Here is a 288,358-nt window from a genome sequence, read left to right as displayed (position 1 = left end):
TTTGTTACTCTATATAATATATATAATCATACTGTATGCATATTTTTCAATCTTTTTATTTAACTTACCAGTAGATGGTATTTTCTGTGTCCTTAAGTATTTTCTGCAGTGATTCTACAATGAAACGTTGTGAAGTGTTTTTAGTTGTGTTCCTTCATATTTGGGGAGCATCTCCCAATGTATATACTTTGATAGGAAGCGGGGTTGAAGCTGAAAGGTGGCTAGACACTTTGCCCCTTGCAACCAGGGTGCTTCCACGTCACTGGGCTCAGCCAATCTAGAGTGTCCCTCAGGTAGAAGAACCTGGTAGGACTGACCCAAAGACGGCAGACAAATCGAGACTACTCTCAGCAGCCCTAGCAGTGGAGTATGGACCGCAGCTTCTCAGAGCTAGTAACTAGCAGACCTATCTGACTCCAGACCTTGAACATTAAACCGCTACCTAATTTAAGGCTTTTATTGAGATTTCCTCTGGCTTGACTCTGTGGTGGGATCTAGAGAAACGAAGCCAAGGCACTAACTGAGGTGCTCCTCACCATCTCTGGCGGTGGTGACTTTTCATTATATTTTTAATGTTATATGTTTTCATGACAGTTATTAAGAATATGCTGCCCGGCTGGGCATGGCTCAGCAGTTGAGCATCGACCTAAGATCCAGGAGATCGAGTTTCGATTCCGGTCAGGGCACATGCCCGGGTTGCAGGCTCGATCCCCAGCAGGGAGATCAGCCGATCAATGACGATTCTCTCATCACTGATGTTTCTATTTCTCTTTCTCCCTCTCCCTGGAATCAATAAAGATCTAGTTTAAAATAATAATAATAATAATAATAAATGAAATTAAATTAAATAAAGCAAAAACTACCAAAGAAAAAAGTAGTCAGCCACTGCACAACACCAGCTGCAAAGACAAAAGTAGCCTGTGGTGCCACTTTCAAGAGAAAACAGAAATACAGTTTAAATAGTATCACTTCAAAATTTTGGTGTCCTCCTTTTCTAAGGCACTTTCCGGGCCCCACAGAAGATTGGTAACTGGGGACTGTGCCTTGGCAATGCAGCATGCCACTCTGGGACCAGGGAGTGCTGCAGGAGGCCTCCGGCCGCGGCTGCCAGCTGCTTCGTGGCACAGCGGACCTTCTTCAGATTCTTTCCGCCCCTGTTGGCTTCCATTGCAGTTTTGCTCTTGGCTCTTTCTTTGTCCAGTTTCAAAAATTCACCAAGGGTTAATTCCTCAAACTGCTTTTTCTTCTTCTTTTTATTAAAATATGTTTTTATTGATTTGAGAGAGAGAGAAAGAGGAGGGAGAGAAACATCCATCGGCTGTGTCCTGCATGCCCCCTCCTGGGGATCAAACCTGCAAACCGGCACGGGTCCTGGCCAGGAATCAAACCCACGACCTCTTGGTGCACGGAACAATGCTCAGGTGACAGGGCCACACCGGCCAGGGCTCAAACTGCTTCTTGACCGAAAGGAAAGCACAACCAGGTGAATGTGTTTTATGTTCCTCTATGGGGTCATCATCTGGCTCCCAGTCTTCCAGCTCCTTGAAACAGAAGACACCCTGGGCCAAGTCGGGCTCCTTCTCAATAGCAGTGGATGAAGCCAGCCGTGGCCACCCGTTCCGGGGCACAGCCACAGACTTCCAGGAAGGGCCAGTTCTTGAACGTAGAGATGTGGTGGTCCTTGAGGTAGAGCTGCCGGGCTGTGGGCAACCACAGGGCACCCATCCCACAGCCGCCACCCTGCCCTCCCTTCTCTGTAACTGTCTTCGTGACCATGAGGCAGCTCTGCAAGGCAAGCTTCGAGAGCAGTCCCTGCTGCAGAGAACAGAAAGATCAACTTCCCCTCACAGCTGCAGAGAGGGCCGTCACACTGAAGTAGATAGAAGGGGCCCCGGCTGGCAGAATTGTCACCAGAAGGAAGGGTCCACAGTTCAATGAATCTAAAACTCAGGCTATGATCTTGGGTGAATATTCCCCACCTCCTGACTGGTTTAAAACTGGCAACCTAAGCCAGGGGTTGGCATATTATGGCTTGCTGGCCAAATCCAGCCTGCCACTTGCTTTTTTAGGATCTGCAAGGTTAGAATGGTTTTTACATTTTTAAATGGTTGGGGGAAAACCCATCAGAGGAAGACTACTACTGCAGGACTGGTGAAAATCACATGTTTCTGAATATCAGTATTCATAAATAAATAAAGTCTTATGGCAACACAGCCCCTTGCTGGGTTAGTACTGTGTGCAGCCGCTGTGGCCCTAGGACAGCAGAGCTGAGGAGCTGCGGCAGAGGTTGTGTGACCTGCAGAGCCTGTTTGCTGCCTGCCCTTTACAGAAAAAAGCTGCTGACGCCTGACCGAAGCAACCGAGTTACTTTTTCACATCTTCCTGGAGTAGTTTTGCAGACACGTCAAGGGTGGAGAAGGGCACTAGGAGGCAGCATTGGTCAAAGCTGGGCTCGTAATGGTTCCTCAAGTGATTGAATGTTTTTCGGCCAAGGCAGGTAGGTGTCCGATCTCAGCAGCTTTTGGAGTACAGCTATCTTGGCCAGGCCATTTAGGGTTGCTCTTTGAAACCTCCTTTGCTTGCACTTACAGGACTGGGGAACTGTCTCCCGAGGGGAGTCCTGGCCTTCCAGCAGCCACTGCCTTGAAGAAGAGGTAGGTCACCTTTGTGCTTCTCCGTTGGCCGCTGGTCACTACCTGGCAACCCTAGGCTCAGTCTCCTTAACGGCATGTGCTTCCTTCTGCACAGCCCAACCTCAGAGCAATGCGGTAGCAGGCTGCATTTCCCGCAGCTTTACGGCCCAGGCCTGCACATATTCTACAAACCGCCACCACCGCCATCACCACTATCACCAGCGCTAGCCCCACCGACACCGTGACCACCACCATCGCCACTGTCACTGCCGTGACCATTGCCACCACAGCTGCCATCAGTGCCTTCACCGCCACCGTTACCACTACCGTAACCGCTATGTTATGAGGAATGTTCGTTCCGCTTAGAGAAAGAAATGAGATAAATAGAAAGGCCATAGATGGGGTTAAAACAAAGGTTTAATGCGGCACCACCAAAGGCTGAATGGGCCAAATTGACCCTCTGTTGGTCCCCCCAAATTAAAGGGCCCCCCACAAGTCCTCTGTATTTACCCCAGTCTGGAGGAATTTAAAAGACTGGAAGGAAGAAATTACAATGAGAAACCTGAACAGCAATCACTTGGGGTAGTAGTCAGGCTGTTAAATCAAGTACAGATGGATAACAGGTCCTTGGCTTAGCCTCTTGCTGGGGACCCAAAGCCTCTTCACTAAAATGGTCAGGCATTAAGAAAAGGGACATTTCCAGAACTCTTTGATATGGGAATTCGTGAACTGTGGTAAAAGAATATGAAAATGTAAGGCTTGAGGAGATTATGAAAATTGGAATGTTTAAATAAGCTTTATGCTTAAAAAGAAAACAAAAACCAAAAAACTTACGTCAACTTTAATTGATTGCATTTTACCTGATTGCATTATGGAAGTAAACATTATATCCCATTGGGGAACTGGGACGTTAAGGCTGTCAGTTGTTTCATCTATCAGAAGGAAAGACTCTAGAAGGTAGTAGTAACCTTTGCACAGCCTTGGGTTCATGGGGTTCTTTAATACCACCGGAATGTCTTGTATACCTCAGTTCCCCTATCTCTGAACCTCTCCTGCATGTGGAGTTTCTGACCCTCTCATGTATGTGGGTTCCCATACATATGTATGTATTAAATTTGGTTGTTTTCTCTTGCTGATCTGTCTCATGTCTATTGTATTATTAGACCAGCCAGAAAAACCTTGAGGGTGGAGGAAAGTGTGTTCCTCCCTCACAATGTAAACCTTGAAGTGGGATAGTGTTGGCCCTCCAACTTTGTTCTCCCTCTTCTGTATTGTGTGGGTTTTTCTGCATTTTTGCCTTTTCATGTAAACTTCAGAATCAGTTTGTAGAGATCTGCACAATAATCAATAATTTGCTAGGATTTTAACTGGCATTGCCTTGAATCTATAGGCCAGGTTGGGAAGAAATGACATCTTTGAGATAGGCTGGTAAGCCAGGACATGTGGAATAGGGAAACTGCGACAGGTAATTAAATAGCCAAGCAGTTTACAGCCGTCTAGTAAATCGCAAAAATCCTATTTTCCCTAACCCAAGACACTTAAGAGTAAATGGTTTACACTTCTAGATAGAGGGTAAATAGCTTAAATCACCCTACTCGGGGAAATAGATAATAGAAATGCAATTAGTGACATTTGTGCCAACCACACCCCAGGACAGATCAGGGGAATAAATCTCACTTTGGCGCATCAACATAAAGGTGATAAATATTCTAACTGATCTTCCCCTGGGACCGCCTCTAAAATTCCCTCCTTTAGAAAACAGATAATAACCCTCAAGACAAAGACCCAGTGCAGGCTGTCTCTGGAGCATGTCCTGCCTTTCCCCCTCTCAGGCATGCATCTTTACTTTTCTCTCCTAAACTCTAAGGGTCCCCATGAGACTTGCAACCAGGGGAGGAATGAGCAGCAGCAGCTCATCCCAGGCTAACCCCCTGAACCTGTCTACAAGGCTTCCTTTTCTCTGACTTTTCAGTGAACTGACAGCAGCCCCGCCCCGCCTGGGCTCACTTCTTTCCTATAATGTTTCTAGCGAACCAAAGCAGAGCTCTGCCTAGGCTCTCACCTGTAGCTTCTACTACCCTAAGCCCTTCCTTGTTTCACTGCCCCCAGCTTTAATAAATGTACTCTCAAGATCACTTGGACTCATGTTGTGAAATCTTTTCTGCATGCAGTAAAAACCCACACACTACTGGCTGGCCCATGGCAGACCCACCCAGGGGCAGACACGCCCTGGGCCTGGTTCCTTTCCAGTGACATCTTAACATTAAATCTTCTTCTCCATGAACATATCTCTCCATTTACTTAGATCTTTGATTTCTTTCATTAGTTTTGTAGTTTTTTAAAAAATATATAGATCCTGTACATATTTTGTTATATTTATTCCTAAGTACTTATCTTTTGGGGGCTGCTAATGCAAATTATATTGTGTTTTTAATTTCAAAGTCCAGTGGTCCATGGTAGTATATAGGAAAGCAATTGGCTTTCATATATTAGCTTTCTATCTTGCAATCTTGCTATAATGCTGATTAATTCCAGGATTTTTTTTTGTTAATTCTTTGGGCACAGAAGCACTCATGTTATCCGTGATCAAAGGTAGTTTAATTTTTTTCTTCCAGTCCATATACCCTTTCCCCCCTTTCTTATTTTATTGCACAAGCTAGGATTTCCAGTTTAATGTTCAGCAGAAGTAATGAGAACAGCCCTACCCAGTTTGGCTGTGGTTAGAGCGCTGGCCCGCAGACTGAAGGGTCCTGGTTGGATTCGGCCAAGAGCACCTCCCTCGGTTCCCCAGCCCTGGTCGGGGTGCGTGTGGGAGGCAACCATCGATGTGTCTCTCTCACCTCTCGCATTGATGTTTCTCTCTCTCTCTCTCCCTTCCACTCTCTCTGAAAAGCAATGGATAAAATATCCTGGGGTGAGGATTTAAAATAAAATAAAAATAAGTAATGAGAACAGATAGATGTCCTTTCCCAGCTTTTGATTTTAAGCGGAAAGCATCTGGTTTTTCACCATTATGAATGATGTTAGCTGTAGATTTTTTTTTTTTTTGCAGATATTCTTTATTACTTGAGGAAGCTCTCCTCTATTCCTAGTCCACTGGTTGGGTGGTCATTCATTACGACTGGTGTTGGATTTTGTCGCATGCACTTTTCCGCATCATTTGAGGTGATCATATAATTTTTCTTCTTCATCTTGTTGATACGATAGATTACACGTCACCTAGTGACTCTGTAGCACAACACACTTTTTACCAAGCCCAAGTTTGTGCGCCTGATGCTTCAAAAGGCCAAACCTAAAAACGTCAGTTTGTCGTAAGAAAAGGTTTATTGATGCAGAGAGTGCCAACCAAGAATGTGAGAGATTTAACAGTGCCTCCAATCCAACTTGCTCACTGGAATAGGTTAAGAGTTTTTATTATTTAGTTATTTAAATATGTGAGTTTTTAAATTGATATTAGAGATAGAGGAAGGGAGAGGGATAGAGACAGAAACATCAATTTGAGAGAAACATGGATAGGCTGCTTCCTGCACACCTCTTACTGGGGATCGAGCCTGAAACCCCAGCATGTGCCCTAAATCATGACCTCTTGGCTCATGGGTTGACGCTCAACCAATGTGCCACATCAGCTGGGCAGGTTAAGGGTTTTTAAGGGGCCAGGGAAACGGATATGTATGTGGAAGCGCTGGTGGGACAAGTTTTAATCAGTAGATCTTGGGTCTCGGCCAATTATTGTAAGGGGCCACACACCAGATCTTCCTGGACAAGGGGCCCTTTGCTTCTAAAAGGGTTAGAGTGTACAAGTTCTGGTTATGTTCTGGTTCTTTGGTTTCCTCTGTGTGGGGGTGGGGGCAGAGACTGATTCTGGGTGCAGCTCGTGGTCAGAGTTCTCGCTTCTGCACATGCTTTGGCTGCAGGACATGATTCGGGCCTGTTGTCTCTGGAAAGCAACTCAGTATCTTGTTCAGTAGGATAGGACCATTTTGAGCTGGCTCTGCAGTTACAGCATCACACAAAGATGTAGCCATTGCGTTACCATTACCCACAATATTCAGGGCAGCAGCGTGCTGTCCAGTTTTGTAGCTTAGGAGCTGCAGGGGAACAGAATTTGTCACACCAAAATGTGTCTCGTTGGCATGCATGCGAATTATTTTAGACTAGTTACTTTTAAGGAACAGCAGGCAATGGAGAATCTCTGAAAACCAAGAAGTAACCCTTTGTAAAAGACACATTTAAAAGGGCGACCTCTATTTGTGAAACTTTTCCGTGCTGTACCAGGAAGAGGGTGATGATCTTATCTCTAGAAAAGCTTACGAATGCAGAAAACAGCTTAAATCTGCATAACAACCTCACCCTTGTTTATTGTGCTTTTCCTGGTATCCTCCCGTAACTCACTACCCGCCTCTCCCACTATCCCCTCCCCCACCTTTTTTGTCTTCAGCTAAAGATGGCATTTAAGGTGGTGGCTTTAGCTGTTTCGGGGAGTCAGTTTTCCCGGGTCTCTCCCACGTATACAGGAGGTATATATATTATTAAACTTGCCAGCCTATGAAAGGTCCAAAACTGTAAGAGGTTTTTTGAGCCAAGCTGACGACATATGCCGCAAGAGCAAGACTTCAAATGTTCCAGAGCATAATAGTTTTGCCGCTTCTTTTATGCATTTGAAATTAAGGAGGGGACATAAGGAAGATCACACGGAGGTGGGAGAGGCCAGGCAGGGATCAGGTCGCTGTAGGCGGTGGGAATGGCACTGGGCGTTGGGTCAGGTGGGGTCAGACCCGACTTGGGTTCAGCAACCTCATGACTTGGGTTCTGGCTAAGAAGGAACTCAGAGCCGAGATACTTCATGAGTATCACAGGTAGTGCAGGTGCCTTATTACAGAGTATTCCCAATTCCTCCTTCCTCTATCCCTTATGACATTGCTGTCACTAATTTCACTTACCCATAGCCTATAATTGTCAAATCCATTGTTGCTGCTACAACTTTGAACAATTATCTATTAGATCAGTTAAGGATAAGAGAAATAACTGGAAGACTAAAAAAAAAGAAAGAAAGAAAAAGAAAAGATTTAAAATTTTTTAAAAAGTTTATTTATTTATTTATTTATTTATTTAATTCTCACTCAATGATATTGTTTCCATTGTTTTTCAGAGAGAATGGAAGGGAGAGAGAGAGAGAAACATCGATGTGACAGAGTCACATCAAGTGGTTGCGTCGCATACACGCCCCGAACAGGGCCGGGGATGGAGCCTGCACCTGAGGTACAGGTATGTGCCCTTGGCCAGAATTGAACTCGAGACACTTCAGTCCGTGGGCCGATGCTCTAACTACTGAGCAAAACCCGCCAGGGCTAAAGTTTATTTTTTTATTGTTGACATTATTACAAATGTCTCCCATTTCTTCCCCTCCCCCCTTCCACCCAGCCCCCGCCCCATCCCAGACCTTCACCACACCATTGTCTCTGTCCTTTAAATTCTTTGGTTAATCAACTCCCGTCCCTGCTCCAAAATAAAAGATTTTGTTTTACCTTCATTTATTCCTTCTCAAACACTCTTCTTTCCTTTATCTAGATCTGATTTTCTAATGTATATAATTTTTCTTCTCTCGGAATAACTTTAACATTTATTGTTAAAAGGAGGAACGGGTATATAAATAACAGATTCTCAGGTTTTATCTGAGAAATCTTTATTTCCCTTTTACTTTTAAAGAATAATTTCACTGGATACTGTTAAAATACAAAATTCAACCAAATAAATTTAAAGATCTAATTGGTTTTATTAAGCGATTGATGAATCAGCCTGTATCTCATCTAGAAGGGTGCTCTGAGGGGCTGTACAAAAAAGAAGGCTTTGTAGAGAGAAGGGTGGGGCAAGGGACCTATTAACAAAAGAAAAAAAAGGACACATTATTTTGGGGCCAGGACACCTTATTTTGGAGGAAAGGGACCCACAAGGGTTTTTATCATGCAGATTGTCTATTCTTTTTAGGGGGGGTGGGGAGAGTTCACGGAAATTCCAGATTGGTTGATTATGTTTCTGGGAGAGGTTGAAACTACAGTTAGATCAGGTATAAAATCTAGGCTTGGTATTATAAGTTTTTTGCAGGAGTAATGACATTTTGGCCTGTGGCTTTTACTTCAACAATACAGACTTCTAGGTTGATGGTGTTTCCCTTCCAACACTAAATATTTCATTTTTAAAAAATATTATTTTAGAAAGAGAGGAAGGGAGAGAAACATTGACTTGTTGTTCCACTTATTTATGCATTTCCTAGTTGATTCTTGTATGTGCCCTTGACCAGGAATCAAACCTGAGACCCTTTGGTGTGTGGGCCAACGCTCTAACCTCTGAGAACACGGGCCAGGGCTGTTTTTTGCATATTAAATATATGACTAGGTGTAAATTATTTTGGTATTATGATTGGTATCCTCAAAACCTCCTGGATCTTTGGTTTTGTGCTTAATTTTGGAAAGTTCTCAGCCATTATTACTTAGATATTTCTCTATTCTGTTCTCTTTCTTCTTCTGGGGTCCCCATTATGTGCATTTTACATCTGTTAAAATTGTTCCACGGTACTCATATCACCAGAAAGGGGACCAGGCCGGGGATCAGGTCTGCCTTGGCCGGCCAGTAGTGTATGGGTTCTTGATTTTGTGCAGGAAAGATTTCCCAACTCAAGTCCACGTGATTTTTTTTATTTATTTTAATTTTATTTTTAATTAAATAATTAATTATTTTATCTTTATTGTTGAGAATATTACAGATGTCCTCTTTTTATCCCCATTGATCCCCTCCACCCCACATCCATCCTACCCCAAGGCTTTCCCCATACCAATGTCTGTGCCCATAGGTTATGCTTATAAACATATAAGTTCTTTGATTAATTTCTCCACCCACATCCCCCTCCCCACCTTCCCTCTGAGATCCCTCAGTCTGTTCCATGCTTCTATGTCTCTGAATCCACTTTGTTCGTCAGTTTATTTTGTTTATTATATTCCAATATAAGTGAGATCATGTGGTACTTGTCTTTCTCTGACTGGCTTATTTCACTTAGCATAATACTCTCCAGTTCCCTCCATGCTGTCCCAAAGGGTAAAACATCCTTCTTTCTTACGGCTGCGTAGTATTCCATGGTGTAAATGTACCACAGCTTTTTTATCCCCTCATCTACTGATGGGCACTTGGGCTATTTCCAGATCTTAGCTATTGTAAATTATGCTGCTATGAACATAGGGGTGCACAAGTTCTTTGTGATTGGTGTTTGGGGTTCCTTAGGAAATATTCCTAGAAGTGGGATCACTGGGTCAAATGGCAGGCAAATTTTTAATCTTTTGAGGAAACTCCATATTGTTTCCATAGTGGCTGCACCAGTCTGCATTCCCACCAGCAGTGTACTCGGGGTCCCTTTTCTCCACAACCTCGCCAGTACTTGTAATTTGTTGATTTGTTGATGGTGCCATTCTGACAGGTGTGAGGTGATACCTCATTGTGGTTTTAATTGCATCTCTCTGATGATTATCGATGTTGAGCATTTTAGTCCATGTGATTTTGAGAGTACATTTATTAAAGCTGGAGACAGTGAAACAAGAAAGAGCTTAGGATAAAAGAAGCAACATAGAGAGACTAGGCAGGGCTGTTTTGGATCTCTAGAAACATATGGGAAAGAAATGAGCCTAGGCAGGACTACTTTGGCTCACTGGAAAGTCAGAGGATAGAAGAAAACAACCGGAGAGAGCCTAGGGGGTGCTCTGCTTTGGCTCCCTAGAAACATTATAGGAAAGAAGTGAGCCAAGGTGGGGCCGCTGTCAGCTCACTGAAAAGTCAAAGAAAAGGGGGCCTTGGAGACACGTTCAGAAAGTAAGCTCAGGATGAGCTGCCACTGCCCATTGCTCTCCTGGTTGCAAGTCTCGTGGGGGCCCCTGGAGTTTAGGAGAGAAAAGTACAGATGTGCACCTGAGAGGGAAGAAAGGTGTGGGAGGGAGGGTGAACCCTGGGTCCTTCATCTTGAGGGTTTTAAAGGCTGGGAGTTTAGGGGAGGTCTTAGGGGAGGGTCTCAAATAGAATATTCATCAGTTTCCCTATTCCACTTGTCCCAGCTTACTAGCCTGTCTCACTCAGATATTGTTTTTGTTTTTTCTTCTTTTTTTCTTTACATTTTAGTTTGAGAAGTTTTGATAGGGTGGAAGAGCACATAAGAATAGAGCCACAGTTGTTTAATAATTATCCACCTTACTAACTACAGATAAGAGGTTTTCTTGCAGACCCTGGGAAACTGGAGGATGTGCTGTAAGAAGAAAATACATTTTAAAAGCAGACCAAGGACAGGATACTCTGACTTGGTTGCTGTGTGGACCCTGACCCCCCACCCTGGAGTTCTGCCTCTCGAATGCAGACCATTCTCTGGTCCCAGGAACCAGCTGAGCTGTTCGCAGCATCATAGGAGATTAGCCACCTTGTTATCAGACTTCAAGCAGCTGAAGGCCAGACTGCAGACCATCCCCACCCCTTCCCCTGTTACACTTGCAGCTCGCAGCTGCATGCAGTAATCTTCTCCCTCACCCGTATATAATCAGCAAGCTGGCAGAAAAAAGGGAGAGTAGAATTTCCAGGGTGACTGACTGTTCTCCCCATATTGCCGGCATTATTAGAATAAACACTCACGTATGATTCAACCCTGTCTCTGCTTAATTTGGCTCCGGTAGTGACAGGCGACCTCGGACCCATTGTGTCCAGTATCAGTTTCTATTGATATATTTGGAAGCTCGTTAATTTGGCCAAGTCCAATCTACTGATATGGCTATCAAAGGCATTCAGTATTTCCGTTACAGTGTTTTTGATTTCTAGCATTTCTTTTTGATTCTTTCCCGGAGTTTCTGTCTCTCTGCTTACATTATCCATCTATTCCTGCCTCTTGTCTGCCTTTTCCATTAGAACCCTTAACATAGTACTGGTAGTTATTTTGAATTCCCTATCTGATAATTTCAAAAATCTGTGTCGTATCTGAATCTGGTTCTTGCTTTATCTCTTTAGACTGTATTTAAATATTTTTTTTAGCACGCTGTGGATGAAAAAGGGGCCACATACTAGAGACCTGACAAGCTCAGGGGAGGTCAGCATGATGGGCCTTACAAACCCAGGGACCAGAAGTAACCACATAGGATGGTCTGAAATTAAAACTTGCTAACTAAAAGCAAGTAGTCCCAACCTTGACAAAGGTCAGTCTTTACCTTAACTGATTGTCATTTTGCATCCAAGATAACAGACCTTTGGAATGTCAGGGTAATTTCCTTTTACTAGACCCCTCAGGGCACAATCATTGCAGCCGAGCAGAGACCCCCAAAACCCCTCATTGTTATTGTTATTGTTATTGTTATTGTTATTGTTATTGTGTTAATTGTTGACTGTTAACTACCCTGGACCCACCAATGTAAAATAAGTATGTGTGTCTATTTGTTTTATGCAATCCCAGAAATTTTCCCACTTTGCTTTCTCCCACCTCCCTAATCTATCACCAGTGGATTTTATGTAACTTCCTTTGGTCTTCTCCTTTGATTCTCATGTGTAAAATAAGGTGCAAAACTGCCATTCTCTAGAGCGTTTTCTCAACCCATTGAGATTTTGCTTCCTGGCAATTGTCTTCCATTTGGCTCAGATTAACTCAGAAAAATTCTTACAGGTTTGTGTTGGCCGTGGCGAGAACAGCACAAGGTGTCAGACTAGTGGGGTCAGACTGGACCTTGGTTCAGCAACCTCAGTATTTGAGTTCTGGCTAGGAAAGAATTCAGAGCCAAGACTCAAACTATGAGAGAAAGTTTAATTTGAAAGTACCAAAGGTAGAAGAAATGGGCTCAAGTAACAAGGTACAGAAGCAAAATAAGGATCCTTGGAGTTTAGGAGAGAGGAAGGTCAAGGTTACCTGCCTGGGGGGGAAGAGGAGGGGGAGGGAAGGCACAGGCCTGCTCCTGAGAGAGAGAGAGAGAGAGAGAGAGAGAGAGAGAGAACACTGGGTCCTCCATCCCAAGGGATTTTAAGGCAGGGATTTTGGGGGAGGCCCCAGGGGAAGATCTCAGTAGAATATTCATCATCATTCTAAGTGTGTCCTTTTAGGGTCATGGTCTCCATTGATTGGTTGGTGCCAAGGCAGGGGGTCATTAGTCCATGCAGCTGGTCCAGAGGCCAGCCATGGTGACACTTGTCTGGTTTTGCTGCTTTTGTACATGTATTTCGTTCGAGTCAGAACCTCCTTGTCTTAATGCTTAAGGGTTATTCTCGGGCCCCCGCGTTCCTCCTCTTTCCTCCTCTAAGGGGGTCTACCGCATGACTAGCCACATTTTAAGTGAAGAGAGGTCAGGAGAGGGTCCAAACCCCATGACCAGCAATATGAAAGGTCAAGGGGTCTAAATCGCTTGGCCAGCGATAAGCTAGGGGAGGAAGGATTGCCCTGGGGCAAGGTCTTTGTTTCTCCAGTTTTATCTGCTTCTAGGCACCTGGGGCTTTCTGTCCTGGCTGCCTTCTGTACCTGGCCTAGTCGTGCTCTGACCTTGTCTGTCTAACTGCCTGCCACATTTGGACGCTGACAGTGCCTTACAATTTTTTGTTAAAAGCTAAACGTGATGTATTGGTGATAGAAACTGAGATAATTAAGTTTTTAGTAAAAGGTTTTATGTTATTCTGGCTAGATGTCGCTTGGCTATATTTAATATATACTATAGTTGCAAGTGCCAGAGGCTTCCATTTTTTTCTAGTTTTCTCATTTTTTTTCCTCCCCTGTTGTCTTTAAGTGTCTCCAAGGACTCTTAAAAAAATTCTGCCACAAAACTACATAATATAAAATTTACCCTCCCAACACTTTCCAAGCGTACAGCACAATATTGTTAACCACGTGAACATTGCTGTGCACCTGATCCCCAGAACCTCCCGTCCTGAATGACCGAAACTCTACATCCGCTGAACAACAACTCCCTACCCCCCATTCCCTCCAGTCCCTGGTGACCACCATTATACTTTGTGTTTCTATGAGTTTGACGACTTTAGATACTGCATATAAGTCAAATCATACAGTATTTGTCTTTTTGTGATGGGTTTATTTCATTTAACATAATGTCCTCAAGCTTTATCCATGTTGTAGCACGTGACAGGAATTCCTTCTTTTTAAAGGATGGATAGATAATATTCTATTGTATGCATATACCACATTTTTCTTTGTCTACTCATCTGTTGATGGACATTTAAGTTGCTTCTACCTCCAAGAATTTCTCCTTTAAAAAAAATTTTTAATGGATTTTTTTTTTTTTTTTTTTTTGAGAGGGCGGAAGAGAGAGAGAGTGTGAGAGAAACATCGATGTATTTACATTGATTATTGAACCTGCAACCTAGGTATTACCATGCTCGGAAATCGAACCTGTGACCTTTGGTTCACAGGACAACACTCCAACCAACTGAGCCACACCAGCCAGGGCCAAGAATTTCTTCTTAACTAGAGTCTGTTTATTGCAACCATCTCGGTTGTAATCGACTCTTTTTATTCTGGATCCCTGTTGAAGTGGTAGCAGGAGATCAAAGCATTCTATAATCTTTTGATTAAATCTCAGTTTTTTTATTGGACCTGGGTCCATGGGATGTGGCCTATAGAAGTTTCCTTGCCTTTTTTTCTTACTTTACTTGAGGTGGGAAGGCTCGAGGGGGCTGGAGTTGCCTAACCTTCCCTGTCCCCCTGCCAAGTCAGATTGGCTCTGGGACAGCAGTTTCCCTCAGTGGGCAGGCTTTTGTAATGGAGAATGCTTTGGGCACCCTTCAGAATGGTTATATTTTCCCTCTCCCCACCTGAAGTGTGAGATATTTCTTGTATCTTTACTGTGATAATTGGATGGGGTTCCTGGTGATGAAAACCCGTGAAAATAGGGGACCCCTAACACTGGACCCCAGGGTTTTCTCACTCCCAACTAGTCTATGCTTAGCGTCTAACCACTCATCTTAAAAACAAAACAAAACAAAACAAAACAAAACAAAACAAAACAAAACAAAATGAAACTGTTAAGTGTTCCTACCAGTTTATGGCTCCAGCAGCACCTGCTCCAACTGAGCTGACCTTGGCTTTGATGGTCTCTGTTTGCCTCCCTCCAGTTTTCATCATGGAGATTTGTCCTGCCACCTCAATTTTTGACAGATCTAAGAGTAGTTGTTAATTTTCAGTTTGTTTTACTTTTTTTCTTGTGAAGATGGAGTGACAGTTTCTAAGTTGTAGTTGAAACTGGAAGTCATTTTTTTTTTTTTTTTTAAAGATGTATCTTTATTGATTTCAGAGAGAGGAAGGGAGAGGGAGAGAGATAGAAACATCAGTGATGAGAGAGTCATTGATCGGCTGCCTCCTGCACACCCTCGACTGGGGATGGAGCCCACAACCTGGCCATGTGCCCTGACCAGGAATCAAACCCCGATCTCCTGGGTCCTCGGTCGATGCTCAACCGCTTAGCCACCCCCAGCAGGGCAGTCTTCATATTTTTAAATGAAAATATTCAAATATATGAAAAAATACAGAGAATAGAACAGGAATTCTCATGCACCCATTGCTCAGATTCAACGCATACGGACATTTTCCCACATTTGTCAATCTGTTACCGCCTTTTACATTTTTCTTCTTTTAGTCTCTCTGGAAGTAGTTTAAAGCAAATCTTAGATATCAGTTCATTGCTGCACACATCAGTGTGCGGCTCTAAAAAAAAATCAGTTGCTTCTGTTGGCTGTGTTTGCTTATGTAACTTTGCTATTTTAGTATTTAGTTCTTGCTTCATTTTGCTGACAAATTTGATGGCAGAAGCATATTATTTTAAAAATTGGAATGTGGTTTTTAATATTATAATATTCCTAAACCAAGTTTCTATACAAAACAATATTTATAAAAATGTTTATGCAGAAAACACTGTTACTGTACTGGCAATGGCTTGAGCATTTAGATTTTTTAATATGTGTGAGTTGAAGAGATGCTTGACCTTGGACCTTCAACCAGCCTGGCATATTTTAATCCTCCTTCCCTCCCTCCCTCCCTCCCTCCCTCCCTCCCTCCCTCCCTCCCTCCCTTCTTTTTTTCCTTCCTTCCTTTCTCTTTTACAGCCATTTGCTGCCCCCTCAAGGCTCTGTGTTCTTGGCTGACTCAGTATCCCCCTTTCCACTGGTGCTTCGTCAATGCCTGTCTATCTTGCCGTTAGCTCCTGGCCGAAGTGGCCTGTACACACCAGCACCTGCCGCATGCTCTGGCTGTGCCGATGCTGTTTGTTCACCTCAGTGACCTGAACGCGACTCTCCTTACTCACCTGCCCCTCTCTCCTGTTCAATCTGGAGGTTTCATTCCCTCACTAATCGCTGATTCATGACTTACACAGACCTCTCACTTGCCAGCCTCTGAGTACACATACATATGTGTGTACATATATACCCCACTCGTACCATAAGGGACTTAAGGTGACTTTAAAAAATACCTGCAGTCCAACAAGATAAAAAAGTAAGAAAGAAAAAGAGCATTGGCCAGGGAAGAATTGCAAGGACCAGCAAACAAATGTTCCAGGCGAACTTTATAATGCTTAAATAGGATTTCTTAGTTAAGAAAACATCTGAGCTCCGTGGCATCCTTCCTCTTAAAGCGGCATGGGGGGTGATCACAGGACCAGACCTGCTTGCAGCATGCCTTCTGACCCGGCCTCCTGTCGTTCTGGTGGTGGCCAGCAGGAAAGGCGATAAAATGGACCCGTGCACCTGTGCTTAGGACACGTGTGGGACTGGACCTGCTCAAATCAGGCGTGTGTTGAGAGGTGCCCAATGTAGGTATGTAAGGGTGGGTGGGAAGGCATTTTGGAAAGGGGAACAACAGACCCTTAGGAGACACAGCTGAGGCCCTGGAGGCTTCTCTGAAACCCTGTTTTGAGAGTCTTGTTAACATCCCGTCTAGGAACACTGTATCTTCTCAAGCTTAGTGGGCAGCTCTCTTGTAAACAAGCCGTAGAGTGCTGAACAAGAATTATTAGAACAGAGCGCAGGAATCTGCTGGGAGGGAAGCTCTTTGGAAAACAAGGAGCCTTCAGAGAGCCCAAAACTTAACTCTGAAGTGTAGTCAAAGCAGGAGGCAGCTTTGCAAGAGCTGTGAACAGATCGTGGTCAAGAACTCACAAAAGTCGGGTCATAGACATCTTTGAAAATCTGATTACGCTATGAACTCTCACCAAAACGATACGCATGCCAATATGCATGTTAGACTTTGCATACAATTTGAGGGGTTCATGGGCCCCCCTCAGCGTATCCTGTATTCCAGGTTAAGCCCTCTGTTATGGTCAGTCCATTACTTACAGATGTAAGTTTTTATAAAATAAAATACATTTTAAGTAAAAAATAAAGAACTTGCAAAAGATCCTCCACTCCCAGGCCTCAAAATGCCGATGGGTTCGCAGGACTCAGGAAAAAGACCAGATCCCAGCATTCCTGGGCCCCCTCTGTCCTCTAGTGGTTAAATCAAGAAGGGCACACCCAGGAAAACCTGGCATCTCACTCCTCCTTATTGTCTTTCGCGGCAGTTGGCCCACAGGGGTCACTCCAAAACCAAATGGAGGAAGGAAGGAATTCCTCCAGCAGCCCACACCTGGTGTGGGGGACAGCAGCAGAAACCAGGCGCGCCTCCCGAGGCCGGGACTGCAGGACCGGCTGGGCCCAGGCTGGGAGAGCCCAGGAGGAAGGCATCGGCTACGGCAGAACACAGAAGAGATGGCCTCTGGGCCTCGCCTCCCAGATGAGCATCTGCAGAGGGGGAGGGAAGGGCATTCAGACAGAGCACTAGCATTAGAGGGGAATGTGACACCTGTTTGGGGAACAAGAGGGGATTCGGTTGTGGCCAGCAGAGAAGAGGAAATATCTTGAATTTGTTCCAGGTCTGGGGTGGCCCTCAGGTACTACACTACTCTCCGGATTTTTTCTGCTTTTTCAAGATCACGAATCAGAGTCAGGGCCGAATGTAGAATGTGTCCGAGTTCCCTGCTGCCACTCCAGAAGTGGCCATGAGAGGGCGCGTTTCTGCTTCCAGAGCTCGGGTCTTTGGCACAGTAGGCACCACCGGCACCCTGGTGTACCTAGAACCTGCTTGTGGCTGACTGCAGGCTGGTGGTTTGAGTTCCTTGGTGTCCCTGTAACCCCACGTAGGAGAAGTCTGCTCTCCCTCTAAAACATGCGGTGCTTCTGCGAGAGAGGAGAGACTCACGGAGAAGGGGGTCCTGGGCTAGGGAGGAAGAGGGAATCCTTGAAATAGGAGCAGCCCGGCCAGTGTCGATCAGAAGCAAGAACAGAAAGCAGACCCTGCAGCACTGTGTCCAGGGCCATGGAAAGAGCTTTTCCTTGGGAGCCTGGGCACCGCATGTCATTATGTAGATGATGATTATGGGGGAGGGGGGAATCCCACTCCAAATCATCCAGTGAGAAGGAATGGAGGCTGATGTCACAGGCCTCCTGCCACTGCACGCATGCCTCTCTTTTCTGCCAGTCCCTCAGTGTGCTCTCCGGAACAGCACCCCATGACCTTGCAGGGTCATGGCCCACGTGCTTCAGGGGCTGGGGAAGTGATGCAGATGGGTGAGGCTGGGGGTTATCAGAGACTACAGGGAGTAGTGGGGTCCGGTGTGAGCCAGTGTCCTCTTGAAGGCGTTCCAACTCAGAATTGTCAAAATACTGTGCTGGCCTAACAATGCACACCTGCTTATATTTAAAATGCCTGGTCCAGGATGAAGCCTGAAGTTCCTAGCCTGGCTCTGGGGTCCTTTCACAGCTATTCCTGCCCCTTTTCAGCCCCATCTCCCACCTCTCCCCATGCACTCATGCCCTAGCCAGACCCAACGTGCCCAGCCCCTCCACGACCTCTGTCCAGGGCACATGCCCTTTGTCCAGAGACCCCTTCTTCCATCCCACACATCATTCAAGACTCAGCTCAAGCGTGGCTCTCTCCTGCACTGGGCACAGGTACCTCAAAGACTGAGACAGGCCCAGCCTGCGTGGCTCAGTGGTTAAGCATCAACCCATGAGCCAGAGAATCATGGGCACCTGCCCGGGTTGTGGGCTCCATTCCCAGTAGGGGGCGTGCAGGAGGCAATCAATCAATGACTCTCTCATCATTCATGTTTCTGTCTTTCTCTCCCTCTCCCTTCCTCTCTCTGATTGAAAACAATTTTTGAAAAAAGGCCGAAACAGTCAGGACCAACACACTGCTTAACTCCAAGGGGCATCTTCACTTTGGACTCCGCAAGAATGGCACCCCCTATGATGCTGGGAGTTGTGCAACGTTGTCCCTGGGCACAGAGTGGGCACTGAAAGTGACATAAGTTACTGGGGTCACTCTTCTCTGTGGACATCCCCATGGTGAACCGCCAGATGGCGCTCCTCCACCCTTCTGGGGATCCACATTCGCAGGCAGTCCGGTTTGTGGCACTCTCGGATCTCCAGCTGCTCTTTATTCCACCCGGCCTCCGGACCTCCTGAGACTAGTAGAGGCAGGCCCTGAGGTACATTTCTATCCCATTCTGCCCCGCAGCTGGTCCTGACCACCCTAAGGCACAAATGCTTCCCACATGGACAGTGCTGGCTCAAGAAATTGCTACCTGAGTCATCAGACCCTTTCACGATGCTTACGCTGTAAGATCACAGTCCTGCACATCTCACTTGCCGAGACCTGTCCTAGATCTGCCTGTGCCCTCCTGGCTCGGGGAGGTCATGGACTAGGCCTGGCGTCTGGGTGGGCCAGGCAGATGGCATTAACAGAGTGTGACCGGGGGGTTCTGGAAAGACCCCCTCAGCACCCTGAGCCTGTGGGCAGAAGCCGTGTGAGGGCCCCCCACAGCACCGACATCTCCAAGGGACCTGGACATAAGTGATGGGACAGTCATGGCTAAAGGGCCACTCATCTGCCTTGTTTCTTTGTCAGTGGGCAAAGAAAGGGCCGGGGCAGCAGTCTGGTTGGAAGAGGGTGTTCTGTGGGGTAGGGATAAGGGAGGCACTTACAGATTTGACTTGAAGCTTTGTGTGCCTTTTTTTTGTTGTTTTTTTGGTTACTGATTTTAGAGAGGGAGGAAAAGAGAGACAGAGAGAGGAACATTGATCAGTTGCCTCCCATAAGCTCCAGAGATCAAACCCATAACCTAGACCTGTGCCCCAACCGGGGATCGAACCCGCAACCTTTTGGTGCATGAGTCAACTCTTAACCAACTGAGCCACGCTGGCCCGGGCTAAAGCCATTGCTTTTGCAGCTTAATCAAAACATCAACATTTTCTAGAGACTCATTTGTTCACATTTAAGTGAGGATATTATTACAGGTGTTTATTTAGGAGCTCGGTGAAGATTATAGTGGGGAAAGTGTCCCTTGGTACAAACCATGTCCTGGTGACAGGTGTGTTGGTGACCAGAGCTGGTGGAAAGCAAACTCTGATGGGTTTTATCACCCTGTTGGGCCACCCCAGGAAGGAGTGGTCAGCATGGGGTTTCTGAAGACCAAAGGAAGAGAGACTCGCAGGCTGACTCCACAGGAAGTGCATGGGAAGGAAGCGGCAGGCCTGCTTCTTTAGAGAGCCCTGACTAATTTAGCTCCCATTTTATTCAAATCTTGCTCAGTTTCCACCTGTAGAGTTTGCGTCGCATTTCCTGCTAAATTTATTCCTAAACACGTTTTGTGTTTGCTTTCTGTTTGTTAACAATGACTCCAAAACTTAGTGGCTTGAACACAACCATTTTATTCTATCTCATGTATTCTGTAGATCAGGGAATGTTTTTTTTATTGTGGTAAACTGTACATAATAGAAAACTTACCATTTTATTTATTTATTAATTTTTTAAAAAATATGTTTTTATTGATTTCAGAGAGAAGAAGGAAGAGGGAGAGAAACATTAATGATGAGAGAGTCATTGATCGGCTGCCTCTTGCACGCTCCCAACTGGGGATGGAGCCCGCAACCCAGGCATGTGCCCTGACCGGGAATCGAACCACAATCTCCTGGATCCTAGGTCGATGCTCAACCACTGAGCACAATAGCCTGGAAAAAACTTAACATTTTAAGCGTGCAATTCATTGGTGTGAAATACCTTCAAAATGTGTAACCATTACCATGATCTGCACCTCGAACTTTTTCATGCTCTCCAACAGAAACTCTGTGCCTATTCAACAATAACTGCCCCCTCCTCCTCCCTCCTCCCAGCCCCTCTTCCCGGTCCCCGGTAACTTCTATTCTACTTTCTATCTCTATGAATTTGCCTAATATAAGCGAAGGCATACAGTATTTGTCCTTCTGTGTCTGGCTTGTTTCACTAAGCTAAATGTTTTCATGGTTCATCCATGTTGAGGCATGTATCAAAATTTCATTCCTTTTTGTGGCTGAGTAATAGTCCATCCTGTGTACGTACCACATTTTGCTTACCCATTCCTCTGCTGATGGACATTACTGTGAATGATGTTGCCGTGACTATGGGTGTGGAAATGTCTGTTTCAGTTCTGCTTTCAGTTCCTTGGATTTATACTTAGTAGTGGAATTGCTGGGTCTTATGGTAGTTCTATGTTTAATCTTTCGAAACACTCACGAACTGTTTTCCACGTGGCTGCATCATTTTGCATTCTTTGGGTCAGGAATCTGATCAGGGTCATCTGGGCAATTCTGCTCCTTGTGGCATCAATTGAGGTCATGCCATGGTACTCAACTAGCAAATGGGTGGCTTCATCACATACCTGGCCCCTTGGTGGCGAAGCTGTTAGGCTGGGCTCTCCCGGGCCTATGAGGGGACTGCAGGCTGGAGTGCCAAGTAAGCCTGGTCCCCCACCAGGCAGCCTCAGGGAATTGGACTTCTTACCTGGCATGTGGACAGAGCAAGTACCTGAGGGAGCCAGGCAGGAGCTGCATGACTGATCCTCAGAAGTCAGCCGAATTCTGTTGGTTCCGAGCAAGTCACAAGGCCAGTTGCAATTCAAGGTGTGGGGACTTGGACTCCACCTCTTACCGGGAGTGGCCAGGACACACTGAGGAAGAGCATGTGGGATGGGATCTATTATTGCTGAGAATTTGAAAAATACAGTTTGCTAGCGTTTATTTTAAATGAAATCTGCTAGGTATTTTTATTTTTTACTTTATGAATGGCATCCTTTTTTCTTTATATATTCTGATTATTGCTGCAATTGATTTATGTTTATTTTGTGATCTAAATAATCTAATCAAACTCTCAATAATTTTAACATTTACTTGCTATATCTTAGTTTAGATTATTATATTATCTGTAATAATGACATTTTCTCTTTTCCTTTCCAATAATAATGCCTCTTATTTTCTTTTTTTGCTTTGTGGAGATGTCCAGAACAATGTTAAATTGCAGTGGGGCTAATTCACAACTTTATCTCTTTCCTGATTTTAATGGGAATTACCCCAGTGTTTCACCATTAAGTATGTGGGTTGTTAGTATGAACCAGATATTTTTATATTCTATTAAGAAAAAATTCATGTATCATTAGTTACCAAGAACTTTTAAAAATCAGATATAGTTACTGACAATCATGAAAAACAAACTTTTGGGCTCATATCAAGAGAAACAATATATATTTTCCTTTTACCAATTAACATGCTATATTATGACAATAAATTTCCTGATATTGAAATGTCCTTGCATTCTTGTAATGAGCTTTAATAAGCAGCATTGTAGTATTATTTTAATATACTTCTGGATTAAATTTGCTAGCATTTTGTTTAGAATTCTGCAACAATATTCACAGATTTTATTTACAAGATTATTTTGGCTTTGTAAAATGTATTCGTAGGCATCTGTCCTTTTCTAGCTACTGAAACAAATTGTGAGGCACTGAAGTTATTGCTTTCTTGCGGCTTTGAAAGAAATCATCTGTGAAGCCATCTGGGCCTGGCACTCTCAAAGTGGTGCCAGTGTGTGAGCGTGCGTAATGTTTGCTATTCAGTGCGCAAAAGTTTATGGATGTTTTTCAAGTAGCCGACTGCCAATATCAAACACCACTCTTTAATAATGTACTTTTTCAGGCTTGAATTTTACTTTGTTTGACGCGAACACTCTAGTCTTACCTCTCTGACACTGTGGCAGACTTAACTTTACTGAAAAAGAAAAAAAAGATTAAAAATGATTTTGACCCAGTCTAAGAGTCTTTTACAAGGATTAAAAAAAACCCAAATTTATATTTATAGTAAGACAGGATCTCTCTAGTTTTATTTCTGTGTTCTTGAAACTTTCTTTTAAAAAAATGCTTCCTTGTTGAGTCTTGTTTACCATCTTTTCTTGAGTTGCATTTTCTTTCTTTTTTTTGTATTACATAGACTTGAACTCAGCTGCATATAACAGAAAACCCCCTAAAACCCAGTGACTTAAATATCATAGAAGCTTATTCTCCTCCCCCATGAAGAAGTCTGAAAGCAGGCAACTCAGGCCTGGCATAGCGGCTCTGAGGTCCCAGGCTCAGAACTGAGGTTCCTCCCAGCTTCCGCTCCATCGTCCAGCATGTAGTTTGTCTGCCGGCCCCGGGTGGAGGTGGCAGCTGGACTTCTGCATTGTGCGTTCCCTGCTGCTGGCCAGCTCTGTATGGCATGGACTGGCGCCTGGGTCCAGGGAGACAATGCTGCTGGAGTCCAGCTGCCTGTGAGGATGAAACGGGAAATCAGCCTCCAACACTGTGATGGTCAATTTCCTGTGTTAACTTGGTTAGAATATGGTGCCCAGTTATTTGGTCAAACATAGTCTAGATGTTGCTGTGGAGGTATTTTGTATATGTGATTAATATTTACAACTGAAGTTAAGATTACCCCCCCATAATGTGGGTGGGCCTCGCCTGATCAGTTGAAGACATTAAGAGCAAAAATTGAAGTGTCCTGGAAAAGAAGGAATTCTGCTTAAAGTTTCCAACGTGGAGGAGATACCTGACTTGTTCTATAGATTTTGGACACGCTACCTAACCCACAGTCATGTGAATCAACTCCTTAAAATCTCTATTTTCACTTTCTCACACACACACACACACACACACACACACACACACACACACACACACACACATTGTGTCTGTCTGTCTGTCTTTAATCTCAGGACCTTTGCCCAAGAAATGGTTTTTGTCAGAGACATTGGGAATAGGGCCATGATGTCCCCAGGAGTTAAGAGGTTAATATGGGATCTTTATACACCAGTTTAACACATGACTGTGGTGGACACTGATGGGTTTGGGTGCTTAATATCCATTTACACTGTTCTTTTTTTTTTTTTATGTTTTTATTGATTTCAGAGGGAAAAAGGGAGAGGGAGAGAGAGAAATAGAAACATAATGATGAGAGAGTCATTGATTGGCTGCCTCCTGCACGCCTCCGACTGGGGATGGAGCCCACAACCCGGGCATGTGCCCTGACCGGGAATCGAACCTCGATCTCCTGGATCCTAGGTCGATGCTCCACTGCTGAGCCATGCCTGGCCAAGCTACACTGTTCTTAATAATAGTCCCTGATTTTCATTCAGAAATCTTCTCTTTCTTCATTCAGTGTCCCTGTGATTCTCATGAGGCTGAGCCAGTCCTCACTTCAGGGGTAGCATGACAGGTTTACACCGAGCTCTGTCTTCCCTTGTCCTGGCCAGTGTGACTGGGTCAGGGACATGGCACCTGACCTAATTCAGACCAGTGAAAGTTAAGTCCAGGGTTTTTGTTTGAATGGGCTGAAGAGAGGTTCTTTCTTTCTGCTCTTCTTACCCCAGGGAGGAATGTGTTCTCTGAGCTGCAGAGCTGTACTGTCACCGTGAGCGGGGAGGGTCAGCCTGAGAATGATGAAGCAGGGCTGAGAGATTGGGAGAGAGAAACCAGGTCCCTGTGACATCATTTGACTACCTCCATCAGCCACACCTAAAGCAAAATCTTCTCTCTGTGTTTCTCATTTACACAAGTAAATCAATTCTTTTTGCTTAAACCAGGTTGGGTACTATTTTTTTGTTGTTTTTTTGTTTGTTTGTTTTTTTGAATCAAAAAACAAAGAATCCTCATGGTACACATACGCACTCTACTGATTTTTTTCTAAGAACAAGCCAGATCGAATCACCTGGCATCTGAGTAGCAGGAAACAAATAAGGGACAGTGTGGCAGGAGATAACATTTGGACAAAAAATAAGTGACTCAGAGAATAGGTTCTTTTTAGCCACTGATGCGATGCCTCAGATGAAGGTCTTGGGGTTGCACTGGTGCAGGAGTGAGAGTTTTTTTTCAGCAGAATGGCCTTTCTAGAGAATAGAATTTCTCCACAATGTAGAAAAAAGTCTTAGCTATGGTTTGGAGGCTTGGTAACCTTAAACAGCATTCCTGGGGCCAATGCCTAAGTCATTCTGATCTTGTGGACTTCTGTGAAATACATCAATTTAACATTACAGAGATAGACATGCCCGCCACAGAAACTCAGAGTAAATGCTGAAAAAAGCCAGGGCTGAGCCAACAGGGTCATATCTCAGTGTTAAGAGCTCAGAATTTCACTGGGGAGGTAAAAAAAAATAAGATCAGTGCCCTTTTAGATTTAAATCAGAGTACAGAATTCCATGATACCGTGTTTTGTCACTAATCTAGTTAACCTGTGCTTCCACCCAGACTTCGATTAGTGTTAGCTCCGCGGTTTTGCCTGACAGGTTCTGTTAGTATAGATAGTTAGATATTAATAAAGGAAGGAGCAAAGGGAATCAGACATTATTAAGCCTAAAAAACTGGGAAGCTGTATCCAATATTTGGCCTACTACACCAGGAAGCTACAGCTTCACACACTCCCCAGGGAACCACAGGCCTGTTCCCTGCAGATTACTGGGGGGACAGATAGGACAATAAAGGAGAAATTTCTCTGCTGGGTGCAAACCCAGTAGAAGCCAAAATGGCACAGGGGAAGGTGATTCGACTAAGAGGCATGTGCAGTAAGAACTAAGATGGGGACCATAAGGGGGAATGTCTAGCCTGGAAAAAGATCGGTTTGGATAAGGGACACAGAACCGTGGAAGATCTGGGAAATGGACTGGTTAGGGGGAGGCAAGCCCGTGAAAGTTTGGGGAGTTGATTGGCTAGGTTGAAAGGGCGCCTGGTCCTTTCCAAGCCCGAGATAATATAACCCAAGCTTAACAAAGCATCTCTCTCTCTGTAACATATGCTCACCCCATTCGTTGGTGTGTCCTCTCTCCATAGTAACCATGCAGCCCTAATAGCTGCTTGGGGTCTGGTAGCTGCTCGGACTCCAAGCCTGGGCCTGGGCACAGTGCTAGCTGGAGCGCAGATAGGAGGGAACAGACTAAGCTAGCTGAACTGGGACAGAGACATGGACTGAACCAACGGCACGAAATGTCTGGACACTGGCCCTATTTCTGGGCCCAATGAAGACAAGACTGGACTTTCCCACAGTGGGACAGAGCTGAACCTGGGACAGCCCGTGTGTTTACTTCAACTTCAATCAACTTCACTATGCCACAGCCTCCCATACATGGGTCCCTGGAATGCTTTCCTTGCCTCTCCATGAAAGAAACCCATTTCCACTGTCAACAGTTCTATCAAACTATGATGTCTTGCAAGTTCATCCTACCCTTCCCAGAGACACCCACATTATCAGGTTCTTGTTTTACTATCTTTCTGTACAATGTCTTGGCCATTAAATTAATTTGTAATACTTATTTGGGAACTGTAAAATCTCTCTCTGAAGCAGTCACGTGTTTCCCAGTGTACTCTCTGGGCAATGCCCTGCTTAAACGATGCTATGGTCTTCCTTTCTGGAACTCATAGCGTAGAAACAAAGTTACATAGACCAGTTAAGTTTCTGTTTGTCAGATGACGCTTTCTGTAATTGCCCACACGATCTGAAGTTTTACTAATTCTCCATCTGCAAAGACTTTTGTTTCTGCCCTGGTTTCTTATCCTCACAAGTCAGTGGTATGCCAGAGCACTAGCTTGCAACAGCCCAATTGTAAAATTTTCAGAAGATAGTAAAGCTGGTTAAGTGCTAGACAGCTAGAAATTGGCAATATTTACACCACAGAAATTGGCAAATGCTACAAATCCACTCCTACCCACCTCTACCCTGAACTGAGAGCTGGTTGTTAAACATTTACCAGCATACCACTATATACCGATCCTTCTCTGATTTAAGTCCTCATTACCTCCCGCCTGGACTATTAAAATATCCTGCTAACCAGTATCTCTGCACTCAGACTCTTCTCATTCCAGATGATCATTGTAGAATACTTTTGAGTACAAGTAACAGAAAATCCAACTACAAATTTCTTAAATACAAGGAAATGTATTATTTCACATGACAAAAAGTTCATAGATAAGGCACTTTCAGGAAAACTCAGCAGCTCAAAAGCTCATCAAGTACTTAGATTCTTTTAATTTTTCAGCTTTACCAATCTCCGAATGTTGGAATTTACCTTCATGGTGTCAAGATGACTGTCATGGTTCAAGTACCACACCCTCACACAGTGATGTGTGTGACTTTTCCTTATGTCTTTCACAAAGAGCAAATACAATCTTCCCAGAAATCCCCTAGCAGGCTTGGGAAGAATTGTAACCCACACCTATTCTTAAATCAATCACTGCAAGGGTAATGGAATTACCACGATCAGATCAGACCACCGGTTCCCAATCCTTCAGAAACAACATCTTTTGTAGCAAATATTTTATTTCCTGAAATGGAAAAAAAAGATAATGTAACCTACCCACACAATACTTTATTATTTTTATTTTTTTAAATATATCTTTATTGATTTCAGAGAGAGGAAAGGAGAGGGAGAGAGAGATAGAAACATCAATGATGAGAGAGTCATTGATCAAGCCTGCAACCGGGCATGTGCCCTGACCGGGAATCGAACCCCGATCGCCTGCATTCTAGGTTGACGCTCAACCGCTGAGCCACGCCCGGCCGGGCCCCACACAATACTTTAAAAACATAATTCAATACAAACCCTAAATGGAATATAAAAGTGAAATAAAGAAAGATAATTTTCTGCCCTGGCTGGGTGGCTCAGTTGGTTGGAGTGTTGTCTCGTACATCAAAAGTTTGATTCCCAGTCAAGGCACATACCTAGGTTGTGGGTTTGATCCCCCATCGGGGTGCATACGGGAGGCAACCAATCAATGTTTCTCTCTCACATCGATGTTTCTCTCTCTCTCCCCCTTCCTCTAAAATCAATTAAAAAATATCCTTGGGTGAGTATTAAAAATAAAGATACTTTCCAAAGAATTGTATGTATTTGCATTTCAACATATACGATAAACTGTATTAAAAGTCCCCATCATTTCCTGCCTTCCTTATAACAGACTTATACACCTTGGCCTGATGGCATGTGACTTGCAGTGCCTCACCCAACTGATGTCAGGCTTGCTTTATGATTTGCTTTGGCTCAGGTAACGTGAATGGAAGTGCCCCATCTGAGAAGAACTTGGAAAGCACTGCACAGCTCTGCCATTCCTCTTTCCTTCTGCCATAGCAATAGCACGTCCCAGATAGGGCTGTGAGTATTCTGTGAGTAGCGTGTTGTAGTGAAGGAGAAATAGAAGAGTTTTTTCTGCACACCTGGTGTGAGGAGTGAAGTGAGGGTAGAGAAGAGAGACACAGGCATGCGGTTTTTATTCAGGGGAATTGACAGGAGAAGGCGGGGAGCCCAATTATCTAAGGAGAAGAGGTGTTTTCCTGAGGGTGAGAGTAGAAGGGTAGGAGAGCGATCTGGGGGATTGGAAAGTGTTGGGAAGAGAGGTTGGGTCCTCGTTTTACTCTGGACCACACATACTCCCTGAGGTGTCCTCTGTTTCCCCAGCACATAGAGCAGTAAGTGGTACATACTGAAGGGGGGAGGGGAGGCAGAGAAAAGAGAAAGAGTGGGCCCGGGGTGCTTCAATGCTCTCTGATGCTCCAACTCCTGGTTCTGGTGCTGTCTCCAGTATGATTCCCATGTGATCCCTTGGGATCAATCACAGATGGGGCCTAGGGAGGTGGCTCTCTTGGCCAATGCTTGGATTTCTGGTCCTATCTTCTGGGGTTTAACATGTCTAGAACTGCACACTTGCATATAGCTCCAGAGCCGGGATAGGTTGGGGAAGAACAGAGCTACCTTATAAATCAATGTGACATGATAAGATTTCTGAAATAATGCACCCCCTCGCCTATCCGCATCCCCTTTCCCCACCTGTCCTGGTGCCATCCAATTGGCTCACTGTCTTAGAGTGAAACAATGGAGGTCTCCTCCTAACTTGTGTCTTCTTAAATTCTTAGGAAGAACAAGGCTCTCATCAGTGCTCACAACCTCAGAACAGAGAGGATTTCCTTGGGAGGGGCTGAGAAAGTCATGGGAATCTTCTGAAGATACAAGGAGATGGAGCTCTGTAGCTGCTGTCTGGTGTAAGTCCATTGGGGTTGAGGAGTCTGTGGGGTCTGAGGGAAGAGGGCCTGTGATTTACATCCAAGATGGAGTCCTGGAGAGGAGGTTGGGTCCAGAAGAGGCCTTAAATGTGGTGTGCCCAGGCAGGACACTGAGGGACCATGAGGGGCACCTACGGAGCTGGGGGGAGGACCCCTCAGTAATCAACCTTGCAACAGTTTCAAGGACTTCAAGATTTGCCTTCTCCATCTCCTGCCCTCTCACACCTCATCTCCCTACTTCTTACTAACTCCACTCCAGCTTTTTGTTCATCCTGTGTTCAGCACATTCTTTCTTTCTTTGTCAAAGCCTTATCACATTCTTTAGGTCTTGGTTGCAACCCCCAGCCCCTCCACCTCCTTCCTGTCTTGACCACCCTCATGACCATCTGATTGAAAATTGTAGTGGCATTCCCAATCCCTCCCCACGCCAGCACTCCTAGCCTATAATCAGTAAAAGCTCCAGGGGCTTGTTGCACAACAGCCACTAAGGCACAACAGCTACTAAGTTGTCAGCCACTAGTTGAGTGACAGGAGTTGGGGCAAGAAAAATGACTTTATTTGGAAAGCCAGCAAGTCAAGAAGATGGTAGAGACTAGAATCCTAAAGAACCACCTTGAAAAAGTAAAGAATTCAGGCTTCTTTTATGCCATGGGGAAGAAGAAAATGAGAGGGGTTTTAGGTCAGGAGGTGATTGATGACCAGACTTCTGGATTCCAGCAAGGGTTGGAGGCGGGGATGGTGAAATTTCGCTTTTGGTCAACAAACCCTGGTTGCCATGGTCCTAGTCACCAAGTTCCTGTAAGACTTTTGATAAAGTCATGATTTTTGCACATACCTTCCTTATCTCCTTGGGGAAATAGTTTTGAGCTGGGAGGTTGTTTCAGTAATTTCTGTTACAGGTTAGATTCCTTTAATGATTCGAGTATCTGTGCAGCACTAAGCGTAAGTTGCTAACCAACATGTTATGCAAATTCGGCAGGCTTGAGCAGGTGGAGTCAGAAACAGTCGGATTATTTGATTCTATTGTAAACCCCTTACGCATCATCTTCCTCCGAAGTTCTCACCACTGGCTATAAGGCTGTAGTGATTTCTTGTTTCCTTTTCTTTAACCTCCCAAAAATAGACCCCAACAGGGTCAACTACAAATATGCTTGAAGTAGTGAACCTCCATGAAATGCTTGACACAACAGGATGTTCCCAACATTAAGCTATAGGCTCTCCAGAAGCACACCCTTGGCCCCAAATTCTGGCTTCACTACTCACTAGCCGTGTGACTTTAGCAAATCCCTAGTCTCTTTGAACCTGAGTTTCCCCATCTATAAAATGGGGTAACGGACATATTGCCAACTAATAGAGTTTCTGAAATTAAAGTTCCTAGCACGATGCCTGGTCAATAGCAGACTCAGGAAAGGGTAGAACCCCCTCCCCGCTCCCAAGGCTCACCGCTTACCCTCCAAAGCACAGGCCTGTCAAATTACTCCTTTATGCAAAACAGGCAGTGGCTCCCTCAGCCTAGGTGTCCCCAGACTCTGGTCTGCTATGGCTGCCTGTCTCACCCATTGGATTTTAGACTGCACCTCATTTGAATTAGCTTCACCCAGTGTCCAGCCTCTTATGGTCAGACAAAAATGGGACAAACCCCTAAGTAATCTGTCCATTCCTCCCTCCTTAAAAATGAAACTCCCCCTCAGGAGTCACAAGCCTGTTTGTTCTGCTCCAGCATGCCCTGCAGCCCCAGGCACTCCCCTCCCCCTCAGCTAGGTCCCTTAGGGCTGGCCTCCCCTCTCCCCCTTTGGTTCAGAGGGTGGGACCCTGCGGGGCTGTGCAGCCAGGGCCGCCCCTCCCTCATCCCCACCCTTCCCGCTGATCCCAGTCCAGGACTTCCTGAGGGCTAACCCCTTTGTGGAAGGCTCTGAGCCAGGGCTAAAGCCAGGCTCCCCATTACAGCACCCCTTTTCCAGATACCGGTTACTCGAGGTCTGATGGCCCTGCTCTTGGTCGCCTGGATCCCGCCTTTTTGTTCTAATGCCTCCCCTTTTCAGTTCCAGGAGAAAAGTGTCTCGGAGGCTTTCTGACCTCGCGCCCTGTCCCAACATCCCAGATTTTGTCTTTTCCCCTCGGACTTTCTAAAATCACTGGTTCTCTCCGGCGTCAATCAGCTTTGAGGCGGCCAGAGGGGAAACCGTGGGACTGTAACAGCTTCTCAAAAACAAGCCCTGCTCTTCTGGAGAAGCATTTTCCAGAACGACTGGAGTTACATGTTACACGGATTGCAGCAGAAGCAGGGTAATTAATACTCATGAAATCTCTCGGAGGAACAGGTGGAGTGGAAATTAAAAGGGCCCCGCCGCGCCAGCCGTCTGCGCTCCCCTCCCGCCCCGCAGCAGGAAGTCCGGCTTCCGCGCCCGGGCTTTGCCGCAGCAGCGCGGCCCACGCACACCCCACGAGACTCAACACAGGCCAGTCATGCCACGAGGTGTGTTTTATTTCGTTAATCATACAAATAATTGTCTACAGTATCCCAGGGCAAACCGGAGAATTTGGCAGTCCGATTAGGGGGGCGGGGAGGGGGGTCCCCTCGGAGACCCACAGGCCGGTAGCATGGGCGCGGCGTGTCCGGATTCACAGTGCAGTCTGTCGCTCGTGTCCATCTGGCAGGTGGCTTTTTCTCCACGTCACGACTGGAGTCCCAAAGATGATGGGGGTGGGGAATCCTCCAGGTCCTTAGGAGATTTCACTCCGCTTCTCCTGCTCGATGGCTGTGGAGAGCAGAGAGCGGGCCCTGGGGTGTGAGGACGGACACCCTGCAACCCCCCCAAACCTGGTGTGGACCAGGACCCACGAGGAGTGGGGATTTGGAGGCAGGCTTGGGGCTGGGGGACGGCGCTTTGTTAAGAGAGAGGGGCCCGGGGCCGCCCAAAGCAGCGTCCACGGGGTGGGGGCTGGGCGGCGCGGAGGCGGGGGCGCACTCACTCTCTTTGGTCGGCAGGGTGTTCTTCTCCTGGGTCTCCGTCTTCTTCAGTTTCGCCTTATCGAAGCTGGCGATTTCCCCCATGTCGGGCTTGTCTGCCATTTTCTTAAAACGATCCTAACGGGCAAACAGAGGCAGCTGGCCGGAGCCGGGGCCCGGCGCTGCCCTCCGCGCTCCCCGCCCGCGCCTCCCGACGTGGCGCTCCAGCCGGCGTTCCCCGCAGCCGCGAGGCCACGGAGCCGGCGCGTCCCGCACCCTCTCCGCAGCCCCAGGGCGTGGCCGGTCGGCGGGGACTCCGGCCGGGAAAGGGCGCCTGGGCGGCGACAGCGCACATTCTCGGACCCGGCTCGGCGCCCCTTCCCCCCGCCCACCGAAGGACTCCCCACCCCGAAGGACCCCCGCCGCCAGCAGCGCTCACCTTGGCCTTCGCTCCCAGACGGGGTCTTTAGCTCCCACTCGGGTCGCTGCAGCAAGAGACAAAAGAGCGGCGCCCGCCCCTCGCCTTTTATACGCCGCGCCCCGCCCCGCCCCTCGGCCGCCGCAGCGGGGGCGGTGCAGTCGGGGGCGGGCGCTGCGCGGGCTGCTCGCTTCCCGCCGCGCCCTCCGAGGTACCCGGCGGGGCTGGGCGCGGCCCTTCCGGCCCCTGAGGCCCGGTGGCCCCCGGCACCTTTTGCACCTTACTCCTCGCACCCCGCGCACCCCCCGGCGTGGAGGCCGCAGGTGCCACCAGGGTGGTCGCTGGGCCTTCGGTTTTCTTTTGGGGCTGCACTGCCCTCCCCGGGAATTGGCTGCTCACCCGCAGAACTGCTCATCCCGCACTGCTCACCCGCAGAACGAGCGTGGGGGGCCGGGGGAGCTGTGTGTGTGTAGTTGTGGGTGTGCAGGCTTGCACGAGCGCTCAGCTGCATTTCCTGCTCGCAGGAGACGCGCACCCCACCCTGGCGCAGTGGTCTCGCGCCTAAAGAATCGGAGCAGCGGGTCCTGGAGATGAAGAGACCAGGGATGGGAGGGGGAGACAGATAATATGCAGCTCTTTGCTCAGCTTGGGGGCTGGTTATCTTCTCTTCGGCCTCTCCCTTCCCTGAGCTGGGCTGCGCCGGCGGGAGTGGCGGCGGGGGCTCCCCAAAAGCTTGTTGCAATACTGTCTGAAGGCTGGTCGTGGGAGTAGGCTGTCCCGAGAGGGCTCGCTCGCGGTGTACCTTCTCAGGCCTCCCAGGAACACTCTGTCCGAGGGTGCGGTTTTCCTCCTTGCTTTTAACCTTGAAGATAACCCTACAAACGGTCTCGTTTTTCTTATTAACCCATTATTGGAGTGGTATAAGGCAATTATTCAAATCTTTCTTAGAAAAGTTGTGTTTTCAGCCTGTGCAACATCTTTAGATACGAAATTCCACGGATTACCAACCCAGGGGGTGAAGCTGGTCATTGTTTCATTTGTCCTGAACTTTCCTTTTTTCAGGTGTCAAGGAGTGTTGCCAAGCTCTTTTAAAGTGGCCTTTGGTGGAAACATCCTAAATTCTGCCTGGTGCCTTCCTGATTTTATCTGCTTTTCCACATTCCCTCAGTGTGTTTGGAGCAGAAGGAAATAAATTTGGGCTTATGCGTTTGATATACCAAACTCTGAGTGACCTTTGGCAAGTCTTCTCCTGCACCTCAGTTTCTCCATCTGTAAAATAGCTTTGGCAAAAAGCTTAAATAAGATCAAGAACAGGCGTAAGTGGAAGCTTACTATGGCAGCACTGTTAGAAGGCCGTACTCACACTTGATTAGTGTATCATTCCACTACTGCCCACCATGCTGTGTAACAAACTACAAGATTTAGCTTAAAACAACAATCGTTTATTCTTGCCCATTCACCTGCTGCTGGGTTGAGCTAGGCTGGGCATGGCTTCTAGCTGCTGGGTGAAACCAGGTCTGCTCCTCAGGCGGCTTCTCTTCTGGACCAGGATCTAACTGGAGCTTGTTCTTTTCAAGGTGATGGCAAAACAGCAAGAGGGCTTAAACAATAAAGATTAAAAAAAAAAAAAAAGTAGTTCAAAAGGACACAAATGTTTGGAATTAATTCCAACACAAACTAATATAATGTTATATGTCAATTTTAGCTCAATAATTACAGAAAGAACAATGACCAAGTTATTAGTTTCATCCAATCCCATAGGTACCTTTTAATGTAAAATGTACTAAGATAATAAATCACCACAGTCAATTCAGAAAACAAAACGAAACAGCAAGAGGGCTGTAGCACAGAAGAGTGTAGAAGTATTGAAGTATGTCATGGCACCTCATGTCTGTCTACATCCCAGTGGCCAAACTCACCATCAGTGGAGTGGGCAAGTATATTCCACCCATGGTGGGAGAGGGAGGGGAATGAACCTTCCCTGACGTGCAGTTCAGCTTCACAGTCAGGGCAGGCTAGCTGTTGTAACAAACAGCCCCCAAAGTGTCTTAATGCAATAAAAGAGTATTTCCCATTCATACAGCAACGTTATAGACCTATGTTTCTGGTCAGTATATATGTAGTGACTCAGGCACCCAGGCCCCTTCTCTCTTGTCACTCTGCCTTCCTTTAGGTATTTACTCCATCCAGCCAGTGAATGGAAAAAGAAGACATTTAGAGTGTTGCACTAGAGTTTTTATAATCCAGGCTGGGAAGTAGTCTCCATTACTTCTGCCCTCATCTCTTAGGCCAGGACTCAGTCACATGGTCTCACCTACCCGCAAGCAATGCTGGGAAATGTAGTCAAGCTGTGCACCCAGGAGTAAAAGAAAGCAGCGTTGGGTGGGCTTGGAGCAGCTTCTGTCGTACAATATTGAAGGATCTGCCAAACTGGAGCAGGAAACTCTCCAGACATCCAGAGACATTGACTCTGAAGGGTCTCCCTGGCACTTGATTTCTTTTCAGAAGCCATGCCAAACATTAGGTAGGTGTTACCTTCCTGGGCACCACTTTTTGCTTGACTATGGAAATACTGAACTGTTCTAATGTGGACGCACAGTGAACCCCAATTCCAGCCTCCTTTCACTCGGGAAACAGAGGAATCTGTTTCTTCTGGATATAGCTATGGAGACACACATTTCAAACATACCAAGCATGCTGGATTCCCAAAGGAGCTTTAAGTGAACTTGCAGACATTGTTTTCTCACTCAGTGCAGCTCTGCAGCCCATCCCTAAGAAAGCTGGCAGCCTCCTTAGCATTTGCTGCTTAAGAACAATGGTGATAGAAAAAAGACATTTTGTAACTATATATGGTGAAGCAGGTTAACTAAACTTATTGCGGTGACCATTTCTCCGTATATACAAACACTGAATTAGTATGTTGTACGCCTGAAACTAATATAATATGTCAAGTATAGCTCAATAGTAACAAAAAGAACAATGTCAAATTATTAGTCTCACCCACTAATAATAATAATTAGTCTCAATTATTAGTGGTTTTAAAATTTTCTTTGACACTCCTCCCACCATTTCTTTTCTTTTTCTGATCTTCCACCATTTGTGGAGTACAGACTGTCCTTCATGCCTGTCTTCTAGTGACTAAAATGTGACAGAAGCTATGCTTTTTGGCTTATGAGGGTGGGTGGTAAAAGGCCACAAGGTTCTGACCTGACTCTCTCCGGGTGCCTCCACGCTCTGAGGAAACCAAGCCACTTGTAGGCCTTCCAGCCACATCCTCAGCTGAGATCTGAGCCCACAGCCAGCATCAGCCACTCAACATGCAAGCAGGCGAGCCTTAAGCTTCAAACTGCCCTGGCTTATGCTGAGTGGAGCAGACACAGAGCTGTCCCTGGCCAAACTGCAGATTCATGAGCAAAATCAATGCTGTAGTTGTTTTAAGTTACTAAGTTTTGGGGATGTTTTGTTATGTAGCAGCACATAATGGGAACACCAAGAGATGGAAGAATCATAACTTAGTGGTGCCAGGGTCTCAGGTCCCGCTTGGGGATTCTTCCTAAATATCTTCCGTAATACTCAGACATAGATTTATTCAATAAACGTTTATCGAATGCCCCCATAGTATCTGGCAGTGTTCTGGATACAGAAGATAGACAGATGATGAGACTCTCCAAACTTGCTGTAAATCAGTAGTTTTCAAACGTTTTTGACCTTGACAGTCCCTCCCCCCACTCCCCGCCCGAAGAAGAACACGAAATACATTCCACACTGTGACCAAGTGCTTACAGGAGCAAATACAAATGAAACAAGAGTTTCACCAGAACAACACTCTCTTACTCAGAGATGGACTCTAACTTTTTTTATTCTATTCTACTCCTTTTTGTTTTTAAAACCTTATTTCTTTGAAATAATTAATAGACTCATAAGAAGTTGCAAAGAAAGTACACTCAGGTCCCCTGTGTACTCAGTGGTGACATTTCACATAACCCTAATGCAGTATCAAACCAGGACATGGACATTGGTGCAACCTGTAAATCATTTCCAGATTTCATCTATTATCAGGTGCACTTTTGTGTGTATGTGTGCGCGTGTATGTGTGGTTCCATGCAAGTTTATCACATGTACGAAGTTGTGCAACCACCACAATCCAGATGCAGACCTATCCCACCACCACAAAGAAAGTTCCTCCTGCTACCCCTTCAGAGTTTCACCTACCACCTCACCCCCACCCAGAACCCCTGGCCACCACTGTTCTGTTCTCCATCTCTGAAATTTTGTCTAAAATTGGCTTTTCCCACTCAGCATAATGTTCTTGAGATCTGTTCAAGTTGGGTGTATCGGTAGTTGATTCATTTTAATTTCTGAGTATACCCGTGGTATGAATGGGCCGCCTAAAGAAGGCCATTTTGACCGTTTCTGGCTTTTAGCTGTTAAAAAGAATGCTGCTGTGCACATTTGTATACATTTTTTTTCTTCTTTTTTAAAAAAATACGACTTTATTGATTTCAGAGAGAGGAAGGGAGAGGGCGAGAGAGAGCTAGAAACATCAATGGTGAGGAAGTCGTCATTGATCCGCTGCCCCCTGCATGCCCCCAGCTGGGGATCGAGCCCGCAGCCAGGGCATGTGCCCGACCAGGAATCGCGCTGTGATCTCCTGGATCCTAGGGCGATGCTCAACCACTGAGCCACGCCCGGCTGGGCTGTATACATTTTCTTGGTGTCTGTGGACATACATTTTTATTTCTCTGGGATAGATGTCCAGGGGAGTGATTGGGTCATGTGGTAAGTGTATGTTTGTTTTATAAGTAACTGCCAAACAAGTTTTCAGAGTGGCCGTGTCATTTTACATCCCCACCAGCAATGTATATGACATCCAGTTTCTTAGCATCTTCACCAGTATTTGGTATTATCACTATTTTTAACTTTAGCTTTGTAATAGACGTGGAAATATATGTCATCAAGGTTTTAATTTCATCTTCCTAATGGCTAGTGGTGTCGAAGTATTCCTTTCCATTTTATTATTTCATTAAAAACACTGATTGTGCCCTGCCAATTTGCTTTTATGAACCACTAATTGGTTGTGGCCAGCAGTTCAAACATTGCTGCAGTGACTTAGCGTCTGTTATTCAGAAACCATCCCTTTAACATCTAAATTCTCCTTTCACCGCCACAAGACAGATGCTTCTGAAATTTTATGTGTAACCCAGATGTCCTCTGGGGTCTGATGGAAATCTAGATAAGAATGATTACAATTTCTATTTGGTGCATTCTCATGGTTTCTCTGAATTTTCAGAAAAGTTCTGTTCTTATGGCTATTTCTGCTCTTTCTGAATTTTTGAGTCTCCATATTGGTGCGTATCCAAATGGATTGCCCTTGGTCTTGACTTTCTTCTTCAAAGCAACTACTATAAAACTGGTGTGTGCAGCACAATTTTACCAAAGGTTTATGGATTAATGGGTTAAGGAGGGGAAAACATATATATGTGTGTGTGTGTATGTGTGTGTGTGTGTGTGTGTATATCTATCTATATCTATCTATCTATCTATCTATCTATCTATCTATCTATCTATCTATCTATCTATCATCTATCTATCTATCATCTATCTATAAAGATTTTTTATTGATTTTTAGAGAGAGAAACATTCATGTGAGAGTGAAACATTGATTGCCTGCTTCCTGCATGTCCCCTACAGGGGACTGAGCCCACAACCTGGGCATGTGCCCTGACTAGCAATTGAACCAGCAGCCTTTCAGTGAACTGGGAATGATGCCCAACCAATTGAGTCACACGGGCTAGGGCAGGACAATCTATATTTTTAATGACATATTCTTGATCCTAAAAACCCTTTTAGTGCCTTAGGTGATCTTCCCTCTGTGCTTCTAGGTAGCCCCGAACTCACACTGCCTCACTGTCTCCTCCCTTCCTTTTCTGATCCCCTCCTTACTCGCTTCATTCTTCCCTTTGAGAATTACCAATTCCCCTCTTTCTCTCCAGCAGAACAATGTACTTGTTTTGTTTGTTTCTGTTTTTTTGCTGAAAGCAGGTTTTCAGGCTTCCCTTTCTACTATAAACTATGGAGCTGTTTCCCCAAAGATACTTCTCTTCCTCAGTGGAATTTTGGTGTTAGCTGTTGAGATACTACTTTGTGTCTTTGGACAGAGTAGTCTGTCTTCTGTGTTTTTCTTTCATGTAAATGTTAAAGAAGTATTTTTTTCAAATGAATATTATTCCCTCTTCCCTGCTTGTATATACCTCAACAGAAAGGGCCGAGGTCTTGAATTTGCCTGCCCCTGATCTGTGTGTGAAGTCTGCTCTCTGCACCTTGCTTGACAATGTGCTTCAGTCCTTTATTTTCTACCCTCGTTGTCTTAGTCCGTTTGGGCTGCTGTAACAGAATGCTATAGGCAAAAGAAGCTTATAAACCAAATTTTAGTCCTCATGGTTCCAGGGGCTGGGAAGTCCAAGATAAGCTGTCTGGTGAGGACCTGCTTCGTGCTTCATAAATGGCCATCTTCTCATTGTGTTCTCATGTTCTAGAAGAGCTAGGGAGCACTCTGGGGTCTGTTTTATAAGGCACCAATCCCCTTCGTGAGGGCTCCATTCTTATGACCTAATCACCTCCCAAAGGTCCCACCTCCTAATACTATCACCTTCAGTGTCAGGATGTCAACACATGAATTTGGGGGGGCACAAACGTTGTGTCTATAGCACCATTGCTCTAAGTTGATAACATTTTTTGCAAAGTCACTCTGATACAAGATGTGTCCACCTAAAAACAAATAAGGCTTTGTTACCAGGATTTTGCAGTTTCAACCTCTGGGGCATGCGCTTAGCCTATGAAGAGGTGGCGGGTGTACCCGGGATTAGGAAACGAAGGACACATGGACTCCAAGGGAACATGAGCACATGTATTCGTCCTACTCCTCTGTTCCTCCGCCAAGATTTTCCCGAGTGCCTATGCTATGCCCTGTTAGGGATACAGAGATGAATTGCTGTGGCTCCTGTTCTAAAGGATCATATAGCCTGGTGTGGGACACAGACCTGGAAAAGCAACCTAAGATAGTGGCTGAATGAAGTAAGAGCAACGACAGGGTCAAGATCACAGACATCATGGAGTGGGATGAGCTGCTTTTCTTGCACTCTGTCAGCTTTCCGAACCCACAGAAACCATGAATCTTATACATGATTGTTTTTTTAAGCCACTAAGTTTTTTGGGGGTGGTTTTCTAAGGAGAGTAACTGGAACATACAGAGAAAAATCTCTCTCCTACCTCCAAGTCCAGATCTCCCATTTCTCTCCCAAGAAGCCCTCACTATTACCAATTTCTGTGCAGTTTTTCAAGCATATGTGCTTGAAAACACATATGAGATACAAGTATATATGTATACACACATATTTTTGAAAGTTTATTTTTACAAATGATAGTGTATTGGTACACTCTCTGCATTGTGCTTTTCTCTTACTATATCTTGGAGCTTGTATGATGTCTGCAAATAATGAACATAATAGATTATTATATACAATTACTATGTGTCCACCACTGTTCTAAGCACTTTAAACAAACTGACTCTTTAATCTCACAACAGTCCTATGAGCAAAGTACTAGTATTTTCCTATTTACAGATGAAGATATTGAGGCACAGAGACAATAAATAACTTAAGGTCACACATCTAGGAAGAAGAGAGAGGATTTGAAACCCAGCCATTTGGCTCCAGGCCATTTAACTTTTTCTTATTAAAGGCTGCATATGATTCTATTATACAGATATATCATATATTATTTAATCAATATCATATTGATCTACATTTATATTGTTTTCAGCAGTTTGCTACTACAAACTCCTCCTCCTAATGTTTGCAGTACCCAGGACAAGAGTACAAAGAGAGACTCACAGGCCACATGTTTAAATATTTAAAGTTATAAAACCGGCTAGCATACTGTTCAATAAAATATATTCTAGTCTTCTGCATAACAGATATAATTTCATAACACATTAAAAGATGTGCAAAGTGGTGGTTTCTGTATAAATGAAAGGGCCAAATATCACAGATGACTGTATTTGTGTGATGCAGGTTTAGGTGTTCTACTGGGAAAGGTGGAAAGAATAACAAAATAAAGACATACCTGATTCATAAATTAATAGCATATTCTACAAAATATTTTTGTGCTTTCACTTAAGCATAATTACTAATTGTGTTGTTATCAACATTTTCACATAACGTGTTGTATAGATAGTAATGAGCTAAATAATTAAAAATAAAATATAATTATAATTCAAAGTGTACAAAATTTGATCACACATTCGATTTTTTTTTCTTTTTTAAATTTTTATCTGTTTTTTATTAACTTTATTGGGGTGACATTGGTTAATAAAATTATATAGGTTTCAGGTATACAACTCTATAACACATCATCTGTATACTGTATTGTGTGTTCACCACCCTAGGTAGAGTCTCCTTCCATCACCATTTATCCCACCTGTACCCTCTTCGACCTTCCCCCACCCCCTTTCCCACTGGTAATCACCATATTGTTGTCTGTGTCTCTGAGGTTTTTTTTCTTAATTCCTTCACTTTTTTCACCCAGCCTCCAACCCTCCTCCCCTCCGACAGTTGTCAGTCTGTTCTCTATATCTAGGAGTCTGTTTCTATTTTGTTTGTTAATTCTGTTCATTAGATTCCACATAGGAGTGAAACCATATGGCATTTGTCTTTCTCTGGCTGGCTTATTTCACTTAACATAATGCTCTCCAGGTCCATCCATGCTGTGACAAAGGACAAGATTTCCTTTTTTTAAATTTTTATAGCCGAGTAGTATTCCCTTGTGCAAATGTCCCACAGCTTTTTTGTCCACTCATGTATTGATGAACACTTGGGTGCTTCCAAATCTTGGTTATTGTAAATAATGCTACAGTGAACACAGGGGTGCATATATTCTTTTAAATTAGTGTTTGAGGTTTCTTTGGGTATATTACCAGAAATGGAATCTCTGGGTCATATGACAGTTCTAGTTTTAATTTTCTTGAGGTAACTCCAGACTGTTTTCCACAGTGACTGCACCAGTCTGCATTCCCACCAACAGTGCCCAAGGGTTTTCTCTTCTCCACATCCTCACCAACTCTAATTGTTTGCTGATTTATTGACGATAGACAAGCACCATCTTCAGTATGTTTTTAAAATTGATTTTAGAGGGAGAGGAAGGGAGAGGGAGAAAAATCGATGAAAGAGAGAAACATCGATTGATTGCCTCCCATACATGCCCCATCTGGAGATTGAACCAGCAACCTGGGCATGTGCCCTGACCAGGAATAAAACCAGTGACCTTTCAGTGGGTAGGATGATGCTCAACCAACTGGGCCACACCAGCCAGGGCAACAGGCACCCTCTTAAAGGGCCAATGCACAAAATCTCATTTGCAGCCACTCCCCCTGGGCTCTGGTGGAGGGAAGGTGGAGTGGGCTAGAGCTGAGTGAGGAGAACCTGGGGTTTGTGGCTCTGGGGAAAGAGCTGAAGGGATATTCACCAGGAACCCTGTGCTGAGTTCTTCTCCCATGCAGCAGATGTCATCTTTCTTGGGTGGGGGCACTCCCCTTCATGTGACATCAGCCTGAGGAATAGCAATAGTCTCACCCTCTGGACTCCCTCTGGACTCCCTCTCACCCTACCCTGTGGACCTTATGCACTGCTGAAGAGTCAGCAGCCTTGGCTATGGTGTAGAGGTCTAGGGAGACTCACAGGGTGTCAGTGACTGAGTTGTGCGGCTTTGGGGTAGGGGGCCATTCTCCCCACTACTTTGTGAACTTTACTGGTGCTTCTCTTTCATGGGGGATCTGCTAACCCACCCTCCAGGCTCTAGCAGCTCCACCTGCAGGACTGCTAGTGGCTCCACCTTGCTGAGGTGGGAGCAAAGTTTGGGACAGACTGAATTGTGTGACTCTCTGGAGGGGGCCACACCTCCCACCTCTACCTCATGGAAGACCTACTAACCCCATCCTTCCTATTCCTGGCAGCCACACCCTGCTGAAGTCTTAGACAAACTGACTTGTGTGGCTCTAGGACAGGGGTCATTTCTTCTGCACACCTGACCAGAGCTGGGCCCTCCCTTCACATGGCCAAATATTGGGTCTGTTTGAGCCTGATAACTCTGCTGGCCTCACACCGATGAACTATTGAGACCTGGCCCCACCACAAAGGTGTACGAGCACCCAGTAGGTGTCAGCTAGACTTGGTATAGCTGGGGATATTTGCTGAGTCGCCTCAGACCCATCACTGGCACAAAGTTTGAACTTGTATCAGTCTGGTGAACACCACTCGCCTCTATCTGGTGACTAACTGAGAAATTACCTCATGCAACTCAAGTAATGCCAGAGGCGCTTTCAGTGACTGAGCCTAACAGGAAGCCAGCAGGCAGACACAGGCAGAGGTAGATTTCGTCAGGGTGCTTTGGGACCTTTGCAGACCTGCCCTGGGGCACTGGTAAAAGCTGGCCTTGGTGCATAGCTTGGTCCTTCCTGCACGCAAGCAGACCCAGCAGAGGTAGCCACAAATTGTGGATTGCTTATTCCTTCAACAGGTTGCCCAGAGCCAGTCACAGGCAGTATCTGATATTGGCCTGCCAAGAGTAACCTCCCAAAAGGCCCAGAACCAACACACCCAGTGACCAGCTTTCTCTGATGTAGAAAACATCAGAGCAGGATCCAATAAGCTTTACAAGCAACATATACAAAAGGAGATATCAGCTGGCACCAGACTGCTAAGGCAAATTCTGCTCCATGTGGTCAGCATCTGCACAGCTGCTCGCATGCTGTGGTTGGAGTTGAGCTTCACAGTCAGCCAGCCTGAGTGTCAATCCATTGTACAAATGGGCCAATATCAATCAAGACTCAATTACAACAGGTGGACCCACATAACCCACACAAGGGACATTCCTGGAGCATCTAGCTCAGGCGATCAAAGAGACTGCACCACTGGATCCCACAGGAAACCTACTATATAAGGCCACTTTTAAAAGACTGATAGTCATAGCAGATCTATGTAATACATAGAAACAAACACAAAGGGGCAGCCAAAATGGGGAGAAAATGAAACAGGCCCCAAATGAAAGAATAGGAGAAATCTCCAGAAAAGGAACTAAATGAAATGAAGGCAAACAACATATCAGTTCAAAGCAATGGTTATAAGGATGCTCAATAGCATGAGAAAGGACACAGAAACCATAAAAAGGAACCTGTCAGAAATGAAGAATACAAGATATGAAATGAATAATACATTGAAAGAAAGAAACAGTAGGCTTGATGAAGCAGAGGATCAAATCAGTGATTTGGAAGACAAGGTAGAAAATAAACATGTATTCAGAGCAGAAAGAAGAAAAAAAGAATTTAAAAAACGAGAATACTTTAAGGGACCTTGGCACATAATGAAGAGTAAAAACATGAGCATCATAAGGGTACCAGAAGGAGAAGGATAGCAGTGGGTTGAGAACCTATTTGAAGAAATAATGACAAAGAATTTCCCTAACCTGGGGAAGGAAAAAGACACCCAAGCCCAAGAAACACATAAAGTCCCAAAGAGGTGAACTCAAAGAGGCCCACACCGAGACACATCATAATTAAAATGGCAAAGGTTAAAGACAAAGAGAGAATCTTAAAAGGAACAAGAGAAAGACAGTTAGTTACCTATAAGGGAGCTCCCATAAGACTGTCAGCTGATTTGTCATCAGAAACATTTCAGTTCAGAAGAAATTGGCATGAAATATTCCAAGTGATGAAAAGCAAGGACCTACAACCAAGATTACGCTAAGGAGGCTTTCTCTGAAATTTGAAGAAATAAAGATCTTCCCAGAGAAGAAAAAGCTAAAGGAATTTGTTACCACCAAACCATTAATACAAGAAATATTAAAGGCCTTCTTTAATAAGAAGGAGAATGGGAAGGGGGAGGAAAAGGAGAAGGGGGAAAAGAAGAAGAAGTGAGAAACTTGGTTAAATGAATAAAATGCAATAAATAATAAATACATACCTATCAGTAATCACTTTAAATGTAAATGGTTTAAATGCTCTAATCAAAAGACATAGGGTAACTGAATGGATCAGAAAACAAGACCCATATATATGCTGTCTACAAGAGACCCACCTCAGAACGAAAGATACCCACAGACTAGATGTTAAGGGATACAAGAAGATATTTTATGCAAATAGAAAGAACAAAATAGCTGGGATAGTAGTACTTATATCTGACAAAATCTACTTTAAAACAAAGGCTATAGGAAGAGAGAAAGAAGGACTCTACATAATCATAAAGGGAGCAGTGCAGCAAGAGGATATACCCTTGTAAACATTTATGCACCCAACATAGGAGCACCCAAATATGTAAAACACGTATTGATGGACATAAAGGGAGAGATTGACAGAAATACAGTCATAGTAGGGAATTTTACACCCTATTGTCATCTATGGATAGATCTTTCAGACAGGAAATCAACAAGAAAATGACAGCCTTAAATGACACACTAGATCAGATGGATTTAATTGATATCTTCAGAGCACTTCACCCCAAAGGAACAGAATATACATTCTTTTCAGGTGCACATAGGATAGACCACATGTTAGGACACAAAACAAGCCTCAATAAATTTAAGAAGATTGAACTCATATCAGGCATCTTGTCTGACCATAATGATACGAACCTAGAAATCAGTCAGAAGAAGAAAACTGAAAAACGCACAAAGATGTGGAGGCTAAACAACATGTTACTAAACAACGACATGCTACGTAACAATGAGATCAGGAAAGAAATAAAAAATACATTGAAACAAATGAAAATGAGAACACAACAAACCAAAACGCCCAGGTATTGAATAAGTGTGTTGAAACAATGGATGCAGCAGTTTCTAGAAGGAATGAAGGCTGCAAAACAGACATACATTGGATAGGAAGTTAGAGCTTTTGAAAGGTTCTAGAGAACAATCACGAACCAGGCCCCTAAAAACTTACTGATCACTCAGGTCACTTAAAGAAATGTTCAAAACTGAAGTACCAGAGAAAATAGAGACAGACTCATAGATAGAGAGCAGGCACACAGCTGGGGTGGGGGTGGGGGGAAGGAGGGGTTGAGCAAAATAGAAAGGAAAAGGAGGGAACTCATGGCCATGGACAGACTCATAGATAGAGAGCAGGCACACAGCTGGGGTGGGGGTGGGGGGAAGGAGGGGTTGAGCAAAATATAAAGGAAAAGGAGGGAACTCATGGCCATGGACAGCAGTGTGCTGATTGCAGGGGTGGGGGATGGGTGGAGGCGGAAGAGGGCAGAGGGGTTAAAGGCGATGGGAAGAAAACGTTCATAGCTTTGTTGACTTTAGAGTCCCAGTAAGAGTTACACATCTAGACTTCTGTCACCCATGTGTGGCTGGCCCCCATTCTGAAGCCTTATCATCCAAGAATTCAAAACCTGACTAGCCTGGGAAGAACATTTGTGGCTCTGGGGCTTCTACAACATTTCTTTGTCTAAGTAAAGAAGTAAAATGAGGGAACTCTTATTGCTGGCCAGCTCGGCTTTGTCACCTTAGCTAGGTTTTGGGTCTTCAGAGGGACTTTCAGAGGTCTAGAAACACTCAGGCAGCCTTCACAATAAACCAAACCGACAAAAAGAAAAAGGGTAGAAAGAAAAGGAAATTCAAAAATAGGGTTACACCATTGGTAGTATATATTTTTTAGAATTTTATGAGTTTATTTGAGCTAAACTGAGGACATTTTCTGGGGAGCAAGATCTCAAATGCTCCTCTGTGGTGTATTTTATTTTTAATTATTGTTGACACTATTGCAGATGTCCCAAATCCACTCCCCCTTGATATATTTTATTTTTTCTTTTTAATATGTTTTTATTGATTTTTAGAAAGAGGGGAAGGGAGTGGGGGGGGGCGGGGAGAGAGAGAGAGAGAGAGAGAGAGAGAGAGAGAGGGAGACAGAAGTACCCTGACTGGGAACAAATCTGAAACCGGGGTATGTGCCCCAACCAGGAATTGAACTGGCAACCTTTTGGTGCATGGGACGCCACTCTACTAACTGAGCCACACCAGCCAGGCCCTTTGGTATAATTTAAATGTCAATATCTAAGAAGTAAACAATTCAACCCACACATGCAACCCATATACATTTAGTTACTGTAATTACACTATTTCCAAGGCGATGAAGGAAACTATCAGAGGATTTGTTAAAAGTGTTGGGTCATAGTTCATGACAGATATGGCCCAGTAATGAGATAACAGGTATTGACTTAAGTTGGACAGTGATACCATCTTTGCTCCAACCTGTCATCACTATAGGTATAATGTGCGCGCATTGAAGCCCTTGTTGACAGTGAGGACTCAGGCAGGTGGCTCTACTGTTGTTGTTCTTCTTAGGCCCTGGGCATGTAGGTTGTACCCAGCTTATAGAAGTACCACTTCCTGAATGTTTAATGTCAGTTCTCAACTGTGGTCAAGTGAGTGGATCAGCCCAAGAGTCTGGGCTGAACGGGCCCACTTCCCTAACGCATGGTTTTGAAATTTGTTTAATGGGTTCATTGCTCTTTGAGAAAGAGAACCAGTTTGGTCTTTTCTTTCCAAGGAACACTAATAATAATCAAAAGGCGGCCTACAGAAGAAGGACAAGTAAATGTTGATGAGTCAATAGGCCTTGGGTAGGGGCCTGTGGAGGGCATGGAAAGACAAGTAGAAGGAAAAAATGAGTTTCTTTGAATATGTCTTTTCAAATATGTCTTTATTGATTTCAGAGAGAGGAAGGGAGAGGGAGAGAGAGAAAAAAACATCAATGATGAGAGTTATTGATCGGATGCCTCCTGCACGCCCCGTACTGGGGACAGGGCCCGCAACATGGGCATGTGCCCTGACTTGGAACCGAACCATGACCTCCTGGTTCATAGGTTGTAGCTCAACCCCAGAGCCATGCTGGCCAGGCAGTACATGCATTCTTAAGGGAAGTTACTGATGAGGGCTCTTTCCATAAGAATGGAGCCCTCAGGATCATAAGAGGGCTTTGGACACTAACAAAAGCCTTCTGAGAGGAGCATGCTGGTCCCAGTTTGATCCAACACTGAACTATGTTTTTGCTCATGCAGCCATAACTTGTGATTTGATAGTAAGTTGGGAGTTTCCAAATTGGGCGGGGTAGCCATGAACTTTGTTCCCATAAGTGAATAATAGAGATTGTCCACTTTCCTGAAATTTTATTTGCAGATATCAGAGGAATCTTCTACTTTTCCATTCCCCAGGAATGGAAGTGGGCGGGAGAGAGAGAGAAAAAAAAAAAAAAAGACAGAGGAGGGAGGGAGAACAAGAAAGGAGAGTAAGGTGAAATCTTGGCAGTTGGCAGTTGGAACCCGTTGGCAGTTGGTGGCAATGAGGCTTGAGTTGGGGTGGATGGAGGCTGAAGATTGGGGACTTGGGTGCAAGACATAGAAATAGAAAACAGACATCAGGGAGGGGAAGGGGGAGCAACCAGTTGGCCTAAAATTTGGGGAAGAGATGTCGACTGAATGATCCTGGGGTAAAGGACTCATGGATTAGCCTGAGGCTTGTTTAAAATGACACTTCATTTAGTTTATCAGATGGGTCATTAGGATGGCCAAGTGGGAAGACAGGGATACCAAAAGGGTTGAGGATTTGGGGACAGGGTCCCTGACATTCCTCCTTTGTTTCTTATTCCAGCCCTTTAAGATGTCCTGCTAAATGAGTTTATATCTATTAATAAGAGGGTTACAAACATTTTGATACATCTAGTCTAGGCTTTACACAGGAGCCAGGGGCCTTTGTTAAAATGTCAAGTTCAGTGGTTCTCCATGATTGTCTTGCTCCTCCAGACTATGATCTGAAGTCCTTTCCAAGGCCTGCAGGGTACTTGGGGACCCCTCTTCTGACCTCATCTCCTGCCATTCTGCCCTCACACACACTTCCAGGCATCAATTGGTCTGTGTTTCCAGAATAAGACTCCGACTCTTTACACTAGAATGTACTTTGGGGTCAGACAGATCAAGGTTTGAGTCCCAGGTTAAAGTACTTTCCCACTTTGTGGCCTCAGACCATGGGACTCTCTAAGCCTTTGTTTTTTTTATCTGCTGGACTCACTGGAGGCGGGAGTGTTTCACACATACAGTGTCTGGCACATTGGAGAAACTTACTGTTGAAAGACAGAAAATATATTAAAGATCCACATTAAAAAAAAAAAAAATCCTGATAGAAAGTCCTTATCCCACGTTATCTGGAATCCTATCCTGGCTCCACCCATGAACAATCATGTGACCCTCAGAAGCTTTACTTTACTTCTGTGTCTCAATTTCTTCTGCAAATTCTGTAAAATGAGGATGGTTTTGGATGGTTAAATAGATATCTCACTTGAAAGAAGATTGGGGGCACAGTAGGTGTTTGCCAAATGTTACCATCATTATCATCGTCTTCATCAAATCAGGATAGTGGTTCCCCACTTTGAGTTTCCCAATTTTGAGTGAGAAAATCGTGCTTTAAGCTTTATTGTTGGCAAAGAAAGAAAAACTGGAAACTCTGTATGTGGTAGGGAGAAACAGAAATGAGAAATGCAAATCGGTGAATTCCTGCATTTTTGAACTGGGAGGGATGAGTTCGGTTCTGCTTTTACCCCTGAGTAAGTGGAGGGGTAAGGTGTCTTTGAGACTCAATTCAGTCTGTTTACGGAGAGTAGCACCAAGGCTCCAGGGGTTGCTATGGTCAAGATGCAGGTGAAAACTAACCATTTTTGAAAGGTAGAGAGGAGGAGCATTTAATTAGGAAAGTGGTCAACAGGATGCAAATAAGTTTGGTGAGCAACACATCAAAGTACTCAGCTGACAGACTCAAGGAAACTGAGTTGCTAATGAAACCGGCTTGCTTGCATTAGCAAATGCTTGCTGTACTTTGCACACAACCTGAAAGCTCCAGGCAGCCTGTAATCATGTAGGGTTGGGGAACCTTTTATCTGCCAAGGGCCATTTGGATATTTATAACATCATTCTCCCACCATACAAAATCATCAGCTTAAAAATTAGCTATTAAAAAAGTTCCTAGATTTATTGAATTCCAAGTCCCATCTGCGGTTTACTTGGCAGGGCCAGATCAAATGATTTCTCAGGCAGCATATAGCCAGTGGGCCAGACATTCCCCACCCCTGTAATGAATGGAAACCTGAGACTATGGCATACCTACTGGTGAGGTGAAGAAGAACAGAGGTCTGGCCTTGGGGAGGTGGAGGGCAGGGGGCAGGCATTGTAAAACATGTTTTTTCTTTTTCTTTAGAGTTTTTATTATTTCAGAGAGAGGAAGGGAGAGGGAGAGTGAGAGAGAAACATCAATGACGAGAGTCATTGATTGGCTGTCTCCTGCAGGCCCCTAGTAGGGATGAGTCTGCAATCCAGGCATGCGCCTTGATTGGGATCCCAACCTCCATCTCCTGGATCGTAGGTCAATGCTCAACCACTGAGCCATGCCCACCAGCCAATCATATGCTTTTTCTGTGAGGCGGGCACATAGCGAGAATTCTGCGTGATTGGTCTCTGGTAGCCAGGTGACCACGGAATGTGTTCTGGTTGGCTGGTCCCAGCCAGGAGAATGCTCTTCGGTTGAGAAGTGGCTGCGAAGGAGGAGGAGCTTTGGTTGTGTTCTCTTCTGGAAGTGGTTGTAGTTCTCAGTGTTAGTCTGTTCCCTACCCATTTTGAATTCGTTTGGTTGGTCGCCATCCTCACATACTAGTCAAGTAAAGGGAGGCAGTAGCAGCAAAGCAGAGGGTGTGTGGCAGGGGCCCTGAGCCCTTGTCGGGCCCTGTGCCTGGCAGCCAGGCCATCAGAAAGCTAGTTTGTGCCTGCTTGAAGGGTGCCAGGTGTGTCATTGTTTTGGAGGAGAGACTGCTGAAGGCAGGGAAGGTGGGTGACAAGTAAAGGTGGTGACAGAATTGAGGAGAGAAGGTACACAATGGGCAACGAGCTTAGCCGCTGCTTGAAGCCCAATGCCAGCCTGAAGCTGGGCCGAAGCTCAGGGCCAGTAGAACCAGACTACGAGCCTGAAGTTTATAAGGTGGCAGCTGGAAACATGGTGGCTGTAGCAGCATTGCCCACATCCATGAAGGCCAAGTTGGATGTTGGAGGCAGTGAGCAACAACATCGACAGCAAATCACTGACCTGCAGATGCTCAAAGGTAAGGAGGTGGTGGGCGGTGTCTACTCTCAGGTGTACCTCTGGATTTTGTTGTCCCCTGGGTCCCTTGGGAGGGATCTATGGCCTCAGGCTTCTTCTTGCCTGGAGCCGACTTTTTCAGGGCTGGCCACCAGGGACCAAGGCTGGCTAGGCCTGGCACCCCACTCCTTATTCCGTCCCCCTGGAGTCTAGTCAGTTTCTTTCTGTACTGCCTGAATGCTCAGGTCTTTCCCTTATTTTCATTTTTCATCCCTGCCTGGGTCACTCCAGTGCTCAGCCATTCCAGTTTATAGCCTTAGTTAGCTTTTCGTGAGATTTTATGAAAACTTTTGGGTATGTTTTCTTCCTTTCTCAGTGAAAACTTGAATACCTCACCATTGGAGTATCCATTTTATGTATCCACTCTTAACTTTCCAGATGGTCCCTAAGTGAAGGAACCAGATAAAAGCTTGGTGGTACCCTTGCCCCCACCTGTTAAGGTAGTTGACACTCTGGACAGTTTAGGAGCAAACAACTTAGAATTTGTTCTTTAAATTCAAGGTAGACACTGACACAGGGGGTCTATATGGTGTTAAGTGAGCTGCTTTCAGTTTTATGGATGGAGCTGCCTCAACCTTTCCAACTACAATTTGAACACAGAAGGAAAGAACATTGTGGAAAATAAAACATAAAATCAGTGAACAATGTGAAATGTCACCCTTAGCACTGTAGATCATAATTTTTATTTATTCATTTGTTTGTTTTTTTACCCAAAGGAGAACCCATGGAGTTCGATTACTTGAAAATTTCTACTTTTCCACTTTTAGTCTTTAGTGACTTAAGAGATTTTGTTTTTACATTGCCTCTTCTAAAGAGAGGTGGTGTGGTTCATAAGGTTGCTTGTTGTTCAACGTTTGCAAAAAAGAAAGAAACAAATTTAGACTTTGATTTGTAATTTAAAATTTTGGGCGTTAAGATGCCAGATCCTGCACAAGAATGTATGTCTCCATGGTTACCTCTGACCATCCCCCCGCCCCCGCTTTCCAATAGAATCCTGCTAGACAGTTGAGGTGAAAGTTTTAAAGACCAAATGGGTGGTGGTGGGGGGCGCAGAGAAGAGGGGGGAGACAGGGAAAAGAGAGGAAATGGTTGATTCAAAATAATTCTGGGTAACAATGTGGCTCATGAACACTGTTCTTTGAAGTGGAGAGCATTCTCTCATTAAGTTGTTAAAATATATTTGTCCATTTGTTTCATTTAAATGCCAGATTCCCTCTGGCCCGTGTGGCCCAGTTGGTTGAGCTTCATCCCATGCACTCAGAGGCTGCTGATTCAATTCGTGGTCAGGGCACATCCCTGGGTTTCAGGCTCCATTTCCAGTAGGGGGTGTGCAGGAGGCAGCTGATCCCTAGTTCTCTCTAAAAACTCAATAAAAAAATCTTTGAAAACAATAAATGCCATATTATTTCATCATTTCATAGATGAAATGTCTTAAAGCTCTTATTGTACTTAAACTTTAGTTAAGCTCTTAATTACATTAAGATTTGTAGTAATGAAGCCTATGGATTGACCCAGATGGTTCATGTGGCTTTGTAACTGGGAAATCCGCTTTTTCATAACAGTTAAATATTGTGAAAAAGTGATGTGAATTCATTAACTGTAGCTTTAAGCAAAAAGGGAATAAAAATTTGGAAAAACGTGTGCCCTGCTTGGTGCTGTATGGTAAACCTGAAAATAGATGGGAAGTGTTAGGAGATAATAGTGCCAGAGACCAATATAGGACCTTTATGAAATTCCTTTAAGATTTACAACTCCCTTTGATGGATATATCATGTGGCCCTTTTAACTACAAGTAAAGCCCGTGTTAACTGTCCCTATATTGCTGCTGAAGAGGCCGGGCTGAGAAATGGGAATCGCAGTGGAGCACAGCTATGGAGTAGAAGGGGCTGACTTGCAGGTGACACACACACCAGATGCAGTTGTCGTGGTGCTTACAGAACTTTAGAACACAGCTCATATTTTAGAATCTCCCCATAAAGCGGGTCTGTTTCAAACTGTCTTCAATTTTAATTATTTCCATCCAAAATGACTGTACAGGACTCAGAAGCAACACGTACCTCTCAGCCCTATGTTTATAAGCCCATTAGAATGAATAAGAATAAAAGTAGAAGTCAGGAAATAGTGTGAATTTACTAGGTAAACAAATTGCTAGATTTTAATGAGTTTGTTCTGATGATTTTCCTTTAAAGCCGAGAATGCCCTGGACAGAGGAGCTTCAGGAGACCCGGGCCTGGCAGCAGGTGAGGCAAGTGGAGTCAGCCCAGGGCTGTGATAAATAGTGTGCGGTCGGAATAGTTAACAAGCACACTTTACGGGTACAGAATTCACCTTCTTATGTTGAGCGTGATGGTTACACTTTCATTTCAATTTGTTTTGAATATTTAGGAGATATTTGATAAAGTAATACAAGAAGCCTCGATTTCAGCATTTGCCTATGAAGTTTCCATAGAAACAAGGTCACAACACTAAAATATCAAGTACAAGCACATTGAAAGTTTGCTTTTAATGTCTTTATTTCAGACAATTTTATATCAGTTTCCCTGGGGACTGAGAAATACCTACTTAGATGTAAAACATTTCTGATTTTCTACAATGGGGAACTGAATTATTTGGTTACACAAAATCATATGAGTGTTGCTGTGTCTTGTTCCAGTGTGATTTCTTTAGGCATTTCAAAGAAGCTATTCCTAATAACCCAGTACAGATTGCAGATCAAGTTAAAGGAATGTTTCTACTCCCTTGTCTTTATCTATCTCTATATCTAATAGAACTGATGTAGTATCAGTAACTCAATAAGGACGCTAGAGTCCCGTTACCCTATTTTATTACTGCTCATCAACTTTTCGCACAGCCTTTTATGTTATGACCCTATGAACTTTCCTAATTTGCTGGCTCTAGGTGTTCTCTCCAGTGCCCCTTCTTTCCCCTTCCCCTGTGGAGTGAGTGGGGAGGAATTGGCAATATTATGTAGAAAAACCTCGGAGCAACAGATGTTTTCTCTTTCCAGCAGCTATTTTAAACACTCCTTTTCGGTAAGAACATTAATAATCATTTGATGGGAAAGATTTAGAAAATACTGAAAAGTCATTCCCTTAGGCTCAGTATATCCAGCACTTTAAGTAATATTTTGGTGTTGATTTTTTGTGAATCTTTTGTATGCATATCAACAAAATCTTATGTTTATTTTACACTGTCTATGTGCTGCTTTGTAAAGTTTTGTTAGAAAGAGAAGCAATGGCCTAAATCTCCCGGGGCTGGGCCTGCCCTCTGGAGGGCGCTCGGGGTGTCTTTCCCGCAGTGCAGGCGGCTCTCCCGCGGGACTGACAGCTGTTCAGTGACCGGGCAAGTGGCCCAGCGCCATCAGCACCACCCTTCATGGTTGGCCCTCTTTTAGGAGAAGCCCTTCCCGTCCCCATTCTACTGCTCTATTCGAAGGACACAGATAAAATGGAGGCATTGCATTTTCTGGTATACTCTCCTATAACCTAATTAGGATGTCATTTTGTAGTTAAAGTATTTTAACATGAAATTTTCTTATCTCAAATTAAAGTTACCTTTTTTTTTTATGGGACATTACAACTCCTCTTTTAAACTTTTGTGGATCTCGTGTCTTTAATTTGGAATGACTACTCTTAAGATTTGCAAGTAATGCTGATCTTACACGAGAAATCAAAATGTAGCATTAGAGGAAATCTTAGAAGACAGGAAAATTGAGAGAAACTTAACTGGTTCTGGTTCCGGAAACAGAAGTTCATTGGGCATCATTCCAGGTGCAGAACAACTAGGGACGCGCAGGACAAAACTCTCCCCTCACCCTGGCCGCCGTGGCTCCGTGGTTAGTGGGCCGGCTGGTGCTCTGAAGGGTCCACGGTTTGTTTCCCAGTCAAGGGCACCTACCTGGGTTGTGGGTTCGACTCCCACCCCAGTCTGGGAATGTGCGGGAAGCAACCATTCAATGTGTCTCTCTCCCATGGATGTTTCTCTTCCATGCCTCTCTCTTCCCGCCTCCCTTCCTCCTTCCATTTTCTCTAAAAGTCAATGGAAAAAATATCCTTGGGTTAGGATTAACAAAACAACACAAAGAATACAACCCCCCAAAACCCTCCCTTCCCTCAGGCCCTTTCATTCTAGAGGAGCTGGGGGCAGACAGCACAGCAGCCCTCAGGAAAGGCAGGGTGGCTGCAGACAGCTGCGGTCCTGCAGCGACACTGAGCAGTCCCGACATGAGAGGGAGCCGAGGGGGGGGGACAGGCTCCCTGCAGAGCATCTCAGGGGGAGAACACTGAGCGCAGGAAAGAGCAGAGAGGCCCAGGGGTGGCAGCCACAGAGTGAAAGGGAGGCCTGCAGGAATGTGCTGGGTGAAGACCGCATGTGCCTCCTGGGCCTCGACAGAAACATGAATTTTAGCCTAGTTGAAATGGGAATCCATTGGAGGATTATCTGCAAGGACATGAGGTGAATTAGACAGAGAAAGAGAAAGGGAGCGGGAGGGAAACAGAGAAGCAACTGTGTGACAATGTGAGGATAGGGTGGGAGCAGGGACACCAGTTAGTGGCTGGTACAGTAGCTCAGGGGAGAGCCAGCAGGGGCTTGAACAAAACAACCAATAAGGGCCTAAAAAAGGCTGACTTAAAGAAACTAAGTTAATCTGAAGCTACTGACAAAGATATGAACAGACAAGTCACTAAAGGAATTGCAAATTACCTTTAAGCACGTCTACACATATAAGAGAAATGTAAATGTAAATACACTGGATTTTTTCAGCTATTGGGAGAAGATCCATAAACTTGACACTTAATTTTTTTGGTAAGGTTGAGAATAAACCGCTATCTTTATATATTGCTGGAAAGGCAAAACTGTTTGACCCCATGAAGGGACGGCTGACAGAACCTCACAACAATGCAGATGCATTCACAAAGAGATCCTACTTCTAGGAATTTATCCCAAAGACGTGGTCCACACATATAAAACCAGGAATTCACAGAGTGTTTGTTGCATTATTTTCAAAAGGAAAATAATGGAAATAACTCATGTCCAGTGAATGACTGGTAAAATAAACTGTTCTATCCACACAGTATAGAACTATGGAACTATCAAATCGTTAAGGTAAGTCTTTACGACTATGTGCTGATCTCCAGGTTAAGTTACATAAAAAAAAAGAGAGAGGCGGTGCAGTAATGCGCTTGACATTGGCAGGGGAAGTACATATTTCTTTATTTAAAAAAACACCCAACCCAGTGGGAGTACTTCTTGCTACTCATGTAACTATTATTTCTTTCCCTTTAGTGGGTAGCCAAAACGTATTTAATTAAGATGCCACTGAGAAATTTATAATGAGTGCACAATTCATACACTTTCCAATAAAATATTGAATGTTCACATTGTGCTTTGAGTCAATTTGGAAAAGCTTTGTTTTGCCATTTTTGTGCTTTAGATACAGTCTATGGATTGCACTTGCATTTTATTTGATCTTCACAAATGTTTTGAGTTAGGTGGTATAGAAACTATATTTGTTTTACATGTGAGAAGATGGGTTCTGAGCGGTATGAATGGAGTTTTCTGAGACTTGAAAAACGAAACTCATCGAGCAGAAATGTAAACTCCCGATACATGACACATAGGAAAAGAATTTATAGAATGATCCATCATGTGATCAGCTTTCAGGATACTAAATTTGTTTCACTCCCATATTTTTAATGTATTAAAATAATGAAACTTAGGGTTAAAATAGCAACAGTGCAGAACGTAAACTAAAATGGAAGTAAGTTGCAACTCAGAAATGTTCTTAAAAGTCCAAGGCACTGAGCAAAATCCTCCTAAGAAATACATCAAGAAAGGTGTACTTTCCTCTGTGAAGTGTCACATCTCAGTCCCAGTGACGACAGCATGGATTGAGGAGTTAAAAATAGGCAGGACTGAGAACCAAGTTAGAGGCAGCTGGAGAAGCGGTTGGGAAGCCAGAGTTGGGATGGTCAGAGGCCGGGAGGGCAGCGTGGAAGCCGGAGCCGCAGCAGCCTGGGGGCTGCGGGAGGGAGCTGTGTCCCTCCGCTGAGGCAGAGGCCAGCTCAAGGCCATCAGGGAGGAATTAGCTGACTGGGGAGGAAAGTGTGGCCCGGGAATGGAGCCTCGATCTCCTGGATCCCAGGTCGATGATCAGTGGCTGAGCCATGCTCAGCGGGGCCACGTTCCCTTTTAGAACTAGAAGCATTGCTGCGTGGCGTGGGATCTAGCGCCTGAGCCATTAATGTAGGAGGACCTGCCTCCACTTTCTCACACGCTGGGTGAAGTGGTTTGAGATGCACTTTACTGAGGCGTGTCACAGGGTTATTTTTTAAATGACAGCTTCAGTCCATATGGTACACACTTTGTTGTACGAAAATATAAGGGCCTGGTTTGTATTCCTGCCTAAGTAGAAGATTATCCCACCTTGGTGTAGGGTGGGTTGCAGGTAGACCACCCTCTACATTGGTATAGCAAAAGTTTTTTATTTTTATTTTTAATTTTTTACTTTTTATTTTTTATTATTCTTTTTTAATAAGTATAATTTTTATTTTTGTTTAAAGTATTACAGATGTCCATTTTTCTCCCCAATGACCTGTTTCCCCCTCCCCCATTCCTTGCCCCTCCCGAGTCTCTCTCCCCAGCAAAAGTTTTTTACACATAGCCTATGATTAGCTCCAGAAAGTATTCTATTGGAGGCTTAAAATTAATCACAATGCATGGAAGGAAGAAGTGACACCTTAGCTTTGGAAATACAGGGCAAGAGTTAAAAACCACTTCTTTACAAGAATTAAAAATCACTCTCCTGGAAGTGTTCTGTGGGTTAGAACAGGGAGGTTCCATGCTAATGTTTAAATCTGCCCCCTGGAATAGCCCCACAGTAAACCACAGCTCACCAAATAAGCTCGTTTGTTGAATAGAGTTGGAATTAGCCTAAATCGGCGATTTTCAACTGGTGAGCTGTGAGAACTTTTAAAACATGCCATGCCTGACTATTTAGATGGGGCGCTGACCTCTTTTCCCTTATGTTGTCAAATTAAAAACATGACAACAGCCAACAGGTAGAGAGAGAGGGGAGACAGTGAAGGGAAAGCCCCCCATGCCCCTCTCCCTGCAGTCATGAGGGCTGTGGGCCCCGATGCCCGGCCCACGTTACAGGAGGAGCGTGGGAAACAAAGTCCAGCCCAGACCCTCTTCGGAGCTTTTATTCTTCTTCTGGCCTTTGTGGGAGCAGGATGACTTGTGTGCTGCAGGAGTCTTCACTGAGGTGACCACACTCATTTTAAATTCAAATTTAGAGGTTACTTATCAAGGGAGTAGAAAACCATTTATTTTTTTATTCAGGTATTTTAGTTGATTACCAATAAGTGGTTCGGGATGCAGGCAGGGAGGCTGGTCCATCTAGGCATCAGAGCCTGGCCTGAAACTGGTTCTTAGAGCTGCCAACTGTGAGGTCCTGGTGACTCAAGTGAGGTGGGTATAAATCAATGTAGGATTAGAAACAACTACTGGCTGGAGACCCAGATGTGCCAGAGGTAAAGTTGTCTATTAGGTAAGTTCCTCACCTGCTCCGATGTGCTTTGCTGTTTTCTTCTGTACTTGGATGTTCTTTCATTTGCATCTAACAGGGAATATCTGTTTGCTCAGAAAGTAAAGCTAAGTTTTTAGATTTTACTTTATGGGACTCATCTTTCCAGGTAATTTAAATGATAAATTTTGTCAGATATTATAAACAATGGAATAACATTTTGTATCATTTTGTATGTTAGTAATCAATCTGTCAGATAATCAGCAGCTTTTATTTTTCTGTGGCATTTGGATCAGAATTGATCAGTTAATTTTTTTCTCTTCTTAGGGCAAAAGCAGAGGAAGATCAATGATGTAATTCATGTAAGTGAACAGTTGAAAAGTTAAGAAATTAGTGGTTTGATTTAAATGTTGTCTGCCATGATTCGTAAAAAATAAAATGGGCTTCTTTTTGTTAATTTTCTAAATCTCTTCTGTTTCTCTAATATTCAAACATACGTATTCAGGAATGTCTTTGGCTTAGTAATGCGCCCTCTCCCCCCTTTATTTTTTGAAGGTTTTTGAGGTTTAGGTTAAATTTCTTTTTTAAAAAACAGTTTTTACTGATTTTTGTGAGAGAGAAAGGGAGAAGGAGAGATAGAATCATGGAAACATTGATGAGAGAGAAACATCAACACCGATTGGCTGCCCCCCCCACACACCCTGCTGGGGGTCAAGCCCACAGCCCGGGCACTGCCCTGACTGGGAATCGAACTGCTCACCGCCTGGTGCACGGGTCGATGCTCAACTACTGAGCCACACCGGCCAGCCTGGCCTAAATGTCAATGACATGGTTGTGATATAAAGATCTGCCTTAATGTGTTTTGCCTTAATTTTTTAATCTTTTTTATCCCCACAAAAGTAACAGAAGTATACTATCTCACTTAATGTTTAGCACGGTCTACTGACTTCCTGTCCTAGCAGGTGGAAGCTTAGCTTTCTCACTCCACTGTGCCCTTATTTCCCTCCTCTGTTCCCTCACATGTATCACAATTTTATTGAATCAGAATCAATGTTACATTATTATGGCCGTGCAAATGTTTTCCCCTGCTGAGCCATGTAGTTCTGTGGCTGTGCCTCTTCCTTGTCTACCCTTTATTGTTTTTCTCAAATTTTACTGACGTCTAACACTCCCCACTTCTCCAGGATAGTTCAGTCCCCCTCTTTCTAGCCAACATGATGCCACATAACCAGATGCGGTAAGTAGGCTGGTCTTCCTGGTGGCAGAAACAAACTTTTGTACTTAACACTCTAATAATCAGGTACAAAAAGATGACTATTAGACAGAAACACTACATTTATGCTACACTAGCTTAATATTTAGTAATTGTTTTTTTTGTGTGTGTGTGGAATTAATTTCGTGACTATTCCCTTGCTTGTTTCGAACAGCTGTTTTCTCTCCAATTAGTGACATTTGTCACATGCCTATTAAAAACATTTTCCATCTATGAAACACTTTTTCCCGGCCAGGCTTGGCTCAGGGGTTGAGCATCTACCTAGGATCCAGAAGATCGAGGTTGGATTCCTGGTTAGAGCACATGCCCGGTTGTGGGCTCGATCCCCAGTTGGGGGCGTGCAGGAGGCAGCCGATCAATAACTCTCATCATTGATGTTTTTCTATATCTCTCTCCCTCTCCCTTCCTCTCTCTGAAATCAATAAAGACATATTTAAAAAAGAAAAGAAAAGAAAGAAACACATCTGTTTCATATTTTCCTTGGAAACAGCCTTCCCGGCCTTTCGTTATCCGACTCCAGCATGACTGGTTTCCCCTAGGCCTGCTCTGGGCCGTTTCCCTGGCTTATCTCCTGAAGTCACCTGGGATCTCGCAGAGCTGCTCTTCTGGGGTGAATCTCCTCTCTCCTCTCTTCCATGTTCCCTCGGTCCTGTTCTACTCCGTTGTGTTCCTGGAGCACATTTTCCTGGGAAATGGTACATAGGCAGACATTTTTAGAGACCTCACCTCACTGAAATGCCTCCTATTTTACAGGATATAGACTTCTCGGTTGGAACTGACTTTGGGAGTTTTCAGACGTTTCTACTGTTTGCTCATTTAGTGTTGCTCTTAAGTCTGTTGTCGTCTTCTGGTGCCTTGTACAGGACCCATTTCAGTCATTTTCCCCCCAGACCTTTCGTCTCTTAGTCCCTCAGAAGCTTTTGGTACCTTCTCTATCTCTGGGATTCTGAAATTTTATAATACAGTTTGTCATGTAGCTTTTTATTTTATTATGATCATTAAGTCTGCAGATCTTCTCTCAGTGAATTGTTTTTGTTTCTTTGTCACTTTTTCCACTTATACTTTTGTCTAGTGACTCTTCTTACTCAGAAGTTGGAGCTCTTAGGCCAGTGTTCCTGTGTGGATCCCTAAGTCTTTCCCCTCCTGTTTTTATTTTGTCTGTTTCTACTTCCTGGGGATTTTCTATTTTATGCTCCAGCCCTTCCATTGAATTCTTTGTTTGGTCTGTGTTGTTTTTAATTGAGAGAGTTCTTTTATATCCTGTCATTCTTTTAATAGCATTTGGTTCTTTCACTTTTTGCCTTTCTAAGTTGAGTAAGGATTATATTCTTTTTAGCTTTTTATTTGCTTCTGAGTTTTATCTCTCCCATTCATTGTATTCTTCCTGTTTTGATCTGTCTTACTAGCTGGCTCTCCTTAGATGTGCAGTGGCCCCTGGTTGTCCCTTGGGTCTAATTGGAAGCACCAGGAGTGGGCAGGACTTGTGTTAACTGACAGGAGTCACTACAAGGATCTGGGGGCCAAGCCTCTGAATTCTGAAGCTGCCTTGAGTGCTCTCAGGAAAACCAGCTCTCGAATCCCTGCCCCAGCCACTATTTGCAGGCACCAAGGTTGTGCTTCCTGAGTTCTGCCACGTCAGTTACCACGGCTCTGCCTAGTTTTCAGCTTTGAAACTTTAAAAATCATCTGCTGCATATACTATATTATGAAAAACCTTTTCTTTGTCTCTAACTTTTTTTATTTTATTCCTCACTTTTGGATTTTTTCCCCAATGCATTTCAGAGACAGCGAAAGGGAGAGAGAAGAGAGACAAACATTGATGTGAGAGAGACACATGGATCGGTTGCCTTCTGCTCGTGTCCTGACCCTGACAGGGGCCGGGGGTGGAGCCTGCAGCCCAGGTCCACAGCCTTGACCGGAACCAAACCTGGGACCCTTCAGCCTGTGGGCCGACGCCCTATCCACTGTGCTGAACTGGCTGGGGCTATGTCTTTAATTTTCATGCGATATTTCTAAAAGGAAGAGGAGAGGGAATGGATTTGTGGCCTCCATGTTTAACACACACTTAGAAACTATATCTGAAGTGTAAATCAAAGTTGAAAGGTTTAATTCCACATAAGTAATAATATTAATTCAGAGAATATTTTTGGTTATACCTGTAACTAGCGTACTACACTTTTTTACTAAAGCCTTGATTAAGAATTCTCTTAAAACCACACACCCTGCCATTGTGTCCCTTTAATGTGCAACAGAAATGGAGCAGTTTTCATTAATGCACAAAGTGTCAGATAATTTTAGGTTAAGTAAGTTATTAATTCTTACTATGCAAAACTTGTCATGTGAAAAATAGAGAGAAAAAAGTAAACTTCAGCTTTATTTCTTATTGGGTTAAGATGAGGCAGTGGGCACAGTGGGTGGGGGTAATTTGTACGGGTCCTTTACCTCTGATTGTACAGCTTGTGATGTGACTTGTTAGGCTTCTAGTATGATTGTTTTTCTAGCCTTTGCCAAAGAATCTTAAGTCTACTAAGCATTCCCTTTCTTTTCTTGTGCAGATTGAGAGCAGGGGAAACACCAAGCATGGCCTGGAAACATCAGGGAGCACCGTAGCCTGCAAGTTGGCAGACAGCTGGCCATGCTTCGACGAGCTCTACATCAGATCCTTTTTTGAGAACTTGAAGAAGCCAAGGGAACTGCGACCTGTGTTCCCCTGCAGCTCGCTCACCCTCCGGGGGCGTTATGGCGGCAACAAGGAGGGGCAGCTGACCCCCGACTCCCGGTTGCTGCCCCACCCCTCCCGGCGCAGCCCTGGAGAGGTCAGCATCAGCGGGTGGCCCCTGGAGCCTCCAACGACCCCCAAGGCACGGAGCCCAAGCTCTTTCCCACCCGCAGCTCCTCTCCAGTCTCGGGCTCCTCTCTGCTCCTGGGAGGAGCTCAGTGAGAGTCGCGAGGCCACGAGGAAGCCGCTGCCGCGTACACACCCGGGCAGGAGCCGCGGGAGGAAGAGCTGGAGCTGAGCAGGAGCCCAGTTGCGTTGCAGGGAGGCCTGCGCATTCTGGAGGCCACTGGCGCTCACCACTCAGGCGCCCGCACCCGGGCCGCAGGCAGGCTGAGCCCCGGGGGAGAACCCGCTGCTCCAGTTTCTCCTCCAGAAGCTGAGCACGGTGCTCAGCCGGCGGCGGAAGGGGAGAGTGTTGATATTTTCTCCGAGCTGCGAGAGAGGTTCCAAGAATTAAGGAAGATCAGAGAGAATATGGAGAAGCTTCTGGAGAAAGGAGAGAGGGTCCTCAGAGATCTAGAGGAGCTGCAGGAAAGAGGCCCGAAGAGCCCGAGCCCCGCTTGGGACGAGAGCGATGAGGAATGAACGCCCTCATTACTGAAGACCAGCTGTGGGACCAAGCTGGTCCCCGACCCCACCCGTGTGCCATGTGTCTGTAAACACCCCGTCTGGAATGCGCCCCCCGAGTGCTCTGACGGGCCTGATGCTGATGCTAGAACCTCCTTCCCTGACCCTCCCTGGCCCGGGCTCAGGCCCCCGGGGAAGCAGACGCAGAGGCGCCCGAGTGGCTCCTGGCAGGGGCCGGGCTCTCCCAGCGCTGCCCCCCCACAGCGCCCTAAACACGCTCCCCCTCCCGGGCCTCACTAAGTTCACCTTATTTCCAGCTGCAAAGATACTCTGATGCCCTTTGAAGGCCTTTGGTTCCAGCGCAGTGCTCTGGGGGCCTGAGGGAGAGTCTGGGCCTCGGCCGGGAATCTGAGGACACCCCACCACCCGCCCAGTCCAGCCACAGGGGCACCGTGTCGTCGGCTTCGTGTGAACACTGATGGTCAGAGTGTCCCCTGCACCCAGAGCGATCACGCAGACTCTCATATGTGGCCTGTTGGCCACTTCAGAAAGTGCATTGTCCTGTCTTCCCCCAAAGAGAAAGCTTCACTGGAACTTGCCAATAAAATGCACTGTCCCTTCCATGTCCCTGCAGCCAGTGAAGACAAGTGGAGGCGATGCTGGGAGCTGGCGAGGATGGGTCGTGTGACTCTGTCAGGCCAACGGAAACCCTGAGCAATGCTCGGGACTTTAAACGGCGTCAAGGAGATGTTCCCTCTGCCCCATCTTTTGTGTGTTTGCGGGGACACTGATGGGACAGACTGACAGCTCGATGAAAGCTATTTGATAGGAATAAGAGGAGGCCGACCTACCTGAATTAGTTTTAAAAACATACAACAAACCCGAGCATTTAAAACTGTTGGTATTCTGTAATGTGAAAAAGCGCTATTACTTTCAGCTTCTTACAGGGACTGGGATTAGATACTGGCTTTCTTTAAGGAGGAGAATTGTGCTAACGTCGTGTAGGCTATTTCAGTTTTGATCCTTGCTATAGTGTTGTGCTCTCTACAGACCAAGGGACACTTCAAAAATCATTGGATACTTCTAAGCTGGGTTAAAGATAGTTTATTCTCTAGAGGTTCTCAAAAAGTTATTGTCACCTCTCCAATACCGCTGCAGAGGAATGTGAATCTGTCTCTGTAGGAAGATTGACCTTTCCGTTGTAATTAAGTTTAAATAATGTGTCAGACACTTGTTGAGCTCCAGGCATGTCCCAGATTGTGGCTCAGCAGCTGCAGGGAGGAGAGGAGGGAGTCCTGCCTTCCCTAGAGAAGCGCCCTGTTTATGGGGGAGGCCCCGGTAGCAACTGGGAACTGAGACCTGCGAGTGCACAGAAAGAGAGGAGCTTGGTATTGGGCCGCTGGCAAAGGTATCCTGCAGGTATATTAGGGTGCAGGAGGGTCGGCTTGCTGGGACCAGAAGAGAGATGAGGGCGTTGTGGGCAGAGAGCAGCAGGAGTGAGGCGCGGTGGTGATGGGTGTCACATGGGTTAGAAAATAAAGTTAATATTTAGAAATGAATGGGAAGTATTCTCTGAGGTTCTCCTTGAGTAATGTAATGCCAGTCTCATTAAAGCATGAAGCGAGAGTTAAACGGTTAAAGTTGTTCTGTCTGTTTTTTGGATCTGAGAGAGTCCTTTCCGCCGCTCTTGTTCTACAGATGACAATGCTGAGGCCCAGAGAGACCGCGAGGCCCCAGCTGTTCGCAAATGGGCAGCCTGTGCTCACACACACCTTTCCTGGAATACATTTGTTTTGTCACACTGTCTCAAATTTGACAAATGTTTATTATTGGCTTTCATTTACTGCAATAAAATGCTCTTCCTACAATATTCTATAGGGCATTACATTTTATTGTAGTAAATCAATAATAGGAATAGAAAATCTTAGCTTTGTATTGCTTAAGAAAACACTGAAATCTTTTTTTAAAAAAAATATGTTTTCATTGATTTCAGAGAGAGGAATGAGACGTAGAGAGATAGGAGCATCAATGATAAGAGAGTCATTGATCAGCTGCCTCCTGCATGCCCTTCGCTGGGGATCGAGCTCACAACCCCGGCCTGTGCCCTGACTAGGAATCGAAACATGATCTCCTGGATCCCATGTCGATGCTCATCCGCTGAGCCACGCTGGCCGGGCAAAACACTGAAATGTTACATCAAACTTTTAGCATTATTTTAAAGGTGCTTTATAATAGGTCTTTGCAGGGTCTGATTTTAGGTATTATATTAAGGACAGCATTGTAACCCATTCCTCAAATCTCATCACTATAAGTTAGAGTATCTAATGGATTTGCCATAGAGCTGCTCATGACACTGCACTCAAGCAGCTCATGGATCATGAGAAAAATGATAATGCTTAAGTGATTGACATTTTAAATAAGGAAAAACACACTTTTATAGGTTTAACTCACTGTGACATTTTCTTCTATTTCTCCCACCCTTCTTGTACCCCCCAGGAGCCTTACTATACAGTATAGCTCACACTCAATAATATTTCTAGATGACAGCACAGTCAACCAGCCTGATCTTAGAACCACAGCCCAATGGTGAGGACAGCTAGGCTGCCAAGTGCTGAGTGACAGACCCCCTCATGCTAAAAGCACCCTAGCCACACGTAATTCCAGTCATTTGATTGTCTTTTTCAGTGATCAGATTGAAAAACTGGTGTGAATTATATATTAATCTCAAAGAGCTAATTATGAATTTTTAAATTTCTATTTTAATCTTTGAGTGGCTGAAGGAAGGGAAAGTCAGTTAGCAAACATGAAATCCCAGAAAAAAGTATTTACTTCTATTTGCTGAATTTCTGGTGTTAAGATTGTTGAATATAATCTGGAAAAAGAAAAAAATAAAAGGCTTCATCAGCCATCAACCTAAAACAGTACATACTACCTTGGAAGTTACTCTTGGAAGAAGTGACAGTGTGTCCCCTACTTGCATTAGAGTGTATCTGCATTTAAATTTAACTGGATTTTGTCAGAATTTTCCTCATTGTACATTTTTTTCCTGTAGTATTTCTAGTAAATTAGCTTCTCATTACCAAAAGAGGGGGAAATGCATCAGTCCACTCTTTAGGAACAACTTTTCAAGCTTGCTCTCCCTTCCTTTCTCTAAAAATCAATAAACGATCAGATCCTTGGTTGAAGATTTAAAAAGCACACAAAACCCCCCAGCAGGTTTACAATAATAATGTAACTTTCTTCCCCCTTATAACAATAGTTGAGACCAAACTGTGCTTCAGCAAAAACTGGGCTCTGTCACTCTCTAAAGTCCCGAGTTTTGGCACCTACCCAGCAATCACTGAATGTTTTATTCAGCCAAGACACTAAATCCATAAGTTAAAAAAAAAGGTCAAATTTGGCTGCATTGTGCCAGTTCTTTTTAATGCAAAAGAGTCTGATGTTACAGTGTATAATTCAAAAGTAGTTTTAAAGATTAACCTTGCTCAGAGAAGTAGGATTCTCGTGGGATTTTTCTTTTCAAATTAATCTAATTTTTGGAAGTACAGTAAGTTTTATCTGGTTCTCATTAAATTTTGGAAATGATAATTCAGTAATTCACTACTGATAACGAAGTTTTACTGAGAAAATACTGTTTTTTGAATCTGGGCACTGGCTATATTGGTTCTGGGCCTGTTCAGGGGAGCTCTGCTGCAGGCCAATGTCAGATTCTGCCTGTGACTGGCTCTAGGTAACCTGTTTGGAGCTTGTAGTTTCCCCTTCTGGGCCTGGGTGCATGCAGAGAAGACCAAGCTATGCACCAAGGTCCGCTTATACCAGCACTGGGTCTGGGGGCAGGTCAGCAAAAGTCAAAGCACCCAGAGCCACCTCTGCTTTCAGGCTGCCTGTTAGGCACAGTCACTGAAAGAGCCTCTGGCTGTACTCAGCAGGGTGTAAACTCCACAGGGTTAGATGAGAGGGATTCCAGCAGGTGGAAATATTACTTCCCCCAGGCTGACCCTGCTTGGAGGGGAGTGCTTTGCCTTAGAAAGATGGCTTCTGCAGTGTGGGGGAATGATTCGGCACAGGGATCCTGGCGGGTGGCCCTTCATCTCTCTCCCTGTAGCCACCAGCCTCAGACCCTCCTCACAGGGCTCTGCACTCCCTCAGCCAGAGCCTAGGCTAAGTGGCTACAAATGAAATTTTGTGTGTTGGCCTTTGAAGAGCTTGCCTGCATCTCTAGCCTTCTTTCCCTGGTATGCAGAGGCCCCACTGCTTTTCACAGCCAGATGTTTTTGTGGGTTTCTTTCCTGGTTCTGGTGCTCTAGGCTGGGGAGCTCAGCTTGGGGGTTAAACCCCAGACTTCTCGGGGAACCCCCCACAGCTGAGATATTCTCACTGAACTTCAGCTGCCACCTGTGGGAGCCTGGCCAGCCCTCTGGCGGCGCCTCCTTTCCTACCAGTCTTGATGTGGCTCCTCCTGTAAGTCCTTGGTTATAGGCTTCTCTCCAGCTCGTCTTTAATTGGTTATTCAGGATGATTTTTCTATAATTTAGTTGTAATTTCATTTTAGTCCTGGGAGGTGGTTAGTGTAGCTGCCAACTAATTCACTGACATCTTGCTAAATGAAGATCTTATGAAATTTAAAATGTCCACTCTGTGAATGACAGTGTTCATAAAATGAAATAAAAAGCCTCTGGCCAGAAGAACTTATTTGGAAAACACATATCTTTAAAAAGACCTGCATTCAAATTAATCAGAAAATGAGCAAAACTTGACAAGAGACTCTTGCATCCTTACACGGAAATGCTATCCAAACAAAGATTGTTCATGAATTTCTAATTAAATTTAAAAAGTCATGACATGTTAGAGAACAAATGGTAACAAAAATAAAATAGTATGACTCTGTTTTTAAAAATATGACATATAATTATGCACAGAAGAATTTGAAAATGTGTTAATAGGCTCAATATATGAAGCACTCTTCATAGTAACTGTGCTAAATGCATCATCAGCCACAGAAAGTGTGCACTATTACTATTGCCACTCTACAGATGAGAAAACTGAGTTTCAGAGAAGCTATGCAACTTGTCTAAGGTCACAGGGCTTGTAACCAGCAGTGCTGAGGTTTGAGCCCCAAGATCTAGACACTGCTGTTCTGTATTGGGCACAGGAGCAGGCATAGAAAAGGTACTCACTGAAAAGTTTTGGGAAGAAGGAAGGGAGATGGAAGAGGAGAGAAAAGGGAGGGACTGCACCTGGTGTCTTTGAGTGTTGAGACTTGGGCATTGACACTGGAAAGCTTCTGCCTTGGGATCCACAACATCCAAGTCATGAGGATGGAAGTCACCTGCCCATTCAAACAGGATTTAGAGATTCGCTACACAAAGTGTTTCAGAGGAAAAGCAAAAAGGAACAAGCATTACTCAGCATTACTAAAGCTGGGAGCTTTTGGGAAGCGGGGCCTCTGCACAGCTTGTGCCTCAGTTCTCAGAGCTGCTATTAAGTTGCTAACCTGTTGCTAAACTCAGCTCAAGGCTGAGCCATAAACAACTTGGAAGGACATCTGCTGCCTGGAAACATGTGGATCTAACCTCCCCCGTTGTAGTTTTCACCCCCTCACATACTGAAACTAACCAAGCTTTTGTTACCTAGCCAGCGATCCCTGTTTTGCAGGAAATAATTACACTCTGCTTTCTGCCTTTCTAAACCCTGTCTTTCCTTGTTCCCCTCTGGGCCACAATTTAGGTTGCTATCTGAATCTGTCTCTGGCCTCCAGCCTCTTTTTCTTAAATAAATGCTTTTTAGTATTAATTACAGTGTAAAATTAATTTTGGTTAGCAAAACTGACAATGGACAGACCATCTTTAAAAACAACTCTGACCCACTGTCTGCAGAAACCACTCCAGGAAGCCAACAATAATTGCTGTAGCAACTGACACAAAATGACCAGGACTTGATTAATAACCGACAGCATCCTTAATTTCTGCCCCCCCTAATTCCAATCTAGGACCACAAGCAGAAAGCCAGTATGTACCCCTAACCAATGACATAGGCGCCCTTTTATTTATTTTTTATTATTATTTTAAAAAATATTTTTATTGGTTTCAGAGAGAGGAAGGGGGAGGGGGAGAGAGAAACGTCAATGAGGAGAGAGAGTCTTTGATGGGCTGCCTCCTGCATGCCCCCTACTGGGGACCGAGGCCAAACCCAGGGCACGGGCCCTCACTGGGAATCAAACCCTGACCTGCTGGTTCATAGGTCAGCTCAACCACTGAGCCACACTGGCTGGTTGGGCGAAATCTCTTCTTATAAGGACACCATCAGATTGGATTGGGGCCCATCCTAACAGCCTCATCTTAACTTACCTCGTTAAAGGCTCTATCTGCAAATATAGCCACATCTGAGGAACTGGGCTGTAGAGTTTCAACATATGAATTTTGGGGGATACAATTCAGCCCACAACACCCCTTCCTTTCCTCTTGCCCCCAAGTCTTGGTCATTAGCGCTCTCTCCTGGGGAGATCTCAGCTGTAGTGCATATGCTCCAGGAGGAAAGTGCCTGTCCCTTCTGCTGAGGTGTTGGAGAGGGGCCCAGCTGTCCTGTTTGCCTGCAGTCCAGTTTCCATGCTAGGAGCCATGACTTTGTTTTCTCCGCCTGGATACACCCTGGGCTTGTCTTGCTCCTGCCTCTCTTCATAGGCTGCACTCAGTGTGTCACACAGCACTTTCTAGTTCACGAAAGTCCTCCCGAGACTTGTCATCTTTCACCTTCAGCAGGCCTCTGGCTTCCTCCATTGAAGCTTCCCTGGGATCTGTCCCTCTTCTCCACCCTCAAGGCCATCGTCTCCCGGTCTATTCTTCCCCTTTCTGTGGGCCTAATCTCTTGAGTGCCCCTTACTCACAAACTTCAGTGGTTTCTCACTGTTCACTTCCCAAGTCCTGTTTCCTTATGCAAGACTCTGCCTTTGCCCAGCCCAGATGTGCCTGTTGCATTAGGAAACCTGTCCTGGCAGCTGCCTCTTCGCCTTTGCTAATGCTCACTCCCCGGTTCGAAGTGCCCTCCCTCCTCCCGCGGATGGGAAAGTCCTGCCCCTCCTTCAGTCGGCTCTGCCGGGTGCCCGGGTCCGCACCCATCGCTCCCTCCTGCTCTCCTTCAGCTCTGGAAGGAGATCCCGGTCCTTAGTGGTTCTCTGATTTTTTTGGGGGGAGAAACTCTGGGGATTTTCCTCACCCACTGGACTGTGTGCTCGAGAAAGCAAGGTGGGCCGAGTCCTCTGGTCCCTTCTCAGCCCCCAGCCCCAGGCTGACTGCCTGGCTTGGGGCTTGACACACTGTCCTTGTGGGTGCTGGAGAGGGCCCTGCCTGTGTCTGGGGAGGAAGCTGGATTTTCAGTTGATTACCTGCGAGCCAAGTGTAGGTTGCTGTGGGAATGTGCATGTGTGTGTGTGTTAGGGGTTACTGCTTGACTTACGGGGTGTGTGTGTGTGTGTGTGTGTGTGTGTGTGTTGGGGTAGGGGTGGGGCGGTATGGTGGTTGGTCAGGAAAGACCTCCCTGAGAAGGCTGATGCTGAGTAGAATCCTGACACAGTGGAGCCCAATGATGAGAGCTTCTGAGTCTGGGTCAGGAGATCCAGGGACCCAGGGCCTGCACGGGTGCACAGTAATAAATGTTGAGTGAATGAATAACTGAACAAGGAGGAGAGAGTTCCAGGCAAAGGGAACACTGTGAAAGTCTGATCTGGAGAGAGTGAGAATGTTAAAGAAATCCAGAGAAAGTAATTCTGGTTGGAGCCTGGGAGGTCAAGGGGGACTGTGGTGACATGGGTCCAGAAAAGTAAACAGGTGCAGTGCCTGAGAGTCTCAAGCCTGAGGGAAGGAGGAAGCCACTGAAAGGTTTGAAGCAGGCATCCCCTGTGCTGTGGGATTTGCGTTTTTAAATGGACAGAAACTGGTAGTCAAATGGGACCTGGAGAATAGATCCTTTTGGTGTCCGTGTTGCCCATGGTGCCTGACTCCTCAACCACCCTTTATTGATGGGGGGATAAATTGATCTGTTTAGAACTTTTTCGGTTTGGGCCATTTCCTTTCAAGGTGGCCATGGAATCAGGTCCTTTATAGCTGAGCTGAAAGGACCAGGTCATGGGCCCCTCAGCTGATACTATCTTGACCTGGGATGCCTTGCTTGGTGTTTACACCACCTGAGCTGGGGTATGAGAGAGAGCCAGAGACCCAGAGAGGGCCCTTCTGGCTTGGCTGTGCCCGTGTGTGGTCAGTGAGGAGGGGCCCTGCCTGAGAATGCCTAGAGGCTAATGATAAACACCTTTGAGTTGGGCCTTCTTACACGTAGAGTTTTAAAAATGGAACCAAGCCCAATGTGTTTGTGTTAGTGCTTGCATTTCTTGTAGCAGTGGTAACAAGGGCCAAAGACACAAGAAACTGATTAACGTACTTTAAAGAATGGTCTTTAAAGAAGGGTATAGTGTTTGCTGTGCCCTGAGACTCTTTCCTTTTACCTCCTAGTGCTGTGGTCTCACAACTCCTGGTCCCTGGTCTGGACGGGCCCATCTCTGCTGATCTGTGGCTCCCTCGCCCTGGGCACTCCCACCACAACCAGATGGTGGCCAGCAGTGCCTCCCTGTCTCTCTGGACTCCTGATATTTTGGGTACTGCTTCTGGTTTCCCAAGCAGAGACACTCCTCCTGTAATGACTGGAGGAGCCAGGCCAAGACCCTGACCCCGTGGACTTGAAGGACTGCCATTCCTGTCCTCCAAGCTCTGGTCTGGCCTTGATAGGTCCAACCCAGGAGATTTTCAGAATCAAAGTCAGTGTTGATTCTAATGACTTTGGGTTTATCCAACAATACTTGGGTAGGTGTACTATTTTGTAACTTAATGAGCTATATGAAAATAATTAATTGTAAATAAGTGATGTGGAAATAAATAAATACCTTTTTTTGTGTAGACTTTTCCCCACAATGTTATGTCAGGGAAACAATGCTTTTCTCACACCCTCTGAATGCTATCCCTGCTTCACTCCCAGGCCCTCCTCCCGGGCCTGCCTGCCCTCTGAACCTCACCCTCTGTGCTGTCCTTCCCGCTGTCGTCTCCTTCTTCCCTCCTGGTCTGGGTGTAGGGGCGTCAGCAGGCCATGGTCCTTTGTCCTGCTCCCCTCTCCTCCTGGCCTGGTGAGTAGGGGGCTTCCTGCACTCTGACACATGCTTTCACTGTGTGCAGCACGTGAGTTTGTCACTGAAGGGCTGAAGATGGGTAGGCTTTGTCAGGTGTGATGCAAGGTAGGGTTTTCAAATGCTCCCCCTCCTGTCTTGTTATTTATACGTGTGTGTCTTTCCCAAATAAAATCTTATGGGAAATCTCTATATAAAATGAGTAAGAGTAGAACTGCCCCAGCTCAATCTGAAATGGGAACTTTTAGCCCTGTCCAGTCGATCTAAGCCCCTCTCCCCCAACCTCAGCCTGCTCCCACCACGTGCCCAGACCAGGGTCTCCCACCTGTGGCACTGTTTCCTTATGGTTCTTTGGGCCCTTGGTAGCTCATAACCCAGAGGGTCTTCCCAGGACTTGGGCAGGGCCCATATGAAGCAAGTGTCTTTGTCCCTAACCTGGTTCAGGGTTAGCTGAATTGCCTGGGCTTGCAGCTCTGTGATCTTTCTTTCCTTGCCAGAGACCTTCTTGTGGGTTCATTCTTAGTCATTTCCTGGGCCCAGAAGACCTTTGAGGGTCTCATAGAAAAGAGTGGTGTGATGGCCCTAAGGATCGTGTCCACCGCTTTTCCACCCCCTTTCCTGCAGGGGCAGAAGAACTAAACTTTCCCAGATTCCCTTGCTGCTATAAGTAAGATTCTCATGAGGAGGTATATGGATGTGAGACTGGAAGGCAGAGGGGGCAGAAGACCCCCTTTCTTCAGTGGCGGTGGCAGTTATGTGCAGGGGCTAAACTCTACACCGCACTGTCCAGTCACCTGCTTCAAGAGCCTGGTGTACGTATGAGCTGTACGGTTTCCTGCCACTTTCTGACCTTGGCTTGCAGCTGCTGTGGTGCCTAGTGTCAACCCTCTGACTTCTGCAGCTGCAGCCATTCCCAAGCTTAGGAAGCACCTGCTCCTGCTTGAAACACCAAGAGCAGCTTCTGACCTCTGCACTGAACTCCGAGTAATAGCAGTGGAGCTCCCTGCTGCCCTGGGACTTGAGTCTCTTCCCTTTGACAGGTATGGGCCTGAAGGTGGGGAGGTGGAGGTAAGATGGGAGGGTTGGATTCCAATGACCGACCCAGTTCTTCCAGCTTCCTGTGAGGGGGTGGTTGGCCCACATCCAGAGGCCCACATCCTAGCTGGGCATTCCCAGCTTCTTGGCTCATGCTGTGGCCACAGAAGCAAACAGACCCTTGCTAGCAGGGTTGACACAAAATGGTTTGCCACACTCCGTCTTAGCACTGGCCCAACTGGCCCTGCTTTTGAGGTGGCAGGGACTCCAATGTACCTGGGTGGCACTTGACCAGTGTTGGTGAAAGCATGGGCTCTTCTAAGGGTTGTAATACAGCCAGGTGGAGTCAGGGAACTGGCGCTGTGGGCCAGGATCTTACTATCCTGCTCATTTGCTACCAGTTGTCGTGGTCATAGCATCAGCCTCCCATGGTGAAGGCTCTGAGCCTTTGCCTGGTCTAGAAATCTGGTCTTCATCTGCCCCCGGGGCCATATGGCTAAAGTGTGTCCCAGGCCTTTCATATTTGCGTGGAGAGGAAGGAAGCGTGTGTGGGTAAAGAGGTGCGGAGTCTCGCTGCCCACGGGGCCTCCCAAGTCACTAAGGGGAAGCTTCCTGGATCTCTTTTGGGGAAGGGGGAGCAGGTTTAAGAGATGGGAGCTGAACCCACTGCTTTCACAGCAGAGGTTGAATTACCAAACAGAAAGACAAACTCAAACACTTTATTTTAGGTTATAAGAGAAGTAGGAGCCGCACTTACTGCCCTTAAGTCACATCAGAAGCAACGCTGTTTTGCTCACGTGTAAGTCACGCTCTCTCTTCCCTTTCAAAGATCTCTGGCCTGCTTCTCTTCAGCACCGAGTGGCCCCGTCTCACTCATTCAGCTGGCAGAGCAAAGCCGATCCCTTGGCAATCCAGTAATCTTTGGATCTCTTGGAGGGTAAAAGGACGGTCACCACAAAGTTGGTTGAATGACCTAGTTGAGGATACAGGGGAAAAAGGGGTCATTACTTAAAGAACAACCCCTTAATACAAAGAGTGCCGTACTAGGAGTCAAGACATCTGGGTTTGACCTGTAGTTTTCCAGAGTCTGCACTTTGCTGACAGCAACCCTGTGGTGATTTTAAACATGTTCCTCTATCCTTGCAAATGGGTGGTTAGATCTAGAGACATGGCCACATTAATGTTTGAGCTTTTTGGCAAGAATACTTCCTATGTGGTGTGTACTTCCATCAGGAGGCACCTTATGTCTGATTGCTTTTTTTTTTAGGATGTACCAGCTGTGGATAATCATTACTTAAAACCATTACTTCTTTAGGATTAATAATTTTAATATTTAGTGATGAGTAAGTCTGTAGAATCCACCTGTGATTTAATTTTTGTTTGTAGTGTGAGACAAGGATCTGAGTGTGGCATAACCAATTGTCCATCTGTGGAATAATTTCTCTGTTCCTGGCCAATGTTAAATGCTGCTGCTGTTCTATGTCCAGTTCCCAAATATGCACAGTGTGTTGTTGCAGGGCTCTCTCTCTAGCACATTTGCTCTATTGGCCGAGTCTTGTGCCAGTGCAACACCATTTAATTACCACCTTATCTTGGTTCCTCTTACCGAAAAGACAGAGTTCCTGTTGGGATTGTAGCCAATAACAAGACAAATGAATCAATAAAAAAATGGGCAAAAGATTTCAACAGATACATTACCAGAGGAGACAGAAATAAGTACCAGAAAAGATGGTTAATGTCATTATTAGGGAAATGCAAATTAAAGCTGCAACAGGATACCACTATCATCTATCTATTTATCTACCAACTACCTACCTACCTACCTACCTACCTACCTATCGCCTAAAAGACCAACCATACTAGGTGGTGATGAGCGTGAGGAGCAACTGGAACCCTCAGCCACCGCTAGTGGGAATGTTAAATGGTGTGGCCCTTTGGAAAGCATTTTGGTAGTTTCTCAAAAAGTTAAACATGTACCTACCACACAATCCAGTCATTCCACCCTAGATGTTTATCCAATGTAAATAAATGTGTCACCAAAATGTGTACATACCATTATTAATTTCAAAAATAACCTCTTGATAACTTTTTCGATTTATAATAGGAGTGGGAGATGGGGCAGGGGATAGGAGTGTCTATTTTAGTTCTAGTTTGTATGTTACCCTTAAAGGACATACTTTAACTGAAGATTTTATTAGAAAAAGAAATACCATCAGTATCTATATTCTCTAATCAAAAGGGAAACGTCTTTTTTTTTTTTTTTTAATTTTCAGTTCTTTCTGTCCTGCTTCATCTTCCATATTTCCATCATCTGGAAATTTAGTTCCAAATTATTATTAAAATCATTGTTATGGTCAAACTTTTAAAGATTTAAATGTGTTTGTCTGTCTTAACTAGAGGGTCAGTGGTGATTAATTTAGAGCCTTTGTATGCCCTAGATGTCTTTAACACATTCTGCCTTTTGGATGATAATTTGGTTGCATTTCCAATTTTGGTTCAAAGTTGTTTTGCCTTGGCCTTTGAAGGTGTTTCTCTGTTATCTTTTAATGTGCACTGTGGCTTAGTGGATAATGTGAGTCGCCCTTGTCAGTCTGATTCTCTGGAATTTTAAGTTCAGCATGTTAATACATTTTATCTGTTTGCTTTGAGGATTTTCTTTATCTCTGACAGTCTTAAGTATCACTTTGATATATCTAGGTTTCTTTTTAAAATTTGATTATTTGTTTATGTTTTTAAAAATTATCCCTAAGAGGACTTTGTGAGATCTCTTAATCTGAGGACTCAAGTGTTTCTTCTTTTATGGGAAATTATTGGCCATTATTAAAAAAATATTATCACTCTTCCATTTTCTCTACTTTCTCCTAGATTGTGTACTAGATAAATGTTGGAAATTTTGACTTTTTCCACAGTGTCCTTTTTTTAAAAAAACTGCAATGTCAAGATTTTTGAGCGATTTCCCCAGCTCATTCTCCTTGCTTACCCCTGCTCTCTACATTCGGCTTATCTATTCAGAGGATTTTCTTTCTGTCTGGTTCCTTTTTTCAGGGCTGTATCTCAGTTTCAGGTCTACTCAGATTTCCCTTTTGGCAGCATGGCATACTCCATTTAATAATTTATTTTTAAATCTCTTCGATGAGTCTCAATGGATTTAGTGAGAGATTTTAGTGTCTACTCACTCCATCATTTCAAAATTAGAAGTCCCTGCTTAATAAACTATTTTCTCCTCATTAGACTAACAGAAGTAAGCATCAGTTTTAAAATATCCATCCATACTCCAGATGAAAATAAACAGAATTTACGACACTTACAAAGCTGTGTAAGTGGCCTCATTTGAAGCTGCTTAAGGGAGATCTTGGGCCAGCTCGCTAGGCTTAAAAGCTTCGTGTTTGGGCTTCAACTGTAGTTTGCATTTGGTCATTACTAGCACCAGTGTTCCCACATGCTCACCTGTGGTGGAGAGTGTCCCTGCTCGGGCCCCTGTTTTATAAAGTGGGGAGTGGTAAAGTGTTGGGCTTGGCTCATAATTTTGTTGAGGTTCAAAATGCACCACAGGCAGCTCTGGATTCATCTGTCCTGGCAGAGCATCTTCTACCACCATCTCATCATTGTCCCATCGGAAAGCATCCATGAACATGCCGTGAACGAGCACGCCGTCCTCCGGAGAAGGCAACTGAAACAGACCCAGAGGCTGGCAGGTGAGAGGGGAAGGCGACGGGCAGCTGGGGGCACCTCCCCCGCCCCTCAGCCTCGGTCAACTGTAAGAGCCACTGGAGGGACTGCTGTTGTTCCTCCCATTCTGGAGGGAATACTGAGGCCCTGAAAGGTAAAGCAACTTGCTTCTCAGTCTGACACCAAATCCCATAGTCCATCAACATGGCTAATAGGGGATACCCCTGGGAAACCCACCCATGGGCTTCAGGATACCTGATACCATCATGTGAAGGCTTTCCCCTTGTCATGGGAAGCAGGTGGGCTAAGAGGGCTGAGATTATCCTCGGTTATCTTTTAGCAAGGTCTTTCAAGGGTATGGGAGTAGAGGAATGCTGACAGAACTGCCCAGGAGCAATTCCTACTTAATACCATGATATTTTAAGGCAGGTTTACTTAGTAAAAGCCACTCACCCCTGTTGGGAGCCGGTGACGTGTCTGGACATGGTCCACGTAGCCTGAGGGTCTGGAGTCGAGGACTAGACCCTCCCCACAAGTTCCCATGAGGAACCGAAATAAAGAAGTTACCAAGGTCTGGGCTCATGCAGGAGGCAGGGTGTTTACTCTCAAAGTGTGTTTGTGCAGCCTTGAAGGAACTACTTTGTATCCCCCTCACCTCCTTACCAGTTGTTTGTGACTCACTATATAACAAAGGCGTTGAAGCCATTTGGGGTGCTCCTCATTGGAGGGCAGCCCTCCTGATCCCATAACTTTGTCTGTTTCATTCCCACCCTTCCACTCAGGTTTGTTCCTCTTTCAGGCTGGTTCCTGACACGCCCCCAACCCAGCTGATTGGTTGGTGAATACTTTATTGGCAAGCGCAGTCTGGAGCAGATCTTTGATTTCATGACACATATCAGAAATAATAAGGCCCACTGGGGTGAGTTAGTGCTTTGAGGCAGAGGCTCCCTTTCCCCATCAATATCTCAGTGCCTCTAAGTTGGGCAGCTCAGGTTGGCAGCGGTGGTTCACATCCCTGGCTGTATACAGGAATCACCAGGGGAGCTTTAAAAAATAATGATGCCTGATGTGTCTTGGTGATTCTAATCTAACTGGGATGTGGCCTGGGCATCGGGATTTTTAAAATTACACTACAGGTGATTTTAACCTGCAGTCAAAGTTGAGAATCACTAATATGCTAGAGCAGTGGTTCTCAAACTTTAGTGGGCTAAGAACCCCATGGAGGACTTGCTAAAATATATAGATTTCTGATTCAGTAAGCCTGGAATGAGTCCTTGGAATTGGCATTTCTATTAAGTTCCCAGGCAATGCTGATGCAGCTGGTCTAGGGGCCCCACTTTGAGAGCCTCTGCTCGGGAGGAGTAAGCTATGTGAGCAAAGAGTTTAAACTGAGTCCTCAGTGCATTCCTATTAGTTCTTCAGTGAGGTATATGAATCTAGCATATCATTTCTGCTAGGAGACACCTGACTGAATGATGCAGATAATTCACCTTCCACAGTAATATTTATTGTGTGTGCACTATGTGTGGGTCACACGACATCTGCAGTTTCATTTACACTGCACTACAACTCTGAAGGCTGTGACATCAGCCCCATTTTACAGATGAGAACACTGAGGTGCAGACATGATAGTAGTTGCTCTCACACACACAGCTGGGGAGGGGGAGAGTCAGAATTTAAATTTAGGCCTGCCTGATGCTGAAACTTGCTTTTAACCTCTTGCTATGTTGTCTCCACAAGGAGAAGTTACTGTGGGTATCTGTGATTTATAAGAAATATATATATTTGGTCATTCAGATAAGCAAAATATTTTTCTCATATATATTCGGTCTTTCTCCATGGTTCTGACTCACAGCTCTCAAAATACCTGGAATTTTCTAAATGTTGAGAGTGATAGCTATGTCTTTTGGTATGTTAATGAGGTGGTTTTGGGCAGCACCTAAGGATGGAGGCTGGTTGCCAGTGGAGCCAATCATGTGAGTAGAGGGTTGGAACTTTCAGTGTGTCTCCCCCCAACAGCACCTCTAGGAGAGGAGAAGAGCTGGAGACTGAGTTCAGGCACCTATGGCCAGTGATTCAATCAATCATGACTGTAATGAAGGCTCCATAAACCCCAAAGGACTGAGTATGGAGAGCTTCAGGTTGGTGAACAGGTGGAGATGTGGAGAGAGTGGCACACTTGGTGGGCATGGAAGCTCGGTTCCCTTCCCCTATACCTTACCCTAGGTGTCTCTTCCATCTCACTGGTGAGTTATTTCCTTTTATAATAAACTGGTAACTAATTAAGTAAAAAGTTTCTCTGAGTTCTTTGAGCTACTCTAGCAAATTCACTGGACCCCAGGATGGGGTCATGGGAACCTCTGATGTATAGCTAGTGGGTCAGAAGCACAGGTGACATGGTGGGCTTCAAACTGGCGTTTGAAATGGGGGCCAGTCTTGTAGGACTGAACCCTTGACCTGTGGGATCTGATGCTATCTCTGGGTAGTATCAGAATGGAGTTGAATTATAGGATGCCCAGCTGGTGTTTGAGAACTGCTTGTTGGTGTGATAGCATCTCCCTCCCACCCCAGCTCTATGTTGGGTTCAGATTTAGTCATTGTTAATTGGGGAGCTGGCCTTGGGGTGTGTGAGCCCCATCCTGCCCCTTCTGCTCCCACACATGGGAGGCAGGAGGGGCAGGGGAGGTCGGCCAAGGTATTGAATGACAGCGAGACAGAAGCTGCTTTGCTGTAACAACAGTCGGGGAGACAATACCTCCATGTCCATGGGCAGTTCTTGTCCAAACTTCACTGTCTTGGCAGCTTCTATAACCGCGGCTTGATCCCGATAGGCAGGAATTACATTGTACTTGAAACTGAGCTCGTCTATAGGCAAATTGTATTTTCGAGCGTGATTTTGAAGAGTTCCTGTAAACATAAGAAATTAGAAAAATGGGTCCTCCAAATAAGACCACTACCGCCCAAACAGCCCCCACTTGCCCCAACCAGGCTGCTCTAGCATTACAGCTCCTCCTCTCTGTGGTTGACTCAACCATTAACATCTTAGTCTGAATTAGTTCATGGAGACGGGGAGCCTGTGGGTGATGTTGGGAGGGACGGGGCCAACACAAGTATTGTGGTCGTGGTTGGGAAGAGAGGGGGGGAGACTAAGTCTGAAGTGCACTGCCCTGCTATGAGGGAGACCCACCAGCGAGGGAGTTTCAGAGCCCAGTCTCTCCCACTGGACGGTCTTGCTCAGCTGTCTTGTATGGGCTGTTTATTAGGGATTCAGGATGAGAGAGATTAAGGACTCAGCTAAGTAGTATCTAGTAGCCCAGAGGCCCTCGTCCACTCTAGGGCTCCCTAGCAGGAATCCCTGGAGGAGCTGCCTTCTATCCCCTGGGATGACACAGGGACATCAGGAGTATTTTTTAGTCAATTATAACTAGAAAGTAAAATTTTTTATAAAGAGTATTTTTTAGAGGGAAGGAAGCTGCTTAGAGTTGGGGCTGGAGCAGGTGGAGAGCCTGTGGTGCCTTTGAGCATGGGTCTCACAGGGAATTGGGGCACATTGTGTGTGTTCACAGGGGAGGCGGTGTTTGCACTTGCATAACCCGAGAAGGGCAGGCATTAGGTTGTGGGGAACATCTGCTGCTTCTGTCATGGTTTTCCCTGGCAAGCGAGGAAGAGCAGGGCCTCATTGGACTTCCCTATAACCAACAGCCTCATGGTTAGGCCGTTAGCTGCTGTGCCACTTTGCCAGTTCCTGGAGACCCAGTGTGGAACAAGTCGTGATCCTTCCTGGGGGATTTTTTTTGGGGAAAGCACTCGTACCTGTTAGAAATCCTTGAGGAAAGAAGAACCCGGAGATCCAGAAGGACATAGGCTGCCCCCTTTTGAGCCACAGCTGAAGGAGAAACATTGCACCACAATGTACTGTTTTCCTGAGATGGAGCTTGTCATTTAATTCCAAGTCATATTCTGGGGGGCCCCTCAGGGGGCAGAATCGAAACCGGTCCTGAGTGAACCTAAACCAGCCCCATCCTTACCGCCTTCCTCACCCCCCAGCCTGACCACAGACCCAGAACCTGGTTATTACGGAGGCTGCAGAAGAGGGAGGTGGCAGCAAGGTCACACCTGGAGTCTGGACCCAGTTCAGATGGGTTCTGGACCTCACAGCGGAGGCCCTGAACTAGGTAGGAACCTCCAAGGATGGCATGCAGTTAAATCGGGGCGCTGGAATAAGGGCCTAGGACAAACTACATGATAAATTAACGTGAGATGTCTAAAGTGACGCCTTTCTGAAAGTTTCTGTTTCTTTGGGCTCAGGTGATTCCTGGAGGGTTGTCGATATTTTAGTTAGCTAGGGCTTCCCGAGGACCTTAGGGCCAGCTGTGTCACTAGGTTGATCCAATCGCAAAGAAGAGCATTTTCTTACGTCCACAAATGCGGTCCTCAGAATAAGGTCTTTGACCCACGATGCCAGTGGTTTCAGGGACGGGTAGGCTGTGTTGGACCACAGGGAGGGAACCTGGTTGTTGAGGAAACTGTTATACACCTTTTCCATCTCTTCAGACATCACCACAAATCCAGCAATGGCTTTGTTGAGCATCTCTAGAGAAGTCTGAAAGAACAGGAAAGGGTTGATGCCCTTCACGGGTGTAATTAGCAAGTGGGAATGACACCCATTCGTGGGGGCAGGTGCTGGCTTGGGCTGAAAGGCCCTCTTGCTGGGTTCCTTCCTCTGCACACTGTCTGCTGGGTCAGGCCATGGAAGGATATTTATAAAACAACGTGGTAAGTACAGTGACAGACACAGCACCCCAACTGATGGACCCCTGAGGACGGGTCCCTAAGTCATCCGGTGGTGGCTGGAAGGGCTGGGGTTCCAGGAAGAGCTCATGGAGGAAGTGATACTCGGACTTGTCTGTCCGCAGGTGGGTGACGTGGAAGAGACAGAGACCAGCAGCAGTTCCCCCGCCCCTCGTGTTGGCTGGGCTCAGAGCAGCCTCCCAGAGGCCCCCTTTCTCCCAGAGGCAGCTGGGCTGTGGCCATGTGACCGAGTTTCGGCTAATGATACAGGAAGAAATTATGTATGCAACCTCTGGGTCACATTTTTATGAGGAAGCTGCTGTCCCTCAGCCCTCTTTCCTCCCACTGACTAGCAAAAGGGGACACTTGCAGCAGCCACCTTAGGCCCAGAAGTGGAAGCTACTGTTAAGGCTGGAAGAGCCAACCCTCCAGCTGGGATCCCTGGATGAGCTCAGAAAGCAACATCGACTACCTGCCCCAGACAGGGCTCCCTCTGGGCAGTTAACTGAGACACAAGTGAATTTCCATTCTTGTTTTGGTTGCTATATTTGGGAACCTTTATCACAGCAGCTTAATCTGTATCCTGATTCATTCAATACAGAAGGTGATAAGCGCCTATCTGGCCACCTGGATTGATGACGCTGGTGTATACCTGCCTGGATGCCACAGTCCCGAGGCAAGGACTTTATATATCCAGCTGCCCCGTGTCCCCCTAACCCACAAGCCTAGGCATTGCCAGCCAAACAGAAACATTCAGACACTATGTTTTCTTAGTAGGGGACAGATGGCGTTTGGCTTTGAAAGATTTACCCCATCTGTCCTCCCCAGTCTAATCACTGAGCACTGACTCTGCTAGGTATTTGGTTCCCTGCTTGGCGGTAAAACTCTTCCTGCTGATGGTCAGTATTTGGTCTCTAATAGCTTTTGTTTTCCTTATCAGAGTTATACACATAGAAACCGGGAAGGCGTTCAGCCATCACTATAAATTCAAGACCATCTAGAGAGAAAGTATTCCTGAGCATAAGGCAAAGGTCCAAATAATTGTTCTCAAATTTTAGTCGCAGTGAAATCATTTGGGGGGGGGTGGTATTTAAAATCCACACGCCCAGGAATTTCCAGGAATTCCCTCTCAGGTCTGGAGTGGGGTTGGGACTCTACATTTTGAACTTGGCAGCATAGTACATTCTAATGCTGGTGTTTTGTGACCCACACTTTGAGAAATGCAGGTTTTCACAGTCTTCATAAAGACCATCTTATTAAATGCAAACTAAATGTCAGGAACAAGAACTGAATATCTAATGCTTAGGTCTCTGGTCAAATGTCTAGTCTGTCAATGGTAATTCTGAGGAGGAGACCGGGGATTTGTAATGTCCCATGTTCACGAAGCCAGAGAGAGGGCAGGACGGCTTGTTTGGGGAGGGGAAATTCGATTTTAAATAGGTTGGGTTTGAACAGTTGCTGGCATATTCAGATGGAAATGCTGAAGGGGTGGGAATGGGAAGCTCTAAGCACCCTCCTGTCCTTATATAATTCTCTGCACAGCTTTGAGACCCCATAGCAGCGATGGCAGTGAGCGGGCATACGTGGATTAGCTTCAGCAGGCTGTTAAACCGGTCCACTTCTTGTCCAAGGACGGTGGTCAGGGAGTTAAGGCGTCCTTGAGAATCCTTGACGAAGAGGCTCTCAGAAGCAGTCTCCATTTCCAGTATTTCTGAAACAGAGAGAGCCAGTTCCTCAGGTCAGTTCTCAGTGATTTCTGTCTTCATGTCACTGCTGTTCTAATGTACTTGTCTTAACCTTTCTTCAAGCAACTTCTCCTGCACCTGGGCCGAGGCTGAACGGGAGTCAGGCCAGGCAGACGTCAGTAGCTAGTGCTAGCAGGACAAGCAGCTACGTGGTAGATAAGAGACATCCCTGAGATCAGAGGTGCCAGGGGCCCCGAGCCTGCTCTGCCATGCAGGCACGTAAGCCTCCCTCTTCCCAGCACACCCGCAGTGCCTCTGGGAGGGGAGGGCTGGCACTGGGAGACTGAGAGATGAGAGAATTCATATTTATCCCAAGTTACTGAGTGTAAGTCAAAGGGACTGACTGAATTATGAAACAGGCCCATGGTTCAAGCCGGATCAAACATTTTGCTCTTCTTTCCCCCTACAATCCAGCAGAGGCTCATGTAAGCTCTAAAAAAATGAAGGAAAAGCTGTGGGACATTTATACCAAGGAATACTACGCAGCTGTAAAGAAGGATCTTGTACCCTTTGGGACTGTATGGATGGACCTGGAGAGTATTATGCTGAGTGAAATAAGCCAGGCAGAGAAAGGCAAACATCACATGATCTGGTTTATATGTGGAATCTAAAGAACTTAATAAACTGATGAACAAAACTGACTCAGTGACAATGAAACTTGGATCAGATTGAGGAATCTCAGAGGGAAGGTGAGGGTGGGGTGGGTGGGGGAGAGAGATTAACCAAAGAATTTACACGCATATATGCATAACCCATGGACACAGACCACAGTGTGGTGAAGGCCTGGGGCAGAGAGTGAAAGGGGTCAATAGGGGGAAAAAGGGGACATCTGTAATATTTTCAACAATAAACATAAATTAAAAAAAAACTGCTTTCTAAAATAACTGACTTGGTTTACATCAGCATCAACAGGACTCTGCCCAAGAAGAGATTCTTTTGAGGCCTGTTTTAGGAGGCAGATAACTGGTTTCTGAGATCACACAGACCCCCTTTTATTCCTGGGGAACTTGGCAAGACTCAATCTGTGATATTATATATTTTGGCCTTCATCCCTAGCTCCTGACAGAGCTCCTGAAACCCTTGTAATTTCCTAAGTGATAAACGCAATAGGGGCATCACCTTTTGTAATACTTGGTTTGTGACCCTGGCTCCTGCAATACTCCTGAGTGATTAAGGTAAAAGGAGCATCTTTTGTTATTCACAGCCCTTCGACCACATCTAGTTTGCTACTGAGTTGACTTTGGGAAGCCCAGATGCATGGGGAAGCCGGCTGTCAGCAGAACCAGCCCTGTGATTAGGGACCTGGGACTTTCAGCTTCATTCTCTGACCTCTTAGAAGAGGAGAGGGGCTGGAGGTTGGTGATTTAATCAACCAACCATGCCTACGAAAAGTGAAGCTTCCCTAAAAACCCTAACTGAAAGGGTCTGGAGACCTTCTGGTTGGTGGACGTGCCCATGTGCCAGGAGGGTGGTGCACCCTGACTCCACAGGGACAGAAGTTCCTGCACTCGGGACTCTTCTGGACCTTCCCCTATGGATTGTTCATCTGGCTCTTTAGCCTGTGTGATATCCTTTAAAATGAACTGGTAAAACTAATGTTTTTCTGAGTCCTGTGAGCTGTTCTAGAAAAATCACTGAACCCAAGAAGGGGCTGGGGTTGTGGGAACCCTCTATTTATAGCTGGCGGGTGAGAAGTACTGGTCACAACCTGGGACCTGAATTGGCATCTAAAATGGGGGCAGTCTTGTTGTGGGACTGTGCTAACTCTGGATACTCAGTGTGACAATTAAATTGTAGGGACACCCAGTTGGTGTCCAGAGAGTTGGAAAACTATTCAATGTGAGGGAAAGACCCATATATTTGGTGTCAGAATTATTGTGAGGGAGAAACAGTTTATCTTACAGTCATTCTTTTATTTTCTGCTTCAGTTTTTTTTCCCTTATAATTACATCTCTCCCAACCATGACCAATAGATTAACAAATCTAAATCTACAGTTGTTCTAAGAAAAGTGCGAAAGTGGATCTCTGTGATTCCTTAACACACCAGAAAACAAGGGAAGATTAATTCAGCTGTTTATCTTGAATGGAAAAAACAAAAAACCAAAAAACAAGACATGGATTCTAGAGCAGGGCTGCCCAATAGAATATTTTGCAATAATGGAGATGATCTTTTATCATCCGATATGGGAGCACTTGAGATGCCACTTGTGCAACTGAGAGAGAATTTTTAAGTTTAAGTAGCTACCTGTGGCTTAGTGGGTACTTTCTTGGACAGCACAGATCTAGAGACATTAGGAAGCTCAGAAAAAAGTGTGCTTAAGGTCACATTGCCTAGAAAGCAATTTGCTCCTATGCTATGGCAACTGAGGTGCTGGAGGCTTCTAGTCTGTCTATAAACGGGGCCTCCCACATCACAAGAGCTTTCTATGTAAAGACAAGTCTACATAATTAGCAGCTCGACACCTGCTTATCACTCAGCTCTTTTATTCCTAAAAGCTCCACTGTATACAGATTCCAGAAATTATTTATTACCTGGGACTCTGCCCTGGATGGAAGTAACGAGTTCTTGGACAATCTCATCATTGCTTTTCCCCTCTCCACCAGAAGACGACCTGGGCTGAACCTCAAGTATGGTGTTGATCAAAGTGTTGGTCTCTTTGTACTGTAACGGTGGGAAGAGACAGAACAGTAAGACTCAAGTTCTCAAAAAATAATATTTTTAGCATGTATAGTTCACTTTTAGAAATAATGGCAGTTATCAAAAACAAGGCTTTTTTTTTTTTTTATGTTGAAGATAGAGCTGGTAAAAATGTGCTCATTGGAAAAGAACAGTACATAGTTGTCATTGTTACAGTTAAATTTTTTTGGTTGAAAAACAATGTGAAAGTTCTTAATGCCACTGAACTGTATACTTAAAAATGGTTAAAAGGAAAAATTTTATGTTATATATTTTATCACAATAAAAATGGTTGAAATTTTTTAGCTAATCATTTAAAAGGCATTTATGAAAGTGAGGAAGAAATAATGAGAATTGAGTTTTAGAACATAATTCTCTAATTGAAAAAACGTTTATTTTTTAATATGTTTTTATTGATTTTTTTTTTTTTTAGAGAGAGAGGAAGGGAGAGGGAGAAACAGAGAGAAACATCGATTGGCTGCCTCCTGGGGATCAAGCCTGCAACCCACACATGTGTGCTGACTGGGAATCGAACCAGCGACCTTGGTGCATGAACCAATGCCAAACCAATGAGCCACACAAGCCGGGTAATTGAGAAAATATTTAACTAAAAGAATTATGGCTTATTACAGAAAATTTTAATGGTGGAAACGTGACGTGAGGTTTCAGAGCATTAACCTCTTGGTGTTTTTTCTCGAAGTTCCTCTGTTGTTTTGCGTGGATTTCTTATTATCTAGGCAAACCTCACCCTCTAACACTTGTAGGGGCAAAATTTAAATTAAAAAGAAAGATTAAGGAGGAAAAAAAAAAAGAAAGCTGATTCCTTTTAGCCTCCTGAGACCAACCTAGTTTTTAACCCTTAGAGCATTCCAGGGCCTTCAGGGACATAGCTCATTTCATGGCTTTGGTTTAGCCACAGACTCCTGACCATGACAGATGACAAAACTAGAAAGGTATGTAGTGGCCAGGTCATGGGGGAGCCTCGAGAGGACCTTGGACTACTCTTAGGTAACGGTGGGGACTCAGGAGGTCTTCAAGGAGTAAAATTGTCCAGCCTGCTCTTTGGAGCTATTGCTGTGGTCTGGTACTGTGACCTTGATGAGCTGTGCTTTTAAAGAACAGTGTTTTAATTTATCTGTCTTGGATATCTATTACTGTACTTTTATAATGTAATCATCTGTGGGTCCATAAGCCTGTGTAAAATGATACAAATATGCCCAGCACAGTGGGAGAAGGCAGAAGAGAAGGGAGTGTCTGGGTGATCACCCAAATCCCCATGTTATGGTAGATTAGTGGGTAGATTGTGGAGTAGGCAGGCCCGGAGGTGGGTGGCGGTGGCCAGTGACAGGAAAATGCATCATGATTTTAGGGTTCTGTGAAAGACCCAGAGGGAACCAGCTAAACTGGAACCAAATGCTGAAGTTAAGATGAAACATTTACTTGTTTATTTAACAATATTATCAGAGCTGGTGAGGTGATTACCGATGTTTCAAGTTTACATACACGATATGAATATATATTTTACGTTGAAAGGCCACACACCTGGTAAACGAGGTTGGCATTTTCATGCATTCCAAATATTTCTGGGTCATCTATCAAAGGCAGATTTTCAATGTAGTCTTTAAACTCTTGCAGGCTGTCGGCCAAGGGTGCAAAATAGATGCCTGTTATTGAAAACACAGAAAGGAGAGGTCTCAGATAGGCTAGCTTTGTACTGCCAAGTTTGGGGGTTCTCTGCCAGGTTCAGATGGTGGCTGTAATCAGCTGTCTCGCACAGAAACAAGGACGGTCCTTCCCAAGCCTCCGTGCTGTGTCTAGTTTCTTTGCCTTTTCTTGAGGCCTTGTGGGCCCGGTTAGCGTCCTAACCTTTCAGGGTGTCTCCTCCAGAACATTTCACGATTCTCCAATTCAGGGATGTGTTGCTGAAAGCTATGCCTTGTTAAGGGCTCCAAATTTATATAACTTTGAAAACACATCTGCAGAACACAACCCATTTTAGAAAAGAAACAAAACAATAGATAGCCCTGTGCTGTTAGGACCAAACCAGTTTTGAAGGTGGCCGAGCTTGGGGATAGGGCGGGCCTGGGGACTGGGTTGTGAGGGCTGGACTCAGAGGACTCCTGTATGAAAGCTGAGAGATGCTGCCAACAGCTTAGAAAAGGTGTTTCCCATAGTACTGGAAAGTCACTCACCTGATTCGGAATATTTATAATTCTCTTGTAATGTTTCAGGAGAAAAGAACCTTTTCAGGACAGTACGAAGGCATCTTTGATCCCAGGTGTCTGTAACTCTACCACCATATGTAATCTCACCTGCAAAGGATGTGCATTTTAAAACATATTATTATTTCTTTTTTACTGATATACATATTCCAATTCTGACAGGTTTATTTCTGTACACATTTATTGTAGTATATTCCCACAACACTGAGAGTGGAAATAGCACAACAGAGTTTCCTCCCACAACCTCCCCAGAAGAGAATAAAAGTCAATTTTTAAAAAGCAGAAAAAAAAAATCTGGTATATGAGCTCTACTCTAATTATTTTGCATTTTCCAAATAACTGAAACTAAAGCCACTGAGTTCTGTTTATGTATTTCTTCCTTCTTTATGGGTTTGTTGTTTTTTTTTGCCTCAAAATATCGATTAGGGATATCATCCCATCATTGACTGCAGGATTCTAAAACACACTTTCTGTGAAACATTGCTTTTGGAGGGGGCAATGAGTTTACAACGAGGCATCCAAACTATACGTACTGTACAAATTATGGATATTAAGCTAGGGGGAAATGATAGATTCAAAGTGAAAGACACAACCTGCCTCACAGAAATTATGTTGTGGGAAATTAAACTTATTAGCATCCCGTCTCTTTCCACAAAGAAGCTACGTTCAGCATGCTCCATTGTGATCCACAAATTACAAGTAAGAATGACATGCATTTCATTGATTTATTGATTTGAGAGGAAGAGAAAGGGTGAGCGAGAAAGAGAGAGAGAAACATCGATTTGTTGTTCCACTTATTTATGCATCATTGGGTTGCTTCTTGTATGTGCCCTGACCGGAGATCACACCCACACCCTCAGTGTATTGGGGTGATGCTCTAACCAACTGAGCTATCCGGCCAGGGCCAAGAACGATATATTCTGCATTGGAATAATACCTATTGCTGTAATAATTCTCGGGGGGAAAAATCCACATCCATTGCTAGAATTCACTATTCAATACTGTCGTGTTCCTGGAAGGGTTTTATTTATGATACTGACATTGTCAACTTCTGAATCATTTAACTGTTCGTCCACACTCATCTCCATCTCTTCCATTATGTCAGAAAGAAGTTTATTCATTTTTTTCGAAGCCAAGATGGTTGGTTGAGAGACAGTTATTTTAGTCTTTGGAATCTCAATTTATTTCTTCTAAGGTGGCAGTGTGCTTCCCTGCGCTTCCGGCAGGGACGCCTACCTTCCTTCCCCTGGTGAAGCACCCTGGTCAGTCTTGTTGGACCAGGCCTCAGGGGGAGGGGAGGGGAGGTGGGAACCGGGGGTGATAGCCAAGTAGCTGAGTCCCTGTATTAGCAATTCTAAGAGAGAATGGAGAGATGCTGCTGCGCTTTCCTGGGAATGTTCTTCCGTCACCCTCTGGGAAGTCTTGGGACACAAAGTTGGCTTAAATCTCTTTGGTGAGCCCATCTAGTCTGGGCCTAACCTGAAGCTCTTCTTGGACCCTTGGGGCTGGATGGAAAGTAAAGCTCCAATTTCTCCAGTTACCTGACGGTGTCTCAGAAAAGTCAGCGGTGAAAGGAAAGCGCTGCTCCAAAGCGTATTATTCTAAAAAACATTTCCAACTAAACCGTCTGCATCTTGAGAAGCAGCACAGGAACATTTTCCTTAGAAAGCATCGGGCTTTGTGCTTTTGCATCCAGGTTTCGCTTTATCCCTCCCTTGGATCAAACTGAGTGAACAGCAGCTCTCCCATTCAGATGCAGGGCAGGTGGCTCCTGTTTAGTCTCACTTTTAGGAAGGAGTCTTCTGGGTGGGTCATTTCAGAAGAGGGGCCTTGGGGAGAGGGTGCCCACCACACAGGCCCGCCACGTGTCCCGGTGCCAGCACCACAGAGCCTGCGGGGTGGTCTCCTCCTCTCTTCCTTTTCTGTCCCCACGGGCTGGCTCGGGGATGGCCCAGTACAAACTGGAGAGGCTTTGGGTTTGGCTCTGTCCTGCCCACTTGGAGCTCAGATCTAAGGGCCTGCTGCAGCTGTAGCCGACGCTGTGAAGTGTTAAGATGCCCCTCTCAATTCCAAATGCCCCCCTGCATTTAAAGCCTCCTCAATATTTACGCTTACTCTCTCCTGTCCAGACCCCGCCGCCCCCGTTCACTCCTTGTCTCACACTGGTTATAGCTTTACAAGTTACCGCACCTCTTCCCACCCGAAAAGACAGTAATTGCCAACAGTTACCTACAAGGGAGGGCCCAGATTTATTAACAGCACACAGGCCTTTCAGGGTGTGTCCCGGCTTCTCTCTTTTTTGATGTTGAAGACAAAGGTCCCCTGCATCGCACATTTCCTCTTCATCCTATGCTTCAGCCCCACTGACCGCCTCATGGTGTCTATGGTCATGCCACACATGGACACAGGGGGTTTTAAACGTCACTGTTCCCTGCCCAGTGGGCTCTCCGGCCTCCTCTCCTGGTGAGCCCAGCTCACTGATCAGCACCCAGCTTGACCGTTGCCCCCTTGGTGGAGCTTTCCCAGGCTCCTCCAGACAGTGTTAGCTGCTCCTTCTGAATTCCCATAGCATTGTGCACACACTTCTAATCTGGTAATTATCATAGTATATTATAATTTATTCATTATCTCTACTCTCCACCGCCTGAGTTTTGGGTAGGCAGGGACAATGACATCTTTGTATTTCCAGCATCTATCAGAGCAGTCCTAGTCAGTATTTTCTGGATTAATTCCCTAAGTGACTGCCTAAAATCCCACCACTAGCAAATATCAATTAGTGTTGCTTTTTACCCCCTTTTAAAAACATCTTTAATGAGAGTTATAATTTTAAAATTCACATAAAATTATATATGAATTAAAATGTATAATTAATACATGTATTAGTAATGTATATTAAAATAAAATGTATAGTTTAGTAGCTTTTAGTTAATTTACCAAGTTGTAAATTAACCATCACAACAATCTAATTTTAGAACGATTTTATCGCCCCCCCCCCCCAAAAATCTGTGCCCATTGCAGTCACTCCACATTTCTACCCCTTGCCCCATGCAACACAAATATACTTTCTGTCTGTAGAGATTTGGTTTTTCTGCAAATTTCATATAAATGGAACCATACAACAGATGCTATTTTGTATCTGGCCTCTTTTACTTAGCATAAAGTTTGTGAGGTTTATCCATGTTGAGCATGTATTGGTAATTTATACCTTCTTATGGCTGAGTAATATTACATTGCATAGATATAACAGAGTTTACTTATTCAGTCACCAGCTGATAAGACATTCAGGTTGTTTCCACTTTGGGGCTATTATGAATATGCTGTTATGAGCATATGGTTACAAGTTTTTGTGTGTGCACGTTTTCGTTTTTCCTGGGTATATACATAGAAGTGAAATTTCTGCGTTCATATGGTAAGTCTATTTAAAAAAATTTCCGAAGCAGCAGCACCATTTTTCATTGCTACAAGCAATGCACGAGGGCTCCATTTCCCCCATATTCTTGTCACCGTTTGTTTCTATCTGTCTTTTTTATTATAGCCATTCTAGTGGGTGTGATGAGGCTTTAATTTTCATTTTGCTAATGACTGAGCGTTTTTCCATGTGCTTACTGGGCATTTGTAGGTCTTCTTTGTTGAAATATCTAGTCAAACCTTTTGCTCATTTTTTCCCCCACTGGATCATTTTTCTTCTTACTGCTGAATTGTAGGAATTCTTTATATACTTTTTATACAACTGCCTTATCAGAGATATGATTTGCAAATATTTTCTCTCAGTCTGTGGTTTTCTCTTTTCACTTTCTTGATGGTGTTTGTTGAAGTGTGAAAGATTTAAATGTTTTAAACATTTTATTTTTTTTTCTTTTATTGCTGTGCTTTTTGCCTCATATCCAAGGAGTCATTGAGTAACCCAAGGTCACGAAGATTTACTTCTATGCTTTTTTCTAAGAGTTTTATAGTTTTAGCTCTCATATTTAGATATATCACTCATTTTGAATTTTGTGTATATGGTGTGAGATAAGGATCCAAGTTCATCCTTTTACAGATGGATATCTGATTATCCCAGAATCAGTTGTTAAAAGGCTATCCTCCTCCTACTGAATTGTTTTGGTACCTTTGTTAAAAATCAATTAACCATAAATATAAAGGGTTTATTTCTCGGTTCTCAGTTCTGTTGCATTGGTTCATATGTGTATTCTTATGCCAGTACCACACTGTCTTGATTATTGGAGCTTTGCAGAAGTTTTGAAATTGGGACACTAACTCTTCTGACTTTGTTCTGTGTTTTCAAGGTTGTTTTTGCTCTTTGGAGTCCTTAGGATTTCCATGCAAATGTTATCATCTGCTTGCCAATTTCTGCAAAAGTGCTAAGTAGGATTGCATTAAATGTATAGATGAGTCTGGGGAATGTTGCCATTTTAACAATATCATGTCTCTTAATTCATGAACATATCACGTCTCTCCATTTATTTAGGTCATCTTTAATACTTTGGGCAATACTTTTCAGTTTTCAGTGTACATGCCTGCACTTCTTTTAATTTTTTCGCTAGTATTACGTCTAGGGTTTTTCTTGTGTGTGTGTGAACTTCTTAGACTTTTCTATACACAAGATCATGTCATCTGCAAATAATGACAGGTTTACTTCTTCCATTCTAATCTGGACGACTTTTATTTCTTTTCCTTGTCTAACTTCCCTGGCTAGAACCTCCAACACAGTGTTGAATAGAAGTAGCGAGAGTAGATACATCTTGTCTTGTTCCTTTTTATCCTTTTAAAAACACAGTTTACTGCCCTGCCCGGGTGGCTCAATTGGTTAGTGTCGTCCTGATACGCCAAGGTTGCGGGTTCAATACCGGGTCAGGGCACGTACAAGAATTAACCAATGAATGCAGAAGTAAGTGGAACAACAAACCGATGTTCCTCTCTCTCTCGCTCTCAATAAAATAAAATAAATAAAATAAAATAATAAAATAAAATAAACCACCGTTCCTTCCATAGCAGTAGAGATTGACGTAACCTGAGAGGTCAAGGGTTCTAGGGGTGGGGGAAGGGAGACAAAAACTAGGACGTGGAAGATTCAGGGTAAGCAGAGCTGCTCACATCACCATCTTGTTCGGCAGTGTTGGCCCCACAGGAGGCCGGGGCATAAAGTCACCTCCCAGATTCCATGCCCACCCTCTCGCCCTTCTAGGTCCACCCTGAGGATAGGCCCTCATCCATTTTTATTATCTGTTGTTTTATTATCCGTTGTTTGAAGGTTTCATTTGCCTTTCAAGGCTCGAGGTCACCTGACGCCTCTCTGCTGTTTCACATGCCCCTTGCTCACCAGTGAAGACCACCCATTCCCATTCTGTTCCCTTCCAGAGCTCTCCCTTCCCCCGCTTCCCAGTGCAAATCTCTGCTTCATTATTCGGACCTACATGGTGCAAACTGGGTCTAATTTGGTCAGAAAGATCCCATGTGGCCATAATTAACAGTTGCTAAAACTTTTAATTCCTGAAATATTTTTCCCTTTCTCACAAGCACGCCTATGTTCAGATTCTTTTGAATTTAAGAGCACAGACTCCAGAGGCTAGATCGTCTGGGTTTAAACCTTGGTGTCACCACTTATAAACGGACGGTGTGCCTCAGGTTAGTTAAGTGTAAAATAGGTATATAATTTCTTTCCTCACCTTACAGGGTTGTTGTGAGGATTAAACCTGCTAATTAATGGGAAGTGCTTAAAATAATGCTTGGCATGTAGCAAGAGCAATATAAGTTTTTGCTATTCTTACTGGAGGAAACACCTGTCCCATTTTTCTATGTGTAAATATTGTTATGATACACTGGTCATGGTCTTATCGTCACAAAGGGAGTATCAGAAGTCACCACCACAACCCAACACTGAGGGGGCAGCCATCTCTGTATGGCCAGGTGGGTGTGAACCAGGTGGGTGTGAACCAGCTGCGTGAGGCTCACAGCTGGATGCCGTGGCCATGTGGGCCTACTGACCAGTAATATAAATCAGCGCATCCCAGGGAATCTTTCCTTCTTGACAGTAAAGGTTGAGGTTCAGTAAAGCGCATTCCCTGTCACTGTCGTTAAATTCATAGCAGATGTTCCAACCAAGAGGGCCAAACTTTTTTCTTTCCTGGAATGGAAAATAAAAACCGTCTTAAATAAAATTTATTAAAATTGATTTTGTGTAAAATATTGAAAATGAAAAGGTTCCTATTGAAGTCGGGCATCCTCATTCTGTGAAATCAGTTAATCATACAGTTTAACTTCAGCTGGGCTTTCAGTGTGGCTCCCACCAAACGAGGAGGCACCTGGTCTTCCAGTACCGGCCCCTCTCTAATATTTCTAAAAGAACAATTGATGTTACTGGAAATAGGACAGACCTGTCAAAGAACATTCGTTCTTCATGGTAAAAAAAAAAAATTTCTCCAACAAAATATGAAAAAAATCCCAACTAGTATCCTTTGGCTTAAAAGTACTGACACTAGCCCAGCCTCTGTGGCTCAGTGGTTGAGCATCAACCTAGGATCCAGGTGATCGGGGTTCGATTCCCGGTCAGGGCACATGCCCAGGTTTCGGGCTCCATCCCCAGCAGGGGTGTGCAGGAGGCAGCTGATCAATGACTCTCTCATCATTGATGTTTCTCTCTCTCTCTCCCTCTCCCTTCCTGTCTCTGAAATCAATAAAGATATATATAAAAAAAATACTGACACATCCCCATCCAGTGGAGAGAGCTCCCCCTACTGTTCTAGGGAGTGTGTCCATCACGCAGGCTCTTCAGTCATGCTGTGCTCTGCTGACTGCATACTGACTTCTCTACAGTGATGTCTTTTTTTCTTTTTTAGAACTGGTACAGAGAATTATAATCCTTGTTTCATGACTTCTCATAATGAAATCTTTCCCTCTGTCTGTTTTCTACCTATCCCACCTTAATTTCTTAATTCTAAACTGATGATTGATTATACCAGAGTATTGGTCCTATGTTCTCTTCTCTTGCTTTCATATTTTCTCTAAATTTTAAATCACTTCCTCATCTCAACTGCTTTTACTAGAACAAGGGCCTCATACCTGGAAACCCAATCCTCTTGGATCTTCTCCTGTAGGATCTTGTTTACTTATCCCATATCTTACATGCATAATCTTTTTTTTTCTATACTGGTATTTTTCTCTATAGACTACACATTTGAAAAGCAGTCAATCAGTCTAATCAAGATACCATCTAGAAATATAGATTTGAAGAGTCGGAATTCAAAGACAAGGCCACAGGATAAACGCCAGACCACAGCAGTGAGATTTGAACAGAAGGAAGGAGAAAGTATTGCTCATCTGAAGATCATCTTTCAGGGGACTTGGGACTCGAGTCACAGGGAGGAAGCTCTGAAGGTTGGCACAGCCACTCAAATAGGAACAAGTGAGAGTAAACTTATTGCAAGAAAAATGAGGGTTTAATGATATGTATGTGTCAAGAGGGAAGAACAAAAAGAATCCTGAAATTCTCCTTATAGGTGGGGGGCGGGGGAGCACTGATTTCAGAAATAAGAGTCTGGAGGGGAAGCAGATTTTGGGGAATGAGGCATAGCTGAGATCAGTTTTGTGCTTTGAGTCTGATCTGCCGTAATCATCCAGGTGATGGTGGTCTGAAGTCAGATCAGAATAGAGCTGGGAGGCAAGGCTGTGAGATACCGAGGCAAGGGGAGCACAGAGATCAGCAACTGAGTTAAAACTACTTGGGTTCAAACACAGAACAGGGCCTCATGATGCCATTCGTAAGCTTTCATTTAATTCTTACTTTTTATTTTCACAAAATACACTTTCTTGTTTCTATTAAGGAACAGAATTGAGTGTACCTGAACAATAGCATGGAAGAAACAAATGCCAAATATTATTTGTCTCCATTTTTGTCCAAGTATATTTTCTTCAAAATATGAAGGAGTCATTTCAGTAAATGCTCGTCTGATATTTGCACGTAAGCCTTTTGGAGGCTCGTTGGTTACCTGGATTTAGATGGAACATACGTAGCAGAGAGGGTGATTTAACAGATTTGCGTTATTTCTGAATAACACATGTGGACCGAAGCCACTGAGAAAATGTAGATAACCAATGCCCACAGGGTATCCTGGCACCTCCATGCCTGCTCTGTAACTTGCTCAGGCTCTGTCCTGGGAGAACAAGGCCTGGTAGGGTCCTCATACCTACAGTGGGTAAACCACCTGCACAAGGACCTCAGACACTTCCATTTGGTGTCCGTTTTTCTAAACAAGGCCTTTTGCATTGGATTTTCTGGTCATCCCAACACATGGCATCATCCCACACTTTGCCTTGATGACGTGGGGCAGGGAAGGAAGAGGGATCCCTTCTGAACACCCCTGTGTGAACATCCTCAGATGGTGCTCACATATTGGAAACCCAGCAGCCTGAAGGTCTTCCTGCGTCTCAAATGCTGAAACATTCCTTTAACTCTGGGAAGGATCCTGTTCTCATCACTCTGCATCCTTGACAGTTTTTGATCGAGGGGAAGGGGGAAGAGTTGAATGACCAGCAGGACAAGGGCACAGGATGGGCAGTGGCTTAGGAAACTGTTTCCCTGCTGGCTATCCAGGGAAGAGAGACTGACTCCCCCCTCCCTCCCCCCTGGGCCGCAAGACGCGGACACAGCCCTGCTCGGGGCCTGAGCTCCCTGGACCCACTGGGCGAACACTCTGAGGCCAGTCACTTCACGTCACTCCAACCACGTGCACACGTTACCTTGACAGAGTTTTGAAGAACTGTAACAGGAAATGTGCTACTAGGCATGGAACTTAAAAACAGTCGAAAACTGTCCTTGATAGCAATATCTGTTCAAAACAAAGACAAAACAATAAAAAGGGAAATGCTTAACTCTTAGTGACACTTTTCTATAAGCAGTTATTATTACAGGGTAGCAAAAGACTGCTGTAAGCCCTGTTTAAAGAGTCGTTAATCTTTTTTAAGTGTGTTGTAAAATGTTCTGAGGGAATCTTTACAGAAATCTTCATACAGGAGGGTCTGGCAGTCTAGACACTGGCACATTTGAGTAAAGAAATGAGAGACGTGTTAATTTTCAATACTTGGAGGAGATGTTAAGGGCCTTCCCTCTGAAATGGAGAAAAATTTCAGTTGAAAAAGAAGACAGTGACTGCCAGTGCGTTTACGCTCATGAAGTTTTTTTCTTAACCATTCAATTAAAGGCGAATTGCATAAAAGAGGTCAGGAAGCCTATGGAGAAGAAGGGGACTTCTCCCTTCTGCAGAGAAGGTGCAGAGGGAACCAAGGGAGCAGGGAAATGGAGAGACCTCAAGCAGAACATCAAGAGGTTAAGCCAATACACTTTCCGAGCTGAGGACTGAGAATCTAAGAAAGAATGTGCTCCATTCTAAGTTAAAAAGGACAAAGCAATGTTGGGAAAATCACCATTTGCATCACAGGAAGATGCAGGAATCATCCAAAGGTGACTTTCTCGGTACTGATTTTTAAGTGCATTTATGGTGTTCCTCCAACACGCCAGGCTGGCTCCCTCCCTGGGCCTCTGCACTACCTGTTCCTTCTGCCCAGAATGTTTTTCCTTTGACTCCCTCACTTTCTTCAAGTCTTGATCAAGTGACACCTTCTCAAAGAGGTCTTCCCGGACCACACCACTTAAAATTGCTATCCACCCTTCTTCCCTACCCACATTCCATCCTGACCTTTCTGATTTTCCTTACTCTCCTTTTAATGTTTTCCAAAGCACTGGCCATATTCTGTTTTACCATATAAATTACTTACATTTGGTTTATTTATTGTCTGTCTCCCCTCACTAGAATATAAGCTTGAGGAGAGCAGGTATCTGGGGTTGTTTTGTTCACTGACATACCCTAAGCATTCAAAACAGTGCATGGTGCATAGTACGTTCTCAAGTTTTATTGAATGAATGACTGCAGATCAAGGTTGAATTTATGTTTCTCTGAGTTAAATTAATGAGCTACTTTAAATAGCCAAAATTAAAAGTTAGCACTAGTACAACTCTAGAGCAACACTAAAATTACTTGCACGTAGAAACTATTAGGCATAGAAGTCAAACATCAACCGAAGTCTTAGGGCTAAAGATTTCACTAACCAAAAAACCCGAAGAATAAAAAAAGGCCAGGTTTAGAGAAGTGTTTTCTACTTTTTTCCATACTTTTTCTTATAATTGCTAAAGCATCAAGAATCTTAATTTTCACAGACATCATAGAAGTTTAGAGCTGGAATGGAACTTTAGAAATCATCTTAGCATGGGACTTCTAGCAATGATACAATGCAATCATTTTATAGCTGGGGAAACTGAGGCCCAGAGTGGGGATGTAATATGCACAGTCAGGAAGTGGTGGGGGTAGAGCTCTACTTGGGTCTTAAAATTTCATGTCCAGAGTTTCTGTTTCTTTTTTTCGTTCACTTTTTCTTTTCAGCTTATCACCCAAATGTATTTTATTTTATACTAATTCAAGTTAAACATCGGAACTCAAATTGTTAATAAATGACCATAACAAGGGCCAGAGGAGGATTTTTCTATTCACTTAAGTGTTAGTGAGATGCAATCACTTAAAACCCACTAAGGATTTCTGGCTTCCACAGCCCCCCAGCTTCCTTGACGAACTGGTACATGCTCTTGTACGGCTCACAGGCAAGCTGAACACGTCTCTGCATTCTGAAGGCTCATGCAGTAACACTGCAGCAAACTGCCTTTTCGATGCCTTCCCTGGCATTTTTTCTTAATGATAACCCTAATCATTGGGATCCCTAAATCATAAGGAAGACATTCTTGTCATTTTTCTTTAATCATTTAAATGGAAATAAGCCACAGGACTATCTGGAATAAGGCCATCTCTTATTTGCACTGCAAGAGTGGAAAGAGTGGAGACTCTGGACGGTAGATGCGAATGACTCTTCAGCCTTGTTAGAAGCAGCCTGCAGGAGGCAGGGCAGGGGAACCAGGCAGCCAGGGGCCTTCAGGGGAAGGCGGAGAAGCCCTGGCTATCGCCTGGTAACCACCGCAGGCTGGCCACTCTGAGGGAGCAGCTCTTCTCCTTAATGGGCAGCATGAAGTCAAGTCCCTTCTAAGAGCAGCTGCACAGCTCTCACCTTTCCAGGGAGCTTTCTGTGGTCGAGACACACAAAAAGACCCCAGGGGAGGGCTCTGGATACTTTAGGTCGGTGGTTCTCTCCCATGGCCTCCTGGCAGAGTGCCGAAGCAGGGCCCACCCTGTTTATTACCATTCCTAAGGTTTCAATTATTTTTATACTAACGCTTTAAAATGAGTAGATTCTAACTCCACTTCGTATCTCTTCGCAGCCCATTATACATTCTTAAGTGGGAAAGAAGGTGGTGATACTGTAGTTAGGATACAAAGCGGTAAAATGCTACTCTAAGGGAACTGGTGGTAATCTCAACTCTGTTTAACTTCTCTCCTTCTATAGTGAAAGATTTAATTTCCTGCTTTGTCCTAAATTCATTTTTCTGTTTCTTTTTATCATGCCTATATGTCACCTATTTTGAATTTGAATGGCTTCCCACAGATGGCAACCTGAAACAGAAGTGTTCCAGGGGTTAATACTCTCAACTTGGAGTCTGAAGACCTTTTTTCATATCTGGATTGTGTGACTTAACTAATGCTCTCAAATCTCTCCTCTTTAATATGGGGAAACAACAAAAAATTATTATAAGGAATTGATTCAACAAGAAAGGCTACATAAAATGGTATATTATGCAAATGATGTGTGTTCAACATACTTGGATCTGTGAAGGTTTTAATTAGCTCTTCCATCGCCAGCATCCAAGAAACAGCAAGATGGCAGTTTTGCAAAAACACCCAGTTTCCCGATTTCATAGCATCTTTGATCATCCTTTCAGCGATGGGCCCTTGTCCTTGCCCCAGTGAAATTGACTGCAGCCTGAATTGAACAACAACAATGCTGTTTTTTAAGCAATGAAATTATTAAGACATTGAAATACAGTAGACTCTTGCCTAGAATAAGCACACATTTAAAATCCTCATTCTGACCCTAGCCGGTTTGTCTCAGTGGCCTCGGCCCTTGGACTGGAGGGTCTCGGGTTCGATTCGGTCAAGGGCACATTCCTGCATTGCAGGCTTGATCTGGGAGGCAGCCAATCGATGTTTCTCTCTCTCCCCCTTCCACTCTCTCTGAAAAGCAATGGGAAAAATATCCTCAGGTGAGGATTTAAAAAAAAATTATAAATGCTCATTCTGATAGATGTACAAGTATGTGTTTTTAAAAAAATACAACACTTTTACTATAACACATATAGAAAAGTGCAAAGAACAAATATACAGCTCTACGAATTATCGCAAATGAACATCTGTGGTTGAGAAGAAAACTTTGCCAACACCCCAGAGACATCTCTCCTGTGCCCCTTTCTATTCCATCATTTCCCTTCCTTCTTCCCAAAGGCAAGTGCTATCCTGACTTCCAACCTGATAGGTCAATTTTTAAAAGCTTAAAAAAAGAATCGAAGGCTACCATATCTATGGAAAAAGTACACAAATCATTAATGCAGGGCTTAATGAATTCTCCCAAGGTGAATATACACATGTACCGCCACTGAGGGCAAAATAGAGGCCATCACCATCGCCCTCCCAGTCAGGAGCCTTCTTCACTCTCAAAGGCAATTTTGAATTCTAACACTATAGGTCAGTCTTGCCTGTTTTTGAATTTTATATAAGTGGAGTCATATAGTTCATTTATTTTTATTTGGTCTATTTCAATCAACATTTTTTTTTTTAGGTTAATTCATGTTATTGTGTGTCACTGTGTTCATTCATTTTTATTACAATTTATTTATCCATTCCGCTCTTGATGGTCATTTGGATTGTTTATGGTTCTTGGCTATTACATACAATGCTTCAACAAACACTCTTGTACATGTCTTTGGGTACACGTGTGTGTTCTATTTTGTTGTGTATATTCCTAGGAGTGGAACTGCTGGTTGGACAGAGTTTGTGTATGTTTAAATTTTTTATAATATCAAACTGTTTTCCAAAGGGAGGCCACCATTCCACACTTCTCCCAGCAGCAGATGAGAGCACTCGTCTCGCCATGTCCTTGCTTACACCTCATTAATGTGTAGTGGTATCTCACTGAGGTTTTAAATTGTTTTCCATGAATGCATGTTGAATTTCAACAAATACTTTTTCTGCATCTTTTGAAATAGTTTTCTTACTTACTTAAAGGGGTTTTCTCCTTTAACCTTTGAATGTGGTGAATTACATTAATTTATTTTCAAAATTTTAACCATCCTTGCATTGCTAGAATAAACCCAGCACTATGGGAGGGTTTATTTTATTTTATTGTTGACTCTATTACAGATGTTATGCAGGAATTCATGCTCCACAGAGGGAACAAAGAGGGAAAATTTTATCAAGGAGATGCTCATAGGAGTTGTTAAAACCGCACAATGTGACCTTACCGTTCTGAATACCCGCTGTCCCGGGCAAACCTCTGAAATGCGCCCATGGGATCTGAGCCCGTGCTTAAGATAAATATCAGGGGAGTGTTGCATGACATGTCTTGATATAGAGTAGGCAGGTCCATAGGTGGTGTCTCTATAAAGCGTTTTCCAAGATTTTCTATTACAAAGTCTGTAAGAGCGAAAACCACCTGAAAGATGAAAAGAAAAACATTAAAAAAAATGAGTTGGTTGAGTATCCTTCATAATTTTACCCTGTTTCCCCTTCAGCTTCTCAGAGGTTGGTGCCCTGCCCTTTGAACTCATTTTTTCTTGATCAGGTATATTTCTCCTATGGATCAATTTGGTGAAACTGGACACGGCGCAACTGCTGACAGCCGTGGTTGTCCTGACTTCACTGAGCAGGATGAACTATTGGAGGGGAGGAAAGCGCCCCATCGTTCCGTCTATCTATAACCCTGCTGTTTCCCCAGCCTGCCTCCGTTGGTTCTCTCCCTCCTGCATTCTCCTGGACTGTTCTGTCAGTCCTTCCACTGTCTCTCTGCATTACTGATCTCTCCCTCTCTCCGTCATCTCCCTACCATCTCCTGTTCTCAAAACCCAAACGAGAGCCTTCCCTTGACTGTAGTCCCCTCCCAGCTGCTATTTCATTTCACTGCTCTTCATTCACAAGCCAGCTTCTCAGAAGAACTGACTCCATACATCGTCTCACCACCTTTCTCTCTTTCACTCATCAGCGTCTTCTGACCTCTCTTGGGAGCCAGCCTCAGGCCTGATGATCGCGCCCCTGCCTGGCCATTTCCTACACCAGTGTGTTTCCTTCGCTGCTCTCGCCCTCGCCGACGTGCCCCTTTTCTGCCCTTGCAGACCATGTCTCTCCGTAGCCCATATGGAGCCTTTGTTTGAGACAGAAAGAGGTGTCCCTTTTCAAGATACTTGTGCCAGAAAACTGTCATGGTAAGTATACAAAGCTAACCTACCATATCTTCGATGTGAATGGCTGCCTTAAAGGCGGTGCAGGGCACATCCTTCACAGCTGTAGGCAGTGGCCGGGCTTTAATGCTAGCCCTCCATTAGGTGTTGGCAGCACCCTGTCCAAACGTCTTACCATGTTTTTGTTGTTGTTTGGGTGGGGAGAAGGTGGGACATCCCAACCCGGTTCAGGGCTAAGGGTTTGGATGGCACCCCAATGTGGCCACACTGGGAAAATATGTTCACAGGCTTGCCCACTTCAGTGAGGCTATATTGTGGTGCTGACTGTAAGGTAGCAAGGTCCAGAAGGGACAGGCCCTGAGACAGGGCCGAGGGTCTGGAACTTTGTTCTAGCTGTGTCACTGTGTGATTAAGTATAATTCCAGCATTAACTTCTTTATTATTTTTATTTAAAATGTTTTCAATGATATGAGCTATTTGCTTTTTACTTTGACAAAAAAAGTGCTCATAGAGTTTACAGTAAATGACAACAGGGTGAAGCACCAGTAGCTTGCTCCTTGGGGCTACTATGTAAATATAAAAGTGGTAATACACTCATGAAATGCTTTTGAATTTAAATAGTTAGAGAAATCTAGGTTTCCAATGGCTTTATTAATGAAAGATCACAAACTATTTGGTTACATGTGCAATTTCTCATGTGTATGAACTGATTTTCTCTACGAAATGTTTTAAATATGTAGAAAATAAGTTTGCATAAAACACACACTTGGTTAGGCTCTACTCTACATAATGTATACCCAGCAATACATATATCCAAGAATATGGTCAAGTACATAGAATACAGAAAGGAGATGCATGGGGTAAAGCAATAGAGCCCAGGTCTCCTGCGGAATTAGCACGCAGTTTCCTGTCTTTGGATTTGCCATAGTGCTATTTGTCTCTCCAGTGGTCCATAAAGTTCATGATTCCCAGGTGGAGGAAGAGGCAATAACGGGTGAATGTGTCTGCACACCAGCCCATGAATGTGTGTCTCACCACCATGGCTAGCAGATAAAACTAATCTATTCATGGATCATAACTAGATGGTGAGCTTTAGTGAAAGTTATAACATAGTCTTTTAGTTAAAAAAATAACTTACCTTTTCTTCTTTACAACATTTAATAAGGATTAGTTTATGGAAAGAGCTTAAATTTGAAAGCCACGAATCCTGGCTTGCGGCCTCGACTTCCTCTGTCGTGAATTCCATTTCTTCCTTCATTTTGGTATATGCTTCCAATTCTTGTGGGTTAATGTAAGTCTCAAAAGATCCTGGAAACATAATTTAAAAAGATGCCTTAATTAGAGTTGTTTTGACTTTGAAATTAAGTAAATATATTTGGTAATTTAAGAAATCTCCATATTTACTATCAAAGTTTTCTATAAATGTAAATATACTAATCTCCCCCTCCTCAGCCTAATTAAAGAGCAAAGAATTTAAAACTGGATCAGAAAAAATTCAACAGAAAACCACAGAAGTAAGTCCAAACAGATCAGGGTTTCCTAGCCTTATCTCTACTGACATTTTGGGCCAAGTGGTTAGTTATTGTGGAGGGTTATTTTGAGCCTTGTAGAATGTTTAGCCACATCTCTGATCTCTAGCCACTAGATGTCAACTAAAAATGCCCTCAGACATTGCCTAATATCCCTTGGGGGACAAAATCTTCGCCGGTTGAGAGCCTCTGAAATAGATCAATAACCATAGTAAATATAATTGCATTAAAACTTGTTTGTTAAAAAAGAGACTATCACACTGTTTAAAGCAACTAAATCCCACTAAAGATACACCAAAACCATGACAATGATACAAGAGTTGAAAATGAAGAGTGTAGAATATAGAGGGGGGACACTAACCGAGAGGAACCTGATGCAATAATGTTAACATTAAAAAATATATTTTAAAACAAAAAAGCACTTTTTAGAATAAAGAGGAATATTATTTAATAAAAAAGGAACAATTTACTGGGAAGATGATAACCCTAAACCCATTTATACTTAACAGCATGGTTTCACAAAATACAATGGGGAAAATTCCAGAATCACAAAGAGGAATTGTTAATCACCGTGGCATATCTTAATCTATCTCTCTTAGAAACGGACAGATCAAGTATAAAAAACATTAATAAAATAAACACAATAAGTCTTGATAGACCTTGAGGACATTATGCTATGTGAAATAAGTCAGCCAGAGATAGACAAATACTCTAAGATCTCACTTACATATGGAATCCAAAAAACCCCAAACCAAAATAACCACCCCCGCCTCCCAAGCTCACAGATACAGAAAGCAGATTGGTAGCTGGCAGAGGAGGGGGTGCATGAGTGGGCAAAATGGGTCAAGGGAGTCAAAAGGTACAAACTTCCAGTTATAAAATAAATAAGTCCTGGGGATATAATGTACAGAATGGTGACTATGGCTAATTATATTGTATTGCATATTTTAAAGTTGTTAAAAGAGTAAATCTCAAAAGTTCTCATCGCACAAAAAGATTCTGTAGCTATGCATTGTGATAGATGTTAACTAAACTTATAGAGTCTTGCACCCAAGAAATGTCGCATATGGAACAGTTTCCAAAAAGTCTAAATAATTTACAAAAAATCAGTGTTATGCAGACTCTGAATATAATTTCTATAATATAATTCAATTATTAATAAAAAGATTATCCCCAAATAACTTAAATGCTTTCGAATTTAAAAGTGTACTTTTAGAATTGAAAAGGCTGCATGTTAAAAGTTGTGGGGAAAATTAATATAGAACGTTATAATCAGAGCAGTCATTACCTCTGGGGAAAAGGGTAGGCGTCCTGTGAAGGAGCATCAGGGGATCCTGGGAGGCTGGGACTGTTGAAGCTCTTTATTTTTGGGTAGTGGCTCATAAGTATAGTCAGTTTTTGAGAATTAATCCAGTTGTACAATGTTGATTTTGTGCATTTTTCTACATACATGTATGTTATCCTTCAATAAAAAAGGTTTCAAAAAAACTATAGGATGTAGCTAAAGCAATACTTAGCAGTAAATGTATATACCCCTAAAATAGGTATGTTGGGTTAACAGATGTTGGTCATACTCTGTTAACCCTGATTGTGAAAGGGGGGGAGGGCACCTAATAGGAATAGGACCATAGTTTAATGATTGTTCACCTTACTAACTATAGATAAGAAGTTTTCCTGCAGATCCTGGGAAACTTGAGGATGTACCACAAGAAGAAAAACAGAGCTGTAAAAAGATGAGACACCTTGGGGCCTAGATGGGTCCATTGCTCAGAAAAGAAAATGCATTTTGAGAACAGACAAAGGACAGGATGTGCTTTGATTTGGTTGCTGTGCCTGAACTCCTCTCCAGGAGTTTATCTCAGGAATGCAAACCATTCACAGGTCCTAGGGCCTGGTGGAACTGAGTTTTAACACCAATGAAAATAACCTTGTTATCAGATTTCAAGACCTTGGAAGGAGACACAAGGACCACAGACCCTGCAGCCATCCTCCCCTTCTCCCCCCGCATGTAGCCCTATATAACCAGCCAGGGAAGGGCAGAGCAGGTCTTATGTGGACAAATCCCACTGCTCTCCCATTTGCCGGCAATAATGGAGCGAATGCTCATATTTGGTTCAACCTTGTCTCTGCTTCACAGTCAGCCCAGACCCATCGTGTCCAGTTTTAGGTATAACAGTGAACATGAAATATTGAAAATTCATGGGATAAGCACTGAAACTCAAGAACTTGGGAAAATGAGAAATCCATAATTTCTTAGCAATGAAGAAATTTCCTAGTGAAAATACTGATATTGCAGAAAAGGTTAAAGGAGACATTAAAGTTAGGATTGATGAGCCTGTTTACAACCCCCTTTTGCCATATTACCTAAACGTATGGAAATAGGATATAACAATAGATATCGTGTAAGTCTCTTGAAAACTGGAAACGATTCTTCTAAGTCACAGCACGCGAACCACATGGGAGTAAGCAGCCAGGGAACATCAGGCTTCGGTGGGCGTTCCTATGATAAGACAGAAAGAAAATGAGTAGTAATTCACAAAGACAATCACAAAACATGCTTTCACCTCGTTTAAGTGAAAAATTAAGCTCTAATAGCATGTTAAACACAACCATTTACCTAAGACAAGTAATACGAAATGAAGAAATAGAAATGCTGTAGACCTTCCCATAGAAGTACAGTTGCCGAAAGCCTTCAGGTTGACATTGCAGAAGGCAGCTGATCTGGTGAAGGGTTAACATTAAACCTGTTAAGTAGTTCCAGCCCGTTCTCCAACACTCCACACTAGTCTCTCCCCACCCCCAAGTATTCTTATTGTTAATGATCCCCCCCTCACCCCGGAGATCTAGCCTCCAAATCAGATTTCCAGGAGTTCTCACCTCTAGGAGATGGGGAAATCTGAGTAGAAGACCAGTACCAGTAGCAAAACAAGTGGTGATCTTCCTCTAGCTGGGCTGAGTGTATGTGTAAGCATTTCATATATTCCTAGAAATTTCTGGGAAAAGTATTATGCCATCTGGTAGTATTCCATGAAGCACTTCCATGTGAGTAAACAGTTTTACAAGAGACAGAAACAGCTATGATTGTAGACTGAAACTAATTCTTTGAAAATGTCATGAATATTTTCCTGAGGTTCTATACTACATTTTAAAACAGCTTTATTGAGACACAATTCACACACTCTTGCCATTCACTCATTTAGAGCACATATTTTAGTAAATTCACAGATACCTGCAACCATCACCACCGTCAATTTTAAACCATTTTAGCTATTACCCTCCTGTCTGCCCATGCCCCTTAGCCCTAAATAGCTACTAAACTGATCTCTGTCTGTAAAGATTTGTCTATTCTGGACACTTCATATAAATCAAATTTTATAATATGTGACCTTTTGCGACTCACTTCTTTCACTGAGCTTAATGCTTTCAAGGTTTATTCATGTTTCAAGGTTGTGGTATGTATTAGCACTTCATTCTTCTTTATAATTAAATAATATTCCATTGTATGGATATGGCTCATTTCATTTATCCACTCATCAGTTGATAGACATTTGGCTTGTTTCTACCTTTGGACTATTATGAATAATGCTGCTATGAATATTCATGTCCAAGTTTTTGTGTGGACATACGTTTTCGATTTGGTATATACCTAAGAGTGGAATTGCGGAGTCATATGATACTTCTATGTTTAATTACAGTGGTACCTCGGTTTTTGAATGTAACCCGTTTTGGAAGAACGTTTGAGTGCTAAAACGTTCCAAAACCGAAGACCGAGGGATCAACAGCTGACAGCTAGGCCTCAGGATCTTGCCCTTAGTGGAAGCTGTGTGGCATGTTCGACTTCCGAGGCATGTTCGAAAACCGAAGCATTTACTTCTGGGTTTATGGCGTTCGTAAACCGAAATGCTCGTCAACGAAGACGTTCGAAAACTGAGGCACCACTGTATTTGAGGAGCTGCCAGATTGTATGCCAAAGAAGCTGCCCCATTTTTGCTCTCATCAGCAGTTTACGAGGGTTCTAGTTTCCCCACTTCTTCACCAACAATTGTTATTATCTGTCTTTTTTTATTATAGCCATTCTGGTGGGTGTGAGTCGTATCTCCTTGTGGTTTTGATTTACATTTCCTTGATGAATAACAGCGTCGAGCATCTTTTCACCTGCTTAGTTCGGTATATCTTTCTTGGAGAAATATCTCCTCAGGTCCTTTGTCTATTGTCTTTTTATTGTGGAGTTGTAAGAATTCTTTATATAGTCTAGATATAAATCCTTTATCAGATATGATTTGCAAGTGTTTTGTCCCATTCTGTGAGTTGTCCTTTCATTTTCTTGATAGTGTCATCTGAAGCAAGTACATGTTTATTTCTGATGAAGTCCAATTTATTTTTTCTTTTGTTGCTCATGCTTTTGGTAGGACATCTAAGGATCCATTGTGAAATACGTGATTATGAAAATTTACTCCTGTTTTCTATTAAGAGTTTTAGGTTTTATATTTAGATATTTGGTCTATTTTAAGTTAAATATGGTGTGAGGTAAGGATCCAATTTCACTCATTTGCATGCGGTTATACAGCTGTCCCAGCACTACTGAGAAGACTTCTTTTCCCAATAAATTTTCTTGGCACCCTTGTTAAAGACTAGTTGACCACAATCATATGGTTTTATTTCTCACATTTGATTGCATTTATCTACATATCTATCTTTATGCTAGCTACACCGTCTTGATTACTGCTGCTTTGTAGTAAGCTTTGGGATCAGGATCCTTTGCAATTCCACATGAATTTCAGAATAAGCTTGTCAATTTCTATAGAGAAGTCAGCTGGGGTTCTGACAAGGATTGTATTGAATTTGTACATCAGTTTGGGGAACATGCCATCCTAACAATTATAAGTATCCAATCCATGAATGTGGGATATTTCTCTCCATTTATTTAGGTCCTCTAATGTCTCTGAACATGTTTTGTAGTTTTCAGAGTATGAGTTTGAACTTCCTTTGTTAAATATATATCTAAATATTTTATTCTTTCTGATGCCACTGCAAGTGGAATTTTTTTCTTAATTTCATTTTCATCTTGTTCATTGCACGTGTGCAGAAGAAATACAAATTAATTTTGTCTATTGATTTTGTACCTGCAATCTTGCTGAACTTGTTTATTAATTCTAATGGCTTTTAAAATAGGTTCCTCAGTGTTTTCTATATACAAAATCATGCCATCTGCAAATAGAGATAGTTTTCATTCTTTTCCAACCTGGATGCCTTTTATTTCATTTTCTCATCTGCTTGACCTGAGGAGGATCTCCAGTACAATGTTGAAAAGAAGTGGTTGGAGCAGACGTCCCCTCTTGTTTCTGATCTTAGAGGGAAAGCATCCTGGCTTTCCCCATTAAGAATGTTAGCTGTGGGTTTTTGTACACACCTTTTATCTAGTTGAGGAAATTCTCTTCTATTTCTAGTTTGTTGAGTGTTTTTCTGATGAAAGGATGTTGGGTTTTGTCAAACGCTTTTTCTGTGTCTATTAAGATGATCACGTGGTTTTTCTTTTTAATTCTATTGATTTATTGACCTATTGAGATGGAGCACTTATGATAAAAATGGAAAATACAAGTGTTAAGATACTAGTAACTAAATAAGTAAAGTAACTAGATAAAAGATATCTCTACACAGTTCCAAAAAAATCAGTCAAGAATCATTAATATTTCCTTGTGGTGGAGGAAAAGAAAGGTTAATTTAAAAAAACGTTTGAGGAGTTTCTGAAGGTGATTTCTGGTTAACTTTAAGTTTTGACTTTGATAATATTTAAATTTCTTTTTAATTCATATTTTAAATTTCTTTTTGAAATATGTTGTTCATTAGAAGTATCAGGTGGTACTGGAATAGACGTGGGCTTTGGACGCTTAGACACAGGTTTGAATCAGACTTGGCCATGCATCAGTTATATGACTGTGGAAAGTTCTTCAAGCTCTCTAAGTCCTGGGAAAACTATACACAAGGCCGTGAACACGAGTGCTGTGAGGAAGAAGGCTGGGCTCGGTGACCAATAATAGTCAGCAGTAGAGTGAAGTGGGTAAGAGGGCAAGCTCTACAGACTGCAAGGGTTCAAATCCTGGTTCCAAACCCTATTAACTATAGATATGTGATCATGACAAGTTATTAATCTCTGTGCTTAATTATCTGCACACTAGAGAGAAAACTAGGAACTCACTTAAGAAGAATACTGAGAGTAATAAATGAGTCGATCTACTTCCACAGCTAGCCCTTTGTTAAGTATTAACTGTGATTATGAAGTTAAGAACTCATTAATAGAATATGTATACATGCAAGATGGGTGGGGGTTGGGGAGGCAGGATCATCTGGTGGAAAGGTCTTGCCTGGGATTTTCCTGGGAGCACAGGGCACTGGGTGTCAAATAAAAGCATAACGTCCAACTTCCCTGGGATACACTGATGCTCAAATACTGGCAAAGCGGTGCAGGTATCATGTCTGCAGGGACCAAGGACGGAGTTCAACAGTGGCAGAACAGAGCCAAGAGTTTAGATGAAGCTAGATGGATTTATAGGCAGGAGTTGGGGAGACTATGGCTTAATTTGGGGGCCACCGGGTTTATAGTATGTGGTGAGTCAGTCCAGCTTAAGTGGCCAGGGTAAGTGAGATAAAAGGATGAATATGAAGAAGGAAAACTGTAGCAGAAGGAAACTGTAACACGTGTTACAGTGTTAGAGAAGGAAACAATCAAGTTACTACACCCATACTTTATACTGAAAGATGACCCAAGGAGGAAATAGGGGATCATGATTTCACAAACAGTATTGCCAAATCTGTGAGTTATAACTTTTATTAAATTTTAAGTCTTCAGCCCTGGCCAGTGTGGCTCAGTGGTTAGAACGTTGGCATGCGCACCAGTGGGTCATGGGTTCAATTCCAGGTCAAGGGCATGTACCTTGGTTGCAGCTCCAATCCCTACCTCCGGTAGGGGCATGTTAGGGAGGCAACCAATGGACGTGTCTCTCTCACATTGATGTGTCTCTCTCACATCAATGTTTCTCTCTCTCTTCCCCTTCCCCCTCCTTTCTACTCTCTTTGAAAAAAAAAATCAGTGGAAGATATCCCCCTTCCTCAGGTGAATATTAAAAAAAATTTTTTTAACCCTTCATATTTGTAAGATGGTCAACTTTTTAAACCATTCACATCCTCTAGCTCACTGGTTACTCCCAACATCCCTTTTGTGTGGGTGAGGCCATTGCTGCACAAAGGGGATGTCACATCACCCAGAAACAGCTAAGCTAGAGCCTGGGCCTCCGCACCCCCAGTGCCCCCACCCTGGGACACACAGCCAAATGTATAACCTTGGTAGGTGCTTGTGAGCTCTGTCTAGATAACATTTACAGTCTAAACTTGAAACAGGTACCTTTTCTAATCCTGCAGAACCTCGGAGAAAGAAATTCCACTCGGCATCAGTTAAGCTTCCTTGCTGACGCATGATCTCAACACAGAGCATAAAGCTGTAGATGAGTTTATGTTGTTCAAAGAGTCCTCTCGAAACATTGATGTACGCAGTCAGGAGGGTTTGCTCCAGGAGTATGGCCATGCGCTGCTCTAAATCATCTGCCTTCTCAGAAGTTTCTATTGTTGTATTGAACAGCTGTGGGAGAGAGAACTCTTGTCAGTCTCAGATTTCATTCAACTTCTGTGGAGGTAAAACATATCTCTGATCCTCGCCTCCCTCCCCCCATATTCAGTGAACAAATAGCAGCACAGGATTGGATACTGTTCTATGAAAAAGCCCGGAATTCATCCCACACTGATACGTGATACTTATTTTCTGCATTCCCCCCTCTCCCCATTTTCCAGAAATGTACCAATGCCAAACTCCTGACAACATCTTGAAGGCATCATCTTGATAAGAGACAGAAAACACAGAAAAATGCAGGTGAGCCGGCAGAACCAGTCTTTTCACACCCTCAACTCAGACTTGATCATTCGTTTGGGGTGAGAGATGGAAGGGCAAGGTAAAGTCATGTGCTTTTCTTGGCGCCGCCCCAAGATAATTCTCAAGGTGTGGAAAGAATGTGCTAGAATTTTCTTTGAAATTTAAGAGGACCCAGTTTTAAAGGGGACTTCCTTCCTACCTATTTCTTACCTGGAAGTTTGAGAGCAAGCCTCCTGCCCTGGAGGTGCCCCACATTACAAGGACACTGGGAAGGCAGCAGAGGGGGTGCCATCGAGGGCTTAGGCATGAGAGGGCCATTTCCTGGAACCTACAAGTAGCATGTGAGGAAGAGCTAAAAATCCCCAGGAGCCCCAAGCTGGGTAAGGAAGCTTGAGCAGAGCCTGAAACATGGGCTTGTGTGGAAGTCACGGGGAAGGGGGACCTTGCAGCAGAGGCTGGGAGAGTCTCACGAGGGACTAGAGGGGGCTTCAGTCTCAAAAGATACGCAGCACAAGAGGCAAAGGTGCGAGGTGAGGCAGGGCACTTACACCATGTTGCCCTGGGCGGTGGGCCTCTGGGTGGTAGGCCTCTCTCTCCTGCTGGAGTCTGGTTGAAGCCTCACCCACCCGCCTTCCCTTATGACGCTGAGGACCATACAATACTTCATTAGTGTTTCATGAAGAGTCTGTTTCCATCCCTCCATTAAAAAGCTGTTGAGCCCGGCCGGGCATGGCTCAGCGGTTGAGCGTCGACCTAGGATCCAGGCGATCAGGGTTTGATTCCCGGTCAGGGCACATGCCCAGGTTGCTGGTTCAATCCCCAGTCGGGGGCGTGTAGGAGGCAGCCAATCAATGACTCTCTCATCATTGATGTTTCTTTCTCTCTACCCCTCTCCCTTCCTCTCTCTGAAATCAATAAAGATATATATATTAAAAAAAAAAAAAAAAAAGTGCTGTTGAAGTATTCAGACAATTTTTATGAGCCTTGGCCAAGCTTGGTTTTTCCTCTAGACATCTTATTTAGTACCCATATGAGGCACAAGCAAATGTATTGGATACAAGACTGATACAAACTATTTGCCACTCCTCCCATTGGGGAGTGGAGTCTAAATCCCTTCCTCTTGAATCTGGGGCTAGCTTGGACTCAGCTGGCCAAGGGGGTGCAGCAGGAGCGATGATGCATGACACCCAAGGCTAGGTCAGAAGAAACCTGGAAGCTTTCATTTTGGTCCTTAGAACATTTGCTTTGGGGAAGCAAATGTGAGAAGCCCAAGCCACGTGGAGAGGCCAGTGTAGGCCACTGTTGACAGCCCAGGCGTGTGAGTGAGCCAATTTGTATGTCCAGCTTATCAGAGCCTCCAGACTACTGTAGCCCCAGAAACAGGGTTCACCAGAGAAGGTGGCATCAAGCTGGGAGGGAAGGCATTCTAAACAGAGGGAGTCCCGTAAACATAAAGCACCCAGGGAGTCTGCAGAACCTGAACAGTTTGGCGGCTGTGAAGGAGTAAGGGGAACTGTGGCTCCAAAGATAAAACAGGCACAGGTTGGATATGGCTTTGGAGTGTGAACTGTGTTTGACAGGCAGTATCTGTGAAAATCCATTTAGGAGCCCAGGTATGTGGAGCAGTGCTTTGCAAACACTGTGACACTAGGCATAGGCTGGCCTGGCTTCACATGTGAGAGCCCGCACTAACTAGAGGCATCAGGGCCTGTAACAGGAAGCGAAGGTGTGCTGCAGGGAAACACACTATACCTACAATTCTCCACTGTTTTCTACCGCGAGTGGAATATATGGAAAGGCCTCTGTCTGTTGAGTTGTATTATGGGTATGAGCACAGATGATTAGAGAAGTGAAAGTAAGCTAAACTGCTCTGCATGGAAAAGGCAACCATGTAGACAAGAGGGAGTAGGAGCTGGTAGACGGGAAAACGGAGTCAGGGAGGCTGTGTGTGGGTGGGCTCAGAGGAAGACGTCACTGGTGGCTGAGAGAAACTCTGGAGGTAAACAGAGGGACCACTGGGGGTGCCTGCTAAGTTTTGCTGTGTAATGAGTGATGCAAACCCTCTCCCCACCCGTAAATCTTCAGGTGAATTAACACTGCTTGCCAAAGATCTGTGACACTGAATTTGCTTTTGGGAGGTACAGAACGAGGGCCAAAAATATCCTATTTACAAGACATCGGATGAAACTCAACTGTGACTATAAGATCGAGTAGGGAGACCATAAATAAAACAAGAAAGTCTTACAGTGATATGGTGAAAGTGGGAGAGGAACAAAGGAAAGCTCCTCTAAATAAAACCCAGGGGAGGATAGCCAGTTGTATAAAAAGTTCTGGGGGGAAAAGTCACAGACCAATTAACTCGCTTAGGCATCGGCGCTGTCAGAAACTTGAGATATGACACGAAAAACTCTAACAGTGTTTCGAAAGGAAGCTGGATTACTGTAGAGAAAGTATAAAGAAATAGCATGGAGCTGGGGCTCTTAAAAGAGAAAAAAAAGAAAAAAGAAAAAAAAGAAAGGCAGGCAAGAAAGAAAACAAGCAAGCTAGTTAGTTGAGGAAACCGAGAGGAAAATCTTTCTCTTCTTCCCCCTGAGAGCGTTCTGAGCATACTGGGCACTCGAGTCTTCGGGGGACCGGGTAGGTGGGTGGAGCCGCTCTGGAACCAGAATGTGAACCAAAACTCCTGGAGGACTTTACCCAATAACTAAGCTCATGATTGTCCAAGGCAAGAAGAAACTCAACAGGGTCTAAAGGAAAACCAAAGAGAGAGATTTTGCTAACAAAAATACCACCAAACTTACCTGTTTGAAATATTTTAATGAATACTGATACATAGGATCTATTTCTGAGAGGCTGGCAATCACGAAGTACATAACAGAGCCTTGAGTGGCTACTGGCCGATACTTCTCACGGGCAACGTTTATCATCACTTCCGTGGACTCTGCTTCCTTCAGCCTGCCTTTAATGGCACCAGAAGTGATCTGAATAAACATATGAAAACAAGTTCTTAATTTCTGTGTTTTTTGTTTGTTTTTTTTAAAGGTGGGATTTGGGGAATACATCCGGTTATGTGTAGGAAAGAAATAAGGGTGTGATGAATTAGTGATTATAATAACGGGGTCCCCAGATAGAATGACTGAGTCTGAGGACTCAGTGGCCTCCTAACTGAGCTGACCCTTCCTCCCAGAGCTCGGACGGGCAAAAAGGAACAGGCAATGCAAACAGCCCTGAAAAACCTGGAGCAGTACCTCGCCGAGGCTCAAACCCGAATCACTTCTGAAGTAGGAACACTAACACAGTACTCGCCATTGCTCCCCGATTTCCTCATGAGCAGGCCTAAAATGACCCAAGGTTCACATACGGAAAGGGAAAGGGACACCCGTATCTTCTGGGACACTGCCCAAAGGGGTGAGTCAGAGAGGCTGGGAGGAAGCGGTACCACATCCCACTCTGGAACAACAAGGTAGGCGAGGCTAGTTTTTTCCCTCCTTTCGCTTGTGTTCCCAGGTACAGGCATAAGGAAACCTGGGGATAGAAGCTGTTGTCTCTGAAGGGGTCTAAAGCCAAATAAGTTGGGGCCGTTTTCAATGTCTTGGCTGTTCTCTTCATTTTCTGTATTTTGGATCTGTGGCCCCGGGGAACCTTTCAGCATGTGGGCTTTCCACGATTCCCTTCTCTGTCTCCCTCAGTCTCTCTGTGTTGGTGGCCATCCCCCTTTCTCCACCCTGCCCCTCCATGTTTTTTCAGCTGTGGATATCCCTGGGTTGGGACATTCTTTGTCTCTAGAAAATCAAAGGGTCCGGGGCAGGGACCATGAAGAATCACTGTGGGGACCGCGGCTCAGTGTTCACTATTCTAAAGGGAGAGCTAAAGGGACTTCAGGTGTCCGTCTAGACCCTCACTGCCCACTAGAAATATAATGTGAGCCACGTGTATAATTCTAGCTTTTCTAAGTTTATTACAAGTAAAATTAACTTTAACATTGTATTTTACTTAACCCCCTATAATCCAAAATATGTTGGCTATAAAAACATGTAATTCATATAAAAATTATTAAGATATTTTTTACATTTTTAAATTAAGTCTTTGAAATCTGGTGTGTATTTACACTAACAACACACCTTAATGCAGACTAGCCATATTCAAGTGCTCAATGGCCGCATGTGGCTAGTGTCTAAGTCTAGACTCTCCACCCCAGTCCACCCAGAAAGGGAAGGGAAGGACTCAGGACAGAGCTGTGTCCAGGAGTCAAAGGCCCAACCTCTCCCTCTACTGACCCCTTAGGAACCTGAGGCAACAAGAAAGGGAAGAGCTGAGTGGGAAACCTCAGTCTTAATACTGGACTCAACTAAAGCTTTCATAAATGATTTTTTTTTAAAAAATATATCTTTATTGATTTCAGAGAGAGGAAAGGAGAGGGAGAGAGAGAGATAGAAACATCAATGATGAGAGAGTCATTAATCGGCTGCAGCCCGCAACCCGGGCATGTGCCCTGACCAGGAATCGAACCCTGATCGCCTGGATCTTAGGTCGAGGCTTAACCGCTGAGCCATGCCCGGCTGGGCTAGATGATTTATTTTTTAAAAAAGGAAGTTGATATGGGAGTAGTTGATTAATGAAGGCCCATGGCAAACAATTCTTTATTCTTTAGGGAGCCTAAGGCCTAGATAACGCAGAACCCAGGGCTAAAGGGAAAGCAAAGTGGACCATTTCCTTCCTTTTGCCAGAGAATACTCGGAGATGCTATGCCTCCGTTGAGTTTAGTAACTACTTATAGATATTATGCCCTAGAGACCTGAGGCTTCAGTGACAGTTAGGAAATATGATACGTATTTTTACATGAGGGCTCTGGGAGTTTAGGGCAGTAAGTGGCGGGAAATACAGCCCAGGAGCTATGGGTCCTATCTCGCCCCTATAGAAAGGATCTGTCCATGGCAACCCCTTGGAAACGTAAAGAAACTACCTTACAGATTAAGAGGGCAGTCAGAACGCATGCATCAATCTTTATTCCCGAGGGAAACCACGATGAAATTATAATAAAGGGGTTTTAAAACACAGTGCAAACCCACAAAGATGTGAGGAACTGACCAGGAAATAGCAATACAATTTTGTGGACTGGAAAGCAGACAGTGATGACTTAGCAGACCCAGGAAGAGGGATTCCACACTGGCAAAGGGGAGAGCCAAGAACCTGACCATTTATAAAACAGAATCCCCCTCAAAGGCTTAGCACCACTGGAGGTGGGAAGGGCCTAAATAAGAATTGGCTGATAGACTCCCAGGTTATCTCCCCACACCACATAGCCAGGGGATTGTCCCTTTTCCACCCTAGCTGAAAACAGAGGTTTCACCTCGAGGAAATGAAAAGACAGGATCTTTTTTTTTTTTGATGGAAGGAAACCAGGCCAGGTTGAGGGACCATACTGAGAACAAAGAGGTCAGGTAAATGTATGCCTGCTGGGTGCTAAGACTGAGCTTTTCTCTTCTCAGCCTCCCCAAATATCTGCAGCCGGATCTCCACACTTCCAGGCAATGTGAACACTGAGTGTTTAACTACTATCAGGATATAACTACAGTGGGAGGTGGGAGATGGGAAGGGCGCGCGCGCGCGTGTGTGTGTGTGTGTGTGTGTTAGAGATACAGGTAACAGTTAATGTTCAAAAGAACAAACTCAGGAAGTAGCAATATGAGTCTATTATTTAGAGAAAAGATATAAAAACACAGTAACCAAAACAAAAAAAAGAGATGAAAGTAGTTGTCTCTGTGAAAGGAGTCAGTCATGGGTGGGTGGTGGTGGTGGGTGCAGAGAAGGCAGGAAATGCTATTTTTTCATAACAAACCCTGTAGAAATAGTTTATTCTTTAAACAATTTGTGAGTAAAACTTTGATAAAAAATAAATGGGTTAGCAACCAACTTGCAGAAATGAAAAACCTGTGGAAGAATGAATGAAAAGAGGAAAGAGATTGACGAACAAACAAGCAAAGAGAGGTAAGAAATGGAAGACCCAAAATGACTTGTTTATTACTGCTTCAGTCCTGAGATAGATCCCAAGAGACTGTGGGATATAAAGCTTAAACCATTTCTGACATCAATAAAAGGCAAAGACCGTAACTGTACGTACTTCCTGGAAGGGGGTTTTTCATTAGATTATTTTATGTTTCTCATGAATGGATAAAAATCATTTTATAGGCTGTATTCCCAGGATACTTTTAAAATTATGATTGGAATCTGAGAAACAATTCAGTGCCATATACGTTTAATGTAAAACTTCATCTTACTATCAATACATTTTTACTGAGCACCATATATGTACAAAGCAGTATGCTTAGCTCTTGGAGAAAGATCAGGATGAACTATTCACAGGTTCCTACGACACAGAAATGAACAACCTAACAGAAGAGATGAGACATGTACCTAGATACCTATGACATAAGGTAAAAGTGACAAGTGCTATAATAGAGGTTCAGATAAGGTGCTATCAGTGTTCCAGGGAGGAAGAGGTTAATTTCAGCTGGGAATACCGGGTGAGGGGACTTCCTGGAGGGGTGACATTAATACGAATATATAATTGTGTTATTCCTTTCAACTTACATCTTGCTCCAGTTCTTTACATTTTATTTTAAATGTACATTTAAAACATCTCACGTTTTAATTTAAAAATGCAGAAAAGAGGAGCCATTGTCTACCATTTATCTACTCTTCCCCTGGCAGCCTCGGTGTGGCCGCCATTCTTGCTGTAAGATTTTGCAGGAACTCTCAAAGGCAGTAGCTGTAACTTCTGAAGTAACACACTTTTTATAAATACTAAAAATATTTTACTTGCCTTTGAATCCTGGAGTGTCTCAATAAGTTCTTCATTGTCCAGAATATTACCTTCAGATGTAAAGAGCATCTTCAGGATTTTATCTTCGATAGCTTTCAGCTGGTTTTTATCGGTGTTGATCCTCACTATGAGCTTGATTCTCTGTTCTTCCAGCTCGGGTTTCTCCAGTCTCACCACATCACTAGAACCAATATTTGAATATGTATATTATGGCTTTGTCAGTGCCCTAAAGTTGTTTCTATATATATACATTTTTGGTTTGTTTTGCTACCTCGCTGAGAACTAATGTTACCAGCCAAGTCCTGATGCACAAGGCCCCTCTTTTGCAGGGTATACACAGTGGGTATTTGCTGAACTTTCGTATTAGTTCTGATTCTTTATATTATATTTCAAGACCTACATCCTACCACAGTTTCTGCTCATCTTCTCTTCAGAAAACCTGCTCAATGCTTGATCTCTCTAAGCATTCGATTTCTGTCTCTAATGCTCGCTTGTGCCAGGCTGAAAATGATGCCAGGAACATTCTTTTACGTGGGAGGTTCTGAAATCCCATCACCTCCCTGAAAGGATTCTTGATTGCACTGAATACAGTTGCCTTACCTCTAGCTGCCCTACCCCCCAAACCTGTGAACTTTTCTCTCCCTTTAATTGTACTCTCATGATCTGCCCCCAGCTCTGTTTGCAGGAGCTAATCGAGGCCCCCTGCTGAGAGTCTTATGTGCACTCTCTCTTTTAAATCCTTTGAATGGTCCTGTGAGGTGGGCACAGTGGTTATCGCCCTGGCTTGCACAGGAGCGTGCAGACCCTGCAGGGTCATTTTCCTGAGGCCATGTGGCTTTGAGAGGCGGAGCTGGGCTTGTACCTGGGTCGCCGGCCTCTCATGAACTGTCTCACATAATAACCCCTTGTTTATTTGTTATGTACATGCTGAATTCAGAAATTTGACAGATTATTACATGAAGATGAGAAGAAATCGTCACTGCAAATTCATTTGTTTATACAATCTTTCAGAAGAGAGGGGTGTGAAATATGGCCTGGGGACTCCCCCCCAGGACTGAGCCTCGACATTTGCCCTGCTCTTGTCAGGGCACTTTGGCCGCTCAGCCTGGGCAGTGTCACAGGCGACCGTGCAGCCACACAGCTACGCTCAGCTGTCCGTGGGAGTAAGCCGACAGGCAGAAGGTTCAGCCACATCCGTGGAACATGGCCACATGTGCGGTGAGACTCCCTCTCTGGAAAAAAGCTAGCCTAGCAGAAGTCAAGCAAGTTAGTAGCTGGCACAGTAGGTTTGTAAAATCAACATGGAAAAAGAAACTTAAGTTCGTAGTGATAACGGGAGAAAATCAGAATAATCCTGACTTGAACATAAAGGATTATGCTGATTTTGAATATGGGTCTTAAATGATACTTTCCTTTAAAATTAATCAATACACACACGCAAAATTAGTTTTTAACCAATATCAATGTTATTTCAATAAATATTTAAAACATTTTGCCTCCTAAACCTCTTGGCTAGTTCTGATGATTACTATAAATAATCCATAATCTCATTTTTGGGAAATGGAGATTTAATCACATACAACGTATACCGAGAGAGGGTATTTTTTGTTGTTGTTGAGGTAGACAAATGTAGGTAAAAATAACTGCACTAAGAAAACACCTAGACAAGTGAAACAAGAGAAATATATTTGGGGGCAGAAGTGTTTCTCACAGTGTGGGGCAATGAGTCTCTAGAACCCATAGGACTACCTTCATTTACTTGCCCAAGATCGGAAACCCCGGGGAAGGGGAAGAGGCCAGGCTGGGCTGCAGGCCTGTCCCAAGCCATGGTCAAGAATGAAGAGAGTATCCCTGGTCTCCTTGAGGAGACCGGACAAGGCCAGCAGCTGCGAAAAGTGATGAAAGGGGAAAAGAACTTGGCCGTTTACTGTAGTCTTTGTGACTGAGGGGGTTCACGAGTGATGCTTTCTTTTAATACATTAAAAATTTCTTTGCCAAAATTTCTAAACAAAATATTAGGAAACATTTCCTTCTCCCTGCCCCCTCCCTTTTTTTTTTACCTTAACAACTGATCCTCCAGACCTGACTTGGTTACAGTGAAATTGATGATGGTAACTTTAATGCACACCTAGAAAAGGAGCAGGGTCCATTAAAATGCTTATTCAGACTACGCAAATAAGAAGTGCATCTTTATTAGAACACAGCTCATTATTACCCAGCTGGATGTCTCTCAGGTTTAACTGTGAACATACCCACCCACCCGCCACACACCATGCATACTGTCTTACAAAATCTCAGTATGACCCTCCCTGCCAGTATGAGTGACGGTCTTGTTCCTCAAATGCCACAGTTGGGTGAGCCAGTGAAGGGTTAGAAAAAAGCGGGGCTGCAGAATGGATTGCTTGGGTTCAAATTCCAGGTGCGCCCTTTAGTGTATGAATGACGCTGGACAAGCCATTCACTCAGGCTGAGCTTTAGTTTAGTTCCTGATATTTGAAAATTGGGACGATAAATAACAACTCACGAGGTATTTGTGAGGGCCAACGGAGGTAATAAAATCACTTAGTTACAGTAACTTGCACAGACCTTGTCCTACTTAAAAAGAAGATACTGGCCCGGCCTATGTGGCTCAGTGGTTGAGGGTCGACCTATAACCAGAAAGTCGCTGTTGGATTCCCGGTCGGGGGCGTGCAGGAGGCAGCCGATCAATGACTCTCTCTCATCACTCATGTTTCTATTTCTCTCTCTCCCTCCCTTCCTCTCTCTGAAACCAATAAATACATATTTTAAAAAGACACTGATAATAGAGCTTAACATATACTATATCATATTTTTTATGAAAAATTATTGCTATAATATTCTGATATTATTTAAATAATAGCAAAAAGAATATAGTAAGAGTAGGTGTTTGAATGTCATATATTTTACATGTTCTTCTTATTTAATGTGCACAACAAACCCTTGAGGAAGGCTTTGTCTCTACCTTATAGCTGACTGACTTGAACATCCAGGAAATAGAGGGATTTACCCGCAGTCACAGCGCTGGGGTTGGGTAAGGTGTGCGAGGCTCCCTCGCAAAAGTTAGGAAGTGAGAGGCTGAGGCTTGTAAGTCGGCACATTGGTCTTTTCTAAACTCTAAATTGGAACTGTGGACATGCTCTCTGGCAGGGACTGACAAGGAAAACCCTGACCTAGGCTTCAAATGGCATTTTCCTCATCTTATCCAAGCAGTGGGTCAATTTCAACCTGAATACATCCATGAAGACAGCCTACCAGAAAGTCAGTAACTAAAGCGATGCTATTGAAAGGATATATTTAAAGATATTTTTAAAAGTGTGTGTGTGTATGTGTGTGTGTGTGTGTGTGTGTGGAGGGGGCGAAGAATAAAGTTCTGATTTGGGAAGTCCCTTCCCTAACTGCCTGGGCCCCATTGGAGAAGGGGAGACCTGCTGGGTTGGAAAGACCCTGCTGAGTGTGAAGCCAGTAGCTGGAGCTGTGGCAGCAGAGAGAGTTGTGCTGGGGGTGGTGGGGGTCCTGGGAAGGTGGAGAGCCCCTCAGAGCCCCGTTTGGGAAGGGAGAAAGGAGTCCCAGCTGTCTTCATTGTTGCTGCAACTGCCTTGGGCTCTGCAGCACAGGAGTAGAGGTTCTTCCGGATCCTATCGTGGCACAGGGACGTGTATGGAAGTGGGGTCCACACAGCTCCCTCATATGGTCTGAGAGCACGAGGAAGTGGAAGGGCCACTCCTCCCCCAGGACTCCACGCGCAGGCACACTGGGCATTTGAATCACGATTCTTGGATAAGTTTTCTCTGCTTGTGGCCGTGTGCGGTGCGTATCTGCACACTTAAACACAGACAGCCCCCCCACGCACAGACTCTCAGGCTCGGATTCACATATCGGCCATGCTAAGAGGGCACAAATGGCCTTGTGCTGAAGGAGCGAGGGGGATGATTCGAGGGGAGGGGCCCTGTGATGTGAGCAGCAGCTGCCGACCAGGAGGAGCTGGTGCCAGGGCTGAAGAGGCAGGTGCGCAGGGGAGGGAGGCAGGTGCACAGGGGAGGGAGGCAGGTGCGCAGGGGAGGGAGGCAGGTGCGCAGGGGAGGGAGGCAGGTGCGCAGGGGAGGGAGGCAGGTGCGCAGGGGAGGGAGGCAGGGCAGCGGCCTGGGGACCGAGTGGGGAGGACTACAGGCGGCCAGCAGAACGCTGACTGGAATCAGAACCAGGACTCAGAAGAGAAGCAAGAGCGGAGGGTGACAAGAGGAAAGGGGGGCTTGGAGGGGGCAGAGGGAGCTGAAGGGGGGCTGTTCCCTTCAGGTGGGAACCCTCTACACTTCAGAGAGCCCTCACACCGTAACAATCCGTTCAGGTTGGCAATTCCAGGCCCACAGCTCTTACCTCAGGCAGGTAGTGGGGATTTGGCAACTTGGTTGTCATATAGAACCTAAAATTCTTATCATAATCGATGTCCGAGTCCCCAAGGTGAATGAGCAGTCGTCCACCACTTATGAAGGTCTGTTTCAAAAGAATGGGTTCTAGAGCTGGATCCAAGCTTTCTTTAAGCTTAAAAATTAAAACAGAAGTACAAAAAACGAGGCATTAAAATGGATGACATCACAGCCTTCACTGAGAGTCCTCGCAGTTTCCGCTTCAGTGGTGCTTGGACGGGACCTGGCACTCGTCCCTCATCCCACCCAGCTGCTCAGGTCCAGCCCTCTGCCCCCTCCTCACAGCACCCTCGGACACCCCGAGGCCCGCCGAGCCCCAGTGCCTCGCAGCCAGAGCTACCACCGGGACTCCCAGGCTGCCACCAACTGCCTCATCGACCTGGAGCTCCACGCTTCCTGTCTTGCCCCTTTCACCGCCGTGATGTGGTTTTGAAGAACTTTGCCAAATATTTTCTTTACCAATCTCATGAAGAGAGGGAACATGCTGAGAAACTGATGAAGCTGCAGAACCAATGCGGTGGCCGAACCGTCCTTCAGGAGAGCAAGGAGTCAGGCCTGACGACTGGGAGGAGGGGCTGAATGCAGCGGAGGGTGCGTCACACTCGGAGAAAAGTGTGGATCAGTCCTACTGGACTTGCACAAACTGGGTACTGACAGAATGACCTCCATTTGTGTGACTTCCCTGAGACTCATGGCCTGAATGAGCAGGTGAAATCCATCAAAGAACCTCTTTGAAAAGCAGCCCCTGGGAGACAGTGATGAGAGCTGAGCCTTAGGGTGGCTCCCCATAGCCGTGGGGTGGCTTCCCCGGTCACCAACGCAGTATGTGCATGTCGGAGCTACCTTTACCTTTTCTCTAAGTCGTACCAAATCGTCCACTTATGTTCTTTCATTTGTACCATCCCTTCAAATAAAATAATTTGGGGTCTCGCCCCCCAAAATTGGATGACATCAACTTCTCCAAATTCCTTAGGCCTCAAAATTTACTTTGAACAAGCAGTTTTTTAGGGATCATATGGATGTGCAGTAATGCCCTCTCACTACCTCGCACAGTGTCCATTTCCCAGTGAGTGCTTTTTCAATAGTCCAAGGAAGAGAAAGAATCTAAGGAAGGACAGTCACTGCAGCATGGTCCTCCAACAGGCCCCAGACAGAGAGACCTGTCCACTTTGACGGCTGTTCTCAGCCATGAGTGGGCAGTCTGCAGCTGCTGTCTAAACCTGACCTCTGCAGCCTGTTTCTGTATTGCTCTTGCGCTAATGATGGCTTTTACATTTTTAAAAGGTGGTGAAAAGGAACAAATAAAACCTCCAAACAGACCAAAACAAAGAAGAATATTTGTTCAGAGAATGTTTGTACAGAGATTATATGTGGCCTGAAAAAATAAAAATATCTGGCTCTTTACAGGAAAAATGTGTGGACCTCTATTCTAGAAGACAGGTATTTTCCTCTCTCAAAGCAAAGCTGATTATTGGTAAGAGCTTGAACACGCAGACATTGCCAGCAGACCCCACGACAAACATTTTTATGTTAGCTTGCACCTGAGCTATGAAAATGTGACTGTAATCTAGTTAACAAATTTATTTCACACTGTGACATGGTACCCCAGCACGTAAACTCTTAAAACTTTATGAGATAAAATTTTCCTTACTACTTGTGATACGGTTTTATACTTTTTAAAATTCTGTTCTATTTCATTAAAAAATGCTGACTGAGGTGGCCTAACTCAATTTCGCATCCATGAATGGGCGGAGACAAAGTTTAAAAATACCACCCTATAAATGTAGAAAGCAGCTGGGTGTATAGTGCTAATGACTCCAAGTCTCCAAAAGCAGGAGCAGCCGGTCAGAGTCCCCTGTTCCTGGTGGGGCCCTGAGCACTTAGCTACAGTCAAACCCCTCAGCTGTCCAGGGCAGAACATCACGGAAAGTCCGTCCACTGTCGGGAGAGAAGGAATTCCCTCAGGACCTCCTGTGTTATGAAGTAACCCGGGGTTTAACAATCCAGGACTGGGCTAACATAACTGTGTCAGAGATTTTGAGAGACCTCACCCACTCCTGTAACTTCAGGGTCTGAATGAGGACCTGGGACCCATGGTAGAACCTTCCCTGTGCTGGTCAAGGGCAGATGCCACACATGGAAGCTTCTTGGGCTCTTCGTAGCTGAAGCTGGGAGCATGGTGATTTATTTGCTGTGGATTTTGTAGAACAGCCAAGGCTGCTCAGGCAGTTTACTGAACCTCTCTGTGCCTCAGTTTCCTCACAGGTAAAACAGGATAATAGTGGTAACTACCTTGTAAGGTGGCAAGTGGCAGTGAGGGATTAAAGAATTAATGTACGTAAAATACCAAGAACAGAGTCTGGCATGTGGTGAGCACTCAGTAAGTGGCAGCTGATGCTAACAGTCGTCATTATTCGAGAGGGCATGCGGTGCCCCGGCTCAGCTGCCCCAGCCGGTGGTCTTTTCTGAGCTCTCACCATCCTGCCGCAGCAGAGACACGCCTGGGCATGGTTACCCAGCTCACAGCCCATGCTCTCGCTCGCTCATTTTCTTCTCATACAAACAGAAGAGTAAATCAGGTAAGTGAACCACTGCCGCTGATCAGCCTCTCTGGTGGCCGAGGCCTCTGCACATGCTGCCCCTTTGCCTGGGAAGCCCTTCTCGCTCAGCTCTTCACATGGCTGAGCTCACCCTGGGGGTCACAGTTCATGTTACCACCCACACCCCTGCATCTAAGTTCATTTCCTCTTCACCCCCCAACCCCCTTAACGGCTGTGGGAGCACTGGGCTTGACCCTCCAAAGCCCTTATCACAAGTTCTCTCCCTCCCCTTCTCTCATTTCCTCTCTCTTTTCTCTGTTTACTGTCTCTTTTCCCAACTAGATTGTAAGCTGTTGAGGCAAGAACCACGTATGTGCCGTTTGCCACTGATTCTCAAATAACGTGTGTTGAATGAGTGGGCAACTTTGAAAACATCCATTCTTGGAGTGATGCCGAAGAAAAGGAGCACTGAGGCTCAACAAACATCCTTTTTAAGAAAGAAAAAACAATAATAACCAAAGTTCATTCTTATCACATCACTTAATCTAATTCCGACCTTATATCTCAGTGGAAAATAACGTTTCTACCCCCTCCCGGGACGGTTTCCCTGGCTTCACATCGCTGGCGTGCGTGGACAGTCCCTGATGGAGCTGCAGCTTTCAGTTTCTGGGGCAGCCAACCATCAGGAGCCACAACGAGGCCTGAGAATCGGCAGTGACAGAAAACAGGGCCCATTATCCCATTTAGCCCCAGAACCGTGTCTGGTCAAGAAGCAAAGCAATTGGTTTGACTAGTTTGACCAGTTTGACTAGTTTGAACGTGGACCTGACTGGCGCCTCTGATGCAGTGCAGCTGTAGCGTGCACGGGATTCTGAAAGCTGGGGACTAGCACGAGCAGAGAAGAGTGAAAAAAGCGAACCTCCTCCAGGAGGACCGGCAAGCCGAGGCGGATGGAGTTCTCCAGCGTGCGTAAGAAGTTGCTATCCGTGAGCTTAATGACCCTTAAGCCACTTCTGACCTCTTTGTTTCTTATCCAGCGGTTGGCCTGTGGGAGAAAGCACAGAGCGGGACGCCTGTTTTAGTGTTTAGGAGGCGAGAGCGTTTAAAGCTTAGAAATTCTGTTCAATCTAGAAATAGGTTTGAAAGGTTAGGAAAAAAAGAAAAACATAAAATGAGAACAGTCTGTCCTATGCTTCTATGTCTCTGGATCTGTTTTGTTCATCGGTTTATTTCATTCATCAGACTCCACGTATGAGTGAGATCCCTTGACACTTGTCTTTCTCCGCCCGGCTTATTTCACTTAGCGTAATACTCTCTTGGTCCTGCCATGCTGTCGCCTAGGGTAAGGGATGGGCGGGAGGGTGGGGGGAGATTAACCTAAGAACTTATATGCACATATGTACAACCCTTGGACACAGACAGTAGTGGGGTGAAGGCCTGGGGGGAGGCATGCATGGGGGAGGGGATCAATGGGGGGGAGGGAGCATTTGTAATACTTTCAACAATAAAGATAAATTTTAAAAATTCAGAGAAGGAGGAAAATGTAATAAAGGGATGAGCCCCACCTACTTCTTCCTTTGAAAAAAATGAAATAAGAATACCACTCCCTCACAAATAAAAACACATTTTAAGTCCAACCTTTCGGATTCTCCCTTTTTATTCGAATTTGCAATAAGTGAAGAAAAGATTCCACCTAGAAAACAATCCCAGCCCAGCCAGGTGTGGCTCAGCTGTTGAGCATCGAGCTAGGATCCAGGAGATCTCGGTTCGATTCCCGGTCAGGGCACATGCCGGGGTTGTGGGCTGGATCCCCAGCAGGGGGCATGCAGGAGTCAGCCGATCAATGACTCTCTCATCACTGATGTTTCTATGTCTCTCTCTCTCCCTCTCCCTTCCTCTCTCTGAAGTCAAATATAAAGATATATTTAATAATAATAAAAAAAAGGAAAACAATCCCATACCTGTGCTACTCCAGCCTGCCTGTCTCTCTGCTTTCATCATGGCTCCTTTCCAAACCTCACGTGGTATAATCTGAACCATGGGTTTAGGAGTCAGGATTTCGTAAATGCTAGGCAGGCTGGCCCTAATATTCATCAGATCCCTACTTCACGTAGACTCCTCAGACCTTTTAGGAACAAGGACTACACAGGAATGAATTTCTGCTCCCATAGAAAACAGAAAAGTAATGAAGTCTGCAGCGCCCGTGGGCACGTCCCTTGCCTACATCCACAGAATGAGGGACTTGGGCTAGAAGACTCTAAACTCCCTCTAGCTCTCCATTCCCAGGATCTCACAAGTCTGTCCAAGTCCTCTTGAGCATCTGCAACGGCCAGCACAATGTTAAGCCGAGTCAACAGGCTGCTCTTTACCTGAAGAAGCATTTGTTACACACCTGATCTTGGGGATCAATCATCAAAGGCCACCGTCTCCCTTGAGTAACCAGAATGCCATTTTCCGTTGATATCAAGTCGCGGGGCAGCCCGTCCGTGTTCCACTGCCGTATTTCGTAGGGATCACCAAGAATGTTGATGAGACTGAAGGAAGGATCGATGGGGATCTCCAGAGACTGACAGTCCTGGATCCAACACTCTATCAGCTGCAAAGGAAAGTTTACTTGTATGGAACAGAGACCCTCAGTAAGTTAGCGCGCGTGCGCGCACACACACACACACACACACACACGTCGGGTTAGGAGTAAGCCCTGCCAGGCTCCACGGGCATCCTGGCTCAGAGCATGGGACACAGGAAGTAGACTAAACACCAGGACATCTGGGTCCTTTGGACATGTCATCACCCTGTCTGGGCCTCAGTTCTCTCATGTGTAAATGGCAAGGTCTGTCACAGTAGCCTTCAATCAGGGGTGCACTGCCCCTTTTTGAGAGAGTCTGGAAGCATGTGGAAAAGTTGGGGTTAACACAGTGAATGTGGGAGCTCCTAGCAATTAGTAGATGAGGGAGAGGGATGTTAGCATGTCACCTCCTTCAACGAGTGGTACAGTCGTGCACACCAGAGAACCGTCTGTCCCCCAGGAGCACCACTGGCACCACTGCTTGCAGGCACCCGATGATCCCTGGGCTCCCGTGGAGTCTATATGGGTCCTATGCTCGCTAGGATTTGTAACTCAAAGACAAGGGTGAAACATTTTTAGGAAGGGATTTCGTAAAAATGGCTTGAAAATCACTCCCAGTAAGTTCGATTCCTGCTCTTTGCATTGCCTAGCCCTTGGACTCAGCCTCACCAATTCAGAACACTTCATCCTGGCGGACTTTAGATGCCACTTCTGATCATAATCGTAAGGGTCCCCCGTCCCCTTTTCTTTCCCCCAGGTTCTTGTGCTGTGTATGTCAAGTGAGGAATAACTTTCTAAGGCAGGAAAGGCAAGGGAGGGATGTGCTAAGGAAAGGCCAGGGGTAGACCATCACCGGCTGATGGGCGAGGCGAGGGCTGTGGTGGTATAAATAAATAAATTTCCCGCTGGACAAGCTCCACAGTGAGTAGCCTCCACTTAAACTCAGAAAAATGACCCCCGTTCTCCTTTCGCCCGCCCGCAGCTTCAGCCGCTTCTCACGGCTCCTCCGCGAAAGCGAGTGCGCTCACCAGCTGCCGGTACTGGGCCGTGAAGGCTCCGTAATAGGCCACGCAGGCTGCGGCTATGAACACGTTCCCGATGACATTCGAAATCTCCTCGTCGAATTTCTCGATGGTCTCTTCCCATCGAACTTTCTCATCCCCCAAGGCAGCCGTCAGCTTTCCAGCACGGGCCAGGCGTGCTTTTGTCAGGGCCATGTTCTTTGCTAGAAAATGTTAGGCGAATCAGGTTATGTTATCTAACATTTTCCTAAAAGAGAAAAAGTGTCCTCACCTGCTTCTGTTTATAACGGAATCAGCATTATTTAATTACTCTGGCTGAAGGTAGCGCTCTCTCTGTGCTATCTACTGATTTATTTTCTGAATCAAACTCGTGTTACCACGTAACACGCCACAGGAGGAGTGGGATACATACAATACTCCAGTTCTCCTGGTTTTATACTAGAAGGCATTTAGTGCGAGAGTCTAATGGAAATACGTCCTGCATGTTGAATGAAAGCTGAGATACGACGGACTGCCCTAAAACTCTGCTTTTGAAAATCAGGCATTTTGAAAATCAGGAAATCAGGCATTTCCTGACCAAAATACCTGCCCCGAATTACTCACTCAGGCTTTCTTTCTCATTCACGCTCCTGTCGTATTCATCTTGCAAGGCCTGTATTTGATCTTCCACTTGTTTTAGTAACGCTCGTTTTTCTTTCAGGGTGGCCATAGTAATGTCGAGTTCAGCCTAGTAAAATACAGCAAATATTTATGAACGGGCCCCCAAAGGAGGCCGGACTTGCCCATTTAGAATACTTTTTTTTTTTTTTTTAAAGTAGGATTTATGTTCCCTTTGTCATGTAGTCAAAAATTCTGATGTGATACACAAAGTTAAAACGAATGTAAAACTGACTAAGAGAAGAGCAGAGGCAAACAGATTAAAACAAAACAAAAACAAAGCCCAGCAAAATGAATCCTAGAAGGAATTTAGAGAAACAGATTTACCAAGCATCTGGGGGGGAATCAGTCACTACACTGGATTATCAACTTTAAATGATGAAAACAAACATACTATTCACTCAGTGGTGGAAACGGAGCTTTCCTAACTAGTTCTCCGGAGCAGGGGTCTGCGCACTGGGGCCTCAGAGGGCACCATCAAGGGTGGGAGTACTTAGAAAAGGGAAACACAGAGCACCCTATCCTAGAGCTAAAAGGGGCCTCAGGAAGACTATAGGCAAAGCGAATAGACTAAGAACTCATTTCCCTTTTATGCTGGAAGAGGGCTGAATTTAGAGGTAATTTATGAAAAAATAATCTTTGCCCACTATTTTTTGAGAGGAAAACTAATCTCTAAGAGCACTGTTACTATCTATATTCCGTAGGGTCCCAGTGACATGCTAAGGGGAGCTTGAATGATGGGTGATCATGGCCTTTAATTCGGTAAAATATCACAACGCAGGTAACGTACCTGTGCGGCACGGAGTTTCTGTCTCTTGGGTTCGACTTCTTTGACCACCCGAGAGTACAGGTCCATCGCTCTTACCCACATGCACATGGACTTACATGCTTTGGACACTTTCTCTACTTTTTCGGGCACAAAATCAGGATTGTTAATATACTTTTGAAGCTTTGCTAATATCTGAGGCTTTATGTTTTCCTTGTCATATTCTAGAAGTCTTCTGAGAAAGTTGGAGTCCCCAAGAAGTTGCTTTGCTGTTGCCCAATCAGGCCTGAAAGACAGAAGAGGTAAGTTAATAGCACTGTCATAAAGTAACAGGGGAACAAATGAAATGTATTCCTTTGAGAACATTAAGATATTATCCCAATAAGTGGGTAGATTTAATCTTAATACTCTAATCCCAGCAAACAGTAGTTAAGTGCACCACAATTTATGGGCAGACAGGTAACTGGATGACTAATGATTCATACTACCCAGTTTTGGTAGGGAAAGAATTATAAAATTATGGAGTTTTAGAAATGTAAGTTTTAGAAAGAAAAGGAGTTTCATTTTTAAAATGCCCCAGGGACTCACATTTTAACTTTCTTTTCCTTAGTTTCGATCATTAAATCTCTTGCTAGGACACAGCAATCACCTAACTGGTTTTATGTCTCTCAGTCAACCACACCTCCTGTGCACTTTCGCCAAATTGGTCTTTCTCACATGAAAATCTGGTTATGTTCAAATGTTCAATAGTTTTCAGTCCCCTGAGGCCAGGGCTCTCCATCTGTGCTTAGGCGCTGGCCAGAGGGTCAGCAGGGAAGCCCTCTTCCCTTGCTTTGATTGGTTTTACATACAAAGGTTTCTTATAGTTTTTATTGAAAAATAAAAAGATATTATTAGAGAAAGTTTGAAAACTACATGTCTACAAGAAGATGAAATCTGAATTGCTTAGCAGAGTATACGAGACCTTTTATGATGCAATCACTGCCTCCTGCACATCCCACCCACCCCATCCCATGAGCATCAAAGGTCCTTGGGCCCTCTCCACAGTCCCACTCTCCACCTGAGCATCATCTCTCAAAACCCCACTCACATCTCCCCAGGGGCACTCTTATCTCAGCACCCCTAATACTATGCAACTTTCTCGTGTCTTGAAATTAATATTTTTCACATCTGTCTCCCCAGCAGACTGCATGCGCCTTGCAGGGAAGAAATTTATACCTTCCATCATCCAGCACAAAACAGATGTTCAAAGAAAAAAAAAAAAAGCTTGTTGAATCAATTTGCTGAATGACTGCCCAAATCAACGAGAGGGTAGAGAAGAGAATGAACACGGAGAAAAACAGCAAAGAAATTCCACCAGGTGTTCTGGTAATACACGGCTCTGACTTACTCACTTGGCATTCAAGAGAATGGAAATGGCTTCCATAACGGTCATGACCATATCTGGGGGCTTTGTAAAAACTCTGATTTCAGATATATCGGCTTTATCTAAGGAATCCAGCGCTTTATTGGCAGCGTCAAGTGCAGGCAGAGCTTCTTCAAGGTCTCTTTGAGCGTCGTCGGCTATCGCTTGGGTTTCTTCGGCTTTCACTTTGGCCACTGCTTCATCTTCTTGCACAACGTTACGGACCTACCCATTGAAACATGACTGCTTAAGTGGTCTCAATATCTGAATTACAATACTTAAAAACAAAGCCAATGATGAAAGATGTTAGCTATACTGAATTTTACCCTGTCCTTTGTCCATGCCTTCCAGGATAAGAAGAGGTGCTTTATGTTTATAGGGGAGACTTCTCTCACAAATCCCTGTGTACCACTCTTTGGGTTCATGCATTGTCAGGGAGAGGCCAGATTGATTAATTGAAGGGAGATTGTTGACAACTTAAAAGCAATGCTAAGTCTATCTATTACTTAGTTATTTTAAGAACATATAAAATAAAAAATCCAATCATTTGTCATTGTATGTAAGTGATCAGTTGGTGACCAAAGCTTTCTCACCCACGACTGTAGGTTACCCAGCGTACCTGATCGGCACTTTCTTGATCCACTGCCAATTTGTCCATCAGGGCTTCGACATCTTGTGATTTTGTCAAAAGGATAGGTTCTAAAGCTGAAAGATCTAATTTCATCTTATCTACTAGTATGTTTGTTTCTAATAGCTTGGTGAGACCATTCTTTACCCGGTCACTTGCCTGGATGACAATAAAAATATTATAATGAGTATTATAAGCTATAATTTTACTGGCATCTATGACTCATGTAGTAGAATTTTACATCTACAGAATTGGTAAATCAGTTTGTAATACTTAAAATTGTGACTGTAAAGAAATCTTCAGGTAGCAGAACTCTAGGAAATGGCCATGACATTCACCACGGTAGGTCTGGACCCATGCCCCCTGGCCACCGGAGTGGGGCATCACTGGATTGTGGGCTCATTAAGGGCCCAGAATGTATTACTTTTACTTTTTATTTCATGCTTGGTAGCATGTTGAATGAATGAGAGACAAGTTCAGGCAGAAATTCCTGGAGGCAGCATCACTCAGAGCTGCGACAAGAGAAAAATTCCAAGATGTCTTAAATAAAATTACAACAGACTGGAGGGTGAGAGGATGAGACAAGGAAAGATAATCATTTAGAGGCCATAGGCCTAAACTAACAAAAGACTGCTCATATTCCTGAGTGTGTGTTGAAACTTTCAATCAACTTCTATGTGGCTATTTCAGCAACTATCTAGCCGGCCACCAGCATATCTTGCTTATGCTTGAACATTCTGGACTGCTGCCTAAACCAATCCCAAAGCATCAAATACTTCTTGATGTATAAGTCACCTATCCCAGAACTCTCCCAGCTTTACCTTCTCCCAACCCCCTTATCTGTAGCCAATGTAAATTCTTTCAAAATAACTTACATCTTTCTTCCCCAAACTCATTGTATAAAAGAGCCCCAAAGCCCTAGGACAGTGGACATAATCTCTTCTCCATCCAGCCCTGCTGCTGGTGGCTTAGACTGTGTGTCCCATGACCTGGTCCTTTTTCTGACTCGCATGTGGCTCAATAAAACCTTTCTCTCAAGACAACTTTCAGCCTCAACGGGTTTTTTTAAGCACTTGTTTCCTCAGGATGGTCAGCAAGGTTGAGAACCCCCAGGGAGACAGTGTCCGAGGTACTTCACTTTGGTTGGTGGATCTAAATCTTACTTCCCAGTGGTTGCAAACTTTTAACTAGGATTGAAGGGGCAGTATTTGGTAGAGAAGACACTCTGGAATAAAGTTTTGGAAGGTGAGTCAGAAAGCTTAGTTGAGATTGGCGGGTTTCAAAAATATCTGAGTTCTTTTACATTTACCAGGTAAAAGTCCACTGAAGAACATTTAAAATACATAAATCACAAATGTTTCCATTTTTACTGTGTTGAAAATTTTAGGTCATCTTAATAGCCTGACGATGATGATTGATGATGATGCTGCTGATGGCAGCCACTATTTTCTGAGTACCTCATATGAATCAGATCATACACCTAGCACTTCAAAAACAGTCTTACTTAAGTTTCACAACAATCCAAGAGGTATGTATAGATATTTTTAACCTTATTTTCTACTAAGACTTAGAGAATTTATAAAATGTGCTCTAGAGGCAGAGGAAAGAGGCAGAGCACTGGTTGTACATAGTCCACCCGACACTGAAGCTTTTGCTCTTAATGGGGACTACTGGCACATCAGACGCCCAAACTCCATCTCTGTTGCTTAACAAAAGTTTTCTGATGACTAGTTCTCTGCTTAACTCTGATGCTGTTAGATGTCCGTATCATTCTACTGAGTCAAAGACACTTAGGTAAATGATAGAAGACAAAACATAAATATCAAAGACGGGGGAGACTTGCGGGCTGACAGCATGAAACAGTTTTTTGCCATACTGTAGGTTGTCGAGGGCACTTGTCAGGATGGAGAGGGCTCCAGCAGGTGAGATGGCACACAGATCTTCCACTCATTCTGCCGAAAGTCTTGAGTTCAAGCAATAAAACTTAAAAAAAGGACTATATATATATATATTTGGTTAATCCTCACCTAAGAATATTTTTTCCATAGAGTTTAGAGAGAGTGGAAAGGAGGAAAGGAAGGTGAATGGGTGGGGGAAGAGAGAGAGAAACATCAACACATGTACTGCTTTGCCTCCTGCAGGCACCGGGGCCGTGATGGAGCCTGTAACTGAAGTACATGCCCTTGACCTGGAATCGAACTCACGACCCTTTCGTGTGCTGGCCAACACCCTAACCACTGAGCAACATCGGCCAGGGCTTAAATGATAGTATTAAACTTACTGAAATCAACTGCTTCTTTTTATCACTGAGCATGGTCAGGTAGAGGTTGATGAGTTCCAGGTAGGAGGTGGGCGTGGTGTAGTACCGTCTCCGGAGCTCTGTGTAATAGCGTTCTGCCATATTGGAGACGCTTAAGTGAACATTCACGCACATGAGGGAAAGCTTTTCTTTTAGTTCATCACTTCCAATGCCAACATTTGAGAAAAATGTCTCTGATACGGAAAGAAGTGCTTCTTTGGGCCACTGTAAATATACAGTTTGGAAAATCTGTTGTTCCTTTCCATAATATGCAATTTAACAAATAAGAAAAATGTGTATTTCTAGAACTTTCCCCTACCGTATCCCTCCCCCCCTTTCACCTGTTTAACTCTTACTCATGTCTATGATGTTTAATGAACTGAATGGCTGCGCTCATTAGAGAGGGGTCAGGGTCTGCATTTGCTGTCCTCAGCACAGTGTCTGGCACATAGCAACCGTTCAATGAGTATTTGTTGATTAATGAGTAAATAATTAGGTGTCTCAGGGCTAATTCCATGAATAAAATCACATATATTACAAGAACCTCATGTGCTCACTCCGTTTATTATGCAGTTTGGACTTCAGGTCCACTATTATAAGCACTGTCCTGTTCACTCAACTCCTTTGCTCCTCTCTTTTCGTTGAGCTCACCTGAAGCTTAGTTAAATGCAACTTTCTGTTACCCATGCCCATGACTGCAGCTGAGCATGGTGGAGAAAAACACAACCATGCTGACTGGGCTCACTTTAAATTCATGGCAACTAGCTCGAGCAGGTTCTTAGTGCAACCCAAAAATGCTTCTACATTTTCTAATGCATCCTTAATGTACTCTCCTAGATGAGTATTTTACACCTTCTACTACTTTCTCAGACTGTTAACACTTCCTCATTTCTCTTCATTCTCAGTGATGATCTTGCTTCCCACATAACTTAAAAAAAAAAGAAGCAATGAAAACAGAACTTCAATGAATTCCCATCTACCTGCATCTGTGCTCATATACTCTGCCTTCCTGGTGCTCTGGGGTGAGTTGTGTATGCTCCCTGCCCTAGTCAGCCCCTTCATTGATGACTCAGTGCCATCCTTTCTTGTCTACTCAAAGACATTGGTCCAACAATGCTTAACTCCATCTGCTGCACCATCAATATATTTCTTTTTTCTGGATGATTTCTATCATGTGGAGCACACACATGTGCTGTTTGTGTTTCTCACTTAAAAATACTTTTCTCTTTACCACACATACCCCTCTAGCTATTACTCATCTCCTGGTATTCCTTTAGGGCAAAACTTCTAGAAAGCGTTGGCAGTAGTCCCCCCTTATCCATGGGGGATACCTTCCAAGACCCCCATGTATGCCTAAAACTATGACTTGTACTGGACCTTATACATATTACTTTTTTCTTATACATAAAAATGCCTTTGCACTTTAAGGAAGCACATAATGGCTTCTCTTTGGCATGCCTGAACTGCCAGCATCACTACTATTGTGCTTTGGGGTCATTATTAAGTAAAATAAGGGTTACTTGAACGTAAGCACTGTGACACCTTGACAGACCTGATAACTGAGACAGCTACTAGCTGACTAATGAGTGGGTGGCATATACAGCGTGGAAATGCTGGACACAAGGGAACGAGTCATCTCCCAGGAAGGACAGAGCAGGATGGTGTGAGATTTCATCATGCCACTTAGAATGGCATGCAATTTAAAACTTACAAATTATTTACTTCTGGAATTCTCCATTTAATATTTTTGGACTGAGGCTGACCCAGGGTAACTGAAACCATGGAGAGCAAAAACTGTGGATAAGGGGGGGCTACTGTGCCCATTGTGTCCGATTCCTCTTCCTTCCTCTCTCTTGGACCTTGCCTCCCAGCACTCCACTGAGACAGCCCTTGTCAAGATCACTGGCTTCTGCATTGCTGAAGGCAACAGTCTCCTCTTCCTATACAAATTCTGTTCTGCCTTTGCTTGGTAATTGTCCTTGTCATCTCTTGCACATAAGTAAATTTTTAGAGGGCTTTAAAGCTAATGCAGTTTACTCCTTTAAATTCAAGTAAGTACAACTACTCAAAGACATATCCTGGGAAGTCACCAACCTGAACAAACCAGTCAATGGTGCAGCAGTTCACAAGGGATGGAAACATCCGGCATCGGGACCGGAAGGCCTCCCCAACCGGGCTCATACAGAGGACAATGTGTAGCTTCTGACGGACTCTGTTGATAAAGTATTGAAACACCTGGCCAACAACAACAAAAAAAGAGAGAGATACTTTTTCAATTTAAAATAAGGATGAAGCAACAATACAAGTAAGAGTTGTTTAATGCATCCAAGTCTACCGCTATCAATTTAAAAATGTCAGTGGTGCCCGGCCAGCCTGGCTCAGCGATTGAGCATCGACCTAGGATCCAGAAGATCATGGTTCGATCAGGGCACATGCCTGGGTTTTGGGCTCGATCCCCAGGAGGCAGCCCATCAATGACTCTCTCTCAACATTGACGTTTCTCTCTCTCTCCCTCTCTCTGTCTCTCGTCTCTCCCCTTTCCACTCTCTCTGAAATGCAATGGAAAAAATATCCTGGATGACGGTTAAAAATTTAAAAAAATGCAGTGAAGTAAACATGTAAATTATTTTGTTTAACAGTCATTCCAACCCCTGTCTCTCATGCAGTCTGGAAAGACTAAAAATGACATTTTGCAGACTCTTTTGCACCTATGGTACTGGGTGTGATGAGGATCTTCCTCACCAGTGCTTTCAGGGAGAGCCCTGGAACAAGTGGAGGGAGGTTTTCATACAAGGCTTTGCTCTGGGGTAGAGGACCCTTGAGGGAGACAGGCAGGGTGTGGGGCAACACTCTGCAGGTGCAGAGCCTAGTAGAAGTGGCCTGGACCTGGAGCCACTATCTCCAGACGTGGCTCCCGTCGGAGGAAGCCACTGAGAGGATGTGACCGCTGACTGCGCCATCACCTGGACCCCCTCCCTTGTCCTCAGACTGCACGTTCCGCCCACTGTTCCCACAGTGAGAACCATTTTAAGGACAAAGTCTTGAGAGAGCAATGTGTTGTTGAGAAGATCTGGACAACAGACATGACTGAACCCAGTTGAGTCCTCTATATAATACAAACTTTTAAGATTCTGGTGGGCAGTGTGGAGATCTACTCACCTTGCAGATGCCCAAGACAAAGGCCCCAATGAGTAAGTTCTCTTGCCTATTAAACCTGCCACCTACCAATCAGCAGTGGTCCGCCCCCTCCTTCAGTCTCTCCTTGCTCTCTGCATACAGGGGCCAGTTTCAGATGCCCCCCAGGGAACTCCAAGGTCGTGAACCGACAGCTCCCATTGCCGCTGCTTCCTGACAGGGTGAAGGGTGCGTGGCTTGCAGCTGGCCGCTGAAGCAGCAGCGCGCCGCTCGGTTTCGTGGCTTCCTGGCTCTGCAGGAATGGGTGGCAGGGGCAGCAGCCTCCTTGACCGTCGACTTCTACAGTGTGCATTTCACATTATTCCAAGGAAGTCAGCCAGGAATCCTTTCCTTCGGCCCTCTCGGGGATTGTGTGCCTTGAATAAAGCCATTTCTGCTCACATTAGCTGAAGTAGGCCCTGCTGTCTGCACCCATAAGCCCTGACCTAGCAGCAGATGAAAGTCTCATGAAAAGACACAGAAAGACATGAGAAAGAGTGGCCATAAAGTTAAAGAAGGTGCCCAAAGAAAAAGAAGTGGGGTTGACAAATAGCAACATGTGGAATCTAGCAGAGTGTTGGAGAAAGGGAAGTAGACAGCAGCTGTGTTGAGAGAGAGAGAGGGAGAGGGAGAGAGAGAATGTGCATTTCTGTTTTAGCTGTGCCATAACCTTGCCGATAGGTGAGGGAGTCAAAAGCACTGGACTCTTCAGGCAGGGCACTGAGGGCGTGTGAAATATATCTGGACAAGACTGTGACCTCCATGGGGGCAGGGTTTCTGCTTTCCTTGGACTTCTTTGGGAGTCTGGTGAACCAATGCTTTGAATGCAGGATATTAAATATCAAGAATTACTATGGAAACCAATTATACTGAAAAAGAAATTCTATCCACAGACTCCTTAAGGAGATTTGTGGAACCATTTTTTAAAAAGGCTAAAACAATTTTTGTTGTTGATTTACAAAGCTGTATAACCATTCTCACATGTCCTACCTCATCCCTATTGCCCTCGGAAATTCCAACTTCTTTTGCTCTTGGTCTGGTGGCTGCTAAAACCTGCTCCAGTTCATCTTTTTCAAATAAATTAGGCACTTCACCTGAGTTCAAAATGTTATTTATATCTTCTAGGAACTCTTCCACGACAATCTGGAGAAGAAAACTGTGATCATTATAACTCATTCAACTGTTTTACATTGATTACATGTAATTATAAAGCAAATATTTGATCAAGATTCACATTCAGTTAATTTCATCTTTAAGAGAAGATAATCTTAAAAATTAAATAGATAGAATCTTTTTTTTTTTAAACCTCACCGAGGATGTTTTTCCAATTGCTTTTCAGAGAGAGTGGGGGGGGGAGAGAGAGAAACATTGATGTGAGAGAGACACATCGATTGGTTGCCTCCTGCATGCACCCTGACCAGGGCCAGGGACGAGCCTGCAACCGAGTTACGCACCCTTGGCCGGAATCGAACCCGAGACCCTTCAGTCCACAGGCTGTAGCTCTAACCACCGAGCAAAACCAGCCGGGGCTAGAGAGAATCTTAATATTCTAATATAATAAGTACATTGCTTTTTGGCATTCATCTTTTACATGGCTCAGGTCTGCGTGCAAGCATTTTATAGTCTGCTCCTTTCAGCTAACATTTTATCCTAAATATTAATCCATAATTCTGTAGAGCACTCATCATGTTCACAACCATTAACGGGAGCATAATACACCATTGAGCTGCCGTGCCATACATTTACATAAGCTTAGATGATTTACAGCCTTATTTACATCATGAGAACATATTTAGGCCCATAGCTTCTCTCCCTAGTTGGATTATTTCATGGGGATAAATTCCCAGTAGTGAGATTAGCAATTAAAATGCATGAATATTTGCTGGATTTTGAAGATTTAAAAATTTCCTATTCAATTCGAGTATGACTTCATTAACCTTTAACACACAATTTTGTTAATTTGGGGAGTGTAAAGGGTTCCATTAGGCGAATTTAATTTTCATTCCTTTTATTATTAGCAAGGGAAAATATTATTCCACATTTATTATTTTCCATTAAAAAACCTGTTGAAACTATGTAACCATCTATATACAGATGGTCCCTGACTTACGATGATTCAACTTACCATTTTCCAACTTTACAATGGTACGAAAGTGATATGCTTTCATGAGATAATTCAAATTTATTAACAATAGGCTTTATGTTAGATAATTTTGCCCAACTGTAGGCTAATGTAACTGTTCTCAGCACATTTAAGGTAGGCTAGGCTAAGCTATGACTTTCAGTAGGGTAGGTGTATCAAATGCATTTTTAATTTATGATATTCTCTGCTTACAATGGGTTTATTGGAACTCAGTCTGCCAAGATCCAAATGCTGATTGTTGCAAGTCCCCTGACCTCCCATCACATTCCCAGTGGCCAAGGCCTGCAGATTCCCCCACAGTCCCCAAGAGGTGAGACTGGAGGAGACTCCCAAGAAGTGCTCCACATGCAGTGCAACCTGGAATTCCACCTTGGCTCTCTTCTCTCATTGAAGGAACGCAGGCTCAGGGGAGGCCTCTTGGTGTGATGCTGCACCAGTCTGGGTGCCGAGAAATGTGGTCAGCATATAGCCACTCTTATCACCTTTTAATGCAGTCCGTCTCATCTCTGTGGTGCAGAGGGGTTTTTCAGTCTCTGCCCCTTGTTCTAGGGTTTTCTCAGTGGTGTCCTGTCCATGCATGGTTGATAGTTGTCTTTTGTGAGATGGAGTAAAATTGGGAACAACCTATATCGCCATCTTGGTGATGTCTCTCTCCGTAATTCTGTTCTGATATTATTTTCCTGATAATGTTAAAATGTTTATCTATATTCTCCTGTAGCTCTCTTAGCATCTTCAGAACATGTATTTTGAATTATTTGTGGGGCAGTTTGTGGATCTGCATTTCTTTGGGGCCAGTCACTGGAGGTTCACTGTATTCTTTTGGTGGAGTCCCGTTTCCCTGATTCTTCATGATCTCTGTAGCCTGCACATTTGAGGATGCAGTCACCTCTTCTAGACTTTATGGACTGACTTTGGTGAGGGAAGACTCTCTCCTGTGGGTAGGAGCATGCTGGGGCATGCTGCGACCCCGGGTCTAGTAGTATAGTACAGGATGGCAAGTGCAGGGGTGTGTGGTGGCACTGGGTCTGGGGTGGCAGTGTTATGCCTCTTTGGCTCAGGCCACTGGCATCCATAATATCGACAATTATGTGTATCTTGCCTAGCACTGCAGGGGGTCTGCAGTGGCTGCAAGGGCTATTGGGGTGCTCGGTGGTGCCCGTAAGTCCTGTGGCTAGGAACCAGGGCAGGCATTGGTGGTGGTCAGAGCCAGTGATGGGCACACATTTGACTATGGGTTGTTTCTCATTTGTAAAAAATATTTACATACTCAGATATAAACTGACTGTATGACACAGATGTTAAAAATTTTTTTCCCCATTTTATGATTGGACTTAATCCCATTCACAGTGTTTAAAAAAGTAAAACGAACTTAAAATATTTATGCATCAGATCTATTGCTTTTTTATTCCCTGGCCAATTCCTATAAAGTTTTTCCCCCCCAGTGTTAAAATATGCAAGTGTAGCAAATGTAGAAAATTCTCTACCATAAAATAAATTTGAGATCAGTGAAAATGGTTGTTGTAGACATAGATGTAAATCCTATTCTAATTTTAAAGTTAATTTTACCCTAAACATAGCTGTTATCTTTTCCTTTTCTTGAGTAAAGCCTATTTCCCTGCCTGATTTCACTTAGGGAATTGCTTTCTTACATTTACCTCTACAGAAACAATTTATTACCTTCTGTATCTACAGTCTTCCGCTCAAAGAAAAGTTACAAATCGTTCTCACTCCCTTAACCTTTGATCATATTTACTTAGAATTTAAGGGGGGAAACAACAGTTGGTAAAATAAATAAAAAATGTGCTATAAAAGTCTTTTACAAGATCCAAGAAATTTGTTACCAGAGGGAACAGTCCCTGAACTGCACCGTCTAACTATCCGAGCACATACGTGGCTGTAACACTCCTGTTGTCACACCTGGGACCCTGACGGATGTACCTGTGTGTCCGTGAAGAGGAAAACCATGTTCCTGTCCTCCACGCCAGCCAGTCTGTACAGCTTCCTCAGGTCTTCGTGAAAACTTTCATAGTTATATCCCCGGCTCAGTTCAATCTGGAAACATCTGTAGCCACATATGTGGGCTGCGAGCCTGGTCAGAGACTGCTTCCCGGTGCCCCCGACGCCAACGAGCAGGGCGTTGCCTCTTTCCTGACGGATCATGCGGGCGATCCTGCGGGAAGCAGAGAGAGTGTCGCTTCCTCTCGGAGGCCTGCCCCAGCGTGCCAGGCTGGTGGCCAGCCGAGCGCCACCCCGAGCAAAGGCCGCAGGGAAGGGCAGGGGTGTCTGAGGCTCGGGGCTGGGAGGCAAGGGCTGCCGGGCTTCCCTGATATCCACCTCTCCCCCGTTTCCTACAGGCTGTTGGCCTTGGGCACGCAGATTCAGAGTAAAGTAAAATCTCTTTTCCCTTCTTCAAGATGTGGAGAAGTTGTCAAGAACCTGGCTGACCCAGGCCACTATTGTGGTAACCATTCTATTGACAAGTCCAAGTCTCCTTTCATAAGGATGAGTATGCAGAAATATCACTGGACCGAGAAAACACACTGCAGCTCAGGAGGCGAGACCAAGCGAAAAATCTGAAATGCATTTGCTGTAAGATAGCGACAAAACTTCAGAAATTTTCTGATTCATGTTAACAAGAATTTAAAAAGCACTGCAACCCTGATATTAAAGTGAGCACCCAGAAAAGGAAACAAAATCTGAGTTTAGAAAAAATACTGTCGATGAAAGTATCTGACCACCAAACTGAAAACCTTAGTGGAAGATGGGCCTCACAAAGAGGCCGCCGCAGAAAACTGAACAGGTGAAGTAGAAGACAAACTCCAGGGCTTTACCCAGAACTCAGAGAAAAAAGACAATGACATTTGAATGACAAGAGAAAACGGAAGATGAGGACAGATCTGGGAGAAACAAATGGGATCCCAGCAGCCACACAACAGGAATTGCAAAAGGAAAGAGAAGAGGGAACAGAACTCATACTATAGTGACTGAAATAAAAGAAAAAGCCATCAGAGCTGACCCTACAGATGGGAAGACGTCACTGAGGGTCAGGAAAACCCCCCACAACAAACAATAAAGAGGGGAGTCAAAACACTAAATATTTTCTAGGAGATACATGAATATAAAATAAAATATGTGTGTGTATAGGTGTATGTACATAGGAATATATATCTATTTCATATATGTTGACATATATGAAGTAGAAATCTATATTTTAGACATAACTGAAAAGTTTGTAACCATCTAAAAAGCAGATGTAATAGATTACTCCCAAAGGGACAAGTAATTTTAGGCTGACCTCAGGCATCTATTTTACGAGATGTCACTCCATAACACAAAGTTACAGAAGGAAAGCTATCATGTTATTGCTCAGAGAGTAAGCCACCTGCCAACCCTTCCTAAAAGATTCCTTGAAGATATACAGAAAAGTATGAGTAAAATAAAAAACTCAAGAAGGGGGAAAGGGTGTCAGTATGTAAGTGAGCAGTATGTGTATGAGAGTCAAGTCCATATACTATGATTACGATGATAAAAAAGTAATGATAATGTCAGTAAATTCTTCTTTAAAAGAAGATACAAATGTAAAAACAATTTCTCTTTTAAAAAATTATTATCGCCATTATCTAAAATCTCAGATTGGGTTATCCCAAATATCCCACCATAACTTTATTATTTTTATTTTTAATATATCTTTATTGATTTCAGAGAGAGGAAGGGAGAGAAAGAAAGAGATGGAAGCATCAATGATGAGAGAGAATCATCGATCAGTGCCTTATATTTTAATAGAGAGATCTGTTCTATCATCCTTGCAATGTGGTGACAACTTTGGGGGCATTTAATGGCCTGGTGCAAATTGCCCTTTGAAAGCACAAACCTTAAGTAAAGAAATATTTTTCTCAGCTGGGAAAGTTTTTATCCAGTTATCCTCGGGGGGGGGGGGGGGGGAGAAGAAAACCAACTAAAATGTCACCAACAAATATAAATGTAGTATCTGCTGAATTACTGAATGTTTAGTATTTGCCCCATAACTCATGTTCACAAGTTTAAAGGCTCTAACAACAAATTGCTAATCAGCAGTGGGTGTTTAAAAGCTCCTACAACAAATAGATATTTGTTGCCTCTAATTCCTAACTACTGATCCTCTCTAGAAAAATAGAGGACAGGTCTACATCGTTTCACATGGCAGTCCTTCGTGTATCTGAAAACCAAATCTCCCCCATTCTACAAATGGTTTTTCATTTCCTCCTGCAGTATTTTAAGCTAACCTTGAGTAGCCTGGTGATTCCCTTTCACAAAAGAAGAAAGATTATAAATACAATTAAGCTGACTTTGCCTATCATCTGGCCTCCAGGAAGTTTCTCAGACCAGAGTACTCCCATTATGTTTTCCTTTTCAGGCTTAGGGCCTACCTGAGCTATGGGAACAAAAGTTGTTAGGACACAGTTTGTGGGTATGTTGGGAGAGGGACAGGTTAGAAGCCAGTGATGTCCTGATAATCCAATGACAAACTATTGTATAACACTTGAGCTGTGACAAACATACATCCTTGAATTAGAGTTAATTGAATTGCAGAAATATAGGAAAGGTGAAAGACTTGGTTTATGGTTTATTAAAAAAAACTCCTGGGGATTTAACTGTCCAACATTAACAAGGTCCAACATTACAATGTAGTTGACAAGGGAAGAAAAGAAAGCCATTAAAATCTTGCCGTAGTGGTAGGCCATGGGAAACCTGTCCTCACACATTTTACACTGCTTACTCCACAGAATAGTACATCAATCTGGTATCACATTTTAAGTGGAATACTGAAAAGTTATAAATTGCTTAGTGTGTTGAAAGGTGGAAATAGTTTCTACCAGGCACTAGTAATTATGCCTGGAGAAGACAAAGCTCAGAGGAGCCTGGTAATCCTCTTTAAATACGGAGGATTGTTACAAAAAAGAGTTGATGCATTTTGGGTGGAGGTATGTGCGGCAGAGTTAGTCAAACCACTGGCTGCCATCCCCCCGGCACTCACCAGCTAGCGGATTTTGGACAATTCACCTGGATTCTCGGTGGCACAGGGTTTTGTCCAAATATAGCTGCAAAATGTTTCTGGTCCTACTTGCTCTTTGGCCCTATCAAGAGATGGTCTCTGTGCCCTAGACATTTGGCTCAGTAGACAGAGTGTGGCCTGTGGATGTGTGGGTCTTGGGTTCCATTACGGTCAAGGGCATGTATCTCAGTTGCAGGCTCGATCCCCCTAATCGATGCGTCTCTCTCCCATCGATGTTTCTCTCTCTCTCCCTTCCACTCTCTCTGAAAAGTGATGGGAAAAAAATATTCTAGGGTGAGGGTTAAAAAAAAAGAGAGAAAGTCTCTGACCCTCTTGAGAACCTGGGAGGACCTGTATGACTCTGTGGACTAACAGAGTGAAGCCGTGTCACTTGCAAGGCTAAGCTGTGCAAGGCCACTTGGCTTCTGCCAGGTTCTTTCGGGGCTCGAGCCTTTGGAGCCCTGAGCCAGCAAGTAAGAAGCCCGGACATGGCCCTGCTGCTGCCACCGTCCACCTGGAGGCAGAGGTGTGCCGGGTGCTTCGGGTGCTGTCTCACTAGCACTGCGTGAGAAGTCCCAGGACACAGCCACTGGTGCCTTATCGCACAGCAGCAGGCCGCTGGAACATTCTCTGAGAGTCACGTGTACAGAGGTTATTATGATACTGAGCCATAGAGAGGTGTTAGGACAGTTAAATGAGATTCTTCATGTCATGGTTTTATATTCACACTGAGAGCCATTATTATTCCTGCTTCACAGGAGTCACAAGGAACAAACTTTGACTCACCCTCGAAGGGTCATTTTGACACAGAATTGTCCAACAGGACACGAGCCGCTTCAAAAAGTGATGTGTGCTTCAAGGACTGCAGGTATTCAGGCTGGACACCTAGGTGTCAGGGATGTCCCTCAAAAGATACTTGCAATGGGTAAGAGTCGGGCTCACAAGCAGATGGAATCTAGGATCCTGCATTCAACTTGTTTTTTTATAACCTTGAACTCCTCTTTCTTTAGGCATGCATATAACAGACTTGCTATACCCCACGCGTATCTCCGGGAACAACTTAGACCCTTTTCTGTAATGATCCATGACATTTAAAACAAACAAAAAAAACAATCTATTAAGGTTTAGCAAAAATAATAACCCTGGGGAATTCCATAGGAAGTTCATGCATATTTATTTAAAATATATCAAAATTATACTGAGATTTGTTATAGACCTTAGTCTATCTAATGGCTGTGGGAAGAGCTCTGCCCAACTTAATCCTTACGTTTTTATACAAAACAAATTAGAACCATGTACTATTGGGCACCTTACAGCACTATACCTTGAAACATGTTCTATAGCATCCTGGAAGAACACCAGCTTTACTTCTTTGGGATTTGTAAGGTTATAATCATCAAGATAGTCCTGTAGAACATTTGCGATTTTCTCCATATCGGGAATGTCATCATAAATCCGATCAGCCTTATCTGCTCCAAACTATAAGATGATTTATGGGAGAAGAAATGAGTTGAATAAGTTCTGATATAGAAATATATATAACATACATGACCTTAGCAGGAAACAATATTTTCCCTATGTTGCTATTTAATCATTTGCTTATATACGTTAGGATGGCTTTCAAAACAAGGAAACCGAGACTAACGAAACTCAGACTTTTGTGACTAAGCGAAAGTCCATTTCTTTTAACTTCTTCAAGTGGTATATTGGAACTTCAGTTTTGTTTGCAATAAAATTCACACAGTAGCTCAGATATAGATTTTTAAATTTTCTTACTATACGTTACTCTGGGGTTTCATAATTTTGCTCCTAGACTGCTGACGTCAGAAAAACTAAATGAGTTGAACATTATGCATGGCAGACTGTTATGGTTATAAAAAATCATGCCAGAACTATATGTAGTTTTTATACAGTAGTCACCTAATAAGTAAGTCCCTGAGAATGAAATGTGGTATAAACTATAGCGAACTGAGGTCTTGTTTCAACCTACTGATGATGTCTTATCTTTGCTGTAGCAACTGCCCTGGGGGCATTTTCATTAGGAAACTTTGATTAAAATGTCTGTAGGCAAAGCATTAAGAATCCAGCCTGTCTTTTCCTTTGCTTCATTCCCCCACTTGATAATAACATCACTGGAAACACATTGGAAACAGAATCACCATCGGAAAACAAATTTTAGACTTTGTATTTAATAAAACATTTAAGTAAATATATTTTATACAAATAAACTGTTTATCTTTTTTATTTGTCAGGGTTACGAGAGCGGTGAGGGATTGCATACATATAGTACAAAGGCCAGTGACTGAGAGCCGCTACGTACCTGGCTCTGTGCTGGGATTGAGGGTGAACAAGAGAGACGTGGCTCTTCCCAACCCCAGACACTAGGAAATGCTGAACCCACACAAGAGTCCCCTTGTCCAACAAGACGGCTGTCTGTCCGCAAAGGTAGGGTGGTTAGATGGCAGGCTTATTCTAGGCAGGTCTAGAGGGTAAAATTTGGGCCCATATGTGGATGCTATTGGGGCGACAGACTTGAGGAACTTAATACAAGGACAATTTTGCTGCTAATCAGAGCCACTCTGAAATGGAGAGAGTCAGAGCCACTCTGAAATGGAGAGAGTCACACTGCTCACTAATGAGCTTCCCATTACTGGAAGCGTTTCAGCAGAGCCTGCACAGGTACATGCAGCATAGCAGGGGGAGTCTAGTCCTGAGTTAAGAGACTAAACCTCCTTACTAATTCAAACTATTAGAAAAATGAATGTAACTAGATCAGGAGTCAGCAATCTTTTTCTCTAAAGGGCCAGATAGGAAAGGCTTTGCAGGCCATATAGTCTCTGCTACTTCTACTCTATGCTCCTTGTAACGTGAAAGTAACCACATAAATCGAACACGGTCAAATGCAATTGCGTGGCTGTGTTCCGATAGAACTTCATCTACAAAAATGGGCAGAGGGCCGATTTTGCCTACAGGCCATAGTTTGCTGACCCCTAGTCTAGATCTTTAATCTTTACAGGTGCAACCTGAACTTTATAATCTTCAAATTATAAGGCTTATCATTGTAATATTCATATGATTATAACCTTCAAATGCAGTCAAGTCATTAGAACATACTTGCCTTAATGAAATCTCCAAATATGATGGGCTTAGTCAAAAAATATTCCAGGCCAATTGCAATTCCAAAATGTTTGTCTATTCAAAACACAAAGTCAAAATATTAGAAAACTATTTACTTAGAAGACTTAATTAGTATAAATGAAACTGAGAGAAAGCCACATTAATACTGCCACTTTAGTTTGGTTGATAATCTCCCAGATTTAAGATTAAGCATATTTAATATTAATAAGCATTTTATTAAATAATCGATATTGAATACATATTACTAAGAAATACTTTATAAATATCCTGGCTTCTTATCAGACAAAATGCTGTTTCTCCTACATTTTCTCCTCTACTTAAAATTCTATACTGAATTTAAAATATTAACCCTTCTTGTATTTCAATACAATAAATTTTATAATATTTCTTGTATTTTATATATTTGAGGCATCGAAAAAAACTTTTATTTAGGAATGACTAAAATTCACTTTGCTTTACCCTATTAAGCTCATTTTAATTTTCCTTTATAGAAACCAAATTGCTTTTCTACTAAAAAAAAAAAAAAAAAAAAAAAAAGGCAGCTAAGTAAAGATTGACACTTACTGGCCATTTCTGTCAAAATAGCATGGAAATAGTGCTTGTCTTCATTATTAATCAGGCGATCATGGAAGACTCTCTGACATTCGTGGCAAAAGAGTCTAAATATCTGTATTCCTTCTCTTATTGTTCCTGGATCACACTGGAGAATACCTGTTTTTAAGAAAAGGAAAAAAGGAAAATTCTACATTTGTGGAATATACAGTATTAGTTTTATGAACCAGAAGATCCTTAGGTCCAACTTTATCCCCACGCTACCAGAAATGGGTGCATCCCCAGTGGATATACACATATACTAATAGTGACCTCATTTTTTTAAAGTAAAACTGGGACACATTACTTGAAAACATTTTTTTTTCTTGTTTTGTGCTTCTTTCCTGGAACATGTGAAGTGGTCAAACTTCACAGTGTGAGCAATGTTCATCTCATTATTGCACTCAGCTGTAGTACGTTAAGCGAGGAGTGTCAATTTAAAATATATATTTTCATCAAGCAACTCCCCCCCGCCCCAACCTTCACAGTTTTCAAAACATCAATTTCCTCTCTTATTCTTCCCCAGTGTTCAAGTCTCATCAAATGCCCCTGGTCCTTTTGGCTTCTACTCAAATTATTCTGAGTACTCTTTGTAGTAATATAGGGTGTCCCCCAAAATGTATACACACTTTAACAGCTGATAAAACTCACTTAATTTTCACTCCTTTTCAGATTTAACTGATTTGAAATAATGGACTAAGCTTTGAACAAAGAAAATTTATCCTAAAATGCCACTAGACTTTTTTTTATGGGGATACAGCAAAGATAAAGTTTATGGTACAACACCGGCAACAGTTGATGAATTGAGGGCTCACAAATACTGAAGGCAATGATTCTTGACGTTTGTGATTCCATTGCTTCGCGTTATCAGCAGTGCCTGGGCCAGAACAGTCATCAGTTTGAAAACAGGCGTTTACAAAAAATTATTCATTTCTGGAGATTCTTTTAAATTTTGAAAATGAACTAACTGTATGTTAATAAACACTGACTTTATAATAATCATTCAAAGCACGCATACATTTTTGGGGGGACACCCTGTATAAATTGTAATTGCAAAAACAGTCCTAATAATTTCAAGTTACAACAAAAGCAATGGTGTATAGAAGTCCTCCGGGAAGTGTTCATTCTCCACGGGACCCTTCACATGGGGCTCTCACAATGTGCAGAGGGGAACGGGGGAGCCCCTACCATGCACATCTGTACACACAGCTGGCAGAAGGCACCATACGACATGGCTGGTACCATTCATGCTGCTTTGGGATAACAGGGGATTTCTACGGATGTTACTTTTTTTTTTTTTGCAGCTCCCATTGTGTGTGTGTGTGTGTGTGTGTGTGATATGTCTCTTGAAATGGTTAAATATTTAATTATTTTCAGCTAATACTTGTAGAAATAAGGGCATTTCCAGGACATTGTGATAAAATTTGAGGACAAGGGGAAAGATATTAAAAAATGGGATTTCCTGATACTTTATGATGATGTATCATTGTTGGAGATAAAATGCATCCTAAATTTTGAAGCTCAGCAATTACCTAAAAAGTAGGACTAGAAAGACAATAGGGAAGGATGACAAATAAATAAATGACTAGATTAGACAATGTCTGAGGGCCAGGGAGTGAGTCCCAAGCAATTCACTAAAGAAACAAAGCCATGCTCCAATGTTTCCGAGGGAAAATTAGCTCATGAATCCCAGGACTACGCTGCTAACACAGGAGGGTAAATTTTTAGTAGAGGAGTACAAGTTATCGGGGTCATCCTGGGGCAAGGATGGCGTGTGCCAGCTGCAAGAGTCCTGGGCTCTTGAAGGGGAGGAACGTTATGGGGCAGGAAAAGGAAAAGAGAGTTGCAGAGCCATCGGAAGGGGAATTGGGAAGGTAAGGAACCTGTGGTGAGAACTGAGCAATGGGGGGGGCCAAACGGGATGGGCAGGGTTCTGAAATCCAAGCTTCAGCTTCTACCATCAGCCATTATCTCCTAGTTCATTCCCTGCCTTTTTATATATTTTTAATATGTTTTTTATTGATTTCAAAGAGAGGAGGGGACGGGGAGAGAGAGATCTGAAACAACGATGAGAGTCATCGATGGGCTGCCTCCTGCACGCCCCCTGCTGGGGATCAAGCCCACAACCCGGGCATGTGAACTGACTGGGAATCGAACCCCAATCTCCTGGATCCTAGGTCGATGCTCAACCGCTGAGCCAGGCTGGCTGGGCCATTCCCTGCCTTTTTAATATACAGCAGATCTTATCTGTGTTTGTTAATGAATTAGATTCTGATGAGGAAAGAAAAGGGAGCAGGGTTTTGGAGAGCCCAGTCATTGCTTTACATGGAAGTGCTCGATAGCTTTCATTTATGCTACTTCATAGATATTTAAGACATACTTACACACTTTAACTTGTTTGAATCTTTGTTGAGAATAAAATATTGAGTGGTGCAGAAATAAGAGAACTGGACAGGGAGTTAGCACTGGATAGGAACAGAGAATATCACTGAGCCACCAAGAGTTGATGTCCTTGTGCACAAAATAAGGTGAGGACTTGGTCTAGGTATTCTAAAAGGCTTCTTTCAGTTCTGACACTCTATGACATTCATTCATTCATTCATTCATTCAGTGCCAGGCATGATTCTCGGCACTGGGTGAACTGAACAGCCCCCATGGAGCTCACATTCTATTGGGAGAGACATAAACAGAAACATGTGTGCAGATAAATATCTAAAGATAGGATTCTAGGTAGTAAGTGCTATGAAGAAACAGAGGGGAAGAGGAGGAGGTGACATTTGAACAGAAAAAGTGAGTCATGTGGATATCTGAGGTAAGGACGTTCCAAGGGAGGTATCGAGGTCCCTGGGAAGGCCCTGTTTCAGGAGCAGCGAGGAGGTGACAGGAGCCAGGAAGAAAGTGGCAGGCAATGAAGCAGGAGGCTGCTGGGTCCAGATCTAACAGGAACTCGGTCCCATGGCAGGTGATGGGGAAGCGGCCTTGGGAGCCTCTGACTGCCGTGTGCAGGGCAGAGCTGGGTTGAAGGGGAGATAAGTGGGGAGCCTGGAAGCAGGAGACCAGAGACAGACAGGAGGATCTTACTGTTAGAAATCCTGGTGAGGCATGACCGTGGTTTGGGCTAGAGTGGCAGTGACGGAGTGGTGAGCAATGGTTACATCTGGGATGTGTTCTGAAGGTAAAGCCATCCGGGATGTTGATGGATTGCCTGGGAATCACCAAGGAATGAGAACAAAGATGTTCCAAGGGTTGTGGCTGGAGCAACTAATGTCAGTCCCCTCATCTGGGTCGGGGTGCACGTGGCTGGGAAGGAGGCACAGAGCAAGAACTCGGACGTGCCAAGTTTAAGAACCCCAACTAGATATCTAAGTGAGGTCATTGAGAAGGGAGTGGGATATAAAAATCAGACACTTAAGAGGAGGGGGGAAGCTGGAGATAGACATTCAAGTATCATCTCTGAACAGATGCATTTAAGACCATAGAGTTGACTGAGATTACCTATAGGACTGAAGTAAGAGCTCTGGGGCACCCCACATTTTGAGATCAGGGGGAAGAGAAACAGCTATCAAGAGAGACTGAGCAGCCCGGCCAGCGAGGCTCAGCAACTGAGCATCAACCTATGATCCAGGAGATCTTGGTTTGATTCCTGGTTAGGGCACTTGCCCCGGTTGCCTGGCTGGATCCCCAGTAAGGGGCGAGCAGGAAGCAACTGATCAATAACCCTCTCATCACTGATGTTTTTCTCTCCCTCTCCCTTCTTCTCTCTGAAATCAATAAAGACATACTTTAAAAAAAAAGAGAGACTGAGCAGCAGCAGCCAGTGAGAGAGGAGGGAACCTAGGAGAGTGTGTGCCCTAGTAGGTCAGAGAAAAAAGGGCTTCGAGAGAGGGAGGGGGAATTGTGCCTGACATTGCAGAGAGGTTAAGGTTCAGACTGAGAACTGATCGATGGGTTGGGCAAGACAGAGAGGAAGGGAGGAGTAGTTCAGTGCAGTGTCAAGGATAAAAGCTTAAATGGAGAATACTAAAGAGCAGGACTGGAGGAAGTAGGGAGACAGGGAGGCGCGATCACTCTAAGTGGTCTTCTTAGAAAGAGAAGAGAAAATGGGGAGGTAGCAGTGGGGGGATGTGGTGCATGAAGGGAATTTTTATTAAGATAGGAAGCACTGGGGCAGGTTTTCATGCTGTGTGGAATGATTCAGTAGAAGAGGAAGCACTGATGATGCAGAAAAGAAACAGAAATTATACGAAGAAAATCCTTGACTGGCAGGAGGGGCTGGGATTCAGTGCCAGAGAGAGGCTGAGAGGAGCAGGGACAGCTCAGCCACCGCAGGAAGGGCGGCGGACACAGGTTGTCTGAGAGACCTGGGAGATGAGGCAGGTCTGGTGTGATTGCTTCGATTTTCTCAGTGAAACAAAAAGGGTTGTCGGCTGGGAGTGAGAAATGGGAGGTCATGTTGGCGGTGTGAGGGAAGCCTGGGGTGGGGTAGCGGGTGACTTGAACAGGGACATGTAACGGGATTTCCAGCAGGTCACACACAACTGTGTACATAGAATTCTGCCGAGAGATTTGTGGTGACTGGAAGCGAAGGGAGGGTGAAGTCAGAGGATGAGGGGTCCATACACTACCTTGCACACATTTGGATAAATCCCTTAAGTTAAAAACATAATGGGACTTGGCCGGTGTTGGCAGAAGATCAATACTCATTCTGTTATAAATCTCAACTGCGGCTTCGACAATGTTGGTTGCAGTTTGCTTGACATCTGATGTGAAGTCACTCAAGAAGCCGTTTAAGATGGCCTAGAACCAGAAACATATATAGAAAGTTAGACTTTTTTTACACCAAAAATTTATCTTTCAAGTGTTCCAGATGTGATGACAATCTTTCTGCATTCCTTAAAGTGACCTCTGAGACCACAAGCGCAGAAGGTGGTAATGCACATGCCCATCAGCTACCAGAGGCCCTGTGTTTACCTGGTTTCTGCTCAGGGAGAGGACAGACGAGCTCTCCAGAAACACAGACTGTTTTGATGGTGGGGGTTTGGGAACAAATATGTTTTTTTTCCCCTTCTGGCCTCAGTTTAAATCCACACTCACCTGGAAAATCTGTTTCAGACTGTGCTCCGAGGGCATCGGGAGACACAGCATGCTGAAGTGTCGGATGAAGCGGGGGGTCACTGGGTTGCGGCCACCGCCTGGAGGTGCACAGGCTGATACAATCGTCACATCCTGTCCGGGGAGAAATCCACTTGGGTCACCCAGCAAAGGAAGAGATGAGATCTGTCCATTCCAATGGTAGGACTCTGAACCAACAATTTTTGAGGACCTACCCCCCGACAGCATTGCATTACGTTTTCCTACACATTCTCTCACTTGATCTTCATAAAACCCTAAGAGATCATGATTATTACCCGATATTTTAGATTTAAAAAAAAATAAAGGCCCTGGATAGTTAAATTGCTCAAGGTCACTCAGCTCACTCACCTGCCTTATAGAAACACTTCTATGTAAAAATGTAATCTTAAAACATTGTAAGAATTTTTATCTTAAGTTAAAATATATTCATTCAGCATATACTAAGTATAGTCGATTCTCATTATTTGTGATACTCATGTTCTATAAAGTCACCAGGAGCACTGAATTAACGTGCACTGAATAATTGCTCCTAGCGGAAATACGTGGTTAGGTTCCTCAGAGCCTCTGATCACATTTTCATCAACAGATCAATACGTGATATTGCAGTTGCCTCTGGTCTTGCCGCCTCTCTAGCCCCCGCTCCCCTGTAGCCAGGGAGATCTTTCCATGACATTTCCTTTAGAGGCTCCCCATCACTTAGAGGATAAATCCACATTTCTCATTATTGGAACCATGGCCCCCTGGCTGACCCCTGCATTCCCCTCTGCTCTGGTGCTCACATTCCTCACCCCTGTGGTGTTCCACATGCCCTGCCTCTGAGATGCAAAACTCTCCCTTGCCTTGTTTTGCCATGCTCTGCCTGCAAAACCATGTTCTGACCTCACCTTCTCTGGGAAGGCTTGTCTCATCCTCAACCCACGCCCCAGCTCTGCCTCCCTCCTGACTCTCTTTTTATCACCCTGTCTTATAAATACATGTCCATCTACCCTCCAAAGCTGAGCCCTCTGGGAGGGGGGAGCTGTCTCACTTGTCCATGAATCTCCTGAATCAAGCATGACAAGAACTCAACATGGACTGATGAACTGAATTACACATAAGAAACACTGAAGCCACAGGTCATGGGTTAAATTGTGTCTTTCTCTTCCTACTCCTGGCCAATCATATATTGAAGCTCTAATGCCCAGTATCTCAAAATGTGACTGTATTTGGAGATAGGCTGTCTAAAGAGGTAATTAATTTAAAATGAGGTCATGAGATGGAGCCCTAATCCAATATGACTAGTGTCCTTATAAGAGGAGGAAATTTGAACACAGATGGTTATACAGAGAAGATTATGAGAAGACAGAGGGAGAAGACAGCCGTCTGTAAGCCAAAGAGAGAAGCCTCAGCATAAACCAACCCTGATGACATCCTGACCTCAAACTTTCAGCCTCTAGAATGGTGAGAAAATACATTTCTGTTCTTTGAGTTACTTTGTTACGGTGACCAGAGATTTTCAACCAGTGTGCCGCAGGAATTTTTAAAACATGCAATACCTGACTCTTTAATCAGGGGCACTGACCTCTTTTCCCTTAAGTTGTCAAATGAAAAATTGACAACAGCCAATACAATAGCCATCTGGTGTGAATGTGGTGTTTTGAACCATAAATATATAGGTCATATAATAGGATTGCATCTTATTGGTCACTTTACAAAATAAGGTTGCATCTGATTGGTTAATTCTTGGTAGCAGAAATCCTTATATACAAGTATAGACACCTGATTTTTTAAAATGTCACTTTGGAGCAAAAAGGGTAGGTAATTACTATTATTATTATTTTAGTAAATCAACCAAAATTATGCCTATTTTTTTTGTCAGGCTGGCAAAAACATAACATTTTTTGGTGTGCTGCAGAACTTCAGTAATCAGTTTATGTGTGCCATGAGATGAAAAAGGTTGAAAATCGCTGTAATATACCATATTTCCTTGCTGTTTAAATGTAAACATGCGAAGTAATTTAAAACCTAGAATAACCTGTATGTCCTTCCAAAAGAGTTTGCTTCTGTCATAAAATCCACCAAAATCTTGATACTGCCGAAGCAATTCAATTGGAGGCTGAGAGCCATAGCGATCCAGTCTGGGCATATTTAAGTCGTCAACAAAAATCACAACACGTTTGTTTCTTGGTGCTCCTGGGGAATTAAAATGAATTTAAGAATTATGATTTGCCTTTGGAAAATGTAAAACAAAGTTTTGTAAGGCTTTGCACTCAAGGACCACCCTGTAGGTCATAATGAGCTCAGTTCTCTCAGGAGTGAGGGGGGCCCCAGCAGAGTCCTGCCCCCAGGAGGAGAGACCTTCCAGGCCCCTGCAGGGGGATGTGGACCCTGCCAGCATGTCCACATCGTCAGAAGGTCCCTCACCCTCACTTTCTGAGGTGCACAATGATGCCAGCTCTCTAGTCGGGTCCTGACCTTTCCCATTCCCAGCCACTCCCACTGCCCTCACCAACTATGGTGTTGCCTGACCATGGGGTGAGAGGAAGGTCATTTTCTTTTCACAAGAGGAAGCAGAACTCCAAAGGCTTCTTCATAGAAATGCCATCTTACCGCCCTCTACAGGGAAGATAGGGCCAGATATTCAACAACATCCGGATCACATCAACGTGAAATCCAGCACTGGAGCTGGACGGGGCCATATTTCACTCAAAGAAAATCAATATACACACTTTTCAGGAAGAAAAGAATGAGTTATCAGAGAAAAGCAAACCATGTAAGTCGAGGAGGTGACTCAGCCCACGCTGGCATCCAGCATCTGACAGTGCCAAGGTAACTGAGCCAAACCCAGTGTCCCCATCCATCCTCCAGCCCCTGGCAACCAAGAAACAGGGCAGGAGGTAGGGAGGGGTTCGTAAGATTTGGGGCCCCCACAAAAAAGACTGGCATCCATTGCCCTGTACCTACCTGAGCAGGACAAATGGAAGAGAGAGGGGGCAGTGAAGGAGCTGGTCCCCCAGCTTGACCGAGCAGGGCCTATTAGGTGACGGGCAATGTGGAAGGAGCGGAGCTTGAGCTCCGGCTAGGACTCCACTCGGGAGGTCTGTGGGCTGGGCGAGTGGACCCCAGAAGCAAGAGGCTGCAGGATGTGCTCCTGGAGGGCGGGACGGAGGGAGCTGAGACCCTGGTTCTCAACATTAGGGAAGCTTCCAATAGGGAGGCCAGTGCTTGACCTGTGCACCACCCTTTTGGAAGCCCCTCAGAGAGCCAGCTCCTGGGAGCCCGCCACACAGTGTGCACAGTCATTTAGCGCCAGCCAGAGAAGCAGGGACAATCCACACAGAGGCCCGTCTAAACACCAGTCGAGGAGAAGACACTTGTCCTTTCTTTCTTCTCCCATGCCAACACACCAGAGCCTCCTGGAGGGCGGGAGGGAAGGGTACGAGAGCAGCAGTGCCCCTCTTCACCTCCAGCCCCTTGAGTCACAAGCCCACTTAGGACAGAGGAGGGGAAGAGCTTTCCCTTGGGTTTGGGATGGAAGCTTTACATTGAACCAGCCTCAAAATAACAAAGCGACCAGAAAGTTATGCTAGTTATCTAAGCAGTTAATAAGGAGGGGGAGGGAGATGCCACAAGCCTGGCTGAAAGTGTTCACTAAAGTGTTCTCGATTGAGTTCAGAGAACTCAATGCACTCAGGCATAAAGAGGTTGTTTTGTTTGTTTAAAATAAAGGGGCATTAATACAGGTTTGAAAGCAGAGATGAGCAGAGACGCGGAGGGCCATGGAGAAGCAGAGACTGAAGATGTGAGTTGAAGATGGTGACAGAAATCAACTACCTGCTGGTTAACAGGAAGCTATCTAGATACACCAGCACAGGAGAGAATGTCATTAACGAAACCACCTTTACAATTAAATTAAGCAAAGGAAATATCCAATTGCAATGTTATTACATGCACTGTTTGTGTGACTTATTAACTTAACTTGTGCGAGACAAATGCAAATGGTAATTCTTACCGAGAATATTTTTTCTTTTCCTTTCCAGTTTTGACTCAATGATCTCTTGTGTTCTTGCAGATGAAGTTTGAGCAGAAAAATTGAGATAAACAGGAACATAGCCAGCTGACTCTTGAATTTTATTTAGCAATCCTTTTGCAATAACAGACTTTAAATTTAAACAAATGTTAATGATTTCACATTCAATATAATAACTTTCAACTGTCTTTGTCAGTAATAATTCAGTACAATGGGTAAGGAATAGGATAAAAGGAGAGAGGTTAAAGCCAGACTGAAATGTCTGTCTGTCTCTTCCTGGAGATTCCATTGAATTATATTTATTAGAGCCAAAGAAATATTCTAATCAGCTCTAGCTCAGCAAAAAGGTTTTATTTTAGTTTCAAAACAAAATACATCTTGGTTACTATCCAAGTCAATTTAAAAGCAAGAATCATGGAAGGGCGCAAACTTCTTTTAGAAATAATTTAGAGGAAACAGTGAATCTGTTTATGTCGACTCCACTGGAAATCAAGACAACCAAACAATCAGCATTCTCCCCTATATTCTACTTTTCTAAACATCGTTGCTATGTGAAGTAGAAGGAAATGGGCAGGAGGGAATAGACCGGCCTTCACCAATAGTCTACTAGGGACACAAACTGCTCGGCCAGCTCCCACCCTAACCTGTGCAGTGGCAGCCCTAGAAATTCCACAGGATGCAACATAAAAGCCCCCAAACACCAAACACTGGTCCCCAGGATCCTCTGGTTTATACAGTATTGACACCAAGGATTTATTTAGAAACTGGCAAACTTTGGAGTAATTTCCAAGGTGAGTAGAGAGTCAGCATAGTGACATTCTGAAAAAAATAATCAAAATTCAAAGGGATTTTCCTTGAGAAATAATGTGTTATTTATGGGCCTTACAATTCTAAGTCCACCACACCCTCATTTTTGGAAAGACCTTGTATGAGGAAGGTTTCTTACCTTTCCAACTCCAGTTGTCCCAGTAAATAATACCGAATGCCTCACTGCCAGTAGTTTTTCCATTAGGTACCCAAAGCGCACTGTGTCAACTGTGGGGACAAGCATTTCAAAAAACGGAACATCTCGGCTGTACTTGAAGGTGGGTATGATTCGTTCCCAGGGGTCCAGCCGTTTGGTGTCAAAGTCCATGTAAATGCTCCACAGATCGCCAGAACTGGGAAGCTGGAACATCAAATTAAGCATCACTTTCAATAGGATGGACACATGGCAATAGAAATATTCATAGAACATGAGTGGATTTGGATTTCTTTTTTTTGTAGAAAAGTTGTTCTAGTATCAGAGTTTAATTCTTTAAACACAATCATGCAACACAATGCATAAAAAAATCTGATATATTGATTATATTAAAACCCTATATTAGCATCGTAAAGCATTTTCAATGCAATTCAACATCCTGGGGCTTACTTATGACAAATACTGTGCTTGTGCTTGGGGTCAAGTGAATGAGACCCAGCCTCTGCCTTCAATGACCCTGAAATTCACATGGGAGACACAAGGACTTTCCTTTTTACCCAAGGAGGAAAAAGGTTCTAGTGGACTTTAGTACATCCACAGAGGAGAGATGGCTCATCTCTATTTGCAGGTTGGTTGAAGATTTAAGAAGGCTTCTAATAGGTGGTGATGCTACAGCTCTGACATGAAGGACAAACAAGAGTTAGATGGGCAAAGAAGGAATGGGGTGCGGATGAGGAAGCAGGGGTCAGGGGTCAGGTTTAGAAAACAGGTCATGAAGCTGAAGCCATGGAAAGTGCCATGGGTGCTGGGAACTATGAGAGCACTGCACACAGTGAGATGAGGCAGGGAACACAGACAGGGGCCAGGTTATGAAAAGCCTCACTTTTTAAAGTAGAGTTTGGAGCAAGAGTTCAGTAAAGGATTCTAAGTAGGTGGGTGACATGATTAGATTGCATTTCAGATTAGATTGTGTTTCGGCAGCTGTACAGAGCAGTGGTGTTTCAAGATTATTTGACAGCGATTCAGTAAGAAATCCGTTTGACAAGGTGACCTAGTACATACATATATGTGTGTACAAGCATGTGTGATATTTACACCTATTTTTTTTTTAAAGCTTTAGAGGTATAACATAATATATTTTATCAGATTTTAAGAATCCAGTTCAAACAGTTTTTGCATATGTAAATTTCAATGTAACCATCCCTGGATCTCAATATAGGACATGTCCAGCACCTCAGCAAGCTCCTTTCTTCCCCTTCCCTGTCAGTATCAGCCACACCTGCAGCCTCCTCTGAGTTAAGTCACTAGTTTATCTCTCTGGCCTACTTGTCTACCCTTGCACTAATACTGCACTTTCTTAATTATTGTTGCCTTATAGTCTTAAATTCTCAAAGTCATGTAATTTAAGTCCTCCAAATTTGTTTTCCTTTTTTAAGATTCTTTTGATTATTATAGGTCTTTTACATTTTCATATAAGTTTTATAACAGGGTTGCCAAATTCCATAAAAATCTATCGGGATTTTGTAATTGGAACTGTCTTTTGTAATTGAATTTTCAGAACTGCCTGAGAGAACTCCATCTTACTAATGAATATTCTACTCCATGAACATAGTTTACCTCTCCATTTATTTAGATCTTTTAAAATTTCTCTTGGCAATGCTTTGTAATTTACAGTATAAAAGTCTTTCATTAGATTTGTTCCTAAGTATTTGCTATTTTGTTACTATTAAAATGATATTGCTTTAAAATTTCATTTTTTGAACTTTCTGTGGACCTTGTATCCAATGATCTTGCTAATTTACTTGTTAATTCTAATTATTTGTTTGTAGATTCTTTAGGATTTCTATTATTCACTTATGTTTCTGGCAAATAAGGACATTTTTATTTCTTCCTTTCCAAAGTTTATGTTTTATTTCTTTTTCTTGCCCTATTGCACTAGCTAGGATCTCCAGTATAGTGCTGACTAAAAGTTGTGATAGTGGCTATTTCTTTTTTAAAAACGAACAGTGACTCTTTCAATTGATTTCAAGACCAATTAATATATTGTATGTAACCTGTAATTTTAAAGGACACTGGCACAGAGGTGAGTTAGATTGGAGAACCAAAGGCAAGGGAATAATAAATTGGCTATTTTAACAACCTAGAAAAGAAATGATAAGAGTCTGAGTTATCCAGAGGCAATAAGGATGAAGTGATGAGGACGTATTAGAAAAAAATAATTAGAAAAAAATTCACTCAACTTAGTGTTTCATTGACTGGAAAGCTGAGTAAAGAAAGGGAAATCTATAGGACTCTGAGTTCTGGCTAGTACTGGAAGGCTGTATGGCCATTAACTGAGACAAGGAATACAAATCCAACAGCCCATTTATTTGGGACTTGCAGATCGAAGGAGGTTTCCACCTTCTTATCTGGACTCCCTCCTGTTATCCAAGTAGCATTACCACTGCCATGACAGGGGCTGGCACTGTCCTGCTAAACATCCCGTGGTCATAATCCATCACCAGCTTCTCGTTGCAACTGAAGGGAAACACCAAAGTCCTTGCAATGGTCCATAAGGCCCTACATGTTTTGCTTCCCTGCTGTTTCTCTGACCTTATCTCTACACACTCCCACGGTCGTCATTCCATTCTAACCTCACCAACCTCCTTGCTGTTTCTCAAAATTGCCAAGCAGTACTTACCAAGTAAAGGCCTTTGGAGTTGTTTCTCCTACCAACTGGAATGCTTTCCCCCTAAATAATCACTAGCTCTTTGACTTTTTTCAGAACTCTGTACAAATACGACCTTATTAGCAAAGCTTTCCTGGCTACCATGTATAAAATAGTTCCCCACTAACCTGCTTTTCCACCAATAGTGCACGAGGGTTCCCTTTTCTCCACATCCTTGCCAACACACTTGTTTGTTGATTTGTTGATAGGAACCATTCTGACAGGTGTGAGGTGATATCTCATTGTGGCTTTAACCTTTCATATGTCTATATGAAATACTGCCAATAGTTTTAATAATGTGTTATGGCTATATTTTATCAAGTCTAGGATCCAATCCAAGATAATGTACTGCATTTAGTTATATCGCTTTAGTTTTTTTTATCTGGAAAAGTCCCCCAGTTTTCTTTGTCTCCCATGTCAGACATTTTTGAAGAGCACAGAGCAGTTTATTTTATAGACTGTTTATCTGTTTGGGTATTCCAGATATAATTCTCATCAACAGATTCAGGTTGTGCATTTTGGAAGAAATACCTCAGAAGCAAGATTGTATCCGTCTCAGTGTACCATGTCAGGAGGCATAAGTCTGTCCTAATATTGATGATATTAAATGGATCACTTACTTAGGTGGTATCCACAAGGCTTTTTATTGCAATGATACTATTTTGCTTTCCAATTAAGCAATGATTTGTACGAGATACTTTGAAACTATGTATTTTTCTTATCAAAGCTTCACCCACTAGTTTTAGTATATATTGATAATTCTTGCCTAACCCAATTATTACCACAATATTTGCAAAGTAATGACTTTCTGAGTCCGGATTTTCTCTTCTACAGATTGGTTGGTATTCTACCATAACGAAGAGCTCTTCCTTCTCCCCCATGGATTTATTTCTTCAGGTACATTTTTATTATCAGTGTGGACTCTCAGATTTCAAGTTCATTCAAAGGCTTGTAATCCCATACTATCATTGTTTATTTTGATGCTCAAATCTGCCCAGATTTGGCCAGTGGGAGCCCCTTCAAACTGGCTCCCGTGCTCTTTTGACACATCCCATCCATCATTCTTTGAGTCTGTTTTTAGTATCTGACATAAGGTGTTCCAGTCTCGCTTTGCACTTTCCCTGCCCCAGTTCTGGAATAAGCTGCTGTTTTCACTAAGGAGCCTTAGGTCCCTTTTGTGGAGAACGGTAGTTAGGAATCAGCATACTGGGTTGTGCTCATTGCTACTGAGGTGTCATTGCTTCTAGGTCCCCTTAGCACACAGAACTACGAAATTTATGTTTGTACAAATGCAAACGTATGGAATCCATGAGTACCAATATCTCCAACTGTAATCCAGTAACACAGGGTGCATTCTAATCTTTCCTTTCCCATACCTGCAAATCCCTTCTCTAACAGTGAGAAGCCTGTTGCCATATCCTCAGTATATTTATTCATTAGCTCAATCTTAGAAGGTACACAAAGTAGTTCACAATTGCAAGACCACAACACTGTGAAGCATAAGTTTACTGACTGGAATTCAATATTCATTTATAGTATGGATTTTTAAATAGTTTTATACCTTAATTTCTTCATATGGCCAGAAGACTCCTAAAAAATTTGCAACAATAACTGTTATCTATGGTTAAGAAAAGTGAGTGATTTTAGAAACTCTTTTAGTGAATTTATATTTGCAGTAGAACTAAGGCTTTTAAGGTTTTAGTCTTGAAGTTCAGCTTTAATGATTTAGAACTAATATGTTAAAATTAAATTTATTTGGCTCTTACCCTGGCATCAGGATTGTCATCGACTTGTGTTCTAATAAATGTATCAAAAGAATCCCAGTAGTTTTCAGTTAGATTTCCACCCAAAGACCATAAATAACAGAATATAAAAGTCTGACACAGTATTGTGTTCAGTTTTGATTGTTCCTGAAAGAGCAAAGAGAAAAAATTTTAATATTTCAGGTTAGCATAAAAAGAATCCTAAATTGCAAAATCAAAAGACTGTTGTGGGTTTCTGTGTGTGCAGATTCATACATTTTTAAAAGGGCACAGTGTAGGTTTCCTATACTTCATTTAATGGTTCACAAAGCAATGTTTTAAAGTAGTACAAAGTTAAATACTCTGATGAGAAAGTGAGTGGCAAAGAGTGTCCAAAAAAACCTCTTGAGGTTGTTTTTCAACTGACCGTCATAACTCTGTATATTCCTGCATGAAGGTATTTAAGCAGCTGCTGACAGACACATATTACAAATACGCTTTAAACTGTACGGGAATTTAAACATTGAATATAAGAGTAAATTATAGGCTTTCTAGCATTCAACTTTTAGATTCTATTAATTTATTCACATTCATTAGTCCCCTGAAAAGTTAACTTGAAAACTGATCATATTACAGAAAATTCGGAGTCATTTATTTGCAAAGGAGCTATACAATAATCTCATTCTTTTAGCTTTATAGCAGTAATAAAACCTTTTATACCATTGTGAAATTAATTGCATCTTTCCCAATTATCAAAGATTCCAATAAGCAGCAGAGTGTAGTCACTTTGCTAATGTCCACTTGTGGCATCCCTTGGCTGCATTTTTTATTGATAAAATGTAAACCATCATCAACATAACGCTGGAAAAGGTTCAATATAAATTCTTGGGTTTCCTCGTTCAGCTGAAAATAAAGCAAACAAAGAATACTTTAGCAAGACCAGATGAAATATGTAATTAAGTTTAGAAAATGGGTTGGTTTACATCTTTATATTGTAATATATTTTGTGACTTTTAGACTAAAGGGTATAAATATTAAAGATATAAAATAAATAAAAATTTTAAAAACCTCCTATGACTTGGGACACCTGGGAAGATTCTGGGCAGCTGATAATGTCTGACATCTTGACCTAGTAATGGGTACACAGGTGTTTATTTTATACTCATTTGTTAAACTGCCAATACGTATTTCACGCAGTCTTCTATGTTGATATCTCTCACAATTAGGAACATGGAAAAGGTAGAACCATAAAAGAAAACATTGAAGAGTATCTACTAAACACCAATACCCCCACGCACTGGTGAGGCTGTGGAGCAAACAGGAACTCTCGGGGACTGCTGGTGGGAATGTGAAATGGCACAGCCACTTCGAGAGACAGCCTGGCAGTTTTTTACAACACTGAGCACAGTTTTACCATATGATCCAGCGATCACACTCCTATGTGTTTACCCAAATGAGCTGAAAACTAAGTCCACACAAAAGCCTGAACATGGACATCTATAGGAATTTTTTTCCAGTTTTATTAAAGAATAATTGACATACATCGCTGTGCTAGTTTAAGGTGTACAGCATTGTGGTTTGATTTATACATACAGGTGACCCTTGAATAACATGGGGGGTGGGGTGTGAACGCCCACGCAGCTGAAATTCAACCTCAAATCCAACCAACTGTGGGTCGAAACCAGGATTTTCAATCAGTGGTTGGGAATCTATGGTTGGGAATGGGAAAATACTGTTGCTGGTCTGCATTTGGTTGAATTCCCCAGATGCAAAACCCATGGGTACAAGAAGTTGACTGTATTTATTGATAAAAATCCATGTATTAAAAGGACCTGCACAGTTCAAACCTGTGTTGTTCAAGGTGAAATGATTACCACAAAACAGTTAACATCTATCATTTCACATAAATACAGTAAAAAAGAACATAAGAGCTCTTAGGATCCACTCTCTTAACAACTCTTTTGTATGCCAGTGTAAATTACAGTAATTCGTAATTGCCAGAACTTGGCAGCAATTGAGCTGTCCTTCGTAGGTGAATGAATAAACTTGGTGAATCTACACAAGGAAATATTCCATGATAGAAAAGAAAGAACTGTCAAGCCACAGAAGGGCACGGAGGAACCTTAAGTGCATATTACTAAATGAAAAAGTCAGCTGATAAAGCTACCCACTGTGTGATTCCAACTACATGATATATATATATTTTAAATATATCTTTATTGATTTCAGAGAGAGGAAAGGAGAGGGAGAGAGAGAGACAGAAACATCAATGATGAGAGATTCATTGATTGGCTGCAGCCCGCAACCCGGGCATGTGCCCTGACCGGGAATCGAACCCTGATCGCCTGGATCCTAGGTCGACACTTAACCGCTGAGCCACACCCGGCCGGGCTACATGATATTTTGGAAAAGACAAAGCTACGGAGACAGTGAGAGCTCAGTGGTGGGTGGGTGTTGAGGGAGAGCGGACAGATGAAGAGATGAAACACAGATTTTTAAGGCCATGAAACTTCTGTGTGATACTATAGCGGTGGATACATGACATTATGTGTTTGTGAAACCCACAGAATTGTACAATGCAAAGAATAATCCCTAATGCAAACAATGGACTTTAGTTTATGTATCAATGCATCATTATTGATAATATATCATCAATGTATCAATATTGATACGCTAATAATATATAAACAATATACCAATATCAATGATGTATTATTGATGATATTGATTCATCAATTTTAAGAGATGTGCCACAGCAATGCAACATGTTAGTAACAATAGAAACTATGTTTGGGGAAGAGAGAATGAGAGAACTCTCTGTACTCTGTTAACATTTTCTGTAAACCTAAAACTGTTGTAAGTAATGATGTCTATTAATTAAAAAAAAGTAAATTTGGGAAGGTTTAAAATCTCATGGGAGTGGCCATGATAAATTCTCAATTCTGCCAAGTACTTTCTTTAATCAGAACTCTGAGACTGGATCACGATAGTGATACGATGCTGATGCCCAAGAATGAGGGAAACAAGTTATCTAATTCATCTTTGGACAGGGAAAGGCAGGAAGAAGGTGGCTTTTTTCTTGGAGGGGCGCCCGGGATGCTGGAAAACACTTCCGAAGATGACTTGTTAAATAAGGGAAAGAGAAATTCTATTTTAGAATGGAGAGGATACAGAAGTTAATACAGAACAAGCTGTTGGGAGTAACAATTTACAAGTTACTTCGCTTGGGGCAGAATGGTACTTCTGAGGTTAGACTCTGTCTGGGGTCCTGAACCTACGACTGAGTGGGAGGTCACCTGGTTTTCTCCTCTCTCTGGCTCTCAGAGATGTTAGGGATTCCTAAAATCTAAAAATTATGACAGCTAGTACCTGGACTGAAATGTCTTTTTCTTCATTGTGATCCCTCTCATTACATCGGGCCTCCTGTAGTCTTTTTTAATGCCCCAGCCTGTGCTAGCTGCGTTCTGGAGGAGTCAAGGAAGTGGTTTGTGTTTGTCCTTGAGAGGAACCAGTCTGGGAAGAAGCCGGGCAGAGTAGGCAGGAACCAGAGTGACGAGGCAGACTGGCAGGCGGAGGTAATAAATCATGAGGGCAGATTTGGGGAGTATATACACATCCCCGGAGAATCCCCTCAATCAAGTCCAATGAAGCCTTATGTTACTGCAATGTGGGCACTCAAGGGAAGTGTGAGCCTTGATACACTGAGACACTGGGGAGTCTCTGGTTGCACTTACTTTTTTAGAAATACCCTTCATCCAGGTTTTAACATAAGGCATCCATTTCAGCTCCTCAGGATCCACAAACACCATCCCACATCGACTGACTGTAGCAGGAGAGGCAACCTTTAGGTCTTGCACCTAAAATGAAAGTCAAACACGAAACAGCTAATATATTTCCTTATTACTGCACCTTCAGTGTTAGTGAATCACATGTTCAAAGTTTAACGCTGAAAGGCTTTATGTGGGAGACAGTGGGAGAGCGGCTGTAAGTAACCAGAAATGGGGAAGGAACGCTAAGTGAAACGTAAGGTGAAAACACCTCTTAAGTACAGGAGGATACTGTGGACGCCTTAAGGGGGATACTGTCAAATTCCTTTTCCTTTCTCTTTTTCTGTTTCATTCTTGTACCAACACCTAGTCTAATACCTAGCATACAGTAGGCATTCAATCAATGTTTGATGAATGAGTACACTAGGGATACTGTCTCCCATATGTCACTGTAATTGGTCCACACTACTCTTTCAAACCCTCCATCAAATATTCATAGCGCACTGGGGTGATTTATTCACTTTACATGCAATAATTTTTAACTCTGAAAGCATTTCAAATCATGTGAATTCATCTCTACATATTAAATACTTTTAAAGGAAAAAGAACAAGTTCTGGGCAGCCAAGAATTTATTGTATTTTCCGTTTATAGAGAGACAGGAATGTTTGAGAGACTTTGGTTGTCAAGATAGACAATACATTACAAAAAGACAATTAAATAATTATTTGGTACATAAACAAAACACAATGGTTGGCCCTATTGTAAATGATACATCAGTGTGAGAAAAATAATTATGATGGTATGCCAATCTAACATTTCTTCACTCCAGAAGTGTGCCATATATATTTGATACTGTTGTAATTAACCTAGTTATTAATAACAGGAAAGGGAAGGTCAAATATTATAGGTGTCACTTGGGCAGCTTCGTTAGGAAGCTACAACTTTATACTCCCCAGGGGTCCAAGAGAGAAAAGATAGATGCATGCCCAGTAAAGCTGGGGGACTAGCAAAGGTGCTTGGTGTCTGTGACACCTGGGAACAGGTCATTGGCCAGGATGGGTGTGGCCACTGTAAGGCTATGAAATTTGGGATAATTCCCCAAACAAAGGAGTGTGCCTTTCTTGTTGCTCTTTCTGCCCTTGGGACTCTTGTTGCAGGGAGCTCACTCTCCTGGCAGCTCTGCATTTGCCCACCTGGCCCACAGCCATGTGGACCCCCATACACAATGGACTAATGGACTGTAACTAGCCTACTGGTGAACTGGACCCAGCTGCAACATGGAAACTCTGGACCCTGGCTTTGCTTCTGCACTCCTATAACTGGACTAAGGGAAATGGGACTTTGGAAACCCAGGGATGTAATTTCATGCAAATAAAAATCACTCCTTCTCTCATATGGGTTTCAGAAAATTCTTTTTCTGGAGCTATTGTAAGGAATCAACCCCCAGCTCTCAATGGGGAAAGGGATGCCCCAACTTCCCCGATAACATATTTACCTCGAAAAGCATGTGGATCTGAGGTGTGAGTTTAATCCTCTCACTGTTAGCCAGGCAAAGCATCTTGTTATCATCCAATACTGTGTTCATGTTTTCAATCCAAAGGGCATCCACTGGCCCATCACTGATTATCCATTTATGGTCTTCGGAAGTGTCGTTCACAGCTGCTCGGACACTCAATGCCATCAGACCATCTTTCCACTCCAAGGTTATGCTATTTACTTCGCCATATAACTCACCCATTGTAATTGATTTAGGATTAAGAACGTATGTTTTAACTGGTTGGTAAAAGGGATTGTCCACTCCAAGTTTCTGCAAATTCCCTAAAGTTTCTGCAAGTATTCGGTAAACTGTGGTCTTGCCACCTCCAGTTGGGCCAACTAACATAACACCATGTCTTACTAGCATAGTTTCATAGAACTGTATCACTTTTTCAACCATACACATCTCAGGCTGGAGATTTTGTCCATTCATGACATCTATAATTGTTGACTGCAATATACCATAATCGTGTTCTGGAATTTGGACTCCAGGGAAAAGGTCAGATATGATTCCACTGAAATAACAAAAATAAAATCAATAAAGAACCACAGGTCACTGAGTTTTCCCCATTTTTGTTACAATTAACTGATTAAACATTAAAATGAATCTTATTTTTTTCACTGATCTTTTCTTCCAAACATGCACAGTACTAGTATGTCCTGCATGTTATACCAGAATCTATCATTTCTCTGATATTGTGCTTGATTTTGCTTGTTTATTGTACTATAAATCAATGTTCTTAAGTATACTGGGAGCTTTTTGAGGTAAAGAATATCTCTTATGTTTCTGTATTGTCCATAGTACATGGCATAGTGCCAAGGTGATGAATCTATCAGTTTATTTTTAATTTATTTCTAACTCAACTTTTCCCAAATGCACTTATGTGTGCTTACACCTGTATGTAGACACTCAGAAAAACAAGATGGAAATAAAAATAGAAACTTAGTATGAGGTAAAAAAAGGAAGTAAAGGAAAAATTGACTTTCTGTGGAAAACAGTTAATTTGGGGTGTTTCTACGGGTAAAAAAGAAGTTAAATCCCTACCTCACACTATACACACAAATGCATTTGAGATACAGTAAAGATTTTAATGTAAAATGACAACAAAGGAAGTAGATGAAAATATAAGAGATGAATTTTGCACCACTGTGGTAACAAGGTCTTTCTAAGACAAGAATTCTATAACTGTAAATAATGGTGATAAAGTAAAAAAAATAAAAACAAGTAAAAAAGAATCTTCTGTGACATAAAAGGCTTTATATACAAACTTAAATAATGAATGATGGAGAAATATTTTCAGTTTTTATGCCAGATAGAATTTATGAGTTTCAAAAATCAGTAAGTAAAAGAACAAAATAACACAGTGCTCTTAGAATAATAAATATACATAACTTATGAACATAAGAAATGATACTAATAATTAAAAAAATGCATGCATTAAAGACTTCTGGTCTCTCTTTAAAACATTTAAAGGGAAATGGGCATTGCCATAAAGCCATTTATATAAATATAAAATGTCTTTGGAGGACATCTTGACAGATTATCTAAATTAAAAATGCCTATTACCCTATGACCTAGCCAACTTATTTCCTGGAATCTCAATTATAGAAATATCATAAGTGTGCAGAGATAAATGTATAGAAATTTTCATTATTGTATCCCACCAAAAGGAGCAGACACGTTCTTGGAAACAGGGGCACTGATAGAAGACAAGGGCAAAGGGAGTCCCAGCACAGCCATAAACGGACATCCCTGATGACAGATGTGCACCGGGGTCATGGGCAAGCAGCCCAGATTAGAGCAGGACAGAGGGCTCCAATGAGGCAAGTTCAAAAGAATATTTTGGTTAATTGAAGGGGTTTTTGTTTTGTTTGCTCGTTTGTTTGTTTTCAGGAGATCTACACTCTGGCAGAATTAGGAGACAAGTTAATGATAGGTTTATAGGAAAGTAGGTAAAGGAATGAGAATGAAGATAATAAATGTAGGGAAAATAAAAAAGCTAGATCATTTAATAACAAGGGAAATATTGCTTAGCTGTGGATAATGTTTATATAGCTATGATATAAAGCTCTGAAACCCTAGATATTTTGCTCAAGTTGTACTGCAATATAAATATGCGGAAAGGGTGGGTCAAGGGAAGAGCTGCATGTGCGTAATAGATAGTATCTAAAACTGAAACATCAAGCAATGGCAAAAAGGTGGTACTAGAAATATGAAGGGAAATAGCAAAATGAATGAAAGAATTGATGGGAAAATGGTTTGCTTTGGGAAGTTAGTGAAGGGCAAGGAACTACTGTTTTTCATGAGACTAATTTATGACACTATTTTATTTTTAAAATTACTACATGTCTGTCTTAGATAAACATAAAACTAATTAATGGAAGTAGAAATACATAGATAAAAGCAATCACATTTATGTTAAGCTCAAATCTGATTCTATGGGGGATGGGAAATTTCTTAGATCAGGAACTTATAACCAAATACTAATTTGTATAGCACACAGCCTGATGATCAATATTTTGGAAAACACACACACACACACACACACACACACACACACAAATAACTGGATGGCTCCTAAAATTTTAGTACTTTTATTTTATTTTATACTATTTTGTTGTTGTTGTTAACCCTTACCTGAGGATATTTTTTTCATTGATTTTTTTAGAGAGAGTGGAAGGGAGGAGGGGAGACAGAGAGAGAAACATCGAAGTGAAAGAGAAACATCCATGGGTTGCCTCCCGCACGCGCACCGACCAGGGCCAGGGGTCCAGCCTGCAGCCCAGGTACAGGTACATGCCCTTGACCAGAATTGAACTGACACCCTTCAGTCTGCAGGCTGATGCTCTGACCACTGAGCAAAATCGGCTAGGGCAGTGCCTTTATTTTAAATCAGCAATTTTTAAAAACTGCAATAAGATCTCTAGGAAAGATGAGAAAGTCATCACCTTGTTAGAGACAGATGTGCTTGCAGATTAGACTATCCCTTACCTCTACACACAGCTATGCTTTATTCTGTAACACCTAGAAACTTACCTGGCCTTAGCTGGTGTGGCTCAGTGATTAGAGCATCAGCCCGCGGACTGAAGGGTCCCAGGTTTGATTCCTGCCAAGGGCACATACCTCAGTTGCAGGCTCAATCCCTGGCCCTGGTCTGCTCAAGAGCAGGAGGCAGCCAATCAACGTGTCTCTCTCACATCAATGTTTCTCTCTCTTCCCCCCTTCCCCCTTCCACTCTCTGAAATACAATGGAAATAATATCCTGGGGTGAGGGTTAAAAAAACACACTAACAAACAAACTTACCCGAACAGAACAGCGTCATCTGTTAGGAACTTCGGCAGGTTGGAGTCTCGCAGTGCTCTTATCAACACCACATCTTCACTAAGGTCTGGGTTCTCTCTTTTTAAAGACCTAAATGTAAAAGGATAACTCAGGTGACATTAAGAGAACATAGTATTGAATATGATTTTCCAAACCCACGGGTCAGGGTTCTATGTGCAGAAAACTGTAGGGGGCACCCGCTGCGGGTCGCTGCTGGGAGGGGAGGAGCATGTTCCCTTCGTCCTGAGGGTCCATCTCCATCAGAGCATGCACAGGACTCAGGTCCTGGCTACACAGCCTTGAGAATGGCAAGGACATTTTCTCAAACTCCCACATCAGTCCTCCCTGAATTTACATGCGTCCCTGGATGCATCGTGATGATTGACATCCCTGTGACTCTTTTCTCTCAGCCCAGAACACTCCACTTTGATCTTTTGCTGGCTCTTACTTCCCCTTCGAAACCCAACCCAATGACTCCCTCCTCTAGAAAGTTCCTCCATCCCTCGCAGCAAGCCTTGGGCACAGCCCTGTGGTTGCCCTCACTACATCGTATCCTAGATGATTGCTCATTTGTCTGTCTCGCCCACTGGGCTGTAGCTGTGGTCTTTTGAGTGCAAGAGTATCTGAACTCCTTAGCGTTCCTTCTCCTTAAGTGGTGATCCTGTGAAAAGGAGAAATACTGTACCTGGGGAGGTTCAAAGAAAGGACAGAGGATATAGAAGGGCAGAGATATTTGTGCAAAACCCAGGGATACAGGAGCCAGGCTGAAGGGGCCCTGGATGTGCAGAGCGCAGACCAGCAAGTCACAGCCTGAGAGGAAGGCAAGAGAGGAGACAGTCCCTCAGAGACTCTGGCCAAGCTGCGATTCCAGAGGCAGGAGTTTCAAGAAGATATGAAGGGAGAGGTTGGGGCCTGAAAAAAGAAAAGGCTCGTGCTTTACTAGAACTAGAAAGCAGCTCCGCCCTGGCCCATACTGTAAGGACAGAGGTGAAGTCTTGGACAAAAGCCTGGATGGAAGATAGAATGATAAAACTGAAGTTTTCCGAATGTCTCAGGCTTTTTCAGGTGACATGTACGACTTAATTGTTGTACGTGCATAACAAGCCATGTGCCTTTTAAGTCTAGTCGTCGGTCTTATGTTTGTAAAAGCTTTTGTGCATTAAAACTCAACATATGTGATAAGTTCAGGAGGGAATGAAAGTCAGCCAAAGCCTAGTCTAGATTCAGGTCCGGTCTGGGGCAACTGGGTTGGGCTCACAGTGAAGAACTGACATGGGAGGAGGAGAGATGCCCCATCTCACAGTGGAATAGGAGTGTCAAGATAAGAATGACGACAACAGCAACAGCTAACATTTATTAATCACTTCCTATATTACTTTAAGAACCGTCTGAATCACCCACTTCACGCAGCTGATTGCACGTTCTGACGTTTCACCGTTGGCCACCTTGGTTTCTTACCCAGCCATGACCAGCACAGACTTCACAGCTCTCATGCCAAAGTCATAGTGATCTTGCTGAGAGAGCTGCTCGCTGCAGAGCTTATACATCTGAGTCATTTTTCTTGCTAATATTTTACTGGATTCAAATCCTTCAGAATACAGAATGACCTAGAAAAAGTATAATGCAATGTTTTTTATACTATACTGACAAAAAATATTGGCATAATACCATGGTATTCAAAATCTACTTTAGGCGTTACAGCTCTCCAAGTTGTTATATCATTTCACAAAGAATTATAAAAATTGAAGGGAAAGGGGTTTTCCATGCCACAAGAAGGTGGAAGGTGGGATATTGTATGGGGAGGCCCGAGCTCTGATTCTGGTTTCTTTCTATAGAGGGCAATGTGGCCTTAGTGACACTTGATTCAAAGAATGGAGAACCCACTGCTTGAAAATGTTCCCATCATGGAGGTTGGATGATAGTATAAGGCCTGAGCACAAAAGCAAGACCTGAGCCTCTCACATCTGAAGGTACAGGCTTCCCAGGAGTCCAGGGAAGCTACCCGCAGATCTGCAGCCTCTCCCCTGCCCTAAGAGGCTACCATGCCTCAGGCAAGTTTCTGCAGCCTTGGTTAATAAATCAATAACACAGTGGCGGTGGTGTGGACCCTTCCTCCAATCCATGATCTGCTTGAATCATTGCCATTGGCCTGTGGATGGGGATTTGAGACGATGCAGAGATTTCTCACTGGTGTCTTGTTTGGTTTGCTCTACCACCAATTAGCAAAAAGCTCTGCACACTGCAGGCGATTAAGAATATTTACTGATGACAGACTCTGACTCATTCAATCTGTAACCACAATAAGAAAAGCACTTAGTAGGCTGTTTTTTAATTTCTTCAATTAATTACTGAGTAATATAACAATAGGATGAAACATGAGATGTGAACAAAATGTTGGACTGAGTTCTAAACCTGGTTTTCTTCCTACCAGTTTTGGACAATGAGTGTCATTCATTGTCCCTGTCCACAGAGGGTTTAGAGTGAAGACACCACCTGCATTAAGAGCCTGCCACCTCCCCATGACCTCAGGAGGGGCTTGGGGACCTATGAGACGATGTAAGCATTATACTAATAAAAGCTATAATTTTTCTAATGATAGGATTTGGTATGGTTTATTCTATTCTTCGGTAATTACTTTCACTTCATATAAAGGGCTATTCTAAATTAGCTCTTATCAAAGGAATTAACAGCCACAGGAGTAACCTGTGCTTGAAATGCAGCGCTGAGCACAAGCAGCCTTCTGGAGTCCTGAAAAATGTCTTACACTTTGGTCTTGATGGTCACACGGGGAATCCATGTGTAAGAACTCCCTGAGTTGTACTCCTATGATCTGTGCACTTTACTATATATAAATTATCCCTTTGTAAAAAGTGCCAAGAAAAACTCCATTAGTTCTTTGCTAGTATGAAGACTAGACTCCAAAACCAGTTTAAATAGAAAGATTCCTGGATAGGCACAGAATAAATGCAATACAAATAATTAATGATAACTATTTTTCACGAAGCTGATACAGACTTACAAACCAATCCCCACCCTCCATCACAGTGATCACTATATTCCAGACAACATTCTAGGCATTTAGAGATATAGCATTTACAGAGAGAGAGAGAGAGAGAGAGAGAGAGAGAAAGAGAGAGGGAGGGAGGGAGGGAGGGAGGGAGGGAGGGAGGGAGGGAGGGAGGGAGGGAGGGAGGGAGAGGGAGAGGGAGAGGGGAGAGAGGAGAGAGAGGAGAGAGGAGAGAGGAGAGAGGAGAGAGGAGAGAGGAGAGAGGAGAGAGGAGAGAGGAAAGAGAGAGAGACAAAGGAAACAAAACATTTTAAGTGACAACAATCAATCATATCTATTCTTATGAGCAAACAATGATGTACAACCTTGGCCAGGGTGCATTCATAAAGAAACTTTCTACTTCAAAAGAATCAAATGGTAAATAAAAGAAACGAGCTCAAACTGTTCCTGCTTTATGATGTGAAGCTCACCTCTGCAATCAAGGCATAATTTGGAACCATCATTGCAAAAGGTCTAAACAGGGCTTTCAAATTATCTGGCAGTTCGGTTCTGCCTGCGTATCCAGGATTCATGGTGATGAAGGCTGCACAAGTCATCACCAGCTTTATTTCCCGCCCCTCAAACATGAATCTAGAGAGCTGTTTAAAGGAAAGAAAAAGGGTAAGTTAACACTTCTCCAGACATCTGTAAACTCTTTCACATGATTACTAATGGAGTTAAAATTTGTGCAACAGAGCATTCATCATGCAAAGACATCTGAATTCTACTGTTGGACAACAGGGGACATTTGTCTCCTGATTCTGTCCTACCCACTCCCAATCTCTTCTGGGCTCAGTGTTTCCTGTTCTCTGCCTCCCTGCCCCTATCTTGCCCAATTAGTCTCTTCCGGCCTCATCCAGTCCTGCAGTCTTCTTGGCCTCAACATCTTTTGCTGAGCTTCTTCAATGCAAATTAGGTTTAATGGCCACTAATCCTCTCCACCCACATTTTCTGGTTTTCCCCAATAAAAGCTAGAGTGGAGGTGTGTACAAAGCCCACAGGGAGCAAAGCCCACAGGAGGGGGAAGTCTGCTGGAGAAATGAGGAATGGGGAGAGGCATTTCACCTAGACAACCAGGAGCAGCTATTCCAGTCAAAAGGTGCAGAAACAAGAAACTACACTGCGTGTCCAGGGAATGAGGAGCTACTCGCTCGGCCAAGGGTGGAGTTCTAGAAGGAAAGTGTAGGTAGGCCGAGGCCTGAGCATCAGGAATCTTGCATGCTGGACTAAGGAATTTAGATTTTGTCCTATGGGTGGGGGAAGCAGAGAAGAATTTTGAGCAGCGTGATAGGGTCAAAGGTGGCAGTGGAGAGGCTGGACAGGGCGTCCAGTAAGGAAATGTTATTGGGAAATGCAGAGAGCAAGAATTATGGGGTTATCATTGGGGGACAAGAGGCACCTAGCAGGTAAAATTAATTGGACTTGGTGATGGATGGCTTGGGGTTGATAGTAATGGGGAAAATTCAAGATGACTTCCAGGTCCAGCTGGGCCACTGGATGAAGGCACCATTAAGAATATGAAGAATACAGGGGAAGACCAGGATGGAGCTGGGAGATGTGTCATATCCTGGGCAGAACACTGTGGATGGTACAACAAGAAACCAGTCCTGCTGCCACTAAATTGCTGTTTGTGTTATTGAAACCTGCAAATTTCTTTGCTTTAGTTTCTTAATCTATTCCAGGGGATATATCTCATTCCAACGGTCTCATCTGGCCACTGAGGATGAGATCTGGATAGTCTCAGATGTCCTCCGACCTTCCTGTGACCTCACACGGTTGCTCTCCAGTTGGCAAGGCTTCGATTCTCCCTCCATTCTCTTTGGCCCTTTCTGACTTTCTCCCCATACCTTGCTCTCAGCTCCTTGCTCAGCAAGGTGATAGTGACTTATATGAGTTAAGCTGTATGTGGAGGCACTTGCACTCAACACAGGCCTCCTCAGAGGATCTGGGGGGCAGGAGGATACGTACCTGAAAGGATGCAGACTTTAGGGTCACACAGGTTTAAGTCTACAGGGTTCCCAGAAATATTTTTAAATTTCTTTTCACCTGTAAGTAACCTTGGGGGAATGCCATCTACTTCACAAAGGTTTGGTGTGGAGGTAAAATAAATGTATAAGTATAACAACGCGTACAATTTAGCAGCTCATTAAATTCCAATTTCTGCTTTCTTTTTACTTGTTCTAGAATTTGCTTTTTTGCAGCGGTGATCATCAAAATATCTAAGAACTCTTTAGCAGGGCACCTTCCGACGAGAATGGCCCCTGTCCCTGTAGCTAGAGCCATATCCAGAGGTCCCCTTGCTATGTCAGCATGAATCCTATGGCTGGATGCTGAGGACGTCGGGGGCTCTTCAGGAAGGGGCCAAGTTAGTGGTGGGGGACCCTCTAGGGACTTGGGAATTTAAGTATTAAATTACTGGCAAGGCTATTCTGGTTTATACAGTCTGAGCATCAGTCTGCCCTTTGGTGATCTTATGACCATATCTCAGAAAGTCAGCAGAGTGCTAGGGAACCTGGTCCATACTGCACTGCAATCAGCTTCCCAATATAAACACGTTATATTGGGACATGCTTATATGGGTCACACTCCTTGCCTTCTCCTGTCCAGTGGGTTCTGGGGAGCCGAGTCCCCCTAGATTTCCCAGGACTCCTCTCCCATTCTTCTACTGGCATTAGGCTCAGCCTGGGGGCCATTATGAAGGCGGTGATCCCAGGAGAAGCAGCATTAGAGACACCTAGCAGAGAAGTCAATGTCAAAGGCAAGAACAAGAAAGGGGAGGGAGAAAGTAGGGGGGTGTGTGTGCGCATGTGCATGTGCATGTTGGGGGTGCGAAGAAGAACAGAGTTCCACGAGAGCAGGAACTGAGTTTTACCGACTCTGTGGCCCCAGCACAGTGTCTCATATACGCTTGTTTCTGTGTTGCCTGAATGAGGAATTAACTCTCCCATCAAAGTCCCGTTGCTGTAGTGCTTACCGATTACACTGGAAAGGTGCAATCGGCAGGCGAAAATCAGCTCTGCCCTCCTTAAAATGCAGCAGGCTGTCGGTTCGCTACACACTAAGAGATGCTGCCCCCCCCCCCCCCCCCCGGGCAGCTGCCCTGTGCCTCACCTTTGCGGCTTTGGCGTTCCGAATGGTGATGAGCTGCTGCGCGATGACAGACAGGACCTCGATGTCAATTCGATTAAACTCATCAAAGCAGCACCAGGCCCCTGACTGCGCCAGGCCGCTAAAGAAGCGCCCCATCATCTGAAATCAAAATAATCCCATTCAACTTTGTATGACATAACTGAATTCTGAGCTGAAATATTAAAAAGAAGCGATGCGCACATAAGCAAGAGCTTTATGTGACTACTGGGCTGTGTCAGAAATTGGCACCTTTCTAGGAGAGGAAACAGCTTTTTGTCTTTCTAAAATGATTTGAAGCTAATTTTTATTTTTAAATACCATGACAACCTGACCAACTTTCCTGCTTTTTCATAACCTTCACTCACCTACGTAAGTACTTGACAGGTTCTCAAAGAAACACATGGCATAGATACACTTAAGGGCTTTAAAAAACCTTGAAGAATGTTCCAAACGGAAGATTTCATTGTCTTTTTTCTCTAAGTAAGATTGCTTATTTCCTAGTTTGAAACTAATTTCCTCCTTCTGATGTTTAAACAGTTCCTATGTTGTTTTATCTTCAGCAGACTCTGAGAAAATCAGTTCCCCATCACTAATATGATACCATATTTTAAAAAAAATCTTTATTATTGAAAGTTTTGCAGATATCCTATTTTTCCCCCATTGACCCCTTCTACCCTGCACCTGATCCCCGCCCCAAGCCATCACCCCATTGTTGTCTGTGTCCATGGGTTATGCATACATGCATATAAGTTCTTTGGTTAATCTCTTCCCACCCACCCCCTTCCCTCTGTCTCTGGATCTATTTTGTTCATCAGTTTATTGTGTTCAGATGCCGGGACAGTACCTTGTAGTCCAAACCATCCGAACAATTAAAGACCACACACTGGATGGCAAGAGCTTTTGCTAGGTCTTTGGTAGTCTCAGTTTTCCCAGTGCCAGCGGGACCAGCTGGTGCGCCTCCCAGGTCGAGCTGCAAAGCCCCCATGAGGCACAGATAGCAGCGATCCTAAAGACATCGATAAATTGTCATTATTGAAGGGAACTGACTGTAGCCACAAAATCATAAGTCCTTCCCTTTTAAAGATTTTGTAGTCATTGAAATATGCTCAAAGATCCAGGCACATAATTAATGCAAACCTCTGCTTCGCAAAGATATATTCACAGTAAATCCTTTCAAGAGTTAATGTTAGACAAAACTTTTCCAGACTATTTTGATAAAATAAAGCACTCATATTTCAGCATTAACCTAAGTGACCAGTAACTTACCGTGAGAGGAGTAATAACCAATCTTGGGCATGCACCCAAATATTCATAGGCATAAGTGTACTGAGAGAGCGCCATTCTAGCCACACAGTTATCTATGTCTGTGTACCAATAATAGCGCAGTTGTCTCTGCCAGTCAAAGGATTCGACTTCTTCTACCTACATAAGTGATAACAATGATAAGCACATTAGATGCACTAATTTCAGAAAGTAATATATGATTTTACTTAAATGAAACAGGTACCTTGGCTTGAATAAGTTCGGTGACAATGTCTCTTGCATGTACATCAATAGTAATTAAGGCAGTTATGATGTTTCTGTGTAATTTAGAAAGATGGCCTCGAACCAGTGCAGCCAGGGCATTTAATCTCTACAAAAGTGAAATTATCATAATGAACTTTCAAAAATCAGCTTACATATATTAAATTTGGAGTCGACATTTCCCAAAACTATCTAATTTTAAGAATCTATGATTCTATGACCAAAAAAGACAACAGTTTAATTTATTTAATTCCTACAACACTTCTATGACATTCCTACTGTCTCTACCCCCATTTCCCATGAGAGGAAACTGAGAGTCAGAGAAGGTGAGTAACTTAGTGGCAGTCACACAGTTATGGAGTGGTAGAAATGAGACAAGTAGACATTCGCCTAGGAAAAAAAGCCCATGCTCTTAACCACCATGTGGTACTGTTGCTAGAGAAGACTGTTTTTCCCTAAAAATTAAATGAGATTAAGGTAATATACCTCATTTTGGGGGTAGTTATTCTTTTGATAATCAGAAAATGTGAGCATTTTAAGCAAGCCAAAGGCTGATTAAATGAAAGCATTTTTGATAGGTTGAGCTCCTGATTCTCACCTACATAGTTAAATCTTTTCCAAAGAAGAGCAACTGACACTTTTCAGTCCCGAAGGCCTTGAACTGCTGTGCTGAGTTCTCCATAAATCATAATCAGGGACCCACCTCCACACAGAGGTCAACAGGACTTTCTTAGGGAGTCTTTTCTCTTCTCTGGGCTCTTTGACATGAAATACTATTGAGGACCTTCAATTCTACTGAGGAGCTCCTCCTCTTTCTGTTTTAAGGGTGATTCTTTAAAAATGCAACGGTGCTCAGAAGGAGAACTGAATTTGGAGTAAAAGATTAGGCAGAGCTATAAAACGGCAGGTCCCAACTATAGCTTAAAAATTCTTGTAGAATGGCATTTATATTCATTCCATTATTAATCATTTTATTGATAGTTGCCTGAGGGTTCTAAAGCACATCCTGAGCCTAAGAAGAGACATGGAAGAAATTTTGGGGTTTCCCTGGATTGAATAAACTGTGAGAGACAACCAGGACCCAGTAAATACAATCTCTCCTTAAACAGTGCAAAATTTATAATCCTGACGTTTTCCTCTTAAATTGTTTTTCTCTATTTTTATAAGTATTCACATAAAATAATGCACAAACACCAAGGTAGTGGCCCTAAGAAAACTTGACCATAAATGGTTTTAGTGAGAACCCCAAAGCCCTGTAAGTCACATCAGAGCATTGCATTTGTGAAAGGGAACTTCTTTTAACCATGCTAATAAAAGCCACTGAGACCATCTTGCCCAGCAGTATGTTCAATGTCACCCTGTTAAAAATCTCACCTCAAAGCTGACTCTTTCAAAAGCTTCCAGGGCCTCTAAACGATTCCCATCTCTTTCCAAACACTCAGTCAAATCGCGGCACCAAATGACTTGAGAAATGGTCAGGATCACCTGCATGGCAACATCTTCCTTGAGAACGTGATACATCTCACTGAAATGGGAGTCAGAGCTGGAAACTTAAGGAGTGTCACTCACCTGAGAAGGGTGGCCAGCTATCACCCACTCGGTCCTCAGCTTCACCTGATAGTCGGCGATGGCAGCTTTGCACAGGCGACGCAGAGACGAGAACATGGCTTCTTCCACTTTGCCGAGCCATTCCTCCACGTTGCCTCGGGCCTTGAGGCCTTTTCCCAGGCTAACCTAGAAAACAGTCAGAGCCACGACAATATGGCCCATGTGGGACTTGTTGGCTGTCCATCCTGTCCTTCAGTAGCGGAACGCTGGGCCACGGAAACGCTGAAGCCTGACCAAAAAATCCTGGAACTTTCTATTGCTACCCCACTCTGTACCTCTCTTTGCCCCCTCTACTGATTGCTGTATTTGACTGCTTCCCTTTGGGACCAACTCCCTGCAAGAGAAGTCTACGTGCCCTACATAAATTCCTTCACTTTCTTTTCCCGCTCACTGCCATCTGATTGTTGGCCCCAAGCACTCCTCTAACCTATCAAGGTCTGTAAGGTTAGCGACATTCTCCCAACTGTCAACTTCAACTGGCAATTTTCAGTCCTTTTCATATTTCTCTTGAGTTTCCAGTGACCTGACTGCTTGTCTGAATCTCCTGCATCTGTCCTTCTTCTACCCTCCCTTTAAATTTCACGTTTCCCCTGGATCCTAACCACGGTCCTCCCTTCTCTCTTCTTCTGCACTAGGGGTGAGCAAATTCTTTTGCAAGATCAATTCAGGACAAGTCAAATGTTGACAGGCTCCTTCACTCGCATAGAGACAGCACCGTGCTCTAACTGGGCTGAAACCCTTGGCATTTCCCTGCACAGGTGCTCTGTACGGAATGCTCTCCCTCCCTCGGCTCCCCTCCCTCTTCCTTGGCTGTCCCTGTGGGTATGGGCACGTGTGTGCACCTGTGTGTGAAGTCACTTGGTTCTGCTAATACATTCACTTGCTTGGTATTTACCGTATGCCAGGCCCTGTGCAGTGCCCTGGAGACACCACTGCCAAAAACGAGAACACTTTCAGAGCAGGCATTGGGAACTGCTCTCAGTAATTTACATATAGTAACACTTGAAAATCTTCAACATCTCATTAATTATGCACTATTACTAACCCCCTTTTATGGTTGGGACTTGAATCCAGGTGGCACAGCGGTAGAACTGGTGCTCTTAGCCCATCCACTCTTGTGCCTCTTGTGAAGTTGAGCAAGACATGGCTCCGCTTTCTCCACTCTGTTCCCAAGAACAGAGCATGTGCCTCTGTTACTGCACTTACTGACCTACTTTTCAGTGTTTGCTTAACTATGTCTCCCCTAGAGTGCTTGGAGGGCAAGAGTTTTAGCTTGGTTATCCCTGAAACCGCTGAGCCAGCAGAGTCCCAGTAGCAGGAGCGCTTGATGGATGCCTAGAGTGACAATGAATAAACCTCTACCCTAAACCCTGGAAGAGTTCTCCTATAGGGACCTGAAGAGTATTCCCCTAAGTGAAATAAGCCAGTCAGAGAAAGACAAGTATCACATGATCTCACTCATCTGTGGAATCTAATGAACGAAATAAACTGACGGACAAAATAGATCCAGAGACATGGAAGCGTGGAACAGACTGACATATCTCAGAGGGAAGGGGGAGCAGAAAGAGATTAACCAAATAACTTAAATGCATATATGTATAACCCATGGACATGGACAACAGTGAGGTAGGCCTGGGGTGGGGAGATGGGTGAGAGTGGAAGGGGGGTCAATGGGGGAAAAGGGGGGACATCTGTAATACTTTCAACAACGAAGAAACAAAAAGCCCCTCACCCTTTCTCCCTCTGGAGACAGCATTGCTAAAATATCATTAGTATAAACTTTTTCTGGCTCTCCATCCACACCAGGAATTTTTCCTTCAGCAGGAGGCATGAGAGCAAACTCAAGCCTTGAGATGGAGTCGAAGCATTTCCTTAAGTGCGGCTGCACAGCTTGAGGATTTCGTGTCTGGGCCAAAATCTCCAGAAGCTCATCATTTGACAAGAAGTAAAACCTGGATTAAAATAATACTTAATATAACTTGAAAGTGAAGCAAAGCCTTATGTAGACTACACAAGATAAATTCCTCAGCCACATCTCTTCCCCATCCACTGATTTCCTGGACCTCCAAGCCCACTGGTCTCAGGATTCTAGGGATGCCATATGTCTCTAAATACAGTTGTTGTGAATATTAGTGCAGATGCATCTCGAACATCTAGAATTAGTGCCTGGTAAATAAAAGATAAATATTTTTCATAAAAATTGTAAAAAATGCAGGCTCTTGCTATCACACTGGTTTGTTCACGTGCCTGTGTTTCTTGTCTATGAGCTTCTACAGTGACGATATATTACTTGTTTTCCCTAGAAGCTCACCTAGTATCTCACACACACCTGGCAGTCAGCACATAATTTGTTGGCCAGATGTATGGCTGGTCACAGGAACTTTATTTGGTTCTGTGAATATATGCATGTGGGCCATACATGTGATTTTCTCAGAACCTATTCCACAGGGCCATTTGGAGGCATGAAGAAACCTTAGGAAAAGAGCCAGAGAAAGTGCATATCTGGACACCCAGGGTTCGAGAGAATCCCATGAGTCCAAGACAGGCCCCACATGGCAAGAGAGGGGGCCAGGTGGGAGCCAGCCAAGTCAGGCTTTTTCTGTCACCTTCCCCCGCCTCCCTTCCCTTCTCCACACTGGAATTTGTGAAATAATCTCTTAGACAACTTCTACAGTCTTAGGTCACCCATTAACCTAAAGAAACCTGCTCAGACAACACAGTTCCCTCCAACTTTTCACATACACATTTGTGGACACAAGGACACGTGGGCACATACATAACACACACAACAGTGAAGCAATGCTGCAATCATAATCCTTCCAGCACCTTGGGTACTTAGCCACTTAAACCTTCACCAAATACGGCACCTTACCTTGAGATTTACACTCCCTAATCAAGATATTAGCTGGACTGCCATTATCACATATCTTTTGTGTTTCCCTCTGACTCCCTGATGTTTTGAGGTTATAGTTTGTTTTTAAGTATATCCTTTTAAATTAATGGATAGTCTTAACTATTAAAAAATATTATAGGTTATTTTATAAACTCACCTGGGAAAGATAACTCTTTTTGATTCTAAATATGCCTCTAGACACTTCTGAATCTGGTCAAGTAATGCATTATTATTTTGAAATGTCTCCAAGAGTCCTGTTCATTGAAAAATAAAGGTATTGGTAAAATTGTGTTACAATAAACAGAGAATATAATTTTAAGTGGAAATAAAATATGATCAGTTGTGTGTTTTTTATACTCATTTGAGGATATTTCTTTTCTATTGCTTTTCAAAGAGAGAGAGAGAGAGAAACATCGATGTGAGAGAGACACATCGATTGGTTGCCTCCTGCATGTGCCCCAACTGGGGCCAGGGATGGAGCCTGCAACCGAGGTACGTGCCCTTGGCTAGAATCGAACCCCAGACCCTTTAGTCCAAAGGCCAATGCTCTACCCACTGAGCCAAATCGGCTAGGGCTGATCACATTTTTAAAGCTTTGGTTTTATTTGGTAAAAACAATCTAATAAATTAAAATTTGCGGGGTTGGCTAAAATGATAAAGTATTAATGAAATTAATCTTAATCTTAACATTTACCATAGTTGAACAGAATTTAATTTGAAACATTTTTAGCTGGCATCCCTCCCTTTTGAGGGGCTGAGCGTGCACAAACCAGAGCCAAACAGTTGTCTTCTTGACCCTCCAAACAAAGCCATTCTCTGAACTTTCTTCCTCATGTCTTCTGTTTCCTCTGCCATCTTTAGATGCTGAAATTATGGCAACGGGATCCTACTTCTTTATCACTAAACTCTAGCACCTTAAGGAGCAAGATTCATGTCTTACTTAACTTTGAAGTTTTGGTGCCTATCACAGTCCTTGGCTTACCTGCCCATTCAAGAATCAAACCCAGTGTTTTCCATCGTCCCAAAGGATGTGACCAATGACCCAATCTAACACCCAAGCCCCTCCACCCAAGCTCACCTCTCTGGACTCACCTCCTAAGCCCTTCTCCTTGTGCACATGATTCCAACCCACAGTGGCTTCCTTTCTAACAACTGTGCATCTAAGTACCCTTGTTCATCTCTCTGCCTTTAACAATACTCCTCAGGCACGCATACATGTCTCATTCCCTCGTTTCTACAGGTTTCTGCTCAAAAACCATTTGATCAAAAAGGCCTCCCCCTTTTCCCTCCCTCCCTCCTTCTTTCCCTCTCTCTCTCTCTCTCTCTCAGACACACACACACACACACACACACACACACACACACACACGGCTACTCTAGCCCCTTTACCTTGCTTAATTTTAATTTTTCTTCATAGCTTTATCATCACCTGAAACAATATATACAGGTCCACACTTCTTTATCTGAAATTCCTAGGTCTAGTTATATTTTGGAATCAGATTTTTTTTTATTTCAAAAGTTATATAATAAATCCAGTAGGGACTGGGGCAGCACTCTGTAATCAAACGCATTAATATTTTTGCAGCAAAAGATTTGAATATGCACATTAAGTGGATGTGGTAAGCAGAACTAAGGTCTCTCAGGGATGTCCATGTCCCAATTCCCAGAACCTGAGAATATGCTAGTTGATATGGAAAAAGCAACCTGGCAGCTGTGATTAAGTTAAGGATCGTGGGATGGGGAGATTATCGTAGATCATCCCATAGACCCAATGTGATCACAGGGTCTTTATAAGAGGGAAGGCAGGATGGTCAAAGGCAGAGAAGGAGCTGTGATGACAAAAGCAGAGGATGGAGTGATGCAATTCCTGGCTCGAAGGGAACCAGAGGCAAGGAATGTGGGCAGCCTCTAGAAGCCCCAAAGTTTTAAAATTTTTAATTCTATCCTGCCATAAAGCTTTTTCCTTTCTGTTTCTGTTTTATGGAAGAGTCTTTGGTCAAAAAAGATAGTCCAGCAGGCTCCCTCTGCTTGGCAGGGCAGTTATCTGGGGGTATTTACCGGGACAGGTTATGTGTTGCCATTTTTGGAGCAAGCAGACTTGCTGAGGCTTGGCTCCAAATCATCAAGTTCAATAACCATGTATGTGCTGCAAAGAGTTTGATGCCACATCCCTAGAAATGGAACTTATTAAAACACATGTCAGCATTGAGATTAGAATTGCAATTGGTGGCAATATTTTTAACTGATTTTAATGAGTTGTTTAAAAGTAAGGTACTGAGCTCTGGCTGGTGTGGCTCAGTTGGCTGGAGTGTCGTCCTGTACAATGAAAGGTCATGGGTTCGATTCCTGGTCAGGGCGCATGCCTAGGTTTTGGGTTTGATCCCTGGTTGGGGTGTGTATGGAAGGCAATCAGTGGATGTTTCTTTCTCACATAGATGTTCCTCTTTCTCCCTCTCTCTCTGAAATAATAGGAACATATCTTCTGGTGAAGATTCAAAGCAAATAAGGTATGGAAATTTTTATGGTTACAAGTTTGTGAGAGCTTTAGCAGAATGGGCCAGTGGGAGGTAACTGTTATGTCTTGTAGTCAAAATTGTGAAATGGAAGCATGACCGACACTGCGGCGGCCTCCCCAAATTATAGAGGGCAAGCAGCGGAATAATAGCAGTTCAATCCACACCGCAAGAGCGTCAAATGTGCTACAACTATCTCCGGTCACCAGTGCTGACTAGAGTTAAGGGTTGAGTGCACCACTTATTATTAGTCTCTTCCAAGTGATAAACGTTTCAGATGATTGTTAAAGTCTTTTCGTTTGTTTTTAAGTTTTTGTTTTATACCTGGTTGAGTGGCCGCTCGAAGAGCGTTAGGCAGCCGGTTCACCTTCCTCATGATCTCTTTCCATGACTTATCCACCTGGAGGAACATCTTGGCCTCTGCAGGCAACTGCCTCTGAATATCTGGAGCATTAAATATACTTTCCAGGTAGAGCCAGTTTCTCTGGCAGTTCAGCCACTCTTCCTGGGAGGAAAATAGGGACATTGTCAAATTTTAAAGCCACATTGAAAACATTGAGTACACTGAAAATAACTGTGTGGAGATTCGCTGTTTTTCCTTTTGGGGGCTTCTTGCAGGTCCGCTGAAATGAAACCTCCTTAAAGGGTCCAAGGCTGCCTCAGCCTAATTTCAAGCCATTTTCTACTGAATAGAGTTCTAATGAGTCTATTGTGTGGTAATCAGGATGGAGCCAGAGAAAGAAGATTAAAATGCCCAGAGGAGACATTTGGGGGTGGGGTGGGGAGTGGTGGCAAGATGCTTATTTAAAAGAAATCTGAAGGGATGGGAAGTGAGAAGGTTAGTGACTATTTCCTAATACGGGGTATGGCAAAAGTAGGCTTACCATTGTGAGTATGCGAAACACGGTTTATTCTTGTATTATTATTTATCATTTATTGTATTATTTTCCATGTGAACAATTGTAAACCTACTTTTGCCTAACCCTGTATAGAAAGGGTTATCAAAAAAATTTTTTTCAATTACCTGTCTATTCTTCCCTCCCCCCCTTTTAAAAAAAGAAGTATGATTCATTTTCTTCAATCAAAAAAGTCAAGCCTGCTAGTGACAGAACATGTGGCAAATACAGGCGAATGGGAGGAGGAAGGGCCTTACTCACTGCTTCTCCTCTTAGAGACAATCACTGCTAATCAGGGAAACCAGAAATGCAGCGTCAGAACTGACGTCTACAGACCTCACCCTTCTCTGTGCCTCCTGCCCAAGATCCATGAAAGAGTTTCTCACTTCTTATTCTAGATTCGGGGGTCACACATAAGCACTAATGTCAAAAACACTCCCCTGGTTTATCTCAGGTCCCACACTTTCTATTCTCTGGAAGGACCCAATAGTCAGCACTGGGTTCTTCCAAGGATGCTCTATGGAAACATGTCCTTTACTTTGATCTACAGTCCCTCCCTTCATAGGGCTCAGCCATCAGTACAGAAGGCTGGACGGAGGTCAGATTATAAAGTGTTCATTGAAGAGATGGACTCCTGAAAAAGATCTCTATGAAACAAAGTTGAAACAAATAGTTTCTTCCTACTAGCATCCTTGTTAGTTCACAGACAGCTCTTCATATTAGAAGACGTATCTAGAAACCTAAACATAACTAAATCAAGCAAAAAAGCTGAAGTCTAAGAAAGCGACTGGATGGGAACAAAGTGAGATCAGTGTGAGTGAGTTCTCTGCTTTGCTCTGGGGTAACTGGAAGTAGAATAAAATTAAAAGGTGTGTGCGCCAGAAGGAAAGGTGCCAAGGAGCCTTCAAGCAACAGCGAGTGTTTTTCTACAGCTATGAGGTAGCTGTGGCCAGACTCTTAAGGTGGCCCCCAGGATCTGCTGTTCACACCCTTGGGTGACCCTCTCCCCTTGAGTGTCAGGTGCTTGCTTACAGCCATGTAGAGAACACGGCAAAGGTCACAGGCTGTACACAACTATGTGTACATTCCTCCTGCTGGGAGTCTTTCTCTTCCTTGCTAGATTGATGAAGTGTGTTGTCATGTTGGGGGAAGTCCACATGGGAAAAAACTGTGGGCAACAGTAGGAGCTGAGGATGGCCTCCAGGAAACAGCTAAGAAGAAACTGAAGCCTTAATCAGAGTTGCAAGGAAATAATTTCTGCCAGCAACCTGAGTGAGCTTGAAAGTGGATCCCTCTTTAGTTAAATCTCTGATAAGAACCCAGTCCTGCACCCCATCTTTACTGAACCCTTGTGAGACCCAAAGTAGGAGACCCAGGTAAGCCACACCTGAACTACTGACCCACAGAAACTGCGGGATAATAAACGTATATTATTTTATTCCACAAAGTTTGTGGTATTTTGTTTCGCAGCAATAATGACCAATATAAGGGTGATGGGACAATCTTGTAGAAAATAGCTCAATATATTTGCCTTTTCCTTACATTCTGAACATAAGATACCATCAATTAAATATTACATCTAAACTATATAATATTTAAGTGATTGAGCAAATGATTTCTAAGGTCCAGTGGCTCTCCAGTTCTCTGAACCCCTGAACTGAAATTATCCTTACTCACCAGTGTTTGATTAAATAAAGCAAGTTGTTTCTGCCAGTCATCCACTCGAGTCTTCAGCGGACCAACATAACGTGACGAGGCGATGGTGGCGACATTGATGGTGCTGTCATCAAGAAGGACCTTTAAAGAAAGCAGAAAATGATGTAACATCAGGTGCTTGTGCTCTCAAAGATAATTACAGATATTTAATGCCAAGAGTCCATTTAAAATCCAACTTCTTGAGTGAAGCGTTTAGCCCCACCTCCGGTTCCCCCTCATCCACATCTCATTCACAACAGCTTCTACGGCTTCCAACCCAGTATCACGTTTTCTCCAATGTCACAAAGGGATGTCTGACTGCCAAATCTTGGCCGTTTCTGTAATTACTAATGGCATGAGTTTTTATCTGGTTCAACACTCTCCTCTCTCTCCCTCTACTTTAAAATATCTGGTACCTTCTTCACACTATTTGGTCACCCAGGCCTTTATTTCTCAAAGTACTCAAAACTAGCAAAAGACAGCAACATTAGCTGTCTTTTCTATCCAATGAAACAGCACTTTCCCTCAATTACCTGTAGGAAGAGGAAAACTGAACTCATTTCATCAAGCTCTGAATGATTACAGATGGCTTTCCCTCTACCTCCACCCCCCTCCTCCCCCTTGCACTATAGCAACCGTCACAGAACATACGCATTTTTAAAAAATCTGTCTGTTAATCTCAAGGATTTCAATTGCTCTGTTTAAATAACAAACTTCCTGAGGGCAGAAGCCCCATCACCTAGCATCACTTGGCCTTATTCTGACTTTCATCTTGGCTCTGCTCTCCGATCCACTGCCCAGAGTGACATCTGGCTTTGCTCTGCTGGCCTATACCTGGCAAAGCCATTTCATCTCCAGTTCTGGCCTGGGTGCACCCTAACGGACCAGGGCTTTGCTTTTTGGTCCGTTCGAGCCAAAAAGACCCATATCCCTTTGCTAAACAAACATGTCTTTGGATTTTAAGTCACTAAGAATATTCCAAACACATGGGTTAGATTTATCTTTTTTGTTGTTGTTTAGAGAGCACGGTCATCTACTCCTAATCTCAAAAAATTCAAGTGAGTTTAGCTTCTTAAAGTGTGTACATATAAACCTGAAATACTCATTCATGTTTCTTTGCTCCATTTAAATGGTCTGAAATGCCCTTCATTCTCATCTACGTCTATCAAATCTTATTTATCCTTTAAGGCCCAGAGTGTCTTAGCTGGTCAAGGAAGGATTCTCTGATTACTTCAGCCACAAACAACCTCTGTTTTTCTAAATTCCTCAACAGTTACAGGATTACAACTCTTACATATATACGTCATTTTTATTGCTTTGCTAAATAGTTCTCATGTACAAGCATTCATGTCAATTATTCATATTCATACTTTGCTTTCCCAATGAAGTTGTTCTTAGTTACTCTCATAGTTCATTTCTCATCATAATCTCCCATAAAAGATTTAGGACTAGGTCTGGCTAGAACCTTCACCATAGATTTTCAATAACCCAGTTACCCACCTGTATGTCGTCTGTGCCGCCTAGGATAAATACATCTTTGGTGTCACGGTGGGGCAGAACGACAAATTCAGTTGTTTTCCAGGAATCCTCCACCTTAGAAATAATTCAAGTCCATATCTAAGTTCATTTGTGTTTAGGTACTTAATAAATGCATGTGAAATGAAATAAGTGAAAACTCCGGAATAATCCCATTCTCCTCCTTTCCAGCTTTTTAAACTCTTAAATTCCTTTTCTCAGCTAAAGGATATTGATTTGCTTAATTTTAGTGACTGATGTTAATACATACGAATGACTTGTGATACTTTAATGTGTATTTCTCCTATCACTTTGTGCTTTAATTAAAAGGAAAAAATTCTTTTGACTCAGGTGATTGGTATGTACGTGTGAATTTTTAGGGTACAGACGTAAGTATACTAAGTAGAGAAGTCTTCTAAACATCTTTTGAGGCATTTCACATAGTCTTTACTGGTAGTTTGAAAGATAATGTATAAGTGGTTCTTTATATAAGCATGCAAATTTCAAACTCTGTTGCCATCAAGTTTATGTTGGGCTAAAAGCTAAGTGGAAAGAAGATTATTTGTAATGGTGATAACAAATATAAGGAAACAACTGAAGGATGACTGATAATAAGAGGGTGAAAGCTGCACTGTTGAAAAATCTATCCAGGTAAACCAAAAGTTGGTGATATGAAAACCTTTACATTACCTGATATTTCATAGTTACCTTTTTAAGAATTGTTTCTAAGGCAGCTTCTCCAGAAGCCTGTCCAGAAATGTCCTGGATTTCTTGCCCAAAGTCGAAAACATGCAACTCAGAGAGCGTCTCTAAGGTTAATGGATTTTCAAGGTCCACTAAGGTGGCATCAACTGTTTGTTCAATAGCTGTCCAATGTCTAGGCTTCAAAGTTGGGTTCCTCAAGTCAATGATAACCGGAAGCTGGAAAACAAACACTCTCAAAGGCACCACGCTTTTTATCTTAGAAATGCAGATTTTAACTTGAGAATGTAGAGATCTGCAAAGACCACCACTTAAACTCTTACAACAAAGAAAAATTTGAACAAACTGCAAATTAATGACTTGTATTGAATCCGTTAGAAACCCAAATTGCAGGGTAATCAACTAACTCAAATTTGGTGACAGACTGGTACCCAGTTTTCTCCACAGCAAGAAACAGAACCTGAGAATTTCATTACCTAGGACAGATGCCCTGATTGCCACTTAAGTGAGCAAGAAGACTTAGCTAAATTTTAAAAATAAATTGTGAAAGACTGAGTGTGGGGTAGCATGAAAGTGTGAAGTTCCTGGAGGCTACAAATATAAAGGTGTTCATAGAAAAGATTGGGGAGACTCCTATGAAAGCCTACCTTATGGCGCTGGCAGGAGAAGGCAACAGCAGCCACTCTTGTAACTAACCAACCAATCTCTCCTAACTTCCTTCTGGGACAAAAGACAATGTCAGAGAAGGGAGGAACAAACACCTCAGATACTGGTGATAACTCATGGCGGGTATTTGTATCTATCAGGAAGAACAGAACAGGGACACAAAAGCTCTACCCTTGGGGGAGGGACAGAAATACACTTTAGTCTCATTACTACAGAGAGAACAGGCAGGAATACCTGCGAAGGTAAGAATCCTGAGAACAAGGGACACAATGCCTTGTTATGACAGAGATTTAATCAGAATATGAGGGAATGCCCCTTTTCATTTCTCCTACCAGGTTAACTAGTATTAAGTTGAAAAAAACAGTAAAATACAGAGTGGAAAGCTGCAAGAGAGATTCTTTCTGGGCATAACACAAAGGGAGGCCACAAGGTCCGGGGAAAACAGAAATTGAAGCAATGATCTTTGGCAAACCAGATCAAACTGTAAACACAAGGTATCACTGGGACAATTTAAAGGCTGTGGTATACTGAGGATGGCTATAGGATCATCAAACCTCAAATCTACCCCAGTTCCAAACTAGGTTTAACATAGCATGCCACACAAAAAGCCAAGTGGAAGGAAAGGCGTTATTTACTATATTACATAAAATATAATATATTTGGTTTGTAACCAAAATTTAAGAAGTATATTATAAGGCAAGACAAACATATACCCAAGAGACAAAAAATCATCAGAACCAGACTCAGATATGACACATGTGTTAGAATTAACAGACAGGGAATATAAAATAAGTGTGATTAATATGTTAATTGTTTTAATAGAAAAGGTAGACAACATGTAAGATCAGATGGAAAATGTTAATAGGAAGATGGAAACTATAATTAAACAGATGTTGGATATAAAAAAGAAAGTAAGAGAGAAAGAATGCCTTTGATGAGCTTGAAACAGCTAAGGAATCAGTGAACTTGAAGGTAAATGAGTAGAAATTCCCCAAACTGACACACAAAGAGAAAAATTAGTGTTCCCTTCCTCCACTGAAAAAACTCATAACAGAACATGCAAGAGCTGTGGCACAATATTAGATGGTCTAAAACACATGTAATAAAAATTCCAGAAAGATAAGAGAAAGAAAACAGAGCAGAAGAGATATTTGAAGAAATAATGGCTGCATTTTTTCTCAAAATTAAAGACAGAACCCAAACCAGAGATCCAATAAACTCAGAGAACACCAAGTAGAATAAATATAAATAAATAAAAAAGCAAACCAACACATACCTAGGCATATTGCATTACAAACTGCCAAAAAGCAAGGAAAAGATAAAATCTGGAAGGCAGCCAGACCAAAAAAAACACGTTATCCACAGAAGATCAAGAAAAAGAATTGCAGTTGATTTCTTGTTAGAAACCATACAAGTAAGAAAAAAACAAAACGAAACTAGTCAGTTTAGAATTATATACCCCGTGAAAATACCACTCAAAATAAAACAAATAACGACTTTCTCAAAACAAAAGTTTAGGGACTTCATTGTTGGCATACCTATTCAATAAGAAACATTAACGAAAGTTCTTCAGACAGAATGAATATGCTATGAGCCAGGACCTTAGATCCATACAAAGAAATAAAGAACACTGGAAATGGAATAAAGGTAAAATAATTTTTAAATTCCCTTTTGTATTGTCTTAAAAGATAACTATATAAAACAAAAATAATGACACTGTGTTGTGCTTGCAGTATATGTAAAAATAAAACACATGACAACATTAGCAAAAACATTAGGTAATCAAACTGTGGTAATCTACATAGTGGAATACTACTCAGCAATAAAAATTAATCAACTATTGCTTCATGTAACAACATGGAGGAATCTTTTTTAAAAAAAATTTTAATTCACAGAGTTGTGCAATTATCACCACTATCTAATTTACATCACCCCAAAAGGAAAACCATACTCATTTTTAAAAAATGTTTTTACTGATTTTTTTTTTAGAGAGAGGAAGGGAGAGAGAGAAACATCAATGATGAGAGAGTCAATGACTGGCTGCCTCCTGCACACCCCCTACTGGGACTGAGCATGAAACCCCCGCATGTGCCCTGACCGGGAATCGAAATGACCTCCTGGTTCATGGGTCAATACTCAACCACTGAGCCACGCTGGCTGGGCAGGAAACCCATACTCATTAACTATCACTACCCATTTCTCCCTCCCTGCAGTGGCTGGTAACCACTAATCTCCTCCTCTCTCTATGAACTCCATCCGAAACATTTCTTATCAATGACACCATGTGCTACGTATTCTTCTTTGTGACTGGCTTCTTTCACTTAGTGCAATGTTTTCAAGGTTCGTCTATGCCGTAGCATATATTCCTACTTTATTCATTTTTATTGCTGAGTCGTATCCCACTGTATAGATATATCACACTTTGTCCATTCATTGACTGATGAACATTTATTCCCCCCCACACTTTGGCATGAATAATGAATAATGCTGCTATGAACATTCATATACAAATTTTTGTGTGAGCATGTTCTCAGTTCTCTTAGGTATATACCTAGGAGTGGAGTGACTTGGTAATATGTTAACTTTACGCTTAACATCTGAGAAACTGCCAAACTGTTTTCCAAAGAGGCTGTACCTCTTTGTAATCTCACCAGAAACATGAGGCTTCCAGTTTCTCCAGGTCCTCGCCTACAATCTGTCTTTCTGATCACAGCCATCCTGGTGGGTGCAAAGTGGTATCTTATCGTGGCTTTAATTTGTATTTTCCTGATGACTAGTAATGTTCAGCATCTTTTTTATATATCTTCTCTGGGGAAATGTCTATCAAATCTTTTGCTCCTTTTAAAGGGATTTTTTGTCTTTTTATTTTTATCTTATAGGCATTTTTCTCAGTGAATAAGACCAGACCCCAAAGCCTCCACATTGTATCATTCCATTCATATCATATTCTGCAAAAGGAAAGGCTGTAGGGAAGGAAACCAGATCAGTGGCTGCCTGGGGTTGGGACCGAAAGAGGAGGGACTACAAAGGGACAGCAGAAGGGAATTCGGGGGACGATGGAAGTATTCTGTACAGCACTGTTGTGTTGGACATGCGACTCCTCCCATTCGCAGAATCCCATACAACTGTACACCACAAAAAAATGACTTTTACTGTATGCAAGATTAAAAAAACCCAACCAGGACTTCCAAGGACCAAAAGATGGAATGCAGACCGTGACAAGCGAATTTGTTTACAATTGTATGTCGTAAGCACACTAAAGGCAATAAAGAAGCTAACATAAGTAACTTTTGAGAACTGTTTTGAGTGGATATTGTAAGGCTCAAGGAGAAAAAACTGCAGGGACACTCTTTTCAAGGGGGAACATTCGCTTCTCATTGTGCCGAAGCTTTGCTTACCCTTTCTACTCATGTCTTCTTTTAGCCCTTTCTCTCTTTTTTGCTTAAAAGAATAAAAATGGCCCTGGACAACGTGGGTCACTGGCCTGCACACTGAGGGTCTTGGGTTCCACTCCCAGTCAAGGGTTACCTGGGCTGTGGGAGGCAACCAATTGCTCTCTCTCTCTCACATCGATGTTTCACTCTCTCTCCTCCCCCATCCCTTCCACTCTCTCTAAGAATCATTGGGAAAAATAGCCTCACTCCTTGGGTGAGGATTTTAAAACAAAGAATAAAAATCATTTCCTTCCCATTTCAAGTGCTAGTTTAGCGGAGACATGTTTCAAGAGCCAGCCCTGCACACTTACTGCCGGGCTTCCCAACTGTGATGTGCCTCCCATCAGGGTGCGTCTGAAAAAATGGCATATTTGTTGGTGCAGAGGTGTAAATGGACAAGGCTGCCCTAGCCTCGTCTGGCTGTCTGTAGGCTGAGTGGATTGGTATCTTGGCACAACTACAACCCACCCCTGCACTGTTTCCCCTACCACTTGGGAAACTCTCCCTCTGCACGCCTCTTCCAACCACGGTACTCAGCTGCATGACTCAGCCAGTTGTAGACACGGATGCCCTCTGCAAAAACGGAATTTGTCTGTTCTTTCCTCTCTCTGTGCAGAGCTGACTAGTTTAAACAGGGACATTTCCAACATCAGTATCACTAGCATCAAGCAGTAACTTATTGACTGGAGTTTTTGAAATAATTTTTACCAAACTTACCTTTTCTTTCATTTTTTCCACCTTACTTTTTAGCTGGGGCACTACACTGTTGGGTGGCAAGCCTTTTTCCAATTGAGTCACAAATTTGGTGTATTTAGAAACTTGACTGTTTAGGGCTTCTGGATCGAGGCAGTCAAATTTGGACTATGAAAATTAGAGGGGAAAAAAGAAGTTAAGATATATGATAATAGGCAAGCTTGAATAGTGAAGTTGTTTACTCAGATTTTCCAGTAGTAAAATTGTTAATCCGAGTCAACGCTATACTTTTGGAAATGGCTTTACTTAGTAAGATTGCCAAGAGTCTATAAGGCATGTCATTCCTTTCATGTAGTTGTATCCCACATCACCACATGCTGTACTGATCATGCACCCATTTAATATAAAAGATGTAAAGATGCCCCCCCAATATGCATGCATCTATAAATATATTTCTTAGTTACATAAACATATAAATGTACACACATATTAAAATGCCAAGTGGTCATATGAACTGAAGTCAACAGAATATTTGTAAAACTTTCATTTTTTTTCCAGGTTCAACATTTTATTTCTTACCCCTAATGGGTCTTTTTGTGCATTTTGTATGGTGAATTCATGCCACTTTGGAAGCTGCTGTTCTCATCTGAGTAATCAGAAAACTCTCTAAGCTCCTTCTTTTTCCCTCAGGAGCTTCTACTTCTGAGATAAGTGATAAATGGGCTACACAAGAGCACCTTTAAGTCTCTGATATTGCCCGGCCGGGGTGGCTCAGCGGTTGAGCATCGACCTATATATGATGCAGGTTCGATTCCGTGTCAGGGCACATGCCCAGGTTGTGGGCTCGATCCCCAGCAGGGGGCGTGCAGGAGGCAGCCAGTCAATGACTCTCTCACCATTGATGTTTCTCTTTCTCTTTCCCTCTCCCTTCCTCTCTGTGAAACCAGTAAAAATATATCTTAAAAAAAGAAGTCTCTGATATTACAGCAGAGCAGATATTTGTTAGTTTTCTGTTTTCCTCCCCAAGGGTAAGTCCTATCAGGGTTTGGATTTTGTCCTTTAACACTGGTATCCCCAGCAGCTAGAGCCTTATCTGGGGAACATTTCCATGTCCCTGTTATTTAACTCCGACCTATGACTTCTAATTGCAGATATCGCACAAGCTGACGGCATTTCTAACACGTCCATGTCGCACTTCAAAGTATAGATGGTCATCTGTTCTGCCTCTTAGAGTGCTGACCCCTGTTGAGTTTGAATATAAAGGTAGACCCTAGACAGCAAATGCTACTTGGCCCCCTAATTAGGAGAATTTACTTTTGAGCTCTCTGATTCTACCTTATTACAGTGAACAAAACAGCTTCTTTTTTTTTTTCTCAAAGGACAGTAAGAACAGAACCTAAGCTAACAGAAATCCAAAGTGTATAGATCACAAATAAAAACCCACAATCCTCAAGAACACTTGGGTGTAGTGTATCATAACAACACTGGTTCAAAACCTACAAAGCAGTAAAGGTCCTCCGATGCTCTCTTCTTCTAGCCTTAAATGCAGGGCCTGAGACAATGCATTCCGCTGTGGCATACAGTGACCGAAAGACCTTTGTGCTTTTCACTGGAAAAATTATAGTAATTCCCATAACATTATAACGTTGCATATTTTACCGAAATTAAAAATATACCAGATTGTTAAAAAATTGTAATTTATATCATTAGGATATTAAGTTTCATTAAAACAAAAATAATTTAAGAATTGAGAGCTTTTTTTACCTTCAACCAATCTTGTTGGAGTTGATCCCATTCAGACAAAGAATCCCAGAGCAATTGTTTGAGCTTCACTTCAGCGCTAACTTCCTCCAAATCTTCAAACTTAGAAACTTCTACCTTTAAAAATGTAATACACAAAACGTACTCTTTAATTTTCAGATATAAATACCTTTTGTTATCCTCCTAGTAGTAATTATTGATATAGCAACGAAGCAGAATATTCAGGGGATCCTAACTGGAGAAAGAAAAGGAGAGAGGGAAACAAATGGAAATAAAAATCACAAAACCCCATGTAAATTCAAATTTCCATTTGAGTGACAAAATATAACTCTATTTCCTAAGAACGTAAATATTCTCCAAAGATGTATATATCACAAGCATACTGTGGGTATTTTTCCTCAAGTTGGATCATACATGCATGTACATGCCTGGCCTTTTTTGGAAAACAGATGAACCTTCAGAAACTGAAGACTGATTCCTTTAGGGTTTTTGTGCACTTAGATGATAGAAGAAGTTTGTGCAGTAAGTAGCTGGTGGAGAGAATGGGCTGATTGACAATGGAAAGGACAGGCTGGTTTCTTGCCTCTTTTTAACCTCATGGGCTATAGGTGAACCTTATAGAGAGAAATGCTGCAGGAAAATCTGAAGAAGCTGTTTTCATGAAGTGTTTTAAGACTGCCCTGGCTCCGAGGCGGGGAAACCTCCAGGGAGGGTGGTTGCACAGAAATTGTGAGCCTTGCTATAAGCTAGGGCTTTGAACTTTGCATCCAACAGCAGCAGCTACACATTCTTTTCAAGCGCACATGGAACATTCCCAAGGGTAGATCATTGAATACCAAGGGTAAAGGGGCCACAAAACAAGTCTTAGAAATTTTAAGAAGATTGAAATCATGCTATGTGTCTTTTCCAACCACAATGGTATGAAACTAGAAATCAACAAGAGGAAGCTGGGAAATCTACAAGCACATGGAAACTAAACAACAAATTCCCGAACAACCAATGGGTGAAAGAGAAACTGAAAAATGAAATTGTCTTGAAACAATGAACATAAAAACACTGAGAGGCCACAAAACAAGTGCTAGAAAATTTAAGACTGAAATCATACCATGTATCTTTTCCAAACACAATGGTATGAAACTAGAAACCAATAACAAACTTCTCTTAGCTTCAAAGAGCTGGTTTTTTTGTAAAGATAAACACAATTGACAAACCTTTAGGTAGAGTAAGAAAAAAAAAAAGAGAGAATACTCAAATAAATGAAATCAAAGAGGAGACATTACAACTGATACCACAGAAATATATAGTATACTACTATGAACAAGCATTTGCCAATTGCTTAATCTACAGGAAAAAGATAAATTCCTAGAAACATATGATCTAAAAAGGCTGAATCAGGAAGAAATAGAAAATCTAAACAGGCCAAAAACGAGTAAGGAGATTGAATCAGTAATCAAAAATCTCCAAACACAGAAAAGCCCAGTACCAGAGAGACGGCTTCACTGATCAACTCTACCAAACACTTAAAGAAGAATTAATGCCAATCTTTCTCAAACTCCCAAAAATGTAAGAGGTGGAAACACTTCCAAACTCACTTTACAAGGCCAGGACTACTCTGATACTAAGGATCTAGCCCTGTCTTCAAGAACAATTAGAAATTATTTCCTAGGCCAGTCAGGCCTTCACTCCTATCCCCCAAATGACCGAGAGGTTCAGAAAGAAGGTTGGATTGAGGTGATCCTGAAGGAAGAATTCGTCAAGTATAGATACGGTGTGTGGAAGGAGGGGGGCGCACTTCTATTGCAGACACTGGCTCAGGCTTTCTGGCCTGCGCAGTGCCCACCTGCTAGCTGTAGCTTTTTATCAAGCACTGTTCCATACCTCACTTCCCACCTAATACTGTCCTGTCTTGTAGGTCAGTTAACTCAGCCTGGGAACAACACGGAACCCTAGGTCTGTCCTGCACAGCCCTCCTGCCTCAGGTGTTGCACCAGTCACATCGTGGAAGTGCCAAGCCCATTATTTCATAGATTGTTCCACCAACCCCTGGGCCCTGGAGTGGGCAGCTCCTCAGACCACTTTCTGGCCATCCATTTGGGGTTCTGGAAGAGACACGTGTGTTCCCACGTGCAGTCCAAGCACTCCTCCAGCACTTTGGGGGAGAGTAGACACTACCCTCATTGCTGGTGGCGCCCCTGGTTTTGACCCTAGAAATCATTTCTATTCTCTTTTCATTTTGGAGTCCCTAGTAGCTGTTTAGAGCACTTGTATCTCTCACTCATTTCTCTTCTTCTTTTTTTTTTTCAGGCATATCTTTTTGCCTTTCACACCTACCCTCTTGGATCCATCTATGCCCTGGCTTAGCCAAATTCTCTTCTGTCATCAAACTGGCACATCAAACCAGGGCAATTCAGGAAATATTCATGGACTCATAACTCACACATGGATGTAAAAGAAACTTGAATATTACTCAGGAAAGTAGTTGACCATACTTAAATATCCACATTCATTTTAACATGGAAATTACAGTATGTGGTCTGAGGACTTACCTATAATTCATAATTACTTTTTAATAAGAAAGATATTTTGTCTCTAGACTGTCCTAATCTTTAAATACCTCAAAGGCAGGGACACATCATGCTTGTTTCAGGCTGTTTCAGCTCAGTGACTGGCACACAGGTGTCCAAATGTTAAATGTTCAGTCACACTGTTGAAAGCATTTGTGCATCAGTGCCATTTCTGTGCACACGTTTTAAACACACATGTAGACTGACATTTCTCAGTGGGAAGGGTGGGGGGTGGGGAGCGGAAGAGGTTAACCAAAGAACTTATATGCATAAATGTGTAGTCCATGGACACAAGACAACACTAAGCTGAAGGCCTGGGGGGGGGGCGGGAGCTGGGAGGAGGGGGGGCAAAGGAGGGAAAATGGGGGACGTCTGTAATACTCTCAACAATAACAATAAATTAAAAAAAATAAAAACACATGAAGAGTTGTTATTACCTTAAAGTTTTTCTGATAAGATTTGTATTGAAATGCGCGTTTCTGAAGGTCGTCTAGAACTACTTGCAGGTCATTCAACATGGACTTCACTTTGTCTTGGTCAGCATTAATATCCAAAATCTGTGGATCCTGTAAAATTAAGACAGTTTTTGATTCGTGGTTCCTGCTTTTTGATGTAGACCATTACAATAAATTAACAAACATTTTCAAAAAATATTTTTCTAATTCTCCTCACTCTGATTTCTACAAAATATGTTAAAAATGATTCCTTTTTCTAAATTTTAAAGCAATGTGCACATACTGTAAAAAGTACAGAAATGTATAAAGAAGTGCCATGAGGATAACAATGGTTTTAAATAGTACCTATTACAGTTTCCCTCATCTGCTTTCATTTCTTACATTTAGCAACAATAGGTATTGTTTCTCAACAAAGAATAATCATTCACAACTTCTTATTGTTGACTCTGTATGGAAAACAGTATATAGTGCAGCAGCTAATAGACTATTAGCCATTGGAAGCAGACCGCCTAAGCTTGAATTCTGGTTCCTCCATTTATTATCACTTAACCTCCTTGTGTCTTGGTCTCTTCCTTTATAAAATGTGAATACTAAAACCTTATAGGTGTTCTGAGGATTACATGAGTTAAAACATGCAAATGTATATAAGAATGGTCCTGGAAGTATTGTTCATCATTGTCAAAAACTGTTAACAATCCCAATGTCCAGAGACCGTGGTATATGATGAAATACTATATAGCAGTGAACATGGATAATTAGCTACATTACACACGGCAGCAAGGATGAATCTCAGGAATGAAACAAAATTAAACAAAGGGCATACTACTGTGTGATTCCATTTAACTCAAGTTCACAACAGGCAAGACTACTTTACAGCATTAGAATTCAGGGCAGTGGCTGCCTTTGGAGAGGAAGGAAGGGTTAGTGATAAAAGGGGACACTAAGGGAACCAGTAAGTTGACATGTGTAGTGGATACACGGGTGTTTTCTCTTTCTCATAATTCACTGAGTCTTACAGGTATTACAGTTATGTACAGTACTCGCTGTGTGAAAATACGAAAATACTTTAGTACCTGACACATAATAAGTGCACAATACATGTTAGTTACTTTTACATTCCCCTGTTAATACATATAAATGTATATTGTAACCTTTAATGTCTGTTTTGTTTTCCTTTGGGTGGAAGTACCCTAATACATTTTACTAATTCTTTGTTGCTGGACATTGACTTTTTTCCAATTATTCTGATTTGATTATAGCTTTATATGGCTTTATACTTCTGTGATAAGTTTTAGTCAATGTTAATAATAAAATAATGGATCGGTACAAAATCAGATGTTTATGCATGCTTCAGTTAAGAATCACCCAGATGTCTCTTTTAAATTATTAAAAAATCCCCCTTGTATCTTTTGTATAGTAAAATTAGTGCAAGTTAACCAAATATTCTTCATTATCATCATTACTTTATATTCTGCCTCTTCCTAAATAGAAATTTTCTAATATGTGGCTAAGAAAACTCATTGTGACAATAGCTATAAATATGCTAGCAAGTTGTAGAAACATTCGTTTGAGAATAATAAATAAAGGCCAGGAGAAAGAAAATTCAATATTATATATATACTTTGCTTGCAATGGTCTGAAGTTTAGTTGGTACTTGAAGAGAGTTCAGAAGCACTTTTGATTTTAAATAGAAGTTCGAAGACCTTGTTAACCAGTCAGAATAAAGGGATATAAAACAAAAGTTAAATCAGATTAAAATAAAATATACTCCCTAAATGGTTCAATTAAAATGTAATTGTCAAACTTTACACATTTTTTTTTTTAAATTCTTCCTTAACTTACCTGTGCTTGCAGCTTTATTTCATTCACTTCATTGGTTAGATCTTCAAGATCTTTACCTAAATGCACACAAAACTGCTTAATGCTTGTGTCTCTGTCACCCACGGATTTATCGATGGCATTCCGCACAGCAATAATGGACGGCTTCATAGTTGCAAAAACAGCAAAGTCTTCGGGCGGCGTGGGAACCTGATACTGTTCGATGAGCTTGTACATTTGCACCACCACATTTGCTTCCTCTTCAATGGTTTCTATCTGAATGGAAACAGTGGTTGCTTGTTAGTTAAAGATACCTGAGTCCTGCTGTCCCCTGGAGGTTCTGTCTACCAGGAGAGAGCCTCTGTGCCCCGAGAGCATCCACCGTGGGGAGCCAGCACGGGAAGGGCGCATTACACTGGCTGAAGCCTGTCGGGTGGTCACTACTGTCATCGTGACAATACAGGTAATCGGGACCAGGAGGTAGGCTGCTCGGAGCTGAGCACAGTTAGCATTATTCTTATAAATGTTTATATTTCCCCTTTCTCTTTTGTTCTTAAATAGTGCCAATATTTAAGGTTTTTCGGAAACACCACGCGCAGTGAGGATGCTCAGCTGCATATCAGAGCTCCCAGGCGCGCGTGCTGAGCTGTGACTGTCCCAGAACAGTCCCGAGCTGTGGACCAGCCATGCCTCTGCCTGCGCAGATTCAGAACTCTGATCTGTGGTGAGCCTCCCAACTATCCGTTAACAAATATTTTTACTACCTCTGACTGACTACTAAACATCTTCACTTTGATGTCCTACCTTCAGTGGACAGTGTCTTTCTTAATTTTCTGGCAAGGGACTCTCCAATCTTGGGGGGAACCCCCTTCCTCCAACTCTGCCACATGGTTATCGATGGAGCAGCTGTGTTCATACAGCCTGATCCAGCCTCCTGGCCACAAGCTGAACCAAGTAGCATCAAACTGGGAGCCAGCAGCCCCAGATCAGTCTGGCCTCTCTCTGGGGCGTGAGAAGAGCTAGACTGTAGCTGTGCTTAGAGGCCATTTGCTTTCATGTGGAAACAGAAAGCAGGTCCTTAACATGGGAATATAAGTGCAGAGAGAAGCTTTCAGAGAAATGGTTCTCAACCTTTAGCTTGCATCCCAATCACCTTGGAAAGCTTGTTAAAGCAGAGACTGTTGATCCTAAGGTGGGGCTGAGGAATATGGACTTCTAACAAGTTCCCCGTTGCTGCTGCTGCTGATCTGGGGACCACCCTTTGAGAAACACTGTTCCAGAGAAGAGCAGTGATGAGAGATGGAAAGAGGAAGGCCTTCTGGTTTCTCTAGGCTGTACTAGTCCCTAGCTCCTGTCCTTTTTCATTTGTTTGCTAACCCTCACCCAAGGATATTTTTCCCATTGATTTGTAGAGAAAGTGGGAGGCAGGAAGGGAGGGGAAGAGAGAAGGAGAGAGCGAGAGAGAGAAACATTGATGTGAGAGACACATCGATTGGCTGCCTCTGCACGCTCCCTGACCAGGGCTGGGGATTGAACCTGCAACTCAGGTATGTGCCCTTGACTGGGAATCGAGCCCACAACCCTTCTTCAGTTGTAGGAATCCACTCACCCTTTCCTGAATTTCATCAAGAAATACTAAGCTGTTAACATATTCTATGGTGGTCGATGGAACAAATTCAAGTTTATACTCTGCATCCTGTGCCTCAGAGATAATGGCATCCACTTTTTTCTTGCTTTGACAAGGAAGCATATAATTTAGCACCTAGGAAAAAAAAGGAAAATGTAAATCATAACTACTTGAATATATTTGCATTTTTATTATATATTTTAGATCAACCCTACTTGAACATCTGTTAAATCAGCAACTATTGGAAGCAGCAGTGTATATGTAAAGGGACTTTTTTTCACATTAAATCCCTGCTAGATAAACCAACAGGCAGGGCAAGTTGTGAAGATCATTTCCATAACAAACTAGATTGCACAGCTTATTTAACAGTTTGCTTAAATTCTCCAATCTCTTATTAACAACCTTTCTGACACTTTTCCCTATGTAGTGACATTGTGGTGTCCTCCCCAGCATCAGTTCTACCCCTCTCATGTTGGGTGGTAGCCATGTGGCTTGCGGGAAATTGATCAGTTTCTACTTCAGAAACAAAGGTGGAGCCTGATGGATCACTAGGCAAACGCAAGGCTGGCTTCCTTGGGCCAATGTGACTGGATAAGGGCGGACCCCTGACCTTAGCTGATTCTGCTGGACACAGAGGTCCAGTACCACTGTTTAAGGCTGAGAGAAACGTATGCTCAGAACCCCAATCTCCCTTTCCTTCTGTTTATGTGCATAAAACCAAGGAAATAATTAGCTTACGGAGCTTTTCACAACCAATTCACAAATGTGAGGGCATGCTAGCCTCCTAAGGAAGCTGGCACTCAGGAGGCCCAGGAAAGACAATGAAAAGAAATGGGTTCTTGGTAACACCACCGGGTCACTAGATCAAACCTCCCCGATGCCCATTCACCCTGTTTTTTGTGTGGCTTTTTTTTTTTTTTAAGCTGCATAGCCTATACATTTTCTGATTGCTTAATCCGGTTTGAGACCAGTTTTCTTTGGCTCAGTATATAGTAGTAGAGCTCAAACTGTTGAAATGGTATTGAATTTGCTCCAGTTCTGTACTTTGTCCTTAACAGATGAAGTCGCAAAGCTCGAGCAGAAAGCCCAGTGTCATACAGCTAATGACAGTGACAGACTGGGTACTGGCCCTTGGGTCTGCCGCCTTTGATACAGGGCTCAGAGGTTTTTTGTAAAGGGCCAGATAGTAGAAATGTTTTAGATTTGCAGGACATACAGTCTGTTACAACTGCTCACCTTTGCCCTGGTAGTGAGAAAGCAGCCACAGCTATGCCACACAGAAGCACACTGCCATGGCTGTGTTCTAATAAACTGTACAAAACGGGCGGCAGGCTGGATTGACCCCGTGAGCGACAGCTTGCCAATTACCAAAATATAATCAGATCTATAGGGACCGTTTCAGATCAGGAAATGATCTCCAAAACTCGGTCTCAGGATCCTAGACGGAAGTGGCATTCCCACTAGGACGCTTGGAAGCCTTAAAATACTCCCAACAAAGGAAAAAGGCGTTAAGAGTGAGAGGCTAGCCGAGGCTTGCAGTCCCCTCTCCTTCCTCATCTGAAAGCTGACTGTGCTTGGGACAGGAAGGAGAGTATGGAACTTTTCCTAGAAATCAAGACTGCATAGTAGACTGATGTTAATTTAAAATATTTGCAATACTAGAAAACAAAGATAATTTATTTGCAGTAGAAAAGTCATAAAATAATTGTAGAGGCCATAATTAAATTTTTTCCTAGTTCATACTTACCTCCAAGCATCGCAAAGGTGATGGAATTAGTTTTTCTTTAAGCAGCTTCGTGTCAATGAGCAGCAAGCCTACATTTCTGGTGGGTTTTAGAGCCATAGCGTCCTTGTGCTGTTTGTGATATTTTTCCAGTTGTTCACTGAAGAATTTGACATCTACATAAAATAATTCAAAGCATAAAATATATTAGATTTTGAAGGATCATCATGAAATATATTAAAATTATTGTATTAATAAATTTATATATGTATTTATGTTATTCATATGTAAGCTACTTTGTATAACTTTAAAATATTAATTCATAGTTCTTAAATTTTACTCTTGTAATAAAAAAGAATGTAATAATTAAATATGTTTTAAAATACGTAAATATGTGTCTGGCTCTTATTAAGAGACAGCAAATGAAAATAGCATAATTGCATTAGAGAATCTAGTCTGGAATGGACTAGATTCTATAGAGTTGGGTTGGTTTGAAACTGGCCTCAATCTAGGGGTTCTCCTACATGATACCACGAAGGAAAGCATTTTGAAGATATTAACAATAAGAGTTTGAGACACAAAAGACCAAGCATAGCTATAGTTATGTCCATTCCTCTTACTACCCCCCTACCCCCCTACCCCCACCAGCCCTGCTCCCACATCTTTGTCAGTCTGCATCTGCCCTGTGCTGCAGCTGGGTTTTGTTTTTTGTTTTATGTATCTTTATTGATTTTCAGAGAGAGGAAAGGAGAGGGAGAGAGAGATAGAAACATCAATGATGAGAGAGTCATTGATTGAGCCCACAACCCGGGCATGTGCCCTGACCGGGAATCGAACCCTGATCGCCTGGATCCTAGGTCGACGCTCAACCGCTGAGCCATGCCCAGCCGGGCTGAGTTTTGATGATCTCCCTGCCCAGGTTTTCTCCCTTCCCCAGTCCACCTGAAACCAGTGGAAGCCCCGTTACCCTTGAATACACTTTCATCACACTATCTGTCAAACACAGCTCTTCCTAATACACACACAGTACTGAGCTACTCTGCTGGCCTTTCAAAACCCTGCACCCTCTCAAATTTAGCTAACTTTATTTCCAATTATTTCCTCCATTTGAGTCAGACTGATCTCCTTAATGCATCCTGTTCTCCTTCTGAAACGCCCCCACCATCACAAAGAAAAATGGGTGTTGATTCCCACCTTTATAATAAAGGGGGGTTGGACACAGTATAAAGAACACACCAGACAAAGTGAAGACCCAGGGTCAGTCTTTAATCCATACGTGGCTTTGGGTTAGTTACTTCAGCTTTCTGAGCTTCAGCTTCCTTATAATAGAAAAAGGGACAATTACCTACCCTACTCACATCAGGTTTTGATATGTTTTCTTAGAACTGACAAAATAAGGATATCAAATAATTGGAGAAGTCCTCTCGGAAGGAAAGCTGTATAATGTTGCTTAGTCTAGCATTTCCAAAATTATTTAAACAGAGTCCTTTTTTTCCAATCTTCACCCGAGGATATGTTTCTGTTGATTTTATTTATTTATTTATTGTTAATCCTTACCCAAGGAAAATTTTTCCATTGAAATAAAAAAAGAATATGAATGATATGCTTCACATTTTTAAATAGCAATAAATAATATGAACTTAATTTTCATAATCATCTGGGAACTTCCTTGCCTGAAATTTCACTTGGGTATTGTATATTGTTTTCTTTTGTAAAAGATAGGAAGTCTAATAAAATAATTTCCCCTTGGGTCTAATTTCAGCACTACGAGTTGTTCACTCACACCCACCAGGTTGCAATATGACCACAGAAATAAAGAGCAACTTGAGACCGGCCGGCATGGTTCAGTGGTTGAGCATCAACCTATGATCCAGGAGATCAAGGTTCGATTTTTGTCAGGGCACATGCCCGGGTTGCGGGCTCGATCCCCAGCAGGGAGCATGCAGGAGGCAGCCAATCAATGACTCTCTCATCACTGTTATTTCTATCTCTCCCTCTCCCTTCCTCTCTCTGAAATCGATAAAGACACATTGTTAAAAAGAGGAGCTTCAATTTATGAGCTAGAAACACACTCATGTAAACATGATTTAAAGGAATTTGTAGATGTAAACATTCCTTTCGACTCCTTCCCATATGCAAGCTATATAGTCCTATCGCTGGTACACCTTCACACTGAAAGATGAAGTCATTATGAGGAAATGCTTCCCATAATATTCTGAAATAAAACAGTAACACTGAATAAGGCTAAAGAAAAGAGTAATTCTACAGAAAATAACCTAGAAATGAAAAAACTCTTGTCTTTTGTCAGGCCAACTCTTTTGGGCTACCATTACTCTCACAAACTCACCATCAAACCAAACTAGAAGACTACAAACCTCAATATCCCTATCAAAAATAATTAGTAAGGAAAATTAGAAAAGTTACCAGGTTCCTGAAGTTTAAGAGCTTCTAAATCAAGACTTTCATTTTCCTTGAAGAACAACTGGAACTTTTCAAATGTAGCTGCATATAATTGGGCAGATTCAAACGCTGCCTTTATGGTTTCCTAAATGTTACAAATAAACAGACAAGTGAAATTATATTTTTCCTGAGCAGAATCCAATTCCATGTAACTAAACAAACAAATAAACAAACACAAATGCCTTCTCCGTGTCCAACAATATGCTTTGACCTGGGGATCCATAAGTAAGGGAAGATGCCATCCTTGATGTCAAGGAGCAGTTAAAAATTCTCTTACAAAATTAAAATTTTAAAAAATCTTCAGCCTGGTCAGCATAGCTCAGTGGTTGACCATTGACCTATGATCCAGGAGATCGAGGTTCGATTCCCTGGTCAGGGCACATGCCCAGGTTGCGGGATCAATTCCCAGCAGGGGTCGTGCAGGAGGCAGCCGATCAATGGCTCTCATCATTGATGTTTCTATCTCTCTCTCCCTCTCCCTTCCTCCCTCTGAAATCAATAAAAATATATATTTTAAACATCTTCAAATCTGACTTTTGAAGAATTGTTCCTTATGATTGAAAGAAAGCAAACTTGTAAATTTTTTTAACTTCATGGTGGACTTACACATCACTTATAATCACATGACAAGAAACAATGTCGTTTTTTCAAATTGCAAATTTTGTCTTACTTGAAGTGTTTTTGAGCAAAGGCAATAGTGTTTAGCTCATCTACAGGGTGAACTGCTTCATCTTACATCAAATCCTCTGTAGTGGCAAGTCTCTTATTCCAAAATGTCTCTCAGAATTTCCCCTTTCCTTCACCTATCTTAAACTTGGCTACAACCTCCCCTTCCCCACAAATTTTCTTAAAAATCAAAACAATAATTTCCTATCATTTCAAAAGTCCCTTATTACCTGTGTCAATACATATTATCAAGTTCAACACCTAAGAAAGGCAATTAATCTTGGTCCATGTCTCCCTGGCTGCACTCCATAGCCTTCCCTTTTTTCCCTACCAAGACTTTTTGCAAATGACTGTATTTTGTCCCAGGGAAAACTAGAGATGATCAATGGAGCTGCTCATTCCCAGCACATCCATGGCTAGTGATACTTTACGGAGAATGGCTAGCAGTAGAAAGTTTAATTACATAAAATAGCACACACCCTATATGGTCACATTTAGTTATTTGTTCATTTATATCCTTTTAATAGGCTCTTATCTATTCTTCCACACTCTTTCTGTTTATTTCTTTACATTAAACATTGAGAGGTAGAAACTGTCAAACGTGTATCTCCTTTGAGTTGACTTAATAGTGTCTCCGATATGTGGTGACACAGGTGATAGAAACACAATGGGAGGCCCATAAATGAAAAGCTCCAGCAGCATGTTCAGAATATGATTTGAAACTTTAATTGCTGATTCACATAAAGTTGTTGGAATACTACAAAGAATTCCACATATGTGTCACCAAAATTCCATATCATATTTGCTTTACCATTCTCTCTATATGTATATTAGTTTACTAGAAACCATTTGGGAGAAAGTTGAAGAGATGAGAGACTTTTACCCTTAAATATTTCAGGTGTATTTATTAAACGCAGGGTGTCTTCTTACATAACCACCGTACAATAATCTAAATTCAGGAAATTAACATAAATATGAATTTGATTATCTAATTACAGACCTTATACAAATTTTCCTATTTGTTCCAAAAACGTCTTCCATAGAAAAAAATATTTTCTGGGTCACTATCCCAGCCAGGATCATGTATATCATCTTGTCATATCTTCTGGTTTCCTTTCATCTGGAACAATTCCTCAATCTTTAGTTGTCTTTAATTTTTGAGGAATATATCTCATTGGTATGTGTGTTCTGTGCTTCCTAGTGCTAAGACTCAGTTGCACATTTTGGCAGTAACACCACAGAGGTGATGGGTGTTCTCAGTATCATGTCAGAAGACATACAACGTCCATCTGTTCCAGTGCTGGGTGACGTCAGCATGTTGGTTAAGGTGCTGTCTGTCAGTCTTTATCCCTGCACACTTACTATTTCCCCCTTAAAATCAATGAACATCTTATGCAGAGGTACTCTGAGACATTCAGTTTTTCATCATTCTTTCGCACACTCGTTTTAGTATGCATTGGCGATTCCTGTCCATTTCTATGATGGCTTTCATGGTGTCTCTATTTATGCTCCGTTTGTTTTACTGCGTCTCCTGCATGATGAACGTGTTTCCTGTGCTACTGGGAGCATAGACATTTATAACCCCTCACAGGCTCAGAAGTCCTGCTTTCTTATTGCTTACATTCGCCTCTACACCACTGAGCACCCCTTCGTTTTTAGCCTTTCTGAGTCACTTTGTTTCCTTTGCCTCTCTTAGATACAACATATATTATTTGTCTTGCCTTGCGAGCTAAATTTAAAATCTTTTTCTTTTAATAGATGAGTTGGACATATTCACAGTTCACTGTATTATTGATATATTTGGTCTCAACTTGGTTATAGTATTTTTAAGTGTTTTATGGTTATTTTGTGTTTCTTTATTTCTCTATGTGGCAATTTTTTTAACACCATCAGTCACCCATTCCCTTATTAACCTGTCATCATCTGATTTGCTGGTTTTTACTGGTATTCTTTAATTCCCACTTATATCTCAAAAGCAATCAATAAATGTATTCTACTTTCCTCCTCTTCCTTCTTTGTTTTTAAAGTTAAATTATTCCTATTTCATTAGACCATCCAACATTTACATATTAGTTTCCCATCTTTGTCTCTACTTCTGTTTTAGCCTTAGATAGATCTACAATTAAACATATTAAATATTCACCATTAGCATTTTTTATATTAAGATTTAATTTTTTAGCGCGGCCGGTGTGGCTCAGTGGTTGAGCATCCACCTAGGATCCAGGAGATCGAGGTTCGATTCCCCGTTGGGGCACATGCCAGGGTTGCGGGCTCGATCCCCAGTCGGGGGCGTGCAGGAGGCAGCCGATCAATGACTCTCATTATTGATGTTTCTCTCTCTCTCCTCTCCCTTCCTCTTTCTGAAATCAAAATAGACATACATTTTTTTAAAAAAAGAACAGTGCTCTGACATATTTCAAATGGTTCTTTTCCCCTCTCTCTGCTGGAACCATGAAGGGATTTTTCTCCAGTATTTACTGGTTGAGCTCTTGGAAGTAAACCTGACAATATTATGCACCCCCAACCCTTCATGACTGGGTCCCCTGGAATTTTGACTCTCAGAGTTGTCCATACTAAGTTTCCAGCGTTTCATCAGTTGCAGTGGAGGTCTTCCTGCCTGAACACTGGTTCCCCTGGTGGTTTCTGCTCATGGCTCTCTGTTCTCAGAAGCCATGTCTCCCTGTAACCACCTGTCTCCTCAGTCTTTGGGACTGTGGTTTGCCCTACGTCTTCACCTCTCTACTGATTTAAAAAGAGCTGTTGATTTCTCAGTCTGTTCAGATTTTTGCTTGTTGTTAGGACTGGAGACTTCCAAACTCTTTATATGTGGAACCAGAAACAGGAAGATCAGTGTTTCTGCCAAAGTTATCTTTTGATTGGAAGAAATTTATCATCTTCCAGAAAAACTCCTGATCAGTATCCAATTCCTTAGGTCCTTATATTTTTAAATGCCCTGTATTCTTTTATAGCCTTGAGACTTGAGGACCTAGCTTGGTTAACGTCCTTGATTCACACTTTTTATTTCCTTGATTTTATTTTTAAATGCTTTTCCATTATTGCCTTGTTTATATGTCGTTTTCAGAAGTGTGATTTGGGTCTAATTCTCTTACTTCTGTCAGTTATTTGGTCATTTTGATATTTGAAGGAATTTTTCTTTAGTTTTAAAAGCTAATAGTTTTAAGAAGATATAATCAGAGTTGATTGTTGTGGGACAATTTTCCAATTTACTCTGTAGGCCCTTTCTATATATCAATTCAGGTTTTTTCTTCTTGGTTATAGTTATGTGTTTTCTACCCTTTGCTTCGCTTTTCTCCTTCAGAGACTCCATTTGTTTGTTTGTTATTTCTCCTTTGCTTGTCTTTTATCGCAGTTATTTTCTCTATAGTTTTTTTTACATATATCTCCAGCTTACTTTCATTACCTTGGTTCTTTTCCTGTCTTTCTTATTTTTCCTACCATTTTTCTCTGACTAGTCAATTTCCATTTGAATTTATTCTCCTCTGGCACCACGTGATTTAATCTTCATTTCTGAGATGATCCTGTCTGCCCTCCCCCATTTCTATTTTGAATTCTGAATTTTGGATTCTATGTGATTTTACACATATTCAAACGTTTCTGTATATTTACTTCAGTTTGCAGTGTAGCTTTTGTTTCCCGATTTCAGGAGGGAAGGGAAGAAATATTCACCAGCTGTTTTAATCTTCACTTTCTGCTTTCTCCTTATGGTAGTTTTTATGTATTCAGTATATCTTAATTTTCTCAGCACATAGGTTTAGGGTGATTTACAAGACTTATAATTCAAGGGTATTCTGTCAGTGAAGCAATGGGTATATTGTTTATTTTTTGGTGGTGGGGGATCAATTGGTTCTTTTTTGTCTTGCAGGACCATAAATTTTCACCAGTTGTTTCACTTCCCCTGCATCACCCAATGTTCAAATAATGCTTCATCTTCCTTTTTAACCTTATTTTCTACCCCAGAAGTGCTGCCCTCTCAGATATCTTGTACTTTTAATTCCTCTTCCTGTTGTCAGTGCTCTGCTCTACCAGGACTTTTTAGAAAACCAGTTTACCATTTAGAGATTAAGTAGCATTCAATTTAAAGATAAGAAAGGAAGAAAATATACTGCTCAATTTCTTAAATATTAGTTTCAGTAAAAGTAAATATACCTTTATTTGAAAGATAATTGTGTGAAAGTTCTTATCATCTTCAAATACTGCTGATAAGCTTGGACCGAATCCACACGTTTTTTCTTCAAGTTTGTTGTTAATGTAAGGGCTGGTGAAAGCATCAAAATATGGGTCAGGCACGAGATTGGGAACTGATAACACAGTGTTTTGAAACTGATTAATTGCACCAGAAATACCATCCTGTTAGAGAGAAAAGAAGAAACATAAGTGTAAACACATATATCGTTATATTTATGAATATTTTTGAATTTTCTGAAATGCTAAAATAAATAACTCATTGAACCATGCCAGATACTATACTGATTGTAAGTATATGAGAAATCAGAAGACACAGCTCTTGCCTTCAGGAAATATATTTTCTAATTGAGAGGGAAACAGATAAAAATTTATAACACTTTATGATGAATTTTATATTTGAAGTATGAACAAAACACAGAAAGGTCATAAGGGAAGGCAGGTCAAAGTGGGTCTAAGAGAATCAAAGTTTAAAGGGTGGGCTAAAAGTTTATACTCTTTGAGCAGTAATTTCCATTCTAGAAATCTATCCTAAGAGAAAAAATAGATATGTAAATATAGATTTGTGTGCAAGGACACTTACTGCAGTATTACTTATTAATAAAAACTTACTAAAGAAATACCTAAGTGTTTAAAAATAGGAGTATGGTTAGATTGTAATATATTTATACAATGGAAAATTAGGAACCCTTTCAATATGGTGTCTCCAAAGATTAATTAATGACATGGGGAAAGCTTATGATAAATGTTAGGTTTAAAAAGAGAGAGAGCAGGATAAAACTGTTATATAATATTTCTTTTAAAAATGCATTTATACAATCTCATGGTAAATTAGGTGTGTTTGGTATTTCAGTAAGACAAAATTGAAGAAAATATAAAAATGCTAAAGGGTTATTCCTAGCCCGGCCAGGCGTGGCGCGGCAGCTGAGCATTGACGTAGGATCCAGGAGATTGCGATTCGATTCCCGGTCAGGGCACAGGCCCGGGTTGCGGGCTCGGTCCCCAGTTGGGGGCGAGCAGGAAGCAGCCGATCAATGACTCTCTCATCATTGATGTTTCAACTCTCTCTCTCCCTCTCCCCTCCTCTCTCTGAAATCAATAAAGATATATTAAAAAAAAAAGAAAAAGAAAAGAAAGCAGGGACGTCAGTCCCACAGCTGCTTAGAGATGAACTTTTCTGACAATTGAGGGAGCCTGGAAGTGGGTGAAGCCTCTGAGGAGACCTCATCCCAGCCAACACCTGAAAGGCAGCCTGGAGAGGTCCTGAGGCAGACGGGGAGCTAAGCAGCGCCCAGACTCCTGAACGCAGAGACTTGCGATAACAAATGCTTGCTTTTTTAAGCTGCCAAACTTGGGGTAATTTATTTCGCAGCAACAGAGAACTAAAACAGCAAAATTTTCCCAGATGCAGCATGCTTAAAAAGATTTAAAAAATGGTACTTGCAACATGGTGGTTTCTTGAACTTGTATTGAGGGATGCCTATAATGAATTCTAAATTTTGTACAGAATGTGTATGTTCTCTTGATGGTGTCCCCACCAAGCCTCTAATCTGTCTCAAGTTAAAGAAAAAGTGTTAAGGACCCCCTACTACACTGCTGGCTGGACCACAGACTGGGGCAGCCACTATGGAAAGCAGTATGGAGCTTCCTCAAAAGATTAAAAATTGACCTGCCATTTGACCCAGTGATCCCACTTCTAGGAATATATCCTAAGGAGCCCCAAAACCAATCACAAAGAACTTATGCACCCCTATGTTCATAGCAATGCAATTTACAATAGCTAAGATCTGGAAACAGCCCAAGCGCCCATCAGTAGATGAGGGGATAAAAAAGCTGTGGGACATTTACACCAGGGAATACTATGCAGCTGTGAAGAGGAAGGACCTTTTAGCCTTTGGCACAGCATGGAGGGAACTAGAAAGTATTATGCTAAGTGAAATAAGCCAGTCAGAAAAAGACAAGTACCACATGATCTCATTTACATGTGGAATATAATAAACAAAATAAACTGATGAACAAAGTGGATCCAGAGACATAGAAGCATGGAACAGACTGAGGGATCTCAGAGGGAAGGTGGGGAGGGGGGAGTGGGTGGGGAGAGATTAATCAAAGAACTTATATGTTTATAAGCATAACCCATGGACACAGACACTGGTCTGGGGAAAGCCTGGGGGTGGGATGAATGCTGGGTGGAGAGGATCAGGGGGGTAAAAAGGGGACACCTGTAATATTTTCAACAATAAAGATAAAGAAACTTAAAAAAAAAAAGGAAAGAAAAAGTTTTAAACTTTTAGATGTTGTTACATGGAGACACACACACCAGAAAGTCTTCCAAAGAAGGCTCAAAGAGTAGGGAGTGCACGGTCAGAATCAGTTCTGTGAGGAACATGGGGACGAGAGACTCATCTTCTTCCTGCCTCTCCATCATCGGGGTCCCCTGAAATGAACACATTTGCAGCGTTATGAAGACATGGGTACCAGGGTGTGCAATAGAAAACCTCTCTGTTACAAGAGGCACACAAACTTAAACTTATACAATTAGCTGGTTTTATAATGTTGGCATGTCTTTCAAAGAAGATTACCACAGAAATTAAAAAATAAAGGCTGATATTGAAAAATGACACAACATAACCAAAGAACTTATATGTATATACGCACAACCCAAGGACACAGACAATGGTGGGGAGAGGGACTGGGGAGGGGGATGGGACAGGATGGAGTGGGTCATTGGGGAGAAAAAGGGACATCTGTAATATTTTAAACAAAAATAAACAAACAACAAAAAAGAGAAAAATGACACAATGTAAAACTCCTCCCCTTGAAAAAACACTATCAACAAAATGGAAAGGCAAATAAGGAAATGAAAAAATATATCAGTAATGTATATAGCAGATAGAAGGTTAGTAATATTTAAGTAGAAATTTATTGATATACTCAATAGAAATATACACTAATATTATAACAATCAATACATGAATAGTAATGCACAAATGATCGATCAACCTCTTCCTCCTCCCCTTCCTGAATATAGTTCATTCAGTAATAACATTTATTGAGCATTTACTGTGTGAGGGAGCGCTGAGCATCCATGCAAACCCCACACCAACCATATGCAGCAGGTATCATTGCTACTCCCATGAGAAAACAGAATCTGGAGAAGGGCACATGGCTTAGTAAGTGGCAGACCCGGGTCTCTCTGATCGTCACACCTATGCTCTTATCCTCACGCTGGGGCAGCAAGGAAAGGAATGTAACACTTACAAGCAGTGATATACTACTTTACATCCATCAGGTTAACAAGGATGAAAATGAACGATCCTATCTAGCGTGCACGTGGGTCAACGCTCATTCTCAAACATTGCTAGGAAGGTCGTAAATTGACACAAAGCTTTCCAGGGAGCTATGCTTCAGTATCAAAGCCTTAACAGGTGAACATATTTCTGACCCAACAATTCCACAGCTAGGAATTTCTTCTAAGGGGAAAAAATCAGAGATGCGAAACATGTACAGACGAGGATGCTCTTTGCAGTGTTATTTGTAGTGAGAAAGTGACCAATAATAGAAAATTATTTACTGACATTTACAAGACATATAGTACATTTCTATGTGAGAATATTATATGAAAAATACATATCAACTTGGGAGATTTTTCACAAAACATTGCTAAGTGGGGGGGAAAAGGTGATTAAGCAGTAAATAAAGTATGATATTTTATTTCCCCCTTGGAAACAGTTATCTTTGGATAGCAAAGGATGCCTCTTCTTTGTACATTTCTGAGTTTTTCAAATTTTCTGCACGGCATATATTACTTTTACAGTTATAAAAACAAATATTAATTTTAAAATGTGATAGTGTTTAGAAAAAGGAGGACTTGAGAATAGGAAGCAATGAAAAGGAGTGTGCAACTAACATACAACTTTTGGAGAAAAAGGGAAATACGGCAGAGAGCATCGGTCCTTGAAGCTGCACAGCTGAGTTTCCTGGAGAGGAAGTTGAGAATTGGAGCTTGATGAAACCAGATAAGCATGTTTTGCAGTGTTACTAGGCATCTGGCCTGAAGCTATTATCCAGGATGGAGTTGGGGAAGGCTTACTGGGAAATGCGGATATGAGATAATATGATTTCTCTCTTAGCTGTGCTAGAATACACAGTGAAATTTGCACTACTTTGTCTCAAACATCTCAATTACTCTGCGGCTCTAAGGTCGTCAACTTCCGCCCGGCCGGGCGTGGCTCAGCAGTTGAGCATCGACCTAGGATCCAGGCGATCGGGGTTCGATTCCCGGTCAGGGCACATGCCCATGTTGCGGGCTGCAGCCGATCAATGACTCTCTCATCATTGATGTTTCTATCTCTCTCTCCCTCTCCTTTCCTCTCTCTGAAATCAATAAAGATGTATTTAAAAAAAAAAAATTAAAATAAATAAATTAATAAAGTCGTCAATTTCCTCCCGAGAGGGTATCCCCTCAAAGTACAAAGGTTTGCTTCATGATGTGCTTCTCACATCTAAACCACTGCTTCTTTCTTTCATTTATACCACCTCACTTGCTTCTCTCTGCCGGTTCATGCCCAAGATGACCCCCAAACTCTAAGCTTCTTGGGGGCAAGGGTCTTCTCTACGCTTTTCATCACTATATACCCAACACCCAGTGCAGGGATTGGTACACAGTAGGTACTTAAGAAATATCTGTTGAATGAACACATGCATAACCTTTAGCACATTCCCGTGAAGACAACAACATTTAGCACAGTGAGTGCTTTCTCTGTTAGATATCTGTTGATAATGCTGATTTTCATTCTGCCTTTTCATATGTGTATAGTAGGCTCTGATTATACTATGAAAGCCTCTATTCTCCATTTTTCCAGTACACAGAAAATAGCATAATCTTAATCTTATCTGGATATACCTTCTTATCAGTGACTTCGGGCTTCTCCTCAGTAATCCATTTTTGAATGACATCTGCTGAAGGTGTTCGTTTTAGCTTGTCATTGAGATAATTCAAAAGGGAGTTAACAGAATTTACTGTTAAGATGTGCATTGTGCTCTCAATTAGATAATCATTTAGACGAATAAAGCTTGAAAAGAAAAAAATACAGCTTCAGTTGTCTATAGTCACTACATATTTTTGAAAGTGACTCTAAAGTATTTACATTTTAAAATATAATTTCTTTTAATTTCCATTTTTTTATTATAATATCAGAGATTTACTGTCCAAAAGAGTTGTAACTGGACATTCTTCATTTTAAAACACAAACATATTCAAATATATAGCATCAATTTAGCTAGGCGTTCTATCTATTCAATACGATATTAATGAGCAATACACTTGGTATGGAAAAAGCACCTCACTTATCTAGCCAAAAGGGCCATGAGATTTTTTTTTTTTAATACCTTAGAGAAGAAATCAGCAAATATACATCTGTAACTTGCATTCTAAAGGTAAATGTGTGAAATCTTCACGATTGGATAAATGTTTGATGGCAATTGCTAAGCCAAAGATGCAAATTTTATGTTTCTTTACTTGAGTGCTGAGAATGTCCACAAGGCACTTAGAGTAACTTCTTATTCTGCTTATGTGGAGCCCAAGGGGCCTCTAGTACCTGGAGGCCAATGATGATGGCCTCAGGGACTGCTTCACTGACTTCAGTGACACAGACAATATTATTATATTATCTCACATATAAACTGATGCACCATTACCATTTATTAAGTAGACAGCTGTAAAAGTTGGACTGAGTAACAAGAATCAGTGTTGTATATAGTACCGCATACATTTCAGATAATGCTTGATGACTTTGTTTTCAAGAGTTACTTCTACGGATGAAGTTTTAGAAGGACGTGAAATCCAAACTCTGGAACAATGTTAAGTTCCAGTTGAATATACAATGGCAGAGCTGGCCCTAACGAGGGAGGGACCCCTGGTGAGGCCCTGGATGGCTTTCCTCCCTTGTCTCCCGGTTGCGAAACCTTCCCTTAGGGAAAGTGTGGAACTTTATGTGGCAATGTAGCTATGTACAAATCTCTGTGTGCCTGACTTCTTACCATAGCCGGCGCCATGCTCCAGCCTGGCTTGTGGGAAACAAAGCCTTAGAGATCAAAGAGGAGCCCTTGACCTTGGACATGCCCTCGGCTCTCTCTACCAGCTCGCCATGCCCAGCGGCTGCTCTGCTGAGGGGCAGGCTTCTGGGGCTGGACTCAGGTTACCCTATCCTCTAAATCCCTCATCGCTATTAGTGAATCCTGCGGTAAAGGCTTTAACTTTGAATGAAACTTGAGAATGACAGATGCCCTAATTTTTCTCAAAAGAAAGAATAATCACTTACCATGTCAGCCTCCTGCAATAACGCCTTTTCCTGGCCTGCTGTGTGTATTTCATGTTCTCAGAGTTTGAATAAGCTGGCAACTCAATGAGACCTCCAGTGCTTGACACTTTCTTACTAGCTAAGAACAGCAGAAGACACAACAGGAATTCTTGAGTGAAAATTCCATTTTTCCCCTCAATATGGATTGAAAGACAAGCAAAATTTAAAAAAACAAAAACAAAATGCTTTGGTTCATGATATAATTCAAACTTGGGGTAATTCAAACAGTCTAGTATCCAAAAGGATTTCACATCAAAGGATTTCAACTCAACCAAAGACTGTAGGCAGTTTATTCACATTCTCTTTAACAGGATTTGACCTGTGTACCCCGGTACCTCTTTTTTAGGAACACATTTACCCTCTTTTTCCAGCTACATTTTAGTTATACTTTAGAGTACACGCCAGCTGCGGCCAATCCTGAGATCCATCCAGTCCCTTAATTTTAACAAACTTATCGTCTATACTAGTAGGTTAAACATACCTTTAAGCACAGGGGCTCTGAGTCAACTATAAAATGCTTGTGAAATGGAAGCTCCGTAAGTTTAGAAATACTATATATACAAGCAGGGGTAATGCAAGGAAAATGCACTATTTACTGTCTTTCTCACCGTACAATATACACCAAAATCATAATCTATCCAGTACTTTTGGAAGAGCTGGAAATAAGATCATTAGTTAAACTTAAGAAATGTAGAATGAAAAAGAGGGACTACTTTAGAAAGCTGCCACTTCTGATCTGTTAAAGCTCTTTCCCCTCCTTACCTTCTTTCTGTTTTTTTTTAAAAGAATATATCTTTATTGATTTCAGAGAGAGGAAGGGAGAGGGAGAGAGAGAGAGAAACATCAATGATGAGAGAGTCATTGATCAGAGGCCTCCTGCACGCCCCCCCAGGGATGGAGCCTGCAGCCTGGGCCTGGGCCCTGACCCAGCACCGAACCACGATCTCCTGGACCCTAGGCTGATGTTCATCCACTAAGCCACACCGGCCAGGCCCTACCTCCATCCTCACAGTCGTCAGGAGTGAATCCTATAGCGCGCAGAGCAGTGCGACAAGCCTTCCTCACCACATCTTTGGACTCATTTCGAAATTCTTCCAGGTGCTCTGTCACCTAAACATTGATGATATGTATAATTAGTCATACCAAAGAAGCAACAGTAGAAAAAAGATCTTGAAACGTATAGACAAAGTTCCTTACCGTTTGCAGCCAGACGATTTGCGCGGCCTTAAATTCTTGCAGGGTGTAGGTGTGGCCTTTTTCAATATAACAAAGCCGCATAAATCTCAACTGATAACACAGTTCATTTATTTTAAGAAGGGCTGGTCTCAAATACTGAATGAAGATAGAAATATATCATTATTTAAAGAAACACGTGTGTGTTTTTTAAGTATAAAGATATTTGGAAAGCAAGAATGGCTGTTAAGGAACAAAAATACCTCGATATGTTAACTTTAGCTACACTTGCATACATTAAAAGGCACGCTTCTGAAATTTTAGCTATGAAATTGAGGACTCAGTAAATCTTTTTTTTTTTTTTTTTTTTTAGTTTATTGATTTTTAGAAAGAGAGGAAGGGAGAAAGAGAAACATCAATTTCAGAGCAAACCCTGATGGGCTGCCTCCGGCCCGCCCCGCACCAGGGATCGAGCCCACAACCAGAGCATATGCCCCAAGTGGGAATCAAGCCAAACCCCCCCAGGGCATAGGACAACACCCAGTGGAGCCACAGTGGCCAGGGCAGGACTCGGTAAATCTTAAATTTCACTAGGTTTGGCCAATGGCTACTAAAAGATTCTTTGTGTTACCTTCAAGACTTTACAAATGTCTAGTCAGCATGACAGTGGAGGGGCCCATCTATTGACCTAAAAGGCTGTGACTTTGTTTAGCACAAAGACAAATTTAACTTTAAATTTTCAATGGGTAAAAAGTTGCTGAAAAGAAAGTTCAGTCACTATTAAAAACCTATCTTGCAATGTGAGCTGGGAGAAGGAATGAAGTATTTGTGATATTCGGCTACATGATCTTAACTTTTCTTTCTCTGTGCCAACATCATAAATCAGACTTCTGGGCTGTTGGCTTTGAAGGCACATGCTCTAAGAACGAAAGACATTCACTCTGACTTCTAATCTAACCAGAGGAGGAGCCATTACATTATATAGATAAAGTTAACATTAATTTATTTGTATGTGACACGGGTTTATGTGTTACATGCTTTTCTAGGAGCTTTCAAAACAGGACTAACAACAGTTATTCAGACCAACATTTAGTGCTTTATTTATTCTAAGTGCAATAAAGGGAAGTTATAATGAATAGAGTCCTAAATGAAGAGAGTTTTGTGAGAAACCATTTGGAAGTCATATAGCCCTTAAGGTTCATCTCATGGGGGAATTTGCATAATAAAAAAGAAGCAAAAGTTTAGAGCCTAAGTCTATGAGTTGAAATAAGATACTAAATAAACTAACCAGGTAAGGAGTAGGGATGACTATGTAATCAAAATGGGGCAGTGAAAGCAAGGCAGTCTGGAGTCCTCTGGAGGAGGTGCTTAAAGCAGAATTATAAGGGAGAAAAAATATGGGTCCAGGTGGAGAGCAGAACTAACATTGCTGGTCTGCCAAAAAGTGACAGTTTTGACAGTGGGGAATTTTTTTGGAAGAAAAAAATACATAATCTAAGAAATCACTTTAGCTTAAACTAAATATCTGGCCATCAGCATAAAGGAGAAATGTGAAAGCCGTTGTGAATATAAGAGAGAATGGAAGTGTCCCCCATTCCCTCTCGCTGCTTTGTTTCTGCTGTTAGTAAATTTCAGATGGATCTGGGTTAGGTGGTTTATTCTTGGGCTGTTATATCAGTACTGTCCATTGAAGGTCATCAGATTAAGCACGATTTTACATTATTAGCAAAATTGTAAGAGGAGGAACAATCTGTCACCTTGATGGTGGGTTTCAATGTGTAAAGGATTGAGGTAGCTATCATTTTTGCTGCCCAGGACACTTTTCCTGACCTACCTACAATTTTTCTGGTGACAGAATCCCTCATTCTTTTGGGAGACTCATTAGCATGTGGTTTTGATTAGACAGACCCCTAACTTTCTTCATCACAGGAATGAGGAACTGGCACGTACCCAGGCCTGGCTTATCAGGGTACTCCTAGCTGTGCAGCGATTGGTCCAGGACTGGGCATGTGGCCACACCGAGCCAATCAGCGTTCTGCCAGCATCCCAGCAAGAGATACTCTCTTTTCATTAAAAAAAAATAGCTGCAACTAGAGCTGGGGTGGTGTTCATTCTAAGGGCCCAGCTGGGAATGAAACAGATGCGGAGAAACATAGAACTTAAAGACAGAAAAAGGAAAAAATAAAGATGACAAGATCATCATTTGAATTTCTGAATTCAGCCATGCACAAAGGTATTCACACCCTTGAACTTCCTTATTATATGAGCTTTTGTTTGTTATTGTCGTTGCTGAAGTTTGTTTAAGTGGAGTTTTTGCCAGGTGCACTGAAGTGAGTGTCAATACTTCAGAGATGGGAAATCAGTGTTTTTCATCTGGAGGCTGGTGAATGGGTCAGAAAGCCTATGGGGAAACATTAGAGACTTTGGAAGATAACTGCAGAAGAGCTGCATTTGCTATAAAAAAATTTTGTGAAAATCAGGGTCATGCTGAGGCACCCTGTCTTTGGTTGGAATGCAGGAATCCTTTGGATTTGCTAGCCTTGCATTCACCATGGCACCAAACCTTTAGTTTGCCCTAACCTGAGTCATCAGAACATCTGGGTGGTCTGTACAATTTGGCACTTAGAGAACCCACTACAGTTGTAGGTCTTGGTCCAGCCAGAGACTCTGGGCTCAGGTGCTCTCATTTTTAACCCAGTGTTGAAAATGCTTCAGCAAAAGGGACAAGGGACATCCCTTAACAAGTGGAGAAATAGTTATGTAAATCTATGACATTAAGAGTGGTTTGTATCCAAAGCAATGACTAAAAATTAAAATTAAAAAGATTTTAATTACAAAGGGACATTCAAATTAAAATAAATGAAACAATGTTTGAGTGAATGTAAAAATAAAAATAACAGAAAACTGCCTGAAAGTATCATTACAACAAAATAACACATTATTTGAAAACCAGCAAAATCATCAAGTACCTTGCAGGTTGAAATCATGTGCAGCATTAAATAATACTGAAAAATTAATACTAAATACACACCTAAGTCTAGAGAAAAGTGAAACCTGGAAATGTAAGAGACTAGAAGACGCTTACAAAAAGGAAGCATAGTCCCAGATGGCTTCATGGGTGAATTCTACCAAACATTTTTAAAAAATTAATACCAATTCTTCATAAACTCTTTCAAAAAACAGAAGAGGGAACATTTCCCAACTCATTCTATAAGCCAATATTACCCTAATACCAACACCAGACAGACAAACATATCTTAAGGAAATAAAAAAACTGTAGACCAATCTTCCTTATGAATATATATATGCAAATATCCTCAAAATACTAGCAAATCAGCCCTGGCCAGGTGGCTCAGTTGGTTGGAGTGTCCTCCCAGGCACCAAAAGGTTTTAGGTTCAATTCCCAGTCAGGGCACAAACCTGGAATGTGGGTTCGGTCCCCGGTCAGTGTGTGAATGGGAGGCTACCAATCAATGTTTCTCTGTACATCATTGTTTCTCTCTCTCTCTCTCTCTCTCTCTTTCTCTCTCCCTTCCTCTAAAAATCAATAAAAACATATTCTTGAGTAAGGATTAAAGAAAAATACTCGCAGCATCTGGCCCACGTGGCTCAGTGGTTGAGCCTTGACCTAGGATCCAGGAGACTGAGGTTCGATTCCTGGTCAGGGCACATGCCTGAGTTGCAGTTCAATCCCTAGTAGGGGGCGTGCAGGAGGCAGCCAATCTATGACTCTCTCTTTGTTGATGTTTCTCCCTCTCTCTCCCCTTCTCCCTTCCTCTCTCTGAAATCAATAAAAACATATTTTTAAAAAAATACTAGCAAACCAAATCTAACAATATGTAAAAAGGATTATACATAATGACCAAAGATGATTTATCTTAAGGATGCAAGGTTGGTTTAATATCTGAGAATCAATTATTACAATAGACCATACCAATGGAATAAAGGGGAAAATTACATGATAATCTCAATAGATGCAGAAAAAGCACTTGACGGGATCATAATGGCTTCACGATTCTAACATTCAACAACCAGGACCAGGAAGCAACTTCTCATAACATCATACTTAACGGTGAAAGACTGAAAGCTTTTCCTCCAGAATCAAGAACAGGACAATTAGTTCCGCTCTTGTCACTTCCATTCAACAGACGTTCTAGCCAGGGAACTTAGGTAAGACAATTAAATAAAAGGCATCCATACTGGGGAGGAGTAGTAAAACTGTCTTTGCCTATGATATATTCTTATTCGTAGAATATAGTAAAGCACCCCCCCCCCCAACACACACCAACCAAACTATTAGAGTCAATCATAAGTTCTGCAAGGTTTCAGAAACAGGCTCAATGTACAAATATTAAATATATTGCTATATTTTAATTACAAAGGAACATTCAAAGTAATTACAGAAGCTATATGTATATGTACACTATTTATATATTCTATATATATATACACTATATATGACATATCTAAGATGAAAATTAAGAAAACAATGCCACTTACAATGGTATCAAAAAGAATAAAATATTTAGGAATAAAGTTAACAAAAAAATGCAAAACATATACTCTGAAAACTGCAAAACACTGCTGAAAGTAGTTCAAGAAGATCTAAAAAAAAGGGAAGGTATTATATGGTCATGGACCAGAAAAGATAATAGTTAAAATGACAATACTTTCAAAATTGATCTACAGCTTTAAAGCAATCCTTATCAAAATCACAACTGGCTTCTTTGCAGAAACTGACAAGCTGATATTAAAATTCATGTGGAAATTCAAGGGGCCCAGAAGACTCAGACTTCCTAATTTCAAAATTTACTACAGAGCTGCAGTATTCAAGACAGTGTGTTACTGGCATAAGAATAGATACTGGCATAGATAAACAGAATAGAATTGTGAATTCAAAAACTCTCACATTTATTATCAGTTGATTTTTGGCAAGGGTGCCAAGACAGTTCAATGGGGAGAGAAGTGTCTTTGCAACAAATGGTGCTGAGACAACTGGATAGCCACATGCAAAGGAATGAAGTTGAACCCCTACCTCATACCATAAGCAAAAATTAACACAATCTGAACCAAAGACCTAAATGTAAGAGCTAAAGCTGTATGACAACTAGAAAAAAACTTTTGGGTAAATCTTTGTGACCTTGGACTAGGCACGTTTTTTAGACGTAACACCAAAAGCACAAGCTGTAAAATTAAAAATGGATAAAATGACTATCATCAAAATTCAGAATCTTTGTGCTTCAAATTATACCATCAAGAAAGTGAAAAGGCTGCCCAGATGGCGTGGCTCAGCAGTTGAGCATCAACCTGTTGTCCAGGAAATCGAGATCAGGGCACATGCAGGGGACGTGTAGGAGGCAGTCAATCAGTGAATTTGTACCCAAAATACATAAAGAACTCTGATAACTCCATAGTAAAATAGAAATAACCCAATTTAAAAATGGACAAACTAACTGAATAAATAGCTCACCAAATAGGATAAGCAAATGACCAACAAGCGTATGAAAAGATGTTCACTATCATTAGCGATTAGGAAAATGTAAATCAAAATCATGATGAGATACCACTTCAACCAGTAGGAATGACTATAATGAAAAAGACAAATAGAGTGATAATATGCAGAATCTGAAATGTAAAATTGTGCAGTGGGTTTGAAAAACTGTTTTGTGGTCCTTCAAAAGGTTAAACATAGACTCACTGACGGCCCAGAGATTCCACTCCTAGAGAAATGAAAACATATGTCCAGACAAAAACTTGTATACAAATGTTCACAGCAGCATTATTCATAATTGCCAGAAAGTGTAGGCAACCTAAATATCCATCAATATATGGATGGATAAATAAAATATGCACATCCTTACAATGGTATACTATTGGCCAATAAAAAGAAATGCTATGCTACAGCATAGATGAATCTTGAAAACATCATGCTAAGTGAAAAAAGCCAGTTACAAAGAACCACATATTGTATGGTTCCATTTTTATGAAATGTACAGAGTAGGCAAATCAATAGAGACAAAAGTAGATTAGTAGTTGCCTAGAGCTGGGGTGGGGCTTGGAGGAGGTAGTTAAGGAGAAATGGAGAGTGGCCAATAATGAGCAATTGAGTTTCTTTTTGTAGTGACAGAAATATTCTAAAATTTACTGTGGTCGTGGTCAATCAATTTTGTGAAAATACTAAAATCATTAAATTGTATACCTTAAGCAGGTGAACTGTATAGTACATGAATTATATTTCAATAAAATTATAAAGAAATGTAGGCACAAGTGCCAATAATGTTGGTTACTGAAAAAAATTATAAAAAGAAAATTTTAAAGGGCAGCTCCACATTTCCCCTCCACGTAGTTTGAGGGAATCAGCCCCGCCCCTTCAGTGAACTAATTGCAAATATAAGACTAGTGGTAAATGTGTGGGTAATTATAACGTCTAACAGATACTTAAGCCAACACAATGGGTCTGTTATTTAGGTCAATCTAAGATTAAAAGGATGAGAACTTTCTAGTCTGCTAGGACTACATTTAAGAGTAGATATTACCAAGGCCAAAACACTGATGGTATGAATGGTGAACTCTCAGTACATCAAATCAGAGAACAAACCTTAAGGATTAATAGGTTAATTTCAGAGACAAACGCAGGAAGAAATATTTTACATACCTAGTAACAAATTTATGAAATGTACAGTCTCCAACACATGGTAAAAGATGAAAGGTAGTAAAAAATAGTAAAACAGGTTCCAATGGCTGATGAACCCTTCATGAAATTAGAGCTCGGGGTTTAGTCTGATATCAAGAAGGATAAGAGTATTTTCCACAGCTCGGAATGCTTGATGGAATGGATGACCCGAGATGGTACATCTTATGCATTTGTTTTGCACTAAATCGGTTAGCCATACTCCTTTAATGTTCCTTTATTGTATGGCTGACATCTTGATAACAATCTTTCAGGTTATCATATGCAAAGTGAAGGAAATGACCAATAAAAAGCAAACCTGACGCTTCTGATTAGAGAGGGTGGTGGCTCAGTGTCACAGAAGTGGACAGCTGAGGACCCAGTGCTCTGAGCATGACGCTAATGGTGATTCCACTTCATCTCGGGAGCCAAGTAGAAAACTTCTAATGCAAGTTGAAATCAGTGGGTGAGCAGAGATTTTAAATATGGCTGCGTACCTTTGTGCAACTTTTTTCATGATTTACCTAGCCTCTCCTCCAGAGTAAATATTAAAAATTTCTCTAGTGTGTCAATCCGTGGTAGAGGAAAACATGCTGCATTGGAAGGTACTGGCCCATGAAAACAAGCCCCCAGATCATTCTGGACCATAAAGTCAGGAGTATCTCAAAGATGAGAGAAGGTAATAGGGGTTCCCAGCCTACTCTGTTTAAAAGGATATACAAATTTCCTGATCAACAATAAAGAGGGTCATGAATCCAAACCTGAGGCCACTTCTTATCAAAAGGGGACCTGTGCAACGCTCATATGTTTGCATTTTACAGCCCTAGTCAAATGTAGGCGCATCACCAGACTGCCAGACCCTTAAATGATGACAAGATGAAAATTGTCATCATTTAATTAATATTAATTAGCATATTAGATGAAATATTCTATTTCAGGGACAGTCTATGTCAACACCTGCAGCAGACTCGCACTTGTTTTTCCTTTAAAATACGATTAACAGATACATACATGATTAACAATGAACAAGTTGTCTTGCAGAGACTCTCGACAGACACTCGTCTTCTTGGAGCGCACGTTCTTCTTCCACACGTTAAAGGCCTTCCATTTCCGGAAAAGTGAAAATATGGGAATCTTAGTGAGTTCTCTGTGATATAGGTACTCCTGTTCCCATCGATGAATTTCGACATATTCAATGTCCTCATTATTATAAATGTGTGTCACTGCCTTGTCACTAATAGTATAGTAGTCCTTTTTATTGATGCTGTTATAATTTACAACTCTGCGAAGAAATAAGAATTGGGGAAAGTGAATAAAGTATTCAATGCAAAATTAAGCAATTACATTATTTTTGTTTTAAAGAAATAAAACATTTCTGGAAAACAAATATAATTAAATTTTTTTTAAAACTACTTTTAGATTGAATAAATTACTCAAGAAAAGGATGGGGGCTGCTTTTTAACAACAGTTGGTTTCACAACCTTGGTGATATAGTTCATAATTTCAGTTACACGATTTTAGAAAAACCAATTACAGATTTTTACATAATAGCCCCATATGAAAGCTACCTGGAAATAAGTTTTTATTTATAACCAGCTCTTTATAAACTGCTCAATAATAATAATGTAAAAAAGTTTTATACTACCCAGTACTGACAGAATTATGAGAAAGCAAGAAAACAGGAATTGGATAAGACTAGAATCAAGACCCAGATTAAGCTGAACAATAGGTCCAATTTATCATATAACAAAATGATTATTGAGAAATTATTTTTTCAAGATATCCCCTTTCAACTGTCATCAAGAGCATCCTTCAACCTTATACATTACAGGAGATAAATAAAGAAGAAAAGCAAGAATGGCATAAAAAAGGAGAAGAAATAGGTGAAGGAAGCAATGTAATGAGACTAGAAAGGGCCAATTCTCTAAAACTCCTTAAAATAAGAACTTGCCAACAGGCACATATATATTTTCTCTAATTTTAGCTCCAACATTGCAATGTTGAATGCAACGTAAATATTCAATAGTAGAACAAGTGTGAAATATATTATGATATAGCAAGTTATTAAAATATATTTAAGAATTTAAGAAAATAAAATTTATGAAGATTCTGTGGTAGTTTTGAACAATAAGATAAAAGTTAAGTGCAAAACAAAACCCCAATTGTTTCTATGTTAAAACTACACAAAAATTACATATACTACCAAAGACTGGACAGGAATACTCCAGTGAAAATCAACTGTTTCCCATGTCTATGTTGGCTTCTAGTCCTTAGCTTTACATTCTGAACCTAAAGTTCAAGGCCCTTTAATATAGTCTTCAGTCATCTGTGAAATCTCTGAAATTGCTGTATGTAAACAAATTTATGTACACAAGTTTTTAAGGAATTAGAACAAAATTCTCATGCACCTTGGTTCTGTTAATAAAAAAAAACAAGAACCACCCTGGCCAGTGTGGCTCAGCAATTAGAGCGTTGGCCCACACACCAAAGGGTCCTGGGTCCCAGTCAAGGGCACATACCTGGGTTGCAGGTTGGGCCCGGTCAGGTGCATGTGGGAGGCAACCAATTAATGAGTCTCTCTCACATCGATGTTCCCCCCACCCCTGCCTTCCACTCTCTCTAAACATCAATGGAAAAAAATATCCTGGGGTGAGGGTTAACAAAAAACAAACAACAATAAAAAACTAAGAACTATTGGCATAAATCATTTTTAATTTTCCATTTTTAATTCAATAAAACTAAGTAAAAAACTCTTTTTTTAAAAAAAAAATTAGGGCATCCCAAACCAGAATGAAGAGAAACCCAAGCCAAGCACACAAGGGAAGCTGGGGAGCTGATGGTGCTGAGGAGCGGGGACAGAGCCCTGATGGTCACTCTCCTAATTCGGTGCTGTAATGGGAAAATGTCAGCTTGCTCAGCTTTTATCGGACTCCACTACCTGACTCTGTCTATGTTCTAATCAACTCACACCAGAAATGTCTGGGAAAATACCAGGTATTATATGTTACTGTGAGGTGTAAGGGAAACATAAAATGTTTTTCGTTTTCTCATTGTCAACAGCTGAAGATACAATTAGGACATTCTTGAGAGGTGATTCTCTCCAAACTGTGAAATTTCAACTAGTCTCTTAAACTGAATCAACTTCAGATGTTTCATTAACATTAGTCATCAAAACAACCTAAAGGCAAGAACAAACAGTTCACCATAGCCCTTGTGCTTGTCTGGAAAACTCGCTGTGTATGGGTCGATCTGCTACTAAAGACACTTCTAGAAGGTGGCAGGTGTGGTCCATGATGTTGAATTTGAAATTATTGGTGATCAGTGTCACTTAGAAATTCTTTTTATTTATATTTTCCTACCTACTTAAGATCCTCATTCTCAAACCCCTAAGCCTTTTCTTCCTCTACACATCTCAACTCCACATGGAGCAAATGAAAACATGTGAGTCTTTTTCCAAGATTGGATCACCAGCATCAAAGTCATCTGGGGTGCACCTAGATTTCTGAGTCCAACACAGAATCAGAATCTTTTTATAAGGGACTCAACGCTCTAGTTTAACAAGCTGTCTGGGTGATTCTGAACCACTGAATTTTACTGGAAAACAAACAAAAACATGTTGACAAAGTGGGCTCTCTCTTGTACCGTCACTTGAGAATCATGATACCGTGTTTTCTTCCTCCTGAGTGTCTTTCTTATGCTTTCTTTCAAATGGAGATGGAGATTTCACCTCACTTTTTTTTAACTCTCCTGGCTTTTGGCTACTTTTCCTCTGTATCTAAAAATGTGCAGAACTTCTCTTTCACTTGTAGGAAGCTTCCCTTTAGTTTGTAAAAATCTTTTTCTTCGCCCTGCTGCCCATTTAACATAAAAATCCCATGTCTTTTTCCTTCTCTTAAACTTCTTTTGTAATGGTATCAGTTGGCCATATCCTCCCCATCTATGGCCCTTTAGTGATGCCTGCAGTGTAGGTCTTGTGGTGGGAAACTCCCTCAGCTTCTCTACGCCTGGAAAATTCTTTATTTCTCCTTTATATCTAAAGGATAACTTTGCTGGATATACTACTCTTAGCTGGTGATTTATCTCTCTCAATAATTTGAATATTTGGTTCCACACTCTCCTAGCTTGTAGGGTTTCTGCTGAAAAAATCTGGTGATGATAGTCTAAAGGGGTTTCCCTATAGTTTACCATCTTCCCTCCCCCGCCCGTCTACCTTGAGATTCTTTCTTTGTCATTACTATAATGTGCCTTGGAGAGGGCTATTTGGATTGAGGATCCAGTTTTTTCCACAAGTTGGGGAAGTTCTCATTGACTATTTACTTGAATAGGCTCTCTGTTCCCTTCTCCCTCTCTTCTCCTTCTTGCGTACCCACTATTATATTGCTCTTATATTGCAGCCAGATAGTTCTCAAAGAGTTTTTTTTTCTACCCTCAATTCTCTCTCATCTTCCATCTGAGTTATTTCTAGATGTCTATCTTCTGTGTCACTAATTCCATCCTCCATCTGGCCTGCTCTACTTCCTAAGCTGGCCAGCTCATTTTTCATCTCATTTATTGAGTTCTTCAGCTCTTTCTTATAATTTCAGTTTCCTTGGTGCGGTATTCCTTCTGTTTGTTGATTTTACTTGGAGTCTGTTTAATTGCTTTTCTGAATTTTCTTGTTATCTCATTGAGTCTTTTTCGGAACGGAAATCTTGAATTCTCTGTAATTCAAATCACATTCTTTCATATCTTTGTTTTCTGGGTATTTTTCATTTTCTTTCTGAATTATCTTATTACCTTGGCTATTTGTTGTGCTTAGTGTATTATTTCTTTGCCTGGGCATTTGTGGTAGTGAAATCTACTTTTTAAAAGTATTCAATACTTCATTGTTTAGCAATATGATAACTAGGAGTCTCTCTTTTGTTTTCCAGTAGGTGACACTTAAGTGCAGGTTTTTATTTTCTCTTACCTGCACTGCTGGGGCTTCCAGGACTCCTGTGGAGTGGTGTTACCTCATCTGTGGAAAATGCCCTGTATTCCCTGAGAAGGCGGACATCCCCTTTACTACCTGGTTACTTCAGCCTTGGTTTACCACTCCCATGGGCTAGAAGTGGCAGGTTATGGGTCTTCTGGCCTGAATCTTCTTGGTGGCACCTTTCTGTAGCCAGAAGCTGGGGGCACTACTGCTCTGAGTTAATCGAGCTATCTTTAGCAGGCTGTGCCATGATGGGTGGCAGATAGGTGGGCAGAGGGAAACAGATTCAGGCATCCACGGTTATGTTCTTCCTCATGGGTTTAGCCACACTGAGTATGTCTGAGTGTAATTTCAGTCAGCTCTTGTGATTTTAAAGTTCATTAAGGTGCTCAAATGTCAGTTAAGTAACCCAGTTGTGAAGCTAAGAACTAACTATTCTTCACTAAATCTGCAAAGTTGAATCATATGTGAAATATTTTCCAGTTCTTGACAAAATTTTTCTTTGGCCACCAACACACTTAAGTCTGGAACAACAAAAACATGATGTTCCACTTGCATTTCTTTGTAGAAAGCTAAAAATAGAAAGTTAAGTGGTGGCTTGGATTTCATTAGTGTCAATTTGGATAATATTGTTTATTGAAAAATTCATAACTGCAGAGAAACATTTACATATTAGAGTTCCAATGTATTATTTGAGCCTCAGGATTATCAGAATAAACTCTAGATGGAATATACATTTTTAAGAAGTATTTCCATAATATCTCATTTGCCTTGAATATCTCATCCCCAGTAGCATTTTCATTTTACTCCTCAGAACAAAATTCTTCCAAACATTTCACTTCAGGTATTCCAAATAGTGCTCTTATGTAGCAGATATTAACGTCTGTAGGTTCATCAGTGTGCAATAAAACTTTATTTGTGAATAAGCTTTTAATAATGTCCTGTATTATGGTAATCTTTGTCATCTAACATGCTGATCTAGGGGTATTATTGATTTCCTTTGCTTTTTTGGTTCCAAATAGAATTTTTAAAATTCCACACAGGCTGGTAAAATTGCAACTCTGCAACAGTACATCATTCTGACATTAGATATTAATTGCACGTTCTTGCGTTCCAAACTTCTTGATTAGATAATAATATGAAAACACAATTTTGTTGCATATTTTAATCTTGCACATGCCTTAAAAAGTTCAAACCTTTTTCTGGGTATGGTAGATGTCTTTTGGTAAGGTGTTGATATAGCTTGCTTTGCACTACTGATTTGATAACATTTGATAACATTTCCATACAAATGAGATATTTAAGCAAAAGGACAAAAATATTCCTGTGGTTCATAAATCCAAGTTTGATATAATTCTAATTATATTGTCTAATTTCTAATACTTTTTTATCATTGTGTTTATCTTATAACTTATTTTATTTTCTCTCTAGGCATATTTTTCCATAGGTGCCTCAGTAATAATATGACATTTTTGTTTTGTTTTCTTTATTATGCTAGGCTTAGAAATTATGTAAAATGCATCCACAGCTTTCCCACTTTTGATGAGTAGTGAAGATATTCTTTGATAGCAAACTCTCAGTCTCATGGGAGTCTCACGAACACCACTAAGCTTCATCGTGACAGGCAGCAGAATATAGAAATTAAGAGCATAGCTTCAGAAACCAGACTGTCTTTACATACTGTACTTATTGTACAATCTGGGGCAAGTTACTTAACCATTTTGTGCCTCATCTGTAAAACAGAGATAAGATTTTGTATTATCTCTATTATAGAATAGTGAATTTGTATGTATCTCTCTTATAGAATTATCGTGAGGAGTAAATGATTTACCCACAGAGGTCCAGGATCACCATTATGGTAAGGGCAAAACAAACCCCATGCCCAAGCCGTGCAGCTATACTGTCTTATGGAAACTGTGGAGGTCAAGTCTGGGAAATTACAGTTAAAAATCTTGTGATTCAGCACCATCTATTGGAGAATAGTGGAAAGACCTCTTCAGAGAAAGCTGTTAAAGGAGGGCCCATAATATATACATACATATATACATGCCTAGACAAAGGAGATCAGCAAATACCATGAATAAGCACAATAACAAGGAAGCTCAGAAAGAAAACGAAAAATCCCCAGAAAGCAAGCTGGATGGAACACATGGAAATATGTGATATAAATGACAGATATTTCAAGATTGCAGTTCTGAAAAATACTCAACGAGATGCGAGAAAATATAAACAGGCAATTCATGCACTCAGAAAAAACCAATTAATGAACAAAATGAGTACTTTATCAAAGAAATAGAAACTTTAAAAAAGAAATCCTGGAAATGAAGCCTACAATTAAGGAGATTGGGAGTAAACTACTGAGCATAGGAAACAGAGCCAACCATATGGAGGAAAGAATTAGTGATATCGAAGATAGGAATCTAGTAATGACGCATAGGGAAGAGAGAGACTTGAGTATAAAGAAAAATGAAGAGCTTTATGAGAAATATCTGACTCCATCAGAAAAAATGATATTAGAATAATAGACTACCAGAAGAAGAAGAAAGGGAGAAGGCGATGGAGAGCCTATTCAAACAAATAGTGGATAAAGAACTTCCCAAACCTATGGAAAGAACTAGATCCTCAAATCCAAGAAGCAAACAGAGCACCTAGTTACCTCAATCCAAAGACGCCCTCTCCAAGGCACACTGTATTAAAACTGTCAAAAATTAATGACAAAGAAAAATTCTCAAAACAGCCAGGGGAAAGGAAGGGACCTACAAAGGAAAACTCATCAGAATTTCATCTGATTTCTCATCAGAAACTCTACAAACCAGAACAGAGTGGAACCAAATATTCAAACGTCTGAAAGAGAGAAATTACCAGCCACAAATAATATATCCAGCAAAATTATCCTTTAAACATGAAGGAGAAATAAAGACTTTCCCAGACATACAGAAGCTGAGGGATTTTATCACCAGAAAACTTCCACTGCAGGAAATACTCAAGGGAGTTATTCTACCCGAAACAAAGAACATAAGGTCACAACACTACAAGTAAGATCAACAAAAATCTTATAGCATAAACAGGGATAATTTGCGATAACCAAAACATAAAGGGGGGGGGGTGTTTCTCTACAAATTATTTCTCACTCCTGTTAAGCTCTTCTGGAAATACAATTAATCTATCATTTTAAGCAAAATGTTTTTTCTCTCTACCATTTCTCCCCAGTAGGAAGGCTGTCCTCAGTGTTATCTGACTCGATAAAGCATAAGGGAAAACGAGAATTCCTGGAAGGTCCTTTTATCTTCCCACATAGCAATTCAAAGAATTTGGTGGCAAAGCCAAACTACTATCACATTCAAGAAAAGACAGTTTCAACAACTGCTGTCAGTTAAAATGACACGTATTACAAATAATGCATCATCTACTTCTTATGCAATGCCATCTTTTCTCAGTAATCACAAAATAACAAAAATATGTTTGTAATGCTGATTAAAAATAGATGGCATTACATAATATAAACATGACAAACATAACAGTGCTTCATAAATAGATGTCTGTAAATAAAGGAAAAATAAATAAGATTGTTGTGATTAAGATTCATTTATCACTGGATAACCAAAATTATATTTTATATTTATCATTAATACCCAATCAATATGGGTAACATCTGCAACTTTATGTGTAACTTTTTAAAAATATATCTTTATAGATTTCAGACAGAAGAAGGGAGAGGGAGAGAAAGAGATAGAAACATCACTGATAAGAGAGAGTCATTGATCAGCTGCCTCCTGCACACCCCCCACTGCAGATCGAGCCCACAACCCAGGCATGTGCCCTGACCGGGAATCGAACTGCGATCTTCTGGATCCTAGGTCAATGCTCAACCACTGAGCCCCGCCCGACTGGGCTTATGTGTAATTTTTAATGTTAATAAATTGCTTCATAAAAGAGAACTTACTTCAGATTATATGTATCATATTCAATAGAAGACCTTGGCACTGCAGGAATCATATACAGAAACCCAATATGTTCATTTTCACGTAGTACTTTAATGATTTGCAAGGGATCTCGAATGTTGGCCTTAACAACGTCTTCCCGGTCCTCGAAAATGTACGTAGGGTAAGCTGTGGAACTAGTCTTGTAGAGACCTCTTCTTCCAATGGGTGGCAGTTTAGGAGGAGAGGGAGAGAATACCTCAGTAGAGGACCGATGGATCTAAATAAAGCCAAAGAAGGTAAAGGGATTAAGCAAAAAATAAAGTCATAGATACAGGGGGGGGAATGAGTATTTGAGGCGGGGAACAAAGGCTATAAAAAAATGACAAAATATTAACATCAAGGACCAGTTACTATACTGCCTGAGCTGTCCAGGGCTCAAAGGCAAGCACTTTGGAACTGAAAATTTTCAAACAGTTGTTAGGCACCAATCTTCCTTCTCAGTACTCCCTTATCCAGATATCCATCCCTTCCCACAAAAGGGATCAGCTCCTACTTCCTTTTCCTCTGCCGTAACTCAATGTTTATTACATCAAAACACTACCAGCTATCTGGTGTTCACCACCCTCCTTGCTCAGATGCTCTACTGACCCTTACTGTGGCCTCTCCCCTCAACCTCTTCACCTTGTTCGGATTACCTGATGCTTTTAAATGAGTGAAATCTTATACAGCTGTAATCATAACTCATAATAAACTATAGTTTTTTGTGAATGTGAGGGGTAATTATGCTGAATATTGGGAATCGCTGTGTCATTGCCTTGGAAAAGTATACATGTTTTTAACTCATAATTGCGGGTTCTGGCCACCAGTGATTCTCACATTTCAATGTTCATGTGAATTAGCCGGGTGTCCTGTTATAATGTAGTTTCTGTCAGTCAGTCTGGGATGAAGCCTAAGATTCTGCATCTCCAACCTGCTCCCAAGAGATGGGGATGCTGCTGGCTCATGAACCACAGTTGGAGCTTCAAGGTCAAGCCCACACTATGTTCACACACATGAGCTTTGCTCCTTTCCCTGGGTCCCACATTCTGCACTCTCAACGCCACTCACGCCTTTGTTCCTCCCGAACAAACTTTGGGAGGTTAATAACCACGTCTGAGGAAATTTGACACTTAATTCCAGCAGTCACCACTTTATCTCTCTGACAGTACAGAGATAACTGGCTTTCAGATAAAAGAATCACCATCGCAGACCTGCTTTGGTAAGTAATTGATGTAAATACATGATCTTTCTACTGCCTGTTAGCATAGCTAATAGAGGCTGCTGTTTCTAAGACAGATTTATTGTCATAAGCTCTGTGGAACAACTTCCCCAGAAAGTTTGCATTCTCAGGAAGCCTTATCTTCCATCTTTAATTAAATATACCATGTTGAATAGAAGTTTGAGAGCAGAACTCTGGGAAGCTCAGAGCTGAAGGAAATCTTTGAAGTCAAAAGATAAAAAAGTTCTTTCGCTTCTTGGCGAGGGGTAGCGGCCAACGGCAACGTTTTCTTATGGAAAATATATAAAACCAGATATCCAGAGCCAGAGAAAATATGCATTGCCTTGTTCCAATGTTTCAAAAGGGCTGTGGTCAACTCTAATACCTTTATGAGACTCTAGTATTAATATTTTAACAAAAATGCATTTATTTTCTTTGTTATTTCCTTTAAAAAGTTTTACTGTATTCTCAATGAAAGATTTCTTCAACAATAACCCTACACATTTTTGTCTGAATACAATTTCTAATTACAGGCATATCTCAGAGATATTGTGGGTTCAGTTCCAGGCCTCCATAATAAAGTGAGTATTGTAATAAAGCAAACGATAATCTTTTTGCTGGTGAAGGGGCTTGCCTTCCATTTGTAAAAAATGCACCATCTGTGGAGCGCAATCAAGCAAAGGGCAATAAAGTGAGGTACACCTATATATAACTCAGTGGCAAGACGTGATTCAATTCAAGTAGTCACATAAATTCAGATTTTTGGTGGGGGGATGGAATAAAGGAAGCATTTATTCATAAAGTGTAGGATGTCCTTTGTGATGGATGCCCAGTCTAAATGTTAAGTTAATCTTCCTTCATTAGCAGAAGCAAAGCCCCCTTCCTTCCTTCCCTCTTATCTCTCAGGAAATTCTTGTTATTGTATTTCCATTCTAAACTCATTTTGAGAAATCAATACTCCCCCAAAATGACCCTCTTCTCAGAATAAATACTCCTCTTTTATGTGGCATATCCCCCTTTCTTCCACATTTCCCTTTGACCCCTAACTCCATACTTAATTGTTCACTTAGTTACAGCTACAATCAAGTATAAGCCACACCTAACATTCCTTTCCAGCTTCCTCCCTTCATCCCAGTTACCCACACAGTTTCTCTCCTCTTCTGTAAACGCAAGATTTTGAAGCCCACTTTATACTAAATGAATTCATTTATAGGCAAACAGATCTTCCCTGGCCTAAGTTAGCTCACTCTCTCTCTCTACTTCACAGAAACCAAACTAACGGAAGCTATACAATTTTATTCGATCATGGGATATCATTCTCTCAGTAAAATCTCACCAAAACCCACAGAGAGCCTCCTTCCAGCTGGCTTCTCAAGCCCCCAACTGTCCTGCCTTATCTGCCTCGTTAACTTTCCGCTCATTCCTCAAGGCTCAGTGCAGTTCCCTAGGGTCGCTATTCCTCCACCGGCCATACATTGGACACTAGATGTGGCATCCCCTCTGTTCCATTCTCCATCATTTTATATACATTAAATGACCCATGAAAGCTCTTACCACCCCTTGAGCGTTCACTTATCCATCCGCCCACCTCCATCCAGATTCTGAAATCCTTGAGGACAGAGCTCATCCCCAGCTCTTTATTTCCAGCACTCTAGCCCAGTGCCTGAAAGAAAATTAGCTCTGAAATGTTTAACAAATGTCGAAGAGCCCTCTGAATAAAAAGCTCAGGGAAATCTTGGCCCTGTTGGTATTTTTGTCTTCCACACTTTCTCCCGCCCATTTCTGCTCCTCTCTTTAGTTATCTATAGGTATTTATATAAAGCCATACTCTCGGTGGTTTCTCCCCTTATTGCCTGCAAGGCAACCTCACTGCTCTACAAAAGTTATCTCACCAGTTACAAAATGTTATCTATCTGGCTCAGTTTTTATTTTATTGCCTTTTACCAAATTTTCCAAAGACTGTCATTTGGGGGAATAATAATGAAGATTTTATAAAAGTTAAAACACTGTTATGTCTTCTTTTAATATGCAAGAAGTCAGAAGACACTGTACAGATGCTGAGAGTTTCCTTTATGATTTTCCTCTACTGCCCAAATTTTCCTTAAATAGGAAGAACTGAGAAATATTATATTCCCCAAATTCTTTATGCAACCTGATAGAAAAAGATTTTGTCACTATTCTTGTGCATTAAAAGCACATTAGCAATGCTATATAAAACTAAAATTAAATTAAAATGGCCAATTAAGTTCTTTAAATACTATACCTGTTTTTCTTTCAAAGCATCTTCATGCTGAAGAGACTGAACAGGTGACTTGGTAGAACTTTCTTCAATGCTTCCTGGTGGTTTTATGATTCCAGAAGTGGTCGACAGAAGTTGATTCTGTTTATATATGAAGTCTGGCCTCTTACGGTCTTGGTAGGCTTTTAGCACTGGCTTTGGGGAACAAAGAGGCATGTTAGTCTTTTTAATATTAATGTGAACTTATCTTAGTCTTCGCTACCTTTGGACTCTACCCTTGTTGGAAGTTGATTTCATCCTGGGACTAATTTGCTGTTATAACTACAAACATTGTAACAGCTACCACCACTGTCAGTCTATGAACTATTGCTTGACTAGACTTTTCTAGTTGGTTTCTATTAATTCTGTAATTCTGTATTTTAAACACCAACAAAAACTTCTAGGATTAGGATTGTAACAGAAAGTGTTCGGGGGCATGATCTTAGGCCAATCTAATTTCAAATTAAGGCAGTAAAAATCCAGCTTTTAACACAAAAACTAAATAAAAAAATTCACTATGATGACTTTAAGTTTTTAAGCATTATGATTTTAGCATGATAGCCAATCTTATATACAGGAGTGAGAAAATAAAAGCTTGAGAGTAAAATTAGCAAATAGCTGTTAAGTTTACATTTGGTTTTGGATAAAAATCCCTCTAGTAACTGAAGAAAAGACCAGCCGGTGATGCGAGTAGGAGGAGACTACAGTCATGAGAGTAGGAGGAGACATCTCAGCTATACAACAGTGTGGCAAAGAAATAAAGACCAGAATCACAGGTAAAGGGGAATGGGGGTCCAAGACAAAGATGTAGGAAGACCCTCAACTCACCTCCCACAGACACACCAAATAATATCACCTTATACACCTATATATGTAGCAGCTCCTCCTGAAGAACTGAAGGTGGATTGAACAGCTTCTGCACATCAAATGAGAGAGGGACCACACAGAAAAGGGGAGGAGAGCTGGAGATGCAGTAACCATGGGAACCTTACCCCAGCTGGGCAACCTGCAATAGGGAAGGATAGCACCGACAAACCCATGTGCAGACGCACCTGCCCTGGGCCACGGCAGTAAAAGTATGTCTTAAAGTGCACCTAGGCTACACATGAAAAAAACAAAAACTATTTCTTAACCCCAAGATCCTGCCGGATAGGTGGGAAACTGCAGGAATTCTCCAGAACTGGAGGAGGCAGCAAGTGCTATTACTATGTTCCCCCTCCACCTAGATAGCAGGGGTGGGAGCTTAGTCCAAGTGCCTTGTACAGCTTGCAAGAAAGGCTGCCACAGCTTGCTCTGGGCCACCTAAGCCAGAGATCACCCAGACCCAGCTAGCTGGCCTGACAGGGTGGCCTTGAAGCTACGGGGCCTGGGCCACCTTTCCTCATGCTTGTTCCAGACGTGGCCACTTGTTTGCCTCGAGGCCCCCAGCGCTCCATGTCCTGACCAATTCAGTCATGCCTACCCCAGCTTCGGCCAGCGGGCCCGCGGGGATGCCCCTGGCACTGTGTGAGCCCACCCAGGCTCCAGCCAGCCTGCCAAACCTAGCACAGAGGTTACCCTTACAAAAGGCCACTTTGTCAAAATAGAGAGAAGAAGCTGCTTCGTTTCATTCATAAAAACACACAGAGAAAGCCAAACAAAATGAGGAAACACACTAATATGTTCCATATGAAAGAACAAGAAAAAATGCCAGAAAAAAAACCCTAATGATATGAAGATGAGTAATTTTCCTGATAAAGAATTCATTATTTTAATAGATGACTAGTTTCCCATTGTATATATAAATGTGTGTGTGTGTATAATATATATATATTCTCACATCTTTAGCCAGTCATTTGCTGATGGACACTTAGGTTGTTGCTATGTCTTGGATGTTGTAAATAATGCTGCAATGAACATAGCAGTATATATATCTTTACAAATTAGTGTTTTTATATTTTTCGGTTAAATTCTCAGAAGAGGAACTGCTAGATCACGTGGCAGTCCTATTCTGTACTTTTTCCATGGTGGCTGCACCAATTTACATTCTTGCCTACTGTGTATGGGGGCTCCCTTTCCTCTACATCCTTTCTAACACTTGTTATTTCTTGTCTTTTTGATGACAGCCATTCTGACAGGTGTGAGGCAATATCTCATTGTGGTTTTGACTTGCATTTCCCTAATAACAAGTAATATTGAACATCTTTTCATATATCAGTTTGCCATTGGTATGTTTTCCTTGGAAAAATATATATTCAAATCCTCTGCCCATTTTTTAATCAGATTTTTTTCTTGTTGTCGAGTTGTATGAGTTCTTTATCTATTTTGAATATTAACTCCTATTGGAAGTATCATTTGCAATAAAAAATGAAATACTGTCAGTTTTGACAACACAGATGGATCCTGAGAGCATTAAGTGAAATAAGTCAGATGAAAAAGGGAAAAAGTTTTATGATTTTACTCATACATGGACTATAAAACAAAAAGTAACAAACTAACAAAACAAACAAAAACAAATTCATGCATAGACAGATACAGACAAAAGAATGGTTGTTACCAGAGAAGAAAAGGGGGTGGGAAGGGAGTGAATTGGGTAAAGGAGGTCAAATACATGGAACAGAAGGAAACTAGAACTTGGGTGATGAGCATGCAGTAGAGAGTACAGATATCAAATTACAGTGTCAGAGGCCTGAAATTTATATAATGTTATTTACTAACGTTACCTCAATAACTTTAATTTTGAAAAAAGAATTCAAAGTAACTGTCATAAGGATGCTCACTGAACTTGGAAGAAGAATAGAGAACACAGTGAGAACTTCAACAAAAGAGTTAGAAAATACAAAAAGAACTAATCAGAGCTGAAGACTACAGTAACTGAAATAAACACACCAGAGGGAATCAACACTAATTAGATAACACAGAAGAACATATTAGCAGCCATTAAGAACGAATAGTGAAGCCCTGGCCCATCTGACTCAGCGGTTAGAGCATCAGCCCGCAGACTGAAGGATCCCAGTTTCAATTCTGGCCAAGGGCATGTCGTACCTCAGTCGCAGGCCCAATCCCCGGCTCTGGTCGGGGGCATGCAGGAGGCAACCAATTGTTGTGTCTCTCTCACATCAATGACTCTCTCTCTTTCTTTCTCTCCCCCCCATCTCTCCCACTCTCTGAAAACCAATGGAAAAAATATCCTCAGGTGAGGGTTAACAAAAAACCCCCCATGATCCATCTGTATGAAGCCTACAAGGGACTCACTTTAGATCAAAAGACAGACTGAAAGTGAAGGAAAGAAGATATTCTATGTAAATATAAGTGAAAAGAAAACTGGATAGCAACATTTGTATCAGACAAAATTGACTTTAAAACAAACTGTAAAAAAAGACAAAAAAGGGCATTACACAACAATAAAGGAGTCAATCCAAGAGCAGGATATAACATTTGCAAATATTTACACATCCAACATATGAGAATCTAAACATTAACAGACATAAAGGGAGTAATCAACAGTAACACATCACAGTGGGACTTTAATATCCAACCTACATCAATGAATAAATCATGACAGAAAACCAATAAGGTAATATTGGCTTCAAATTACACTTTAGATCAGATAGACTTAATAGTTATTTACAGAATGCTTCACTCCAAAATTGCAGAATACAAGTCTTTTCAAGTGGACATGATATATTCTCCAAGGCAGATCACATATTAGGCCATAAAACAAGCCTCAATAAAAGCAAGAAGATTGAAATCACATCAAGCATCTTTTCTAAACATAAACTAGTAATCAATTAGAAGAAGAAAACTGAAAAACCTCCCCAAACACATGGAGACTCAGCAACATGCTACTAAATAACCAATGGATCATGAAGAAATAAAAAAGGAAATAAAAAACAACCACCTTGAGACCAATGAAAATGGAAATACAACTCTCCAAAGTCTATGGGATACAGCTAAAGCAGTTGTAAGAGGGAAATTCATAATGATACAGACCTACCATGAGAAACAGGAGAAATACCAAATAAACAATCTAACTTTAGACCTAAAGAAAGTTAGTAGAAGAAAAAAATTATAAAGATCAGAGTAGAAATACATGTAACAAAGAGGGGAAAAAACAATAGAAAAGACCAATGCCACTTCTAGGAATCCATCTTTATATGTACAAAAGAAAGGCCATTCAATGCAGCATTGTCTGAAATAGCAAAATAATATCAACAAAACAAAAAGGAAATAACCTGAATTCCCATCAACAGGAGACCAGTTGACAGATACCATATTCTGGTACAACCACGCAACAAAATACAGCGCAGCTCTTAGAAAAGACACCTCTGAATGCATGGATTAGGAAGATTTCTATGTTTAAGTGAAAACAGCACTTTGAAGATCAGTATGTACTATATAATCTTACTGTAAAGCCATAAATGTTTATACACAAACTCATTTATATACATATATGTTTGAATAAACATATAAAGCAGCCTGAGGGGGAACCACCAACAATAGTAGTTGCTGTCTGAGAGCGGAAGTGAGAATTTTCACTTTTTACTTTATGCACTTTCGCAGCTCCTTTACATGGATTTATAGTTATCCAAAGGCACAAATGGGTTCTTAAAATTAAGTATATTCAGACATGCACAAAATTGTTCAGGACACCAGGGATTTCCTTTAAAAATAATAAAACGATATTGCTACAGGCATACCTCGTTTTATTGTAATGTGCAGATAATGCCTTTTCTACATAATAAAGGTTTGTAGCAACCCTGCATTGGGCAAGTCTATTGGTGCTATTTTTCCAACAGGCTCAGATGGTGGTTAGCATTTTCAGCAACAAAGTACTTTTTAATTGAGGTGTGCACATTGTTTATTAGACATAATGCTATTGCACACTTAATAGACAAGAGTATAGTGTAAACATGGCTTTTATATGTACTGGGAAAGTAAAAACTGTATGTGACTCACTTTATTGCAATATTCAGTGTATTGCCGTGGTCTGGAAGCGAACCAGCAATATCTCTGAGGTATGCCTGTGTATATATAACTGTATATAGTATTCTTGCTGAAGTTCCCAGTATTAAATGGTACCCTAATATCCAAAGAGCCTTAAGTTTACATAGTTAAGTATCATATTGTACATAATCCTAGAGAAGGTTTATCCACTAGAAAACTTTGTTCACCGCCATATCCCTCCCACCTCAAACTGTTTAGAAGTCAGTATTTTTTAAATAAGTAATTACATTTACAACTTCATAAACAAGTCTTAACTTTCAGGTTTTCCTTTCTTCTTTGACAAGAGACTAGAAATACTCCATTTCCCCAAAGCAATTTTGCAGCTTCCTCTGTAACCAAAAGTGGCTAAGATGTTGGTTTCCGAACTTACCAGAGGCTCCAGTTTTCTAGGCTGCTGTTGTCTTCTTGTCCTCTCCTGGGCTTTCGTAGCGTGCCTAAACATCAGGACTTGTGTATCAGCTGCATTTTCTGTGGGTGTTACAAAATTTTGTATTCCCTTTGCTATTTTACTATTCAGTCTTGGAGGCACGGGATTTTGCACCTGCTTGTCGACATTGTCAGAGTCCGTTTCTGAGGGATGAAAAGCCATCCTCACTCCTGCAGGTGTAGGGTCAGGAAAAGACAAATGAAAAGTAGAGCAACAGAACTGGGGAAGTGACGCAAGTGGAGGGGACGTAAGAACTAGGGAGAGCTGAATTTGCTTACCACCAAAGAAAACCCATCAAAGTTACCCCGTTCTTCCCAAACTGAGAACCTGAACCAGAGGAATGAAAACTAGGAACTGTGCCTGGCCGTCCAGAAGCCCCGTTGTTGGGGTTGAACCCAGGAATTTGCATTCCTAACAAGCTCTTGGGTGATGTTGCTGCTACTGATGCCACTGATTTGGGGACTAGACTGGAAGGATGAAGAGAAGTGCAGTTAGCATTGAGATCAATGTTTCTCACACTTGAGTATGCAAAATATCTCCTGGGAAGCTTGTTCAAAATGCTGGTAATTCTAATACAAGCAATCTGAGAAATACAGCCTAGGTAGTCATGAAGAAACCAAATAAAGGAAAAAAAAGAATTGAAGGCTAAATCCTAAAACAGTGCTTCTGGAACTCTTAGGTGCAGGAGGGTGACTTTGGGGGCCTGTTAAAGTGAAGGTTCTGATTCATACCCATTGGATAGCAAGGCCCTAGAACACTAGAACTGTGAGACTTTTGTAGTGGAATTGCATTCTCATTACCACTCACACTCCCAACCCACCAGATGGACAGATACCCTTCTCTTCAAAATGGTATGTAGTACAGGAGGTCTTCAACCAGGAGTCAGCTGGACTAGATTTTCGTCTAGATCTGCACTGGCCTATCAAAATATGATGCAAAAAGCAAGGAGGTGGGCGGCACTGAAACAAGCCAAGATTGAGTGGCCAGCTCCAGTGAAGGCAAGATGGGGGTCACAGACGACGATATCAGGTGATGGCTCACAGGACCTGATCACGTGTTACTGCCGGAAGCCCTTGGCCTGACAGCCCATGATTGAGTGCAGCCTCTGTGGAACATGGATCCACCTCTCTTGTGCTAAGATTAAGAAGACCAATGTCCCTGACTTCTTTTACTGCCAAAAGTGCAAGGAACTGTGGCCAGAGACCTGGCGGTTAGGGGGGTCTCCCAAATCTGGAGAGCAATGAAATCATCATCTCTAGGCTGGAACTTTCAAATGACAACATGACTTGGGAACTGAGTCTCAGGGGCCTCAGCCTATCCCCTGAAGCTTGGATACTGTCCCACTTTCAAGGAAGGAATGCCCAAGAGAGATGGTTTGGAAATGAGTTCCTACTCCCTCTTCCTTCCTACCTTGTGGACTTGAACTGGGACCCATTACAGTTGCGGGTGGGAGGTTGTCTGGGTCCCTAGACACTCAATCTCTGTCCCTTGTACCTGCCACCTCTCACTTTCTGGGCCAGGGTTGGTATTGGAATGGAATGGGACGGTTGTCTACAAAACTCTAGTGTAAGTATAGAGCTCTCTTCCCTCATCTTTTTTTCTATCTCACTCCCCACTTATTCTACACTGATTTTGCTTTTTATTTTGAACTTCCCCTTTTGGGCATGGCAGGTCAGAGGCGGGGTACCAACCAGAGCCTGGCTGAGGGAGGAAGGAAAACAGGTGACCATTCTCTCAGTCACCTCTTTGTGTTTTTAATAACATTAGCCAGCCGTTTGCGCAGACAGCCTGCGTGTGGTCAATAAGTCTCCTGTGCAATTTTCATTTTTCAAGTAGCCACATTCAAAATCACAAGACAGGGAACTGGTGGCATTAATTTTAACAATGCACTTCATTGAACATACCCAAAACATTATCATTTCAGCACAATCCATATAAAGTTATGGATGTGCTATTTTATTTTTTTGTTACTATGTCTCAAAACCCAGTGTATACGGTCACATTCAGAGCGCACCTCAATTCGGACCAGCCGCCCGCCGAAGAGCGCGGGTCCCCAGATCTGACCGCTCAGCCTGAGTCTCGGACAAGCCTTTGCTCTCTCCAGCCCTCACTTTCCACCCCCCACGCCCCCCTAAAACGACGGGGGATTTCAAACGCCTTTCCACTGCCTTTCTCTGCCTGTAGGAGTCTCTCCTCGTGTGCTCCGAAAGCCACGTCTTTGCCAGAGCCCAGCCCATAGCTGGAAACCTCAAGACTCACCCAAGTCAGGCTAGAGGAGCTGCCACCGCCGCCGGGGGTCTCCGGGGACAGAGCAGAGCCAGGGCCGGGGACCGTCAGGCGGCTGCAGGCGCTGTTGCCCGTCGCCAAGCAGCCGGCCGGCGCCCTGCGCCCTGCGCCTGTGCGCAACCCGTCGCCAAGCAGCCGCCCTGCGCCCTGCGCCCTGCGCCTGTGCGCAACCCATCGCCAAGCAGCCGCCCTGCGCCCCGCGCCCTGCGCCTGTGCGCAACCCGTCGCCAAGCAGCCGCCCCGCGCCCTGCGCCCTGCGCCCTGCGCCCTGCGCCTGTGCGCAACCCGTCGCCAAGCAGCCGCCCCGCGCCCTGCGCCTGTGCGCAACCCGTCGCCAAGCAGCCGCCCTGCGCCCTGCGCCCTGCGCCTGTGCGCAACCCGTCGCCAAGCAGCCGCCCCGCGCCCTGCGCCCTGCGCCTGTGCGCAACCCGTCGCCAAGCAGCCGCCCTGCGCCCTGCGCCCTGCGCCTGTGCGCAACCTGTAGCCAAGGCAGCGCTCCGGCCAACCGCGCCTCCAGGTTCAGGAGCGCCAGGCAGTGGCGTCAATCAAAGTCTGCGAAGCATGGCGCACGTCGCTGGTTGGTGGGGAGCCCGCGCTCGACCCGCCCGGTTCGTCTTCCTGGCCGGGAGCTGGGCAGCGCGCAGAGCCGCAGGCGACGCCGCTGGAGGGGTGGTCTGTTCTGCGGGTTCCTACGCTCACCGGCCACCCACCCTCCGGGTCCCTCCCACCCTCCTGCAGGAATCTTTTCTCCGTTTCCCCTTCCAGAGGCTTAAGACCGACTGGACGTTCGATTTACATTTTTTTCTGGCCAGAAGAGTCAAGGCTCTCTGGAGAGGGAGATGCGTTGTGTGGGCAGTGCCGGGTCCCCCTCTCAAAAGGAGCGACAGTTCTGCATCTGCATCTGCACCCGCATCCCGCCCGCACCCTCCTCCCCTGAGTTATAATACCAACAAGGCCGAGATGCCTTGGAAGACCTCGGTCTCTCCCCCTCTCGCTCAGAGGCTGCAGATTTTTGTTAAACAGGATGTGCAGCTTCTCCCTGCAGAGGCCTGTGCGGGCACCCCACCACTAGGGGGAGCAACATCGCTGATTAATTGACGTCTTTGGCCTAAAGGGGGTAATTTTTCTTAGACATTTGAAAATGTGGTGGGAAGTATTTCATACGATGACAAGTAAGATACACCATTTAACAGTTTAAAACAAAGCAATAGCATATGCGTGAACTAAGATTTAACCTGATTAAAATGTGCCTCAGAATCCAGGAAATTAGACATCACACAGTGTGTCCTAAATTCTCACAGTTTGCCTCAGACTGGACCAGCTCCCCGCCGTGTGCAAGTGGGAACGTACTCTACAGACATTTAGGGCCCCCCACTTGTGGGTGTCCAGGGTAGGGTGTGGGAGTGGGGGGCAGGATAACTAGTGGGGGGCAGGATAACTTTAGTCTTTTAAGTAAACCAGGCAGGAAGATAGAACATCAAGACAAGCGACTGCTCCGCTGGCCCTGGCTCAGCAGTGGAGCATCCACCTAAGATCCAGGAGATCACCCTGAGGGCTCCATCCCCAGCAGGGGGGTGCAGGAGGCAACTGATCAATAACTCTCATCGTCCATGTTTCAAGCTCTCTCTCCCTCTCCCTTCTTCTCTCTGAAATCAATAAAGACATATTTTATAAAAAAAATTTAAAAAAAAGAAAGAAAAAGACAGGCTCCTGGCTTCTGTGACTTGCTGTGCAAAATCTAATTTACAATCTGGCTGGGAAAATGCTCCAAATATTGAAAACCTCCAAATGACCTGCTCACAGCCATGAAATATGTGCAGCCCTTAAAGCACCCCAACTGTCCCCTAAACTTCTGCTCCATAGTTGATCGAAGCTGGGTGTAGCCCTAGCCAGCAAAGATTCAGAAACAGGCCTCAGAGAGGCGCATGCAGGATGAAGGCTGACAGCCTAGAGCCATTTTTACGTCAAAAGTACCTGAGAATAACAACAGTGCGTGGGTGTGCGTGCACATGTGTGCGCCTGACTGTGTTCTGTCTCTCTCAGACATTTTCTATCCCTCTCCATGCACTCTTCTTGCCTGTCCCCTAACCCCACAGAACTGGGATGATCACCTCTAGATTAGGCAAAAGAAAGACAAGCTGTAATAATCAGCCAGATCTGATAAAGCAGAATTACCTTGGGACCCTGAGGAGAAAAGGCAAGGTCCTTCTCTTGGGGGCAAAAACCATCAGTACAGTGCTCCAAGAATTTTGTGCACAGTCCAAAGGACAAAGGGGCCTGCTCGAAATTCCCCACCTAGGTGCACCTTGTGACCTATAGCTATATTCCTTACTCCTTTGCCCAGGATGAGAAGCCAAACCCAGTGGAACCTGGCACCTGAGCTCTCACCACATGGTTATCCCTCCAACATGGAGTGCCAGTGGCTCCAAGGACAATTCCTGTGCCTAAGAGGCCAAAGAACTGTACAGTGGAGGTGAGACTGAAGTCAACAGTTTGGCTTGGAACGGCCTCCTGCACTACCCACAGAAACCCAGTGAGACTGGCCCCTGCAGTGGTCCTTGATCCATTTCAAAGGAGCAGTGCAGAACTCCACTGCTCTTTCTGCCCAGGAGCTCTTTAGCCAGCCAGTCGACAGGCACTCACCAAACAGCCACCCCATATTTAGCTAACGATAGATGTTTTTATTAATTCCAGCAGTTTTACAGCTCGATCTTGGACATACTGCCCTTACAGGCCACCCTTCCCAAACAGAACCTTTTTTGAACAAATATAGAACACTTTCTTAAGAACCAACCAGCAAGGGGGTGGTTTCCTTTACTTACTTTATTCTTCTGAGACTTGTGTACTGAAAAGCCCAGGCTCTTCAGTTTCTCTAAAGTTTCCTTTGAGATTTTTCACTCCTGATCAATTTTTCGAGTCCACTGCCAAGAAGAAATACCTTGATTGAACAAAACATAAGCTACATTTATGCAAATAAAAGTAAACAGAACAATTTTTTTAATCCTCACTTGAGGATATTTTTAAATTGATTTGAGAGAGAGAGGAAGGAGGGGGGAGGGAGAGAGAGAGAGAAAGAGAAACATCACTATGAGAGAGAAACATCCATCGGTTGCCTCCCTTACTCGCCCAGACCTGGATGAACCTAGGTATATGCCCTACCCAGGAATCAAACCCACAACCTTTTGGTTCAGGGGACAACACCCAACCAACTGAGCCACTCAGGCCAGGGCCAGAACAATTTTTGTATAGTATACAACAATCTCAGTGTCAGAAACTTTAAAACTGGAAATTGTCTAGTCATGGTCATCAGAATGTGTTCAATTTTACCTAATCAGCCCAGAAAGAGCTGTGTTTTGAAAAATCACCAATACCAGGTTGTACTGTTTCTTGATCTGGCTCTTATTCATGTGGATGTCTTCATTATGTAAAACTGCAGCGAAATATACATTTATGAGATGTAGACTTTTATGTAGGCATACTAAATTTGGATTTTTAAAAATCACTAGTACCTTCTAGAAAATTAGAGAACAAGTACACGACTCCCAGAATGGCCCCAAAATGTTAGGCGTGGTATCCAAATTCTAGGTGATATATGGGCCTGGACCTTCCCAGTTTTCGGAAACCAGGATGCTTTCACCATAGCCCACAGCTTCTGAGAGGAGTTTAGTCTGTTTAACACCAATACTCATATTCATTAGAGGAAAACTTACCATTCACTAGCATTAGGTCTGTAATGTACATTTCTGTATGGATCCAGTCAGTGGTTTTTTAAATTGCCAACAAATTAAACATCCTCGCTATTATAAATTTTAACAATCATCATAACCTACACTAACAAATTCTTATACACATGGGTCCCTGATAAGACATGTGGATTCCCCAAGGGAAGTCCAATGTCCTCATTTTCTATTTACTTTTACAATTTTATGATATTTAAAATTGTCCTACAGTAAACTGCACATATTTAAAATACATATTTTCAAGTTCTAACATCTGTTCAGCCATGAAATCGTCCCCGCAATCAATAAAAAAAATTTCCTTTTCCACCAAAAGTTTCCTGTGCTTTTCTGTGATCAAACTTTCTCCACATCTCCATCCCCACGCAACCATTAATCTCCTTTTGAAAAGTCTATAGATCAATTTTCATTTTTGAGTTTTATATAAATAGAATCACACATATGTATTTTCTTGGTCTAGCTTCTAAGACTCAGCATAAGATCTTGAGATTTATCTATATTGTTGCATATATAGATAAGAAACTTTTGCAAAAAGTTCTTCATTCTTTTTTATTGTTCAGTATTCTGCTGAATGGGTGTAGAATGATTTGATCATTCACCTCCTGATGGACATTTGGGTGGTTCCTAGTTTGGGGCTCTTAGAAATAAGGCTTCTATAAACATTCATATTTAAGTTTTTGTGTAGCTACATGTTTTCATTTCTCTTGGGCCAGTACTTTGGGGTGGAATGATTGGGCTGTGGAGTAGGGTGTGTTTAACTTTTGAGAAACTGTCAGCATTTGGGGAGACTTCTGCCTCCAGTCCATAAAGAGAAAAAGGGACTGTATTTATCTCCTAGCCTTAAAGTAACTAAAAATATAGGGCCTTGGGCACAATAGTCACAAGAGTGACATTTTACTAGTAGAAAAGAATTAGCTTTAGACCATGCATTTTCAACGGAGGCAATATCATCCCCAAGGAGGTAAAAGTTGGTTCTGGGGGCTGGAGGGCAAAAAAGATTTCTTATATATGAAGCACAGAAACACATATAACACATAAACAGGTATATAGTATAAAATTTCTTGGGGGGGTTGCTGAATAGAAAAAAAAAGAATGTCTAAATAGGTTTGGGGGAGAGGGGATAATAATAATAATAATAATAATAATAATAATAATAATAATAAAAGGTTTCTCTGCAGACTGTTCTGATCCTGCCTAACAAAATTAAAAGCAAGATTTGAAAGGCTCAGACTGTTTTCAAGTAAATAACTGTGACCTAAAAAAAAAGCTTAACATATTAAACACACACACACACACACACACACACACACAGAAATATACAGGCCCTGGCCAGGCGGCTCGGGTGGTTGGAGTTCTGTCCCGTACACCAAAAGTTTGCAGGTTCGATTCTCAGTCAGGGCCTATACCTAGATTGTGGTTCTATCCCTGGTCGGGGCGGGGGCTGGAGTCAACCAAAAAAAGGAGAGTTGAGCAACACATATTAAGGCTGAAAGAAAAATGGTGTCAACACAGAATTCTTCTGGATGAAACAGACGTTTTTCTGATGCACAAAAGCGGAAAATACTCATCCCCTGCAAAGCTGCACTGCAAGGAACATGAAGAGAAGTCCCTGCCACAGACGAGTGATGGTACCAAAGGAAATCTAATACAGCTTGAGAGTGAAAGGTCACTAGAAACAGTAACTAAATGAGTAAACATAAAATGATGTCTTCTCATTTAAAAAATAACACTAAAAATAAGAAAAATAACAGCATGATGAAACAGCTCTGTAACTGGATGGTGGTAATGATTGCACAACATTGTAAATAAACCTAATGCCACCAAACTGTACACTTAACAAGGATTAAAATGGTAAACTTTATGATATGTATATTTTACTACAATAAGAAAAGAAAGAATAGCAAGATGTTGTAAGGTTTATAATGAATGTAGAAATGAAATGTATGAAACAACAGCACATGGGCTGGAAAAGTGGAAATGCTATAAGGCTCTTACACAAGACATGAAGAGGCCAAGAAATGTTCGTGCCACTTTCATAACAAACTAAACCGAAAAAAAGAGAGAAAAAAAAGAAATTTAAAAATAGGGTTACAAGCTTGGCCAGCATGGCTCAGTGGCTGACCATCAACCCATGAACCAGGAGATCAGGGCTCAATTCCGGGTCAGGGCACATGCCTGGGTTGTGGGCTCCATCTCCGGCCAGTAGGGGGAGTGCAGGAGCAACCGATCAATGAGTCTCTCACTATTGATGTTTATGTCTCTCTCTCCCTCTCCCTTCCTCTCTGAAATAAAAATTTTTTAAAAAAGAATAGAGTTACAAAATTTGTGGTATATATTTTTTCAAATTTTCTAAGAGCTTATTTGAGTCAAACTGATGACATATGCTGGGGAGCAAGATCTCAAATGCTTCTCTGTGGTATATTTTATTTTATTTTATTTTATTTTATTTTATTTTATTTTATTTTATTTTATTTTATTTTATTTTATATTTTATTTTATTTTAAATTATTGTTGACACTATTACAACTGCCCCACATCACTGTCCCCCCCTCAGTATATTTTAAATGTCAATATGTAAGAAATAAACAATTCAACCCACACATGCAACACATACACATTTAGGTTACTGTAATTACACTATTTCCAAGGCGATGAAGGAAGCTATCAGAGGATTTGTTAAAAATGTTGGGTCATAGTTCGTGACAGATATGGCCCAGTAATGAGATAACAGGTATTGACTTAAGTTAGACAGTGATATCATCTTTGCTCCAACCTGCCAACACTGCTCTGTAACTATAGTTATAATCTGCTGGCACTGAAGCTCTTGTTGACAGTGAGGTCTCAGGCCAGCGGCCCTACTGTTGTTGCTCTTCCTAGGCCCGGGGCATGTAGGTTGTACCCAGCTTATAGAAGTACCACTTCCTGAATGTTTAATGTCAGTTCCTAACTGTGGTCAAGTGAGTGGATCAGCCCAAGAGTCTGGGCTGAACTGGCCCACTTACCTAATGCAGGGTTTTGAAATTTGTTTAATGGGTTCATTGCTCTTGGAGAAAGAGAACCAGTTTGATCTTTTGTTTCCAATGAATAATAATAACAATCAAAAGAATGACAAGTGAAAGTTGACAGAGTCAGTGGGCCTTGGGTAGGGGGCTGTGGAGTACATGGAAAGACAAGTGGGAGGCAAAAATAAACACATGCATTCTTAAAGGAAGTTACTGATGAGGGCTCTTTCCATAAGAGCGGAGCCCTCAGGAACGTTAGAGAGGTTTGGAAAGTAACAAAAGCCTTCTGAGAGGAGCATGCTGGTCCCAGTTTGGTCCAAAACTGAACTATGTCATTGCTCATGCAGCCATAACCTGTGATTTGACAGGAAGGCAGGAGGTTTCCAAATTGGGCGGGGTAGCCATTAACTTTGTTTCCATATTTGACTAATGGAGATTGTCCACTTACCTGAAAGTTTATTTGCAGGCTTCCAGTTTTCCATTCCCCAGGAGAAGCTGGGAATGAGGAAGTAGGGAGGAGAGAGAGGGAGAAAAGAGAGGGAGGGAGAGCAAGAAAGGAGAGTAAGGTGAAATCTTGGCAGTTGGCAGTTGGAACCAGTTGGCAGTTGGTAGCAGTGAGGCTTGAGTTGGGGTGGATGGAGCCTGAAGATTGGGGACTTGGGCGCAAGACATAGAAATAGAAAACAGACATCAGGGAGGGGAAGGGGGCAACCAGTTTGCCTAAAATTTGGGGAAGAGATGTCAGCTGACTGACCCTGGGGAAAGGAACTCATGGGTCAATCTGAGGCTTCTTTAAAATGACATTTCATTCAGTTTATCAGATGGGTCATTAGGATGGCCAAGTGGGAAGGCAAGGGTACCAAGAGGGCTTAGGATTTGGGGCCAGTGTCCCTGACACTCTTCCTTTGTTTCTTACTCCAACCCTTTAAGATGTCGTGCTAAATGAGTTTATATCTATTAATAAGACGGTTACAAACATTTTGATACATCTAGTCTAGGCTTTACACAGGAGCCAAGGACCTTTGTTAAAATATAAGGTGGTTCAATGGTTGTCCAGTGGTTTTCTTCTTTCTCCAGAATATGATCTGAAGTCCTTTCCAAGGCCTGCAGGGTGCTTCAGGACCCCTCTTCTGACGTCATCTGCCTTTCTTCCCTCACACACTCTTCCAGGCATCAATTGTTCTGTGTTTCCAGAATAAAACTCAGAATCTTTACACCAGCATCTACATTGGGGTCAGACAGATCTAGGTTTGAGTTCCAGGTTAAAGGACTTTCCCACTTTGTGGCCTCAGACCATGGGACTCTCTAAGCCTTTGTTTTTTCTCTCTGCTGGACTCACTGGAGGTGGAAGTGTTTCACACATACAGTGTCTGGCACACTGGAGAAACTTACTATTGAAAGACAGAAAATATATTAAAGATCCACATCAAAAAACCAACAACACCCTGATAGAAGGTTTTTCTCACACATTATCTGGAATAAAATCCTGGCTCCACCCATGAACAATCATGTGACCCTCAGAAGCTTTATTTTACTTCTGTGTCTCAATTTCTTCTGCAAAGTCTGTAAAATGAGGATGGTTTTCGATGGTTAAATAGATATCTCACTTGAAAGAAGGTTGGGGGCACAGTAGGCGTTTGCCACATATTACCATCTTTATCATCATCTTCATCAAATCAGGATAGTGTTATCCACTTTGAGTTTCTCAATTTTGAGTGAGAAAATCGTGCTTTAAGCTTTATTGTTGGCAAAGAAAGAAAAACTGGAAACTCTCTATGTGGTTGTGAGAAACAGAAATGAGAAATGCAAGTCGGTGAATTCCTGTATGTCTGAACTGGGAGGGATGAGTTTGGTTTTGCTTTTACCCCTGAGTAAGTGGAGGGGTAAGGTGTCTTTGAGCCTCATTTTAGAGTCTGTTAATTGAGAGTAGGACCAGGGTTCCAGGGTTTGCTATGGTCAAGATGCAGGGGAAAACTAACAGTTTTTGGAGGGTAAAGAGGAGGAGCATTTAGTTAGGAAAGTGATCAACAGGGTGTAAATAAGTTTGGTGAGCAACACATAAGTACTCAGCTGACAGACCCAAAGAAACCGAGTTGCTAATGAAACCAGCTTGCTTGCATTAGCAAATGCCTGCTGTACTTTGCACACAAGCAGAAAGCTCCAGGCAGCCTGTAATCATGCAGGCTTGGGGAACCTTTTATCTGCCAAGGGCCATTTGGATATTTATAACATCATTCTCCCACCATACAAAATATATCAACTTAAAAATTAGCTATGAAAAAAGCTCCTAGATTTATTGAATTCCAAGTCCCATCTGCGGTTCACTTGGCAGGACCAGATCAAATGATTTCTCAGGCAGCATATAGCCAGTGGGCTAGACATTCCCCACCCCTGTGGTGAATGGAAACCTGAGTCTATGGCACATCTACTGGTGAGGTGAAGAACAGAGGTCTGGACTTGGGGAGATGGAGGGCAGGGGGCAGGCATTGTAAAACATGCTTTTTCTTTTTCTTTAGAGTTTTTATTATTTCAGAGAGAGGAAGGGAGAGGGAGAGCGAGAGAGAAACATCAACGATGAGAGTCATTGATTGGCTGTCTCCTGCAGGCCCGTAGTAGGAATGAGTCTGCAATCCAGGCATGTGCCTTGATTGGGATCCCAACCTCCATGTCCTGGATCGTAGGTCAATGCTCAACCACTGAGCCATGCCCACCAGCCAATCATATGCTTTTGCTGTGAGGCGGGCACATAGCGAGAATTCTGCGTGATTGGTCTCTGGTAGCCAGGTGACCATGGAATGTGTTCTGGTTGGCTGGTCCCAGCCAGGAGAATGCTCTTCGGTTGAGAACTGGCTGCGAAGGAGGAGGAGCTTTGGTTGTGTTCTCTTCTGGAAGTGGTTGTAGTTCTCAGTGTTAGTCTGTTCCCTACCCATTTTGAATTCGTTTGGTTGGTCGCCATCCTCACATACTAGTCAAGTAAAGGGAGGCAGTAGCAGCAAAGCAGAGGGTGTGTGGCAGGGGCCCTGAGCCCTTGTCGGGCCCTGTGCCTGGCAGCGAGGCCATCAGAAAGCTAGTTTGTGCCTGCTTGAAGGGTGCCAGGTGTGTCATTGTTTTGGGGGAAGGACTGCTGAAGGCAGGGAAGGTGGGTGACAAGTAAAGGTGGTGACAGAATTGAGGAGAGAAGGTACACAATGGGCAACGAGCTTAGCCGCTGCTTGAAGCCCAATGCCAGCCCGAAGCTGGGCCGAAGCTCAGGGCCAGTAGAACCAGACTACGAGTCTGAAGTTTATAAGGTGGCAGCTGGAAACATGGTGGCTGTAGCAGCATCGCCCACATCCCTGAAGGCCAAGTTGGATGTTGGAGGCAGTGAGCAACAACATGGACAGCAAATCACTGACCTGAAGATGCTCAAAGGCAAGGAGGTGGTGGGCGGTGTCTACTCTCAGGTGTACCTCTGGATTTTGTTGTCCCCTGGGTCCCTTGGGAGGGATCTATGGCCTCAGGCTTCTTCTTGCCTGGAGCCGACTTTTTCAGGGCTGGACACCAGGGACCAAGGCTGGCTATTTCTGGCACCCCACTCCTTATTCCGTCCCTCTGGAGTCTAGCCAGTTTCTTTCTGTACTGCCTGAATGCTCAGGTCTTTCCCTTATTTTCATTTTTCAACCCTGCCCGGGTCACTGCAGTCCTCAGCCATTCCAGTTTATAGCCTTAGTTAGCTTTTCGTGAGATTTTATGTAAACTTTTGGGTATGTTTTCTTCCTTTCTCAGTGAAAACTTGAATACCTCACCATTGGAGTATCCATTTTCTTTATCCACTCTTAACTTTCCAGATGGTCCCTAAGTGAAGGAACCAGATAAAAGCTTGGTAGTACCCTTGCTCCCACCTGTTAAGGTAGTTGAAATCCTGGACAGTTCAGAGTGTCCAGAAAAACGTAGAATTTGTTCTTTAAATTCAAGGTAGACACTGACACAGGGGGTCTATATGGTGTTAAGTGAGCTGTTTTCAGTTTTATGGATGGAGCTGCCTCAACCTTTCCAACTACAATTTGAACACAGAAGGAAAGAACATTGTGGAAAATAAAACATAAAATAAGTGAACAATGTGAAATGTCACTCCCAGCACTGTAGATCATAATTTTTATTTATTCATTTGTTTGTTTTTTTACCCAAAGGAGAACCCATGGAGTTCGATTACTTGAAAATTTCTACTTTTCCACTTTTAGTCTTTAGTGACTTAAGAGATTTCGTTTTTACTTTGCCTCTTCTAAAGAGAGGTGGTGTGGTTCATAAGGTTGCTTGTTGTTCAACCTTTGCAAAAAGAAACAAGCAAATTTAGACTTTGATTTGTAATTTAAAATTTTGGGGGTTAAGATGCCAGATCCTGCACGAGAATGTATGTCTCCATGGTTACCTCTGACCATCCCCCCGCCCCCGCTTTCCAATAGAATCCTGCTAGACAGTTGAGGTGAAAGTTTTAAAGACCAAGTGGGGGGTGGTGGGGGGGGGCAGAGAAGATGGAGGAGACAGGGAAAAGAGAGGAAATGGTTGATTTAAAATAATTCTGGGTAACAATGTGGCTCATGAACTCTGTTCTTTGAAGTGGAAAGCATTCTCTCATAAAGTTGTTAAAATATATTTGTCCATTTGTTTCATTTAAATGCCAGATTCCCTCTGGCCCGTGTGGCCCAGTTGGTTGAGCTTCATCCCATGCACTCAGAGGCTGCTGATTCAATTCGTGGTCAGGGCACATGCCTGGGTTTCAGGCTCCATTTCCAGTAGGGGGTGTGCAGGAGGCAGCTGATCCCTAGTTCTCTCTAAAAACTCAATAAAAAAATCTTTGAAAACAATAAATGCCATATTATTTCATCATTTCTTAGATGAAATGTCTTAAAGCTCTTATTGTACTTAAACTTTAGTTAAGCTCTTAATTTCATTAAGATTTGTAGTAATGAAGCCTATGGATTGACCCAGATGGTTCATGTGGCTTTGTAACTGGGAAATCCGCTTTTTCATAACAGTTAAATATTGTGAAAAAGTGATGTGAATTCATTAACTGTAACTTTAAACAAAAAGGGAATAAAAATTTGGAAAAACGTGTGCCCTGCTTGGTGCTGTATGGTAAACCTGAAAATAGATGGGAAGTGTTAGGAGATAATAGTGCCAGCGACCAGTATAGGACCTTTATGAAATTCCTTTAAGATTTACAACTCCCTTTGATGGATATATCATGTGGCCCTTTTAACTACAAGTAAGGCCCGTGTTAACTGTCCCTATATTGCTGCTGAAGAGGCTGGGCTGAGAAATGGGAATCGCGGTGGAGCACAGCTATGGAGTAGAAGGGGCTGACTTGCAGGTGGCACACACGCCAAATGCAGTTGTTGTGGTGCTTACAGAACTTTAGAACACAGCTCATAGTTTAGAATCTCCCCATACAGCGGGTCTGTCTTAACCTACTCCAGCTCTGATTATTTCCATCCAAAATGACTGTGCAGGACTCAGAAGCAACACGTACCTCTCAGCCCTATGTTTATAAGCCCATTAGAATGAATAAGAATAAAAGTAGAAGTCAGGAAATAGTGTGAATTTACTAGGTAAACAAATTGCTAGATTTTAATGAGTTTGTTCTGATGATTTTCCTTTAAAGCCGAGAATGCCCTGGACAGAGGAGCTTCAGGAGACCCGGGCCTGGCAGCAGGTGAGGCAAGTGGAGTAAGCCCAGGGCTGTGATAAATAGTGTGCGGTCGGAATAGTTAACAAGCACACTTTACGGGTACAGAATTCACCTTCTTATGTTGAGCGTGATGGTTACACTTTCATTTCAATTTGTTTTGAATATTTAGGAGATATTTGATAAAGTAATACAAGAAGCCTCCATTTCAGCATTTGCCTATGAAGTTCCCATAGAAACAAGGTCACAACACTAAAATATCAAGTACAAGCACATTGAAAGTTTGCTTTGAATGTCTGTATTTCAGACAGTTTTATATCAGTTTCTCTGGAGACTGAGAAATACCCACTTAGGTGTAAAACATTTCTGATTTTACAATAGGGAACTGAATTATTTGGTTACACAAAATCATATGAGTGTTGCTGTGTCTTGTTCCAGCGTGATTTCTTTAGGCATTTCAAAGAAGCTATTCCTAATAACCCAGTACAGATTGCAGATCAAGTTGAAGGAATGTTTCTACTCCCTTGTCTTTATCTATCTCTATATCTAATAGAACTGATGTAGTATCAGTAACTCAATAAAGACGCTAAAGTCCTGTTACCCTATTTTATTACTGCTCATCAACTTTTCGCACAGCCTTTTATGTTATGACCCTATGAACTTTCCTAATTTGCTGGCTCTAGGTGTTCTCTCCAGTGCCCCCTTCTTTCCCCTTCCCCCGAGGAGTGAGTGGGGAGGAATTGGCAATATTATGTAGAAAAACCTCAGAGCCACAGATGTTTTCTCTTTCCAGCAGCTATTTTAAACACTCCTTTTTGGTAAGAACATTAATAATCATTTGATGGGAAAGATTTAGAAAATACTGAAAAGTCATTCACTGAGGCTCAGTATATCCAGCACTTTAAGTAATATTTGGATGTTGATTTTTTGTGAATCTTTTGTATGCCTAGCAACAAAATCTCAGTTTATTTTACACGGTCTATGTGCTGCTTTGTAAAGTTTTGGCCTAAATCTCCCGGGACAGTGCTTGACCTCTGGAGGGCCTCAGGGTGTCTTTCCCGCAGTGCAGGCGGCTCCCCCGCGGGACTGACAACTGTTCAGTGACCGGGCAAGTGGCCCAGCGCCATCAGCACCACCCTTCATGGTTGGCCCTCTTTTAGGAGAAACCCTTCCTGTCCCCATGAATGCTCTATTCTAAGGACACAGGTAAAATGGAGGCATTGTACTTTTCTGGTATACTCTCCTATAACCTAATTCGGTGGTCATTTTGTAGTTAAAGTATTTTAACATGAAATTTTCTTATCTCAAATTAAAGTTACCATTGTTTTATTTAAGGGACATTACAACTCCTCTTTTAAACTCTTGTGGATCTCGTGTCTTTAATTTGGAATAACTACTCTTAAGATTTGCAAGTAATGCTGATCTTACATGAGAAATCAAAATATAGCTTTAGAGGAAATCTTAGAAAACAGGAAAATTGAGAAAATCTTAACTGGTTCTGGTTCCGGAAACAGATGTTCATTGGGCATCATTCCAGGTGCAGAACAACTAGGGATGCGCAGGACAAAACTCTCCCCTCACCCTGGCCGCCCTGGCTCCGTGGTTAGTGGGCCGGCTGGTGCCCTGAAGGGCCCAGGGTTTGTTTCCCATTCAAGGGCACGTACTTGGGTCATGGGTTCGACTCCCACCCCAGTCTGGGTATGAGCAGGAAGCAACCATTCAATGTGTCTCTCTCCCATGGATGTTTCTCTTCCATGCCTCTCTCTTCCCGCCTCCCTTCCTCCTTCCATTTTCTCTAAAAATCAATGGAAAAAATATCCTTGCGTTAGGATTAACAAAACAACACAATACAATACAACCTCCCAAAATCCCTCTTCCCTCAGGCCCTTTCATTCTAGAGGAGCTGGGGGCAGACAGCACAGCAGCCCTCAGGAAAGGCAGGTTGGCTGCAGACAGCTGCGGTCCTGCAGCGACACTGAGCAGTCCCGGACACGAGAGGGAGCCGAGGGGGGGGGACAGGCTCCCTGCAGAGCATCTCAGCGGGGAGAACACTGAGCGCAGGAAAGAGCAGAGAGGCCCAGGGGTGGCAGCCACAGAGTGAAAGGGAGGCCTGCAGGAATGTGCTGGGTGAAGACCGCATGTGCCTCCTGGGCCTCGACAGAAACATGAATTTTAGCCTAGTTGAAATGGGAATCCATTGGAGGATTATATGCAAGGACATGAGGTGAATTAGACAGAGAAAGAGAAAGGGAGCGGGAGGGAAACAGAGAAGCAACTGTGTGACAATGTGAGGATAGGGTGGCAGCAGGGACACCAGTTAGTGGCTGGTACAGTAGCTCAGGGGAGAGCCAGCAGGGGCTTGAACAAAACAACCAATAAGGGCCTAAAAAAGGCTGACTTAAAGAAACTAAGTTAATCTGAAGCTACTGACAAAGATATGAACAGACAAGTCACTAAAGGAATTGCAAATTACCTTTAAGCACGTCTACACATATAAGAGAAATGTAAATGTAAATACACTGGATTTTTTCAGCTATTGGGAGAAGATCCATAAACTTGACACTTAATTTTTTTGGTAAGGTTGAGAATAAACCGCTATCTTTATGTATTGCTGGAAAGGCAAAACTGTTTGACCCCACGAAGGGACGGCTGACAGAACCTCACAACAATGCAGATGCATTCACAAAGAGATCCTACTTCTAGGAATTTATCCCAAAGACGTGGTCCACACATATAAAACCAGGAATTCACAAAGTGTTTGTTGCATTATTTTCAAAAGGAAAATAATGGAAATAACTCACGTCCAGTGAATGACTGGTAAAATAAACTGTTCTGTCCACACAGTATAAAACTGTGGAGCTATCAAATCATTAAGGTAAGTCTTTACGACTATGTGCTGATCTCCAGGTTAAGTTACACACAAAAAAAGAGAGAGGCGGTGCAGTAATGCCCTTGACACTGGCAGGGGAAGTACATATTTCTTTATTTAAAAAACACCCAACCCACTGGGAGTACTTCTTGCTACTCGTGTAACTATTATTTCCTTCCCTTTAGTGGGTAGCCAAAACATATTTAATTAAGATGCCACTAAGAAATTTATAATGAGTGCACAATTCATACACTTTCCAATAAAATATTGAATGTTCACATTGTGCTTTGAGTCAATTTGGAAGAGCTTTGTTTTGCCATTTTTGTGCTTTAGATACAGTCTATGGATTGCGCTTGCATTTTATTTGATCTTCACAAATGTTTTGAGTTAGGTGGTATAGGAACTATATCTGAGCGGTATGAATGGAGTTTTCTGAGACTTGGAAAACGAAACCCGATCAAGCAGAAATGTAAACTCCTGATACATGACACATAGGAAAAGAATTTATAGAATGACCCATCATGTGATCAGCTTTCAGGATACTAAATTTGTTTCACTCCCATTTTTTTAAAAGTATTAAAATAATTAATCTTAGGGTTAAAATAGTAACACTGCAGAACATAAAATAAAATGGAAGTAAGTTGCAACTGAGAAATGTTCTTAAAAGTCCAAGGCACTGAGCAAAATCCTCTTAAGAAATACATCAAGAAAGGTGTACTTTACTCTGTGAAATGTCACATCTCAGTCCCAGTCACTACAGCATGGATTGAGGAGTTAAAAATAGGCAGGACTGATAACCAAGTTAGAGGCAGCTAGAGAAGTGGTTTGGAAGCCAGAGTTGGGATGGTCAGAGGCCGGGAGGGCAGCATGGAAGCCGGAGCAGCAGCAGCCTGGGGGCGGCAGGAGGGAGCTGTGTCCCTCCGCTGAGGCAGAGGCCAGCTCAGGGCCATCAGGGAGGAATTAGCTGACTGGGGAGGAAAGTGTGGCCCGGGAATGGAGCCTCGATCTCCTGGATCCCAGGTCGATGATCAGTGGCTGAGCCATGCTCAGCTGGGCCACGTTCCCTTTTAGAACTAGAAGCATTGCTGCGTGGCGTGGGATCTAGCGCCTGAGCCATTAATGCAGGAGGACCTGCCTCCACTTTCTCACACGCTGGGTGAAGTGGTTTGAGATGCACTTTACTGAGGCGTGTCACAGGGTTATTTTTTTAAATGACAGCTTCATTCCATATGGTGCACACTTTGTTGTATGAAAATATAAGGGCCTGGTTTGTATTCCTGCCTAAGTAGAAGATTATCCATCCCACCTTGGTGCAGGCTGGGCTGCAGGTAGAACCCCCTCTACATTGGTATAGCAAAAGTTTTTTATTTTTATTTATTTTTATTTTTTATTTTTTACTTTTTATTTTTTATTATTACTTTTTAATACGTATAATTTTTATTTTTGTTTAAAGTATTACAGATGTCCATTTTTCTCCCCAATGACCTGTTTCCCCCCACTGTTCCTTCCCCCTCCCCAGTCACTCTCCCCAGCAAAAGTTTTTTACACATAGCCTATGATTAGCTCCAGAAAGTATTCTATTGGAGGCTTAAAATAAATCACAATGCATGGAAGGAAGAAGTGACACCTTAGCTTTGGGAATACAGGGCAAGAGTTAAAAACCATTTCTTCAAAAAATTAATAATCACTCTCCTGGAAGTGTTCTGTGGGTTAGAACAGGGAGGTTCCATGTTAACATTTGAATCTGCCCCCTGGAATAGCCCCACAGTAAACCACAGCTCACCAAATAAGCTCGTTTGTTGAATAGAGTTAGAATTAGCCTAAATCGGCGATTTTCAATTGGTGAGCTGTGAGAACTTTAAACATGCAATGCCTGAGTATTTAGATGGGGCGCTGACCTCCTTTCCCTTATGTTGTCAAATTAAAAACATGACAACAGCCAACAGGTAGAGAGAGAGGGGAGACAGTGAAGGGAAAGCCCCCCATGCCCCTCTCCCTGCAGTCATGAGGGCTGTGGGCCCCGATGCCCGGCCCACGTTACAGGAGGAGCGTGGGAAACAAAGTCCAGCCCAGACCCTCTTCGGAGATTTTATACTTCCTCTGGCCTTTGTGAGAGCAAGATGACTTGTGTGCTGCAGGAGTGTTCACTGAGGTGACCACACTCATTTTAAATTCAAATTTAGAGGTTACTTATCAATGGAGTAGAAACCCATTTATTTTTTTATTAAGGTATTTTACTTGATTACCAATAAGTGGTTCGGGATGCAGGCAGGGAGGCTGGTCCATCTAGGCATCAGTGCCTGGCCTGAAACTGGTTCTTAGAGCTGCCAACTGTGAGGTCCTGGTGACTCAAGTGAGGTGGGTATAAATCAATGTAGGATTAGAAACAACTACTGGCTGGAGACCCAGATGTGCCAGAGGTAAAGTTGTCTATTAGGTAAGTTCCTCACCTGCTCCGATGTGCTTTGCTGTTTTCTCCTGTACTTGGACGTTCTTTCATTTGCATCTAACAGGGAATATCTGTTTGCTCAGAAAGTAAAGCTAAGTTTTTAGATTTTACTTTATGGGACTCATCTTTCCAGGTAATTTAAATGATAAATTTTGTCAGGTATTATAAACAATGGAATAACATTTTGTATCATTATGTATGTTACTAATCAATCTGTCAGATAATCAGCAGCTTTTGTTTTTCTGTGGCATTTGGATCAGAATTGATCAGTTAATTTTTTTCTCTTCTTAGGGCAAAAGCAGAGGAAGATCAATGATGTAATTCATGTAAGTGAACAGTTGAAAAGTTAAGAAATTAGTGGTCTGATTTAAACATCGTCTGCCATGATTCCTAAAAAATATAATGGACTTCTTTTTGTTGATTTTCTAAATCTCTTCTGTTTTTCTAATGTTCAAACATATGTTTCAGGAATGTCTTTGGCTTAGTAATGCTCCCCCTCTTTATTTTTTAAAGGTTTTTGACATTTAGGTTAAATTTCTTTTTTTAAAAACAGTTTTTATTGATTTTAGTGAGAGAGGAAGGGAGAAGGAGGGATAGAAACATAGCAACACTGATGAGAGAGCAACATGAACATCAACACCGATTGGCTGCCTCCCACACACACCCCGCTGGGGGTCAAGCCCACAGCCCTGGCACTTGCCCTGACTGGGAATCGAACTGCTCACCTCCTGGTGCACGGGTCGATGCTCAACTACTGAGCCACACCAGCCACCTGGCCTAAATGTCAATGACATGGTTGTGATATAAAGATCTGCCTTAATGTGTTTTAGCTTTTTATTTGCTTCTGAATTTTATCTCTCCCATTCATTGTATTCTTCCTGTTTTGATCTCTCTTACTAGCTGGCTCTCCTTAGATGTGTAGTGGTCCCTGGTTGTCCCTTAAGAATAACTGGAAGCACCAGGAGTGCCCAAGACTTGTGTTAAGTGACAGGCGTCACTGCAAGGATTTGGGGGTGAAGCCTCTGAATTCTGAGGCTGCCTTGAGTGCTCTCAGGAAAACCAGCTCTCGAATCCCTGCCCCAGCCACTATTTGCAGGCACCAAGGTTGTGCTTCCTGAGTTCTGCCACGTCAGTTACCACGGCTCTGTCTGGTTTTCAGCCATCAAAATTTAAAAATCATCTGGTGCATATACTATACTGTGAAAAACCTTTTTTTATGTCTTTAACTTTTTTTTTTTATTCCTCACTTTAGGATTTTTTTCCATTGCTTTTCAGAGACAGTGAAAGGGAGAGAGAAGAGAGACAAACATTGATGTGAGAGAGACACATGGATCGGTTGCCTCCTGCACGTGCCCAGACCCTGACAGGGGCCGGGGGTGGAGCCTGCAGCCCAAGTCCACAGCCTTGACCGGAATCAAACCTGGGACCCTTCAGCCAGGGTGCCCAAGCTCTATCCACTGTGCTAAACTGGCCGGGGCTAAGTCTTTAATTTTCATGAGATATTTCTAAAAGGAAGAGGAGAGGGAATGGATTTGTGGCCTCCATGTTTAACACACACTTAGAACCTATATCTGAAGTGTAAATCAAAGTTGAAAGGTTTAATTCCACATAAGTAATAATATTAATTCAGAGAATATTTTTGGTTATACCTGTAACTAGCGTACTACACTTTTTTACTAACGTCTTGATTAAGAATTCTCTTAAAACCACACACCCTGCCATTGTGTCCCTTTAATGTGGAACAGAGATGGAGCAGTTTTCATTAATGCACAAAGTGTCAGATAATTTTAGGTTAAGTAAAAGTTATTAATTCTTACTATGCAAAACTTGTCCTATGAAAAATAAAGAGAAAAAAGTAAACTTCAGCTTTATTTCTTATTGGGTTAAGATGAGGCAGTGGGCACAGTGGGTGGGGGTAGTTTACTTTACCTCTGATTGTACAGCTTGTGATGTGACTTGTTAGGCTTCTAGTATGATTGTTTTTCTAGCCTTTGCCAAAGAATCTTAAGTCTACTAAGCATTCCCTTTCTTTTCTTGTGCAGATTGAGAGCAGGGGAAACACCAAGCATGGCCTGGAAACATCAGGGAGCACCGTAGCCTGCAAGTTGGCAGACAGCTGGCCATGCTTGGACGAGCTCTACATCAGATCCTTTTTTGAGAACTTGAAGAAGCCAAGGGAACTGCGACCTGTGTTCCCCTGCAGCTCGCTCACCCTCCGGGGGCGTTATGGCGGCAACAAGGAGGGGCAGCTGACCCCCGACTCCCGGTTGCTGCCCCACCCCTCCCGGCGCAGCCCTGAAGAGGTCAGCATCAACCGGTGGCCCCTGGAGCCTCCAAAGACCCCCAAGGCATGGAGCCCAAGCTCTGTTCCACCCGCAGCTCCTCTCCAGTCTCGGGCTCCTCTCTGCTCCTGGGAGGAGCTCAGTGAGAGTCGCGAGGCCACGAGGAAGCCGCTGCCGCGTACACACCCGGGCAGGAGCCGCGGGAGGAAGAGCTGGAGCTGAGCAGGAGCCCAGTTGCGTTGCAGGGAGGCCTGCGCATTCTGGAGGCCACTGGCGCTCACCACTCAGGCGCCCGCACCCGGGCCGCAGGCAGCCTGAGCCCCGGGGGAGAATCCGCTGCTCCAGTTTCTCCTCCAGAAGCTGAGCACGGTGCTCAGCCGGCGGCGAAAGGGGAGAGTGTTGATATTTTCTCCGAGCTGCGAGAGAGGTTCCAAGAATTAAGGAAGATCAGAGAGAATATGGAGAAGCTTCTGGAGAAAGGAGAGAGGGTCCTCAGAGATCTAGAGGAGCTGCAGGAAAGAGGCCCGAAGAGCCCGAGCCCCGCTTGGGACGAGAGCGATGAGGAATGAACGCCCTCATTACTGAAGACCAGCTGTGAGACCAAGCTGGTCCCCGACCCCACCCGTGTGCCATGTGTCTGTAAACACCCCGTCTGGAATGCGCCCCCCGAGTGCTCTGACGGGCCTGATGCTGATGCTAGAACCTCCTTCCCTGACCCCCCCTGGCCCGGGCTCAGGCCCCCGGGAAGCAGACGCAGAGGCGCCCGAGTGGCTCCTGGCAGGGGCCGGGCTCTCCCAGCGCTGCCCCCCCACAGCGCCCTAAACACGCTCCCCCTCCCGGGCCTCACTAAGTTCACCTTATTTCCAGCTGCAAAGATACTCTGATGCCCTTTGAAGGCCTTTGGTTCCAGCGCAGTGCTCTGGGGGCCTGAGGGAGAGTCTGGGCCTCGGCCGGGAATCTGAGGACACCCCACCACCACCCAGTCCAGCCACAGGGGCACCGTGTCGTCGGCTTCGTGTGAACACTGATGGTCAGAGTGTCCCCTGCACCCGGAGCGATCACGCAGACTCTCATATGTGGCCTGTTGGCCACTTCAGAAAGTGCATTGTCCTGTCTTCCCCCAAAGACAAAGCTTCACTGGAAGTTGCCAATAAAATGCACTGTCCCTTCCATGTCCCTGCAGCCAGTGAAGACAAGTGGAGGCGATGCTGGGAGCTGGCGTGGACGGGTCGTGTGACTCTGTCAGGCCAACAGAAACCCTGAGCAATGCTCGGGACTTTAAACGGCGTCAAGGAGATGTTCCCTCTGCCCCATCTTTTGTGTGTGTGCGGGGACACTGATGGGACAGACTGACAGCTCGATGAAAGCTATTTGATAGGAATAAGAGGAGGCCGACCTACCTGAATTAGTTTTAAAAACATACAACAAACCCGAGCATTTAAAACTGTTGGTATCCTGTGATGTGAAAAAGCGCTATTATTTTCAGCTTCTTACAGGGACTGGGATTAGATACTGGCTTTCTTTAAGGAGGAGAATTGTGCTAACGTCGTGTAGGCTATTTCAGTTTTGATCCTTGCTATAGTGTTGTGCTCTCTACAGATCAAGGGACACTTCAAAAATCACTGGATACTTCTAAGCTGGGTTAAAGATAATTTATTCTCTAGAGGTTCTCAAAAAGTTATTGTCACCTCTCCAATACCGCTGCAGAGGAATGTGAATCTGTCTCTGTAGGAAGACTGACCTTTCCGTTGTAATTAACTTTAAATAATGTGTCAGACACTTGTTGAGCTCCAGGCATGTCCCAGATTGTGGCTCAGCAGCTGCAGGGAGGAGAGGAGGGAGTCCTGCCTTCCCTAGAGAAGCGCCCTGTTTATGGGGGAGGCCCCGGTAGCAACTGGGAACTGAGATCTGCGAGTGCACAGAAAGAGAGGAGCTTGGTATTGGGTGGCTGGCAAAGGTATCCTGCAGGTATATTGGGGTGCGGGAGGGTCGGCTTGCCGGGACAAGAAGAAAGATGAGGGCGTTGTGGGCAGAGAGCAGCAGGAGTGAGGCGCGGTGGTGATGGGTGTCACATGGGTTAGAAAATAAAGTGAATATTTAGAAATGAATGGAAAGTATTCTCTGAGGTTCTCCCTTGAGTAATGTAATGCCAGTGTCATTAAAGCATGAAGTGAGAGTTAAACGGTTAAAGTTGTTCTGTCTGTTTTTTGGATCTGAGAGTCCTTTCCGCCGCTCTTGTTCTACAGATGACAATGCTGAGGCCCAGAGAGACCGCGAGGCCCCAGCTGTTCGCAAATGGGCAGCCTGTGCTCACACACACCTTTCCTGGAATACATTTGTTTTGTCACACTGTCTCAAATTTGACAAATGTTTATTATTGGCTTTCATTTATTGCAATAAAATGCTCTTCCTTCAATATTCTATAGGGCATTACATTTTATTGTAGTAAATCAATACTAGGAATAGAAAAATCTTAGCTCCTTTTTATTGCTTAAGAAAAGAAAACACTGAAATCTTTTTTAAAAAAATACGTTTTCATTGATTTCAGAGAGAGGAAGGGAGACAGAGAGATAGGAGCATCAATGATGAGAGAGTCATTGATCAGCTTCCTCCTGCATGCCCTTCGCTGGGGACAGGGCCCGCAACATGGGCATGTGCCCTGACTGGAACCGAACCATGACCTCCTGGTTTATAGGTTGAAGCTCAACCACAGAGCCATGCTGGCCAGGCAGTACATGCATCTTAAGGGAAGTTACTGATGAGGGCTCTTTCCATAAGAATGGAGCCCTCAGGATCATAAGAGGGCTTTGGACACTAACAAAAGCCTTCTGAGAGGAGCATGCTGGTCCCAGTTTGATCCAACACTGAACTATGTTTCTGCTCATGCAGCCATAACCTGTGATTTGATAGTAAATTGGGAGTTTCCAGATTGGGCTGGGTAGCCATTAACTTTGTTCCCATAATTGACTAATAGAGATTGCCCACTTTCCTGAAATTTTATTTGTAGATATCAGAGGAGGCTTTCATTTTTCCGTTCACCAGGAATGGAAGTGGGGGAGAGAGAGAAAAAAAATAACTGATAGAGGAGGGAGGGGGAGCAAGAAAGGAGAGTAAGGTGAAATCTTGGCAGTTGGCAGTTGGAACCCGTTGGCAGTTGGTAGCAGTGAGGCTTGAGCTGGGGTGGATGGAGCCTGAAGACTGGGGACTTGGGTGCAAGATATAGAAATAGAAAACAAACATCAGGGAGGGGAAGGGGGAGCAACCAGTTGGCCTAAAATTTGGGGAATAGATGTCGACTGAATGATCCTGGGGTAAAGGACTCATGGATCAGCCTGAGGCTTGTTTAAAATGACATTTCATTTAGTTTATCAGATGGGTCATTAGGATGGCCAAGTGGGAAGGCAAGGGTACCAAGAGGGCTTAGGATTTGGGGCCAGGGCCCCTGATAGTCCTCCTTTGTTTCTTACTCCAACCCTTTAAGATGTCGTGCTAAATGAGTTTATATCTATTAATAAGACGTTTGCAAACATTTTGATACATCTAGTCTAGGCTTTACACAGGAGCCAGGGGCCTTTGTTAAAATATAAGGTGGTTCAATGGTTGTCCAGTGGTTTTCTTCTTTCTCCAGAATATGATCTGAGGTCCTTTCCAAGGCTTGCAGGGTGCTTCAGGATCCCGCTGTACCCTGCTTCCTCTTCTGACCTCATCTCCTGTCATTCTGCCTTCACACACACTTCCAGGCATCTGGCCCTTTGCTTTCCTCTGTTGCAAACAACCAAGCATGACTTTTGGGCCTTGGCACTCATTGCTTCTGATACGCAAAGCTCGCACCTCACCTCATTCAGGCCTTTCTCTGCCCTGTATGAGTGTGTAGTGCTGCCATTCAAAGCACCACATACCTGGTGTCTTAAACAACACAAACTAATTTTCTCATAGTTCTGAAAACTGAAAGTTCAAGACCAAGGTGCTAGCAGGATGGGTTTCTCCATGAGGGAAGGAACTGTTCCAACTCTCTCTCCTTCTCATAGGCAGCCATCTCCTTCCAGTGTCTTCACGTGATCCTCCCAATGTGTCCCTGTCTAAACTTGCTCTTCTTAAAGGTCACCAGTCATAATGCACTAGGGATCATCCTAAACTTCTCATTTTAGCTTATTACCCCTGTAAAAACCCTGTCTTTAAATCAGGTCACATTTTGAGGTCCTGGGAGTTTAAAATTCAACATATAAATTTAAAAGGTGGGGGGTGAGGGGGGACAGAGTTTAGCCCGTAACAGCCTCTTATCAGAGAAGACTCCTGATACATCTAAAATAGTGTCCCTATTAACTGTCATTTACTTTTACAAAAGTAAAAGTCATTTACTTTTGAAGGTCTCCCTTAACTTAAATGTCAACCCTAGAGGGCCCAATTCTTTGTTTTGTTATCTGATATATCTTCAGTGCCTAGCTCACCACCTGCAGAGCATCAGGCCCTCTAAATATTCATGAACAGATGAATACATATTATAAAGCCATTTCAAATTTCTCTGCAAAAAAGCAATGAGAAAGATGACAGAGAAAGACATTCAGGGTGTACTGTTAAGAAAGAAGGTTTTTTTTTTAACTATATGTGTAGCATGTCTTCATTTTGAAATCATGAACATATAATTTATCTTAATTAAAATAAAGTTTGGAGATATATGCAACAAAATGCTAATAGTGGGTGGCTCTTGGGGTGGGGATTTGATTTATTTGATTACTCTCATTTATGCACATTTTCTAATTTCTATTCAGTGAATATATATTACTTCCGTAAGAGGAAAAAGATAATACAAGTTGCTTGAAGTTATTAGAAGATACTTTGTCCTAACTTTTAACTGGCTATTAAGTGAGAAAAAATACCTGATTTATCTTTGTCAATGGGGAATGATGGGAAACAGAAGAGATAAGCAATTTCTCAGAGCCCGGTTCTCAACACAACCTACGGAGTACCCACAGTCTGATTCAAGTCCTCAACTTGCCACTTTCCAGATTGATTGTCTTGGGCATTTGTCACATGTAGTGAATTTGTTTCTCATCTGTAGAATGGGGTGATGATGGTGCACAGAAGACTGAGGGCTGTCTCTCATCTCCAGAGCAGACTGTAATTGGATTCTTTTGATCTCAGTGATTTGGAAATTTCAGCACACCAAGGGTGAGAGACCAGCCCAAGTATTTGGCTCTCCCTTTAGTCCCTTTCAAGGGCAGGCCAAACAATACTTAGAAATCCCTCACATTGCTTCTGGGCACAAGGCATGGGCTGGGGGGAGATGAGTAAGGCACTTGCTAAAGGTGCCAAGTTTAAGGGGGCATCAAAAAACTCAGTAATCAAATTCAATAATATTTAAAGGAATATTTTTTAAATAAAAATTTTGTAAAAATCTATAATAAAATATCAAAATTTTGATAAAGACAGAAAAAGTATTCCTGATTATTTTATGTCTCAGGCTCCACGATGTCTCAGCTCAACACTGCTTGCAGCTCACAGCCTGAAGGTAGGGATCCTTTAATTATTGAAGTCATTATTTATTAATATTTAGTTATTAATTATCCAAACTATCTTGAGTCCCACAACTGGCATGGCTCACTCTGTGACTGTTAGGGAATGTGTATTTCTTGACCCCGCTCATTTCCTTGTTCTCCACAGACTCCCAATTACAATTCCTGCCTAATCACAGCCTTCTTACCACATTGAGGACTCTGACGGGCAAGTCTCTCCCTAGTCTTTTATAGAAACATAAAATGCCAGGAATGCATAATTTCTACCCAAAAGAGCGCTAAGCAGACTTTGCAGAAGTTACAGACTCCTCCCCTGATACTTCTGGGGAAGGGCAGAGACCTTGCTTCAAAAACAGGCTCTAGCAAATAGGGTGCTCGGTCCATCTACTTCCCAGGAAAAGGCAAAATGCTAAGGTGATGAGGTCAGCCCGGTCCCATGTGGAGAGTTTCCCCGCGGGGCTTTCATGTTACTGTACCATTGCATTTTTGTGGTTCATTAGTTTATGTATGTAAAGCACTTCACAGTGCACATTCTCATGGAAAATGCTAGTTAAAAGGAGGAAAGATGGCTTTTTGTGGCTAATCCTCCCTGAGGATATTTTTTCCATTGTTTTTTTCAGAGTGGCAGGAAGAGAGGGGAGAGGGGGGAAGAGAAAGAGAGAGGGGTGAGGAAGGGAGAGAGATGTGCTAAAGCCACATCTACTGACTGCCTCCCACATTAGCCCCAACCGGGGGCGGGGGAGCGAACCCACAACCTCGGTACATGCCCTAGACCCGAAATCGAACCTGCGACCCTTTGGTGCGCTGGCCTACGCTCTAACCACTGGGCGACACCCGCCAGGGCTGACAATTTTTTTTTTTAGGCGGGTATACCATGTTTATTTTAATACATCTCATTCGTTTGCATCCTGCTAGGAAAAAATACCGTCTAACTGTTCTGTTGCAGCAGCCAGATGTTATGGCGTCAATGTCACCCAAGAGATTATATCTATATATTATATATATATTATATATTATATATATATATATAAAAGCTAGGCAAAATGTAAAAAGGAAAGCTTAATAATCACTTTATGGTAAAAAAAAAAGAAAGAAAGAAAAAGACAAAAAGGAAAGAAAAGAAAAGAAAGCGCACTTAAGGCTTTCTTTCAGGGAGGCTCTGTGCAGGCGTAAACACTACAGCAAGAAGAACTGGTTTCTGGGGTCCCGCCGCGGTTTCCGATATCCTCCGGGCTCTGCGTGCCCGCACTTCTGTCTTCCAGAAAGAAAAGGCTCCCTCGGCGTCCTTGGCGAAAGCACCCGTGACGCCTGGCCACACAGCCGTCCGCCGAGGCCTCGGTCGCTCCGTCCCGCAGGGCGCCCCTCCATCCCCGAGGCATTTCCCGGGGCAGTTCTGTCCGTCCCGTCCGGCGGTTTCGTTTGCTCTCCCCCTTCCTCCTGCGTCACCCGGGGCTACAATACTTATTTTGATGTCACATTAAACAAACGCGCCCCGTCTTTGTTCCGCGGGGTGCGCACGGAGACGGCGTTTCACGGCGAGCGACGCCCGCACGCTGGCCACAAGCGCCGCGCGCAGTAGGCTCTGGACTGCGCCACGCCACGGACCCCGTGTCCCGGGAAAGGGGTGCTGGCTCACCCTCACCCCACGCCTGTCTCCCCGTCTCGGTGACCCGGGTTGGGGCTGGTGGGCAGGCCCGTCACCCCAGCGCCCTCCAGCTCGCCTGGACCCCTTTTAGCTGGGGCTCCTCCCCGACGTACCGCCCCGCGGCCCCGGGGCGCAGCGCTGGTGCGCGCGGGAGGGCTGGCACCCGAGCTGCGGGTGCTGCAGCGGCCCCTGCAGCGTTTCACCTCCGCGCACCGGGGCCGCATCAGACAGTTGGCAGTGGAGGGGTCCGCCCGGCGCGGAGGCATCCCGTAAGTGACCGCGCTGGTCTTGCAGACGGCGGGGACGGCTTCCTCGGTGCTGCGTTTCCTCCGGACGGGCGCAGGCCGCTTCTCGGGGGCGTGCTGGGTGGCGCGGCCCCCGTGGACTCTCAGGCTGCTCCCGGAGCCTCTTCAGCCCGGAGTCTGTCTCCAGGAGTCGCTGGAGGCCCCAGACGCTGCGGATCTCACTGCGCGCCGGCCTCTCCGTAACCTCGCGGGGCATCGCGGCTCCCTCGGCCCGCGCGTGGGCGACGTGTCCGCAGCCGAGGAGCGGCGGGCGAGCCCGGGTCCTCGTGGCGTCCCGAGGCGCTGGCGGCTCGGCGAGAAGGCGAGGCCGCGGGGCGGGCACTCCGGCCGGGCTCCTGGGGCGGCGAGATTCGGCACCGGCCCCCTGGGAGCGCGGCCCAGGCGGGGGCCGGAGAGCGGCGAGCGGGCGGAGCGCGCCCCGCGCGAGCCACGAGCGCAGACAGGCAGAGAGGCCGCCGGGCGGGGCCTCTTCCTCGGTGCCTTTGGGGTGCTGGCCGCCGCCTCGTTCTCTCCCGGGCGCAGGCTTTCGGAGGGAGAGACCTGATCGGTAATTCTTTCTGCACGTTTGCGGCGTCAGCCCCAACGGGGAGCCAGGAGCGAACCTGGAGCCGCCGCCCCGCCACCCGTCACCCACCACCCATCACCCACCATCCATCACCCACCACCCATCACCCACCACCCATCACCCACCATCCATCACCCACCACCCATCACCCACCATCCATCACCTGTCTGGAAGCCCGACCAGGCCCCCGCCTCGGCTCGAGCTCCCTCTGCTGGCCGCCCGGGGCCTTGACGCGCGGGCCTGAGGGCGAAAGCAGCCTGACCCCCCCCCCCCCCTCCCCCGGAGAGGGACTGGCGCGGCGGGCAGGCCGGCTGCCCCGAGATGTGCGGCTCCTCTGGGAGCGCGTGCCGCAGGAAAGACGTCTTGTAAAGCCTTTAGGCAGTAGTTTCATTTTACATAAGACAACTCATTTAGTGATACCATAGATTCTAAATTGCTCTATTAACCATTGGGGAAATGTGATGTTCTTAGCAGGTGGATTTTAGGAAAGGTTTTTGCTTGCTTTTCGGTTTTATGTATTGTATGCGTTATTTTCAAATATATCACTTGGAATGTCACAAAATAAACTTAACCTATGGCCAATTTGTTCCAGATAACCCCTGCAGAAATATGTTTTTTTCTAGCAAAAGTTAAAAATAATAAAATTTAAAACTTCAGAGACCAAGTTAAAAAGGGGATAATTTGGATGCCAGGTAGAGCGTAAGACTTAGATTTGGTTACATTAAGTTTAGCATAGTCCACTGAAAGGTCCATTGGGAAAAGACGACTTTAGGGACAGAAACCAAGGGGTTGGGTGATGTCCAGGAGGTGGTGGACCAAGGGTCAGCAGCTGCAGTGTGGGGCGGGGTGAACTCAGGATTTGGATTCTGAGCCCTTAACCTGTGGGATCTGATGCTATATCCAGGTAGTGTTGCAACTGAGTTGGAGGACACCCAGCTGGTGTCTGAGAATTGGGTGTTGGTGTGAGAACACCCCTGCACACACACGTTAGAATTGGGATCATAATCTTAACAGTATAGAGCAGGGGTGAGCAAACACTGTCCTATGGCTCAAGTCCAGACTGCTGCCTGTTTTGTAAATAAAGTTTTATTGGAATAAAGCCACACCCATTTTATTTACATATTTCCTTTGGTCCTTATTGCACTATAACAGAGTTGAGTAGTTGTGACAGACTATATGATCCACAAAGTAAAAAATGTTTACTATCTGGTCTTTTAAAGAAAAAGTTTGCTGCCCGGCTGGGCGCGGTTCAGCGGTTGAGCATCAACCTAGGATCCAGGAGATCACGGTTGGATCTCCAGTCGGGGGTGTGCAGGAGGCAACCGATCAATGATGACTCTCTCATGATTGATATTTCTGTCTCTCTCTTTCCTTCTCCCTTCCTCTCTCTGAAATCAATAAAGATGTATTTAAAAAAAAAAAGAAAAAAAGTTTGCTGACTCCTCCCATACCATATATATAGAGAGAGACAGAGACAGAGACAGAAACAGAGAGAAGTGAGAAGTAAATATAAAAAGTGGTCACACCAACTCAGGATAAATTACCATTCTAATTCTAGGAAATTTCTCATTACTATAAACTTTGCCAGGGTCATGGTTTTGTAGTCTGTATCATTACTTTTTTACTGTTTTGATACATGTTGAAAATCAGTAAGGTAATACCAGAAAGACTCTAGAATTGTGCTTTCAAATGGAAAGGAGATAGTGACACACAGTGGACAACAGCAGGAAGCTCTGAGACATTACCTCAAGGCAGTGAAATATTTGGATAACAAGTGTTTGAAAAGATTATTCTTGTAGACTCTAGGGCAAATGTGGCATTTTGAATATACCCAGCTACTTTTATGCAACCCCCCCCCCCAAATAAAACCCTATTAAAAGGATTTTTTTAAAGCTATAAACTCAAGAGAATGAGAAAAAAAAATAGCTCTACAAATTTGAACTCTCAAAAGCAGAAATATGAATGGTAAATGATTAAACAGACACAGAAAAGGTAGATTTTAAGCAATGTTGGGCAAAGATAGTAAGCAACCTGTTAAACCCTAGAGAATCTCCAAAGACTCTGGAATTGGAATTAGTGGTTCCAGACATCTCTGGGAACAGGGGCTTAAATAAGGAGATTGGTCAACAGTCTGTTCTGGAAGTGGTCAGGTATTCAAATCTGTTCCACCCTCCTCAATCTCAGAAGACTGGGAATTCATCCTCTGGAGGAGATAAAACAGAAGATCTCTAGACTGAGGCACAGTAGGCACACTTGAGGGTGGGTACCACACTGAAAACAGTGGGATGACCTGAATGTGGGCATATGAGATGCTGGGATCACCCAACCATCTTTCCCTCCTTAGCGCCCAGAATAGTAGCATAGGGTGTCCAACTGTCTCAATTTTCCTGGGACTGAAGGTGTTCCCAAGATGGGGACTCGGTTTTAAAACTGACAAAATCCTCAGCAAACCACCCTAGTCTCAAACACTGGCAGGCAGACCCCTTGGGGCAGGAGACCAGGAGCATCTCTTCTGGGGAATCTGACCGGCCCATGATCTGAATGTATAGGGGTCCTACAACAGAATGGTCCAGCCAGATTAACCTTGTGATGAGCAAACAAGCTCTATCTGGGTATCTGGAGATTTCAATCATGTTTTTAGATCCTTCCTCTCAAAAATAAGCAGATAACTGAGGATTATTATTAGGTAATTCAAAGAAGGTCTCTCTCACACAAAAGACAGAAACCAAAACATTTAAACAGAAATAAACCAATTTGAGAGGTAAGCATATGATTCAAGTTGGAATGATCAGAATCTTTAGTTTGGATTTCAAAAAGTGGATATGGGAGAAAGAATCCTTTCTTCCTCTCTAGCCATGATACTGTTAGAACATGAGCCTGGAGCTCCTGGAAGCCAGGTTCCCCTGTGTAAAGGGAAGACCACAATTGGCCACATAGAGATGCCTTAATGGGAAATGGACTCAATGGAGTCTTGATGACTTTTTATGCCAAGATCCATGATCTCTAAGGCTATCTTGGCTTTTTCCGATGCTTGTTTGAGTTGCTAAGTCCCAACACTTTTGAAAAAAGGCATAAGTTTTAATAGCTTTTCTGTCACTGGCAACCAACTTGCCCTGGCATGCCTCATGAATGGCATTGCCTCTTCACGTGTCTGCTTTTTTATCCATAATCTATGTACAGAAAATTTCCAAGTCAGCTGTTTACCCTTGCTTAAAATGTGGATCACACAGCTCAAGAAGGTAAAAATAGACCAGATTTCATTTAACAATGTGTGCTTTCGGCAGGCCAAGAACACACTAACTTTTCATGATCTCTCACAGTGGGGTCCTCCCCAAAATAAAATCTAGAAGAATATGTCTGAAAGACAAATATCTGGGTCACAAAGCAAAGACAAAGGAAAGACCTATCCTTAACCAACAGTGGTAGCCTTCCCCACAGTAGGGAAGGGCAGAGGCTGTGTGATAGGATTGTGTTCAGTAGCAAGTAACAGAACACTCAATAACAGTTGCTTAATTAAACAGCGGTGTCGGAGGTCATTGATGTCAGATGTTTCTATGATTCTCTTGGCCTTCTCATTATGGTGGTAATACAGTTGCTGCAGTCCCAGCCATCATGTCCACATTCAAGGCAGAAAAAAGGGAGTAAGGTCAAAGGATATATTTGCCTCTTTATAGCAGAAAAACAAAAGCTTTCCCAGAATCCTCTACCTGAGATTAATTTTTTCCTTATGCCTCATTGGCCAGAACTGGGTCCAAATGTTATAACCAGCTGAAAGGGAGGCTCAGAAGGTAGGGAACAGGATTGTCATCAATGAGTTGGGAACATCATGGTCCATTACCTAGGGCTAGACATATTGCCCCAAACCCCCATAAAAAATTAAGATTCACCCTGGCCCATGTTGCTCAGTGGTTAGAGCATTGGCCTACACACCGAAGAGTCTCAGGTTCAATTCCCGGTCAAGGGCACGTACCTGGGTTGCAAGTTCATCCCTGCCCTGATAGAGCCACATGCGGGAAGCAACCAATCGATGTATCTCTCTCAAGTGGATCTCTCTCTCTCTGTCCCTCTCTGTCTCTTTCTCCCCCTCCCTCCTTCCCTTCCATTCTCTCTGAAAAATACCCTTGGGTGAAGATTAACAAAGAAAAATTAAGGTCCTACTGATGAGGAAGAATAGGCAAAAAGTGTGGGAAAGTATATCTGCCACAAGAACCAAAGTAAACAGGTTAAAATGTTAGAAACACAGTCCAAACTAGAATTCTCCACACTGCTGGTGGGACTCCAAAAAGCTACAGTCACTTTGAAAACCACTTTGGCAGTGTTTTATGTGCCAAAACGGAGTCCGCAGATGTGATTAAGGATCTTGAGGTAGGGGAAATGATCTTGCATTATCCTAATGGGCCCAGTGTAATCATAAATGTCCTTATAAAAGGGGAGCAGAAGGATTGGAGTTAGAAAAAGAAGTGACGAAGGAGGCAGAGGTTGGAGGGATGCACTTTGAAGATGAAGGTGCCGTGAGCCAAGGAATGTGGGTGCCGCCCAGGGAGGATGCAGCACTGCCAGCACTTTGATTTTAGGCTTCGGACCTCAGAACAGTAAGATAATGGATTTTGTTGTTTCAGCCACTAGTTTTGTGGTGATTTGTTACTATCACAATAGGGAACTAGCACACCTCTCTAGTATTCCTGTCTTTGGGCATCTGGTCCAGTTCTTATTTCTCTCTGCACATCTTTGTAAGGATGTCTAAATTTTCCCTTCCTCTTTCATCTTCATTAATAACACTTTCATTGATCTAAAATTCACATGCCACACAACTCTCTCATTTAAAGTGTTTAGTTTAATGGTTTTTACTCTCCCCATAGAGTCATGCAGCCATCACCACAATCAATCCTAGTACATTTCCGTCACCTCAGATAGGAACCCTGCTCCCCTAGCTGTCATCCCTATTCTGCCCACTCTAGTCCTGGGCAACTACCCATCTACTTTCTGTCTCTACAGATAGGCCTATTCTGGACATTTCACATAAAAGGAATCATGCGGTATGTGGTCTTTTGTTACTGGCTTATTTTTCTTAGCATAATCTTTTCAAGGCTCACCCATGGGGTAGCATGTATCAGTATTTCATTTTTTAAATTAATGAGTAATATTCCATTAATTATACACACACACACACAGCACTTCTTGCTATAAAAAATGCTGCCTATAAACATCCATATACAAGATTTTGAGTGGAAGAATTAAGACTTTCAGTTAGTCATTAACAGCATTTATTAACTGCCTAATGTGTACATATCATGGAAGTAGGAGTAGGGGTTGGGGGGAGATGTAAAAGGCCAGACACCCATAAGAACTATATATACAAAATGTAGCTCCTGTCCTCTGACTAGTTGGGGAAGGCAGAATAAGCTTTTAAGAAATGGTCAAACAGCTAATGGTAACCATCTGAATTATTTTCTTAGGATAATTTTCTTTTCATGTCTAAGAACAAAGTACCCAATTTATGTTCCCCAAACTGAGCGTAAAAGCGGGCTGGAGTCTTTAGAGTGTGTCAGTTAATGATGAAGAGACAGAACCCCTTTAAAAAGATAGCCTTGACCTGTACAAATATCCAACAGGGTCATGATATCCTAGACTAGGGTGTTTGTCCTCAGAGATGTACTTTCCTGTCTTGGCAGCTTTCCTCGTGGATAGGGACTTGGTACCAGGTTCAAAGAGTGTTGTCAGAAACCAGGCAACAGGCTGCCGGTGCTGACCTCAGCTCTCCCGCTGACCTAGGTAGGAGAGGTCTGTCCTTGCCTTCCGGCTCTTCTTTCAGGGCCCAAATTATGTTTGTGAAGTCGAACAGGATTTGGTCAAGAGCAGTCGCAGGCCCCTGAATTCATAGCCAGCTTCATTAGCATCATTTGGTGAGTGTCTGCAAGTGCTTGGGATTCAGCAACAAATCTTTCCTATGCCATCTATGGCTTTAGTGCAGGAAATAAATTTGGGTTCTGTCTTCTGCATGCACAGATCGGAGGTGCTGGCTCATTGGCTCTGAAGGAATTATTTTTTGTCATCCAGGGATACAGTATGAGCCAGGCTCCCTGTAGCTATGAGGCATGAATAACATTGTAGTTTCTCAAGCTGTCAGGGATAAATTGGGTTTCCTCATTCATTCATTTTCCAGCCCAGGTGGTGCTATTTATAACTGGTGTGCCCGAAGTTGAGGCATTCAGATAATATGATAATATCCTACACTGACACAACACCTTCTATTATTGTCCACATTTGTTCCTTGAAATAGTTCTGGACAGTAGGAGGGGGCAGAAATGTTGAAAAAAAAAATATATATATATATATTAAATCTTCACCAGAGGATATTTTTCTATTGCTTTTCAGAGAGTGGAAGGGAGAAAGAGAGAAAAACATCGATATGAGAGAGACACATCGATTGGTTGCCTCCCACACGCACCCCAACCGGAGTCAGTCTGTGGACTGAACCTGCAACCCAGGTACGTGCCATTGGTCAGAATCAAACCCGGGACCCTTCAGTCCGCAGGCCGACGCTCTAACCACTGTGCCAAACCAGCTAGGGCTGAATAAATATCTGTTGAATGAACAACTGATTGGTTCTGATTATTAAATTCTTTCTCAACCAGTGAGTCCAGGGAATATTGCAGACAGTTGCACAGAACAAGTGTCCTTTGGCTTCTTTGTCTCTTCCACTCAATGTTTCTTTCTTCTGTTGCTTTTGCAGTGGAAGAAAACTGCTTTCTTGGCGTGGGAAAGGCAAACAGCCATGCAAACCTGGAAGACAGCCAAGTCTGTATGGGCACTAGAGGAGGCTATCGGTTAGCTATTAGCAGGCAAGGTAGTTCAGCTACTCATTGAGCTCTGGGCACCTCCCTTTGGAGCCCTGTCCTGACTTTTCCAGCGCAAAGTGGTCAGGCAGAGTGAGACCTTGGGCAGTCACAATGTGCATTTGCCCTCCCTCCCTTCCCCCACTGTATCCATGTGGCAGAGGGTCCGTGGGTTACAATAAACAGCAGGTGTTCTGGGGTGACCCGCGACAGACGACCACCAGAGTTTGTGTTTGAATTTTGGAGCCTTTATGAGCTGGCCAGCGGCTATAGTTGCAGCGTCTCACCCATGTGAGAGCTGAACTGCAGCCCCGACCCTCAGTTCTTCTCTCACTTTATGCTCAGGAACCACAAAGGCACTGCAGTAAAGGGGTTTCCAATAATTTGTCAGGCTGTCAGCTTTTGGTACAGGAAACAATGCGGGACCTTTAGCAACACGAAAGGAACGATTTAAACACAATGTCTTACAATGAGTAATGGGGTTATGCTTGGCCGAGTGTGACTGGTTTATTCTTTCTATGGGAACTCAGGGGGGGCGGCAATTATTGGGCTAGCTTGTCAGGCCTTGTCCTGTACAGTAGGGATCTTGTTCTACCTTTACTGTTAGTTCCTTAGGTATATTCTTCTGGCCATGGTGGCCAGAACACAGGTAGCTTGATTGAGGTGGAGTCACAGACCCACAGGCAGTCTGCAGGCTGAGGGCTGAGTAAAGCTGGAAGGGGGCAGTCTCAGGAATTGATGATGGGGATGGGGGGAGACTTAAACTGCCTCTTACATTTCCCTGAAACTTCAAGTGTATTTTCTCACTATTTAAGGCTTATTCCCCGTTGGTGGCCTCTCAAGGCATTGGGTCCTTACATTTTATAATTAAAAGCAAAGGTACAGGATTGTGAAAATGTTAAGATGTTTGAGAAAGGTCGGATAGTGTAAAGATGTGTGTAGGGTAAGCTAGTGTCTGTAATGGGAAACGAGGCAGAAAAGAGTTTGGGGTGAAGTCCCAGGGATAAGTGTGAGCAGTTAAGGTAAAGTATTTTCCACCTTATCTCAGAAAGTTGGTATCATTGTGTAAAATCACAATTTTTGCCTCTTTTTAAAGACTTAGTATCTCACAAGCATTTGTCCTATGGTTATTAAAAGAATTTTGTACATGGAAGCAGGAAGCAGGCCCTCATCAAACACTAAATTTGCCAATGCCTTGATCTTGGACTTCCCAGCTTCCAGAACCTGAGAGGTAAATTTCTCTTACTTACAAACCACCCAGTCTATGTTACTCCTTTATAGTTGCCCGAACAGATTAAGACACCAGTCTGTGTACCCCAGCCAAACACCGTGGAAAGAAACATGGCCCCATCCCCATGCCTGTCAACAAAGGCCAAGTGGGTGGCCTAATCTTCCGTCTTTGTTCAAGGTGCCCAATGCAGCCAATGTTTCTTACGTTAACATTACAAAATGTAATAATGTCATTTCAGAGAGGCCGAAGTCCTAGTGTTTCTACTCCCAAGGTGATAGCATTGCCCTGAGAAACAAGGCAACGGGCTGCAGAAGTTCTTAGAGGTGGGTGAGAGAATGGCTGAACCCAGCACTGGTCAGCATGAGAGCACTGGCCACCCAGGGAAAAAGAAAGGAGTCAGCCTTCAAAAGGCGAGCGAGGGTGACAGGGTGAGGAAGGAGGGACACCCAAACCAAGCTGTCTTCTTTCTGGTTTTGCTGAGGACTCTTGTTTTGTCATAAGACTTGCTCCTGGAAGATACATCTGGCAGAAGCGGATGCAGCCTTCAGCTGTCTCCCCTCCCTCTCCTCTAGGAATTTCCTGGATCCACAATCATGCCCCTCTCAGGGCTGCTCACACCTAGTGATAACTCATGCAGGTGTATAGAGGCCTGATCTTGCCCAGTTCGGGGCAATTCTGAAGGGCATTGGCCAAAACTGTCCTTGGGAGTGCATTGTAGCTGGGCCTCTCCCTCTTTGCCAACCTTGCTCTCTTCCCTTCCCTTCAACAGGAGTTGGCCCTGGGGGACTCTTGCACAGGTATTCAGAGTCTCCTTCCTAGGGGATCAAATCTGCAACAGGGCTTGATTACGCTGAAGAGAAATTACATTTGGAAACCATTTCTTCTAAAGGAGAGGTCAGAGCTCTTGACATTCCTGTAAGGGTACAATGCAGATGAAACTGATGCCCGAGGAATGAATGGGCCAGACTTCCCAGACACAAGTGGGAGTGAGGCTCTTGGGGGTGCTGCTGAAAAAGGCATTTTCAGAAGCCCCCATGGGAGGATGAGAGGTGGAAAAAGGTTTTATTTGCATGGAGTTACATTTCTAGGGTTCCAAAGTTCCCCGCCCCTAAGCCAGTCCTGGAAAAGGTGCAGCTGTGGCTGCAGCAGTGCCAGAAACAAGGCCAGTGTCCAGAGCTTCTGTGCTAAGTTGCAGCCGGTGTAGTTCAGCATTTAGACCAAATTAGAGTCCATTAGTCCATGTGTGAAGCATCCCCTGCCACAGGAGTCCCAAAAGGGAGAGAAGGAACACTTCCTTTGTTTGAAAGTTTATATATTTAGATTTCCTGTGCCAGGTGTGATCGACAGGCAGGCAGGTAGGCACCTTCCCATGTGACTCAGACCGTACTGGGCACGCGTCTAAACTGCCTTTGCCCAGTCCCTTCCCCCATCAATCAGTGGGAAAGAGACTTGGAAAGTGTTAAATGCAGCTTTTTCACAGTACTACATTAATGGCGCCCTAGTGGTTTGGCTCAGTGGTTACAGCGTCAGCCTGTGGACTGAAGGGTCCTGGGTTCAATTCCGAACAGGGCATGTACCTTGGTTGCAGGCTCCATCCCTGACCCCAGTCAGGGCACGTGTGGGAGGCAACCAATCCATGTGTCTCTGTCACATGGACGTTTCTCTCTCTCCGCCTTTCCCTTCCCTTCTACTCTCTCTAAAAATCAGTAGAAAAAAATATCCTCACTCCTTGGGTGAGGATTACGAAAATAAAACAAAAAGAAAAAACAAACAAAAAAAACCCCCTTAAATCTTGCACCTAATTCAAAGCTCCTTCCCCCCTCCCAGGTCTGGCATAATCTGTGGCTCCTCAACCTGCAGCTGGGACAGAGTCAAGCTCTGTTTTCTTCTTCTTTCCACTCCTCTTCCTCTTCACTCCCTTGCTCCTGATTTCTGCCAGGGTGGGAAGAAGTTTGGATAAAATCTCTTAGGTGGTGTTATTTGTGGGTCTCTCCTGACCATCCACACACTCTGGAGTTCTGGCTCTCTGTGGAATTTTCAGTAGCTCCCCTCACCCTGTCCTAAGGAACTCGTATCTGCACAGTATCCTGAAGTGAGTTAAATGCTCTTTGGCTGACCGCTAGGAACTCCCTCCTCCCCATCCTGCTCCTGAGGGGTCTTCCATGGTCTTTTTTTGAAATTTTTGTTGTTGTTGTTGATTTGAGAGGGAGATTTGTTGTTCCACTTATCTTTGCACCCATTGGTTGATTCTTATATGTGCCCTGACCAGGGACTCAACCTGCAACTTGGTGTATTGGAACGATGCTCTAACCAACTGAGCTACCCTGTCAGAGTCTTCCACGGTCTTTTATGCTAGAGTTCCTTCCCCAGCAGAAGATCCTCTTAGAGGGAAGCTCAGCTTTCTTTCCTGGCATTCATTTCACCCATGGGAATATTATACATCTTGTACACCAATGAAAGCTGCTCCAGCGGCCTTGGTTCTCCAGGCAGGAAACAGACATTAGTTTCTAGCTTAGGTCTGCCATCCAAACTCAAGTTTTTTTGCACATTCTTTGACCAGATCTGCTCTAAGATGCTGAGCTGGGCCCATGAATTTCTGCAGTTCTGCAGGGATTTAACACCAATCATTTTGCAAGGAGCCTCTTTCATCAACTTGTCTGGGAGTGGAAGGGAAGGAGATCATTAAGCTGAGAACTCATGACTCAGAAAAATTCCCTGACTCAATGAGTTCTAGTCTTTTGCTTATTTGAGCTGCGGGATGTGAGGGTGAGAATCCTGAAACAAGTTTGGCCAACTCTTATCAGTCTTAAGAGAGGTGGCTTCGAGACTGCCCTCCTTAGAATGTGCAGGTACTTATGGGCTGTTGCCCTTAGCGTTGGGGCTGTAGCCAAGGTTTTGAGACAAATGGTTACTTACAACAGTAAAAACTCAAAACATCATCCTGCCATGCAAAGCAGAAATGTATCTTTAATTATAATAACTACCATTTATTGAATGTTTACAAGGTACTAAGAACTTTACATATTAAAGCATTAACTGCTCACAACACTATTATGAATTAGGGATTTTCATCACCATCCCAGTAAGAAAACCCAAGACCCACAGGTCACACAGCTAGTGGCAGAGTTGGAATTTGAATCCAGGTCTGTCTGACTCCAAAATCCATCTGCATATAAAGATAAATGGTATAGATAAGAGTCTAGTGCAATAATTTGTCACCAATGATCTATGGAATTGGAGTGGAGGTGTAGTTATTAGGAGGGATCGAAATATCATCAAACATTGCACGTAGATTCAATAAACAAATGTATATGCCGTTTCTCTTATAAATCAATTCCGTTCAATTCAACAAATAATAAGTTCTCTCTTTGTGCCAAGCAGTGTTCTAGGTGTTGGGGGGACATTAGTATACGAAAGAAACGAAAATCCCTGTCCTTATGGAAATAATTCATTAACGTCATACCAAAATTACATTTTTGTCATCATTCACTTTTACCAATCGAGTGAAACTAAAACCATAACTATTATCGTGTGAAGGCTTTGGGAAAACTTCTGCTATTTAAAATAAATTTTCATACTGGGCCTATTTGGAAACCAGGGACAGGATTTAAAGGACCGCAAGGACACGAACTTTTAGATGAGGGCGGGATTTTGTGTGCAGTCAACCTGGGGTGGAGGCTCTCTGGGTCCCAGAGGACACATTGGGCAATCTGCTTGGGTAATCCCACTCGGGCAGCACGCAGCTCGGTGTAAATTATGCCCGTTTATGTGAATCGGGATTATAATTTCATTGATGATAATGAATCTCAGGGACACAACTGGAGGCAGGGAGGCGATTCCTCTATCTCTCGTTTCCCCTGGACGCTGGGACGCTCTCCGGTTCCTCCTGAAGCCCCTACAGAGTGACGGATGGGTCTGTGCACAGCGGCAGCGGTCACATTTGACCTGTAACTTCAGTCCTCCAGGGTCCCCGGGGGACAGGCTCTCGTGCACGTGGCGCTA

The 288,358-nt window shown here is 42.9% G+C and overlaps 3 protein-coding genes and 1 pseudogene across 4 annotated transcripts; 1 reads left to right on the top strand and 3 right to left on the bottom strand.

Annotated features, from left to right (window-relative positions):
• Window positions 1-31,521: 31,521 nt before the first annotated feature.
• Window positions 31,522-32,530, bottom strand: TMSB10 (thymosin beta 10). Its single transcript, XM_081156407.1, has 3 exons — window positions 32,447-32,530; window positions 32,031-32,145; window positions 31,522-31,816 (listed from the first exon to the last, which is right to left on the bottom strand). The coding sequence occupies exons 2-3, from the start codon at window positions 32,128-32,130 to the stop codon at window positions 31,782-31,784; spliced, it is 135 nt and encodes a 44-aa protein (XP_081012533.1). The 5' UTR covers window positions 32,131-32,145; window positions 32,447-32,530; the 3' UTR covers window positions 31,522-31,781.
• A 17,812-nt stretch (window positions 32,531-50,342) lies between these two features.
• LOC308566265 (cyclin-Y-like protein 1) lies at window positions 50,343-57,892 on the top strand (the record flags this gene model as incomplete). The annotated part of the gene is made up of 3 exons (XM_081156427.1): window positions 50,343-50,615; window positions 52,843-52,893; window positions 57,771-57,892. Exons 1-3 carry the CDS (start codon window positions 50,393-50,395, stop codon window positions 57,890-57,892), a joined length of 396 nt encoding a protein of 131 aa, XP_081012553.1. The 5' UTR covers window positions 50,343-50,392.
• Window positions 57,893-73,700: 15,808 nt separating this feature from the next.
• Window positions 73,701-248,678, bottom strand: DNAH6 (dynein axonemal heavy chain 6). Its single transcript, XM_081157326.1, has 77 exons — window positions 248,231-248,678; window positions 245,915-246,141; window positions 240,544-240,714; window positions 237,043-237,299; window positions 229,157-229,427; window positions 221,500-221,634; window positions 221,301-221,412; window positions 220,264-220,381; window positions 218,847-219,015; window positions 216,261-216,377; window positions 213,905-214,105; window positions 209,036-209,156; window positions 206,636-206,787; window positions 204,871-205,023; window positions 203,286-203,537; window positions 201,426-201,554; window positions 198,428-198,541; window positions 196,688-196,831; window positions 191,877-192,089; window positions 191,154-191,246; window positions 189,636-189,755; window positions 187,387-187,567; window positions 184,707-184,803; window positions 183,389-183,608; window positions 181,618-181,782; window positions 181,423-181,533; window positions 180,032-180,157; window positions 179,791-179,946; window positions 179,369-179,530; window positions 178,507-178,644; window positions 175,827-175,994; window positions 173,808-173,956; window positions 172,332-172,439; window positions 168,986-169,541; window positions 167,457-167,579; window positions 164,443-164,625; window positions 163,747-163,890; window positions 159,259-159,480; window positions 158,295-158,442; window positions 156,318-156,475; window positions 154,265-154,396; window positions 153,796-153,967; window positions 149,144-149,290; window positions 148,560-148,633; window positions 146,766-146,920; window positions 142,348-142,579; window positions 139,257-139,409; window positions 137,187-137,327; window positions 135,075-135,317; window positions 132,785-132,952; window positions 132,155-132,390; window positions 130,785-131,046; window positions 129,941-130,064; window positions 129,344-129,540; window positions 128,139-128,342; window positions 126,666-126,791; window positions 123,157-123,321; window positions 120,822-120,889; window positions 118,762-118,942; window positions 114,740-114,919; window positions 111,417-111,650; window positions 106,382-106,517; window positions 103,627-103,796; window positions 101,556-101,746; window positions 99,861-100,021; window positions 96,842-96,930; window positions 95,944-96,090; window positions 94,091-94,229; window positions 88,076-88,195; window positions 87,426-87,547; window positions 85,739-85,868; window positions 83,045-83,172; window positions 81,088-81,273; window positions 80,484-80,556; window positions 79,426-79,577; window positions 76,449-76,671; window positions 73,701-73,974 (listed from the first exon to the last, which is right to left on the bottom strand). Exons 2-77 carry the CDS (start codon window positions 246,131-246,133, stop codon window positions 73,871-73,873), a joined length of 12,441 nt encoding a protein of 4,146 aa, XP_081013452.1. The 5' UTR covers window positions 246,134-246,141; window positions 248,231-248,678; the 3' UTR covers window positions 73,701-73,870.
• Window positions 248,679-275,506: 26,828 nt separating this feature from the next.
• On the bottom strand, window positions 275,507-276,379 carry LOC308566264 (annotated as a pseudogene). The gene is made up of 2 exons: window positions 276,373-276,379; window positions 275,507-276,247 (listed from the first exon to the last, which is right to left on the bottom strand). The product of its transcript is annotated as an uncharacterized misc_RNA (transcript).
• Between the last annotated feature and the right edge of the window lie 11,979 nt (window positions 276,380-288,358).

The sequence above is a fragment of the Miniopterus schreibersii genome, assembly GCF_964146895.1.
Source record: "Miniopterus schreibersii genome assembly, chromosome: 13".
In the NCBI taxonomy this organism is placed as follows: domain Eukaryota; kingdom Metazoa; phylum Chordata; class Mammalia; order Chiroptera; family Miniopteridae; genus Miniopterus; species Miniopterus schreibersii.
Note: the sequence above shows the minus strand (reverse complement) of the source record. Positions and strands in the feature narration are given on the sequence as shown.

Coding starts and splice junctions, on each gene's coding strand:
- DNAH6 (XM_081157326.1), bottom strand. CDS start 246,133: ATGGCTTTTCATCCCTCAGAAACGGACTCTGACAATGTCGACAAGCAG. Junction 132,953..135,074: donor AAAAGAAGCAGTTGATTTCA/GTAAGTTTAATA, acceptor ATTGTCATCCAG/GCAAGTGACCGGGTAAAGAA. Junction 114,920..118,761: donor AGACACTCCAGGATTCAAAG/GCAAGTAAAATA, acceptor ATGTTTATTCAG/ATCACTTCTGGTGCCATTAA.
- TMSB10 (XM_081156407.1), bottom strand. CDS start 32,130: ATGGCAGACAAGCCCGACATGGGGGAAATCGCCAGCTTCGATAAGGCG. Junction 31,817..32,030: donor CACCCTGCCGACCAAAGAGA/GTGAGTGCGCCC, acceptor TGCTCTCCACAG/CCATCGAGCAGGAGAAGCGG.